Genomic DNA, 243,793 nt, shown 5'->3' with positions numbered 1-243,793 from the left:
GAACTAAAATAGCGCAGAGAAGTGTTTTATTGATAACTTTGCTGATGTATCCTACATATGATGGACACCCGGCAATAGAATGACATGATAGTCATGGTGAAACGTGCAGCACGCCCTCTGTATCAGGGAAACCTCTGGTGTACAGCTCATGTATGAAGCTCACCCACCGGGCAAGCCACAGTAGCGCAGTATAGTATGTGTGTGCTACATACTATACACAGTGCTCAGGCTCTCCCACTCCCAGACAGACCGGGTCACCCTCCCACCTGCGAATCTGCGATACATGACACGTCGCCGGGACTATGTCACGTGACAAGTGCTCGGCGCAGTGGCTGCCGGGAGTTGTAGTCCTAGGTCTTCCTTGCTGCCGGCATAGTGAGTGTTTAGCGGCGTAGCCGCGTGCTGCATTCTGGGAAACGTAGTCCTTAGCTGGGCATCTGCTGGAGAGGCCACATCACACAGCGATTCCTTTCTCTACCGGTCCAGTGACAGTCCCAGGTGTCAGAGACATGGAGTGACCGGTGATAGGTAATGGCTGAGACTTAGCGACGTAAGCCCCAGTGCACAGAGCATCTGCCAGCTCTGGTGTATTTATTATACCTAATACAGAGGTATGGGGCCTGACAGCTGAAGGGGGGAGACACAGTGCTTCTGGCATCACTTCTCTTACTTCATGTATATCCCCTACCAGCTTCCTTATACCTCTCACCTATGGGCTTGTCAGCTCACTCACTGACCATGTACTCCTTGTGTGCCAAGAGACCATGTGTGCTCTATGTTACTGCTGCAGGGGTTGGCTTGGGGAAATTATTGCCTGATGTTTTAAATATCTGGATTTACAGGAATATTCATTATTTCCAGTCATCTGCCATTTGGCTGCTCGTCCATGCCATTCATTTGTTTCACATTCACTATTGTATTAATTCAAATTGAAATTGCTGTTTGGCACTGTAATTGTGTTATGGTTATTGACCCCTAGGGCTTCAGTTTCTGTACCCTGACGTCATCAGTCAGTGTTCTCCCCAGGCTTTTTTCTGCGGGCGCATCGTCCGGCAGAAACAGCCCACCGCCCGACACTTACCCCCGCCGCATTCCCGGTCACCCTCCTGATGTGGAACGCTGGCCTCTGAAGCGACCGGAGGCTAAAGAAGCTTCCGGTCGCTTCAGAGGCCAGCGTTCCCAGTGACGTTACCCGCGATGTGAAGAGCTTACTCTGCGCGCCTGCTAGATCCAGTCAGAGCGAGGGAGTGGGAGTGCCGCCGTCGATCATGTTCAGGTAAGTTCTGGGATGGGAAAAGTCTGGGGGCACTGCATATGGGGCCAGTCTGGGGGCATTGCATATATGGGGGCATTGCATATATGGGGCCAGTCTGGGGGCCCTGCATAAAGGGCCAGTCTGGGGATACTGTTTAAATCATTATAGCAGGGTTTACAACATATTATTATAGTGAAGGCCCCTCCCGGCTGGAAAATGTTTCTGGGGAGAACACTGATCAGTTACTGTCCAACGTCATTCCCTACTATCCAAGTGGGCATAGAGGAGGAATATAATCTTGTGGTGAGCCCGCTAGGAGACAAGTTTCTATTTTTCTCCTTCATCCACTAGGGGACACTGGAGTCTAAGTACAGTGGGGTATAGATGTGGGTTAACCGGGAGCTGGTACTTTAAGAATTTAGAAAGGTAGCTAGCTCCTCCCCCTCTATACCTCCCTACAGGTCAGTCTAAAATTTGTGCCCAGGGAGCTGGTTCAATCCTTCAGGGCTCTCGAATATGAAGATTCTCAATCAGCATTATGAGGACACAGACAGGCAGCTCCCTGCCTGTCTGCTACGATGGAGCTGCTGAGAGACCCCACCACAGCTGCTTGTGGTGTGCGCTGAGGTCTTTAGCTGCAGAGACCACTGTCTCTGGGGGGTACCTAGATGCGCTGCGTGCGGCCCCCGCCAGCCTTCCCGCCACCGGCAGCGTTTGGCAGCCATAAGGTTAGTGCATCCTGGCACCATGAGTAGCAGGGTTGCCAGGAGTACTTACAGGCGGGAAGTTTACAAAGCAGCCCGCTCAGCGCTGTAGACGGGCGTCATAGCTGGCGGGGCAGAGCTTAAAACTCTTACCTTCTAGAAACCACATCGTTCCCAAGGAAGGCTGGCAGCCATTTTAAAATACATGCTGCTGCTTGTCACGCTGAGAGCAGCGGAGAGACTGTCCTGACTGCCAGATTGTGAAAATTGCAGTCAGGCAATTGAGGAATAAAACTGTGTTTACACAGCGATTAACACATTATATTGTGTTAGACAGTGATCAGCGCTGTATCAGTGCTGCTTGGGCTGGGTGAAAGCAATACTCCCTATATAGCCTTATATTACTGTTTCCTCTCCTTGCATACAGTCTCTGTGTTTTCTCACTGTCTCTTCACTCTGTGGGTGTGTGTGTCAGTACAGGACTTCTAAAGAGTCTAAAGCTGCTCTAAAAACTTTTTCCTGCAAAAATTTGCAGAGAAATTTACATAGGGGTAGTCATCTACTTCCCTGCTGTGTGAAAAATATGCTTCAGAGTCTCAGATTGCTGCTTCACCAACAATGTGCTCCATGGCGCAATCGGTACAGCGCATGGTACTTAAACAGTATCTGTTGAGCAATGCTAAAAGAATTTACTTCAGTCATGTCACATCTGTCTGCAGAGATGGAAGCTTCTTGCAGAGAGAGAGAGAGAGAGAGAGGTTTCCAGATCTCAGACGTCGGCCATCTCTCAACAGATTGGGCACGTTCTTTAGCCAGAGCTGTAGAAGGGCTCACTAATGTTATGTCAGCCCAGACCCCTTCCATGGCCTCGTCCTCTCTAGTCCTCGCTAAAAGACTGATTCCGAATCCCCTTAGGTGGGATGAGTCGGAAGAGGACGAGAGGCCGGTACAAAAGGAAGGTCAGGTTCAAACCTGAGGAGGAGGAACCTTTATCTCAGGGTGTAAAGGCATTGATTGCTGCAATCCGCCAGGTGTTACATGTTAATTCTACTACACCGTCTATCTTTAATAAAAGACAAAGACAGGCTGTCACCTTTCCAGTGACGGAGGTATTGGATGAAATCCTTACCTCTGCGTGGAAACAACCAGATAAGATGTTCAAAGTGTCTCAAAAACCTTTAAACTATAGTGCCTGCTTCGGCAGCACATATAATAACACAAATATGTGAAGCGTTCCATATTTTTTCTTTTTTTTAATCCCTTTTCTTCATGTAGTAGGGAATTATGTGAGACTCCGCCTTCAGTGGAAACTTCGATGTCCCATCTGTCTAAGACGACGGTGCTTCCGGTTCCAGGAGCTATTTACTTAGAGGAATCTTCCAACAGGGAGTTATAAAATAAATTAAAGTCGATTTACAGTGTCCCTCCTGCACTAATGAGCTGCTGGGTCATCAAGCCTGTTGAAGCCTAGGCTACACAACTTTCTGAGGGCTTTAGGTCTGGGGTCCCGGTGGAGGATCTGATTCCTTTAGCAGAACAGTTTTGCACACATATGTAATCTTTCTTCCAGATCCTCGGCTTTGGCTATCTCAGCCCGTAGAGCATTTTGGCTACGACAATGGCAGGCTGATGCGAAGTCAACTAAGAGCTGTGGAGGCTCTTCCATTTCACAGGAGAAGTTCTTGTTCGGATCTGAACTAGATAAGTGGCTATCTCAGGTCACAGATAAGTCCACTTATCTCCCATCTGCGGCTCCCCATCCTAGGAAACCTTTTGGAGGACCATCCTTTCGGTCCTTACGTGTTCCAGGGAAATTCAGAGGTCATTCCAGAGGAGCGCCTACTTTCTCCCGTGGTTCCAGAGGTAGAGCCACTGCTTCCTTGTCTCAACAGGATAAGGTTTTAGCTGCATGCCGCGCTCCCCTCTCACCTGGTGGATCCCAGGGTGGGAGCTCGCCTTCAGGAATTCAAAGAAGTTTGGATTCAATCTTGTCAGTACATGGATCCGGGACATTGTTATTAAGGGGTGGAAGATAGATTTCCAACTCCAACCTCCGCCTCGATTTTCACAACTGGTTTACCAAGGTATTGAGACAAACTGGTTGTGATGCAGGAAGCTATAGGCAAGCTTCTGTTCTCTCGAGTGGTGGTACATGTTCCAATACACCAACGGGTGCAAGGTTTTTATTCCAGCTTGTTTGTAGTTCCCAAACCGAACCTGAAGAATCTCAATCCAGATCTGCGGGACTGCGGGTTCAAGATGGAGTCCCTTCAATCTGTTATTGCAAGGGTCTCGAGAAGGACGAGTTTCTCGTGTCTTTACAGATAAGTGATGTCTACCTCCACTTTCCCATTGGGCCTCCTTATCAGGCATTCCTTCGGTTTGAAATTTTCATTTTCAGAAATTACCTTACGGTCTTTCCTTAGCACCTAGAGTTGTCACGAAGGTCAGGGCCATTATGAGGGCCCTACTTCTGACTCGGGGTATTACAATGTCCCTTATGTGGAAGATCTTCTCCTCAAAGCTCCTTCAGTAACTAAATTGTTACTAGACATATGGATTACTCACAGTCTTCTTTTACAACACGGTTGGATCCTAAAATTCCCAGAGAAATCATCTGCAGCCTACTCAGCGCTTGCCATTTCTGGGAATGATTTTGGACACGCTGAAGCAGAAGGTGTTCCTTCCACAAAAAAAGGTCACCTCTATTCAACACATTTTGCGGCTGATACTGCGACATCGTCGAGTGTCAGTGCACCTGTGTATTCGGCAGCTGTGGACGATGGTTGCGACCTTCGAGTCCATCCAGTATGAGAGGTTCCAATTGGACCTCCTCTGTCAGTGGTCGGGGTCTCATTTTTTTCTTTCATCTTGTTCTTCATCAGTGAGTACAATTGTCACCCAGGACTCGAACATCTGTCCTTTGGTGGTTGAATTCCTGTCACCTGTTAGTAATGCCACGGCTGTGGCGTACATAAACAGCAGGGCAGCACCAAGGTCGGGCTGCCATGAGGGATGTAAGCCGCATTCTTCCCTGGACATCAATTTTCATTCCAGGAGTATAAAACTGGGAGACCGACTACCTCAGCAGACAGGACATTCATCCGCTCAACCCTCCAAGTGTTTCAGCAACTGCTTCAGTGGTGGGGTCTTCCTCGGGTAGACCTCATGACGTCAAGGTTAATCCATCAACTTCCGCTTTACTGCTCGCGAATGAGAGGCCCACAGGCATTGGCGGTGGATACTTTAACAACTCCATGGCAGTGTTCAGTTTGTTTACCTGTTTTTCCTCCGATCCTACTTCTTCCTCGTCTTCTTCAGAGGATCAAAAGAGAAAAGGCCAGGGTGCTATTGGTGGCCCCAGATTGGCTCAGACGGGTGTGGTACTCCAACCTACGTCTTCTACTGATAGACGACCCGTGGCCTCTTCCTCTGCAAGAGGACCGCTTATCCATCAGGACTTAAGACAGTTTTGTTTAACGGCGGGACTGTTGAAAGGGCTATCTTAAAACGAAAAGGAATTCCTTTGCTTGTGATTCCTACTATGCTTCGGACTAGAAAGAAGTCACTTCAAAACACTATTACTGTATTTGGAAGGCTTATGTCTTTTGGTGTTAATGTCGGGGTTCGCCTCCTTCAGAATTCATGGTGTCAAGGCTTCTTCTTTTTCTGCATGCCGGTTTTTCTGCGGGCCTTCGTCTGGGATCTCTGAAGGTTCAGGTGTCTGCTCTGTCCTTTTTCTTTCAGAAGAAACTAGCATTATTGCCGGACGTTCAGACCTTCTTACAAGGAGTCATCAGGTTACAGCCTCCATTTGTTCCTCCAACGGCCCCATGGGACTTGGATTTGGTTCTTTCATTTCTCCAGTCTTCCCTTTTTGAGCCTTTACAGACTGTGGAGTTTAAATTTTTATCTTGGAAGGTGGTTCTCCTTTTTGGCGTGTGTCGGGGCTCTTTCCTGTCGTCGTCCTTACCTTATTTTTCATGAGGATATGGCTCAACTCTGTACGGAGATGTCTTTTTTGCCTAAGGTGGAGTCTGCATTCCACATAAACCAACTGAGTGTGGTTCCAGTGTTGAATGATGATTCTGCAGCATCCGGATCCGTAGATATCGTCAGGGCTCTTAGGATCTATGTGGACAGGACAGCATCTCCCAGGAAGTCGGATTCGCTTATTGTTCGATATGATATTGCTCGTCCTGGCTGGCTGGCTTCAAAGCAAACTATTTCATGCTGGATTCGTCTGACCATTAGACAGGCCTATTTGGCCGCCTCTAAACAGCCTCTTGCTTCTGTTACAGCGCATTCTACACACTCGGTGGGTCCTTCATGGGCGGCTGCCCACAGGATTTCTCTAACTCACCTTTGTCGGGCGGCCACTTGGTCAGGCCGGCATACTTTTGTAAAGTTTTACAGTTTTTACACTATTGCAGTCTCTGCTTCACAGTATGACTGACTGTGCTGTTTTGCAGGGTACTCAGTGCTCTCCCGCTCGGGATGAGTGCTCTGGGACGTCCCTACTGTACTTAGACTCCAGTGTCCCCTAGTGGATGAAGGAGAAAACAGGATTTTGGTACTTAGCGATAAATCCCTTTCTCCGATTCCACAGGGGACACTGGACGCCCACCCTGCGCTGTTTCTACTTGCATGGTTTATTGTTTTTCCAGGCTTCTGACAGTTGTTTCTTCAGAGTCTGCCTGGTTTTGTATGTTCTTGTTTGTTCATGTATGGTTTAGCTTCCCTTCTCCTCTGCACTTCTCTATTTCCAGCTCTCCTCGGGCACAGTGTTTTAAGACTGACCTGTAGGGGGGTATAGAGGGGGAGGAGTTAGCTACCTTTCTAAATTCTTAAAGTGCCAGCTCCTGGTTAACCCACATCTATACCCCATTGTACTTAGACTCCAGTGTCCCCTGTAGAATTGGAGAAAGGGATTTATCGGTAAGTACCAAAATCCTGTTTTTAGTGAACTGTGTGGGCAGGAAACCGCACTTCTGCTCTCACTGCACGTCACTTCCAGATACAAATACGGAAGAGTATAAATCACCTTCACTAACCGTACCTGGAAGTGACGTGAGTGAGGGCGGAAGTGGAGTTTTCTGCCCACACTTTCCATGAAAATAAGAAAGTTGGCCCCTTGCGTGATCGCTTCGCTCGCCACACTGCGGGCTCGGTAGCTCGCTTCGCTCGGCAAATGATTATATTCCCCCTCTATGCCAACTTGGATGGTAGGGAATGACATTGGACACTGGCAGATGACGTCAACGTACAGAAATGGAAGGGGATCTATCTCTTCCTGTTCAAATACAGAAGGGGAAATTTACCTTTCCATATAAATAATGGAAGCTTAGGCCTTTTACTCAGTGTCAACCGATTAAATAACAGCAAATTTACTCAGTCGCAGAGAATACAGATAGATATGATGTTTAGAGAACAAAATCCCTGACCACGTATGGTGAAGCCAAGGATGTGTTAGACCTGACATGTGAGAGACGACACTTTGCCTGTGTTTCAGACTGAGGGCAATGTAACCTATGCTGCAATGCATACATTTCCAATGATAATGTAACACATGCTTCCGCTAAGGATATAGACAAAGCAAGAGACTGCAATAATTCTTCTGTGACTGCAGTATCATAAGGGATCTGGCAGGAAGTAGCTCATAAATACACATTAAGAGTGTACATTATTATAAGGTTGTAACCATGGTTCTGTCCCTCTAAGTTTTCTGGAAACCAATCTAAAGGTGCATACACACGTAAAGATTTTCTGGCCAACCATCCAACTAGTTGATTGGTTGGAATGAAAATCTGGTAAGGTATGAAAGCAAATGACAATCAGCAATTTGCTCCCAAATGCCGGAAAATGAACAAGAACTGTTGTTTGAACAATTTGTTTAGATCAAACATTTAACAAACTTGTCTGACGTGCATTTTCATCTATTTTCTGGCATTTAGGAGCAAATTGCTGATCATCAGTTACTCCCATACGTTACTAGATTTTCATTCCAACCAATCAACTAGTTGGATGGTTGGACAGAAAATCTTTACCTGTGTACCCAGCCTAAGGGGCATATTTACTGAAGTGCAGGCTTTTAGAAGTGTAGATGTTGCCCATAGCAACCAATCAGATTCTATTTAACATTACCTAGCACCCACAGCTATGCGAGCGGCCAGGAGGCATTCTAAAAAAAAAAAAAAAAACTGCCCTGATTCAGAGCAAGCGCTCTGTTAGAGCGTCCGGCTCTGAATCAGGGCCAGTGTTCTTACTTTGCAACATATGAAAATATTCACATTATATCTCACTACAGCAGTCATTGTTAGCATTCATTACATTATTATCTGTACACGTGGGAGTGTTAGGGGTGTAAGGATACACAGTACACTATCTGGTGTGAAACCATCTGCATGTTTATACATTTCAAGGTTCTACAACTCAAAGCTCAGCAGAAATCTGTCTCTGTAATAATATATATTTAAAGCTATGAATACTTAAAGGCACACACCATCTTGTGACAAGATGGAGTCTTATATGTATAGCTTAATAACAGATTTATAATTTTCCCATATTTTATTCATAACTTTACTCTATACTATCTACCTAAGAGGAACGCGATCTTGCTATTCTAAGTATAGGTACATTTACATATAAATTCCATCTACAGGAACCCATACATAGGATTACGCATTGATCCATTCCCCATAAAGCAAGTCCATGGTCCTCAGTCTCTTATTCAGTCCATCTTGTTATGAATATTCAAGGAAAAGATGATAGTCTTGCATCGTCCACATGTTTGCTTGTCATCCTCAATGAGGCTGGTTCCACAAATAGTATAGCTTGGAATGTTGTCTTAGGCATGGATGTTATCATAGACTTGAGTTATCATCAAGGCCTTTAGTGTAGTCTCCTTGGAGAAACAACAGTCAAGTGTAAGTAACTCCTTAATCATAAAAATAACAAGTTTTATAGCAATATAAATGATTACAAACTAGGGATGTGCAGGCTCGGATAGGTTCGAGTTTGCATGTTGAGTTTGGATTTTTCCCTCCAAAAAAACGGAACTCAGAAAGAGGTAAAACGTCATCTTGCATGGACGAACAACATCATTCCTGGACTTTAGGAATGATGATGTTCGTCCATGCAAGATGACGTTTTGCCTCTTTCTGAGTTCCGTTTTTTTGGAGGGAAAAATCCGAACTCAACGTGCAAACTCGAACCTATCCGAGCCTGCACATCCCTATTACAAACAAAGCTAAACCTTTATCAATATTTGAAAGAATTCCTGATATTCATCTGCTGAATTAATTAAACCATTTAGCAGGGTTTAATTAGGAAAACCATTCATTATCATCAAGATCATACTCTGAATTACTATGTGTTTTGATAAACTGGTCTTTCAGTTCCTTGATTTTCTTCACGCGTCCATGTATCCGGTCAGAAAAGTTATCAGCTATATGCATTACAGCAGGTTAGTCTCACTATAAGACACATATCTTATTAAGCAGCCGTAAGGTAGTACTTGAAATTGCAGTTATTTTAAGCACATCAAATATTTCATCTCTAACATTATCAAACGGCTTCTATATGGTGAACATTCTATACATTGAGTCTAGATATTGTTACTGCTTCATCTCTTCATATAAAACTATATATGCAGTTACTCAGCTTAATACTTGTAATAAAAACTCAAAGTTTTAAAACTAAAATTAAAACTCATAACAAAGTAAAGCAAAATATACATTTCCACAAGCCTTTGTCTGGCCTGGGGCCTAGGAACATGTATCTAATCATAATATCAAATGACTCCAACTCCCCTCGGATGAAGACTTTGCAATCGGAGGCATATATTCAGGTGTCAGTCCCATGAATTTTCACTGAAATAAATGTACTCAACAGGATTTGGAATAAACTTTCAAATCTGGGCTCAATAGCCTTCCTGGTATATTTCCAAATTATCATCCAATCTCCTGGTTGTAAACAGTGGGTTCCTGTATCACGATTAAGGACTGGTATAGAAGAAAACACCGGACTATGTATTTTAGTTTTTTGTGTCTGTAAAATTGATACATAGCACACCGTGGGCTATATTCAATTAGGCGATAATTTATCGCCGATGACGTCATTTTCGCCTGTTTGAATTATTCCCGTATTCAATTTCAAAGACTTTTAACCAGTGCGAAACGTCTTTGTAAAAAAAATGGGGATAACTTTTCACATGGCGAAAAAAAGTGCAGAATTGGGGTTTAGGGGTGCAGGCTTGAAAAAATTAGCTTGCACCCCTGGGAGTATCATTTAAAAAAAACTGTTAGAAAAAATAATGGGACACCCCAAAAAAATTAACTTTAAATTTGGGGGTAAAAAAAAAAAACGGGAACAAAATGCCAAACTAACGAATTTAATTCTGGTGGGGTCCCCAAGTATGTGGCAGGGGTTTTCTTCATTGCGCAGAGTAGCGGCAGGTGCATATTTGCAGAATTTTTAAAATTTACTTTAGGGACTTAAAATTATGCTTACCCCCATTTTCATGTACCCCAAATTTGATAGGAATAACTAATTAAAAAAAAAAAAAAATCTAAGTGCTATTCTTCATCACTTCATAGCCGCAAAAAAACACCCGCCGCTATTTTACCCTAATTACCTACAGCAGGGAAAAACGGGGGTACCCACAGTGGATCCCCCATGTCAGGATATCATTAGGGGGTTCCCAGGATAAATTCACGAAAATTCCCCTATTTTTCCCGATACTTACCGTTCCGCAGACTCCTGTTTTAGCCGGCTCTAAATTGAATACGGGGATAAAGCGGGCACGCGCCCGATACTTTATCCCCAGAAAAGCTCCGATGTGGAGCGAAAAGTCCAGCACGGACTTTTCGCTCCCTAATTGAATATGGCCCATATCTGCAGTTGACCTTAATCATGATTTTCTTAATTCTCTTAATTACCTTGACCATTGTCTTTGCATCTGCCCTCCAACACGCCTATCCTCCCTGCTAGTGACTGATGACGCTCATACAAGAGGACATCACATTCGGAACATTTGGGCAGTGGTTTAAAATCAATTTGTATCCTCTGTAAGGAACACTGAGTCTGGGGAGTACTTTTCAAAGGGGTTGGAACAGTCTTACCCGGATTGTTCAATGCACATATTGGACACCTTGTTACAAAGGCCTGTGCTGTCTGTGCAAAACCCAGAGCTATCCAATTACGGTTTGTGATAGCCACCATTATATCTTTCCCCATGTGCACCTCATCATGTTTTATCTGGGCCATAACTGGGTGAAATTGTTTTGGTAGACATAAATGTTGACCTCCCCCCCCCCCCCACTAACCATTTATCTTTAGCTCCTAGCTTTGCTTTTCTCATCCTCTGGAACTTTTGCCTGGAGCTTTGTGAGGGTACTTAAGTCAATCTTGGGGGCGGAATCTGCCACATTAGTGGGTTGCCCTTGGGAGCTGTGACTTATGGCAGCAGCACATGCGGCCTGGTCTACCATTCTATTGTCTTCAGCTTCGGGTGTAGTCTCTCAAGTGTACCCTCAATTTTATCACTACAAGCCTTTGGGATAACTGGAATGCAGTAGACAGTGCTCTGACGTAGCCAACATATCTTGTGTATAGAACTCCATCTTTAAAAGAAACATTTGAAAAGTTAAATAAGGACAATGATTACTGCTTCATTAATTCAACACAATCATGATAAGGAAAAGAAAAAGTTTATATATTTTCAGTGTCCTCCTTGACACTGTCACTATTTACTACTGTTATTATCACTATTCTCTCCCATCTTTTGAAACCTGCGTAAGCAGGATTCAACCATTATTATAAAGTTGAAAGGGTATACCAACACTATGTCAGCACTTTACAGGGTCTAGGTGACAAGAGTTTCCATGTGATTGTTTAAGGACCCCCTGAGCATCTGAGTTAGACTCATAAGAAAACAGTATAAACAGCATAGTATAATCAGGTAAAACCAATGCTGATGCATTAATAATATCTTGTTTTTCAACATGATAAACTTCAATTTATTCATATGTTAATGCAAGGGGACCCTGTTGTATCAATCCCTTGTTTGCATTATACAAATGTTACAATTTATTTACATAAAGTATTCATTCCCTACAATATGTAAATAAGCCCAAAAAGGCTTTAAGCTGTTTGGACATCTGCTTTCTGAATCATCACACTAAACTAAAAACTTACAAAGAAAGACAGTGTGATATACGATGTCCTAAAAATAATTTTTGTCTGTATGGATTGCAATTTATCTTTAAATACTTTAGTATTTTGTTATACTTGTGCAGAATATTCAGTAATAATATTGTTTCATGCAAACAATTGTACTCTGAATTAACACTAAATCGTCCACCTATCGTATAACGATTATGATTGCACTGGCAAACAGCCAATCTTTTAACATTAGAACTTGCAGCACACCCTTGTGACAGTTTAGACTAAACATACTGCTTCTTTTGTTAGGGACTAAAAGGCAGTAAAACACTATGAGGTGGGTGGTATGCCATTCAACAAGGTGTGCAGATTAGGTATCGTTAGTGTATTAAACCTGTAACCTTCTACCTATATGGTTACTTGATCTGATCTTAAAGGGTATTGTTTAACTGGCCACACATGTTAGCTTTAAGTTTAATTTAAATGGGCAGTAGCCTTATATCTATTTTACCCTATGCCCATAACATCTCAGGGACTTTAGCAAACATCTCATTTCACTATAGACTTTCAGTGTTAACAACATTAATGAGCTAAAGTCACTTCCCCATCTTTGTATGTTATTGTAGCATTTAATGCTGACCATAAATCTGCCTCTAAAAAATTAAGTGGGCTGTAATCTGAGACTAAAACTGTGTCTCTAATGTTACACCATTATGTACAGTAATCTGCAATGGATTTGTCTTTTGTAAATACTGCATTTGACCATCCAGGCCAGTGGCCGGGACTACAGAGGAGGTCAAATGTTCTGGTGAGATTAATTTGAACTGAATAACATCTTTAGCAGTCCCAGATAAATACAATATATTGTGGGACTCTATGACTGGTTATATTGAAAGGTCTGTGATTCTGGAGGCTATCCTCCTATGCATGTATGCCTTTGTGTTCTACTCTGGGTTCACTAAGATGAGGACAATCCTTAAGTTATTAATGTTACCTTCACAGTAATTATTACATTTCAACACGTGTTGTAAACACTTCAATGCTACAAGGTAACATATATGTAAATAACAATAGCTTAATAAATCCTTGTACAGGATAAAGGAAAAGGTGGGCAGCATTACTTACACTGTCCCCGTAATACCATAACCATACAACACTCATACATATTTATGTAGTATCAATAAAACAAAGGGCAATAGCAAAAAATAAAAACACTTGCAACAAAACAAAGGCTCATACCAAAAACTAAAAACAATTTTGATTTGCTCACTGGCCTGTGGAATGTCACTCCTCTCTTTACAGAGAAAAATATTAGTAAGACAAAACTCAGCATACACGGAGATTTTTCACTGAGCCTTTTGTGAACAATTATGTCATACTTTCAAATCTTTGAATATCTTAATAACATCATATTTAAATGTCATTGAACATCTTAATTTATGATTCTTCTACGTTAACTACTTCTTAAGCTCACTAATTCTCATTTATGGATTTTAACATTTTGTTCACTTTTTGGCAAATTATCAGACATTCATCACAATCACTTCTCTGGTCAAACACATTTTCTTTTTTTGTAGTGTGTTTACATCGCTTATTTTCAGTCTGAAAGTCCTTTGCATTGCAAGCTCACTATATTCTGCACAAACTGCTGTGTGTAAATCACCTGAAATTTCAACTTCTTCTGAACACTCATTCCCCCCTCCCTCCAGAATTTCTTAAAGGGAGACTATTGAAATTCTCAGACACACAATAGCAAAGCTTCAGCATTTGATTCAAAATCAATTTCTTTTAAAACTCAGCCATTACATTGTATGGATGTCCTCAAACACGTTGAGATATTTTAACAAATTTCTGAAATCTACCTTTTGCAATTTTTACATGCACTTATCTTTACATTCAAAATTATAAATAATTTAGCACTCTCCACAATTTAATCGAGGATGTTCACATTTCTATGTATTTTTCTTATTCTAATTTCTGGTATCTTTTCTGGGATCAGTATATGATACCTTCAGTTTACAAACTCTACAATTTACAGCACCACAATTCCAAATCACCACATGCTTTACAGTCTATATTGGGACATAGTTACTTAATTTTAGCAATATTCTTTACTGAACACTTTAGACCTACTGTCCTTACAAATGTTTCTTCAAAATAATCCTTAAAGTACATACAGTTAATTTCTTATTTCCTTTCTTGTGATACTTCCTTTAACAAGTTGTGTTTTACCACTTTTATCCAATTCAACAGTTTGCCTTCACGTTTGTTACTCTTTATGCAGGGGCCATATGACTTGCGTATCTATTGTAATTTAAACAGATCAAGTGTGCCATTTCCATTCCGTCTGTCACCCAAGGACCTAACACTGTACGTATAATATCCATGGGGTTTGAGTTTGACAGCTGCACAAATTTTTGCTGTCCGCATTACCAATATCTGTGGGTTCTCCAAAACCCTATACGGTGGGCTTACTAAACCCTGTTTTATTCGGTGGGCTTACTAAACCCTGTTTTATTCGGTGGGCTTACTAAACCCTGTTTTATTCGGTGGGCTTACTAAACCCTGTTTTATTCGGTGGGCTTACTAAACCCTGTTTTGCGGGTTTCACCAAACTCTGCTCTGTGTGGGTTTACTAAAACCTGCTCTGTGGGTTTTACTAAAACCCTGTTCCCTTCTGTTACTAAAGTGGGTCTCCTTAGTAGTCCTGGGCACACTATGTCCGTATCTTTGGGATATAGATTGATTGACAAAGTTGTTATATACAAATCCCAAACTTCTCCTACTATAGTGTGAAGATAATCTCCATCAATATGACAACCTACCAACAAACAAAATGTACTTCTATGTCTAATAACTCTAAGTATAAAGATCACAAGATGTATCAAGGGACAATACTTATGCTAATCAGGGAAACAAATTATCAGACTGTTAAACACAATAACACATTTGCTCATATTCAAATCTATAAGGATTATAATCTGCATACTTTTTAAAGATTCATTAGACATGTCATTTCATAAAATAAAACCCAAAACAAAAAAAAACAAGATTCTGAGACACAAATTTCCGTACCTGGATCCAGAGCCGGCCCTAGCCAATTTGGTGCTTTAGGCAAGATTTTGGCTGGTGCCCCTTAGCTAGCAGGGATATGTTATGTGTATATGTACATATATACTCACACACAGTGATCACACTGAGCAAGAAAATTTGTGGGTCTCAAGGACCTCTCACTTGGTTTCTGGGTCCCATTACATATTATGAGGGATAAGGGCAGGTAGTAGATGGGACAGTGCTGGGGTCAGGTGGCAACTTGGGCAGTGCTTGGGGTAGGTAGTATTTGGGGTAAAGATGGCTTAGGGCAAGCAGCAGTTGAGGTAGAGTTGGAGGTTGAGGCAGGGAAAAGTTGAGGTCGAGTTGGGGGCAGAGGGGGTAAGGGCAAGCAGTGCTAGGGGGTTATGGGCAGACAGAACTGGGGGTAGGGAGCGGGTAAGGATAGATAGCAGAGGAAGGACATGTAATGCGCAGTCGGTGTAAGGACAGGAGCTGGAGGCGTGTCCCGGGATGACACAGTACAGGGCTGGTGATGAGGGAAGCCCCTCGCAGAGGGATGTAAAGCACAAAATGAGTCCATATTGTATGTCAAACTTGTTTGGAGTGCTAGTCTTCTTTTTTTTTTCTTTTTTTAGTTCATTTGGGATCAACATCATACAGTATATAATTTAGTCATATTCCCTGTAAGCAATAAAAAAGTGTGTACATACTAAGGAACAGCCGTCCATGGGGACTGAGTGGCGATCATTGTAAAGACAGGCAGCCACGAGTCACACAGGCTGAGCTGAGATCCCCTCACAGATCTGGCTCAATGGAGAGAATTAGAGCAGGAACAATTGCCACTCATTCGTTCACCAGCGCTAGCCCGCAGCAATATCCAAGCGATGGCCACCGAGGGGTAGGAGACGGGAGGAGGGCGGTTTGGAGGGCTCGAGCAGAGATTGGACAAGGAGACTCTGCCTGCTGGTGATTGGTTGGGGAGACCTCACTTTGTGTCCTGTAGGTCCCGCGGCATCTTCCTAGTCTCCTCCGACCTGGCTATCAGTGACATCAGAGACACCTGACCAGCCGGGCTGACCTCTGTGCTGCCGGATCGGAGCTGAGCTCCGATCGCAGCAGCAGCGCATGGGGGAGGAGGCAGAGCCGTGGAATGCCCCTAGCCATTCCAGATGCACTAGGCATTTGCTTAGAATGCCTATGCCTAGGGCCGGCTCTGCCTGAATCTCTAGGCAGACACGGGAGTTTCCCAAAAAAGGGCAGTCTAGCTTGAGCAAAACTACTCATCCCGGGTTTAAAGCTAGAATCCACTGTCCCAGTCATCCTGACGTGTCCGCCCACGGATCAGCGCAGGAATTCTCGGTATGGGAACCTCCAAGTGATAGATTGTAATCAATCTTCTGTAATTAATCACCAGCCCAAGCTCATTATTGTATGTCATATCCTTGCAATACTGAGATCTCAGGAGACGGTATCACCACAAACATCAGTCTTGGTTTCAAGATTCCCTCTGGCTATATTTGCGTGTCGTAAAAATAATATAAAGCACAGTGTTCTTACTTTGCAACATATGAAAATATTCACATTATATCTCACTACAGCAGTCATTGTTAGTATACATTACATTATTATCTGTACACGGAGTGTTAGGGGGGTAAGGATACACAGTACACTATATGGTGTGAAACCATCTGCATGTTTATACATTTCAAGGTTCTACAACTCAAAGCTCAACAGAAATCAGTCTCTGTAAGATTATACATTTAAAGCTATGAATACTTAAAGGCACACACCATCTTGTGACAAGATGGAGTCTTATGTGGATAGCTTAATAACAGATTTATAAACCTTATAGAAGATATTAGTTAGAATCTGATTGGTTGCTGTGGGCAACATCTCCACTTCTAAAAATCCGCACTTTAGTAAATATACCCACCAAAAGTAGTTCCCTTTGCCTTTATGTATGAACTATATGATTGTTAGAGTAATTACAAGGCAATACAATAAAATTTAAGTTTAATGTCCTAGATGATTCATAAGCTTTAGATAGTATATATTTCAGTGCTTGTATTAGGCACGAAAAGAAGTCAAATGCTTTAGTTGTGGTAGGTACCGGATCCTGTGTTAAGTACTTTGCTGTCTGACAATCATTGGCAGTAACAAATGGCATATCCTGTTTACTTATTCGTTCATTACCTACTTTGGTTGTCAACAGGCTGTGTTCCCAAACACTGTCCTCAAGGCTCCCCAACAGTTTAGGTTTTAGAGATCTCCTTGGTTGAGCACAGGTAGTTAAATCAAATTGAGTTACTACTAAGTCACCTGTGCTCAACCATAGATATCTCTAAAGCTGGATACACCCTGGAGCGATGTCGGGCTTATATGCCATTTCGTAAGGACATATCGCCTACATCACTCAGTGTGTACACTTGTTTGCGCTCCTCCGGTTGCCAGGTTTAATGTGCTGCACATCAACCCTAGCAATATTGCTAGCGGCCAGTGCATTGTTAATGAATGACATAACTGTGATCGTTACATTTTCATTAAAGTCGTCCAGTGTTGGACGCACAATCACGGTTTACGGGCATTCTGAATGAATGCCTGTCGCTCCAGTGTGTGCCTAGCTTTAAACCTGAACTGTTGGGGAGCCTTGTTTGGGAACCTATGTTTTAAGTGGTTCTTACTTTGCCTACACTTAGTCCTTGGCAAGCATATATATGTGTGGAACTTCTCAATGTCAAGTGTACATTGTTGGAGCTCTACACTGTGAAACTTTGTTTATAGAAGTACATATATAATGTAATGTCTTATGTATTCAGCTGCTTAATTGTGTCATCGGCAGCAATGGATGCACCTTGGCGAGTTGGAGGTAGAGGACGTGCAAGAGGTCGTGGTAATTCTGTCAATGGTGGACCATCTCCTGCTCCAGGACCTGCACCAGGACTCGACAGAAGTTCTGCCTTCTCAAGAGGCGATGGAAATGGTGGTCCTTGGCTCGGTGCTGGAAGAGGAAATGTATCCTATGCATCTGCCAGCAAGTCTGTTAATCCAGTGAACCGGAAAAGTGAGCCTAATGGTAAGTAGTATCACTTATCGTTACGCACTCCAGGTTGCCATTTTATGGGCTGACCCAATATTTATGAAATATTTTAGTTGACCAAAAACCAATAGAATCACTGAGGGTTGAGGTTATTTGATAGGGCTACATTCTCATGAGTATTGGCTCAAGCTGGAAAATGGCTTCCTCCACCTCACAGAAGTGACCTCTGCATTTTAAACCAATGACATGAATGGAATATTACGTTTCTCCATCTGTCTGGTCTGTAGGGCATTCATGCATCTGCACTGAAAGTATAAATGACATCAACTCTAACATTGTTTTCATGTACCACCAGCTGTAATTTAAAGCCTGCTTTGTACATAGTGCAGTATACTTATGGTCATTGACTGACTAATTTATGATACTGCTGTTCCATGTGCTGTAATCTATATTTATTTTCTTTTAAGTGGAGACCTCTACAAAGAAGTTTGAAGAAATCCAGAAAGCAAACCAGGCAGTGATAAGGAAATTTGTGGATGATAATGACAGCTCCTCGGAAGATGACGATGACGGGGATGAAGGCAAACAGAGAGAAATATTAGCTTTAACCTTTACCACTTACACTGATCAAACAGGTAATTCATTTTCTAAATGGAAAAATGTAGCTTTTATTTTGTCCTAATGATATACTTGCACGGTGTATTTATAACCGTATTAATTCAGGTTTATAGCCGGTAACTGTTGATTTAGTACTTTATAATATATTTTAACATAAGGTTAAAAAAGGGGCAGAGTGGATGGGCTAAGTGGTTCTTATCGGCCGTCAAATTCTATTTATGTTACTGCTTAAATTGTTTGGTTTGTTTTTTCCCCACTAAAAATAAAGCTTAAATGTATAGTTGAAAGTTATCCGGTCACTAGTGGAGGCCATTTTGTAAGCTGAACCAGTATGCAGCCTATTAAATTGCTAGAAACTGGTGACATCTCCGGGTCACTATCTGGCTAATATTCATGACACTTTGTTTCATTGTGGAATAATTACTTTAGTTGTAAACCACAATTTATCTCTACGTATGTGTGTGACAAATATTGTTGTGTTTTTTTTTTTTTTTTTTTTTTAATTATTATTATTACATAGAATTGTTTTTAAAATTTTTCTGATTCCACATCGATAACCCATTACCGTCTAAGCTCTGTTGGGCATGTGTTTATGCAATGTAGGTAAAGTTATCCCATGCAGCGGGGTGGTGGAGTAGGCATATTACAGTACCTATGTAGTTGCTGGTGTTTTATACCATTCTAAATCAGTCTGTGGGGTTTTTCTGTTGATTTAAATATTTTGTTATTCTTATGTGTATTACAGATGGTGATGGCAGTGAATTGACACGCACCAAACAGTATGTGAATGAGGCTTTTCAGTCTGGGGCAGTGACTTGCTTGATATGCATTGCTTCAGTGAAGAGAAACCAAGCTGTAAGTATCATACCATGATTGGTTCTCCTATAACAGATGGCACAAAATATATACGTTAGGCAAATGGAAATGTATCATTGGCTGCAATATTTCATGCAACAGTTTAGGCAGATCCCCTTGGTCACATTGCAGGATAGATACTTACTCATGATGCATCTCTGCTCATTTTAATGGACAATTAAATTGTCAGGTTTTTTTTTAATTTGAACAGACTGAGAAATTGACAAAATAAATCTGTGAATGTAGCCCATACAAATGCTTGTCGTCCATGCCTGTCAGTCATCTGTGACACCTTATGCTGCCCATCCACTAGGCGATTATACCTAGCGATGGAGCGATAACGACGGTCGTTATCGTTCCATCATTTGGTAATCTCCCGCAAATCGGGCAGTAAAAGGTTAAAAACGACCAGAGATGCGCGCGCCCGCTGGTCGTTTTTAACATCAATCATCACCCGAACATGATGGTCAACCTGACGACCACCTTCAGGTTGCCATGTTCGGGGATGATTGATCTGCGTCTGAACGTTCAGTGTATGCACTTTATCCCGCGGGAGACGACGACGGCGTCGTAATCGTGCCGTCGTCCCCTGCATCGTTAAGTGGATGGGCAGCATTAGTGTTCACAGGTTACAATCGTCTCTTATAGACAGCTAAGGGAGGCAGGGGTCCCGACCGTTTCTCCGTCACCTTGCGACCACCATCACCACAGATTTTTCCGTTATTCCCCATTGAGGATCATGGAATTCTTATTGTATGCAGTTTGTGTTTAAGCTCACCACACAGTTTTTATGTAATTAAGTCTGAGAATTGTGACGTTCATTCCAACACCTTCATCTGTGGTCCTGTAAGAAGCTCAGTGTTGATTAGCAGTTGTGTTTTTTTTAATGGTGAAATATCAAATTTATTTTAACTTCAATTTCCTCACTGACTCTGCACATTAGCTTGTGCAATGTGTTGATCTTTATTTGGCTGAATCTAGCAAACAGAGAACAGGGGTGTCTGCACTAAGGGCCTTATTCAGCTACGGACCGAATTGCAAAGCTGCTTGCAAGCAGCTTTGCAATTCCGTCTGCAGATATAGTAATTTCGTCTGCAGATATAGTAATGCGCAGGAGGCATCACGCCTCCTGCTGCATTACTTATCCGAGCTGCGTTGTCCAATGCAGCATCGGATACTCTGCGGAACATCTGCCGGCTAAGGTGAACCACGGGGTCACGCAGCTGGTCGCCGCAGATGAGCAGAAGAAGTCAGGAAATCTCTGTCAGCCGACGGAGATCCTGGCTTCTTTCCTCCCGCCCCGCAATGGGGACAACACGGCTCCGTTTCGGGAAACTGAGGCCATTGCCGCCCCCTCCCTGCCCGCAAACAGCAGCAGACTGTCAGTCACTGGTAGTCTGCTGCCGCCAGTCTATTTGTGGGAAGAAGAAAGACTCGTGTGTGGTGCACACTTATTACAGAGAAGAAAGAAATCCATAAAACATAACTTTTATCAAGTCAAGCTAAAATGCGTGTGCCTTACATATACGATATTAGCCATAGATAGGGCCTGGAGGATTACCCAAATTGTGGTGTGTGTGTTTGTGTGTGTATATGTATGTATGTATATGTATGTATTCCACATGATGACGGTGTGGAGGCGGTATGTAAGGCTCTTGTACTGATTAAGGAACATGTCGTGATGCCCCCAGTAGAATTTTTATTGGTACTACTTAGATGTGTTCTTGAATATAATTACTTCCAATATAAAGATGGTTTCTTTATGCAGTCATCAGGGACAGCAATGGGGTTGAATGTGGCCTCGATGTATGCAAATATTTATATGCAGTTTTTTGAGCAGACATACATCCTCCCCAAGTATGGTAATAAGATCTTATATTTTAAGCGGTTTATTGATGACCTGTTTATAATTTGGTCTGGAGACTATGAGGGTGTTGTCACTATGATGAGAGAACTTAACAACTTACCTACCCCCATTAAGTTTACGTTCACGGCACACAATGACCATGTCGATTTTTGGGATCTGACTGTGTTCAGGTTGGGCACCATAATTGCCACAACATTGTTTCGGAAACCGACGGATCGTAATACATTATTGTTGGCATCAAGTTTTCACCCGGAACATTTAAAATCTAGTCTTCCCATTTCGCAGTTATTGAGGGTGTTGCTGAACAACAGTGAAGCGGAAGTGGCTGAAGTCCAGCTGCATGAAATGGAACTACGGTTCTTACAACGAGGGTACTCACATAAAATTGTCAAATCCTGTTTGGCTAAAGCAAAGAAAAAATTTCGACAGCTGTCAGACAAACATACCAATTGTGAGAAATTGAAGAATCGTATCATCTTCTCTAGTTTGTACGACACACACACCACCAGTGCACAGAAGGCAATTCACAAACATTGGCCAATTATAAGAACTGACACCACGTTGCCATTTAAGGATAAGACTCCCCTGTTATTACGAAAGGGTGCAAGTCTCAAACAATTATTGATGAGGCCTACCTTATGGAATGAGCCTTCCAACACGAAGGATATGCACACAGGCTGTTTTCGTTGCATTAGTTTCATCACGTGTCGCAGTATGATTACTGGAAATTCATTTAAGCATCCACATACTGGCAGGACGATAAAAATTAAACACAGACTCACATGCACCAGTGAGTTTATTTATATGCTTATGTGTCCTTGTTCCTCGGTCTATATTGGTCTTACAACAAGATCCTTCCGTGAACGGATGGCTAACCATAGAAGCTCAGTGCGACAAGCATTAACTATGGGAACCACCAACAAACCGGTGGCAAAACATTTTTTGGCACAAGGACATGCACTGGCCAGTTTACGGTGTATGGTCATTGATTGGCAGCCTCCGCTAACAAGAGGCGGTGACAGGGAATTGGTACTTAAACGGCGTGAAGCGAAATGGATATATGAACTGGACACAGTAGCACCTCGTGGCCTGAATGAACAAATCTTATTTAATGTGTTTCTATAATCTTTTTTAGGGATTGCTGATATATAACACATTTTTACATTTTTGTCTGTATATGACTATGTATGTGTTCTTATATTTTGCTTATCTATAGGGAGCGCCATATCGATTGTGAGTCCTTATTACATGAACAAATAGAGGGGTATTACTATGGCCAATTTTATAATGATGACAGAGAATTGATGTTCCACACTGCGCATCGCGTTATGTTGCCTAGCAACTTATTGTTGTGGTTTAGCTTGCATTGATGTACGTGTATAGGTGCTGTTTAGTACAGCCCTATTCCATGTAACTTTGTTGTATGATGTCACAATAGTCTGCTGCCATATTATTGGTTCTCCAACATGAGGCTTGGAGTTGGTTTGTGCTAGGGGGCGTGGCCACGCAGGCGTGCGTGTCAGCGCAGCGTGTGCAGTCTCGCAGTGATCGATTGGCCTTCCACCTGGTAAGCATTATGTGTGTTATATATGTTGTCTTTTGTGGTGATTGTTGTTACACTTTCCTTATGGCTTGAATAACATTGTGTTATGGATGCACCTTGACAAAGGTCTCATATGAGGACCGAAACGTCGGACTTTACAGCTATATGACACTGGTGGTATGTGAATAAACTGGACTTTATTTTGCTAAGTTATGGTGAGTGCCCTCGCTACTTCATTTCTCTACATATGTATGGACCCTGGATGCTCCATGTGGTTACATTGAGGTGCACCCCTTTGGGTTGACATTGGCTGCAGTGAGTACAGGCTGTACTGGACTATATATATAATATTCACAAGATTAAAAATAATAATAGAGGTCTGTATGGTAATAACAACATAGCAGTTTTCCAGCATTAATAAGCTAACAAATCCTGTTCTTTAGCATTTTTGTCCTGGAATTAGGACCTAGGCAAACATATATTTGTAGGTAAGTGTGTAAAATTATTTTCTAATTGAGGTAAATATAAATATGGGAGCTCTAAATGGAAGACTTCAATATATAATTTATCACATATTCAGACAGCTACACATTCATGGATATATGTAATTCCCTTATTTTATTCCACAATTCTTCTCTGAAAAGGTCATTGTCATTCCTGTACAATGTGATGTCCTATATTTCTCATTAGCACCTTAGTCTACTACCTAGTACGGTAGTAATCATACAGGTGCACCCAATGTGTTATCTGGAGGAAAGCGTTTATCACCCCTTTACATCAATTGTTACTCCTAAAACTATAGATACGTGTACCCTAATAAGATTGCAGAAATAGTATCAGGAGAGGGGGATTATACCCTTTTTTTTTTCAACATAAATTGCTCATATAAATTCAAATGCAGTATGTTATCACAGGGAAAGATTGTATCACAGTGGTTGTTCTTGTAAGCATAAATACATGTACCAAAATGTGATTGCATGCAGAGTATCATCAGGAGAAATAATAATCACAGTGCATTGTAAATGATCTGCATGTTATGTTGCACATATGCCATAATAGTAATTTTACAATAATACTTCCTTGTTTATATGAGCATAATCATCATCCGGGAATTACGACGCTGATGTATGGCCTACATTATTCCCTATGGTTTCAGTTGCTGTCTTCTATAACCTGGTTTGTTAGCCTGCAACATTTCACTTGATTGCACTTAATTTCAGTGTCAGCGATTGTTTTTTTTTATTCCTGTTTCATGTCTCTGACAACAGTCATATATATGCTGAAAGACTGGAATGTGCTGTTGCTGCTATCAATGTTTTCTTAATAAATATTAAGAACTGGGTTACATATTTGCACACTATTCATGTTATCTGACCCACCGCCTGCTCAGAAAATAAAACAAAACAAAATAAATGTAAATTAAAGAGCGGGGCTGTAGGGCACCAAACAAAAACTGGTCAGCTGGGGGCGGGCCATAGGGGAGAGGGAGCCTGGGCTGAAACGTTTAACTGTTTGGTGCCTGGCTCCAGCTCACCACCTATATCCATGGTTCAGCCTGTGTCCCCCATGGATTTGAAGAAAAGGTTTTTACAGGTTAGGACAAAAATCCCCATTTTTTTTTCTCTGCTTCATGTCTCGGACTACAGTCATATGCTGGAAGACTAATATGTGAATAATGTAAGGACTGCCAATTACTGCTGCTTTAAATGTAATCTATAAAAAATATTAAGTTCATTATTTGCACACACTATACATTTTCTAGCCCTTCTGTACTGGAGCAGGGTGTCCATGTGAGAGCAATAGCTACTTTCTAATGATCAATGTCTCCCTTGTAGGTCTGGAGCTGCTGCACCTGTTACTGCATATTTCACATGCCTTGCATCCAGAAGTGGGCCAAGGACAGCGTATTCCTCCTGTCTTCTCCGCTCACAGATGATGACTTTGAAAAGAAAGATTATCCTTGGCCCTGGTATGTGATAACACAAAAGTTATGCCCACACTGTACTTTTTCCTCGCTGGACTATGGAGACATCTGTGCTTGTTCTGTATTTGCTGTATTGCATTTGCTCTTAATGTTTTTAGATTTAAAATAACTTGAATATTTAAATGATAGTGGTCATATCGTCTGTGTTAATAAAGTAACGATTTTTACACCACACAACATGGTATTGCATTGTCTTGTCTGACTTGTGCTAACTTACCTGGATTGTCCCAAGCACACATAGGGCTGTATCATCCTCTGCCTTTGCATGTGGCAATAGGGCACGCCACGGGCAACATATAAACTCTTATCCTCACTTATTGTATTTAGATGCATTAATCACAGTAATTGATTGTTCTCTGCTGGTGAATATCTGTAGGTAAGAACATGACAACGCCTAATCATTATGTTTAGAACATCAGGCTGTGCAATGTTTACAGATGTGTCCTCATACATCTAGCGTCCTTGCGTGTTAAACAGCCCTTCTAGTTGCGTCATGCCGTGGCGTGACTCTGTAGTGCAGAGCGTCTTTTCCTGCGACTTTTTAAATTCAAATGCGTCTTATTCGCACAATGAGTAAGTCGTACAAGCGGCTTCTGCTGATTAAAATGATATTCAGCATGCCTGTGTTCTGTGTGCGGGTGCATCTGCATTGTCAGTATGCCTGTGTTCTGTGTGCGGGTGCATCTGCAGTGTCAGTATGCCTGTGTTCTGTGTGCGGGTGCATCTGCAGTGTCAGTATGCCTGTGTTCTGTGTGCGGGTGCATCTGCAGTGTCAGTATGCCTGTGTTCTGTGTGCGGGTGCATCTGCAGTGTCAGTATGCCTGTGTTCTGTGTGCGGGTGCATCTGCATTGTCAGTATGCCTGTGTTCTGTGTGCGGGTGCATCTGCAGTGTCAGCATGCCTGTGTTCTGTGTGCGGGTGCATCTGCATGAGGAACGTTACATTACAGTGTCGGCATGTAGATACACCGGCAGTTGCACACAGAATCTAGGCATGCCGCATATCATTTTAATCAGCAGAAGCAGCTTGTGCGTCCTATTCGCATCAAGGTAAAATGTTGCACAATAAAAACTCGACACTACCAAGTCACACGGAGCTCCCGCGTTGTGTAGCATGACTTGTAGCGCACAGAGGATAGATGTATGTGGACACATCTGTAGTTAAGATTTATTCACATATTTTCTCTGAAGCATACTGACTGCAGTGCAGCTAAGCCACACTGGTCAGAAACTACAGTGGACGTTGCAGTCATTAATCCCTTTGCCTGTAGTCCTCTACTGTTCACACTGTGATTCCTACAGCCTTGCTGGTGCGGCGGATTATAATGCACAGTAGTGTGCTCTGACTTAGCGATTAGTACTCTTGATACTTGCTGCAGTGCTTAGTGCTCTGTGTATGTCAGCGTGGCCAACTTCCCTAATTGAACAGCGCACATAGGGCTAGCTGGAGTCAGGTGAGCAAACAGTCTCACAACTAAGATTTCTCTTTCTTCCATGGGAGACTCTGGAACCAAGGGGTATAGGTGGAGCAGGAGGAGCCTAGGCACCAATGGAGCTGGGCACGTGTTTTTTTTTTGTTTGTTTTTTTCAGTTGCTCTTAAACTACTGCTTACTCCAGAAGCTCAATTTCCCTGCTCCCACTGTTTCCCTGCAGAACAGCTGCGATTCCCCTCTGATGGGAGAGGCCACCGCAGGAGATGGCAGTGGGAACCCGGTTTTCTCCACCTACCCACTGGACCACCAGGGACAGATGTAACAGGACACAGTTGAAAGCGGCAAGTCCCTGGGGGTCTGCCATGGAGTGAAGGAGTTATTTCCTGTTTCTCTTAACCACCCCACCCGTTTGGTGTGCTCCCATCACAGGGCAGCTCCCTATAGGTCCCTGCACTCTCCATGTCAGGCAGCCATTTTAAGTAACTATACAGCACAGCAACTGGCTCAGTAGGGTAGTGCAGGGGGTGGGGTATAGGGGACGAGGAGCCTGTGCTGCTGCTTCAAACATTAACTACTTGGTGCCCAGGCTCCTCCAGCTCCACCTATACCCCATGGACTCAGAAAAAAAGGATTTTACAGTTAAGAACAAAAACCCAAAAGTTATGGTTTCCAAAGCCTGTATACTTAGGAGACCGTATATGATTTCCGTTATTCTCTCATCTTAGTTATAGACAGTCTGAACTATCCTATTTCCCAGATGTGACGTCAGAACTCCGTGTAATGTGTGGCTTCTGTCTTTCAGCCCAAAGTGTCGATATGAATATAAGCGATCAGAGACTCCTGCTAGGTATTACTGTTATTGTGGAAAAGTGGAAGATCCATCTCTGGACCCGTGGCTTGTACCTCATTCTTGTGGACAAGTTTGTGAAAGAGAATTTAAGCCCTCTTGCGGTCACAAATGTTTGCTTTTGTGCCATCCAGGTAATGTATGTAACGTGACTATATGCCAATGTCACTCACTGCAAAGCGTGCTTCACTACATGTGCCGATATTGCAGCATAAAACAGCTTCTTGTCTGTAATAACTTATTTATTAGTGGGGATCCTAGGTCATAGTCCCATTGCATCCACTCAGTTTATGTTTCCAGAGGAATATTAACAAAATGCAGCTTCTGTACCTGTTCCCTGAATAACCTGCATTTGTTGCATATGGAAGTAGCATTATCTTAGACGAAAATGAAGGGGTTTTTGCAAATGCTGTGCTATAAATCTGTGCGTGCACAAATATAGTATTCAGTAGGACGTGTCTTCTCCAGAAATAATGTTTTATAAGTTGATCCTCTCACCACTAAATGATCCTCTCTCTCGCTTTCTGCTTAGGCCCATGCCCACCATGCCCAAAGATGGTGACCACCACTTGTTTTTGTAAGAAGGCAAAGTCTGTTCCCCGCCGATGCAGCACCAAAGACTGGTCATGCCAGCAGCCGTGCGGGAGAATACTTTTGTGTGGACAACACAAGTGTACAAACCCGTGTCATAAAGGTAGATTTAATGCATTAGATAAGACATTGCCATCATGTTTATAAATGAATGGGGTTTTTTTTGCAAGCCGTGTTGTATGTTCCATATGTATCCAGCTGTTATGAGCCTCTGGATTATGTGCATATGTACTATTTTATGTAGTTTTTATGGACCCTGTATGTTTTTTGTGAATTTGCACCATTAAATACTGAAAAATTCCTTTTTGGGCTGACTAATATTGGATACATATTGAGGGAACCTTTCAACAAAAGAAACCTTGATGTGCTTCATCTGTACTTATTGGATGTGGGTACATGTGGTTACCTATTGGAAAAGATACCTTTTATATACTTCACCCCACTCTGATTTAAGTGAGTAGGCTACGTCCACCCCCCCCCCCCCCCCCCCCTATTGCTATACATTGAAAGATAGACGCTGTGTTTTGGGAGAATCCTAAAAGATACCTTTAGAATCCTAAAAGATACCTTTACAGGATTTCCACCTCACTAACTATATGTGAGTGTGGTACGTCATTATATTATAAAGATTCACCCCTTGCAAGATCTTCTATATGTGAAAGATATACATGAACTTTCTTTTGAAACATTTCTACACATTTTTTTTTTTTTTTATCCCTTCTCTTGTTTTTCATATAAACGTGTGGTTTGAAGAAGATATGCTTTGAGAAAGTGACAAGCCATAAGGATTTGTTTTAGTGTAATATAAATATGTCTTATATATAAACGCTCTGAAAATATTACTTTAATATTTTCAAGTTGTTTATACTACTTTCTTGCATGTGGGCAAGACAAGGTAAAGTTTTTGGAGCTGCTATTACTTAGTTTTTGCGCCCCACGTGTTCCAAACAATTTTCTTTTATTAGTCAGTACTGACGTCTATGCTGTCGCTCCTCCACCCCGCCGGACCAGGACGCCGGTACTGATCCGGGGATGCTGGTGGATGTCTGGGGTTACAGTTAGCAGTGACCCCGGATTACCCAGACTGTGGCCGGATTCAAGGGGGCAGGTAAGCGGCGGGGTCCCGCGGAGGGTACCCTCCGATTACACAGTCCTAAATACCCAGGCAGGGGGCTCCCTGGGGACTGGCTGCACCTGGAGCCAGGTATTAACCTGCGCTTACACTAGACCACCAGGGACAGCGGGCTGCGGCTGAGCGGCAAAGCTCCGGCATCCCAGGGGTTATTGCATGCAAGGGGAGCGCGCCTTCCCTGTCTCACAGCCAGCGCCTCCCCCGCTGCACAGTGCCTCTCCATAGCGGTCTGGCGGGCTGTGTCAGCACTCCTCCCCTGGGCCTGCCTACTCTCTGCTCCTCGGCCATTTTCAAGAGAAGTGTGCAGACGCTGCTGGACGCTGATTACAGGTGTCATCGCGGTCCGGGTCCCCCCCCCGCATACCTCTCCTGCGATTAAGGTCAGAGTTTGCAGCACTGTTTCCTACCAGGCTCTGTGTCTGTGTAGTTGATCATAGTGCTGGTAGTGCAGGGATTTATTTCTGCATTGTATGTGACTTACTGCTAGCTCTGCTGCCTGTACTTTCACTTCTAACTGTCAGCCATTTTACTATTCCAGTTCTTCCTCTGCTAAAGCCCTTGTGGTGCGGTGGGTGTTCATTGCCTCACTGTAAGAGCATTTATCTGTGAGGGGAGTCACATACACTCCGTTACACTCATCATGTCTGAGAGTGAACGTGAATTTCCTCTTCAGCTAAAGTGTACCACATGCAATGTACCATTAGCGGAGGGTGATGGAAACACTGGGAGTTTATGTAGGGCATGTTATCTTATATCATGCCCGATTTCTGTCACTGCGCCTGTGCAGGAAACGCCCTGGGCTTGTTTTGCTAAGGCACTTACAACCCTTGTGGGCCAGCTAGGGACGCCCCCTGCGTTCTCCCAGATGGGGTTATCACAGTAGTCGGTTGTGTCGTCACCCATGCAGAGGTTCCCCAGGCAGTTGATGTTACCCCAGTGTCTCCTGCTTTCGCCTCCCCCCCCCCAGGTCTCTCAGGAGCCTGCGTGGGTGAATTCATTGTCCAATACGGTGCAACACCTGTCGGACGTTTTATAGGGGGAGTTAACTTTGCGGCTTCCTAAGCGGCCTGTAGTGTCTCAGACGGCTCAGTATGATAAGGATGTCATGTCGTCTGATGACGGTGAGATTTTTGACTTTTCAGACCAGGAGCCACTCCGTACTAAGGAGACGGAGTTTAGGTCTAAAGTCTATATACCTGGTCTTATATGGGCAGTCCGTGCGGCCTTGGTTATTGAGGATAACGATCCTAAATCCAAATATGACTTCTTTAAGGCTATTAAGGGAGATGACACTGTATTTCCTGTCTGGTCAGTTAGTGGATCATTTAGAGGAGGCATGGAAAAATCCGAGTAAGCCGTACCAGCCTCAAAAATGTTTGGCTTTTGCATACCCTTTTGCGGAAAATTATTTCTCCAAGTGGGGAAACTCCTCCGCAAGTAGATTCTCATGTAACACGCCTAGTGAGGATTGCTACATTGCCCATGCTCTTAATGTCCTCCTTAAAGGATGCTACGGATCGCAAGGTTGAAATAAGCCTAAAATCCATTTATTCTCTTGCTGGGGGGCGTCCAGACCGGCTATGGCCATGTGCTGGGTGGCCAGAGCCATGGAGCGTTGGGCTGATCGCTTATAGGCGTCTCTGGACACTGACTTTTCACCTGAGCAGGTGGAGTTAGTGGGTAATCTCAGAGACTCAGCCACGTACATTAATGTGGCAGCCTTGGATATCGGACTCCTCACTTCAAGAATCTCCTTGGAAGTGGCGGCTTGCCGTACAATATGGTTGCGCTCTTGGAAAGCGCACGCAGATTCCAAAAAGTGTTTGGAATGCTTGCCTTTTAATGGACAGGTCCTGTTTGGCACTCATCTGGACAAAATTGTGGCCACTCTGGCAGCAGCTAAGTCTGCGTGTCTGCCATCGGCTACAGTCCCATCAGGGTCTGGTACTTCGTCCTTTCGGCCCTATAGGGCCCAGGGTAAGTCCAAAGTGCAGGCCTTTCCGAGACAGCCCGGGGCCAAGAAGTCTGCCAAGCCAAAGAAACAGGCTTGGAGTACAAGACGCCCTGCTCCCAAGTCGGACGATAAGCCTTCTGCCTGATGGGACGGGCCTCCCTTTGCGTGATCCCACAGAGGAAGGCCGCCTGCTTCGGTTCGCCCAATGCTGGTACCTGACTACCAAGGACACTTGGGTACACGAGATGGTCTCTCGGTGGTATGCCCTCTCCTTCCAGCGCAGGCCCCCAGCAGGTTTTTCACCACAGGCCTTCCGTCAGATCAGAACAAAACCCTGGAACTACAGAAAGTGTTGCACTCTATGCTCCAGGCTGGAGTTATAAGCCTGTTCCATTCTCCCAGAGGGGCATGGGTTTCTATTCAAATCAACAAGTCCTTGAGGGTTCCTCGGTCCAGGTTATACTGGCGATGGAGCCTGGGGATTTCATGGTGTCGTTGGACATTCAGGACGCCTACCTGCATGTCCCCATTATCTTAACACACCAGCAATTCCTCAGGTTTGCAGTGTTCGACCAACATTTTCAATTCCAGGCACTGCCCTTTGGTCTGGCAACAGCGACTCGAGTCTTTACCAAAGTCATGGCGGTAATGGCAGCCCACCTGAGAACTGTCACATGGGAACTGTCAGTAGCCGGAGCCAATCACCAGCCGCTCTAAAGTCAGCACGGCCGCTGATTGGCTGACGGGACGTGCAAACCCCGTGCAGTCCCGTCAGCTGGCATTCGGGAGGGATCTGTATGTGTCGCTCTATACCATTTTGTTGTTGATCTATAATGTTCACCTACTATATTCCTATTTTCTTATCCGGGTATGACATTGTGTGTAATGTTAAAATGCAGATTCTCCTTGAGCCTTTAAGGCTTTTCATTTCATTGTTCACATATTTTTTTACATCCAGAAAATGGATATATCCTCCGTTTAATCAGTCTGTGTGTTTTAGACTTGATTTCATTATAACTGGGTTCATAGCTTATTACAATTAATTTAGTAGTTATGTGAGATTATCTATACTGTATAATAAGCAAGAAAGCGTGTCTGTCTGCGTGTTTTTGTCCTTACTGCACGGCCAGAGTTTTGAACCTAGCTCCACCAAATTTTGCATGGTGGTATAGTTTAACCAGGATTAGGTTTTTGCCTAGGTTTGAACCTCGTCAGGGCCACACATTCTCACACAATCCCTAAAAATGGGGACACTTACATTACACAGGTTTCGGGGCTGACTCCAGTCGAAATTGGCAGTCTGCCAAAAACCTGTGTGAGAGCTACAAATGTATCCTTTTAATCTCACAGGCTGAGCAAACTTTATGACTCATGCAAGTTCATATTAAATCCAGAGTTAAGTGGGTACACATTAGACAATATTTCGTCCGATCCAACAGATTGGTCCGATATATTCTCAAAATCACCTAATTTATACCCTCTGTTGGGCCATGCGTGCTCCCGTTTGGTTGTCAGTTGCATCGTCAGGTCGGCCTTATATGCAGCTCAATCTAACAATATGACTGACAACCCCATGCAGCGGGATGCGGGTGGTTCTCACGTATTGGGCAGTCGGGCATCGGATTATTTAATGCGTACCGGCCGCCCGATATGTCGGCCTGTCGACCATGCAATTGTCCATCGCATCGCTGGGTACACTTATCTTCTAATGTGTACCCAGCTTTAGTCCTTTTTAAAGTGACCATATATATTAGTCAGCCCTCTGTGTGTGCATGCAAGGGTGTAACTAGAACTTTGGGGGCCACATAGCAAGATCTTAAATGGGCCCTCCCCAGAGATGAAAAAAAACACATACATTTGCCCCCACACAGAGCCCATTCAGGTTATGCCACACAGTTGTACCCATTATACACATGCCATGCAGTAGTAGTGCCCATCATACATTATACCACAGAGTAATGTCCTTTACAGATTATGCCACAAAGTAGTAGTGCCCCATATAACACATTATTCCACACAATAGTAGTACCCTGTACATATTTTGCCACACAGTAATGCCCCTTATAACATTATGCCACACATTAAAGCCCCTTACACATTATGCCTCCCCCTGTTTGCCATCAGCAGCCTGCAGGTGTGGATTTGGGGTTGGGCTGCCAGCTAATTATAGCTGGCGCTTCAGCATGCAGCGTCTGACATGGATAGACAGCGCTGGCGCAGTTTGAATCTGGAGCGAGACCATTGGAGCTCGCGGACCAGAAGCCAATTGGGAGCCACCACTGCTAATTGGTTGCCAATCTGCGAGCTCTGACTGTTTCACAACAAGCGGCGCTGTCTTTCCATGGCTGCCTGCCAGTGCGCCAGCTGTATTCAGCCCCCTTGGTGGCCCTGACTGGACAGGCCCACCTTGTGTGCGTCACTGGCTGCAGGAGGAGCGGCGGGCCACAGCGGCAGCTCGGCACCATAGCAGCCGCACCCCTTGCACCCTTGGTAGTTACGCCACTGTTTGCATTCATGTTGGCAAGCAGTGGGGTCCTTTTTAGGATCAATGGAATGGGATTATAGTCGAGGACAATGTTAACAAATAAGGGCTGTAGGTGTACTTCAGGGTCCAGTCTTCAAATTGGGCAACAAAATGTCTTTTCGTGGGGATGGCATGTTACATTTGCTACAGGGGAGTAATGAAACTAGTGTGAAGTTGCAATCTGATGTAGCGTTTACGTCTAACAATCTCTTCTTTAAGGAGACTGTCAGCCATGCCCAAGAGTCAGCAAACAAAAATGCCTTTGTGGAAGACAAGTTGCAGAACAGCTGTGTGCGAGTCCAACCTGGCAGTGCCAACTTGTGAGTCCCCCTCTTTACATGTGATCCATGAACACTCCATAGAAGTATTTTTGGTATATTGTACAAAGGAAATTTTTTATTTTTTGATGTAAGCATGTTCTAATAATGTTACTCACAGTTCTTCTGCACTCATACCTTAGCACAGAGGTTCCCAAACTCTGCCATTAAAGTCCAGGTTTAAAGAATATCCATTCTTGTGTCCAGATGGTTAAATCAAATTAACTGAGGTACTAATTAAGTCACCTGTGCTCAAACATCGATATCCTTATAACCTGTACTGCAATGGTGGAGTTTGGGAAACTCTATCTTGGCAAAATCACATCATAAAATGATTCCAGTACATGTTATTGTTTTCAAAAGAAAATGCTGCAAAGTAAGAATGCTTTCAAAAATAAAAGTGTTAATAGATTATTTTTATCAATTAACAAAATGAAAGTGAATGAACAGAAGAGAAATCTAAATCAAAGCAATTTTTGATGTGACCATCCTTTGCCTTCAAACAGCATAAATTCTTTTAGGTACAATTGCACAAAGTCCGGGATTTTTTACGATTTATAGTCAAAAATGTGACTAACCAATCATACCAAATAGGTGATAATGATCATTGATTGGGATGGAACCAACGTGGGGTGGCCCAGTTGTATTGTGGTTGGATCTTGGATAGGTTTTAGGGGGCTTAGGGTCCCGGTCAGACTTCCTGTTGGTGTACGCTGGGCAGATCTTTGACCCGGGGAGCCTGTTCTGGGCTGGATTGATTTGGATGAAAACTTCACAGAGGGGTGGGGCAATGGGTCTAGGATGCCTAAGATTTAAACCCGGGCCACGCCGGATACTTCAGTTAAAATAAAATAAAATATATATAGATATATATATATATATATTCTAATGCATCTCTCTTTTTATTTCAGGTCTGTGGAAAACCTTTACCTTGTGGGAACCACACCTGTGAGCTGGTTTGCCATGCAGGAGCATGTGGGCAGTGTCCTCGTTCAGGCAATCGCTTGTGTCCATGTGGAAAATCAAGTACGGTTCTGAGAATGTATTTAATGCTTTTATTGATTTCAGAATTCATTTTGCATACTCCTTTGTCTTCAATAATAATCTCTTATACTGAAAGGATTGGCAGACTATGTAAGATTGAAGGAAAATACTTGAATTATCCGCTCCATGTCACAGTGTTCATGTCTTTGCAAGGGATAATTGGTAATTATTTATTGGTGTCCATATATATTGTACAATCTACAGATATATCTGCAGATGATGGTCATTCGTACACACTGAACGACCATCATCTGCATGCTGCAGCAGGTCGGGCCACACTGGGGGCGGGTAGGGGGCATGGCCTAATCGCGGAAGGCGTGGCCACGCCCCCTTCGGGAAAACAAAAACCCATTTACGACGCTGGGTAGGGGGGTGCTGTGTACCCCTCAGCCCGACGCACAGCCAAAGGTGGGTGCAATCAGCGTGATCGCTCCCCCCCTTTGTCATAGGAGACTGCTCGGGCTGCTGCTATAGCAACCTCGGACAGTCTCTTAGTGCGGCCCAGCACACAGCAGCGTGCAGGACCCAGGTAAGTAGTACCTGTTTGCGGCTCTCCCCCTCCTCTCGGCCCCCCTGTGTACGGGCGATTGGTTGATCACCTGTACACACTTGCCGATGGACAGATATGTCTGCAGACATATCTGTTCATTGGTTGTGCAGCACAGCCAATGCGATATGTCTGTGTACGACGTTGTTCACAGACATATCGTCTGTACACACTGGCTGACGGGGGCACTATATATTGGCCGATCAATTGATTGGCCAATATATTGGCCAGTGGGTCCCCAGCATAAGCCTCTGCTGTCTCTCAGCTGCCATGACTTCTGTCTATGTAGGCAGTATGGTGCTGTATATTATAAAGTAACCTAATTTTCATGACAATGGACATAGGACAAACACAGTAAAGGGAAAGTGATACAACATGTACAGCAGTAATTTGACCAGAAAATAATCACTTTGACCCCTGGAGGGGGACATGTGTTATGAACTCCACTGCTGTATGGGATTTTGTGCTATAGAGGAATTATATTTTCTACTTCAGGGTCCATAGGGTATCCACAGGATACCTTGGGGTATAGGTGTGACGTCAGTCATCGGGCACCATAGAGTTAAGCTTTCAGCCTCCCAGGATGCACTAGGGTCCCCCTCCTATACCCCGCCCCCGAGCCAAGGCACCTCAGTTTAGTTTGGTGCCCGGCCGGAGTCGGGTGCACCTGTTGGAGTGGGGGCTAAGAAGAGCCCCTGAAGCTTTTCTGCATGCAGCTGTGGCTGCACATCTGGATGTACAGCATGGACAGTCAGTCATGACGTCCATGCTGTCTTCCCTACACCCCAGCCGGTACCAGAACGCCGGTACCGATCCGGGGATGCTGGTGAGCATCTGGGCTCACAGCTAGCGGTGACCCCAGATGTTCCGGACCATGGCCGGAATCAAGGGGGACAGCAAGGTAAGCAGCGGGGTCCCGCGGTGGGTCCCCGCTGTTACATGGTCCAGAGTCCCCAGGCAGGGGGCTCCCTGGGGACTGGCTGCAGCGTGGAGCCAGGTATGTAACCTGCGCTTCCACTACCCCCCTGGGACAACGGACCACAGCAGAGCGGTAGCGCTGCGGCGTCCCGGGGGTTAAATGCATGCCAGGGGAGCGCGCCTTCCCTGTCTCACAGCCGGCGCCTCCCCCGCTGCACACAGCCCTCTCTGCACACTGCCGACTGGCCCTGTGGCAGCGCTCCTCCCCCAGGCCAGCCTCCTCTCTACTCCTCGGCGGCCATCTTCCTGAATGCATGGTGAACGCTGCTGGAAGCCTGGACGGAGGCATTGTGGTCCGGGTCCCCCCGCATACCTCTCCTCCGCTTGTGGTCAGGTCTGTGTATGCAGCGCTGTGTCCTACCAGACTCTGTGTCTGCGTAGTTGAGTGATCAGCGCTGGTTAGTGCAGGAATTGATTTTCTTTGCATTGTATGTGACTGTGCTAGCGCTGCTGCCTGTATCTTCTATTCTGACTGTCCGCTTTATTACTGTCCCTGTTCTTTCTGCTAAGCCCTTGCGGTGCGGTGCTGCAGGGTGGTCTCTCGCCTCTTTTTAAAATACAATTGGTGAGAGGGGTCACATACTTGGTACCATCATGTCTGAAAGTGATTTTCCCCTCCGGCTACAGTGTACTACGTGTAAGGTACCTTTAGCGGAGGGGGAGGGTAGCGGAGGGCCGCTGCCGGCAGCGTTTGTCAATGGCACGGCCTATTACGGTTACAGCACCGGTACAGGAGCCGCCCTGGGCTTGTTTCTCTCAGGCGCTTACAACCTTAGTGGGCCAGTTAGCTCCGCAGCCCGCGTTTACGCAGATGGGTTTGTCCCAGCAGTCAGTGGTGTCGTCACCCATGCAGGGTTTCCCAAGACAATTGGTGGTACCCCGCAGTCTCCCTATTTCCCCTCTCCCGGTTTCTCAGGAGCCGGCGTGGGTTAACTCCCTGACGAGCTCTGTACAGCACTTGTCGGATGTGTTGCAGGGAGAGGCTGAGATGCGGCCACATAAACGGCCGGTGGCGTCTCTGTCGGCTCCTTATGAGGATGACGAAGGGATGTCTGATGATGGGGAGATTCTGGATCCTTACGATCAGGAACCTCTCCATACTAAGGACGCTGACGCTAGGTCCAAGGTGTATATTCCTGGACTTATTTGGGCAGTCCGCACAGCCTTGGTGATTGAGGACGAAGTTCCCCCAGCTGCTAAATCCAAGTATGCCTTTTTTAAGGATGTGAAGGGTGACGCCACAGTCTTTCTACTTTCGGGTCAGTTAGTGGACCATTTAGAGGAGGCGTGGAAACAGCCTGGCAAGCGATACCAGCCGCAGAGGCGCCTGGCGGTGGCTTATCCGTTCACGGATAATTATTTTGCTAAATGGGAATCCCCTCCACAGGTGGATTCTCATGTGACACGTCTTGTCCGTAGTGCCACATTGCCGATGCCATCCATGTCCTCCCTTAAGGATGCTACGGACCGCAAGGTGGAGATCTGCCTGAAGTCCGCTTATTCCCTTGCGGGGGGGGCAGCGTGGCCGGCCATGGCCATTTGCTGGGTTGCCAGAGCGAAGGAACGCTGGGCGGATTCATTGGAGGCGTCCTTTGATTCCGACTGTCCGGCCGAACAGACGGAGTTGATTGGTAATCTCCGTGATTCGGCCACTTATATCAACGAGGCGGCCTTAGACATTAGTACTCGAATTTCTTCAGCAGCGGTGGCTGCTCGTCGGACCTTGTGGTTGCGATCCTGGAAGGCGGACGCTGATTCCAAAAAGGGTTTGGAGGCGTTGCCCTTTAACGGAGAAGTTTTCTTCGGTCCAGATCAGGACAAGATTGTGGCCACGCTGGCGGCAGCCAAATCGGCATGTCTACCGTCGGCCGCTGTCCCTTCTGGTTCGGGACCATCGTCCTTTCGGTCTTATAGGGCCCAGGGCAGGCCCAAACCACAGTCTGTTCCCCGACAGGCTGGTCCCAAGAAATCGGCCTAGCCCCGGAAACAGGCATGGAGTACCAGACGTCCTGCCCCTAAGCCTGATGACAAGCCTGCGGCCTGACGGTCCGGGCCTCCCTTTGGGGGATCCCAAAGTGGGAGGCCGCCTGCTGCAGTTCGCCCGGTGTTGGTCGGTCACCACGACAGACACTTGGGTTCTCGAGGTGGTCTCCCACGGGTACGCCCTCTCTTTCCGGCACAGACCCCCGGCTCGATTCTTCACCACTGGTCTACCATCAGACCGGAACAAGGCCACGGAGCTGCGGAAGGTCTTGCACACTATGCTCCAGGCTGGAGTTATAGTGCCTGTTCCATTCTCCCAGAGGGGCCAGGGTTTCTATTCTAATCTCTTTTTGGTGCAGAAACCCAATGGGTCGTATCGTCCGATTCTCAACCTCAAAGCTCTCAACAAGTCTTTGCGGGTGCCGAAGTTTCGGATGGAGACCCTACGGTCCATCATTCTGGCGCTGGAACCTGGGGACTACATGGTGTCATTGGACATACAGGACGCTTACCATCATGTCCCTATTCTTTTGCGCCATCAACAGTTTCTCAGGTTTGCAATCCGCAGCGACTACTTTCAGTTTCGGGCGTTACCTTTTGGCCTGGCGACAGCACCGCGGGTGTTTACCAAGGTGATGGCGGTCATGGCGGCTTCTCTGCGGCTGCAGGGAGTCCGCATGTTGCCGTACTTGGACGACCTTTTATTAGTGGCAGGTTCTCCGGAGCTACTTCTACGCCACTTGGACCTGACAATTGCGCTACTGCAACGGCACGGCTGGTTAATAAACTGGCAGAAGTCCACTCTAATCCCGTCTCGGCGGATTCTGCACCTCGGAGCCTTATTGGACTCGGGACAGCAAAGGATCTTTGTGACGGGGGAAAAGATCTCTGCTTTACGGTCGAGGGTGCGCAGTTGTCTGCACAGCCGCTGGGTGTCTCTACACTCGGCGATGAGGTTACTGGGCTCCATGGTGTCGGTGTTCGACATGGTGGAATATGCCCAGTTTCACTCCAGACCTCTGCAGCACCTGATCCTGTCCAAGTGGAATGGGCTGCCTCAGTCTCTAAAGTCCCAGACGATAGTGCTCACCCCGGAGGTTTGCCTGTCCCTTGCCTGGTGGTTGCAGACGACCCATCTCAGCAAGGGACGTCCGTTCTGGGTACCAAATTGGGTCCTGTTGACAATGGACGCCAGTCTTCCAGGCTGGGGAGCAGTTTCGGGTCCACACTTGTTCCAGGGCAGGTGGACGCCGACAGAAGCGGAGCTTCCAATAAATATCTTGGAACTCTGTGCGGTCTTCAATGCTCTCCAGCAGGCACATCGGTTTCTCCAGGGTCGCCCGGTGCAGGTCCAGTCGGACAACGCTACCACCGTGGCCTAAATAAACAGGCAAGGAGGAACCCGAAGTTGGGCGGCTCTCGTAGAGGTGTCTCGGATCCTGGTATGGGCGGAGCGCAATCTTCCGGCCATATCAGCAGTCTTCATCCCGGGAGTGCTAAATTGGGAGGCGGACTTTCTATGTCGCCAGGAATGGTCCCTGCACCCGGATGTTTTTCAACTGCTGGTGGACAGGTGGGGTCTTCCAGAGATCGACCTCATGGCGTCCCGGCACAACAACAAGTTGCCGGTTGTACGGGTCTTGCACAAGAGACGAAGAGGCGTCTCTGGTGGATGCTCTGCCCGTCCGGTGGACGTTCCGGTTCGCATACCTGTTTCCTCCAGGTTCCCTTCTTCCACGGGTAATCCGGAAATTCAAACAGGAAGGAGGGACGCTCCTGTTGATAGCTCCCGCGTGGCCCAGACGGCACTTGTTCTCAGACCTTCAGGGTCTGTCCGTGGACAGTCCTCTGCGGTTGCTGCTACGGCCGGACCTTCTGTCGCAGAGTCCTTGTCTTCACCCGGACCTGACTCGGCTGTCTTTGACGGCGTGGCTGTTGAGACAGCCATGTTGAGGTCCAGGGGGTTTTCCAGCTCTGTTGTGCGTACCATGTTACGAGCTCGGAAACCGTCTTCCGCGAGAATATACCATCGCGTGTGGCATACGTTCTTCCAGTGGTGTCGACCGAGAGGTTATGCACCGCGGGAGTTTCGTCTGTCTAGGATACTCTCCTTCCTACAAGCGGGACTAGATCATGGGCTTCGCCTTGCTTCTTTGAAGGTACAGGTTTCGGCCCTGTCTGTCTGGTTTCACCGTAGGATTGCTACAATCCCGAATGTGCGCACCTTTATGCAAGGTGTTCTCCGCATTCAGCCGCCTGTGTTCCACCTGTGGCGCCTTGGGATTTGGCTGTGGTCCTGAGGGCTCTCCAGGGGCCGCCGTTTGAACCACTGGGCTAAGTGGATCTTAAATGGCTAACAGCTAAGACTGTTTTCCTTCTGGCCATAGCTTCGGCCAGTCGTGTTTCTGATTTAGGAGCTCTTTCTTGTAGACCCCCTTTCTTGGTTTTTCATGGGAACAGGGCAGTGCTCCGCACTCGGCCTGAATTTCTTCCCAAAGTTGTTTCCCAGTTTCATGTTAACAAGGAAATAGTTGTTCCGGCCTTAAACTCACCTGGCCTTTCAGTGAGTGAGGCCACTTTGGATGTTGTGCGGGCCTTAAGGACTTATGTTGACCGCACTTCTTCGTTTATGAAGTCGGACGCCTTGTTTGTTCTCTATGGCTTCCGTAAAAAGGGTTGGCCTGCTTCAAAGCAAACTTTGGCAGCCTGGATCCGTATGGCTATTTCTGAAGCTTATCTTCATGAAGGTCTGCCGGTTCCTCCTTCTCTGAAGGCTCATTCCACTAGGTCTGTGGGTCCTTCGTGGGCAGCTCGACGTGGTGCCTCTGCAGTCCAGATCTGCAAGGCTGCTACGTGGTCCTCTGTCCATACCTTCGTGAGGTATTACAGGTTTGACACCTTCGCCTCTCAGGATTCTTCCTTTGGGCGGCGGATTCTCCTTTCAGCACAGGAGCGTCCCCACCCTTAAAGGATACTGTTTTGGGGCATCCCCAAGGTATCCTGTGGATACCCTATGGACCCTGAAGTAGAAAATATGAGATATGGTAAGAACTTACCTTTGTTATCTCTATTTCTACGAAGTCCATAGGGTTCCACAGGACTCCCGCCCTGTCGCACCTGTGCTGCAGATGGGCTTTGCTCTGGTCACCGGGTTTTCCGTCTCCCTCTGGTGAGAGTGTGATTCTTGTGTGTATCCAGATCTTCTTTCTCTCTCTTCCTTCTCCTCCTTCGGCCTATGGCTTGATAACTAACTGAGGTGCCTTGGCTCGGGGGCGGGGTATAGGAGGGGGACCCTAGTGCATCCTGGGAGGCTGAAAGCTTAACTCTATGGTGCCCGATGACTGACGTCACACCTATACCCCAAAGTATCCTGTGGAACCCTATGGACTTCGTAGAAATAGAGATAACAAAGGTAAGTTCTTACCATATCTCATATTATTTAGTGGGTGAAAAATGCAATAATATGTTTCAGTTGTTTCCCCTGAGCTCTGTAATTATTTATGTGACCTATGGAGCAGACACACTTTAACATTGTTGGTTAAAGAACTTTATTAGGAGAATGTAATGCGGCCCAAGCTTGCAGACCTCCAGATTTTTCCCCTGTAGGTGGCAATTGTGTTTTAAAGTCAAAACCGACAGAATAAAACAGAAGCCATGTGAGCTGCCTGTCCGGCCCGGACATGTGTAACTCAGAGCGGGTGTAATCATACAGATCAGAGCATGATGGCAATGTTACACGCCTGTCCTGGCAATACATGAAATACATTTCTGTCTTTGTATAATAATGAAGATTGATGTATTCAGAAGTGTTATTGTAACATGCATATTACACGTTCTTCTCTTGTCTTCAGAGTACAGCCTGCCCTGCACAGAAGATGTCCCTACCTGTGGTGATAGCTGTGACAAGGCTCTGGAGTGTGGTATACACGCATGCTCCCAGCGGTGCCACAGAGGTCCTTGTGAAACATGCAGACAGGTCAGTGAACATTACAGTATATACACAGAGTATCGTTACTAGTGCGCTAAAGACCCTGCTGCCAATTTCGAATATAAGGTTCACCCAGTACTGAAAATCAGTATTAAAACAAAAAATGTATAGAATATCTGGTGCTTAGATGGTTTAAAATCAGGAAAAAAAAAAAAAATTTCTGTATTCTTATATAATAAAGCGTTCTTTATATGGAGTCTATTGTCATCAACAGCTTTTAATATTTCATAGACAAGCTGCTTTAATATAAATTAGATACTTGCACTGTCTTTCCTTTTAGCACAGTCTTTTTCTCTTCCTTCCAAATGTGCTTGTGAGGATTTTTTTCCAAGGATATGAAAGTATTTTCCTCCTGTCGTGTAACCATAATGATCTTCTGTTTCCGGGATACATCCACGTTGTTCTTGAATTTCAGATAGATGAGTGGACCCCACAGACATTCTCAGGATGCTAGTTGGACCATCTCTATGGAATGATCTGCTATCAAAGGGGCCATCAGCATGGCAGGCTGTACTGGTGTGGCTGTTGGAGCCATGATTCTCAAGAATTAGGGATTCTCTGTTGCAGTGTCCATGTCTCGTGTACGGGTTCTTGTGGGTTAATGTGCAGGAAGCTAGTTGGACGCATGTAGGTGAAGTGTGACACTGTTATGATGGATTGAGGTTCAGACTGGGGACTGGGTGAGAATTCCAGACTGGAACTGGTACGTAGAACTGGAGCTAATTGCAACTGGATGCCAGATTGGTTCGATTACTCTGTTACCGGACTGGGACCGGCTTTGCACTGGATGCTGGGCCCAGACCGGCTATACACTCAGGGTACTGTGCTGGGAACAGTTATGCGCAGAATGCTGGGACTGGGAACGGTTATGCCTAGAACGCCGGATCTGGGACCGGTTATGCACAGAATGCCGGACTAGACCGGCTAATTCGCTCAGGACTGGGCTGGGACCGGTTATGCACAGAATCCCGGGCTGGACCAGCTAGTTCGCTCAGGACCCCGCTGGGGCCGGTTATGCTCAGAATGCTGGGCTGCATTGGCTAGTTCACTCAGGACTGTGCTGGGACCAATTAAACTCAGATTGCCTGGCAGCACCGGCTAGTTTACTCAGTTCTGGGCTGGGACCGGTTATGTTGGTGCCACTGTATACTGGTAAGTACCACTGGTTCACAGGCAGCGTAGATGGAGTAACGGATTCCGGTCAGGGCACATGCTGCACTGCTGACTGGCAGAACCTGTGGGAGTGAGGACTGAGCTGAGCAGGCAGGAGCAGTGTACAGCAGCGTGAGGACTTGGGCCGGGGAAGTTGCGATCTGTTTGTAATGGGGTGATGGGGGCTGACTGAAGGTGGTGATGGGGGCTGAGAAAGGTGATGGGGGCTAGATGGTGATGGGGGTTGAGGGCTGAGGAAGGTGATGGGGGCTGGTGGCTGGCTGAGGAAAGTGATGGGGCTATGGGCTGAGGTAGGTGATGTGGGCTGAGGAAGGTTATGGGGTCTCAGGAAAGGGATGGGGCTGTGGTAGGTGATGTGGGCTTAGGAAGGTGTTGGGGCTGTGGTAGGTGATGTGGGCTTAAGAAGGTGTTGGGGCTGTGGGCTGAGGTAGGTGATGGGGCTGAGGAAGGTGATGTGGGCTGAGGACTGAGGAGGTGATGGGGCTGAGGACTGAGGAAGGTGATGGGGGCTGGTGGCTGGCTGAGGAAAGTGATGGGGCCATGGGCTGTGGTAGGTGATGTGGGCTTAGGAAGGTGTTGGGGCTGTGGTAGGTGATGTGGGCTTAAGAAGGTGTTGGGGCTGTGGGCTGAGGAAGGTGATGAGGAGCTGAGGATGGGGATGAGGAGCTGAGGATGGGGATGAGGAGCTGAGGATGGGGATGAGGAGCTGAGGATGGGGATGAGGAGCTGAGGATGGGGATGAGGGAGTGGGACCAAGTTCCAACCCACTGGCCTGGTCTAGACTCTTTGGAGGGAGACCCTCGCTGGTCTGGAATTTCTGAAGCGACTGCAGGCTTGTCTCCTGCAATTAGCTCTGCAGCTATACGTGACAGCCCAGCAGGTGAGGTCACTCAGTCTTCTGTAGGGGGCTGGGGGGAAATGTTTGTTTTTATTTATTTTCTGGCTGTGGAGGCAACGAATCAGTGTGTTATTTTATTTCCTGTGGGAGCAATTATTGAATCATTGGAGGGTGGCGCCAGTCCCTGAGTTTGCCAGGGGCGCTCGGACACCTAGATACACCCCTTTCGATACGTGTACATCTGTGTGTATCTAAGTCTGTATTCTAAGAGCCACAGTGCAGCAGCTTTTTTCAGACCAAGTTCCGTTCCACTTCATATGCGACTTTGTACATTTTTTAAACTAATTAATGTGCGGTTAAAGTCACAGCCCGGTGTCTCTGGTACAGATAAGTGGTATTTTACTGTATCAGCCATGCCAACAAGACGCAAATTTAAATATAAAGTTGCTATGCAATGCGGCTCACTCCCACTGCACGGTGTATTGAGGCTAGGTGTATGAGGATCTGTAGTTAAATAATTTCTGCATTATGGAAAATCCTGGAGCGCGTGCAACAGGCTGATCAAACATCTGCTGTTTAGTTGATAATGGTAAGGTATCAATATAAGATTCCCATAATGTAAAAAACCAACCTGTCTGTCCCTCCTTTTTAATATTGTGGGTATGATGTCATATGTGTACATCTGGTTTATTACTACTAGCCGCCTCATCGTCAGTGTGCACTTGCACCTACCCTATACTGGGAGCAAAACGTAGCGCCCCCCCAAGCAGGCATATTTAATCCTATGTCCAAGTTTGTGTAGCCCTCACTGTACTTTGCCGATGTGAGAATGAATAAGAACCATTACATACCAGTTATGCCTCTTCAGACGTAGATGTGATAGAAATGTTATGTGCGCTTAGTTCTGGTCCTTGCGCAGTGCGAGAACATGCAAGATATGCTCTGCAGACAGATTTGCGCTCAGTTTGCTATCAGCACCAGGCAGGGGCAGAAGTATGGGAGGCAATGCAGGTGCCTCCGGGGGTCTGCGATGAACTTACGCCACTGGCACCAGGGGTGTTTACATTGTTCCCATTTAAGTTGTCCAGGCAACTCTTCTATTCTGTCGTTCTCTTCCAAGGTCGTCGTGTCTCTTCACGTGTCTTGCTACATTGATCAAATACAAAAGTGATTTTGATGTAATCTTCCTGGAACACATAAACCATTTGTTTGAAGAGTTTGACAATTGCTTCAGGTCATTTGCTAATTGATTGAAAGGTGCTTTTGAGCCGCATATTGAGAACATGTTCCTCAGGGTGAGGGGTTGTAAACTTGACTGACGCCAGATATTTGTGTTTTTTGATTTTTAGGAGGTAGAAAAGCAGTGTCGCTGTGGCAAACACACCAAACAAATGCCTTGTCATAAGCCTTACTTATGTGACACCAAATGCCCAAAAACTCGGGATTGCCAGAGGCATCAGTGCAAGAGAAAGGTAAGACTAATACTCTGTGTTATGGTGTTTGAGGTATTTGGGACCCTGGTGGTGAAATACTGGAACCCTGTTCTAACTACCCTGTAATTCATGTGATTCATTACGCACTGAGGGACATTAATGAATGCAGCACAATGCAGAGTCACATAGTGAGAGGCGTCTCTTCCTGCTATGTAGCGTCATGTGACTGTCCTTGTACCACTGCTTCTATTACATATGACAGACAATGATACGTATGGTAATGTGGCATCAGTGGTAAGGGCTATTACTTCTCATGATGGGTGTGCAGGCCGTACATTGGCAGATTGACTAGTTCCAGGCAGGATTCCCGATAGATGCAATGATATTTGGTCAACTAGTCGACATTCAGAAAGTCATCAGTCAGAATGTCGACATGGATGTTAGATCGACAACCAATATGCCAAAATATACTTAGGTCGACATGGTTAAAATGTAGACACGTTCAGAATGTCAACATTTGACATGTTGGCACTGAAACATCGACATATTGTTTGTAGACTTACCGTCCATGTTGCGATAACTGTCAACATTATAAATGTCATACCACACCCAATGCAATAATGAGCCTGTTTTTATACATGAAAACAAGGAAAGAGTTTTCATTTACGTGGAACAATGTGCAGTATTGTAATACATGGCAAGGGCTGCAGGCTGTGCATATTTGGAAACTATATTATTTATTAAGTTCTCACATATTCCACAGCACTGTAACCACTTGACTCGCTAATATTTTTTCCAAAAACTGCTCAGAAATTGTTGGGAGTTTTAATGATTGAGTTCGGTCGATTTGTAACTTATCCAACACAATTTAAAAGCACCCACCGGGTACACACTGGGAGTCTGAGGGCTGCTTCATTTACCTTTCCACGGTGGCTGCTCCTCCCTACAGTTGCCGAGTGATGTCGAGGGACCGGGTGGTCCCTGTGTGATTTAATGGCAGCTGGAAGATTATTATTATTATTATGTCTACACCTGCTAAATGTCAACATTGATAAAATATGAACATTGTCATGATATTGACATTTCCATTACAGTTATGTTTAGAATTAATGATAGACTTATGGTGCGTACACATGGTCAGATATAACCGGACGATATGAATGATAACTATCATATCGTTATTGTTCATATCATCCTGTTTTTAGGCCCTTCCAACCCCCAAATGATGGTCGTTGCGTGGGCACGGATGGTTGATATCTATATCGACCATTGCCGGTGCATGCAGGCCCACCTGGTTGATATCGACCAGGTTAGCCTGGTCACTATAGGGACCCACGATCGTTGATCACGTGTCGTTCTAGTCGTTTGGGGGTTGGTGCATGCGCTGGATGTCTGATCGTTGTCTGATCGCTCTGTGTGTACGAAGCTTTAGAATTAGAGTGAGAGCAGTGTCGACACATCAACAATGTAAATAAATAATAAATGTCGACTCCATGAAAATGTCAACATTGTGGAATTTAGACAAGATATACCACACCCTTTATTTTATTGATCTGGTACTTTTAGTCTTATTGAGTATTGTATTTATTCTGTACATCTTTCTCACCCCATCTAACCGCTGTTAGATTGTTAGGAACGTGGTCAGGAATATGCACCAATCACAATGGTGTTTTTTTTATATTAAATTATATTTTGAATGATATATTGTTTAATTAGTTCAGGATTGTGTATTAATTATGTTTCCCATTTAAACTTGTGAAACACTCCAGGCCACTCCTCATGACAAAGTCAAATGATGAAACGCGTTAGTTTGTGGTTTGGAAGGACATTTAAGCCTTGCCGAATGCTGATCATGTCCTTTAAACCCAGATATTGAATGGTTTCATTATACAGCAATTGCTGTGATATTTGTAGTCTCTCATACATTCTGGTACATGCACAGATTACAGTTGTTTAATTAAATATTGAGAACTATCCTCACCATAGAAGCGTCATTATTGAGATTAGTTGCTGAAAATTGGACTCTTAAAGAAGAAACTCATTGAATAATTTGTGGACACATAATTAGTGAATAGTGCGTTGTGCTGTTGTAGATAAGCGCTGCGGAATATGGGACGGGGACGGGATGCCGGCATCCTGGCCAGGTTACAATCCCTACAGCTCTAAGTATGTAACCCTTACCTCCCTGGTGCCTAAATCTAACCTCCCCCTAGTTCCTAAACCTAACCTCCCCCTCTCCGCACCCTAAACTGAACTCTCCCCCTTTAGTGCCTAACCTGGCTACTTACCTTCGGGATCCCGGCGCCAGTATTCTGATAAGTGTTGGGATTCTGGCATCGGCAATCCCTGCTGTCATGATTCTGAACATATCCCGCGGAATATGTGTGTGCTCTATAAATAACTGCTAATAAATAAATGCAGCCCTGATGTCATGAGTTACTTATTATACTTAATTGCGAGTCAAACTAGCAAATTTTGCAGTTATAAAGGGAACATTGGTTACGTCTAATGCAAAACCAGGGGCAAATCCAGGGGGGGCACGATAAGTGTGACTGCACTGTCAAAGGACACTGCTGCTGCTGATCAGCGGCAGCAGCCTCCTTGGTCCCACTGCAGCCCAGCACACAGCAGAGTCTGTTTGCCTGAGGAGTGACACTGACTTGTAAGAGAGAGGGAGGGCAAGCCCGGGTAATTAGTACCTCCCCTCTTCGCGTCTCTGCTCATATTTCACCAGCCTCATACCCCTTCCCTTTGTGTTTCCAGCCTCACGACCCCCCCGTCGTGTCTCTCCATCTACAAGCCCCCCTCGTGTCTCTCCATCTTCCAGCCCCCCTCGTGTCTCTTCAGCCTCATGCCCCCCCTCGTGTCTCTTCAGCCTCATGCCCCCCCTCGTCTCTTCAGCCTCATGCCCCCCCTCGTCTATTCAGCCTCATGCACCCCCCCTTGTGTCTCTTCAGCCTCATGCGCCCCTCCTCGTGTCTCTTCAGCCTCATGCCCACCCTCGTGTCTCTTCAGCCTCATGCCAACCCTCGTGTCTCTTCAGCCTAATGCCCACCCTCGTGTCTCTTCAGCCTCATGCCCACCCTCGTGTCTCTTCAGCCTCATGCCCACCCTCGTGTCTCTTCAGCCTCATGACCCCTCCCCTCGTGGCTTTCCAGCCTCATGACCCCTCCCCTTGTGTCTCTCCAGCTACTTGACCATTCCCCTTGTGTCCCTCTAGCCTCTTGCCCCTCTATGGGTCTTCAGTCTCATGCTACCCCTGTGTCCATTTCCAGTCTCATGTCACCCTTGTGTGTCCTTCATCTCTGTACCCCTCCATCTCTATCTCTGCCACCCCCCCACCACACACCAAAACCCCGTCTCTCTCATCATTGTCCTCCTCCATCTTCCTCTGACCTCTGCCCATTGGATGGGGGTAGGGTAGTCGTGGGTGGGGTCACGGGAAATGATGTGGTTTGGGAGCCATGGCTAATGGGGACCAGCTCCGAGCTGTTTCATCTGTCCCCGTTTCTCTCTTTGATTTCTCCCCCCTCCCTTTCTCTTTCCTCTCTGTGGGTGGTGGTGAATGGTTGAGAGTAGCCATTGTGGAGACTGCGAGGGGGTGATCCCAGAGAGTTTGTGAATGAGGGTCGCTGGCTGCAGGCGCATGTGGCTCATTGAGAGCTATTAGGGGAGGGAGGGGGCCGAGGCCTCCTTGCAGCTTTCTACTGAGGTTTTGCTAGGCACACACAGCCTTTATGCTTACATAATACTATCAGTGGATTTTGGAACACTAACCTAATTTCAGTGAAGTATTTCATGCAACATATATGAATCTTACTGTAGGTATCAGAGCTTTACTTTTGGAAAACATAGGTACAAACAGGTAACTTCTCACAGTTTATTAAACGTTGATGCAGCCTATATGAATGCCACCTTATGAACATAGCATTTTACATTGATTTTATCCAGTACTGACCAGAGTCATCATCTGTAGTAATGAGGGATCAAAGTGGCAGCTGCCTGTCTGTCATGTATGCCAGCGCGCCCCTGCCTACAAGTGACCTAGGTGGCAAATACATAAACAATACTTTTTATTAATGATTGTTCATTACATGCTTTGCCTACAAATCATTGATGGATTTGAGTTCTATGGGGTGAGAGGTAAAATTTGTGGTGGCGAGGTGCCAGAGAAACGATTGGATAAATGGCACGTGTATGCCAACACCACTAAATGAATAACCTTCTTATTTTTATGATAAGAGCCGTGACAAGCCTCTTACAATCTATCCAAAACCTGCTGGTATGTTTAATTCTGCGTCAGACGTTGACCTGTGATGAGGAAGATTAATTCTCCCACACAGTCACCAAGTAATTGCCTTCATTTGTAGCTGTGCTGTAATAATCATTATGCCTGGGATTGATGGCTATGAAACCCTACACTTTTATTTCACCAGACTAATGGAAGCCGAGTTCTAATAACCCAGCACAGCTTCCCATCGCCTTCACTTTCTCATCTACTATTACACATTGAAAAATACTCGTACTGTAAAGCCGGCATTCATTTACCACTCGCTGTGAGAATCACTGTTACTGATGGCAATAGCACATCATTTTCAAATAAATCTCTTCTAATAAACCAATAACACATGCGCTGTCATAGCGACTTTCAAGATGTTTCCATGTACATATGGCTACTGTGCTCTCTGCTTGTCTTTGTTACGTTGATTTCACACCATCTGGCTAAGTAGTTACCTCTTAGGTCTGCTCAATGTGACCTTTTTTTTTTTCCTGACTTTTTGGATTCCTACAATGTCAAGCATCATAACTTACAAAGTATTGTTGCACCTTTGCTCTGCGGTTAAATATGTTTTCAAATAATTAGACTTTTTTTTTTTTTTCATATGTTTTCAACCTATGATGCAGAACTGTACAACTTTTATATGGACATCCCAGTCCCTTCTCCAGTGGAGCTTACAATCTATCCCTCCCCTAGGCACAGAAACCTGCATTCAGAAGCCAGTTAACTACGGAAGAAGATTGCTTCAGCTTTATTAATTCTGAAGAAATGTGAATACTGGGCCTGATTCAGACCCGCTTGCGAGCGCACACCGCTCGCAAGCGGGTCGATGGTGGGGTAATGTGCGCTCCGGGGCTCACTACAAAAGGGGCGGCTGTCCCTGTTATGGCAGGAGTAATGCTAGTATCTTGGAATGTCTTTTTATGTATGCATATAATAACTAACTTATACCCCTTTTACACCAAAATCCCGCGTCCGACCCTGGAATTTGAACACTGGTCAATCCCGGGTCGAACTCGGCTTCAGACCCCGTTTACACTGCAACTTGACCCGGGTTATTCCCGGGTTTGCCCCGTTCACACTGAACCCGGGTAATCCCTGCTTTTCTCTATAGAAGTCATTAAAAATGGTCTGTTTTAAGGTCTGACAAAGATGGTCACAAAAGGCAACAAAAGAGAGGGGTGGGGACTGCTTACAGCATTGCTACAGGTTGCTGTTCTGGCTGTGGCAGGCTGTGTATCAGCCTGCGTATGTGGCTGCTGGTCAGGCTGCAGTTCTGGCTGTGTATCAGCCTGCGTTTGTGGCTGCTGGTCAGGCTGTGTATCAGCCTGCGTTTGTGGCTGCTGGTCAGGCTGTGGTGCAGGCTGTGGTGCAGGCTGTGTATCAGCCTGCTTTTGTGGCTGCTGGTCAGGCTGCAGTTCTGGCTGTGTATCAGCCTGCGTTTGTGGCTGCTGGTCAGGCTGTGGTGCAGGCTGCAGTTCTGGCTATGGCAGGCTGTGTGCCTGCCTGCTTTTGTGGCTGCTGGTCAGGCTGCTGTGGTGGTTGAGGTTAGGCAGGCAAGCTATGGCTTCATGTGCATCTCTCTGCAGGGCACTGACAAATTACATCATCTGCCAGTGCCCCAGAAGCTCCAATCAGCCTCTTTCAGAGCTAGCCGGGTCAAATAAGCAGGGTAGCACCCGTTCACACTGCCGCATGACACGGGAACAACCCGTGTTCAACCCTGCTCTCAACCCGAGTAAGATTCCCGGGTAAATCAACCTGGGAAATTTTTCTGGGAGCCGTTCACACAGAGCTTCGACCCGGGTTATTCGGTTGGTGTAAAATGGGTATTAGCAACAAATCAGGGCAAAATATTAGGTTTTAGGCTATCTTAAAACATGTAAACAAATTGAATAGAGCACATTGTGCATCACAAAGTCATCTCGTTGTCGTCTTCCAATGCTAGGGTTGTGTTGTTTCCTGCTAGAAGTAAAACAATTTTGTTGATTTGCTCTGATTTTCGTCCACAAATTTTACTACAGCCATGAATGTGTAAAGTCGTAAGTGGCTATTGTACATTAACATACTTGATATACGATATGGATATATGATGGAATTATCATAATTCTATAAATTGTTATCTCTGATACATTACAAAATACTCTGTATTGCCAAATAAGTAAAAATTTTACTTTTTAAAAAAAAATGTTTACTTTTAATTAGGGATGTGCAGGCTCGGATAGGTTCGAGTTTGCACGTGGAGTTCGGATTTTTCCCTCCAAAAAAACGGAACTCAGAACGAGGCAAAACGTCATCTTACATGGACGAACATCATCATTCCTGGACAAAAGACCAGGAATGATGATGTTCGTCCATGTAAGATGACGTTTTGCCTCGTTCTGAGTTCCGTTTTTTTGGAGGGAAAAATCCGAACTCCACGTGCAAACTCGAACCTATCCGAGCCTGCACATCCCTACTTTTAATCAAATTAAAACAGCAATCCCACACACAGGGGTTTTTATGTATTTAAATAGCAAGTTTTAGTGCATTTTTAAGCATATGTCATTATCTGTGTTTCTAGAAATCTCTATCTCCTTTCAGAACAGAGCCTACAAAATATAACTGACAGACACAGTAAGGCTGGGTACACACTATAACACACTTGCCAATTGTCCGTTCAATATGTCTGGACAGGCATTTAAATTTGCCCACCAGTTGTGATGTCAGTGTCAGGGGTCCCTACAGCCAGTGTACGGGCGGTCCGCGGGTCACCGTACACACAGCCAGATATCGGCATCGTCTGTGCTGCAGAACCGACCTGATATTTCTGGTAAATTGGTAAATACCATCATTATTCTTATAGCCTTCCACAGTGCTTTACGTATAGTTCATTAGATTCCACACCTACCTATTCCCTTGGTCCTTCCCTGATTCCAGACTATACAGGCACTTGTCGACTTGCAGTAAAAGCTTGAACACGAGGGTTATTTGAGCATTGTTTCAGAACTATATTGTAGAGCTCTTTCATCAGGATACATAGGCCATTATTCAATAAGACGCGAAAAGTCAGAAAAGTTTTGCCTGCCCGACTTTCCGCCTATTTCAGAGGCGTAAACTTTACGCACGCGTCCCTGCTTTTCTCCATATTCAATTCCTAAACAGGCGAAAACGAAAGGCGGCAAATGCGGAACAGGCGGAAAGCACTGTCAGAAGTGGGGAATTCAGTCTCTACCCCCAAAAAAAGATGCCCTAACATAGGGAATGAATGTAGATGTGTACTAATAGCCCTAATAAGTGTTTGGGGTACTTACTGTAAGTAGTTTAATGTGCGTCTTATTAGCGTCTTTGCAAAAGTGGTGAAGAATGGCATAAAGCAGTATATTTCGGTGAAAATAAGTAGTCTAGTCAAATTTGGGGTACTTGAAAACGGGTGCTAGCATATTTTTGTGTTTCTAAAATGAACTTTTAATAAAATGTGAAAAACCGCCCTCACACATGCATCTGCAATCCCAAAAACACTTGGCCTCTCCTTACAGCACCCCAAGAAGTCTATTTCGCTAGTTTTTATAGTTGTTCCCCCACTTTTTTCTTTTTCGCCCCCAAAACGAAAGTACTTTTTTGGGGTGTTCTGAGGTAATTTTTTTTTTTTTGCTGATTTGTCCTTTGGGGGGCTGTCCCAAGGGTTCTGAGTCGTTTCCCCACTTTTGCACCCCAAAATAATGATTTTGCACTTTTATTCACCTGCTATTCATAGGAGATACTTTTCCGCCTATTACAATGCATTGAGTTTCCGCTTAGGCAAATCAGTCTGGAATTGAATAGGACGATACTTTGAAAACAGGTGGAAAGTCCAAATCCGTGGAAAATTTTCTCCAAACGGCACTTTTCGCCTCTAATTGAATCTGGCCCATAGTATGAAACGTCTCTAATTTTATAACAACACCACAAGTGATAAGACGTCGGCAGTTCTACACAGACCCAGCTGCTCTGACGTCAGAGTCCAATTATGTGCAACCTATCACCATGCTACGCAACATATATACATAGTAAGTCAAATACTGAATACAAAGTATACATATCAAAATTAGTTACACAGTATAATACTCTGCTACATAATTAAAAATAGTAACTACTATACAGATTAATCTTTTTCATTGATATGTTTAATAATTATCAGAAAACATAAGCAGTTCACAGAAATCATTGTAAACCTAATTGTTTAACTCTTTAGGAGAAAGGGTTTCTAATTAAAAAATCCAGTTAGCTTCTAATTGTAGGAGTTGTCTCGATCTCTCTCCCCCTCTAATTGATTGAGTACTAGAAGTTAACTGAATTTTTAAATTAGAAACCCTTTCTCCTAAAGGGTTAAACAATACTTTTGATGTAACTTTTGAATTACTAGCAGCTGCTTTCATACACTGTGCTCCCCCTTCATCAAACCTTTATCACACTGTGCTCCCCCTTCATCAAACCTTTATCACACTGTGCTCCCCCTTCATCTAACCTTTATCACACTGTGCTCCCCCTTCATCAAACCTTTATCACACTGTGCTCCCCCTTCATCTAACCTTTATCACACTGTGCTCCCCCTTCATCAAACCTTTATCACACTGTGCTCCCCCTTCATCAAACCTTTATCACACTGTGCTCCCCCTTCATCAAACCTTTATCACACTGTGCTCCCCCTTCATCTAACCTTTATCACACTGTGCTCCCCCTTCATCTAACCTTTATCACACTGTGCTCCCCCTTCATCAAACCTTTATCACACTGTGCTCCCCCTTCATCTAACCTTTATCACACTGTGCTCCCCCTTCATCAAACCTTTATCACACTGTGCTCCCCCTTCATCAAACCTTTATCACACTGTGCTCCCCCTTCATCAAACCTTTATCACACTGTGCTCCCCCTTCATCAAACCTTTATCACACTGTGCTCCCCCTTCATCAAACCTTTATCACACTGTGCTCCCCCTTCATCAAACCTTTATCACACTGTGCTCCCCCTTCATCAAACCTTTATCACACTGTGCTCCCCCTTCATCAAACCTTTATCACACTGTGCTCCCCCTTCATCAAACCTTTATCACACTGTGCTCCCCCTTCATCAAACCTTTATCACACTGTGCTCCCCCTTCATCAAACCTTTATCACACTGTGCTCCCATGTTTTTTGCTTACCTCTTGTAATTACAATTGTCCAACACTAGGTGGCAGCGTGAGGAAGAGATTATATGGCGATCCAATACCTCAGGCAGTAGCATGGTCCAGAGATTTCCTCAACATATTCTTTTACAGTAACAAATGTTTACATGCGTTTTATGTAGCGTCAACAAGGGCCCAGGTAGTCACATTAAAAAAAAGTGTTTAAGTATACAGCCCAGGGAGTATGGAAACTGTAATGAGTCTGTAAGAGAGCTTAGTCACTTAGACATTGAGGGGTATACTGTATTTACTACAGTGAGAGTTTTTAGAAATGGAGATGTTGCCCATAGCAACCAATCAGATTCGTCTTAACATTTAACTAGCACCTTCTAGAAGATAAAAGCTAGAATCTGGTTGCTATGGGCAACATATCCACTTCTAAAAACTCTCACTTTAGTAAATATAGCCCTGATAGCCTATCAGTGACTGAGCTCTCCATTTTGTGTAGTCTAGCAAGGGGATGTGTTTCTTGACTGTGATTTAGCCATCTATCAGTGATAACCACATTACCTTGCTAGACCACACAACATGGAGTTATTTTATAAAGAAAGAATCCTCCGCTCACCTAGTGAGTCATTTCTTAGTCAGCACCGGAGGACACTAAAGATGACAACTGCCTGTTGATAAAGAAGCAGGAGTCAAGTGGATGTCTCCTGCGGTCAGCGCGCAGTGTTATGCTGGCCATACACTAGCACCATTTCGGGCTGATTGCCAGATTTTTGACACGTCATACGATGATTCGTGTCTAAATCATGTAGCATTTAGGTGGGATCTGATCCAATACGTGCTCCCGCCACTCTTAAGAAGTATCGTATGATCAGATGTGCTGCCCATATTATCTATCGTAATCGTATGCAGATCGTGTATGTGTTAAAAAGCACCAATTCGTGCCGTTGTGACTGCCGGGGAGTTCAAGAAAATTTACGAGGACTCGCACCTTACTACATCGTACTAGTGTATGGCCAGCATTAGAGTTGGCGTCCGCCTGTTGATAGAGAAGCAGACCACCACCTCAAGTGGATGTCTTCTGCGGTCAGGAGCTTGGAATCCTGCGTCCTCTCCTATAGGCTGCCATCCCACGCCCACCACTGTCAGTGTTGGGACGTGATCACGTCACCACCGACACTGCAGCGAGGCAGGAGGGAGAGCTAGACACTGGCTGTTTCTGCCTGGGACAAAATTGGAAACTGACCGGGACTTCAGGATAGAAGCAGCAAGCCAGGACAAGCCAGGTCATAATGGGACCTATGGTAAGTCTACTTATACTACATCCAGAGAGGAGCTTTGTGTTGTATCCTACAGCAACAGAAATAAATCCCAGGCTCATTATAACTATTTAGGCATGGATAAAAAGCCCACTTGTAGCTAAAACAGATGTCCTGTACAGATGTGTTCTCATTAACCAATGTTCAAATCACAGCACATTTGACATCCCATGAAAATTGTGGTGTACCCTGCCATGTGTTCTGTCACCCAGTATTTTACCAAACTTGTGTCTCTTTTGCACTGTGAATGCAACAGAACCATGGGCACTCTGAATACCACTACTGTCTTTACATCCGTGTGTGAGATGGACGCTAATCTGAGAATAAGGCTCTGCCATGATTGCCACAAATGTACAAATCCTAAGCACCCAGTACACTGCAATTGTATTTGCGTTTAAGTTGCGTCATATGGAGCAACAATAATGGGTAAATAAGGACACATCTTTATATGCTAATACAGTAGTTGAGTGAATTTACAGAATACCTTTAAATAGATAGTAAACTTATAGGTTATAGCAGGTTTGGGTACAACATCCATAATGTCGACATGGTGATAATGTCGGCAATCAGTTTTTAGCGTGACCCTAATGCGAATGTCAACATTTTCTATACAGATGTGTCCTCATACATCCAGCCTCAGTTCACCACACTGCGACTTGCCTGGTGCCTGTATATGAACCACAATAGAACTTCATTGTCGCGCACAGATATACAAGTGTCGCACATGAAATTAGTCAGCTCGGTCTGCTGGTGCATCCTAATGACTTCACATTGCAACTTAGATGCATTTTTGGCAAAAAAAGATGCCCGGCGCTAGCGTGTCTCTCGGGACCTGGTGCACTGAGAGGGGCTTTTTAACGCTGCAAAATATGTATAAGGACACATCTGCGTGTTGACATGTTATATGTGGTCATTTTCTCAAAGTCAACATTTTGCAGATGTCTGCATGTTAGGTATCAACATTATGAATGGTGACATAGCGAATGTGGACATCCTGACTGGAAACCGTTATACAGGTTGAGTCTCCCATATCCAAATATTCCGAAATACGGAATATTTTTGGCATGACTCAGATTATGAAACCTTTGATTTTTGATGGTTCAATGTACACAAACTTTGTCTAAAGCACAAATTATTAAAAATATTGTATAAAATTACCTTCAGGCTGTGTGTATAAGGTGTATATGATACATAAATGAATTTCATGTATGTACACAAACTTTCTTTGAGCCACAAAATTATTGAAAATATTGTATAAAATTACCTGCAGGCTATGTGTATAAGGTGTACATAACACATAAATGCATTCTGTGTGTATATTTGGGTCCTATTCCAAAGATATTTCATATGATATGCAATTATTCCAAAATACGGAATATTCCGTTATTAAAAATACCCCTGGTCCCAAGCATTTTGGATATGGGAGACTCAACCTGTAGCATGTATGCTATTTGTACCATTATTTTTTATTTACAATGTTATTGTAGTATCCAAGCTATCGGCTCTGATTACAGAATGCATAAAACATTTTAAGATGGGAAAATCATTTCATGTTTATAGAGTTTCATTATGTTTTGCTGGAGCAGAATTAACATTTTTTAAACATGAGTATTCAAATCTTCTCATAAAACCTATAATTCCATTTTCAAAAGATACTTTACTAGGATAGCATTATGGAATGTCTAGTTTTTATCCATGTAAAAGGACATGCAGATATCTAAGAGGTGCTAATAGCAAGATAAGTTAATATCAATTTATTAATTAATTATAAATTGCACTCGCAAAGGTGCTAATCCTTTTTTGTTGCCCCAAATTAACTGTTAGATGCATATATCACATAGCCTGTATCTTTCAGATACATACGTGTATATTCCAGACATTGGACTTTCAGTTATACGCACAGATTCTGCTGTACAGTCATACAGTATGAATAGGTAATCATATACAGTTAGACACATAACTCTTAGGGTCAATGGTATTTAAACATTTAGAGATTACAAGCAGGTGTATCTTTGTTTCAGATGTTTATATATATTTTAACATCACAATCTTCAATAACAATCTGACACATGATATAAAACATATATAGTACGATACATTATCATGTTTACTTTACTCTACAATTAGCAGATTTGTAAGATCTGATCAGTGTGATTAGTGTCATTTCTAACTGGAATCCACAAATTAGCTATAATTATTGTTATTCATTCAGCATTGGGTACTTTACATGTTTTGGCCGTTGCCATTGTGGCTTAATAAATAACTGAACATCTAAAGTACATGGACAACAACCTCCCTTTCCTTAACTTTTCTGGTTCCTTGGTTTAAGCAGAATGACTTTGATTTACTTGACCCAAACTTCCTCAGTTATGGCCACCTCAGTCCATGATTGTTTTTACTAGTCTATTACACAAAAGCCTGTGGGGTTGGTGAGTCAGTAGCATAGCGGGGTTGGTGAGTCAGTAGCATAGCGGGGTTGGTGAGTCAGTAGCAGTGTGGGGTTGGTGAGCCAGTAGCAGTGTGGGGTTGGTGAGTCAGTTTCATAGCAGGGTTGGTGAGTCAGCAGTGTGGGGTTGGTGAGTCAGTAGCATAGCGGTGTTGGTGAGTCAGTAGCATAGCAGGGTTGGTGAGTCAGTAGCATAGCAGGGTTGGTGAGTCAGTAGCATAGCGGGGTTGGTGAGTCAGTAGCATAGCTGGGTTGGTGAGTCAGTAGCAGTGTGGGGTTGGTGAGCCAGTAGCAGTGTGGGGTTGGTGAGTCAGTTTCATAGCAGGGTTGTTGAGTCAGTAGCAGTGTGGGGTTGTTGAGTCAGTAGCATAGCGGGGTTGGTGAGTCAGTAGCATACCTGGGTTGGTGAGTCAGTAGCATAGCGGGGTTGGTGAGTCAGTAGCATAGCTGGGTTGGTGAGTCAGTAGCAGTGTGGGGTTGGTGATCCAGTAGCAGTGTGGGGTTGGTGAGTCAGTTTCATAGCAGGGTTGGTGAGTCAGTAGTAGTGTGGGGTTGGTGAGTCAGTAGCATAGCGGGGTTGGTGAGTCAGTAGCATAGCGGGGTTGGTCAGTAGCATAGCGGGGTTGGTGAGTCAGTAGCAGTGTGGGGTTGGGGAGCCAGTAGCAGTGTGGGGTTGGGGAGCCAGTAGCAGTGTGGGGTTGGGGAGCCAGTAGCAGTGTGGGGTTGGTGAGTCAGTAGCAGTGTGGGGTTGGTGAGTCAGTAGCAGTGTGGGGTTGGTGAGTCAGTAGCAGTGTGGGGTTGGTGAGTCAGCAGCATAGCGGGGTTGGTGAGTCAGTAGCATAGCGGGGTTGGTGAGTCAGTAGCATAGCTGGGTTGGTGAGTCAGTAGCAGTGTGGGGTTGGTGAGCCAGTAGCAGTGTGGGGTTGGTGAGCCAGTAGCAGTGTGGGGTTGGTGAGTCAGTAGCAGTGTGGGGTTGGTGAGTCAGTAGCAGTGTGGGGTTGGTAAGTCAGTAGCATAGCGGGGTTGGTGAGTCAGTAGCATAGCGGGGTTGGTGAGTCAGTAGAAGATTTGTGTGTGTTATTTTAAATTGTAATTCAGTTCTGTGTTGTTTTTGTGCCTAGTGCTGTACGGGAAACTGCCCAACCTGTGACCAGCAATGTGGACGGACCCAGGGATGTCGGAATCACAAGTGCCCCTCGGTCTGCCACAGAGGTAAGATAAAGTACAACAAATGGGGTCTTCTAAATGTCGTAACTTTTGCCATAATGTAGCTCCACGTTTGTCACTCTTGCTTTATTGTGTAGCCTAGTCATAGAAATAGGAAAGGTACTCAAGGCACACACAACACTAATATAAAGCACAATTATGGATACATGGGCCTCCTTTATACTTGCTGGAGAGACTTATGTAGCAGCCTGTAACCCAGACAGGTGTAATAGAATAACAGGGGATGCTTTTTTATTATTGTATATTAATTGAAAGTGTCCAGAGAGAGCTGTGGCAGGTGATAGAAGTCAAAGGAAGAGCAGGAAGAGTATATACATAGTTGATGTGGGAATTAGAGAGGGACATAAGATAGTGCACCTGAAAAAGGGCCATGGCCTCATGGGGAAGTGCCAGGGAAGAGATAGGGGAGGCCAGGAGATGCTGGGGATAAAATAAGAGGAAGCTGCAAGTGAGAATGATGATAAACAGGAAAATTGACAGGCCCAAACAGCGCCCCCTGCGGTGCCCTGTGCCGTGGCACTGGTCGCACTACCCTAGTTACAGCCTGTGCTACGTTACAGTGACCGTCGCACACAAAATATAGGCATGCCGCATATCATTTTAAGCAGCAGAAGCTGCCTGTGCATTCTATTCACACCACTGTGCGAAAAAGATGCGTTTGAAGGTAAAAAGTTGCCAAGAAAACGCTCAGCACTACCAAGTCACGCCACAGCATGGTGCAACTAGAAGGCCTGTTTAACAAGGAGGCTAGGTGTATGTGGGCACATTTGTAGATGCTTTGTAGGTCAATTAAAATTCAAGCTTACTTTTTCTTAGGCTGTTTATTCATTTGTTACTGTTGGAGATAATGTTTAAGGATGTAACAATGGCTGTTTAATAGGCCTATGTATTAAGTCAGCTGTGCTGGTTAGGCTGGTGACAGAGCAGGCTTTCAGAAGGTACAGTACAAAGATTCCCTTGTTAAGGTGCTGTAGGCGAATTGCCTAAGACACATCCACCTATATGCTGTAATCTGGTGCCAGGAAAGCATCTCGCCAGCAGGCCGCAGTTCTGTCCCTCATCTCCCTGAGTTCAGGGTGGTAGTAATTGCAAAACAAACTGAATGGCAATATGTGATGGCAGTATACAGTGTATACAAAGTAATCTGTATAAAAGGTGGCTCAGCAACAATAACTAGAACAGCTATGTGCTGTTACTTTTATGTTCCTACAGTGATTCATTATATTAATAAATATACACTTGACACATTTTTAGGTGTTTTTTTTTCTTTGTATTATTACTACCTAGTGGGGACACCATATATATTACTTTTTATACCTATTTTTTAACTTTGTTAAACTAGGTCTTTGTTTTATGGAATTGTAGGATGCTGTGCAGGATGCTTTCTTACCAATACTGTTTTTTAACACCTCCGTCACTTGGGGACAGTACTCCCTTACCTGCACTCTGGCGCTGAACTACATCTGGGTGGGAACTGGAAGCTCAGTTTTACAAGACTAATGTCGTGATGTTAATAGCTCAGCAGATGCTCACAATGATAGGCAAGGCTGTCTATGTCTGCAGTTAAGTCCGGACAGTCTCGCTACCCAACACCTCCAGTTAAGAGGATAAGGAAAAAATATCTCCCGGCCAACAGATGGCCCCATGAAGCCACATCCTGATGAGCCTTTTGGCCAATCAGAGACTTTGAAATGGTAGATGCGAGGATGCTGAATAATACCCCCTCTGTGTTGCTATATGTGCCCATCTCTAATGCAAAAACCATACAAGTCTATTTACAAGCCAAAATCTCTTTGGATCTCTCAGTACACGCATCCATTCTTTCTGTGCAAGGGAATACACTTTATTTTCTTTACTCTTTTATTCTATGTAATTGATCTTGATGGGTAATCTGGAATATGACACCAACAATTGACAACCTAATTTTATCTTACTGTATACACATTTTGCCTGGGTGTCTCATGTACATAAACATAAGTGAACATATTGCTAAACATAGCAAGACACTTTAAATTAGCTGGATAGAATTGCTTAAAGGTTCGCGCTAATGAGTAGTGCCTCTGGCTGCTGCACACCTGGGAAGGTATCCCAACCTTCTTCAATAGTATGAAAATATATAGTAAGGTGTCTGCGCTCTGAGGTACTGTTCTAACATTGCAGGGTTATAACTCTAAACTCTGGATATGTTTGGTGTAATGTGCAAGTGTGTGTCAAATTGAGGTCAGTGTCTGTTTCAAAAACAGTCTTGGTGTAAACTACCAATGATCAACTGTAGGGTGGTTGTTCTTATAATATCAGTCCCGGCAATGGCCGCTGGTTAGCAAAACTCTAGGCAGTTATGTTCATCGGTATCAATTGTCCCTGGTATATGGTACCGCAGTATAGATGTATCTTCCCCTCTCCAACTGGTATCTGCCTCGGGAAGCTGCCACTCCACCTCAAGAATTGATATAAACAGACCAGGGTGTCAGGTGCTGATGGACACCAGGTTATGCTGTCATCCTGATGGTTCATCAGGTGCACCTCCTTGGCGTGGTCGTTGTGTGTGGGTGGTGGGGGATACTAAGGTCCACTGTAAAATGCAAAGTTGCAATGGTCACAATGTTTCTGGAGGCACCCCAGGATCCTCCAATATGGCACTACAAGGATCAGCATACCCTCCAGCTACTGATCCCATACATGCCTCTCAGAACAGTGACTCACAGAATAGAGTTTGCTCAATCAATTCATTAGTCCTTCACAGGTTCATAAGGGAGGGGTTAATCTTATTCAGACCCTCCAACAAGACCCCATATCTGCACAATAGTGTCCATCAGCACCTGACACCCTGGTCTGTTTATGTGAATTCTTGAGGTGGAGTGGCAGCTTCCCGAGGCAGATACCAGTTGGAGAGGGGAAGATACATCTATACTGCGGTACCATATACCAGGGACAATTGATACAGATGAACATAACTGCCTAGAGTTTTGCTAACCAGCGACCATTGCTGGGACTGATATTATAAGAACAACCACCCTACAGTTGATCATAGGTGGTTTACACCAAGACTGTTTTTGAAACAGAAACTGACCTCAAGTTGACACACACTTGCACATTACAGCAAACATATCCAGAGTTTAGAGTTATAACCCTGCAATGTTAGAACAGTACCTCAGAGCGCAGAGACCTTACTATATAATTTCATACTTTAAAATAGCTGTATAAAAGATGTATTTAGAACAGACAATGCTGCCATTCTAATTATTACCCCGTCATTTCAGTGTTCTCCATCAAAGATAAAGTGCCCATTTACCATTTACGTGGCCTTTCCTGAAGCAGTGCTTATGATTAACGAGCCTCCGTTTTGACCCTGTTTTGAAAAACCCTCGTCCCATTTATGTTCTGCTTGTTAACACATTTCATTTTCTGGAACAGTTAGTGCCACACTGAGCAGCAGCAACCGAAACATGAAAAATCAAGAATTTATGCAACAGCCAACATTTTATGGTTCTAATCTTAAAAGCAACATTGATTTTCTCATTTCTTTGAAGTCTAAAACAACCCTGACCTTATTTATGGCTCTGTGACTGGTGGAATGCCTGGCACTTTGTATCTCGATCATTTGAAAGGTTATGATGAACGCAGAGATTCTGTATGAGCCTTTGTGTGCCATTCGCTTTCATTTGAATTTCAAATGTGATACAACTAATAATGGGATCTCTTGTAAAGGTCACAAGGATGAACACCGTGATCACCAGCAAAATAACAGTCTTTGTGGCATTTGATAACTCAGTAACTGACATTCTGCTAATCTGATTGAAACATATGAAAAAGAATACGGATGTAAAATGACAGATTTTGCATGATGCTTTATAAATGTAAAGTGTCATGGGCAAGGTTATCTGGGGCAGCCGCGGCTTCATATATAAAAGATCACACCATGCTATCAGTATACCTTGGTGGCTGATTGTTAATGTAGAAAGTGAAGGTATGAATAACTGACAGAGCTGGGAGGCTCCAATAACAGCCTCCTCCCTGACACCATGGAAAAGTTTGGATGATGAGTACACAGTACCAATGTGTACGTACATCCCCAGCCACAGGGAACTTTTGGCTCTATCACCAAAAATAAAGTTTGGATGGGCTAATGGTTGCAATGGTGCATCCTTTGGTAGCAGTACAATTCTGAATGTTCGACTCCGTGTCCTGTTCCTGGTTGGACATTTGGGGCTGTTTGCTGTCAGATCACTGACCTTCTGCTGATTGGGTGGAGGGAAGCGAAGTGGGGAAAGAAGGATCATGGTAGAGTATTTGTGCAGTCTTTTTTTCCCTCTCACATCTTTGTACCTTAATAAAAAACTGAATTTGTGCATTTTATAGGGGTCTCTCGCTCTCTTTGTCTCTCTTTCTCGCTCTCTCTCTTTCTCGCTCTCTCTCTTTCTTGCTCTCTCTTTCTCGCTCTCTGTCGCTCGCGCTCTCTGTCGCTCGCTCTCTTTCTCTGTCGCTCGCTCTCTTTCTCTGTCGCTCGCTCTCTTTCTCTGTCGCTCGCTCTCTTTCTCTGTCGCTCGCTCTCTTTCTCTGTCGCTCGCTCTCTTTCTCTGTCGCTCGCTCTCTTTCTCTGTCGCTCGCTCTTTCTCTGTCGCTCGCTCTCTTTCTCTGTCGCTCGCTCTCTTTCTCTGTCGCTCGCTCTCTTTCTCTGTCGCTCGCTCTCTTTCTCTGTCGCTCGCTCTCTTTCTCTGTCGCTCGCTCTCTTTCTCTGTCGCTCGCTCTCTTTCTCTGTCGCTCGCTCTCTTTCTCTGTCGCTCGCTCTCTTTCTCTGTCGCTCGCTCTCTTTCTCTGTCGCTCGCTCTCTTTCTCTGTCGCTCGCTCTCTTTCTCTGTCGCTCGCTCTCTTTCTCTGTCTCTTTCATATTGTATATGTATAGACTTTATTAACTGCAATTCTATGTCATGCAGGAAGCTGTTACCCGTGTCCTGAGACGGTTGATGTGAAGTGTAATTGTGGTAAAACTGTACTGACTGTTCCCTGCGGCAGAGAACGTAGCACCAAGCCGCCTCGGTGCAAGGAGGTGTGCAGGTATGTAGAAGGCAGTGACTGGCCTTTGTATAGCAAGCACTGCTGTAATGAGGGGACTGTATGTTGTACACTATTTATATGGCACTAATTATTTCCCAACAAACATAATATTTCACATTATTTCCCAACAAACATAATTAAATAAGCTGGAGCTATTTTTGCAGCAGCCCTTATTTCGTTGCACTATACAGTGTTTGAGAACACAAAATGCAGGACCTGTTTCATGATGGTAGCAAGTATTGAAAGAAAAATGGTTCTTGTTCTTTTCATTTTATAGTTTTGCTGAATTTAAGTTTCTGTCTCCCAACAATAATTTCCCTCCATGCAAAATTAATTTGTACGTTTCCTTCATTTAGTCACCCATCTACTTGTCACCATGAGGTCAGAGAACGACACCGATGCCACTTTGGTCCGTGCCCACCATGTCGCCAGATTTGTCAGAGATCTCTGAAGAAGTGTGGTCACCACTGTCCCATCGCCTGCCACGATGAGGCTCTGGTTAGACAGAAAGGCCTGGTAAGACGATAAGCACTAGAGAGGCATGTACACCCTTTGCAGCCATTTACAACCGTAAAGCATAGAGTGTGTGAGCCCGATCCTGATCAGCTAGGATTTGTTAGGCCGGATACACATCAGAATGACCCTGAAAAGACACAATGGTCGTTCCAATTTCCCTTCATCCCATAACACATGATATAGAGCATACACACTATGCAATCCTCCAAACTACAGCACATTATATCAAGTTGGAGCATTGTATACCATTAATCTTTTCTGCTGTACACACTATGCAATCATAGGGGGGTTTCCAATTAGTTGCGATAACCCATCTTTCGGAGAAAAGTTTTCACTTGTGAAAACTTTTCTCCAAAAATGGTTGTCGGGCTATCCAATTATGTCAAATTACTTTTCACCATCTCTGAGTAGGTGAAAAGTTGTGCACAATAGCCATTTTTGGCTGATGTCGGCACTTGGTACAGAACCCCTGGGACATTCCTCTTAATGACTAATTAGGCAAAGTTTTTTTTTTAATTAGCTTATTTGAGCAAATAATGACATGTCATTTTTGGTTTGAAAAAGTAAAGTTCTGGAAAATGGGTTAAAAATAGCAGGACAGATGTTTTGGGGGCTGTATGGATGGGGCAGGTGTTTTGGGGGCTGTATGGATGGGGCAGGTGTTTTGGGGGCTGTATGGATGGGGCAGGTGTTTTAAATATTGCAGTCAGTGACAGGTGTATTTTTACAATTTTTTAAAAGTGCCCTAAAATATACTTACCCCCATTTTATGTGCCCCTAATGTAACTAGAGAATTACTTTTGCCCCCCCCCCCCCCAAAAATACCTTTTTAATCATTTTTTCACTGTTATATCAAATGCGTATAGCATATAGCAACCATTTGACACAATTTAAGAACCCCAACCCCTTTGATTGTGGCCACTAACAGACTTCTATACTATTACCCAATAATAGTTTACCTTTTTTGGGGGGGCACAGGCTGTTTTCCCCCTTTTCATCTGTACTTTTCACCTGTCATCCCTACAAGAGTTGTCGTAAGAATGTGTTATCACCGGTTTTGCAACAGGATCGGGAGCGCGCATAACTGCGATAATCAGCAAATTTGTGTGATGGGTCCAAAAAGTTTTCTCAATAGAAAAGTTATCGCTATTGCGGATAATTGGATACTCCCCATAGTGTAGATCACCGGCGCTTCAGGTGATGTCTTCAGTGGAAACAGGAATGATGTTCTTCCGGATAAGCGCACAGACTGCGCACTGTACCACATCTTTCATGACCTCTTCCCATCTGACGTGCAGGACATCAGATGACATGATGCGATGAACGACGCATGTGAATGTGCAATTGAGCATACACACTATGCAATATGAACGACATGTCATTCCAATTTGCCTCAAATCGACATATTGTCCAATATGTCTCCTAATGTGTACCCAGCCTTAGATGTCTAGTGGGCATACTTATTTTCTTTCTTTATTTCCCCTTTGTGTATGCCCATGTTATACAGTGTGTACTATAGTTTGCTTATAAGCATGCTAAGCCTTCAGTAAAGTGCCACTGTTTGGCTTTATCCTACAATCTCTATCTCATGACCATTCTGTCTGATAAGTCCAGCACAATGCAATGACTTTGGAGTGGTTATGAGCTGCTGTTATTGTCACTGTATTTATATTATGTCACCTTCACTATGTTAGTGGCCTTTATTGTTTTCCCTTCAGATATTTTTCATAATCATGGGTATGTAATACTTAGTTTATATTATTTGTCATTTACCCTTTACTTATTTTTGAACTACTTATGAACGCTTCATATATTATTTCTTCTTCAGGGTCCATAGGGATCCGCAGGGATACCATGGAGGGTGTGTGGTTGGAGTGATTTGGGCACTAAACAGTCAAAGCTTTAGCTCCCAGGATGCACCGGACCTCCCCCACATATACCCCGCCCCAGTTTTACATTTGGTGCCAGTAGGACCGGTCACACCTTTAGACAGGGAGACTGCTTTGGCAGCCCCAAGCTTTATTTTGATGAGTTGGTTTATTTTCTTTTTTTACATCAGAGCAAGCAGCGGTAGACGTCCTGATGGGCGCCTGCTCTACTGCTCCATCTACCCCCACAGGTGTGAGCAGTTCGGTGATTACGGCGGGCGCCAGCGGAGCTCGTCTAGCTGCTGCGCTGGATCCCAGGGCTGCAGCCGGGCAAACGGGGAAGACAGGTAAGGCGATTCCCTGCTCGCGGGGAATCGCGTGTTTATGCAGTCCTTACCTCCAGTTGTGGAGACCAGCCGGAGGACGCTGTAGTGGGGTGTCTGGTTCGTCCGCAGCCCCGCTAGACCACGGGGCAGTTAAGACCTTTATTGAGGCCGGCGGCTGACACCGGCAGCCCCTCCCCCAGCCCGGAGCGTGATTCCTCACAAGAGGTTTCCCACCTCTGAGCTGCTCCTCCTCCTCACCCTCTTCCCTATATGAGACGCTCAGCAGCCATTACTCAAAGCTTTTCTGAAGCTACATGTCTCAGGAGATTGGGGTCCAGTCTCCCTGTATACCTCTCCCCGGGGCCAGGTTATACAGCGCACAATCCTACCAGCCTTTTGAGGCTGTATTCAGTGCCCAAACGTCTGCCGCCTAACAGCAAATGTTACAGGCGGACAGACTGGTAGCCTCCAAAGCACATAGGTGGACTGTATCATCCTCTCAGTCCAACCAGCTTTCGTATTCTGATGCATAATCTGAGGAGGCAGATAATTCCCAAGGTTCTTTCCTCAGGTCCTGTCGGGTGAGGAGGAGAGTCATTCAACAGTGGATGTCCCTTCTGTAGTGAGGGCAGTTAAATCGATCCTGAATATAGAGGATGATGAACCGGCCCCTAAGCCTAAATCCCCGATGTTTAAACATCGCAAGGTGGTTAAGGCTGAATTCCCTCAATCCCATCAGCTCACTGAGCTCAAGGGGGGTGCCTGGGGTACTCCTGGCAAACTGTTCCAGGTCCCAAAAAGACTACCGTATGTTTACCCTCTTCCTACTGGTGAGTGTATTAAGTGGGAAGTCCCTCCTACTGTTGATTCCCATGTGGCACGCTTAGTCAGAAGCTCTATGCTGCCTTTACCGTCTACATCCTCCCTTAAGGATGTCACGGATAGAAAACTGGAAACTTGTCTCAAATCAGTCTACTCGTTTTCTGACGCTATTACTTGGCCGGCTGTGGCCGCGGCCTGGGTAGCTAAGGCTATCGAAGGATGGACAGAGGTATTGGAAGACAGCCTGACATCAGACGCTACCAAGGAACAACTGGCCTACATCTCCCATATTCAGGAAGCGGACTCTTATTTGGGAGAAGCTGCATTGGATACTGGACTCCTTGCCTCTAAGGCATCTGCAACCTCGGTAGTCACCCGCCTGGTCCTCTTGGCTACGATCCTGGAAAGCGGACACGAATCCTTACCCTTCTCGGGAGACAGGCTGTTCGGCGCAGAGTTGGATAAAATCATAGTTACCTCAAAATCTGCCTTTCTGCCATCAGTAGCTGCCCCTAAGCCTAGGTCAGCCTCTGTTCGGTTCTTTTGCCCCCCAGGGTAAGGCAAAAGGACAGTCCTTTACCAGGCAGCCTAGTTCTCACAAGACCACCAAGCCGCAATCCAAGTCGTCTTGGTCTGCCAGACATCCAGCTTCCAAGTCCGATGACAAACCCTCCTCCTGGGATCCCCAGGGTGGGAGGCCGACTTCTTCGATTTGCCGACTCTTGGCAACAAACAGCAGACGTTTGGGTCCAAGAAGTGGTCTCTCTGTATACCCTCAACTTCCTGAGGCGTCCTACCCAGGTCCCCCATCAGAACCCATAAAGGCCCTGGTCCTCCAGGAAGCTATTCACTCCCTGCTACGTTCAAGCGTGATAATACCGGTTCCTTCAACTCGGTGAGGAACTGGTTTTTATTCCACTCTTTTTTTTTTTTCTTTTGGTTCAGAAGCCGAACAGTTCTTATCGGCCAATTCTGAATCTCAAATTTATCAGAGTACCCAAGTTCCGCATAGAGATTCTACCAATCTCTATCAATCGTCCTGGCAATGGAACCTGGGTATTGTATGGTTTCTCTGGAAAGTTAGGATGTTCACCTGCATGTGGCTATTACTCCAACCAACCAACGGTTCTACGGTTTGCTGTCCTGCAGCAACATTACCAGTTTCGGGCGCTGCCCTTCGGTCTGTCAACAGCCCCTCGGGTCTTCACCAAAATAATGGCAGTTATGGCGGCACTTTTCATTGTTGTTGCCGTCCACTTGGGGAATCCCCCATACCATCTGGAATATAGAGGCTACTGATGTCCACTTCTAGCGTCAGCATCTGTGGCCCAAGCGGACTCCCGCATGTGGATATATGGGCGGCGTACAACCACAGCCACTGCACCACTCTTTACAGCACGGGAGATATTCAGGACTGCTTATTCCCGAACAGTATACTGAGTGCTGACTACTAACATTAGTGGAGAGTGGTGACTATACAAGCTTTCATGTTTCCATCTGCATTTTATTTGTGGCTTAAAACCAGGAGCGATATCTTATGAATATATGGACTAAGTCCTTTTAACAGCACAGTGTCATTCATAGATTAGACTTGGAGATCTCCATGGAATTATTGTGATCATTATTGTTTTAATTGGTTTTATGTATTTTTATTTGCAGTATTTGTTGGTATGTGTTACATGTTCAAATTTAAATGTTTGCAATATGGCTAGTCATATTCTAGTCTGAATAAATATAAATTGCATTTAGAATATATCAATCAAAATATATATATATATATATATATATATATATATATATAGATCCAAAAAAAGGCGTCACTCGGAGACTTGAAATGCAGGTGAAAATTCAGTTTTAATGGTCGACGTTTCGGAGGACAAGCCCCCTTTCTCAAGACACTGACATACAAACATACAATAAAAACAAAGACAAATAAATACCTTACAGACATCATAGACACACCTCCCCGTGAACGAGGACGCCGCGCGCACTTCCGGCTAAACGGACGGACACACACGTGGACAAGTCACGTGTATCTGCATACTTCACCAGAAGGCGCCCAGGCATCCCCAACAACAGCCTATGCCGCTATTGCGCTGCAACCATGGCAACCAGTAACCACAAGGATACCAGGGCACGCAGACAGCAACACCAGCCTATTAGGAAACATAGAAATATAAAAACATAGCGCGAACAACATGAACACCATATAAATAATACTGTGCACTATTATGACAAATTATATTAACAAAAGAAAGAAAAATACTATTACAGCCATTCGGACAACTAAGCAATGGTATAATCCCTGCTAACATAACAGCCAATTTTTGTTACATTAGTTAAAGCTGTTAGTAAAATGTACATGATAAATGATGTAAAATTGCAGCAAATTCTCACCCCTTTTAAACAAGATATATCTTATATCCTATAACAAATATCGCCCCAGGATGGTCACAGGCAAGATCCATAGTAACTTACTATATAATTAAAGAAAACTACTCAGTACCAATGATTCATTTAGTCCCCTAGGGACAACCGTGTCAAGCAAAAAAATCCATTTGGATTCAAGTTGCAACAGACGCTTAGATCTGTTGCCTCCTCGTAATGACAACGGGACGTGGTCAATAATACGGTATCGAATCGTGGCCACCCCATGCTTAGCCTGGGCAAAATGACGAGCCACAGGTTGCTCACTAGAGCCAATTGAAATAGCCGCCCTAATGGCGGATCGATGTTGAGCCATGCGCTCCTTAAACTGCCTCTCTGTCTTGCCCACGTAATGTAACCCACATGGGCAAGACAGGAGGTACACGACAAATCTGGAACTGCAAGTTAACATATGGTAAATCTTAAATCTCTTGCCTGAATATGGGTGCAAAAAACTATTGCCCGCAACCATATACCTACAGGTTAGGCATCCCGTGCATTTATAGCAACCATGTTTTCGTTGCAAAAAATGTACCGGGGTATCTCCAGAGAAACCAGTAATGTCAGTTTTTACTAGAAAATCCTTCAAATTACGGCCCCTGCTATAACACGGGCGAATTCTAGCATTGGTCAAAAAAGGCAACTCAGGATCCGATTGGACCAGAGGCCACAATTGTTTGACTTTTTTATTACTGAACCTACTGCTCGTGCTGTATCTATTGACCCATGTGATCACATTCTGATCAGATTTTTTAGAGCTAGAGTGCAACAATTCATTGCGACTGATTTTTAAAGCCTTGTTTTTGGCCTGAAGTAACTCATTGAGTTGGTACCCTCTGTCAATGAATTTTTTTACCATAACATCGAGTTGTCGGTGTAGCTCACCACTCTCACTGGTGATCCTACATACTCGGAGCATCTGTGAGTATGGCAAACTGTTTAAGGTTGAAATAGGATGGAAACTATTATGTCGCAGAATAGTATTGCGATCTGTGGGTTTGACGTATAATGATGTCTGTAATTGACCAGAAACAGATTCAATCCTGACATCAAGGAAAGTAATCTCATGGAGATTGATATTATACGTCAATTTTGCAGCCACATCAGACGAATTGTGTGTCTGGATCAAATCATTAAACATTTGTTCCGTCCCAGTCCAGAAAATGAGTATATCGTCAATGTAACGAAGGTAGAGAAACACATGCTGAGTAACACTGGGATCAGTGAAGAACAGCTGCTGTTCAACCTGATGCATGTAGGCATTGGCGTACGATGGGGCCACACAGGACCCCATCGCACACCCAGCCAACTGGACAAAGAAACACCCATCATACAAAAAATAATTATGTAAAAGAGTAAACTCTAATAGACTCAAAAACAACGGCACACTTGGGCCCTCATATAGTGCATTATTGGTAATCAGTTGTTTAACCGCCGCAAGTCCCTCACCATGTGGAATACATGTGTAAAGGCTTGCGACGTCTATACTGCACAAGAAACAATTATCTGGTACCCGTTCAATCGATGATAATTTAAGCAACAAAGCTGAAGTATCTCTCAAATAAGCCTCTAGATTCTGAATACATGGTTGCAAAAATACATCCAAAAAAATGGAAATGGGTTGGCACAGAGACCCACGGGCAGAGATGATAGGTCTGCCCGGGGGACTCTGTGCATTTTTATGTACTTTAGGGATCGTGTAGAACACCGGGACGATCGGGTGTTCAACAATTAATGAATTAAATATAGTTTCAGAAATCAATCTCATAGACAGAGCATCAGACAGAATGAAATCCAACTCTTTTTTAAACAATACAGTGGGATCAGACGAAAGAGCACCATATGTCAACTTATCAGAAAGCAAACGGCTACATTCATCTTTATACATCTGTAAGTCCATTACCACAATAGACCCTCCCTTGTCCGCTCCACGGATGATGATATCCCTCCTTTTACTGAGAGAGATCAAGGAATTATATTCATCCTTTGTTAAATTAGAATACACAAATGGAGCTGAATCTGAAGTACTCTGTTCCAAAAGTCTCGTAAAAGTTTTTATGGACGCATTGAAGGATTGAGGTTCAAACTGTGAACGAGGAGCAATCTTACGTAATTGTGATGGAACAACTGGCTCCGAATTCACACTGGAACTAGTATTTCTTTTACCAAAATATTCCTTCAATTTCAAAGTAGTTGTCCGAATGGCTGTAATAGTATTTTTCTTTCTTTTGTTAATATAATTTGTCATAATAGTGCACAGTATTATTTATATGGTGTTCATGTTGTTCGCACTATGTTTTTACATTTCTATGTTTCCTAATAGGCTGGTGTTGCTGTCTGCGTGCCCTGGTATCCTTGTGGTTACTGGTTGCCATGGTTGCAGCGCAATAGCGGCATAGGCTGTTGTTGGGGATGCCTGGGCGCCTTCTGGTGACGTATGCAGATACACGTGACTTGTCCACGTGTGTGTCCGTCCGTTTAGCCGGAAGTGCGCGCTGCGTCCTCGTTCACGGGGAGGTGTGTCTATGATGTCTGTAAGGTATTTATTTGTCTTTGTTTTTATTGTATGTTGTATGTCAGTGTCTTGAGAAAGGGGGCTTGTCCTCCGAAACGTCGACCATTAAAACTGAATTTTCACCTGCATTTCAAGTCTCCGAGTGACGCCTTTTTTTGGATCTGTATCTGGGACACTTTGTTGGCACCCTATAGGAAGGCACCGGAGCAATTCAAATGGTATGCATCATTGATTGAGTGCCGGTCTGTGGATCTTTATATATATATATATATATATATATATATATATATATATATATATATATATATATAGATATATAGATATATATAGATATATAGAGAGAGAGAGAGAGAGAGAGAGCGCGAGAGCGCTGAAACACAGTATAATTTATCGCTTCCTGATTGAAGCGATAAATTATACCTGCTCACGGTGCCCTCCTTGCAAGGGTCAGAGCCCCTGAGATATATGAACACATAGAGGCGGCACTCAGAGACTTTGAAATGGAATGGGCAAAAGCAATACTTTAATCCATCAAATGATGGATTAAAGTATTGCTTTTGCACATTTCATTTGAAAGTCTGAGTGCCGCCTCTATGTGTTCATATATATATATATATATAAATAATTAGTGAACATCAGACCCCCTGATTATTTATTTTTATTATATAATTATAGATTAATGGTGTCTTATCAGCGCAAATAGACTTTTTTTCTTAGTTATGGCGGCCCACTTCAGGCGTCAGGGAGTCGGAATCTTGCCGTACCTAGACCTTTTAATCTTGGCACATTCACCGGCTTTGTTACAATGCCACCTCCAGCTGACCGTGGACTGCTTGCAAACACACGGCTGGCTCGTCAACTGGAAAAAGTTCTTCCTCTCTCAGACACAGCGGATGGTACATCTTGGGGCACTCCTGGATTTTCGAATATTGGATCTTTCTGCCAGCTGACAAAATTTCGGCCCTGCACCTGCGTGTGTGCACAATCGAAGGTATCCATTCACTCAGCAATGCAGGTCCATGGTATCCACCTTCGATATGGTGGAATACGCCCAGTTCCACTCCAGGCCCCTTCAACAACTAATTCTATCCCGGTGGAATGGGCAGTATCATCTGATGCGGTCCCAGATGATCCTCCTTTCTCCGGATATTTGGCTTTCTCTCTGTGGCTGCAGACGTCCCATCTGAACAAGAGTCGCCCCTTCTGGATTCCAAATTGGAAACTTCTCACTACAGAGGCCAGCCTTCGCGGATGAGGCACTGTGACAGGTCATCATACCTTTCAGGGACAGTGGACAACCCAGGAAAGTCGCCTGCCCATTAACATTTTGTAGTTTTGAGCGGTGTAAAGAGCACTCACTCTGACGCGCCACCCTCTCCAGGGCAGGCCAGTCCAAATCCAGTCTGACAACTCAACCACAGTTGCCTGACTCAAACATCATGGAGGCCCACCAAGTCGGGCAGCCATGTGGGAAGTGGCAGACATCTTGGTTTGGACCGAATGTCATCTCCCGGCAATCTCGGCAGTGTTCATCCCCGGAGTCCTCAACTGGGAAGCGGGCTTCCTAAGCCATCAGGACATACACGCCGGAGAGTGGGTTCTCCATCCGGTTGTCTTTCAACTCCTAGTGGACAAATGGGGCCTACCAGAAGTAGACCTCATGGCCTCACGTCACAACCACAAGGTCCCCAGGTACAGGTCCAGGACTAGAGACCCCTCAGCCGCCTTTAACCTCGCATACCTCTTTCCTCCGATCTCCCTCCTCCTGAGGGTTCTCCAAAAGTTCAAAAAAGAAGGCAGCACGGTGATACTAATATCCCCAGCCTGGCCCAGGCGCCATTGGTTAACCGACCTGCAGAGTCTCTCCATAGACACTCCTTTTCCACTTCCTCTACGGCAGGATCTGTTAGCGCAGGGCCCTTGCCTGCACCCGAACTACCTCGTCTGTCTTTGATAGCGTGGCTCTTGAATCATCTCTCTTAAGAGCCATGGGTTTCTCTCGCTCTGTGGTTCAGGCGATTCTCAGAGCTCGTAAGCCTTTCTCAGCCTGCATCTATTACAGAGTTTGGCAGTCTTACTTTCAATGGTGCTCCCACAGAGGCTACAGTTTTTAGGGTCTCCTGGGTGCTTGCCTTTCTGCAGGCTGGGTTAGACCTCTGCCTCCACCTGGCCTCCCTTAGTGTTCAGGTTTCTGCACTATCAGTCTGGTTCCAGCGAAGGATTGCTCCCGTGTCTGATGTTAGAACATTTTTTCAGGGTGTTCTCCACCTTCAACCTCCCTTTGTCCCTCTGATGGCCCCGTGGGATTTGTCCTTGGTTCTCCGGGCTCCGTTTGAACCTCTGGACTCAGTAGACCTCAAGTGGCTGACGGGGAAGACACTCTTTCTCCTCGCTATCTTCTCTGCTCGCAGGATATCTGATTTGGCAGCGCTCTCCTGTCAACTCCCCCTTCTTGATCATTTATCTGGGCAGAGCTGTCCTCCATACCCGGGCTGGTTACCTTCCTAAAGTGGTATCCCAGTTTTATTTGAATGAAGAGGTTGTGGTTCCGGCCTCCCAGTCCTCGGACCTCTCTGCAGGTGAAGCCTCTCTAGATGTAGTTCGTGTTCTTCGGATCCAAATGGATCGTAACAACTCCTTTAGGAAATCAGTTTCTCTTTGTGTTCTCAAGCGAGGCTGGCCAGCTAACAAACAGACTCTGGCTCGCATGACAATCTCTCAGACCTACATGCAAACTGGTCTTCCTGTTCCAAATAGGATTACAGCACATTCTACTCTGTTTGTGGGACCCTCGTGGGTGGTTCGACGTGGCGCTTCTGCTGAACAATTATGCAGGGCGGCCACCTGGTCTTTCCTCCACACCTTTGTCAGGCTCTACACATTTGATACCTTTGCCTCTCAGGATGCTTCGTTTGGGCTTCGGATTCTCCTTTCTGCTCAGGAGCGTCCCCACTCTTAAGGAAACTATTTTAGGACTTCCCCATGGTATCCCTGTTGGGTCCCTATGGATCCTGAAGAAGAAAATAAGAGTTATGGTAGACTTACCATTGTCAACTCTGTCTTCGAAGTCCAAAGGGTCCACAGGGCGCCCACCCTGATGCACCTGGCCTCAGTGGGTATTTTCCTCTTGGTCACTGATAACCTCATCTTTTGTGAGAGTTTCTTGTGTATATTGTTCTTCCTTCTCCTCTCTCCTGCTCCTGCCTTTGGCTTGTTTGCAAAACTGTCTGCCTGTGGCTGTGGGCGGGGTATATGTAGAGGAGGACCAGTGCATCCCGGGAGCTAAAGCTTTGACTGTTGGTGCCCGGATCATTCCAACCACACCCCCCCATGGTATCCATGTGGACCCTATGGACTTCGAAGAAATAGAGTTAACAAAGGTAAGTCTACCATAACTCTTAATTTTGAGGTCGTCTTGTTTATTTTAATGATGAGTTTGTGTTCATATATATATACATTTTTATATTCACTGTTCACCTTCCTTGTAGGTGTTTGTAATTTTTCAACTCTGATTATGTATTTTTCTGTGATTACACCATAATCTGCTTTCTTGTGGCTTATTCATTTGTTTCCTCCTTGATTTTGACATTGTTTGTTCTGAATCATATAATGATAAAATGTACTAAGAATATTATTTTTTATTGCTTATTTACTTGTACAACCCCTGAATATACTCATGGTTACTGTGTTTTGTTGTGTGTGAGCTTGTCTTTTGATGTTTTTTAATTTTTTTTTTTGCTTAATACGTCAGCTCCGGTCTTAAAATATTACAGAGATCAGGCAATGAGGCAGGCTGTCACAAATCTCTAATGCCAAACACATGCTGTTCCTTTTGCTCGGATCAGTGTAATTTGGCAAAACATTTAGGTGGTAAAATGAAATAAGGTCATGGCTCATGCTGAGCAGCTTGACAGTACCTGTTAGTTAGGAATCCCAGTGCCAAAATCCCTTTTTATTTATTTTTTTATCTGGGGATTTCGGGATTACCAGCGCCCAATTTCATGATCCTGTTATTTTGAGTAAAAGAAAAAAAAAAGAAAAATGTTTTAAATAATACATTTTTATTTGTTGATAACAAAATAGTAATGCAGTTTATTTTTGGATAGGATTTTCCTCTCTGCTACCCATCTCCTGCGCCCCTCCTTTCTGCTATTGAGTCCCCTGTCCTCCCTGCTATCCCCCCCTTTCCTTTCTGCTATCAAATCCCCCGCGCCCGTCCTCTATATCGAGTCCCCTGTCCCCGTCCTCTCTACTATCCCCTCCCTTCCTCTCTGCTATCTACCCCCTGCGCCTTTCCTCTCTGCTATCAAATCCCCCGCGCCCCTCCTCTCTGCTATAGAGTCCACTGTCCCCATCCTCTTTGCTATCTATTTACTGCCCCCGTCCTTGCTGCTAACCTAACACCCTGCTATTCTCCCCCTCCGTACACCCTGCTACTCTCCGCCCCCAACACCCACACCCTGACTGCTATCCATCCTCCCAGTCATCCCTGCTATTATTCTCCCCCACCTCCATGTTCTCCCCTTCCACTTACCTTAGTCGCATAGTGGTAGCGAAGTCCTCCTCCTGGCCCTTCTATCAGCGATCGCATTGTTAGTTCCGTTCCCAGGCCCAGCTGCAGTAGGAGAGATGGATTACATGATGTGGCGTGGTCAGAATCTGGTAATACCCAGGATTTAGGACGGGATGTATCAAACATTGCATTCTGGATGTGATATATCCCGTACTAATTGCACGCACACTAACGTTAATAACGCTGGTATGCATTTACAATTGCATTTAGAATGGCAAAGGACAGCTCTTTGCAGAAAAAGGACAGCTCTGAAAAGACAGCTCTGAAAAGAGACATCGCAAAGGACAGCTCTGAAAAGAGCTGTCCCTTGCGATGAGAAGAGTTCCGTGTTTATGACCCGGAGGTCCTTCTGCGCATGTGCAGCCTTTTTAGCAACATGGCTTGCTGTGAATTGAAGTATTCCTTATCAACATTAACAGGCTGGGTTTTTTCTCAAAAATGTTTTTTTTTTTTTTTTATTCAATGAAAAATATAGGCAGCTGTATTTTTTTTTTATAATATTTTTTTCTATTTGTTTTCTATTTTCTTTATTTGACACTATACAGCCATTATTATTATTATTATTTCATGTTTTTTTCCATATCATTAATGGTTTTTATGTGTAGAGTGTACAGCATGGTACTAATAAGGAGAATACAAACGGTATCCTATGTATGCATGTTACCTGACATTTACAGACTGGTAGAAGAAGTAGAGAGAGTCCTGGTTGTTAGAGCTGCAACAGTTTTTTTTGTTTTTAGGTTTTCTTAAATAATAAATGTATTAGATTTAATTAAATAATTTAGGTCTTGAGTGAACGATAGTATAATGTCCAGTACACAACCACATTCAATGGTAAATTTAATTCCAGAATCTATTGAGTCTGGGGGAAACCACTGTTTTTGAAACTTTTTTTTATATTGTTACCTTTTAAAACAAGTAGATGTGAATAAAATCATTTAGAACATGAATTTTTATTATTTCAGCCCCAGCCAGCCGGCCCGTGGGAAAAGCCTAGTGAGCCTGCTTTTATCCAGACCGCGTTGCCCTGCCCTCCGTGTAAAGTCCCCATACCAACGTAAGTACTACTGGCACTTGTACACTACTTCCTGATGGGCGTACAAGATCAGCGTATATGTAGCTGTATAAGTGTAATTAAACCTGGATTTTATTGTTGGTTTGTACATACCATACAATGCAGGTGAAGTTATTGGTTAGGTAGATGAGGGGATCTTCATAAGTCAGACAAGTTTTGCTGACCACAGAATGATACTCCTGTATTGTAAAGATAACTAATTCCCGTTATTTGAACAACATTCCAAAAGTACTTCATTTGAAAATTATATGTATATTAGTATTCTACTTAATGTATCCAACAACTTACATTTAAACTGGCACAAAAGATTATCATGCATGTCACTTCATTGGAAATTAAGCAGTTTAACATGCTGTCACCGAGACAGCGCTATTGTTTTCCAAGAAAAGGCTGCTACTCTCATTAATTCTGCCATTGTTGCAGACAAGTGTCTGACTTTTTTGCATGTTCTTTCAATTATGCTACACATTGGGGACTGTTTTTAGGAGACGGGGTTCATGTTACATTAATATCCTTCGCATGTTTTTATTGCTTCCTGTTAAGGAGGATGTTTTATGATGATGAGATGTCTGGCTGTCTCTCTGTGACAAGCAGAACATGACTCTGATCTGTGGTTTAATGGTAACAGACGCATTCTGTTCCCTTCTGCTTTTATTGATCACTGGCTTTGACACAAAGTATAACTTTTACATGGATACGCCAAGTAATAAAATAAATATTTACAGCTGGGATTTAAAAAAATAAAATAAATCAGAGTTATTTACTAACAATTCTCAAATATGCTAAGCTGAACTAAAATCAGTAAGACCTTTTGCTTTTACTCCTAGACATAAAAAATATAATATTATGATACTTCCTGAATCCATTGGTAGCCTTGTTAATTAAATAGGACAGCTTCCTACTGATAGAATATTTGATCCTGTATTTTTACACCCCCCACCCCTTTTTTTTTTTTTTTTTTTTTTATTTAAAGTCAGTTTTTTCCTTTCTCAACTTTACTATTAAATTGGTAATATTTATCCTTTTACTCTGGAATTGTTAATGCTCTAGTTATACTGTTTTATACCTGCCCACATAACACTTTAACCTGCTTTTGTTATCTCTTTTTGATTGTTCAGTTTTACAAACACTCTCTCTAGCTACAGACCTATCTCTCTCCTCCCTTTTGCCTCCAAACTCCATGAGCATATTGTTTACAACCGCCTTTCTTTCCTCCCACTCCCTCCTCGACCCATGTCAGTCTGGCTTCGGTTGTGTCCACTCCACTGAAACTGCCCTTACGAAAGTCAGCAGTGATCTCCTTGCTGCCAAATCCAAATGCAACTACTCTCCGCTTCTTCTCCTTGACCTCTCTGCTACTTTTAACACTGTGGACCACCCACTCCTCCTGCAAATCCTTCAATTCCTTGGTCTAAGTGATACTGTCCTCTTTTGGCTGTCCTCCTACCTCTCTGATCGCTCCTTCTATGTCTTCTCTGTTGACGACACAACAATCTCCTCTAGCCCCAAAGTGCGCTGTCTTGGAGTGATCCTGGACTCCTCCCTCTCCTTCAAACCACGCATTCAGCGCCTCTTGCAGTCCTGCCATTTCCATCTCAAAAATATTTCCAGGATCAGACTTTTTCTCACCCAAGATGCTACTAAAACCCTCATCCACTCACTGGTCATCTCCCCGATTGGACTACTGTTACCACCTCCTATCTGGCCTCCCCAAATCCCATCTCTCTCCTCTCCAGTCTGTCCTCAATGCTGCTGCTCGGCTCCTCTTTCTATCCAAACGGTCTACATCTCCCTCCCCTCTCTTACTAGCCCTTCACTGGCTCTCATTCCCCTTCAGAACCCTTTTCAAGGTTCTTACACTCACTTACAAAGCCCTAACCCAATCCTCTCCCATTTACATTTCTGACCCCCTCTCCCTTCACACTCCCGCCAGCTTCACTCAACAAATGCACGTCGTCTCTCCTGTCATCTGATTACTTCCTCCCACTCCCATCTCCAAAATTTTGCACGTGCTGCTCCCTACCTCCAGAACTCTGTCCCTCTCGCTATCAGACTCTCCACCTCTCTACTAATCTTCAAATGGACTCTCAAGCCCACTACTTCATCAAGGCCTTCCAGCCCTCGACCTAACCCGCTGCTACATGCTCCGTCCTCCCTGCCTACCCCGTCTGTGTCACGTATGTTTGTCTGCCCCTCCCCTTTAGAATGTAAGCTTTCATAAGCAGGGCCCTCTCCCCTCATGTGCTTCCTCTTACTCTACATTCATCTACTCCTTACTCCCCACTAGGGCACACTAACACTTGGTTGCTGACTGCCTGCTGCTTATTTTTTTGAGTATTATGATCACTAATGCAGCAATGTATATAAACCTTGTCCTGCATTGTATTGTACTGTAAGTCACTGGTTTCTTGTTCACTTATTTTTTAATGTACTTGTAAGGCACTGCAGGAACACTTGTGGTGCCATATAAATGATGATGATAATAATTATTACCTTGTTGAACAATCAAAATAAAAAAATGTAACTTAAAATATATAATTTTTAATTGGTACTTAGGTTTATTTTTCTTTTTAGTTATAGACATTTAAGCAAAGTTAGGAAATAATGCTACTGTAAGTTTACTGTTGGAGAATATTTTTGTGAGACGCACTGTTTGAGCACCTGTCACTCAGCACATCGATCTTGCTGGTCACATCTAACCAGATTGCACTTTATCCATTGTAAGCCACTAAAGAGTACCCGATTAGTGTGTTGCGATTCAGCATGTCCTGCGCAGATCATGGGTGTTAAACCACACCAAATATCCAATCCAGCTTGTTCTGTCTGTGATTTTATAGTTTTTACAATACAAAGTTATACTGATGACAGTTTCAGTCTTTGCTCAATTTAAGAGCTGCTGCTGTCCAGCCAGTAGCTGAGCTGATCCTTATTCACTACCAGCAGCTGTCCACCTCCTTTCCCATTACAATCTGATATATTGTATAGACTTAAGGGATCACTGAATGTAAAATATTACAGTACTAGTATCGTTCCCAAAACAGCTATTAATAGTCCCAAATATTCATGAAAAAGTTTCTGGAGAAAGATAATTGAAATGAAGTTTAAAGAAGAGCTGTTACATGTGTGTCTGTGAATGCTATTAGTACTGTAACTCTCATTATATAAGGCAGCTTCTAGTTGAAGTTTTGCAGTTCTCTAAAAACAAAAAAAAACAAATACCAAGAAGGCTTGTACATCAGCAATATTTGGTTCTATTGTGGGATCTAATTGATCATGTTGTATCAGTCATTGTCTGGGTCACAATACAGGAAGGTGAAGTAGGTTGTAAGCTCAAATGACTTTTAAATGCGTATTATTAATATACAAAGGACTATATATGGATGAATTTGATGAGGGAAGGGTCCGCTGTACTGAGATTTAGATTAGCCCATCTGCCACTAGACTTAATTAAATGAGCAGTTTAATGTATTTTTTCTAGTTCAACTGTATTTCCATGTTACCACAAGTATGTGCTGCTCTGTACGGTAAATCTATTTACATGCATGCCAGATTCCTGTCATTATGAAGTGTCTCCCGTCATGTAATTGCACAATCCATGCTTTAAAACCATTCTAATGAGATATATATATGATAATGTAGAGGGCGTGTTAATGTCTACATAATGAATATCAATAAAAAATAATCACACATGTATATTTCCTAATGTACATTTATTTTATACCCACAACATTACCTAGCTGTGAGATAGCGATACTATGCGCCAGCAGTGGGTAACGTGTGGCCCTCTTACACAATTCCTGCCATGTTAGATGCATTAAGTGATCATCTCCTACATCTGAGGGATGACACCCCCCCCCCCCCAGTCATCCCTTAAAAGTAGGAAGATTTATCAAATTAACAATTGCTGGCTACTGCATCTTATTTTGCTCACAACCAAGACACAGCAGTGACTGAGCAGCTGCCCCAATTGCATCTTACAGCGGCCAACCGCAAGTCTCTGGACTTATGTGAGTACCCTTCAGCACTGACCAGTGCGGGGAATGTAAGTTTGCAGTGAGCTAAGGACAGTACGGACGGGGAGAATAGCTGGAAGTGGAGCTGCAGTCAGGTCATTTCTTCTGTCCTACACGACCAGGAGCACAGCAGCAAGTCACTCTACATCTTCCCAAGCTCCCATTTATACGTTCTGGGCCAACGCAAGTACACACCTACCAGTGACTTTTGTAGGTTTGCTGGAATATTTTTTCTAGTGATACATTTGTATCAAGTCAGCTGCTCTAATTAACCATATTATATTGGATATTCATCCGTGAGAGTTGATTTTGCACAGTTATTGCTGAAAAATATCATGTCCATATTTATGTCCTTTTGATTGAAGGCTTTTTTAACTTTATATTCTACATGTTATGTAATTATTAATGGATATTACATTTATTTGTACAAAAACCATGAGTTGTATTTAGCTTTTTAGTATTGGCGCTCCAATTAAATTAGATGTTGTGTTTGTAGCTGTTTTCAGCTAAAAAAGAGAATTGGCAATTTCTCTTAGGAGCAGCCTCAACCATAAGTGGCGCACTACATTATTTATTACTCTACTTTGATCTTAGGGCTCGATTCTGAGCCGCTCGCTAGATGCGTTTGCACGCAGCAAAAGTATGCAAATCCGTGATCGCACGGCAAGGCATTACCATGCCCACTATGTCTTGATGTGCGATCGTGGTGTGTATGCAGATGCCCACCAGCCTGTCTTAAGTCGCCCAGTTATGCACGTCATCTCCAGGATGTGAATGCAACCATCGGTAACATCGAGTACCATCGGAAGCGAACGCAGCACTTGTGGTAGACCATACCGTGCCGCAAGCACTGCGAGTGCTTGTGTGTAAAACAACCATGTGACGTGTACGATGATACTGCGTCTTAATTATGCACGCCTCTGAAACGGCGTTAAGACGCTCAGGCACACCTGCGTTCACACCACCACTCCCCCGTTTCCGACGACCATACCCTGTCACCACCCATAAACCGCTATCCTGTCACTAATTCTAGCGAGCTGTCTGTGCTCAGCGAGCGAACGCTTCCCGATCACATGGACTAGTACGCGTATATGCATGCACAGATTGCAAACATCGGCAGGCTACATGCGAACGCAGACTGGCGAGTGGGTCTGAATCAGGCCCTTAGTGTTCGTTCACCCCAAAGGAAATGTGCTAGGATCAGGGATCACTTATCAGAATTATATACTTGCCCTTCATTGCTGGAGATCATGCTTATTATTATTAATGAATCCATTTTTATATAAAGGCCTAGTTATACATGCCTAATTTATTTTTATTATTTTATCCCCAGGGAATGTCTTGGCAAACATGAGGTAAGCATTACACTTTTCACATAAAACTTAAATTGCTATATAAGGCAATACGGATGCTAATTCATTACGGTCCACCAATGCAGAATCTCCCTAGCAAGCTTAAAGTGGACCTTTCATCAAAAGCATTTGACCTGTTTACCACTTAACTGCATAATATCATTAAGTCGGCAATGTTACATAGTCAAAATATTGAAATGTGTGTATATTGTATATCTATTTGCCACCCCCCCTTGTTCTTCTAAGGTTGGCGCCATCTTGAATATAAAATATCTGGGTGGTAATAAACATAAATATTATGAACAGTTGAACTCTATAAACACGGATCCTAGATATGTTCCATCACAAGTCTGATTTAATGTTTATAGCAATGTAGCTCATCAATCCAATTATATAAATCAGGCCAGTGCCTCAGTGATATTGCAGCATCTTAGCAAATTGCTATATTGAACACTGGGCCTGATTCAGACCCGCTCGCAAGCACTATGCGCTCGCAAGCAGGTCGATGTTAGGCCACTGCGCACGCCGGAGCCGGCTCCGACGTGCGCATGCGCGGGACCCGGCTAGCGACGGGCGCTCCGTCGCTCGCACCAAAAGGGGGCGCTTGTCGATTTTGATCGACAGCTCGCACCGTTTTGGAGGCGTGGCGTGGGGGTGGCTTCACAAACGGAGGCATTCCCATATGAATGCCTGCCGTTTGTGGGCGCCCCACTGACACAACCAGTGATGTCAGTGGGAGAGCTTCGGGCTCTATTAGAGCCAGAAGCTCTCGGTCTCGTGGCCGCAAGCCCCAACCACAAGGGTCTTGTCGCAAGCCCGATGGTCACGATGGTACTGACCATCGCGACCATCATCCTGGCCGCTTGCAATAGCTGTGCGAGTGGCCAGGAGGCCGCTCCAAAAGAAAAAAAAAAGCGCCCTGATTCAGAGTCCGGCACTAAATCAGGGCCACTAGTCCAAGCAACAAAATGGCTGCCTCCATCGTGTCTAGTTGGCAGGTCCACTTACAGCTGAAGAGAATGTAGACAGCTACAGTTAATAGCTTTCTAGAGGAACAAAGCTGTAGTTGATTAAATGAGGCTGCATTCTATGAGAAAGGCTTGTGGTAAATACGATTTTCTGATACAGAATAAGATGAGGCTGTATAGAAAGAGAGAATATTATCATTAGCAATAAACACACAGTGAGCCACATTTAATTAGCTGCGGTAATTAACCACGGGCTATTTTGACGGTTGAGGCTATTCAGTTACAGCCCACAATAAGCCCGCAGGCTGACCTAAATGCAGATTTCCGCGGTGAGTGCCCTTATCACATATGCAGCGAACACGTTAACCCGTATCTCCGGGTACTTCTCTGCGCAAGGAAAAGGGGTTGTAATTGAATAGCTCTGAGCGTAAAGGTCAGATACTACCACCCTTTTCCTCACGCTTTAAATTACTGCGGCTAACTGAAACCGGCGTTGTGACGTTTGGTGTAAATTGTTGTGGATTATTACATAATATTAATTTATAGTGGTATAGTATTAATTGTGCTATGGTATTACTCTTAATACTAATGATGATTTTGAAACCTCTTTATTTAATTAATGCGATTACGTCTGCGTCTCTGTATAGTCAAAAAGTAAAAATTAATTATCTATAGTTCTTTAAAAATCAGTTTGTGTAACAGTACTTGTGAAAGTAAGTGCTTTTGTTTTATTACATCTTTAGTTTTCTCTCTCATCCATAAGGGGGTACACAGACTTTACACTGGGCATAGGTGGATGAGCTGGAGTTTGGGCATCAAACAGTTAAGTTTCTTTTCCCAGCAGCCTAGGCTTCCTCTCCCCTATACCCCGCCCCCAGCCTCAGGGACTAGTTTTTCGTTTGGTGTCTGCATGGTGCGGGCACTGTTTTACGGGGCTGCATTTAAGCAGCCTCAACATAGTTTATTTTATTGAGCAGGCAGTGAGTCAGCATCCTATAGGACACCATTACGGCCACTCTGACGATCCCTGGCAGCTGCAGCACTGGTGACTGAGGGCCTAATTCAGACCCGCTCGCGAGCGTAGGACGCTCGCAAGCGGGTCGATGGTGCCCGCATGCGCACGACGGAGGGAGCTCCGTCGTGCGCATGCGCGAGACCCGCATAGCGACAGCCAAGCTGTCGCTTCGGGTCTCGCTCCAAAGGGGGCGTGCTGTCGATGGTGACTGACAGCACGCCTCCCTTTGGTGGGTGTGCCGGCGGCGTGGCTGCCAGATGTAGGCGTTCCCATGGGAACCCCTTCCGTCTGAGTCCGGCCCCACTGACATCAGTAGTGATGTCAGTGGGAGTGATTTTGGCTCTGATAGAGCCAAAATCACTCCAGGGCTTGCGGCAGCGAGACCCTACCGCAGGGTCTCGTCGCAAGCCCGATTACCATCGCGACCATCATCATGGACGCTCGCTATAGCTGTGGGTGGTAACCCGCAGCTATGTGAGCGTCCATGAGGCCGCTCCATAAAGAGGTAGGAGGGCCCTGATTCAGAGCGAGCGCTCTGGTCAGAGCGTCTGGCTCTGAATCAGGCCCTGAGTCAGTGACCGTGGCCGGGCTCCACAGCGCACACCAGAGCTGCAGCCGCAGCCGTACACATTGGGGAGCAGAGTGAAAGAAGGGGGTTGGTCAGGTGCGCTTTCTGGATGTGCAGGGTAGGGGGGTGTGGGTGTGATGCGGTGTTTGTGTGGAAATAAAGAAATTACACAGTGGTGTGGGGCCAAAACGTTTATTGCAGAGGCACAATGCTGCGCTGGATTGGTCCCTGGGGGGGAGGGGTGGTAATGGCTGGCTGGCTCGGTGGGAAGGTTGGTGGACCCTTTTAGGGGGCTCCTAACCGTGCGGTTCAGGACCGGCACGTCTTGCCTGCTAGACCTTTGGTCTACAGTCTTGGTAGCCGTGGAATAGGTGGTGTGGTGACTTGGGCGTGTGAAACGCTGTCCCGCTCAGAGTGGCATGCATGCAACTTGCCTACCGGTAGGTTGCCTGTGGTAGCGGCGTTGCAGGTGGGGTGTGAGCAAAATGTCTTTTCCTTGTAGAGGTGGGCGGTGCCGGAGCCGTGTGGGTGATGCTGGTCTGCAACACGGAGGGGCGTGGGGTTTCCCCTTGGGCGGGGTTGAGTGGCATTCTGTGCATGGCCGCTGGTGGTGTCCTGTGGACGGCGGTGGCTGTGTTGAGGTGTGCCGCCTTGTGCTGGGCGGGAGGACCAGAGTGGAGGTTGTTGGCAGGCGGTGGTGCCGGGGGAGAGGAGCACTTCCGCGGTCCAGGACAAGGATGCCGTTTGCTGATGGTGCTAGCGGCTACCTGGACTGGCGGGACTCCTCTGCAGCTGGTGCAGGGGCGACGGACAGGGGCGTACCGAGCTGCGGCTGTTCAGGCGAGTGTGCGGGTGCTCGAGGATAGTTCTACTCGCATAGGCAAGGTGGCTAGACAGTCAGTCGTTGCAGGGTTTGGCGCAGGTGTCAGCATCTCTCCAGATGCTAGACAAGGACCTGCCGTCCAAGCGCATGCCTACCAGAAGGGACAGCTCTATACCCTTCTCTGATTTCTAATTCTCCGCCAATCACGAGGATAATGTTTCCATTACCTCGGATGGTGAGACCTCCTCAATCCTGTAGGACTCCCTACCACAAGTGGGCAAGTGGATGTTGAGTCCCTATTAAAGGCAGTTAAGTCTGCACTCTTGATCAAGGACTCGAAGCAAAGTCAGATGCCTGGTATTTAAACATCATTCAGAAAGTGGCTGCTGAGTTCCCTCCTTCTGCTCAATTTGAAGACCTCTTTGTAGAGACATGGGCTCACTCTAACAAGCGCTTCCAAGTCTCTAAGCGCATTGCTGCTTTTTATCTGCTGCCAGCTGCGTATAAGGCAAAATGGGAGTTTCCTCCTCCAGTAGATGCTCCCATTGACCGACTGGTCAAATCCACCACCCTTCCTATCCCTAATATGTCCTCCCTTAAGGATGGGATGGATAGGAAGCTGGATATTTTTCTTAAGGTGATTTACTCCAGCACGGGTGCTATTACACGTCCATCCCTTGCGTCAATTGGAAGATGGGCAAATGCTGTGGAGGAGGGTCTCTGTATGGGGACCCACAAAACTGAATTGTTTTCTCTGGTAGACCATGTCGGGGAAGCAAGCTCCTATCTTTGGGAGGGGGCCATTGACATGGATATCCTAACCTCTAAGGTGTTGGCTAAGTACCTTGTGCGCCAGCGCAGACTCTAAGAAGTCCTTTGATGATCTTCCCTTTTTGGTAAATTTCTAATACCTTAAATACCTTAATGGACAAGATTGTGGCTATGGTAGCTTTCCTTCCTTCTAAGGCCACAAACTACAAATTTTTGCTCCTATTGTCTGTAGAGCAAGGCCAAGGATCAGTCCTGGGATCTCTGGTCTCCACCTTGAGATATGGTGGCGTATGCCCAGTTTCACTCTCATCCTTTACAAATGGAGATTCTGGCCCAGTGCAACAAATTCCACTTACATCTCAAGTCTCAGACAATAATTCTCTCTGTCACCCCCTCTTGTGGTGGCTCCACCAGGACAAGGTGCAGGCCCTTTTGGATCCAGGACTTGGTCTTGCTCACCACCAGGGTGGGGGGCGGTAACTTGTCATCAGACATTTCTGGGTTGGCAGACGACTCAGGAGAGCCAGCAACCCCTCAATATACTGGAGCTCAGAGCATTTTCAGAGCTCTTTGCCTAGCACAGCCCCTCCTCCAGCATCGGCCTGTCAAGGTGCAGTTAGACAACAGGACAGCCGTTGCCTACGTAAATCAGGGCGACACTCGCAATGGTGGCGCCATGAAGAAGGTGAGTCGTATTCTTCAGTGGGTAGAACGGCATCTTCCGTCTCTGTCAGAGGTCTACATCCCTTTCCAAAATTGGGAGGCGGACTTTCAGCTGCCAGGATGTTCATTTGGGTGAGTGGGCTCTACACCCAGACGTCTCTCAGCTCCCGGTTCTGAGCTGGGGCCTGCCACACCTCTACATGATAGCATCTCGTCACAACCACAAACTGCCGAGATACTGCTCATATACCAGGGATTCGGGAGCTCTTCTGACAGGTGCTGTTCAATGGACTTTCACACTCATGTATATCTTGCCTCCAATCTCAATGATTCTTCAGATCCTCCGCCAATTAAAGTTGAAGGGCGCCACCATGATCTTTGTGGTTCCGGATTGGCAGCAAAGAGCTTGGTGCGCAGATCTTTTGGGTCTCTCCATAGACTCTCTGTTGCGTCTACCTCTCTAGCCAAATTTACTGTCTTAGGGCCATAGTTTCCATCTGGATCTGGCCCGTCTTGCTTTGAAGGGAGAACTCTTGATACATCCGTCCTGAAAGCTAAGGGGTTCTTACAGCCGGTCATTTGTACTGTGCTTAATGCTCTGAAGCCGGGATTTATCACAGTTTGGAGAACTTGACTGGTGTTCGCCTCGAGGCTTCAACTCATGATCTTTCCGGCTATTGCGAGTCCTGTATTTCTTACAGGCCGGTCTGGATTTGGGCCCCCATCCTGCTTCATTAAAGGTACAGGTTTCAGCCCTTTCTGTCCTCTTCCAGAGACAGATTGCGCTGTTGCCTATTGTACGGCCTTTCCTACAGGGTGTACTCCATATACAACCCCAGTTTGTTCTCCTGGTGGCTCCGTGGAACTTATCTTTGGTTCTTCAGGCTCTACAGTCATCTCCCTTTGTGCCCATGGACACAGTAGACATTCGTTGGCTTACATGGAAGACTGTCTTACTCCTCACCATTGCATTGGCTCGTGGGGTTTCTGACTTGAGCACATTGTCTTGTCTCTCCCCTTTTTCTTATTTTTCACTCGGACCGGTCTATTCTTCGGACACGGTTGGACTACCTCCCTATTTTAGTTTCCAGGTTTCGCATCAACCAGGAGATTGTGGTCCCTTCATTCCAAGTACCGGACTCTTCTCAGGAGCTGGCCTCCTTGGATGTAGTGAGGGCCCTCCAGATTTATGTAGACAGGACAATAGATTTCCGTATGACTGAATTCATCTTTGTCCTGTATGACTTTCACAAATGAGGCTGGCCAGATGCCTCTGTTTGACTATCTGCCAGGCTTATGTTGTGGCCATGGTGCAAGTGGGCACTTCTTGGACAGCTAGACATGGCACCTATGCAGAGCAGCTTTATAAAGCACCCACATGTTCAGCCCATACGTTCCTCAGGTTCTATTCCTTTGACATCTTCGCCTCCGCTAATGCGGCTTTTGGGTGAAGGGTTCTCAGCGCAGCTTCGGAGCATCCCCTCTCTTAGAGGGACAGCTTTGGTACGTCCTGTGATCCCTATGGATGAGAGAGAAAAGGAGAATTATGTTCTTACCTGTTAAATCCCTTTCTTGTAATTCATAGGGAAACAGGGCGCCCACCCTGACACAACTGACTTGCGGTGGTATTGCACTGTTACTGGTTCCCCTTTTCACCTACACTGTGTGTTTGAACGGAGTGTGTGCCGGTCTTCCTTCTCTTTCCTCTTGCTCCTCGACTGGGACTTGTTAACTTAACTGGTCCCTGAGGCTGGAGGCTAATGGCAGGGTATAGGATTGAGGGATCCTGGGCTGCTTTGGAGAAAAACTGTTTGGTGCCCAAACTCAAGCTCATCCACCTATACCCAGTGTAAAGCTTGTGTTCCCTATGGATTCCAAGAAAAGGATTTAACAGGTAAGAACATAAATCTCCTTATTATTAATTAGTCAGTTGTGTCATATGATAATATTTATCAGTCCGTATATATGTGACACAATTTTTTTTTTGGCATTTTACACATTGTTCTGGTTAAACCTATATTTATTGTGCATTCAAGATTTTGTAACCAGTTTTCACCGGCACGTACATTAATCAGATAAGTGATTGTTAATAGTATATTTAGTTATTCATAGTAATGGATCAAATGACCATTTGGAATACATCTCAGTATGCTTACGCAGTACAAGAAATATTCCTTTGTTTGAAATGGATGTTTGAATTCCAGGAATAGTTGTAAAGACAGTTAGAACCCTCTGTTCTATCATGTATGACCGTTAAAAAGCAGTACAGTATGCTTTTCATGTTTTATATAAAAGGTTCATCCAAGAGGGAGGATGAATAACAAAATAACATTCTAAAATTATCTCTACAGTGGCACAAAAGACTTTCTCTATAACTGCTTAACAGCAATGCCAAACTCAAAATACCAACCAGGCCGAATATTCAAGGTCTAAGAGTGTGTGGGCCCCCCCCAAAAAAAGTCTTATATGCAATTTTGAAAGGTTTATTATTAATAAAAACTAATGCAGTGCCCCTTATGCAATGCCCCTCTGTATTAGAGACCCTTATGCAATGCCACTATAGTTGTGCCCATTATGCAATGCCCCTGTATAAGAGCTCCTTATGCAATGCCACTGTAGTTGTGCCCATTATGTAATGCCCCTGTATTAGAGACCCTTATGCAATGCCACTATAGTTGTGCCCATTATGCAATGCCCCTGTATAAGAGCTCCTTATGCAATGCCACTGTAGTTGTGCCCATTATGTAATGCCCCTGTATAAGAACTCCTTATGCAATGCCACTGTAGTTGTGCCCATTATGCAATGTCCCCTGTATAATAGTTCCTTATGCAATGCCACTATAGTTGTGCCCATTATGCAAGGCTCCCTGTATTAGAGCCCCTTATGCAATGCCCCTGTATTAGAGCCCCTTATGCAGTGCCTCCAGTAGTGCCCATTATGCAGTGCCCCAGTAATACCCCTAGTAGTGCCCCTTATGTGTGCCCACAGTAGTGCCCTTTATGCAGTGTCCCCCGTAATGCCCCTAGTAGTGCCCATTATGCAGTGCCCCCAGTAGTGCCCATTATGCTGTGCCCCCAGTAATGCCCCTTATGCTGTGCCTCCTCCCAGTGTAGAACAGGCCCCACTGCAGTACTTACCTCTCTCTTACTTAACTCTCTTCACGCTGGCCGCTGGGCACCGCTCCCACTTAGATGCTGCCGCTGACTGGAACTAACTAGATCCAGCAGGCTCCTCTCAATGCGGGTGAGGTCATGCGAACTTCATCACTGGGAATGCTGGCCTCTGAAGCGATCAGAGGCTTCTTTAGTCTCTGATAGATTCAGAGACCAGCGTTCCCAGTTTTAAATACAGTAAACCCTACCCGAACGGGGCTGAGTTCCGATTGCGGCAGGGGTTTGTGCCGCATGATATTTGTATTTGGGCCCACACAGTCGGGCCGCATAAAATGTTTATTTGGGCCACATGCGGGTTACGGGCTGCATGTTTGACATGCCTGGCTTTCTTACTTAGAAGATGTAGTGCTTACTTGTACAGTATTAAGCAATGCTTACAGATTTGACCTTACACATCTAGCCTCCTTGTGCATTAAACAGTCTTTCTAGTGGCGCCGTGCTGTGGCCTGACTTTATAGCGCCGAGAGTCTTTTCATGCAACTATTTACCTTAGAATGCATCCTCATATTCGTACAGTGATGCAATTAGGTAACACAAGCAGCTTCTGCTGATTTAAATGATAAGCAGCATGCCTATGTTCTGAGTGCGACAGCGGGTGTATCTGCATGCGAAATGCTGCGTTACAGTGTCAGCGGCTGTAACGTAGCATTTCACATGCAGATACACCCGCAGTTGCACACACAACATAGGCATGCTGCTTGTGCTACCTGTTTGCATTGCTGTGCAAATAATATGCATTTGAAGGTAAAAAGTCACACGGAGCTGCCGCGTTGTGTAGCGCGACTTGTTACGTACGGAGGATAGATGTTTGTGGACACATCTGTATCTCTGGTGAGGGGACCATGGTTTCCTAGAACTGTATACAAGAGAAGGCCATACCTACCATCTAGTGCAGTGGTTTCCACACTTTCTCAGTTTGAGGCACCCTTAGGGTCTCCATAATTCTCTCAAGGCTCCCTTAAGCCAAAATAATTACTGAACAGTCCCGTTTTTTAAGAAGTTGGGTCAGAATAACGTAATAAATATTTAAAGAAGAAGAAAACTGTGCTATTGTTACCCATTGCCCCCTTCATCTCTCCTATTGCCCCCTCCGTCTCTCTCCTATTGCCCCCTCAGTCTCTTTACTATTGCCCCCTCCATGTTTCTCCCTTTGTCCTCCTTCATGTCTCTCCCTTTGCCCCTATATGTCTCTCTTTGTCCTCCTCCAGGTCTCTCCCTTTGCCCCCCTTACTTACCTTTTTAGTTGTGATCGTCAGCTGCGTTCTGCAGCATCATTCCTCAGATCAGACACTTCCTGTCTGATCTCCCACAATGCACTGCGTTGTAGGACCCCATTCAGCTACAGGCATCCGCAGGATTTGCTGCCTGTCGCTTCACAGTGACAGCTCTCCCCCCACTAATCACAACCCCCCCTGCCGCTACGCTCTACTCCACACCACCAACCCCTCTACTCTTCATGCAAAAAATATATATTTTACACACAAAAAAAACCCCCACACTGGCCGTCCACTTTTGGCCACAGGCCGTTGTGGCACCCAAGGGAGCCGCGGCGCACAGTTTGGGAACCACTTATCTAGTGCATACAAGGAAGACGGGCTCACCTTGTAGAGTAGGCCATGCTCAACTTGTAGTATATGCGAGGAGGCCTTGCTTACCTTGTAGGTTATGCAAGAAGGATATGCTTACTTTGTAGTGTATGAGAGAAGCCTGCAATTAACTTGTATTGTACGTAAGGTGGCTGTGCTTCCCGCATTGTTTGTGCAAGGAAGCCGAGCTCACCATGTATTGTATGCGAGAAGGCAGTTCTTACCTCATAGTGTTTGCGAGGAGGTCATGTTTACTTTAGCCTTTATTCTAGCACCCTGCACCTATCACAACCCTTGCAGTTCCTCTTTCCTGCCTGGGGTGTCAATCTCTGCTCTGGTGCTTTTAGCACACACAGATGATGTAACAAATTGGTGAGATACAAACCAGAGTGTGCAAGAGGCACCAGAGCATAGAGCAATATCACAGGCAGGAAAGAGGAACTGCATGGGTTGTTATAGATGCAGGGTGCCAGAAAGAACACTATTACTTCATAGTGTACGCAATGAGGCCATTCTTACCTTCGTAGTGTATGTGAGGAGGCCATGCATAACTCATAGTGTATGCGTGTAGGCCATGTTTACCTCATAGTGTATGTAAGAGGCTGTGCTTACCTTGTATATGCAAGAGGCTGCGCTCACCTTTCAGTGTGTGCAAGGAGGAAGAGCTTACCTTGTAGTTCAGCTTGAAGTGTATGCCAAAGTCCGTTGCTTACATTTTAATGTATGCGAGGAGTAAGTGCTTACCTTGTAGTCAGCATCTGTGATGGGGGGTACAAAGGGAACACTTGTACTAGGCCCGAGATTCTGAGGGGCCCCATCCCCTCAGGAATCTCAAGAACCCAATTCATGTGTCCCCCTTGCCCCTGTCGCTGCTGTAAGCACTGCAGGGCACAGGCAAAGAGAGGCTGGCCGGCAGCCCAGGGCAGCGCACGTGACGTGATGTAGCACCGCTGAATTATAGAGGAACCGGGGTCGAGATGCCAGGAAAGAGGAACAGCAGGCAGCAGGTAAGTAGTGGCTGAGTTGGGCTATAGAGACACAAGGGCTGGGGGATGAAGCTGAGAGACACAAGGGCTGGGGGATGAAGCTGAGAGTCACAGGGGATGGGGATTGTAGCTGAGACTCACAGGGGCTGGGGATTGTAGCTGAGAGTCACAGGGGATGGGGATTGTAGCTGAGAGTCACAGGGGATGGGGATTGTAGCTGAGAGTCACAGGGGCTGGGGATTGTAGCTGAGAGTCACAGGGGCTGGGGATTGTAGCTGAGAGTCACAGGGGCTGGGGAATGTAGCTGAGAGTCACAGGGGCTGGGCTATGAAGCTGAGAGACACGGGGGCTGGGGAATGTAGCAGATACCCCTTTTACACTGACGTGAACACGCATTAACCCTGGATTTTTGTCTGTGTAAACTGATCAACCCAGGTCCAGTGACCCAGGGATCCGACCCGGCTGGTTTGCAGGGTTGAGCACGGGTCATTCTCGTGTCACCCTGCAGTGTAAACGGCGTGATCCACATCATGGTGAACCGGGTCGCGCTGCATGCTGCCCGATTGGCCGGCTTCAGTGGCGCTTGGAGATGAAATAATCTCCATGCGTCCATTGCCGGGTTGACCAGAACGGAGCAGCGCACCCCACCTGCCCTCCGTGCCTCCTTACCGTTTCGGAGTAAAGTAACGGGGTCGCGGAGGGGAGGGAAGGTAAGAAGCGCTGCTCACCTGCGCCGGAGAGCCGGGTTAGTGCTGACCCGGTTCCGGTGTGAACGGTGCGGGTCGGCGCTGCAGTGTAAAAGGGGGTCTGTCCCGAGTCTGATCCTGGTTGGAAATGTGTTCCAAATCCCGGGTCAGACCCGGAACTTTGGTGTAAAAGGGGTATGGGAGACACAGGGGCTGGGGAATGTAGCTGAGAGTCGAGGGCTGAGAAATGAAGCTGAGAGACATGTGGACAGGGCTATGAAGCTGAGAGACACAGGAGCTGGGGAATAAAGTTGAGAGACATAGGGGCTGGGAAATGAAGCTGGGATACACAGGGGCTGGAGAATAAAGTTGAGAGTGACTGAGGGCCTCATTCAGAGGAGGTCGTTCGATACAAGCGGTCGCTCTGAATCAGGGCGGCCGCTTGCATCCTGAACGGCCGCCTCCTTGTCGATCGTTAAGCTGTGGGTTAACACCCACAGCTCTAATGACCGACATGGGTGATGGACGCGATGTTCAAGACCATCGCGACCATCGGGGCTTACGACCAGACTCTAGGGTAGGGTCTGGGCACTCATAAGCCCCAGGGAGCTTCCTGCTCTGTTTGAGCAGGAAGTTCTCCATTGACATCAGCAATCAGCAAGCATTCCGACTGGAACGCCTCCATTTGGCCGGGCACGCCCCCGGCCCGCCCAGCAAACGAGGCGAGCTGTCACTCAACATCGACAGCTCGCCCCGTCTGCTACGAGACCCCTAATGACGGAGCGCCCGTCATTAGCCGGGTCTCGCGTATGCGCACGACGGAGCCGGCTCCGTCGTGCGCATGCGCTGTGGGGCAACATCGAGTCGGTTGTGAGTGCTCAGCGCTCACGACCGACTCTGAATGAGCTCCTGAGGCTGGGGATTGAAGCTGAGAGACAATGAAGCTGAGTGATGGGTGTGGGGAATAATGATGAGACACAGGGGAGATGAGTGTATGGATGGACATGGAGCGATGAGTGGATGGTGCTGGAGAGACGAGGGTAGAGGCTGGTGCAACGCAGGCAAGCATAAAGGTGCCCATCTACTAGACTAGACGATTAAATTGAGCGATTGAACAATATCGTTCAATTGTTCATAAATCGTTTGCAAATTGTTTAGAAAAATGTCTAAAATGACCTGCGATGCGTGCTCCCGCTAGTTGTTTAGACATCTATCATTATTATGCAGTGCCCCTGTAGCTGTGCCCCTTATGCAGGCCCCCCTGTAGCAGTGCCCCTTATGCAGGCCCCCCTGTAGCAGTGCCCCTTATGCAGGCCCCCCTGTAGCAGTGCCCCTTATGCAGGCCCCCCTGTAGCAGTGCCCCTTATGCAGGCCCCCCTGTAGCAGTGCCCCTTATGCAATGCCTCCTGTAGCAGTGCCCATTATGCAATGCCTCCTGTAGCAGTGCCCATTATGCAATACCTCCTGTAGTTGAGCCCACCACCCGTGTACGTCAGTCAGGTGATTCATGCTGCTCCTCTTTGGCTGAGCGCTTCTTCTCTTCAGAGGCAGCCAGGCACACAGAGAGGTGGTCCAATGCGGCGGAGCTTGCCTAACAGACATTAAAGGTCCAGCAGGACCTCTAGCATCTGTCTCCTCCTAGGCGTCGGATTTTTGGAGGGACGCTTTCAGTAGATTTCATGCGGACGGAAAGTCCGCATAGAATCTGCAGCCCCCAAGCCGCTGCGCCCCACAAGCCTCCGCACCCCAAGCCACCGTGGGGTCTGCGGGGGCTGTAGTTACACCACTTCTTGTAGTGTATCTGAGTAGACTGTGCTTACCTTGTAATGTATCTGAGTAGACTGTGCTTATATTGTAGTGTATCTGAGGAGACTGTGCTTACCTTGTAGTGTATCTGAGGAGACTGTGCTTACCTTGTAGTGTATCTGAGGAGACTGTGCTTACCCTGTGCTTACCTTGTAGTGTATCTGATGAGACTGTGCTTACCCTGTGCTTACCTTGTAGTGTATCTGAGGAGACTGTGCTTACCTTGTAGTGTATCTGAGGAGACTGTGCTTACCCTGTGCTTACCTTGTAGTGTATCTGAGGAGACTGTGCTTACCCTGTGCTTACCTTGTAGTGTATCTGAGGAGACTGTGCTTACCCTGTGCTTACCTTGTAGTGTATCTGAGGAGACTGTGCTTACCTTGTAGTGTAGTACCTGAGGAGACTGTGCTTATATTGTAGTGCATGTGAGGAAACCCTGCTTACATTGTAGTGTATCTGAGGTTACGTGCTTACCTTGTAGTGTAGTATGTGAGGAGGCCGTGCTTGCTGGTAACACATGAGTGAATAACCATATGCTTACGGATTTTTTTAAATGTACTTTTTTATTATGTATTGTAAACTATTCACAAGCTGATGCATAACTGAGAAGGATGTTTTTGTTTCTCTGTAGGTGAGTCCTTTGCCATGTCATGCTGCTGGCCCTTTTTCATGTAAAAGACCATGTGGCCGATTGCTTGCTTGTGGCAACCATACTTGCTTCAGAGAATGCCATAAGGTCACAGAGGAAAATGGTAACAGAGGGAAGGTAAGACTTTTTTTTTTCTTATTCAGTTTGCTGCTCTCCACTCCTACCATAGAGTACAATCCTGTAGTAGTTGGGGATTATCCTGAATTGGGTTTTGCTGGGATCTTTTGTAATCTAACATGCTAGTACTCTTCTGGGAGGGTGAGGGCTGGGTATGTTAGGTCGACATGAGAATATTGGCATTATTAGCATATCATGTCTACATGGATGTCATGTCAACCTAACGTCCCTGGTTGCCCAGTGGTTACTTACCTGCTCCCGACGGCTGCAGCATCTCCAGCATGGAGGTTATGGGAGCAGTCAGTCAGAAATTCAGCTAAGCGGGCATTCCCCAAACCATGACAATGGGCAGTTGGGAACATCTTACTTGATCAAACGTGTATGTAGGTGGGAGAGGAAGGGGATGATGGAGTACCCAAACGCTTTTGCACTGTAAACCTGTACCCTTATGTCTGGCTACCTCACCATGTACAGAATGTATGCATTTTGCCCTATTTCCTTTGAGCTTACTTAAGCATGGGGAGTGTTGTCTAATTAAAAGCATCCTTCCCCTTTCTCTTCCATAAGAAAAGTTTTTTTTGTTTTTTTTCTACAGATATGTCCTCATAAGTCCAGCCTCAATACGCCACGTGGTGCGAGATACCTGGCGTGAGTGAGCCACTAAGTCTCGTGCAACTTTGCTTGCACCAGGCGTTTTTTTTGGCAAAAATGTGTTTTAGATGCAATGTACTAGGACGCACCAATAGAGTATGCTGACTAAAGTGATATGTGTGCGACTGAGTCTGTATAGGTAGCAAAATGGAGCTTGACATGGAAAAAAGCAGCAACCCTGCACCGTAGCACTTCATCTATAGGGTCAGAGACTCAGTCACACACAGATGTCTCATATCAAATTAGTCAGCACAGTTGTCTCTAGTTGCAGCGCATTCTTGGTAAAAAAAAAAAAAAAGCGCCGGGTACAGGGGAGTTTCTAGAGAGGAGGGGGCCCATGTGCAGTCTCTGACACGGGGCCCCCTCTCTCCATCCGGCAGCCGGTTGCACACTGAGCTGTGTGCGGCCAGCGTCGCACTTATAGACTCTGGCCACTAGAGTATGCACAGGTCACCAGGAAAATGGCCGCGGCTGCCATTTTCCAGTCGTTTTTACAGGCGCAGACACCGGAGCGGACGTGGGACTCCGGAGAGGTAAGTTTTATGGGTGCAGGGTGTGCGGAGCTGGCCCCCCATGTTCCCTGCACACCCTGCACCCATTATAGATACTCCCCTGGCCGGGCACTAGCAGTGTAGCATGGGACCTGGCACACCTGCAGCAATGATGTGTGAGGACACATCTGTAGTGTACAGCTTGGCTTTGTGCTGTAAGTGAGGAAGATGGTGAGTCTCTGATTTGGGTAGTTGCATGCTTGGGAAGTAATCTCAGTTATACAGTCAATGGATAATGACAACATAGAAGAGATCTTCAGTATAAATGCAATTATTTTTATTGCTATGCGTTTTGCAAATAAGTTGTTGTTGTGTTTCTGCCTCCTAGTGTGGCCCAGAGTGTGTTGTATGTGAAGAAGAATGTTCGAAACCTAGACCACCTGGTTGTCCTCATCGTTGTAGTCTGCAATGCCACCCAGGGGATTGCCCTCCATGTGTCCAGATGATCAGGACCAAGTGCCACTGCAAGATCAGCAGCCTCTACATTGAGTGCATGTAGGTAGAGCCCTCCCTGCTCTTTCCTCCTCTCATGTTTATTGCCGCGTTTCTTCAGAGCTCTATATGAGTGCAGTAAAAACAGTCTTATTAATTGTCTATGGGCCTGTCAACAGAAATGTACTTTTTCTCATTAGATGTCTTTTTAAACCCAAAAATATTTTCTCACCCATAAGAAGAAAAATAAGACCCTTTTCTTCCTGTGTCAATAATTCCGTTTTATTTAATGTTTTTTTTTTCTTCTGTGTTTTACTAATTAGTCTAAGTCCTAACTATGTCTATTATTTTTTTTTATAATAGTTTATAAACTGTGATGTCTGGTTTCTTTGATGTTTTGGAACTTTGCTTAAAACGCCAACATTACACAATCAGACAGACTGACAGTCTGCACGCAATATTGGTATAACTAATGTCCTTTTGGTCCAACGGCATAATTGCTATAACAATGTCCACTGGCCAGCCGCCACTCGGAACGAAAACCACGGAACGTCTTATCACATGGCTTGTTATGGGAGGTCAGATTCAGATCGCCTTTTGGGAGTTGGCGCATTCATTTCTAGGCTCTCAGGATCTATGACCGTCTATCTTGGGAACATTGCAGCAGTGTGAGGCAGTTTGTATGATGGTGTTTTGTTTCTCTGCTACGTGTGAGTGCTGAAATGTCCACGGCTGTAATAACTGCTGGATATCAGTTTACCTTAAACAACTGGTTAAAGTGTATTTTCTTTATTTCAGAAAAATGTGTTTGGCCGACGAGAGTGAAAAGAATATGTGGACTTCGTGCAAAAATCAATGTCCAAAAGAGGTAGGAATGGGCGTCAGCTTCTGGAGAGCTTTCCATGTGCTATTGTTCTGTTACTTTGAAAAGGCATTTACACTTCAATCAGAATTGATTGAATATGAAAAGACAGGTGTTAGATATTTGACATTCTATTAAATTATTTGGTTACCTCTCAAGCTATTGTCATCTGCACCTTTATGCATCAACTGATTTCCTTTAGTGATCTTCAATAGACTTGCGTTCATAATGCCTGGTCAGAGCCTAAAGAAGACATCCACATTTATTTTTTCCATTTTAGAAATGAATTCCCTCTCATCCTGCAGAATGTCCCAGGTCCATGCAGTAACCCATAAGTTTATCTCTGGCTGACTGTCATTTCCCCAGCACTGACGCGTCCAGTGCAAGTGTGTTACTGTATATAAATACAATTAGCAACTTGGATACAGTCAATCTGGGTACACACTGGAGCAAATTCAGAACGACAACTCGGGCATATTGCCCAGTGTGTATGCCCGATTTGTGCGCTCCCGCAGTCCTTTGTGATATCAACTGGTCGGCCGTGCCGCATGTCCAACCGGACGTCACCGCATGCAACGTTGTGTATATTAATAACGGACGGATCGCCTTCATTACATTGCTGTAATGTGTACCAGCAATCATGCGATATCCAGTGTGTCCCTGCACATCGGCACGATTGCCAGTCACTCAAGTGTGTACCCGACATTAGTCACCAAATTACCGAATGCTGTGGGAGCAATTATCTAATGGAGGTAAAGTGCTAAGAGCTAACAAAGGTAGATGGACAATATTGTTTTATGTGGCCACAAAACAATTCTGCTCTAACAATATGCTATTGGTATGATTTCACTTCAAACGTACCGGTCGCTACTGATTAACTTTTAAACAGACAGGTTTAAAAATGTGCCTGGCACCTGCAGGCTTCCTGTGTTACGACATCCGTGGTCTTCCTAAATCCTTGGGCCCCTCATCTGCTGCACATGTTGTCATATTGGTCACAGACTTTGTCATTCTGCGTCCTGACCCAAATATTTAGAAGTCTTCTGTGTTGGTGATATTGGTTAGTCAGTCAACCGCTGATAACTAGGAGTGATCAGCAAAAAAGTGACCCCCATAAACCTTCGCCCATATTTTAGTACCAGGGTGACAACAGAATCTTTTGTAACGGAAATTTCAAATAACTTTTGCTTCCCTAGAATTTGAGAGTATAGTCTTTCATTGTTGGTATTTTTTGATATGTTCCTTCCTTTAAAAATTCTCATGTGGTACAGCAGCCTTAGGGCCGAATTCTATTATCCTCCATATTAAAGTGACTTTACACATTGGTGCAGCCTGAGTTAAAAACCTCAGCCTCTTACTTCCAGCCCTAATGCCTTGGAAATTATGTAAATGACCTCATTGATTTATGTAACCTTTCAGATCCTTCTTGCAGCTTAAACTCCGCTAATTTTCCCTCGCACCCCATAGAGGTGTGCTTGTTACTGCCAGTACAGGTTGTTCTTTCTCTTATTAATATCAATATCTGGCCACAGCATGGCTAAATGCCTGTAGATATGGTGATGGCTATATTTAAACAAGAGTATATGGCTGTAAATGGAATATATATTTTCTTTAAGTCAAGTAATATTTTATTGAGAGTTTATAAGATTTAACCAAGAAATTAAGATCAGAAAAAAGGAAGGGAAACTGACCCCACTGGACACACAAGGCTTGGGAATATTTATATATGAAACATGTATAGCAATACAAAGGACAGAGGTGGGGAATCAGCACGGAAACTAGACATGTGGAACCAGTGCGAGTGAGAACATTATAGACTGGCAGGGGGGGTCCCTGTGTATACTAAAGCTAGGATTACACCAACGGTCCCAAGTCTTATGATATTTTGGGAGGGCTAGTCTGTGGGTGTACAGGTACCTTTCATGGTTAGAGACATTATTTATTAACTAGGGCTCTACATTTGAAGAGGTTTGGGTAATCTGAGATGAACCACATCCTGGCCATTATGACTGTGCCAAGGGTAGTAAGGCAAAATTTATATTTATAGAGAACTTTGTTGTATTGATCCTCCAGACCAAGACCAAACAAGGAAGTCTTAGGATCTGTCCTGTGGGCATAGAAGCGGTGACCTTAATATATACCCATACATGGGTCCAGAAAGCAAATACACCAGGACAATCCCAGAGGATGTGCCAAAGCCCAGAGTGCAAGGTCCCACAGATCATATTGACACAGCTGTTAATGAACACTGACTGGTGTCAACTGAACTCAGGATATGTCCCAAATCCTCATCAGTAAGGGGACCTAGGTCAACCTCCCATGTGAATTTCAAGGGAATGAGAGCATCCGGTAAATGGCATCAAGGTTGGAATATACACAAGAGACTTGGATTTTAGGGCCTAGAACAGGGGTGGGCAATAAGCGGCCCTCCAGCTGTTGTTGAACTGCAAATCCCAGCATGCATTGCAACATTTTTAGCATGTCCAAATAGCAAAACACTGGCAGGGCATGCTGGGATGTGTAGTTTAACAACATCTGGGGGGCCTCTTATTGCCCACCCCTAGCCTAGAAGGAGGAGAAATGGGAAAGGGACATGTGTCCACTCCCAAATTGAGCATGCACAGCATGACAGAGCTGAAGACCGTTCTGTGTAGGAGGCCATATTCTCCTTCTATTGTGCAAACGATTTAAAAACACCATATGCGTAAATTTGCCCCACGGAGCAGACACCATATAATAACCAAATGTTGTCAGTACTTAGCATGCCGGGCTCGGGATAGGCAATGTTTCACTAGAGAGTAGAAGTGGGATCAGTAGCCCCTTTCCCCTTCCTATTATTCATTAGCATTATTCATCGGACCCAAGCAAGGCCCTGCTGCTCTAAAAGCCATTCAGTCCTTACTGAATTCAGCAGTAATAATTCTGGTCCCCTCCTCACAACGAGGCAAGGGCCAAAATTAAATAGCCTTTCTCCTTCATCCACTAGGGGACACTGGAGTTCAAGACAGTGGGGGTATAGACGGTGGTAGAGCAGAGCCTGGCACTTTAAATAATTCTGAAGTGTGACTGGCTCCTCCCCCTCTATGCCCCATCAGCCCCAGTTTTTAGAATGTGCCCGAGAGAGCCGGTCACATAGGGCTGAGCTCCAGCCCACTCTTAGTATTTTTTCTTTTATTTTCCTTTATTTTAATTTCTAGCTTTCACAAAGCATTGAGGACAGGCTGACAGAGTACTGCGTCTGTCAGCCTGCTACATGGAGGCATCAGGTGACCCGCCACCACTAAAAAAAAGAGTGCGTGTCGGAGTCCCAGGCACCCTGGCAGTAGCTCAGGGAGGACACGCCACAGCTTAATATAGAGGCTGTGTCCGTGCTTCCGAATGCCTAGCCGCAGCCCTGATGCCAGCAGTGGTAAGTATAGCTCTGTTCCCCTTATGGGAAACGGAGTTTAATCTGCGGCCCCTCCGCCCCCTCCCAGGCTCATGTGGCATATACTGTAGTATATCCCCTCCTGGAATCCTGTAACGCCGCTAGCGTTATTACAAGGGGCGGAGCTACCGCGCATAGAGCGCGGATACCAGTACAGGGAGACTGTTCAGACAGTCTGTAATGTTGCTGCCTAGCAGCATGCCTGATCCCTGCACGATGAGCGCTGTCTTACTTTATAGAGCCTGACAGCGCTCTGTTTGCTGCTCTCACGAGAGCCGAATCTTCCCTCTGCTCTATCCCCACGAGGAGGGAGCCTGCCGCGCCCCGCTACTCCCATAAGGGAGTCTACATAGCACCAATTGGCGGGGCTTAGGGAGCTACTCAGCGCGGCTGTTCCCTGCCGCGCTGGTGCTTGTAGGAGCGCTGGCTTCTGCACACAGCCGCCAGGGAGCGAGGCTGTTATTCACAGCGCTCTCGGCTGCGGGTTGCGGCGCCGGTGCTTGTATGAAGATTGCACCGGCGCTGTCTATTTCATTCCCGCTCCACCACTCGCTTTATGCCTGCTATACATTGTTTGCGCCCCGCCCGCTTATTATAGTAGGGGCAGAGTCTACTTCATGCTGGCTTGCACAGATGCCGCCATACTCCAGGAGTATTATTAGCATATGCACCTGCCTTAAAAGGAGCCGGGGCTTATTGCCAGCATCACCTGCATCCTCACTCTGGAGTTGTGTGGGGGGTGCAACCCTTAACAGGGTTGTGGGTTTTATTCCCAGTACGCCCTAGCTGTTTGGAGTTTGTATGTTCTCCCTGTGCTTGCATATGGCCTCTACCGTTTTTTTCTTTCCTTAAGCCTACAGCACCTGGTCTTATTAGGTTTAACGGCACAACTGTGGAGTTTGTACTTTAACCTGCAGTCCTTATAGAGATCTGGCTCTGCCTCATCTCGGTTATATTGCAAGTAGTTCCCCTACGGAACTGGGCAGTGTACTGGTTTAATATTATATAATAAAAAAAAAAAAAAAAAAAGGACCCGCCGCCACTATTATAGAGTGAGTGTCCGGGTCCCAGGCACCCTGAAGCACGGGGAGGAACATGCCACAGCCTAATATAGAGGTTGTGTCCATGCCACTTTGCCCACCACATATCTATCAGCGCCTACGGCCACACGCCCGATCTCGTCTGATCTTGGACGCTAAGCAGCGCCAGGCCTGGTTAGTACTTGGATGGGAGACCGCCTGGGTATTCCAGGTGCGACAGGCTTATTACATTGAACATCTGGGGCAAATATGCTTGATGTGTAACAGAATAATGCAGTGTGTTTCTTGCATCTATAGCTGCCAGAGATCACTCTGCCTAAATAGTTGGGGCCACTGTTCTGGCTGCTGCCAGAAATGACGGTTATTGCATATCTTTAACCCAAGGTTAGCACAAGGGTGCGTCCCATCCCCAGGCTTATGCCTCACATTGGCTCGCCTTAAGAATGAGCCGTACTCTTCTCATGCACATATGTGGCTGCACATATGTTAAATCTCAACAGCCTTCGGTGCTTACCTTAGAAGGTATGCATCTGTGCATCTATAGGGATTTATATCTTATTTATTCCCTTATACTGTGGTTTCTCTTCAGATCGAATAAATCTTTCGCCTTTTACTTAAGATTTCCGTGGAGAGGAACAATCATGAGTTTCATGTAATTTTTTGATGCCCGGCAGCTGCTGGGCTGCACACACAAGAAGTAACGTATGGCCGTTGTAGTGGTTGGCATTGCTGTCTCACATCACTGAGGTTATCTTTTGATTTCCATCATCTGGAGCCAGAAGGGCACACCTGATAAAGCGAGTACACCGGTAACGGAAGAGTCCCAGGATCGCAATCAGTCTGGGATAGTACGTTGCTAACATTTCCTGCCCCAACACCGTAGCAGAATGACGTCCACGCGCGGCACATGAGTAGTCTCCCTGTGTGGAGGTAAGCCACATGTATGTATATACTTGTATTTTGTACTAACCCTGCGTTTAGACCTGGGGCTCAGTTCCTTCTAACTATTGCCCGTGTTATATTTTTCAAATTATATCGCCACCTACTAATCTTGTATGTAGGTACGCGTAGGCATGTAGGGATTTATGTATGTGTTAAGTATATATATATGTGTGTGTGTATATACAGATGTATGTGTGTGTGTATATGTATATATTATTATATATATATATATATATTGCTTCTTATCCTTACCATTAAAGCAGGGGTAGGATATGTTCTTATCAGTTTTATGTCTGATACCTAGTATATTTAAAGAGGATGCTGCGATGGGAGGCTGGACTCTCCTGATCTGGTAGTTTGTTCTATAACTCCGCTTTACACCATCTCTCCCTAGGGATTGGGTGGTGTGTGTATATTATGTATATAATTATGGATATGTGTAGGTATTCCTATACTTCCACATTCATTAAGATACATCTTATTCCACGTCTGGAAAGCTGCCAGGGTTTACCAGAAGCTGTCGCTTATATCCATACATATTATATGGTGGCTCTATAGATTAGAGACATGTTCTGCAGCTTACATAGGATAGTCAGAGACTCCTACGGCATTGCTTTTAGTATGGACTCTATACATGTCCAGGGGCCTTCCTGTATGTCCACACATGTATATAAGGATATGTACTTACACCCGCCTCGGGTTATAGTCCTGTTTCCATCAGTCTATATCTACAGTGTCCACTTCAGGGGACCTATTAATTACAACTACACTCTAGGGCGCACTTAGTAACAAACTTGTAAGACACTAGGAATGCAATGTGTGTATATATAGATATAGCATGCTGATCTCCTGGTGCGGGATATGTGTATGTGTGTATATGTGTATATATATATGTAATGTAGCGTGCGGATCTCCTGGTGCAGGAGTTTGACAAGTGACTTACTATGTCGGTACTAACTCTTCCTTTCAGAGAGTTTGCCTTTTCATGCAGCTATGTTTATATGTGTGAATGTGTATATATACTGATATATTCCCTTTCCTTGTATGAATTTTCCTAATAATTGGAGAAATCTGTTTTTGCCCCTGACTGGCGTTATCACTACGGATATATCTCTTCTTTACTTGGGATAATTAACGCATTCTATGTCTATGTACAGGTACCTTTCTCGGTATCGATTCTGGTACCTTATATTATTGTCTTGTCGCATATCTCACTACAATAGGTATCTGTAGGTCACTTGGGTACATTTCCTATCAGTACATAGAGAATCCAGGATCTATTCCATCCTCATGGCTTATTTAGTTAATTTACATGAGGCCTAGGGCCACCCGTCGATATAGGCAGGGTCTGGCCTGGGTTGTATCAGATTGTGGGCGTAATACACACTTCACCATTATAAGTGTTAATGTAAGGGTACACTAGCAGACCGTTTTTGGGGTATGTGTAATCTCTATATGGATACATATCCCTAATGGAACAGGCTCAGGTATAGCGTCCTGTTGTACGACCTTCTTGTCTCCATTAACAATTTGCTAGTTTCTACAGTATTTTCTTCTGCAGCATCTCCAGACTGAAGTCCGTGCTGTAGAGCATTGATCTTTGCCACTGAGGCTACTCTCTGTACCTGACGTGGTGGTTTGCTGTGAGATGAATAATGTCAGTGACATCCTACATAGCGTCCAGAGGGCTTTTGGTCGCTCACAGGTAAGCGGGCTTACCCCACTAATGCCTCGGCAGATGCTTTCTTTTTCATGCATCCTGACATAGCTGTTGTTCTCTCTTATGCACCCTAGTTGCTGTCCTAGCAGCCTTCCGCTCTTTTAAATCAGTTGGCTGTACACTTTAGAGCTTTCCTGGTGTGTGGGTGCATAATTGCAACATTGAGATTTGTGACCCTATTCTACTGGAATCTGTTGGGGTTATGGACTGAAGTACATCTATGGGCTAATGCACATCTTTACTATAAAGTGTGACAGTCTCTATGTTCCATACAGGGGGCCTGGTTTGTTTCCTGTTCAGTATCTGTTGATAATTCAGCACACTGACAGGTACCTGAATGGTACCTTCATAGTTGTCCTAGTGCTTTAGCCTTGCGGATGGGATACTTCCCTATATTGGTAGCTCTCCCTGGGTGGAGGTGGCATCCGTGCTCTTTTTCTGCTAAGGGTATCCTGGGTGTTTTCATACTATGTTCAGGCCAGTTGTTGGTACTGATTACACTCTACCATCATGAAGGAAGTTGTCTGCTGTTTGACAGGATGGGTGGTACTGCCGTCTGACCCACTGGAAGGAATTGTAGTCTCAATCCTCTCGTATCCGCCTCTGCCTCATGCCAGTGGGATCTCCACTCGTTGACAACTTCTATGGTTTAAACCTTCCACTGGTTACCAACCCTTTAGTAGTTGGACCTCGAGAATGGTTCAGGGCGACTGTTAGGTCGTGATTCTTGCCTCCTTGTTTGCTTTGTTAGGAGTCTGTGGACAGGTCCAGCTCTGTCTCTGTATATTGGTCTCATTATACTTTTATCTATATGATGTCCCGCAGTGCTGGGATTCTGCTGTCTGAGACTGTTGCAGCTTCCTGTAGTTGTCGCTAATACGGTTTTCTCGAGTTTTGTTCTCATGTTACTGCCATTCTATGGATTCTAGTTGGGGTTTTCTGCTCCCAACGGTCTTGCTTGGTCTGTTTTTGGCTGAGCTTACGGTGTTCTGATGCTATTCATTTGCGGGTACTCTCTCTAGCCGTATTCCATTGAATTTACGCTGTAAGTTGTGGAATGTCTGTGACTGTTCAGCAAGGAGCTCTGATTGTCTCCTGGCTCTACGACATGCCTCCAGTCTTGGGCTGTCCCTGTTTCGGTTGGCCGGGAGGTCGGCAAGTACTCCGCGCTTCCCACCCGGGAGGTTGGCTTTGGGACGTCCCCACTGTCTTGAACTCCAGTGTCCCCTAGTGGATGAAGGAGAAAACAGGATTTTGGTACTTACCGATAAATCCCTTTCTCCGATTCCACAGGGGACACTGGACGCCCGCCCAGCGCTGCGTTCCTGCCGTTTTGTTGGGTCCTTATCTAGTTGTGTGACTGCATGTGTTCCCTGCAGAGGGTTCCTCTGTTCTTCTTCAGTCGGTATTGTTCCGTTCTGTGGTCTTCTCCTTCTCCTCATTTTCCTATTGTCTACCGTCTCCTCTCGGGCTCAGTTCTTAAACTGGGGCTGATGGGGCATAGAGGGGGAGGAGCCAGTCACACTTCAGAATTATTTAAAGTGCCAGGCTCTGCTCTACCACCGTCTATACCCCCACTGTCTTGAACTCCAGTGTCCCCTGTGGAATCGGAGAAAGGGATTTATCGGTAAGTACCAAAATCCTGTTTTTTCCCGCACCGTAAAATATGTAAATTGCTGAATCAATGGTTTTTTTACCCCGTGCACGAGCCTGATTTGGTAGTATTTACGCGGATTTTACCTCGCACCTCCATGAGCTGCGAGGTAAAGTCCGACTGCGGGGACTCGTGCACGAAGAATCCCCGCTAATTCAATAGTCCGGCATGCCAATTAGCCGCCGAGTTTATGCCCCATAATGACAGAGCCTAAGTAACCCAAGTTTTACTGCTGAGTTGGGACAGGCTTGCACAGCTAATTTTGCAGACGTGTAAACTGACCTTCCTGCTTTACTGGAGCTATTTTCAGCGAATCAATAAAAAAATTAGTTTTGTGCCATCGGATTAGCTTAAGATCTAGTACAAATACATTAGAAAGGATTCATAACACTGGCAGACAATTATACAGCCATTAGCTCTGCTTCTTGTGCAGATGAAGTATCAGGCTCTGTAAGTTTAGATAACATTGTACAGCTGAAGGACAATATAAGCAGTGTCACAATGTTTCAGACAAGCAAGACAGAAAGTCCTAATGATAATCTGACAGGACAGATATTCTAAACTTAAACTACAATATCCATTGCTTTCAAACTATTCTGAATTCTAAAGAAAATAATGACCTTTATTTTAGCGATAAGGCATTTGTCAGAACGTGATGGCTCAGGCTAGAATAAGAGCTTTTTTCAGTCTAGCAGCCCCTGAAAATTAGAAGGTTCTACTTTTACAAAATATGTGTTAAACTTTTTGTATGTACGTTTTTCTTTAAAGGAAGATTAACATAGTTGGAGTCCTGAACAGCTAAAAGACATTAACGGTTATAAGATAGGACATTGAATTATCGTGTTGGTTGGGAACATTCTCTGTGTGTTCTGGTTAATATAACATTTACATGTAATTGACTTCAGTCAGTGACCTCATCATACTATACTGTACAACTTAGAGTAGACAGAGAGGTCTGCCACGTGCTACTTTGTACTTAGTCTATACCTCCATGACCCAAGTTATTTGAGCTCCAGTCTTCTTCTGCTCGTTGGAGGTCCCTCACCCTCTAGGGCAGTGTTGGCTAACCTTGACACTCCAGCTGTTATGGAACTACATAACCCAGCATGCACTGCTACAGTTTTGCTATTAGGGCATGCTAAAACTGGCAGGGCATGCTGGGATATATAGTTCCACAACAGCTGGAGTGTCAAAGTTAGCCAACACTGCTCTAGGGGTAATGTATCCTCCCTACATTCGGAAATAGTTAGATTTTTTTTCTTTAACATGAATGTAAATTGAAACATATTACATGATGTTACTTTGGATTATATATTGCTGTTATGTTGTCTTCACATGGAAAAAAACAGAATTCTTATGGATGTTAGATTTTTTTACTGGTTAGCTTAAAATGAATAAAGAGCATACTCTCTGCAATCAAGAAGCTTAAGGCTCCCATACAACTACCATCAATTGGGGCAATTTGGTGCTTTGCAGATGATTGTCCCAAAAAGTCAGCAATGTATGGGGTTCATTGCTGATTCCAATCAAAAAGTTATCTGAACCGCTAAATCGATTGTCCAACTTGTTGAACTTCAGGGCTAGTGAATGGAGACGATCAGCCGATTTGCAGACCGTTACTAGTAAAATGATAGGCCTTTCAAGATTGGCAGATCTGTGAGTTGCTTAAAATGATCTGCAAATCACTGATAAATATCTGTAATGTATGGGTGCAGATTGGTGGATTGGGGAATCTTTAAATTGGGTGAAAGAAGAATCACAGAATCTGTGATTGTTTTTTTTTTTTTTTGATTACTGATGTATGGGCCCTTTACAGTGTCCCAAACGTTGTGACTCTTCATTTTAATTAAAAGACAAAACATTATTTGCCATATTTGCATTTTTTCTCTTTCATGAAGTGACTCCACTTATATTAATATTAAAGGCCTAAATAGGCAACTTGTTCATTCTATCTTCCTACTTTGTATTGAGTTATAATAAAAAAAGGCTGATTCATTTGCATCCAGTAGAAGTCTTTATAACAGACATTAATCAGATACCCTGGCAATATTAATTGGAAGGTAGTTAATTAGTCGACAGTGCAATGCCGACACAGTAGTAATGTTATTTCAAGTATTTTAATCCTATCAGCAGTATAACTTTAAACATTGATGCTATAACATTATGTTATACTGCCTACATGGATAAAATGCTTGAATGAACAATACTACTGTGTCGGCATTCTCTCATTGACATTCTGACTGTCGATGTTCTCATTGTCGACTAATTATACCTAACCCTGTTAATTAATTACTCTGATTATTGAAGTTTAAGGACATGCCAGTAAACTAAGACTCTATGGACTGATTCATGTACACAATGCCGATGTTTACGGGTTTGATCAATTATTGGTAATCTGCGCATGTGTATGAGTTGTAGTGCGCATGCGTCAAGTTTCATTACCGATGTTGCACTCGGCGACTACCTATTCTCAAACTGTCAGGGACCGTCTGAGGGCGGGAATGAGGGAGGTGGTGTCACGCAGTCGTGTCTCTACCAATTTCGGGGGGTGTCTCTGCCTGCGACTACAATATTATATGCAGAAATAATAAGTGTCATTTCCTGCGGCCGTTCTGTGTGACCATAGGGTTACTCAGTAGTCTGATAATTGATTGATCTGCAACTGATGCTGCATCTTAGTACACAGGCGCTTGGATTTGCAAAGCCGTCGGTGGGCGTCTTAATACAAATCCTGGCAGCTGTGACATTTGCTCCAGCATGCCAGGTCCGCTTATTGCCCAATAATGATCTAAGTCGTCCCTTCTCCTCCAGATACTATAAATGACAATAGTAATGGTGTTGGTCATTATATTCTCTCCTCTCTCACTAATGCTGCCCATCCACTAGGCGATTAAACCGAGCAATTGCGACGGTCGTTATTGCTCCATCGCTTGGTAATCGCCCGCAAATCGGGCAGTAAAAGGTTAAAAGCGACCAGCGATGCGCGCGCCCGCTGGTCGTTTTTAACATCAATCATCGCCCGAACATGACGGTCAACCTGACGACCGCCGTCAGGTTGCCATGTTCGGGGATGATTGATCTGCATACACTGAACGTCTGAACGTTCAGTGTATGCAGTTCACCCCGCGGGAGACGACGGCATAGTAATCGCGCCGTCGTCCCCCGCATCGTTAAGTGGATGGGCAGCATAAATGTTTTTTGTGGTAGGTTCCTTCGGGCTCTTCCTGCCAGGAACAAGCATACAGAGAAGAAACAAAAGACCTTAGCTCTATAACGATGTTAGTCACCTGTGTATGTTGGATTTTTGCTGTTGCCACAAAATGGAATGTAAAATCTTTACATATGAAAACTATATTTTCTGTAAGATGCTGTAACACTGAGCTCACACAATACTTTGAATTATTCCCCCAAATGTAAAATATATTCTAACGGCATTATTTTTTTGTTGTTGGCTGAATACATACCTGCCGACTTTCTGGCTGCTCCTTCCGGGAGGGAGCAGCCAGATCGGCAGGAGTGGGGCGTGGCCGGGACAAGGGGGAGTGGCCGGATGGGTGACAGGCACTTGTGGGTGGGCGGGGCATGCGATTGCGTCAGTTTGGCCCTGCCCCCACTACACAATGCCGATAATATAGACATTATGAAGCAGAGGGCGGGACCAAAATGACACGAATCGCTTCACCGCCCCCCTCCTGCTGTGGGGGTTGCAGGGGTTATTGCGGGGGTGATAGGAGGGGTTGGCGGCAGCCGGGAGGATTGCCTGCCTTCCCGGGAGGTCGGGAGTGGCACCCGATTTCCGGGAGGCTCCCGACCAAATCGGGAGGGTAGGCAAGTACTTCATGATTTGAAAAGTCAAATTGTGACCCTAATAAAGCAATATACTTGTAAATACAACTATATTGCTCTCTGTGATACAGGATCTACCTTTTAACATTTCAAAGTGATTTCAAGCAGCTTTAGAGCAAGTCTAAAATAGATTATTTGCTTTTAGATTGTGGTGTTCAAGGGTTCTTCCATATATACCATCCTGCAAGTGCCTCCTATATATCCCTAAGTTGTGTGTGTCACTGGGCACCGTCAAAGCAAACAGCAGATGAGCCACACTAGCTATATAGTGACCTTGTCCAGTGTGGACGACTGATTTGATGGTCTGCAACAGTTGAAATGCAAATAATCCCAGCTGTAAGTAGACCCTGAGAGCAGCAATCAGTGGTGACTACATGTTGCACATTTGCATGCTAATCACTGAGTACATACAGTTTTGGACCGCAAACAATTTGGGCGGTATTCAATTGTTTTCGCGGTCCAGATCTCCCGTCTAAAGTGACGTGAGATTGCGGGCTGCTATTCAATTGTTCCCGCTTTTCACACTGATCGAGCCCAAAGTGGTCTGGTTTAGCCGCGTAAATCGGCTACCCCCGACCAAAGTGCTGGGCGCGATCGCGAAAAGTGCTGTTTAGGCGCCCACACAGATCACTTTTCGCCCATTTCAGTTCGCACCCTGTGGGGCTGCGAGCTGATATGGAGCGCTGGCAGCTGATCGCGCCCGATAGGAGCAACAATTGAATAGCTCTGTCGGGCGCGAAGGGGGGAGGAAATAATTTAATTCTGCCCTTTGAGCTTGAAGCATAAAGATCTCCGCGACCAGAAGACACAGAATCCTCATTTTTATTACAAGTCAATTTTTCACAAAAGACATTTAAAATATAATTTTAGTTTTAGTGATTCCCTTCTCAATAAAAATTGAATAACCGCCTTACTCCCCTTATACTGCAATGTGTTTAAATATCCTACATAGAGCCTATTTATCTCCCCATAGGAGTTTCTTGATAGGATCCTCACCAAACTCAAATTGTTATAAGTGTGGAGCTCAGACAGCAGATATGTATCATTGCCTTTGGGCATGCCCTGTAATTCGTGGTTTTTGGCTTCAAGTGCATACCTACTCCATTGCTAATTTGGTTAATTTATGTCCCTTTTACGCCGGAATGGGCCTTGTTTGGTATAATTCCCCCCAATATTCGTATTACTCAAGGTAGCAGACGCCTCTTATTGGCAGTAAGTGCAGCAGCATGTAAGGCTGTTCTACAAACCTGGATAAACTCCTCTCCCGCCCTCACTTTCTCTTTTTAAAGCCAAGTTACATTACTTGTTTAGAATAAATTGGGTTGAAGTCATTTTAGATAACGACCTTAAAACTGAGAACTTCTTCCTTATGTGGGAAAGTTATATAGACATACTTTCCACCTCTATGCGTTCCCAAATCCATAATAGTTTACAGAACTCGTCCTGGTATCTGTTACAACTTGGAGCTAATGACCCTCCGATAAGATAGCAGTATTAATTTTTTGCTTTTCAATAACTTTTTATATGTACCTTTGGGGGTGTGGGGGGGTGGCGAACTATCTAGTTTACTTATATTTCCATTTCTATTATGTCATTACAATGATTTGTTGTACTATTCTAATTTTTTTATGTATGGCAATTATTCCATATATAAATTGAATTTATTGATTCTTCTCTTTGCTGTTCGGACCATAGTATACACCATTTGCACTATTGTATAACTATTGTGTTCATTGCATTTGTATCATTGTTCATTGTGATGTCTGTAAATGTGACACTTGACGCTTCAATAAAAAAATTTGTTGAAAAAAAAAATAACTTGAATAACCACTTGGGCCTCCTAAAGCAAGGACCATCTGATTGTTTTATTGGAGACCAGTACGGTGGCGCTGGAGTTTATTGGGAAGCTCAGTGACATGACACGTCAGTGCTAGAAGTAACATTTCCCACACCATACCTAAAGAGGAGAACACATTTTTATTAATAAAAAATGTAATATGTACATGGCTGGCCCTGGTAAGATCATTACTGAATGTAACTGACACATTGAATGTGTGTTAAAGCGAGCGGTTTTCTTTGCGTAAGCATCCGGCAAGGAAGTGAACTTTAAACGCCTGAGAAAATATTCCAACCAGAATCCCCTATGAGGGAATGTATTGTCATTAGGAAATAAGTGTAATTTGAAGAAGGACCAGTCACTTCCAATTAGCTCCACATCCAGTGACTTTGGTGTAATGGCACGTTGCTGGTGATTCGGTGTGGTTCTGCTTCTGGAGGGGAAGTCACTGGCGCTCCTTGCCAGAGGTGAGCTCTTTGTTTTGGGTGCAAAGGAGTGTTGGTTTTACCCTTTGTGGTCTGATAGGAGAGTTCTTTCCTGACCTGAGTTTCACGGCCCCTCACTCTGTAGCAGGTCTCTCTATATAGTTGCAGATGCAGACTGGAAGGTCTGCAAACATTTATTCCACTGTGCAGTGTCTTTGCTTCGCCTCTTCATACGGTGTAATTTGATGGTAGCGGCCAGATTTCCTGTGGAAGGAAACAAACTGAACCATAGATATGAGACTATTAATATAATCATTTTGTAGATGACATTTCCATCTGGTTTTGGCACTGTTTAAAAGCATGGTTTTACTATCAATTGAGAAGTAAGAGTCAGACAATATATACAAAATAATCCATTTAAATGTTACTGAAGATGTGTTTATTGAGCTATAGCAGCTGTCACATAATATAGTATGATTGCAAGCTCTTCTGTATGTATTTGTGTGCTCACGTGTTGTATTGTTACAGTAGCACAATGATTGATGCTCTCTCTGTAGTGTGATGTGTTATGGGCAGACGTGTCTGAAGTAACATGGATGGACCCGCCTGCTCTTACACACATATACTATATACATCTGCCTCTGGATGTACTCTCTAGTTATCATTTCACAGTACTGCTCTAGCAGATGGAAACCCAGTATAAATGTTGGTGCATTTTTTGAACATGCTATGATTTTCTTTTTAATATTGTATGTAAAACCCAGTATAAGTCATGAAATGTAACCAGAAATCTTACCTAAAGAAATATATGTATTAAAAAAAAAAAAACCCTGTTTGTACAGTAGTATCTTCCAAAAGTGACATGAAGATATCAAGCTAGTTTGTTCCATTTCCAAATTGTTTATATTGCTTTGATCTGCGGAGTTTAACGGCCTATAAGAATGGATTAATTATAGACTATTTTATATCTCCTCATTTGTAATGTATTATGGACCTTAACACGACATGGCCAATAATCAGTGGACACCCAATCTAACTAATGTGTTGGGCCATTTCAGTTCATTGCTAAAAGCTGCATATAATCAAACATACACTCATGTAGCCTTCATAGTCACACGTTAGCAGGTTCATTGGCTTTCAACACGGCACTGTCATAAGATGCGTTCCCTTTCAGCTACTCCATCAAATTCCTGCCTAGCTAGGGGCTGCCCTGGTCTACTGTAAGTGATGTTATTGGGAAGTGGAAATCTGTAGGATCAACAGCAACTCTGCCCAGAGGTTTCCCCATCTGGCAGTCTGATGGACATATCCGGATTTGGAAAGAGCCAGGGGAATGCTTCCTGCCCAATGCACACTGGTAACTGTTAAGCTTTGTTCAGGAGGAATAATGGCCTGGGATAGTTTTGTTTTGGCCAGGACCCCTTAGTTCTGGTGAGTGTAAATCTTAATGCTGCCTAATACATTGATATGTTTAGACAATTGAGTGCTCTCAAATTTTTGGCAACAGTTTGGGGAAGTTCATTTCCGGTTTCACAATGACAATCCATCCATGCAGAAATCCATTTACATTAAAAAAAAAATTAGTAAACTTGATTTAACCATCTGGACGCAGGCATGGATATCCTTAAAACCTGGACTGTAATAGCGAAGTTTGGGAATCTCTGGTTTACAGAGTTTAGTCTGGAAAAAGTTGAGTGGACAGTACAGAGCCCTGAACTGAACAAATCAAACCTCTTTGGGATGAATTGGAATGCTGACTGCAATCCAGGACTTATTGCCTAGTATCAGAGGCCAGCCTCATTAATGCTCTTGTGGCAGAATGCATGCAATTCCCCATAGCCAAGTTCCAAAATCTACCAGAAAGCCTTCCTGGAAGAATATAGGCTGGTATAGCAGCAATAGGGCACCATCTCCATGGCGCCAGCTTTCAACAAGAACATACTGTATTGGTGTGATGTTCCACATAGTTTTGGCCATGTCATGTTTCATACTAAATGACAGCGAGTTGATAGTTTTATATGCATGGCTTCAAGTTCTGCAGATCCCTGACGGAACCGAAACGACTTTCTGGTAATCATAGTACAGATTGCTGTCAGCTGCTGCTCCGCACTGTTTGTTTTATGTGCAGTAGTAATGCTATGAATTTGCAGGAAGAAAAGAAATAATTGCTATATAACTTACATTTTTCTTCTAGCTGCCTTGTGGACACCGATGCAAAGAGATTTGCCATCAGGGAAATTGCTGTCTTCATTGTGTACAGAAAGTTAAACTTCGATGTCCATGCCGTAGAATTAAAAAGGTGAGTTTTATGCTTTTATATTGAGCCCACGAAATAGTTTAGTTAAAAAAAAGACTGTGATTCAAATATACAATAGAAAAGAAAGCTCCTAAACTGTACCATTGCTGGTCAAACATCAAGTATGGCTGGATAGTTGATTCCCTCTATCCTAGTAACTAAATTGTACATATTGTACACATGCAGTTGTTTGACCAGCTGTTTTATCAAAAAAGTAATGTGGGGCAACTGTGACAGGAGGCGCTTTTGTTATTGGGCTTTGTTGTCCTGCACAGGCCTGGGGGGATGTAGTCTGGAAGCCGGCATTTAGACTACTTAATCCCAGCGAGGGTTGAATGACAGGCGTCTACATCTAGACGCCTGTCATTTTACCGGCGCCCGATATCCCGGTCGAAGTGATGCTGGGCGCCGCAGCGGACATCAGTGGGGGGAGGGGCTTAGGTTTAGGGCTCCCGGGGGGGACTTAGGGTTAGGCTAGGGGGAGGGAGGATTAGGGTTAGGCACCCCCCAAGGGGACTTAGGTTTAGGCAGTGGGGAAGGGGGGTTAGGTTTAGGCACTTAGAAGGGAGGGTTAGGGTTAGGCACCCTAAAGGTGGGTTAGGGGGTAGAATTAGATTAGTTTATACTTACCTTTAGGACGATCGGGATTTCCTCCTTTGTCGGGCAGCCGCTGTTGGGATATGGCGGTAATACATATCACACCCGGCCTGGGCATTCCTGACATTGGCGGTCACTGTAGTAAAGCCAGGAATGCAGCAAATGAATGACTGGCCATTCACTCATGTCCCTTAGAGAGTGTTTCCTGTGGTACAAATCATGGAGAAATGTGCTCCCAACTCATTCAGGCCTAATGGCACCCATCTGCCCACCACTATGGAAATGTTTTCTTTTGCTGTACATCAGGACTCTAAGGGGTCTATGTACTAATATTCGCGGACCAGTATTATGTACCTAACTCGCCGTGGAGATTTTAACTTTTAATACAAATTTCCCGGCTATGTACTATGGGGAACTCGCAGGGACAGCAGTTGTGGTAACCGCAAGTTATATCCTCAGCGCACCGTTATATCCCCAGCGCACCGTTACTGTATATCCCCAGCACACCGTTATATCACCAGCATACAGTTACTGTATATCCCCAGCACAGTTATATCCCCAGCACATCGTTATATCCCCAGCACAGTTACATCCCCAGCATACAGTTACTGTATATCCCCAGCACACCGTTATATCCCCAGCACAGTTATATCCCCAGCATACAGTTACTGTATATCCCCAGCACACAGTGTCAGCTTCCGGAACAGGCTGGGGGCTGCGGGGGATATATCGAAAGATCTCTCTCCTGCCCCTGGAGCCCCCATAGGCAAACAGTAGTTTACTCCGTCTGAAGATGGTGTACACTACCGGTGCTAAACTCCGAAAAGCTTTACTTTTTGGAGTTTAGTACATAGGGGTCAGATCGTAGTCCCCATTGATAATAATGGGGACTACAATCTGAAGTGCTAATTAGCACTACGCTGGAGATTTCTGTGAAATCTGCATTGTGCTTATCAGTACATAGAAACAATAGATAAACCTATGCAGAAACTGCTGTTCGTGCATGCTTTTATGTCAAAAACGGCTTGATACATAGGCCCCTAAATCTTTAGACAAAATCTGGTTATTGGACCGAATATGCTACACACAGGCATCTTAGTTGCTGTTAGTCAGAAATGATCTAGGTACCATACTCCACTATACCGTACTAATGGACAGTCCTTTGTACGTACACATTGCTGCTACTGGTTACTCACCACTGCCCACACGCTGTCATATTTGCGCATTATAGATGAAATGTAATTATCCTGTGTAGATAATACAGCTCTGGTGTCTCTTGTTATGTGTCTTTTGCATTTACCTTATGTCAGAGGTTTCCCGTTTGCTATTTCTTTCATTTTTTTATTTTTTTCATTCGTTTTATGGAACAAAAAAAACATGTCATTCAGCACATGTAAAAAACGTTAAACCTTTAAACTGTTTCCCAGAACATACTGTATAGCTCCTGTATCCTGAGCATGTAATCTGAGGTGTTCTCCAAGTGCCTCTGTGGCTTGGTACTTTGCATCAAGTGATAAGGAAGTGTATGGGACAACCATGGGACATTGCAGATCTGTCAGATGACAGGTTTATCCAAACCAAGGTTACAATAAGACATTCAGGTTTACAGAAGCTGATAGGAGGATCCCACATTGGCTGCCATTAATAAAGTTCCTTTGTGTGTGTTGCATATACAGCAGGTAGCACAGCTATACTGTGTAGTGCCACATTGTATGATCAGGGCAGCGGTTCTCACACTGTTAGACCGGCTCACTGATGAGACTTGCGTTTCTTTTAAGTAAGGTCTACTCGCATAGTTATACACTAGCTCAAAGGGAAACTTAATGGAGAACATAAAAGTGCTGATTGGAAATATATGTGACAAATCCATGGAGCAGAAGTAAAGTAATATGTAAGTGGATATATTTATATTCATGTTGTAAGAGGTATTTAAACTAGACCCATGTAACTAACTGCAGATCGGTGTAACTGCCATGGGGACATATTATTATTATTATCCTTTATTTATATGGCGCCACAAAGGTTCCGCAGCGCCTTACACAGTACATAAGTGAGCACACAAGGAAAACAGTTAATAGTAATACAAATCAATACAGGACAAGGACATGGTTTATAAACATAGCTACATAACACAAGCAGCAGGACATGAGCAACCAGGTGTTAGGTGTCATTGTGGGGAGTTAGGAGTAAATGATTCTATAAGTAGGGGGAGGAGAAGCACATGAGGGACGAGGGCCCTGCTCGTGAGAGCTTACATTCTAAAGGAGGGGGGGGCAGACAGACAGGGGCGACACAGATTGAGTAGATAGTGAGGAAGGAGCATGGAGCAGTGGGTTAGGATATATGCTGCAGAATGTGTGCGTATTAGATGACCTGATGTTATGTCAAAATTAAGTCCTTCATTCATCTATCTCTATGACAGAAAATAGATTTTAATTATGTGTTATTTACATGAGAGATGTACAAAATAAAGTAGTAGCACTTTAATTATTGTGTGTTACATTTTAGCATCTAAATACATCCTGATAAAAATGCAGCTATTATGGGACTTTCCCCCCCATCCTAATACAGTAGTGAATACTTTAGTCCCAGCTGCTGGGTGCTATGCCATGCTCCTGTGAGTGGGTGCATCTCGCATAATAGAGCCACCCACAAATGGGTGCAGCCATGCCCATCATGATGTGGTCCCACAGGATGTTGCAGTACCCAGGCCCAGAATTTCTCTTGGCAGCCCTGGAGGTGACAGGCAGAACCACGTGGGCCTAGTGGTGGGGTAACAAGGCCATTAGGGAGGGAGGTGGCTGAGAGTGAAGGAACAGGAAAGGTGGGGGAAAGAAGCAGAGGGTTGGAAGGGAGACTGATGAGAGAAAAAAGGGGAAACAGCAAGTGGAGGAGACAAGAGAGGGAGGATGGGGGTGGATAAAGTAGAGGATTATGTGGGCACTGAATATGGGGGGTGTTTGAAGTAAGGGTGTTCATGCTGTGGACGAGGTAATAAGTGAGATGAAAACTGGCGTGGAGGCTGTGTGATATAGAGACAGTGTGGATAAAAGTAGTTAAATGTTAAAAAATAGAGATAAAAGAACAGTGTTGCTAATGTATGAGTGCAGCTCCAAAAGTGAGAGGTATGTGGGTATTGGGTGCAGGATTTAGTTATTAAACAAATGATTAAAGTGGACAGATGTGACGCAATGGGAAAAGGCAATACAAACAAGAATTTATGTAGTATGAGGGCAAAATTACAATGTACCGAGCTAATCCAGTCCAAAGTGTTATGATCAACAAAGATCAATCAACCATAGCAGCACACAGATAGGGGAGTACTTGCAATGTCCAAGCAGTGAGTGCAGTAAGGAGTTTCCTGGATATTCTTAAAGCAGAAGATGGTGATTTTGCTTATTCAGCTAAATATGTTGATTGTTGTCATTCAGAAAGTGGTCTGGTTTTGAGTTTGGCAGCAGGTGTGTAGATTCCAGTTGGTGGTCAGTACTGTGTGGGCATGAGGCTGTGGTGGGGCTGATAATATTTGATGACAATCATTTGGAGTCCTTTCAGTAGTCTGGGCATATTTATATCACATGGGCTCCTGCTATTTGATTTAAAAGAATAGAAGCCATGTGCTAGCCACATCAACATACCATGTACGCCCAATGCAGAGTGCCTTAGAGAAGCCAGTGTGAGAGCAGACAGAGTGAGTGTGATGCTGATGGCAGGGAAGAATAAATCATGTTCAGTAACAGTATGTCTAACCAGCAGGAGTAATGTGTCAAAGGACGGGGGTGTAATTCATATGAAAATCATTAGCTAATACAAGTTCTGTTATAAACAGTACTAAGGGCCTGATTCACTACGGATCGCTGTTGTGATTTCAGCTGCTATTACGCACGCAGGTCCGTTTCGAAAATATGCTAAAGACTGCAATCGCAAAGCTACTATAGAGATGCCCAAAGCCAGCATAGAGACGCCCACTACCGCTTTCGCACATCCGTAATACGTTGCAATCCTGCGTATACATCGGGAACATCGAGGAACATTGGCCTCTCACGCACAATTACAACCGGTCTGACCTTACTCAGAAATTGCTAACCTTGTTGCACGCAGTGAGCACTCAAGCTGCGTATGCCGGCATAGTGGCTAATTTATGCACGCCCATGCAACTGCGCGCAAACGGACTGGCACGTTTGCAATTCTTCGACCACCCCCTCCGTCACCCCCCCCCCCCTCCCAACACTGACAACCCGTCCCTCTGTCTGCGATGGGTTTGTATCTGCGTGAGAGATCGCAGTGTGATTGCAATGCTAACTCGCGCACTGCGATACATGCACAGTGCGCACCATCTACCGATTTGTGTAGTGGTTGCAATTGTGATCAGTGATGTATCAGGCCCTAAGACTACTAAGAGCTAATATCAGCATCTGTATGTGTCTGTATGTCTAAAGCTGCATACACACGGAACAACTTTTGTTAACGATTTCGTTACATCGTTCACATCGTTGACTTTTTTGCACTGAACGACCAACGATGCGCGTGGCCGTATGGACGATAACGATACTCAGGTCGACCGTACAGACTGGCCAACTTGCTCAATATCTATGAATTCTTCATCATTTAAATACTGTCAGAAATCGTTCATCGTTTATAAAATTGTTCATGAACAATGATGAAATTGTTCAAGTAAATCGTTCAATTTTAAAATAGGAAAAATCATCCAACAATATCGATGATCGAGCAAGTCGTCCCATGTGTACGCAGCATAACAGTGATTTTTAGAACGCATGTTTCCTGAGGACGAGACTTCCCTTTTTCATAGTATTGATAAATGATAGTTATATGATGTTACCCTATGTTTCTTTCCTCAATATACACCTGGTAAAGCTCTAAACCTGTATGTACTCTGCTTTAGGTAACCTTTACATTTATGTAAAATCTCTAGAAACATGATCTATTTCACAATTGTTCCTTATGTGTAAATCTATACAGATGTGTCCTTCTTAGTCTTTGCTGCAGTTGCGCCAAACAGCCCCTCTCTGCGCGCTTGGTCCTGTAAGACTCTGCTAGAGTCGGGCATTTTTTTTTTTATAACTAGGAGGCACCAGGAGACTGTGCTGAATAATTTGATAAGTGATACTTGTATATCTGTGTGTGACTTAGGGTTCTATTCACTAAGCAGTGTTAGGAGACAGAGTGAAAAGTGATAAGGTGCCAGCCAATCAGCTCCCAACTGTCATTTTTCAAACACAGCGTCCCTTTCACTAGATCAGAGTATGTTGGTGTATTTTATAATCCCACGTAGCTCAAATATGGGCTTTATTTGCTTGTGCAGTGCAAGCCCTTGGATAATGTCAGCTCTCCCAAATGTCTTCATCAAGAAGTTTCTACTTCAGGGTCCATAGGGGGTCCACAGGGTTGACCTTGGGGGTATAGCTGGATCTGGATCCACGGGCACCACGCAGTTAAAGCTTTGCTGCTCCCAGGATGCACTTGGGTCCTTCCTCCTCTATATCCTGCCCCTGAGCCACAGCACCTCAGTTTTAGTTGGTGCCCGGCCGGAGTCGGGTCACCCTGCGCAGTGGGGCTGCATAAGCAGCCCCTAAGCTTTATTTTTTTTTATTTTTTTTTAAAAGAAGATTTTATTATTTTATTTTTACTGTCTTCAGAGCGGCAGCATCAGACTGTCCATCTGGACGTCCACGCTGCCGCTCCAACAGCCCCGCTGGTGCTGCGACGCCGGTACTGATCCGGGGATCGCAGCGGGACCCCGGAGTCAGTGCTAGCGTGGCTCCGGGAGCTCCCACTGACTGCTGCCGGACTCAAGGGGCCAGGTAAGCCGCATGCAGCGCTTCGCGCAGGGAAAGCTAATGCAGTCTTCATGCCGCCGGTCTCTTGGGACAGACCGGCGGCGCTAGTATCGACGGCGGGCTCCCCCACTATGTGGCATACCCCGCGTGTCTGCTGACCTCCAGGGTGTAAGACCGGTGGGGAACCGGCTTCCCTGGGGGTTTTCATACTAGCAGGGGAGGCAGCCTTCCCTGCTTCAGTGCTCCTCCCCTCAGCCCAGCGCGCCTTCTCTCAAGCGTGCTGGCGTCGCTGGGCTGTTATCTCCTGGCCACTCCTCCTCAGTGCTCTCCGGCGGCCATCTTCAGGCAGCATCGCAGAGCTCCCAGGCAGGCTTCCAGTGGACCAGTCCCCCTGCGTACCTCTCCCCTGATCAGGACAGTGTTCGCAGCGCTATAGCCCTCCCAGACACTGAATCTGGGAGGTTGATTGTAGCGGAAGGTGCAGTGAGTAATATCTCTGCATGGTATGTGACTTTTGCTAGTGCTGCTGTCTGTGCTTTTTTTCTACTTACTGTCAGCTTTTTACCTATCCCTTTCCTTCTCCTACGGCCCGCAGGTGCGTGGGGGAGGGGTGTTCTTTCTGTGTAACCTCACTTATATAAATCTACGTATTTGTGAGGTCCGTCACATACTGCGGTGTGCTCCTCAGTACCAGTTTGTGGGCTGTTCGGGTTGCGTACTTGGGAGTGCGTGGGTGTTATACGCCTTACCTCGTTTCGGTGAGACACTTTTATTGCAAAAAAGTTTGTCTCATGTCTGATGAGGAGAATGAGCGCCCCGTGGCTCCTGTGTTGGTTTCCTGCCGACGCTGTTCGGCAGGAGTTGACGGGGCGGATTTGTCTCAGGACGGTATGTGTGGGCGGTGCCAGTTGGTACCTGGACCTTCTAAACCCCCGGTGGCACAGGATCCTCCGTGGGCGATGTTTACGCAAGTGCTGGCGTCGATCGCGGACCATCTTGCGGTCCCGACTGCGGCCCCCTCTAGGGCGTTGCCCCAGCCTACCATCCCCCGTTCCCCGGGTGTGACGCGTCTGGTGCAGTCTCCTCCCGGGTCCCAGACTGTGGGTCCTTATGTGGGTTTGCCGGTATACGTTCAAACCCCCACGGTGCCACAGCAGTCGATGGTACCTTTTCAGGGCTATCCTCAGGCAGTACCCCCGCCTTGGGTGGACGTCCTCTCCAGCTCTGTTCAGAGCCTGACGGCTTCGTCATCGGCTTTTCAAACTATGTTGCACAGTGATTTGCCCCCTCGGGCGTCCAAGCGTTCCGTTCCGGCTTCACTGGCGGCTCAGTTCACGGACACGGACGTGTCTTCGGATGATGGGGAGATCCATGAAGACTCTGAATCGGATGCCGGGTCCAGGAGGTGGAGGCTAAGTCTTCCATTAATGTGCCGGCATTGGTTAGGGCGGTGCGGGCCATCCTTCACATTGAGGAGGATGTGCCGGTCCCCAGGTCAAAGTACCCAAATTTTAAAAAGGCCAAAGTAGCTTCGACGGTTTTTCCCCTGTCCGATCAGTTGACGGATCATATGGCAGGGGCCTGGCAGTTGCCCAGCAAGAGGTTCCAACCGCAGAAGCGGTTGGCTTCGAACTATCCGTTTCCGGAGGCTCATTGCAGGAAGTGGGAAACTCCTCCCGCAGTGGATTCCCACGTTAACCGCTTAATTAAAAGCGCTACGTTGCCTTTGCCGTCAATCTCCTCCCTGAAAGATCCCACAGACAGGAAGGTGGAGACTTGTTTGAAGTCTATCTACTCTCTCTCGGGGGCGATGGCCCGTCCGTCCATGGCCATCTCTTGGGTGGCTAAGGCCATCGAGAGCTGGGCCAATGCTTTGGAGGATACCTTTCCGGAAGATGCTCCGGAGATCCAGAGAGCGTTGATAGGTCAAATGAGGGATGCGGCTTCCTACATTGGGGAAGCATCAAACAAAAAATGGCAGCTGCTCAATCAATCTGGTAGTACTTTTTTCAGGTGCATGAAAGGGAGGGGTCATACCAAGTAGAAAAGAGAGGGGGTTTAACCCCCTATTGTTCCTCAGCACACTGAATTATACTAGCAACAATATATGAACACTATATGGTAATAGAATTTCAGAGATATTAGTTGCATGCATTTGCAAATACATGGGATGCTGATAGGCCTCGTCAAGGCTTCTCTGTCACTAGCAGTCCCTACACTAAACGGTTCACGTCCGGGGTGCAGAGCACCCCAAAACTACGTCCAGCCCAGGACCCCCCCAGGGCATCACACGAAAAATGGAAAAAGAGTGGCAGTGCAGTGTAAAGTATAGTAGTGTGCAAGTAATTACTAAGTGTTAAGGGGTTAAAATATATGTGAAAAATTACATGAATCATAAACAAACATAAAAAGGTGATGTGAAAAGTAACTATGTGTATTAAGTGGTGATGCCCTCAGGAGGCCCAGCCAGAGCAGCCTCGGCGGCCCTACGCCCAAACGCTCACCCCAAATGTAATGTATGCCAATTAAAGCCTCATAATAAAGGCACATATATATTTTTGGCAAATGTAAGGCCTCATGATAAAGGCACATACATAAATGCATCCGAATTGAGAGCCAACTTACCTGGGAGTCACCCCTGGGAACTCCAACTAGCACTACTAGAACCAGCATGCCCTGCTAATGCTGGCTCATTCATGCATCTCATAACCACAAACAAAAAATGGCAGCTGCTCAATCAATCTGGTAGTACTTTTTTCAGGTGCATGAAAGGGAGGGGTCATACCAAGTAGAAAAGAGAGGGGGTTTAACCCCCTATTGTTCCTCAGCACACTGAATTATACTAGCAACAATATATGAACACTATATGGTAATAGAATTTCAGAGATATTAGTTGCATGCATTTGCAAATACATGGGATGCTGATAGGCCTCGTCAAGGCTTCTCTGTCACTAGCAGTCCCTACACTAAACGGTTCACGTCCGGGGCGCAGAGCACCCCAAAACTACGTCTAGCCCAGGACCCCCCCAGGGCATCACACGAAAAATGGAAAAAGAGTGGCAGTGCAGTGTAAAGTATAGTAGTGTGCAAGTAATTACTAAGTGTTAAGGGGTTAAAATATATGTGAAAAATTACATGAATCATAAAAAACATAAAAAGGTGATGTGAAAAGTAACTATGTGTATTAAGTGGTGATGCCCTCAGGAGGCCCAGCCAGAGCAGCCTCGGCGGCCCTACGCCCAAACGCTCACCCCAAATGTAATGTATGCCAATTAAAGCCTCATAATAAAGGCACATATATATTTTTGGCAAATGTAAGGCCTCATGATAAAGGCACATACATAAATGCATCCGAATTGATAGCCAACTTACCTGGGAGTCACCCCTGGGAACTCCAACTAGCACTACTAGAACCAGCATGCCCTGCTAATGCTGGCTCATTCATGCATCTCATAACCACAAACAAAAAATGGCAGCTGCTCAATCAATCTGGTAGTACTTTTTTCAGGTGCATGAAAGGGAGGGGTCATACCAAGTAGAAAAGAGAGGGGGTTTAACCCCCTATTGTTCCTCAGCACACTGAATTATACTAGCAACAATATATGAACACTATATGGTAATATATAGGTAACATCACCTTTTTATGTTTGTTTATGATTCATGTAATTTTTCACATATATTTTAACCCCTTAACACTTAGTAATTACTTGCACACTACTATACTTTACACTGCACTGCCACTCTTTTTCCATTTTTCGTGTGATGCCCTGGGGGGGTCCTGGGCTGGACGTAGTTTTGGGGTGCTCTGCGCCCCGGACGTGAACCGTTTAGTGTAGGGACTGCTAGTGACAGAGAAGCCTTGACGAGGCCTATCAGCATCCCATGTATTTGCAAATGCATGCAACTAATATCTCTGAAATTCTATTACCATATAGTGTTCATATATTGTTGCTAGTATAATTCAGTGTGCTGAGGAACAATAGGGGGTTAAACCCCCTCTCTTTTCTAATTGGGGAAGCATCGTTAGATGCAAGCCTGCTGACCTCTCGGGTGTCGGCTGCAGCTGTGTCGGCTCGTTGGTCCTTGTGGCTGAGGTCTTGGAGAGCTGACGCTGACTCCAAAAAGGGGCTGGAGACCTTACCTTTTAATGGGGAGTTGCTTTTTGGTCCAGACTTGGACAAAATTGTGGACACTCTGGCTAAATCTAAATCCGCTTCTGCACCTACCAAGGTTCGGAGCTCTGCTTTTCGGTCCTTTCGGGTTCAGGGCAAGGCCAAAGGTCAGTCCTTCCCGAGGCAGTCGACGACCAAGGCCGCTTCTAAGCCCGAGAAACAGGCCTGGAGTGCCAGGCGCCCTTCTTCCAAGCAGGAAGATAAACCTTCTGCCTGATGGGACGGGCCTCCCTCTGGGGAACCCCAGAGTGGGAGACTGACTTCTTCTATTTGCCCAGTGCTGGCACAATACCACCACGGATGCCTGGGTTCGAGAAGTGGTCTCCCAGGGGTACGCCCTGTCTTTTCAGCACAGACCGCCCCACCAGTTTTTCTGCACGAGTCCTTCTCAGGATACGACCAAGTCCTTACAGATTCAGGAAGCTATAGAGTCCTTGCTGACAGCAGGGGTCATTGTTCCCGTTCCTCAATTACAACGAGGGACGGGGTACTATTCTTCTCTGTTTCTGGTGCGGAAACCCAATGGTTCTCATCGCCCTATCCTCAACTTGAAGTCTCTGAACAAATTCCTCAGGGTTCCCAAGTTCAGGATGGAAACGTTACGTTCCATCATTCTGGCGATGGAACCAGGGGATTACATGGTGTCCCTGGATATCCAGGACGCCTACCTCCATGTTCCGATAGCACCTTCGCACCAGTGGTATCTGAGGTTCGCTATCCTTCAACACCATTATCAGTTCCGGGCGCTACCCTTTGGTTTCTCCACGGCACCGAGGGTGTTCACGAAGATTACGGAGGTCATGGCCGCACATCTTTGGAACCAGAATGTACGGCTGCTGCCGTATCTGGACGACCTCCTGTTGCTGGCGAGCTCCGCGGAGGTACTGCTTCAACATCTCCACCTGACGATCGCTTGCCTGCAAGCGCACGGGTGGCTGATAAATTGGAAAAAGTCCTCCCTGATTCCATCATTCGGATGGTTCATTTGGGAACCCTGCTGGATTCCCGTCAGCAAAGGATCTTCCTGACCCCGGAGAAGGTCTCCTCCCTGCAGCTGAGGATACACAGTTGCCTCAGCAGTTGCCGCCTGTCGGTCCATTCGGCTATGAGAGTTCTGGGCTCAATGGTGTCAACATTCGACATGGTGGAATTTGCCCAGTTCCATTCCCGGCCCCTGCAGGGGCTGATTCTATCGGAATGGAACGGGTTACCTCACCGGATCCGCTCTCAGTTGCTGGTGTTGTCCCCGGAGGTTCGGCAGTCTTTGGCTTGGTGGCTTCAAACAGCTCATCTGGTCGAGGGGCGCCCCTTTTGGATCCCGGACTGGGTCCGCTCACGACGGATGCCAGTCTTCGGGGTTGGGGGGCAGTGACCGGCTCGTTGTCACTTCAGGGTCGTTGGTCTGCGGAAGAAGGTCTTCTTCCCATCAACATTCTGGAACTGCGGGCAGTATACCGGGCCCTGCAGTCGTCCGGTCCCGCTCTTCACGGAAGGGCGGTTCAGGTGCAGTCCGACAACGCCACCACGGTGGCGTTTATCAACCACCAAGGAGGAACTCGCAGTCGGGCAGCGATGTCGGAGGTGTCTCGCATCCTTGCTTGGGCGGAGTGTCACATTCCAGCGATCTCGGCAGTCTTCATTCCCGGAGTCCTCAATTGGGAGACGGACTTCCTCAGCCGTCACGACGTGCATCCCTGAGAATGGTCGCTTCACCCAGAGGTGTTTCAGCTACTCGTGGACAGGTGGGGGCTGCCGGAGCTGGACTTGATGGCCTCCCGTCACAATCACAAGTTGCCCGTTTACGGGTCAAGGACAAGAGACGCAGGCGCCAGTCTGGTAGACGCGCTGTCAGTGAAATGGACGTTTCACCTGGCATATCTGTTTCCTCCGATATCCTTACTTCCTCGGGTTCTGCGGAAATTCAAGCAGGACGGCGGCACGCTCGTGCTGGTGGCTCCAGCATGGCCCAGACGTCCTTGGTACTCCGATCTGAGGTGTCTCTCCATCGACGCTCCGTACTTTCTTCCTCAGCGTCGGGACCTATTGTCTCAAGGGCCCTGCCTTTACCCGGATCTGGGTCGGCTGTCTTTGACGGCGTGGCTCTTGAGACAGCCGTCTTGAGGTCTCGGGGCTTCTCCATTTCTGTTATTGGTACCATGCTCAGGGCACGCAAGCCTGCTTCAGCACGGATTTATCACAGGGTGTGGCACACTTACTTTCAGTGGTGTGAGTCCAGACATTATGATCCTCAGGTGTTCCGAGTTTCTAGGATCTTGGAATTTCTTCAATCAGGATTGGACCTCGGCTTACGCCTTGCATCTCTGAAGGTTCATGTGTCCGCCTTGTCCGTGTGGTTTCAACGGCGGATTGCAATACTGCCGGATGTTCACACCTTTTTCCAAGGTGTTCTCAGGATCCAGCCTCCCTTTGTGCCTCCTGTGGCTCCTTGGGACTTGGCGGTGGTTCTGCGGGTCCTGCAGGGTCCTCCGTTTGAGCCTCTTGAGTCGGTGGAGCTCAAGTGGCTGACGTTCAAGACCGTTTTTCTCCTGGCAATTGCTTCTGCCAGGAGGGTGTCAGAGTTGGGGGCACTTTCCTGTCGCCCCCCTTTTCTGGTTTTTCACCAGGACAGAGCGGTGCTCCGCACTCGTCCTGAGTTTTTGCCCAAAGTGGTTTCCAAGTTCCACATTAATCAGGAGCTTGTCGTGCCAGCTTTTCAGTCACCTGATCTTTCCGCTGGTGAGGCTTCCTTAGATGTAGTCTGGGCACTTAGAATCTACGTGGACCGGACTGCTTCGGTTAGGAAGTCGGATTCTTTGTCCTCTTCGGTTTTCACAAGAGGGGTTGGCCTGCCAACAAGCAGACGTTAGCCCGTTGGCTTCGTTCAGTTATTTGTGAGGCTTATGCACAGGAGGGTTTACCTGTGCCAGCCTCTGTTAAGGCTCATTCCACTCGTTCTGTGGGTCCCTCGTGGGCTGCTAGACATGGCGCCTCCGCTGTTCAGCTGTGTAAGACGGCCACTTGGTCTTCCATTCAAACGTCTTTGAGGTTCTATGCGTTTGACACCTTCGCCTCTCAGGATGCATCCTTCGGGAGCCGGGTACTCCTTTCAGCACAGGAGCATCCCCGCCTTTAGTTGAACTGCTTTGGGACATCCCCAAGTTCCACCCTGTGGACCCCCTATGGACCCTGAAGTAGAAAACAAGAGATATGGTAAGAACTTACCTTTGTTATCTCTGTTTCTACGAAGTCCATAGGGTCCACAGGGCGCCCGCCCTGACGCACCTGGCTTCATATGGGCTGTGTGGCTGGTCACCGGTTTTCCGTCTCCTATTTCTGTGAGTATGGTTTCTTGTGTGTTCCAGTCTTCCTTCTCTCTGTTTAGTCTCCTCCTCCGGCCTTGGCTGCTTACCAATTAAGGTGCTGTGGCTCGGGGGCGGGGTATAGAGGAGGACGGACCCAAGTGCATCCTGGGAGCAGCAAAGCTTTAACTGCGTGGATCCAGATCCAGCTATACCCCCAAGGTCAACTCTGTGGACCCTATGGACTTCGTAGAAACAGAGATAACAAAGGTAAGTTCTTACCATATCTCTTGTTTTCTCCAACAATACCAGGATAAGATATAGAATTGCCAAATACAGCATGGAGTTATCAGGAACTCTGAGTTACCCATGCAGTGGTTACATCTTGCATGCTCCATGCTTTCATTTATGATCATGTATGTGCCATCTTTACAGCATTTTGATAAAGTAACTTTCCTGAACTCTTGATCTAAGCATGTTCTCCTCTTCCAATGACAGGAGCTACCATGTAACTCTGCACGTGAGGGCCGTGTGTCTGTAGAGTGTGACTCGCTGTGCCTGGAGATGAGGAAGAAAGCCATAGAGGTACATTCCTGATGGCAATATTTCATGCTGTATGTCTGAGGAGCTTTCCTGGAAATGTCCATATATCACTTAACATTTTCCAACACATTGTCCTTCTTTTAGCTGAATTTCACACTTCTTCATTTTCTGCTAGATGTCATTTTAAACAATAAATAGACCTTAGTTATGCTGTAGCTGGATTCAACGCTGCTTAATTTTTTTATAGCCCTTCTGTAAACCGTATGAATATTTCTTCAGATTTCTCCACATGTAATTTTGTAGAGAAGGTAGTGGTGGCCAATGCAACCAATAAAACTTTGGCTTTCATTTTCTAAACTTGATTGCAAAAATTTCCAAATCTGATTGGTTGCTATGAAATAAGCCCCCCTCCCCTTTTTTTCTTATTTACATAGTAACATGCATCTTAGCTTTCATAGAATCCTTCTGTTCAACAGTTCTGGCTTTCCTTTATACTTGTATTTATCTATATCAGCAAGAACTATCATATTGCTTTCTCTGCAGCCATACTGTAGCTTCCAATAGAACAAATTCCCTAATGGCCAAGTTATGCAGTTTAATTAGCTGGCAATGAGAAATGTAAACCTTGAACGGCACCATTGTCAAGGAACAGGCTTAGGATTGCTGTGTTTATATAAGAATCGCTCTGTACAACATAGTTTTTGAATTGTGCTTAATCCCACCTTTGCAAAGGTAAGTTGGGTTATGCGCAATAAATGGATTTTCAACTAATTTGTAATGCATTAAGCCCATAATTGATTATTTTGCACAGAACCTGATATCTGATACAATGGCTGATGCTCCTCCAGAGATTTCAGCCATTTCCAAGGCCTGGAGACAGAGGGGAGATGATCATTTTTTTTTTTAACTATGCACCAGAGCTGAGCTTAAGGTGTATGAAGGCTGCATAGGCCTGGTGCTACATAAGACAACACTAATTATGAGGATTAGAGAGTAAATAGCCTGTTTGCGATTGACAGGTGTTACAGTAGAATTAGCGGTCAGTTACACGCCTGTTTGGGGGCTGTCTTAGTTCCTCGCTTAGTTTCCCACGCTCCAACATTACAGTCCAGGTTTTAAGGATGTCCATGCACAGGTGACTTAATTAGTACCTCAGTCAATTTGATTTAACCATCTGGACTCAAGCATGAATATCCTTAAAGCCTGGACTGTAATGGCAGAGTTTGGGAATTTCTGTGTTGGTGGAAGCAGTGAGCACTTTCTCTTTGTCCTTCTATTATTTGTTGTGTTTGTGTGTGTTATTATAGCCTTTTCGGTGTTCATTAACGTTTGCTTTCCAGTTGAGGAGCAGCCAGGCGGGAAAGCTTTGCTTTTCATTGAACAGGGCACATACGGTAGTTGTGGGACACCCCTTTTTCGTAGGGCGAGTTGTCTCTGCCCTAAAATGGGGACCTGGGCTTCTTCCCAGAGGTTGGGCCCAGTAGTACTAGACCAATGAAGTGGGGGCTCCGAAAGGGAGGGGGAAACTTTTAGAGGAGTCCCCCAACCCTCCCCCCCACATAACACCTGCCCACTACTGCTGGCTGTCATATAACAGTGGGAGAGAGCAGAGGCTGCTGGTGCTCAGCAGAAGCAGCCTCCTTTCCAGCCAACCTGCAAGCACTGCGGGCTGGGCTGGGGGGGTCCTGGAAGGGTCCCGGAAGGCAGTAGCAGTCACTGCTTTCTCCCTGCTTGATTAACATACCCCTCCATGAATCCCCTTGGTGTCACCTTCGTAACTCGGGTTGTATCGGTGGATTTTAGGTAGCCTCAATTTGGTAGTCTCATGGTGAGCTAGAGCTGTGTAAGCAATGCTTTCTTCACCACCCACTTTTTTCCAATTAAATAAAAGCTGTGACCATTTCAGTCCACTTCTGTTGTCAGTGTCAAGTTTAAGATATTAATCTGATTATTTATGAGCTTAACTCATCAGAGGATAGAGGTCTTACAGCTGGGTGGCAGGTAAAAGCTAAAGTCTAAACTATAGCCATGCTTATGGCGCTAAAACATTTTAAGATTAGAAGGAAGGAAGATAGTTAAAACAAAGATAGTATAGGGAAGAAAAGTATAAAGAATGAGAGAATTCCCGCTCTGATTAAATGGCTAAAAAATATATGTATTCTATAGCAAAGTATTCATAAAATTGTTTCACAAATAGCAGAGCTCTGGAGCTGAATCTCAGCCTCTATAGTAGCCTAGAGAGGAAGGTGACCTTTATCTTGGCTCTGGAGCTGGCATGGAGCCCTAGCTAGGCTAACAGAGTCAGAACCAGTGCTGGCAAACTATATCACTGCCAGCACTGGTATCTACCTCTACATTCATTGGTTTATGCAGCACATTCCCTGCTTCTACTTGTACTAAATACATGGAGTTTTTCTTCTCATCTCCTTCTGTGTAGGTTATCTAGGTTTAATATCATCTAAACAAGTGTTTTTGTACTTTATTTTGGGGCGGGTAAGGCTAGAGCATCTTACAGCAAAGCTTTATTATATCTTTGTATTTAGATAGTGGAGTGCCATATGCCTGTTAGTGCTGTTGTGCAGTGTTTGTACCTAGCAGCAAAGCACAGGTGACATGAAAGCTATGTGATTATTCCTCTCTTCTGAATCTGTTCAAATTTGCAGCTGAAGGCAGAAGAAGCAAAGGCAGCGAATGAAGAAGAGAAACGCAGACAGCAGGTATCTACCATCCATCAGAATATGTCATTCCCCTGGTATTGCACACAGGTAACATAATACCGTGATGTGTTGTCCAATAAGTGTTCCCTCTAGCCTGTTTCAGTGGGGCGCCGCGCCCTGCCCGCTGTTCACCCTGGAGTGAACACTAGTTCCTGATCACTTGCTTGGACCAGCAGTCAGCTGACCTTCACAACAACTTTGGCCATCACCAAGTCTGCAGCGGTCACACTATATTATATTAAAGCACCACTGAGTGTGAAATATAGTTTGCATTGCATAAAATCATTATATTCACAAAGACGTTTACATCTACAGCAGAGCACAAGGGGGTGTTCTCTGGTATTAGTCGTTTGTGAGTGAGAGATTCCCTTGTGTCCTTATACTCAATGGGTGGCTTCTACGAGTTTACTGGGAAAGCTGCCCTAATAGCATTGGTCACTCAGGCAGCAGAAGCCAGATATCATTGGACCAATTAGAAGACTCCGCTGAGGAACCAAGTGCGGATCTGTGTGATATAAATGGCTAATAATAATAATATAGTACAATTTCTCATTTTATAGCGGGTTTCCATTAATTGTCTGGAAGACTGCACATGTACACCTTATTCGCTTAATTACTAAATACATCCTGGAATAAGCCATTCAGAAGGAATGCATTAGGTTTACCACTGCTTTGCCTCCTAGCACTGGGTTACTTAGCACTGATACTCTGCTTAAGAATAGAGCAGTGCATTAAAGTCACCCAAACTGTGTTGGTTTGTTTTTGTTTTTTAATTTTCCCTTCATATTTGTTTAATGGAAATTTTTGGAGAAATGTAAAAAAATAATCAGATTATTGTTATTTACCTATTTTTTTTTTATAACGGTTATATTGAGTCAGCTTGCAGATCTCACCATTGAGTATACTTCTTTTTGTTTCTCAGTGTCATAACCCCAGTACATCCTGCTGAGCTTTAGCCCAATTACCTTTCAGGTTATTGCCTAAGGGCCTGATATTGTCTTGTGGAACGCACATCCATAATCCTTAGAGCAAGTGATAGAATTCTCTGCATCACTATTTATTTATTTATTTATTAACAGTTTCTTATATAGCGCAGCATATTCCGTTGCATTTACAATTGGAAACATTGATAGAACAAAACAGGGTAATAACAGACAGACATAGAGGTAAGAGGGCCCTGCTTGCAAGCTTACAATCTATAGGGAAATAGGCATTGATACACAAGGATTGGTGCTATATATTGCAATTTGGTCCGGCCAGAATGCAGAGTTTCTTGGTGGGCTGCATGATCCAGTCACACAGGAATGTCGGCAAAATGTCAGGAGTATGTGAAAGAAAGACAATATGTGAGGTTATGTGTGGACTGTGAGAGGGGATGTAATAAGACATGGAAGCTATGAAGGTTATGTCACTAGATGTGGCCATGCGAGTGGCTTTAGTGCTGCACTACTGCCGAATTGTTTTCACATCTGCAGGGCAAGCAGACGGCAGTGCCAGAGAAGGTACAAAAATACAGGGTGGCAATGTGTGAAACCAGCTAGATTGTGGCGGCCAGTAAGTGTAACATAAACTGCCTCTCGCTGTGAGCGTGCTGCCTGGGGAAGTGCTGAAGCACAGCTGGTGGGCAGAGCTAATATCTGCACTGAGAACTGATTGTAGTGCAGGACTGACACAGATGAAAGCTGCAGTGAGAGAAAAACATTGCTGAGTGCAGATACTCGCACATAGAAGTGTTGCTTAATTGCAGGAGCGGACACAGATGATTAATCCAGAGCAGACATTGTGAGCCAAATCAGGGGTGAAACACACAAATCTGTGAAGCTAGTAAGCAGGACTAGAGTAGTATATGGCTTGCTCTATAACTGTGACAGGAAAATGCTTAGAAACCATGTGTTGGCCCTGTGGGAGAACTCCAGAATCTTTCAGCCCCTTCCTGACACCTATCCGTTTATTCATGTGGTAAAACTCTCCTGATACAATCCAGAAATATGGCCAAGAGCTGGCAGGAGGCTGAGGTGCCCACAGTACAGAGGTACAAACCCCTATCCTCAAATCTCACCAAATAGCTGTGTTTATCGTGCCACAGATTTTGGTACTTAGCTGCGTGGAAACACTAATCCCAAATACATAGTGTACTATAAGCAAACGAAGACGCAAAATTGTGGAAAACGTACACAATCCAGGTTACATAGGCAAAAGACAGGTCAGATATGAGTGACCCTCACTATGCATTATTATGTGTAATCTGCCTATACCAATTCCTTTGCAACAAAATGGGGTCTATGTACTAATAATCGCGGCACTGCCATTATTATGTATCCATATAGCTGGGAATAGTTTCACTTTTAATGAAAACATCCGCGCTATGGGTTCTGATTCACTACTATACGCAACTGTGTATGCACACAGTTCAACTGCGATAGTATGCTAATTCATTGCGATCACTACAGCACTACACAAGGACACCTACTTTACTTATCACACATCCGTAATGTTTAGCAAGACTGCAAAACCATCGGTACAATGGAGTATCATCGCAGCCTCACGCACAGCTGCACAAGGTCAGACCTTACTCAGAAATTGCTAACAACCACGCACGCTATCAGGCCTCAGGCTGCGTAGGGCATCGCATTTCAGAATTTATGCACGCCCCTGCACGGCGTTGAAATGCACTGGCACACGGCACTTCCTGTCAGTCACTCTGCGATGGGTCTGCATAGTCACTGCGATCGTATTCCCGATCGCAACAGCTAGTTCGCGCATTGCGATGCATGCACAGAACGCAGCAATCGGCCGATTGCGCGCGTAATCGCAGTTGGGTTCGGTAATGAATCAGGCCCTATGTACCAAGGGGAGCTCGTAGGGACAGCGGTTGCGGTAACGGCTGTCGCTGTGAGTGATATCCCCGACATTTAGTAGAAGTCTTTCATAGAAGTGAAAGACTTCTCCTGGGGGAGCTGACACTGCGCATGCGCACAGCGTCAGCTTCTGGAACTGGCTGCGGGGGAGAGAGAAAGATCTCTCTCCTGCCCCTGTTGCCCCCTTAGGCTTACAGTAGTTGACACCATCTGAAGATGGTGTAAACTAACGGGGCTGAACTCCAAAAAGCATTGCTTTTTGGAGTTTAGTGCATAGGGGTCAGACTATAGTCCCCATTGATGATAATGGGGGCTGCGATCTGTAGTGCTAATTAGCACTTTGCTGTAGATTTCTGTGAAATCATACATTGTGCTATTCGTACATTAGTTACATAATTTTATGTACACATCAGCTTAATACATAGGCCCCTTAGTGCACTATTTGCAAAAGCTGATCGTACAGTATGTCATCCATGTAAATTTCTAATGTAGAGTTCCACTGCCAAAGACATAGGCTACATTCCATTTTGAAGTTATTCATGCATTAGAATTTAGAAATATAGCCATGTGCTTCTTATAAGTCCCAGCTTGCACACCCGGCCTCGGGACAACAGAACAGTAAATTCATGCTTTGTATGATCTCATCCAGCTGTAATGGTCGTGTTCAAACCACAGAATAGTTCGGTGTGCCATATATTTCTGTTTGCACAAATGACTGCATAATAAAGAGCACACCTTCATTCCAGGTTCTGGAGCTGGTCCTCCACCATGTCCAAGGATGAGTTAAAATAACAGGTCCTTTAGCTGTAGCTATGCCGTCCTTCACTGATCAGGGAATTTCCCCTTAATGCACCTTCTCCGTCCCTCTTAATTTAACATTTTAATAATCTCTTCCTTAAAGTCAAAATCTAATTTCTCATGTTGGCACATAAGTGTGCATGTATGCACCTGCAAGGAAAGCCCCGGTATCACTGTGCCTTCCATAAGGAACATTACATTTTGTACACCGCAGACATCACCTCTTTGCCGGCAATTCACCAAAAATACCGGAACATAACAGACCATATTCAGTGCTTCCCTCACATCTGCACGTTTATAAATTACACTCATTGTCTTAAGTTCTTTCATTTATCTAAGATACTGTATTTGTAAACAACTTTCTTTCATGAGTTCTTCTCTGTCAAAGAAACATTATAGGTTACACTGTCTGCATTATATTAGCCTGTGGTAAAAGCAACAGATGGGGCCAACTTTATTAAAACATTTATCCAGCTATGGAGAGAGATCGCTATCTCATCTTTTCCAGTTAAGTTAATGGTTTGTATCTGTGACATTTACACTTGTAACTATTCCGAGAGCTCCCATTTTACATCGGCCACAGGAAGCCCTTTGCCAAATGCTCCCTTATAGACTATTGATGGGCAGAGGACAAAGACTTCATGCGTAATGTCATTGCAGTGATGCTTTCCTCTCTCTCTCTTATAGGCTGAATTGGAAGCATTTGAAAATCGACTAAAAGGAAAAAGACGAAAGAACAGGAAGAAGGATGAAGTGGAGGTTCAGCAATCTGTATGGCAGAAATACAAAAAATACATATTAATGCCAGTGTGTGGCGTTGCCCTTGCCATATTTACACTGTATCTCACACAAGTTAATATATGATTAAATAATACAAAGCGCGTTTCATTTCCACACGGGGTGGGAGAGTTTAACTTCATCAGCTCACATCTCGTAGTGAGAATGTAATTACTAATTAACCTGCTCATTGTACAGGGAGTACTATATTAACTTTCTACTGTGTACACTTACAGAAGGGAAGATCTATTGAAATCGCACCTTTTGTGTATCTCATTCAGTATGCAGACACTATGCTGTTTGTTTCTCTTCTCCTGTTATATATTATATAATCACTTACCAACCCTCCTTCCCAGCACCCGACCCCTGGTATAAAACAAATTCTGTATTATTCAAAGAACAAAATCACGGATCCAGCACTGTAGGAAAAAATAGACTATTCTGTCCCATTCATAAGCTAATAGATATTTATCTGCACCGGGGAGAGCTTATATGGCATCTTATTGTGGGCATCGCTGCGTCCACTAAGATAAAATGCCTCAGTCATTCTATGATGATATTGCAGAGTAGGAAGGAAATGCAGAAATAAAAGGTGCTTTGGTAGAAATGCATATATTTATCAAATAGAGTGTTTTTTCCAGCATCATGTATTCTTATGCATTCGAGATATATATATATGTATATGTATATTATAATAAGATATATTATAGTTCCCATTCTACAAAAGTAAAAAATAAAATGTTTTTGAAGCAGAAATACATACAGGTTGATTTGATAAGAATGGTTTTGGGTGTGATTTTCGGGGCCGGCTACATGGGTGAAATGTCCCTAGCAGGTCATTTAGTTCATTAACTTTATGGGTTGAACAGATTATTCCGCAGACTGCATTGTCCATAAATTGTGGCCTGTTAGAGACGGCTTCCTAGCTGCCCCAGTTCTGTTTTGTTTATTGGTTCATTATGTTGGAAACTATATCATTTGTGTATGTCTATTGTGCCACAGAAGTGACAGAAAACCGATACAGTCGTAGTGACTTTAATAAGATTGCAATGAACATTTGGAGCATATGTCCTCATTAAAAAAAAAAAAAAATGAACATTTTACATTTCTCTATGTATAGAAAAGTGTCCACCTAGATGAGCATATCCTTTCATCTTACTAAATATTACAGTAGATTTTTATTTTATAGTTTTAATAGATTAATACTTTTAGTTGCCTTTTTATGGGGAAGTAATGTAATAAAAAGGTGATAAATACATATGACTGATGTAGTGTGTTTCTGTTTGTTGTTATCTGAAATGCTGGAATTTTGAATTTGTTCCTCAGCTGTCTGTAACAAAATAAAACATTCTTGTGATAAAATAAACCATGAAATGTATACTTTGTTGCAGCATCATCTACTGTACTTTCAATATCTGAGACTTGTGCAACTGTTAAGGTGCGTATCCACTAGACTATTAAATTAGCGATTGAACAATTACGATATCGTTATCGTTCAAATGCTCATTAATCGTTTATAAATCAGGTATTAAATGTAAAAAATGACCAGCGATGCGCGCTCCCGCTGGTCATTTTCGACTTTGATCATCGCCTGAACATGCAGGCCAACCTGCTGATAACGAGAGGTTGTGCGTGTTCGTGGATGAGGGGAGGATGCCTGCACTGAACGACATATCGATCAGTGTGGGCACATTATCCACTGCACAGGATGAAGAACGATTACAATGTTGTAATTGTACAGTCGTTCCACACTCGTGTAGTGGATACGCATCCTTTAGTTTAAGCTACACCTGTTTGTTCTTTTTGGTTTAAAATCCATTATAATTGCTGTATGCAATCCTCTGTCAGAGGTTCCCAAACTCCATCATTACAGTCCAGGTTTTAAGGATATCAATGCTTGAGCAAAAGTGTCTTATTTAGTACCTCAGTCAATTTGATTTAACCATCTGGGCTCAAACATGTATATCCTTAAAACCTGGACTGTAGTTTGAGAGTTTGGAAACCTGTACTGTAAATGTTCATGCTAAAAAAGAAGTCCTATATTTTATAAAGTGCTGAAAATAGGAATATGTATGCAAAATTATACAATAATGAAAAATTGATATACAAGGCCTATTGAAATCAAATAAGCGTGGAACTAATGACAGATGAAGGCCAAGAGGCGTTGACAGAAAAAGTAAACGTGCTCTCAACGCGTTCATCACCCTCCTGGGCCGTTAGTTGCTCATACTTTGTGAATATCACACAGATTCTCCTGAATAAGCAGATGATTTTGTAAAGATCAGTTTAGTGGTAGTACCAAAGTAGCACAACTTGCGAGTTTCTTTGTGGAATAACCCATTCCACTGCATCAGATGAAGTTGTAGGATAGTTCACATCACATCTGATGAAGTTATAGGTTATCTCGCAACGAAACGTGTCAGTAACACTACTTTGGGATTACCATTGGACCGATATTTATAAAATCCACAGCTTATGTATGAGAGAATTTTGTTTAATATAAAACATAAACTTAAAAGTATTGAGTACTGTGGGCAAAACAGGAGCAGTCTTCACAGAGATCAGTGTATCACATACAGATGTTCCTACATCAGCGTCTATGAAAATACGTTTTCAAGCTTTGTCGTTGCCAAGTAGGACAAGAACTGGACATCGGAGTGCTGGAAAACTGCATTTACAGTCAGCACAAATGCATCATGAATAACAGACCAGCTAATTCCATGCAGCTATCACGACACATATGAATGAAATATATGATAAACATCTATATAATGTCTTGTGACTACAAATATAGAAGTTTGGGAGGGGGGGTGCGGACCAAACCCTAACACAGCAGGTAAGCAGCAGCCCATTGTGCACCCTCCCATCCGTTATCTCACTATTGTTAGGGCTTTGGGTAGGAGAGGGGGAGGCTGTATTTCTTGCATCTAGTGCAGGGTGGGCCAGGGTCAAGGTGAATGGGGTGGTGGCATCATTTTTCTGGCGGGAGCGGCTTCAAAAGAGTGGAGGGGGTGGCTGGCATCCTTCCGGTGGGGGTGGCTTCGAGCAGTGAGCTACACTGTGATGCAGCCGATTAGTTGCTCTACGCTGATGTTTCTATATGAAATGTCAATGCAGCGCGAATTTCAACCGCGCCTCCGTGCCAGACGGCAGGGAAATTTTGCTGGTCGGACCACCCGAGAAATATAGCATGGGAAAACACTGGTCTCTTCTTAATTCTTTTTTTTTCTTCTGTATCTTAAACAATGTCCTAATACATAAAATGGAAGCCTGAAAAGATAATATTTTGTAGCAAGTTAACTATAAAATCCCACTAAGTGAGAAAAAGTCCATATAATGCTGATCTGACCTATACAGTACATTTCAGATCACCTCCACCAGCACCTCGTGTATGGGCACGGCTCTCTGTGAGACTATGACACTGCCTTTGGGTTATGCACTCACTAGAAGTGCCCAGAGCATAACTCAGGATCTCTTGTGCTCTGTGCAGTTAATGCTTCGACTGTGATTTGCCTTTTGTACAAGCGTGTACTGTTTTGTTTTTTTTTACTTTAAAATTGGTATCAACAAATTGCCTTATTAACCTTTTTACTTATTTGGACTTGTGGAACAGGAGCATATATTTAATTAATGTGTGTTGTGAGAACTGTACGTACATTTATGAAGGCTTGATGTGTGATGGTGCTACTTACATCACACAAATGTTCTCTTTACCCGATTTCAGTCTAGGCAAGAAATGTGACTCTTGTCTGCGTAATCTGAAGCTGCTTACATAGAAGCGCAGAGAAGTTCCACACTGTTTGCATGTCCATACAGCTGAGCTAGCCTTCCTGACTAGTGCTGGTGAGGTTACGAGCAGAGACATATGAGAAAGGAAAGATTACAGTCAAGTATGCATTTTGACTCAGGAGCTTACAGTAGTTGAGCTATTCTAGCATACTACGCTCACTACTGGGCTTGTGCTCTCCCTGGAACGGGGATACAAGTATTTTATTACTATTTTTTTAATATATTCCTATTGCACTACACAAAAAAATGGTAATCTGCTCTTGGTGATTTGGGCATAATGGAGGTTCAAGCAGAGTGTAGGATGTCATGTGTTTTTTTTTAAAGTTATTTGTTAACTTTTATATTAATGAAAGCGCGCTCTTGTGTTTTCATTATCTGTACACTGAGGAAAAGTAGTTTGTAAGGTAAGGCTTCACATTACAGTAAGAAAACTATATAAACCCTCCGAACAGGGTGTTGAATCGTAAATAAACCTTTAGTACATTCCTGCCTATAAACCTCTAAGATTCGCCTGCCTAGAACCTCTAAGACAAAACCTGCCTATACCTTCTAAACCCACAAGATGTCGCTAATTAGCGTTGTGTTTAATTATACCATTAATAAAACTCTGAATAGCGGTCCAACACGCTAAAGATTATTATTCAGGTAAAAGTACAGATGTTAACACGCTATGATCTAACAATGAGCGCAAAATAAATTGTACAAATATTAGGTCATAAGGTACAGTCAATACATACGCGTGCGCTCTGGGACCAGATACCGGCATCAATAATGAGACCTTTGTCGAACAGCATAACAGGAACACCGCAGACTGGCATCTTGTTTCAGAGCACTCACATATATACCCGTACTGGGATAAGCAATACAATAGAATACGTTGGCAGGTTCTCATTGGTTCCTCTTCTTGCTTCCATTACGGTACAATTCATAGGTCAGTACAAAGACTCAACCCAGCCTCTAACAGCCTGATTGTGTTCACCTTCCCGCTGCATAATAAATCTAATCTAACTATGGCATACAACATTTCAAGAAGTTATTCTCTCTAACATTCATATTTCATAGCCGCCTGTTCTGATCTTCTCACCGGTGCCACCGGAACGCTGTGGGAACAGAGTACATCAGTATGGCACCAAACACGGTCCAATTGCCATTTACTATGCCATAGTTACAGAAAACATTGATTTCTTTATATGCTGACATTGCGATTAAACCAAGTAATAATCATTCCTTTCGTGCTGCGGGACCATTGCTTTTAAATGTGTATGCGGGGAGAAATGACACTAAATTGTGTTGTGCATTTGAGGGTCTGTGGGGCACTTAGCGACCAGCACTAAGTTGGAAAGACTTCTGTGTATGTGTGTGAGCATGCCAGTATGGGTTTGGAAAAGGTCACTAAAAAGCTGGCTGTGCATCTAAATAGCTATTTTGCGTTGTCCTATGTTTAACATGAAGTGCAGGGAAAAACACTAATTTGCTACTTTTTGCTACATCGCGTATGTGTTATGAATGCAGGGGAAAACACCACTACTTTGCTACTGCTCAAATATGTCTGTGGTGATTTTACTGTGTTGCAAAGTTATTTTATGTCTGCTAAACACCGTCGGTAGGTGTTAGGGGAAGATTGTTAAAAAGCTGTTCGTGCTACTTTTTAGCAACTTTGGGTTGTGAGTAGCAAAATTGCTACTTTTATCAATTTTGCACTGTGGATTGTGTACTATGTATTTTTGACAAAATGGCGCTTCTGTAAGCTTTCTTTTCTAAAATGGAGTCTTGCTGCCATTCACAAGATGGCGTCGTGCAGGTTTTCCTGATTGGCAAACAGATTCTGTCTTACCCAATTATTCGGTTTCGACAGTCCACCCTTTGATAGCCAATAAAGCGCTATCACAACCTATTCTGAATCTGTTTAACCATGCATGTGAATATACCGTTCAATGTTATTATGGTATGACACAGTGTGGTCATTTGAACCATTCAGATAATGCGTCTCCGGGAGGGACATAAAACTGCCCTTATACTCACACCGCGGATCCTTAAGGGATCATGGGAAAGATGTGGGGATGCACCTATCCTATAAGGGGAGCCTTGAAAGGGATTGGGACTGCATTACCTAAGATGACTTAAAACAACATAAATGTTATATCCATGCACAACCACTCAAACTCAGGCTACATTGTTATACACTACATCATAACTCAGGATTGTAATACAGTTCTTCCTTAGTATTGTTATTCATATTTTCACAACAATTTACTGTACTGAAATTGGACCGGCACTCCCCTGGTTTGGTATAGCACTCCTCCTTTCGATTTCACTCCATTTCACCAGCATCAGCTCCCGCCTCTTCCATCTATCCTCCATCACAAGAACCAGGAATCTCCAGATAAACCAATCATGATGGAAATTCTGAAAGAAGAGTACACACATGAACACAGCAGAACGGTTCTTTTGCTGTGACACTGATCTACAATTTTCTTTTAGCTCAGGTTTCTCACTGTCACCTTTTAGTTTTCCCGCAACTGGTTCGCAATTGCCAGATCCTCATTATCTGCTTCAACTCTGCCCTGCTTCTCCACCGGTTGATTAACCTTTCTGCAGTGAGTGGCATGGACCCAGGTATCTCTCTCGGCCACCTTCAAGGATGTGGCACTCGTCAACAGCACCTGGTACGGCCCCTCCCATCGATCTATTAGGCAACCTGAGCATAAAAAATTTCGGATCATAACATATTCTCCAGGTTTGACATCATGACAGTTTATCTCTGGCATATCGGGTGACAACAATTTCAATTTCTGCTGTTGTTGCTGCAACTGTTTGCTCATTGTTATAAGATACTTAACAGTGACCTCGCTGTTACTCTTCAGGTCTTCCTGTGGGCTTATAATTAAATGAGGTTGTCTACCAAACAGTATTTCAAATGGGGACAGATTAAGTGGAGGCTTAGGAGTGGTCCTTATGCTATGTAGGACCAAAGGTAGTGCTTTTGGCCATGCTAGTCCAGTCTCAGCCATGATCTTACTTAATTTGTTTTTAATAGTGCTGTTCACTCTCTCCACCTTGGCACTGGCTTGGGGTCGATATGGGGTGTGGAGTTTGCTATCAATACCCATCAATTTACACATTATCTGGAAGATGTCCCCGGTGAAATGGGTACCCCTATCACTTTCAATCATTCTAGGAATACCATACCTGCATACAAATTCCTGTACAATCTTTTTAGCAGTGAATACAGCAGTATTAGTGGCCGCTGGGTATGCCTCTACCCAATTAGAAAATATATCGGTACAAACTAACACATACTTGAGATTCCCGCAGGGTAGTAATTGGATGAAATCAATTTGTATTACCTGGAAAGGACCGTCAGTCGGGGGAATGTGGGATGGTTCGGTAGGGATCGTTTTCCCTATGTTCTTCCTCAAACAGGTCAGACAGGACATTGCTCTCTTTTCTGCTTGTGAAGAAAAACCCGGTGCGTACCAATATGCCTTCACTAACTTACACATACCTTGTTTACCCAAGTGAGTCAGTCTGTGCGCTGCCTCTGCCAGGCTTGGGTAATACACCTTAGGTGCCACCGGCTTACCTTGTCTGTCCCTCCAGAGGGCTCTTGCCCACATCCCTTAGACTTCCAGGTTGCTTTTTCTTGGGTAGAACACAAATTTTGCATCTCAATTAATTTCTGCATGTCAACTGTTTGGAAAACCATTACTTGTTCTATGGGTACATTTGTTTTTAAACCTGCTGCCCACTTGGCAGCTTCATCCGCCCTGTTGTTGCCCAATGATACCGGATCTTCCTCACATGTGTGGGATTTACACTTTATTACTGCTACCATTTTGGGCAACTGAATTGCTTTTAATAATCCTTTTATGTGTCTGGAATGTGTGACTGGTGTGCCTGCTGCTGTCATAAAATTTCTCAGACGCCATAGAGCTCCGAAATCGTGAACCACCCTGAACGCATACCTAGAGTCAGTGTAAATGTTGGCAGATTTGCCTGCTGCCAATTCACACGCTGTTCTCAGTGCTACTAACTCCGCCACTTGGGCTGAGTGAGGAGGACCAAGAGGTTCAGCTTCTATGATGTCTGTGTCATCTACAACAGCATAACCTGTACATAACTCCACCTGTGTCCGTTTGTCTATGGCAACTCCCATCCGTGTAAAATGTCACATCTGCATTCTCTAAAGGTATGTCACGTATGTCAGGTCTAGCGGTAAAGGTCTGGTTAAGATAATCCATACAATCATGCGTATCAATACCTTTGCAAAACTCACTTTCTACCAGACTCATCCTCCACCCTTTCTGCATTCTTATGCACATACGGTAAGTACGTTGCTGGATTTAACGTATTACACCGCTTTATAGTGATGTTTGAGGGTGCTATTAGAGCTAGTTCCCATTTGGTGAATCTAGCTGAGGATACGTGTCTGGTTTGGGCAGAGTTCAACAGGGCAGACACAGCATGTGGGGTACAGACAATCATATCATGGCCCAATACCACATCCTCACTTTTGCTGACCAATAGAGCCGTTGCTGCTACACTTCTCAAACAGGTTGGGAGTGATCTCGCCACAGTGTCCAATTGTGCACTGTAATATGCTACGGGCCTACTGGTATCCCCATGTTTTTGTGTAAGGACACCTGCAGCACAACCATCAGCTTCCGTACAATACAAATCAAAAGGTTTTTCATAATCGTATTCCCAATGCAGGAGCTCTTGTCAGACTATCCTTAAGATTAAGGAAAGCCTGTTCTGATTCCTCTGTGTGTATGACACAATCGGGCTTTGAGGAAGAGACTAATTCCTGTAAAGGTAAGGCCAAAATAGAAAACCCTGGTATCCACATTCTACAGTATCCACACATTCCCAAGAATGTACGAATTTGCTGTTGATTCTGCGGCAGTGTCATGTTTTGTATGGCCTGGATTCTATCTGTTGTAAGGTGTCGTAACCCCTGGGTTAGTCAGTGTCCCAAATATTTTACTCTGGATTGGCACGGCTGTAGTTTGTCCTTAGCCACCTTGTGTCCTGTTTGTGAGAGATGAAGTAACAAAAGTTTAGTATCATTCAAACATGACATAAACGAGTCAGAACATAGCAATAAATTGTCCACATATTGAATTAGAACAGATCCATTGGCAGGTTGAAAAGATTGTAAACAGTCGTGCAATGCCTGGGAGAAGATACTGGGGCTGTCTATGAAACCTTGGGGTAATCGTGTCCATGTGTATTGTAAATCTCTGTATGTAAATGCAAATAGATACTGACAGTCAGGATGGAGAGGCACAGAGAAGAAAGCTGAACAGAGGCCAATGACAGTGAAATGGGTTGCATTTGGTGGGATTTGCATCAAAATGACAGCTGGATTCGGCACTACGGGGAATTGGCTCTTTACTACCTTTTTGACACCTCTACCAGCCAATAACCCCTCCCACCACTTTTCTTCACTGGAAAGATGGGACTATTGGCTACACTAGCTGTACGAACTAAAATTTCCTGTTGCAATAATCGCTCAATTATTGGAAACACCCCTAATTCTACCTCCTGTTTTAGTGGGTACTGGGGAATTTTTGGAGCTTACCTTCCACCTTTTAAATTTACCATTACAGGGCTTACGTTTGCCATTAATCCAGTGTCCTGTCCATCTTTAGTCCAAAGGGAATCTGGGATTAGGGACAACATTTCATCTACCTGTGATGGAGTTTCATTTAAACCTGTAGAGTGATACATTATCCTTTGGGGAGTGTCTAACATATCCCGCACCTCGTATTCCATTCTCTCTGGGATATCTAAAAATACACCATCAGGGGTGCAATATATAACACATCCCATCTTACATAACAAGTCTCTACCCAGTAGGTTAGTAGGAGCCGCAGCAGCCAGGAGAAAAGAATGCCTGGTATGCAACGGCCCAATAGTAACCTCTGTGGACTTTGTTAAAGGATAACGTTCCACTTGTTAAACCCATTGTTGGTACTGTCTCGTTGGTCACCTGCAAATTAACGGGAGATTTTATCACCGACCTGGTCGCCCCTGTGTCTACAAGAAAAGGATATTCAGTACCAGCTACATCAACCATCATGACCGGTTCTTCCCTAGTACTTCCCGTTAACCTGACCATCTGTAGACTACAGGTATGACCTGACCCCTAGCGTTGGCTACCATTCTCCAATAAAGCATTTACGGCTACAATTGGAGCTGGTGCCTGCTGAACATTTGCTGGCCTCTGTGCATATCCCTTATGGGGATATCTGGGTGGGATCCCTACTCCTTTTACTGTACAGTTTCTACTTAAGTGTCCTGTTTGTTTACAGTTAAAACAGGTTCGTGTTTCGGGTGGAGACGTGTTGTGAGATTTGCGCAGAGGGTAAAGCTGGTGGATATGGGTAAGGATAGGGAGGGTAAGGGTATTGTGGGGGATAAGAAGTTGGTGGATAGCCTGGGACCTGTGGTTGCATCGGATTAGTGGGATAGAGTTGCGTTTGTTGAGTGGGGTTAGTGAGAGTGAGTGTGTGTGCAAGTGCAAGTGTGTCTGTTGGCTGTGATGTTACCATCAGTCCCTCCAGAGCTTGTATACTGACAGCCATTAGTTTCTCACTTTGGGCTTCTCTCTTTTTGGAGATGTTCTTATCATGTTCAATGGCGGTTTCTATGAGGGTATTTATTGTAAGTCCCCACCAGCCAGGCTGTGAGGTCTGAACCCGAGTTTTTAAAGTCTCTTTCAGACCGTCCACAAGTACCGTAACTATCATCCCCCTGTGGTGAGTGCTATCTTTAATATCCTCTATCCCAGTGTACTGGGTGATAGCCTGCAGAGCCCGATCACAGTAATCTTCTGCAGTCTCACTCTCTTTTTGTTTAATGGTAAAAATTTTGTTCCAGTTAACTACTACTGGAAAATATATACCCAATTGAGTTACAATGCAGGAAATGTTACCTTGGTTTACTTGATCTGTTAAGGGGATGTCACCATCCAATACACAATCCGTGATAAATTTTGTCACGTCGGTATTGCGTGGCAGACCCTTAACACCACACGCCAATCTTTTAGTGGGTTCAAGTGAACTACCCAAATTTCTCAAAAATCTTTGACATTTGGCTAATTCCTTTTTGGGATCGGGGAAATCATTTATGATGGAATTTAGTTCTGCTCTTGTCCAAGGACAATACATTACTACTTCCCTCGTGGGCACTATACCGTTTGCGTCTGCATTTCCATTTGGAACAGTTATTGTCCGAATGGGATGCAGACCGGTAGCGCTGCTACCTTTGACCTGGTTACCTGGGTGGGGGTTTAATCTGCTGCTGTTACATATGGTATTAACAACTTCCTCTACGGGTGCAGAGTGTGTTAACACTTCCCTTGCTGTTACCGATGGAGATGGCAGCACCACCCGTGATTGTGGTGATGCAACATCTATCATTTGCACAGCATGGGAAATGGCAGACATTACAATAGGCTCATCATCCATATCATAAACATTTTCTTTATAATTGCTTAAGAGAGGGTACAAGTTGCTTGTTACATTTTTATGTTTTTTTTTACATTGACTGCACCTACACGCCCATCCGCATAGGGTGGTGGTGGTGCGCGTGAACCATCTGTACTACCTTCTGCGACGCTACCTTGCAGTGCGTGCGCGCTATCAAGCGATGCGTCTGTGGAGCTATTTAGCGTCACCGGCGCATTGCCCGAGACTGCCCGCGATGCCTGTTTGCGTCGCGGGTACCTCCTTCAGCCACATTTCCCCCTCGTGCTGCCACAGTTTTAAACATTCAAAATATTTAACCTTTTTCTCTCGGGAGCGCATCAAACTGATGTGATCCCGGACATTGTCTAACACATTTTTATCAAAACTACCAATTCTGGGAAACGGTCTAACACTCTTCCTCGTCATATTAAACCATAAATCACAATACCTTATTGCATAAGTACCGTACTTGGTATGCATGATACGACGGGCCGATCCGATCGGGGCCTTCATTAGCAGCACATCATTGCCTAACATCTCTACTGTTTGCGTGGCTCCCATTCTGAGACAACTCCTACGCTTTTCAATAAAGATTTAAGCCGGTGAAAGACAATCAACACACTTTAACTTACCTGTGGACGATTTAAGTCGGCGACACCCACACACCTGGATAAGATTTAGTAAGGCAACTTCCACACCTGGATAAGATTTGAAAAAGGCAACTTCCACACCCAGATAAGATTTAGTAAGGCAACTTCCACACCTATGAGAGTTTGTATGTTGGCTACTCTCACACACCTCTCTACAACAAAGACAACATGTACACCTGCTACTGTGTATAGAACGGTAAAGCTGCTTTCCGAGCGGCTAGACTAACCCTTCCACCTAGCCTTTAAGGATCATACGATACCCTTAACTTTGTTCAACAAATATTCACTGTTACACACTTTTTTCCTGCGCAGAAAAATACACGTTAACCCAGATATTGGTAATAGAAAAAAAATGAAAACCTCAATGGCTTTGTTCAAACACGTGGCAGCACAACCGGAAGTATGTGTATGCAATTGTACGACTAGTCGCATACACAGTTATGCGACCAGGCCCACGTGTTATTACCTTAGCGCTATTATGCTACTCCCTCTAAACTTTTATCAACGAGAGAAAACGACTTTTCTCTCCTTGTCCCTGGATTCTGATCAGCGCTTCCTCTACACAATAACGGCAGTACGCTCTCAGCAACACTGTGGTAATGAAAGACTAATGCGTCTCTCAAAAGACGCCTCCACCCTTTTGCTGAGAGAGAACTGACTGAGTGTTACCGTGTATCAGATAACGTGATAAACCTACGAGCCCCCAACTGTTGAATCATAAATAAACCTTTAGGACATTCCTGCCTATAAACCTCTAAGATTCACCTGCCTAGAACCTCTAAGACAAAATCTGCCTATACCTTCTAAACCCACAAGATGTCGCTAATTAGCGTTGTGTTTAATTATACCATTAATAAAACTCTAAGACATTTGAATAGCGGTCCAACGTGCTAAAGATTATTATTCAGGTAAAAGTACAGATGTTACCACGCTATGATCTAACAATGAGCGCAAACTAAATTGTACAAATATTAGGTCATAAGGTACAGTCAATACATACGCGTGCGCTCTGGGACCAGATACTGGCATCAATAATGAGACCTTCATCGAACAGCATAACAGGAACACCGCAGACTGGCATCTTGTTTCAGAGCACTCACATATATACCCGTACTGGGATAAGCAATACAATAGAATACGTTGGCAGGTTCTCATTGGTTCCTCTTCTTGCTTCTTCCTTTACGGTACAATTCATAGGTCAGTACAAAGACTCAACTCAGCCTCTAACAGCCTGATTGTGTTCACCTTCCCGCTGCTTAATAAATCTAATCTAACTATGGCATACAACATTTCAAGAAGTTATTCTCTCTAACATTCATATTTCAAAGCCGCATGTTCTGATCTTCTCACCGGTGCCACCGGAACGCTGTGGGAACAGAGTAGATCAGTACAGCACCAAACATGGTCCAATTGTCATTTACTAAGCCATAGTTACAGAAAAAAATCATTTCTTTATATGCTGACATTGCGATTAAACCAAGTAATAATCATTCCTTTCGCGCTGCGGGACCATTGCTTTTAAATGTGTATGCGGGGAGAAATGACACTAAATTGTGTTGTGCGTTTGAGGGTCTGTGGGGCACTTAGCGACCAGCACTAAGTTGGAAAGACTTCTGTGTATGTGTGTGAGCATGCCAGTATGGGTTTGGAAAAGGTCATTAAAAAGCTGGCTGTGCGTCTAAATAGCTATTTTGCGTTGTCCTATGTTTAACATGAAGTGCAGGGAAAACACCACTAATTTGCTACTTTTTGCTACATCGCGTATGTGTTAATGTGAATGCAGGGGAAAACACCACTACTTTGCTACTGCTCAAATATAAGTCTGTGGTGATTTTAATGTGTTGCAAAGTTATTTTATGTCTGCTAAACACCGTCGGTAGGTGTTAGGGGAAGATTGTTAAAAAGCTGTTTTTGCTACTTTTTAGCAACTTTGCGTTGTGAGTAGCAAAATTGCTACTTTTATAAATGTTGCACTGTGGATTGTGTACTATGTATTTTTGACAAAATGGCGCTTGTGTAAGCTTTCTTTTCTAAAATTAAGTCTTCCTGCCATTCACAAGATGGCGTCGTGCAGGTTTTCCTGATTGGCAAACAGATTCTGTCTTACCCAATTATTCGGTTTCGACAAGGGATGTAGTTGACATCCCGGGTAGTTGGAATGCCGGCATCTGGATTCTCACCACCGGGATCCTAAGCGCTGGCATCCCGTGCCCAGGGCCATAACTAGGGTAGTGCGACCAGTGCCTTGGCACAGGGCACCGCAGGGCAGGGGGTGCTGTTTGGGCCTGTTAAATTTCCTGTTTATTATCATTCTCACTTGTAGCTTCCTCCTCTTTTATCCCCAGCATCTCCTGGCCTCCCCTATCTCTTACCTAGCCCTTGAGGCCATGGCCCTTTTTCAGGTGCACTATCTTATGTCCCTATTTAAAAGATGAGGGGGGGGACGCCAATGCTCTCTCTGGCACAGGGTATCAAAAAGTCTAGTTACGGCTCTGCCCGTACCTAACCCCCATTGTACATATGCAGGATCTATCGAGATTTCAAGAATATATTTGTACAGTTTGCGTCTAAGGGGTCTATGTACTAAAGCTTGATGAGAGATAAAATTGTGAGAGAAAAAGTATTAACCAATCAGCTCCTAATTGTCATTTTTCAAAAACAGTTTGTTAAATGTAAGTTAGAAGCTGATTGGTTAGTGCTTTATCTCTCACAATTTTCTCTCTCTCCAGTCTTTGATAAATACCCCCCCTTAAACTGATTAAACTCCTTTAGGATTAACTCCGCCGACAATGTGGAAAAGTATGTCTGTCCTGTACAGTCATCTACAGAATGCACATAACCTAGTACCTGTTTAGTCATGTGTCACCATATCCCCGCTCTTCAGTTGTATCCCATAGCTAGAAGATGCAATAGTTGGGTGGTTAACCTGCAGATGAACATTCTCCTCAGGTCTGCTCCCTCATCGCCAGTTGCTTTTTCAGTTTAGCTACAACAAAAACAGGATTTTTGGCAAAGCTCTGCAGCTAGTATAGAAGAGTGGAATATCTCTAATGTCCGTATCCAGCTGTCCAGGAACGGATCAACCCTACAAATTCTCAGTGTTTCTAAGTATGAAACTTTACTTTTACAAGAAACCTCAACTCATCCAATAGTAGCTAGATGTCCAACCAAAATCATGCGAAGAAACTTGTACAGTTTGCAATCAAATGACGAGGGGGAACTGTGGTGTGAGTGGGGCAGCAGCTCAGTTGCTGGGAGGAATCCTGACCTTAGTGTAATTACAGGTCAATTCAGTTATCTCTTTTAACATTAAAAATAAATGGAATTATTTATTGTGTCGTAATTATTAGTATGGAAAAAAAAAAAAACTTCTTACAATTGACTTTGCTCCACTGTCAATGTTATTAATTGTGCCAATAAAAGACAAACTAATAGTTTGCTACAACATCCCTATATTCTATTTTTTGCCTGATCTTTACTTCAAACATAACATGGTGGAAGGGTGTCAGTGCTTTTAGTCTGTTGTGTCTTTTGATTTTAACACAGTCTGTCATGAGCTGTGAGCCACCACCAGTCACTTCCACATCTAAGGCACCTCTTTTTATTTATTTATTACCAGTTATTTATATAGCACACACATATTCCGCAGCGCTTAACAGAGCATATTTGGCCAGTCACATCAGTCCTGCCTCAGGGAGCTTACAATCTATATTCCCTATCACATATACACACATACAAACTAGGGTTAATTTTTGCTGGGACTCAATTAACATACCACTATAAAAATACAGTACTTGCAGTTCCCTGCACTCCACTAGGGTAGTGATCAAATTTCAAGAAATATGTAGATAAGGGAGTTCCCCCGAATAAATTCCTATGGTGTTCCTCTCGCAGTCTTTCATACACTTAGATATTCTAAGTAGTGGATATATCACTTTTGGTCCATTGTTCCTCAAAAAAAGGTATGAGAAGTAAGTATATAGTGAAGTACAGTTCATTGTAACATTAAAAAATCCATAAAACACATAATAGCAAGCAGCGTACCAGATATGGTGGGGGCATAGGACAGCACACACCCCAAAATAGCACTCAAGGAGGTCTAAACAGTCACCTCCTGGGATAGGTTTATGTAATCCTCCTAGTTTTTATTCCTTGGTAACTGTGCTCCAACCCCGTCACCTGGCTCTCTAACTGCTGCTCCTTAACTCACCAACGTGTTTCTGCTCATATAGAGCCTTTCTCAAGGTGTGAGTACTCTTATCCCCTACTTCCTTAAATACCCTTTAACACATTCCCATTGGTAACTCTTTAATTCCTTTAATTAGGCTGTACAGGAACACTGTACATATAAGCGCTTCCCACTATATCTAATCTTTATAAATAAGTTTATAACCCAGACAATCTTACCCTTAAAACAAAATGAAACAGATGTAAATTCATAGATTGCTGGTTTGCGTTCCATTTGCTGGAACGCAAGCCACTTCCGTTGCGTCTTCCTATCTGTCTCTCCGGACGTGACGTAGCATGACGTCATCTCTATGCGTTCTCCATTTGGAGCCTACGCGTGCGTTCCATTCAATGGAATGCATGCTACTTCTGGGAAGCGGCATAACATATATATTCCTTTTTAGACGGGGCTGTTTTATTTAGCCACCATCGCGGTTTGCGTTTCAGCTAATGCATCACTTCCTTTACAAGTTCTCTAATATAATAGCATTACAGCATATAAGGTGCACACCGCTGACATACATACTGTATCATGAGGGAATCATAATGTATACGATATACTATCACTTAAAACAAGAATACATAAATAGGAAATCCACAATGACATAGCCCAAATATTAAAAATATTATAAAATAATCAACTTGAAATGTCATAAGAGGAAAAAAATAAAAAATGGTAATAATGGTGAAGGACAATATAAAATCAATAAAATTCATATAATATATTATAAAAACCATTTCAATTCAAATTCAAGATTTAACCAATTAGGTGCTAAAGACCCCATATCATAAATCCACCTCATTTCTGTCTGGGCTAAATTTTGGTCTATTTTATTTTTAAACTAATGTTTATGGACTGATTGAATGCCCATAACATATTGAATGGATTTGCAACATTTAGTATGACACTCTAAAAAATGTTTCGATAATGAGTGATTTGTTACACCATTTTTTATGTTGCGCAAATGTTCAGCCCACCTATCTTTTAGTGGTCTTGATGTGCGGCCTATATACTGTAGGCCGCACTCGCACTCTATTAGATAAATACAGTTTTTTGTGTGACATGTTATGAAGTCTTTTATACAATACACTTTATTTGTAATAGTAGATTTAAATTCTAGTATTTTACTTGATTGTGTACTGTGACTTTTACACATTAGACACATACCGCATCTATGGAAACCTACTGTCTTTATCCTTCCTGATCTTTTTGGAGGAATCGCACTGTTTACTAATTTATTTTTCAAATTATTGGCCTTTCTATATATAAAATGTGGTTTGGTTGGGATAATAGTTTTTAGCAGAGGGTCCCTAGTTAACAAATGCCAATGTTTTCTCACCACACTTTCCATTTCTTTACATTGTTTATTATATGTGGTGATAAATGGTAATTTGATTTCTTTTTTATTTTCTACTTTTTTAGGTTCTAATAAAAGTGTTCTATCCACCTCCATTAAATCCGAAATGTAGGTATTTAAACACTTTTCCTCATATCCTTTGGATAAGAATTTATTTTTGAGATTTCCAGCTTGTTCTTCAAATACTGTAATATCCGTGCAATTCCGACGAATTCTCCTCATTTGTCCTTTGGGTACATTTCTTATCCATATTGGGTGATGGTTACTTTTGGTGGATAAGTACGAGTTACTATCAGTCGGTTTAAAATAAGATTTTGTTTTAAGAATTCCATTTTCAATATAAAGGGTTAAATCCAAAAAATTTATATTCTCCTTACTACTTTGATAAGTTAAATAAATATTAAAATCATTCTCATTCAACTTCAGCGCTTAACAGAGCATATTTGGCCAGTCACATCAGTCTCTGCCTCAGGGAGCTTACAATCTATATTCCCTATCACATATACACACATACAAACTAGGGTTAATTTTTGCTGGGACTCAATTAACCTACCAGTATATTTTTGGAGTGTGGGAGGAAACCGGAGTACTCGGAGGAAACCCACGCAAGCACAGGGAGAATATACAAACTCTGTACAGTTAGGGACGGATATCGAACCCACGACCTCAGTGCTGTGAGGCCCTCTAGCATATTGATTGATTGGGAGGCTGGTTTATACACTGCTGCAGTTACATTAGTCCTGTGCTGATTACACTGACTGAATACTCCTGTGTAGGAATGTTCCCATTGGATCCTGTGAGTTTAAAAGGCAAGGAGGGAGGAGCCTCTGCCTCAGTGGTGATTACCTGTGCTCCTGGATTGGATTCTGATCCATACTTTATACTCCTTTATTTGTTATGACCGTGGATTTAACTCTTTGCTGTGATTTTGTGCTGTCTGCCCTGTCTTTTATAAAAGTTTATGGATTTCTTATCCCACGATGGTGGATTGGTCGGCCTTGATTAACTCCGTGTTTTGTCTTGGAACAGTTTGTTACTCTCATTACTGTTTTATACTTGGTAATATATTGTTATTTACTCTACTGCTACTGAACCCCCTGCCAGAGGACCTTTGGGTTCCATTCTATAATATGTTTATGTATTATATGGATATATTCCCTGTATAAATGTGTTGTATATGCACTGCTGCAGAACCTCTTGCCAGTGGTTCTTTTAAGAACAAGTAATTACTGTGGTTCTACACGTTACAGAAAGAAAAAAAAAAATCTGGCGCTGCGCCTCTTAAGTAGTATTATAAGAAATTTTCTGCTGCACGGAAAACCAAAACGGGGAATATATCAACCCGCACACAACTGAAACAGAAAAAATAAGAACGTGTTCCAAGCCACTGTTAGATTAATACATTAATTTGCAGAGAAAAACATAAAATTGCTAGTGGATGTATTGATTTCCACGTGTCAACAAGTTCTGGGGAGCGAGTGACATTTTATATTGTCTATTAGAGAAATCAATACATCCACCAGCAATTTTATGTTTTTCTCTGCAAATGACCATAAGGAAATGCCCTCGTGCTAACATGTTGCAATTTGGAACAATGAAAATTTGATTTCATATATCAAATACATTTGTCTGTACTGGTGGATACAGACTATTAACTGTGTCATTGCACTAGAGATACAAGCACTTAGAATCAAAATAACACACTAGAAGCTTCTCCTAATTAGAGCAATAGCCATTTGCCTTCTTTTCCGGTTACAGAGATCCTTTAGGGGGGTTATATTCATAGATTTTACTGTATTGGATTTATTGTATTTTATGTATGTGTATGTAACATTTTTATACCTGATTAAATGTATTAATCTGACAGCGCCTTGGATCACTTTCTTATTTTTTTTCTATACATTACAGGACTGTGTTTGCAGTGCTGGAAAACAACCTTTCTGGTTCTAATATTGTGTCTATTTTAATGTATTACACATATTCATCCAGAGGGACATTTAGTAAGCCTTGGAGAGAGAGAAAGTACCAACCAATCAGCTTCTAACTATTTTACAGGCTGTGTTTAAAAAATGACAATTAGGAGCTGATTGGTTGGTACTTTATCTCTCTCCAAGCTTTGATACATCTCCCTACCATCCATGTTTTATATTCTATTGCCTAGTACATTGAAGTATATCTTATTAGACCTGATTATTGTCCCATTTATCATAATACAAATGTGATAAACCCTTACTGCCAAAGCTGAAGACCTGGTAGCATCCAAGTACCAGCAAGCAAAGTGGTTGCTATAGGTGAAAGTCTGGGATTTGGTTCAATGGGGTTTATCGTAAGCATATGGTGCTATTCATAACACAATGCAAATGAGTGTCAGTACTGTATGCTCTGGGATAATCGGCAATCCGTTTTTTCTTTAATTAGACATTTTTATTGCAGTCAGTTGATATATAGACAGACCAGCCTAAATAGCATGGGTTTGAAATATGTAAAATATTACTTAAATATAATTTTAATGAAGATTAGCAACTAAGGCAATATGATAGCTAGGAATTATAATGACTACCTTATACTGTATATTCACTTTGCTTAAGCGTTGCCCAAGTTCCCAACAAACTGACTTAAGTCTAATGGCGGAAAAATGCAATACTGAAATAGTTTGCCTCTTGAGAATTGTGTATACATGTTTATAATACATTTTACACTTTTGTATTAAAACCTGTTCTTTTTCCATGACTGGATTAAATTTCTGAGTCAAATGAATGCTTCTGATGCAGTACAATGCTTGCACAGCCAATAAGACTGTAGCTATCATTTATCAAACACATTTTAGAAAATGATAGTGTCTTATTGATTGGTTTGAGCATCAGATCCACTTTTTAAATCTTACTAATTGTACCCCAAAAATGTCACTTGTGTGTAGATTTTCTCTTGCGTGTGAATCCTCTGAAATATTGCTAGCCTTTGTGTGGAAAGTAGGACAGTAACAGCCAAGTGTGATTTCTTGGAGAAGTAAACCTTGCAGGAGCGTGATCTAGGGGAGAGCTGCTTTCACAGAAAAGAGCATGATTGCATGAGACATTATTGGACTGATACTATGAGCATTTCCTAATTAGATACATACAATTACATAGGTGCTACAGATCGGTCTTTTTATGAAACAGTGATGACCCCTATCTACGACATTTTAGCTGGGGAAACTATTTACCACGGCTTCCCTAACGAGCACAGATTTCTCTGCTGGTACTTCTCTTGCTGCTGTCTCCATTGACTTCTATGGAGACTGCTTGCTGACTTAAGGAGCATCAAAAAAGCATAGCGCTTTGTCACTAGCTAACAGTATTAGCTAGTGTTCTATGAGAATCGCATCATTTTGGCCCCGTCCCTTATTTAAATATGCGCCGTTAGTGGAAAATGGCTGCATGGGGGCGGGGCTTAATGCTGCTGCCCGTCCGGCCCTGCCTCCAACACCTCCCACCTGCTTCTCCTCCCCAGGCTTCTCCCAGGGAGGAAAATTCCATTGTCGGCAAGTATGATGTAAGGTTATTGTAAATAGACCCCAATGTCTTTAAGATTTATGAAGTATCCTCACGAGCACAATATCCTTAGTACATTACTTCACACTTTCTGTACCGAGTGGGGCTCAAATTTCTGCTGTTGTCTATATCTATTTAATTTTCTTAAAAAGTTAGATTAAATGTCAATTAAGTTGTTAAAGCAGAGAATATACATAAATATATATATAAAAACACATCCATGGCACTCAGGAATAAAACAGGCTTGCAAGGTGAATTACCAACGTTTCAATGCTGTATTTGGTTGTGCATTTGTCAGGATGCACCCTGATGACAGTGCACGACCAAACAGAATAGAAATGTTGGTAATTCATCTTGCAAGCCTGTTTTATTCCTGAGTGCCGCCAGCATGGATGTGTTATGTCTCTGCACCTCATGTACAGCAGATTGGAGGGCACCGGCTTTAGGTACTGTATTTATTGCATCGGTTGCACATATTGAGGAGTGCCGCTTCGAAGATATATAGCTATTATATATTTTTGTTTTCAGTGAGATACAGCAGAATGAGGATGTACTGAGGAACAGATATTACTGAGAAGTATAAAATACATGTGCAAATTAAAACATCTAGCTATCCAGTATCTGTCGTGTGGTATGCTGTGTGCATGGCCTAATACACTGATTCCAGTTTTCACCCTTTATAACTATTCCACTTAAACCTCAGCATTTCTATAGCTGTCTTGCAGCAGCTGCTGTCTTGCCCTGGTTACTGGCAGCGTTGACATCTGAATGCATTTAATTAGCAAAAGCATCTGGGCCCCTGAGACAGAGGTAATCTCTGGGAAAGTAATTTATTTTCTTTCTGTACTTGACAATTTACTTCATTATGGCAAAATACATTCTTTGGGTTCTTTGTCCAGCTATGGTTGGCCCTTGTCTTGTTGGCAATAAAACACTAACATCTGAAATAGATGTTCTTGAAATAATGTAAGTACATATACACTATGCACGTCCGGATGTCTGTGCATGGCCCTTCAGTCCGTGCAGGAATAGCGATTATTATTGATTTATAAAGTGCCAACATCTCTAGCACTGCTATATAAACTAAGGTAGCGCACACACAGACCAATTATCAGTGCCATAGCAGGGTGGCAGTGCGCCCTGTGCCAGCTCTGCGTCCTCAACACACAACGTCATGAAGAGAGAGCGGGGCTACTTCACCAGGAAGTACAACACTGCCCAGAGCCGTCTCAGGTCGCTGACGGGGGCCGTAGGGCAGCCACTGCACCGCTCGCACACCCCTAGTTACAGCGCTTCCAATTCAAACAATATCGTTTTAACATTCTTACAGCCCTGGCAATACATTAATAGTGACAACCCTACTGAAAAGAGCTTACAGTCTATGAGAGAATATGAGAATATGGGGGAATATGTAAGGTGATGGCGTGCATTGCAAATCAAATTGTGGGAAAAGCTATCACAGAGCAGGAAAGTGAAGAAAGGTATTATGTGGAGAAGGTACATGCGCTTTGAGGACATTCTAAAGAATGTTTAAAGGCTTGAAGACTTTGTGGGAGTCTCGGGCCATGAGGTAGAGAGTTGCAGAGGATTAGTGCAGGACAAGAGACAACATGGAGGCATGGGTGAGAACCAGGGTGGTCCAAAAAATAAAACATTAAAATTTTCTTTCTCCACAAAGTTATTTTTATTCCTTAGTATAGAGGTTCCCAAACGTGGCCCTCAAGGCTCCCCAGCAGTTCAAGTTTTAGATATATCCATGGTTGAGCACAGGTGGTTCAATCAAATTGACTGAGGTACTAATTAAGTTACCTATGCTCAACCATGGATATCTCTAAAACCTGAACTGTTGGGGAGCCCTGAGGACTGCGTTTGGGAACCTCTGCCTTAGTACATCAATGGGTAGTACACCAAAACATTTTCCAAACAAACAATATTCTGGGGTCGCCCTACATTGAACTTTTCTAAACTTAGATCTGCGTCCTCAGATAGTTGAATACGTCGTGGAAAATCGGGTAGCTGTTAGCTGTGGACGTTTCTGATTTTTTTTACATTTTTTCTTTGGTTTTCTTAGAAAATTTCAAAAAAATGCTAAAGCTACCAAGTGTTCAGAAAGAAACCAGAGGTGTTTGGTAAAAGCAATTTAAGATTTCTTATCAATTGCTACATCAGGGTAGAATTTTAGGAGACTTAAGAGATCGATGTCATTATACGGTGGAGCTTCATCCCAATACTTTACATAAACCAGACTTAAAAACACAGCCAATATTCACCATGTTGTTTGCCTCTCTAGGTGTTTACTGGAATTGATTTAGAAAGAGACATACTTTCAGAGCATAAATATCTTTACCCATCCATTGAGCGTGGTGAGTAAGACCAGGAACTCAAAATGTTTCCCTGCTATTTCCACCACCAAGAAAGAGATAAATGCAAAAGCTCTCGATAATCATCTCTTGGTTGCTGTATTTCCAGTGCATTTGGTAAATATTCTAACATTTCCTGTTGTAATCTGTTTAATACAGGATCTTGGAAGAGAGCAATATCCACTGAACTATAAACGTTTTCATCAATACTTCCTGAGAGTGGTTGAAAATTCCGACTTCTGGGCCTCCAGTAAAGCCGAATATACATGAGATGACATTTGAAAGCCTAATCTCCATTTGTGTCACTTCCAAAAAATAAACTCATAAGCGACCACTAAACTACAACATACAAAGCTAAAATTTGGTACACAAGTTACTACATTCTAATGGACAAAAGTAGTCTATGTGGAAGCATGAGTCAAGCATATGTTTTTGACAATGTTAAAGTGAACCACCTTAGTGAGAATCGAATAACACAGAGGTTCCCAAACTCTGCCCTCAAGGCACCCTAGCAATCCAGGTTTTAAGGATATTTATGCTTGAGCACAGGTAACTTAATTAGTGCCTCAGTCTATTTGATTTAACCACCTGTGCTCAACCATGGATGTTTCTAAAACCTGAACTGTTGGCGAGCCGTGAGGACCGCATTTGGGAACTATTGGAATAACAGATTAAAAGGGTACAAGATGTTCAAATTGGGAGAGGACCTGGAAATTAGTGAGTAGATGTAATGATGTGCGCAATTTCTCATATAGCATCGGTATATTTGGGATGTAGTTAGCATGTTGACTATTAGGGTTAGGCTAAAATAGGAGTATCTAGATTCTGAAATTTGAAACATTTCATATATTTGGCCCCTAGCTCTTAGGATTCCCAGTAATAACATATAATATCCTTAGTAGATTTATAGTGCAAAATATCATATTTACTTGATTAGAGTCTGAATGTGAAATACCCAGGGCGCAGAATTGGGTAGTTCTTTGTAAGTAGCTACTTAGACAGCGCTTGCTTTTGACATGGTGTTGCATTATGGTGTATACAGTATGCACAGAAGCGATAATACACAAATTATAATACTATTTTTGTATTAATAACTTGTATTGAGCTTCATACACATACTTCATACACATTAATTAGTTGTAGTTGTACAGTTTAGAAAAGTTTCTAACATGAATTTATGACTTGTTAGAAGCACAAGAAAGAAACACAGGTCTTCATTACACACATTTGCAAATATATGATAATCCTGCATGAGAACCTTTGACTTTGTAGACTATGGAGGATGGCTATCATAAGTAATAAAATCTAATTTCTTGTAGTAATTTACGTGGCAATTCCCAGCTCTACTAATCTACTAAAACCAAATCCGTAAGTAAATCTCCTGGGTTGTTGTTGTTTTTATTCTTTAAATCCCCCTCTCAAAAAATCACCATTTACTTCACAATTTCTGCCTTGTGAAGGGTAGAGCAATGGAATCTATTAGGAGAGATTTTCTAAATAACCATGGAAAAGTCTCCAAAAATATTCCTACAAGTCTCCAGGCAGTCAGGATTGCCTGACACCCAGTGAGATTAATTATTTCCCATCAGGGGTGTTTTAAGAGAGGAGGGGGCCCGTGTGCAGCCTCCGTTTGGGCCCCCTACTCTCTGTCAGCGCACTGAGCACAGTAGATTCTGGCTTCATGCCAGAATCTATTGCACGAGTCACCGGGAAAATATCCACCGCCATTTTCTCAGTGAATTTTTGCTGCCCTGCATCGCCGGCACTGTACACACTGGAATCTGCGGAAAGGTAAGTATAATTAACTATGGGTGCAGGGTTTGCGGTGTGGGCCCCCTGGAGCCAGGGGCCTGTGTGCACAGCACACCTTGCACCCATTATAAAGACGCACTTGTTTCCCATGAATTTCAATGGCCAACACAATTGGTCACAAAAAGCCCAAAGAAATATATTAGCAATCAAAAACAGTGGGAAAATATTTTAAGGAAAGAAATTTTGAAAATATTAAATATTATTGTGGAACTACAAGCTCCAGCAAGCCCTGTAAACTATTTAGATTCTTGGACATTCAGACATTTGTAAAACTGCAAGTCCCAGTAATTGCTGCCAGGGCTTGCTGGGGCCTCTACAACGCAACAGCATGTTTTGTCAGCCAGGACACTGGAATAGTCTTACAATAGTATCTAATTGCTTTCGTCCACTAGTTTCATTGTTATCAATGTGATTGGAGCTCAGAACATACTCAGCCCATCGGAAGTTGCCAGCATGTAACCTTTGCTTGTGATGGGTATTCTGTGGCGTTCCCAGTTCTGCATTTCAAATTTAGGGAAAAAACAGTGATTTTGATAAGCAGAGGAAAATCATCTGCATTGAAAATTAGTCCATTTTTATAGATCAGACAGTATGGTGATCAATTAACTTAATTATGGCAATTTAGGGAGATTTTGACTTCTGTGCAAAATCGACCTTTTATAGATCTTCTAATATCTAATGGCTCTTTCTCCGAGGAATGATTTACAAAACCCTTGGCATACGTACCAGTGTTGTTTTCTGCTACAAAGTTGCTTCGGCATCCATGCAGCCAGGAAAGATTAGAGCGTAACTGCTTTAGTGTCTCTTAAAATTCATCTCCTTAAGTATCTAGGATTAGATTGTTTTGTTTGGAAGTACTCCACCCACAATGGAGAGAGGCTAGACTGAAACATTAATACGTAGGGGATTTACAATGGAAAATCATCTGGTAGATACAAAACATTACTGACTATTTGATGAGTGTCTGTCCCTATGAGATTTTTCTAAGGACAACTACAAAGAAATATATAACAATAAAAACTACATACAGATGTTACTTGATCTTATTCTGCCTGTTCTGACGACACATCTATGTAAATGTGAGATTAGGCATTTAGAACACTTAGGGGTCTATTTACTAAGTTGTGTTAGGAGATAAACTGAACTGTGATAAGGTACCAGCCAATCGGCTCCTAACTGCCATTTTTCAAACACAGCCTGTGACATGGCAGCTAGGAGCTGATTGGCTGGTACCTTATCACCGTTCACTTTATCTCCTAACACAGCTTAGTAAATAGACCCTTTAAGCTGGGTACACACTATAAGATATATTGTACAATATATCGTTCCAATGCGGATTGGAACAATATATAGTACCGTGCAGTGAATACACCCAATTGTACACTCACGATGGTCATTCATTGCATTGTCCCATCCAGGCCCGACGACAGGGGGGGACTAAGGGGACACCTGTACCAGGTCCAGAGGGGCTCCGAGGCCCAGACAGGCACAAACCGGAGCTGCGTGCAGCAGATGCTGTTCCAGCCGGTGGGCCACATAGCAGCCGCCCAGCCCCAGCTCCACATCCCCTGTAGCCTGGCCCAGGCAGCGCTGGGCTCTTCCCGGTGGCTCAGCTGCGGCCCGGCCCTGATCTTTAAGCGACCCAGCGGCGTGATGTCATAGGTCACATCGCTGCACGTCAGGCAAGCTGCGGTGAAGGGCTGCAGAAGGGAAAGATGATGGAATAGATCCTGAATATGGCAGAAGATGAAGAGGGTGTAGGAATCGGATAGGGCTGGAGGAAGAAGGTGACACGGGTTGGGGGCAGAGGAAGGTGACGGAGACTGGAGGAAGAAGGTGACACGGGCTGGGGGCAGAGGAAGGTGATGGGTTGGAGGAAGAAGGTGACACGGGTTGGGGGCAGAGGAAGGTGACGGAGGCTGGAGGAAGAAGGTGACAGGCTGGGGCAGGGGAAGGTGAAGGGGCTGGGTCAGAAGGTGACATGGCTGGAGCAGAGGAAGGTGATGGGGCTGGGGATAGAGGAAGATGCAGGGGAAGAGGAAGGTGATGGGGGCTGGGGACAGAGGAAGGGGCTGGGGATAGAGGAAGATGAAGAGGAAGGTGATGGGGCTGGGGACAGAGGAAGGTGACATGGGCTGGGGACAGAGGCAGGTGATGGGGCTGGGGGCAGAGAAAGGTGATGGGGGCTTCTTGGCTGAGGATGGTGATGAGTACTGTGGATAGGTGGCTGCAGACACCATCCCTCCTACCCCTGAGGCATCCACATCACTGTCATCAAGAAGACCTTGCAAGAGATGACAGACAAGAACTACAGCCTGCGTCATCAGTGACAGAGAGACAGTGTGGTAAGTCATAGTGTATTTGTACTTTATGTAAAGGCTGGCATATCTTTCAGTTAACATTCTCATGCTTCGCATATCACACATGCAGGGGAGGGATGTGCAGGATCGGGGGTCGTGGTGAGAAGGTGGGGCCCCCAGAGACATCAGTGTACCGGGCCCCGAGATTTCTGTTGCCGGCCCTGGTCCCATCTACTGTTCTGCAAGAGTCAACACTGTTAATTTCCAGCTGAAAATACCACTATATTACAAATACAGAGGGAAGATTGACTAAAGCTTCTAAATATGAAAATCTGACCTATTAATTTGTTATGGCAGTGGTTCCCAAACATTATTGAACCACGGCGCCCTAGAGTATCAGCATTATTTTCATGGCACCCCTAAGCCAAAAGTTTGTTATTGAGAAATTCAGAAATGTAGTAAAGTGAAGTCAATTGTTCTTACCTGTCATCCTCGGGGTCAGGTATGTGGTGGTGGACATATTTATATTACATTACCCAAAAATAATTTGATTTGGTGCTGGACCACCAACCTGAGGCACCCCTGCAAGTGTCCCGAGGCACCAAAGGGTTGGGGGGTTGAAAGGCTAGACTACTGCTCTGCATAGCACTGCATATACTCACTAGAGAGAGGGACTGGCGGAAGACCAGCAGCTTAGGAAGTGCTGGGATTGCCTCCCGAGTGATAAAAAAACGCAATGTAACACATGGAAACACCCCCTGCACAACAAAGACACACCCCCTTTTTGGCTCTGCGCCTCCCAAATGTTGGGAGTTATATTAATCACTGTGGTGCTCCCTCACAACTGACTATCCTATTGGCTCAGCTATGCCCTTTTCCTGTACATTGTAAACATCCATGAGCAGGGCCCTCCTGACTACTCTTTGTTTTTATGTCTACATTTATTTTGTCTACCTTGTATTTCCCTATTTTCTATATGTATCATTATGTATGTTTCTGTACTGAATGCCCTGTTTTCCCCATTAGCCAGTACTGCAGATCACTATGTCACCTTACAAATCAAGAATAATATTTATATAATGTCTAGGAGAAATCAGAGAGGCTAAACTAGATTAAATCAATCCTCTTCTGTTAATAATAATAATAATGTTCCCCCAAGGTTTATATTACTTGTTTTAGTGGAGAAAACAGGAGCACTCACTCATTCAGACTCAACTCGGTGACTGTTACTTACATTACTATTAAAAAATACTATACTGGCCCTTTCATATGAGGATTATATCATTGTATCTGTGGAACTTCAGTGTTTTACAAAACTTGATATACAAGCAGTCTGTAACCTAAACTGGATAATGGGCAGTGAGAAGGGGAAAGGAGTCTTCAATACATGGCATAGACAAGCCGTAATGTCTTTTGTCCCCTTATCAAACGTTAGTGACTTTGGGCCTGATTCAGACCCACTCGCGAGCGGCTGTCCTCTCGCAAGTGGGTCGATGTTCTGGACTGAGCATGCGCACGACGGAGGGAGCTCCGTCGTGCGCATGCGCCAGACGCGACGAGCGAAGGAAAGTCCTTCGCTCGTTGTGTCCGATCAAAGGGGGCGTGCTGTCAATGTTGATTGACAGCACGCCCCCTTTGGTAGGCGTGCCTCCCTGACGGGGGCTTTCCCACGGGAACGCCTCCCGTCAAAAGCCGGCCCACTGACATCACTAGTGATGTCAGTGGGAGTGATTTTGGCTCTGATAGAGCCAAAATCACTCCGGAGCTTGCGGTTGAAAACCTCAACCGCAGGCTCCGGCTCGCAATTTCGATGGTCGCGATGGTCTCGACCATCGCGGCCATCAAAATGCACGCTCGTATAGCCTGTGGGTGGTGACCCACAGCTATACGAGCGTCCAGAAGGACGCTCCATTTTCATGGAGGCCGGCCCTCATTCAGAGCGTGCGCTCTGCTCAGAGCGTACGGCTCTGAATGAGGGCCTTTATCAGTTCACCATTATCTATTTAATCAACACTTCAATATTCAGTACTGATTTCTCTATAACAAATGACATGTCTATAGACTACTATAACACTTGTGGGACAACAGCCACCATCCTAAGTTAAAGACATTTTTTTTTAGCAATCCCTGGTTACGTTTTTTGGGTGTAGTATAAAAGGTCGTCAGCGTATAGGTAGACAGTCAGTTGGTGGACACCAGATGGTCGACAGGCAATAGATCAACAGGGTCAATTGGTCGAAAGTTAAAAGGGCAACATGGGTTAAGGTCGACTCATGTTGTTTTTTTAATTTAACCCTAATCCTAATGCTCCCCCTGGTACTTAACCATAACCCTCCCCCTGGTACCTAACCATAACCGTCCTATTCAGCAGCCTAACCATAACCCTCTGCAAAGTGTCTAACTCTCATCCTAGCTCCAAAAATCATGAAAAACCTTGTGTCAACCTTTTTTTGTGTTCACCATTTGACCCTGTTGTCCTAAATCCATGTCAACTTTTTAACTGTTGACCTTTTAATCCTGTCGACCTATTGCCTGTCAACCATCTGGTGTTGACCATTTGACTGTCTATCTAGATACTGTAGATCTTCCATCCAGATACCAACTTTTTTGTGCAACTCTTTTCTCGAAATGGACTTAGGGTCTGATTCACTACTGATCGCAACTGCGATTGCAATAGCGATTACGCACGCAGTTTTCAACTGCGATAGTATGCGAATCCATTGCGATCGCTATGCCATCGCAGCACAACATAAGGACGCCCACTTGACCTTACACACATCTGTAATGTTTAGCAAGATTGCGAAACCAGCGGTACAATCAAGTACCATCGAAGCCGCACGCTCACTTGCAAAGCTCTGACCATACTCAGGAATTGCTAATCTCATCGCAGATTACCTTTCGCACGCTATGAGGCTGCGTAGGGCATCGCAGTGGATAATTTATGCACGCCCATTCAACGACATTCAAACTCACTGGCACGCCTGCGTTTCTCCAACCACTCCCCCGTCACCACCACAAACGGCACTTCCTGTCAATCACTCTGCAATGGGTCTGTGTGGTCACTGCGATCACAGTTCTGATCGCAGTGGCAGGTACATGTATGCACATTGCGCGATGCATACGCATGTGATAAGGGGTGTTTTTTCTTCTTTCTTTTTGTACACACAGGCCATTGCCAGCTCGTTTAATCTCAATATATCTGAAGCAAATTATTCTATTTTTCATATAATAACTATCAGGTTATAAGTAACATAAATATATAAACTTCGCAAAGTGTTAACCAGAATTATATACCTTTTAAATCATTTGGATAATTTCCTTTCATAAAGATAACGATGCACACAAAGTGTTATAAGTAAAATGCTTTTATATTCATCAAATCAATCTTCATAAAATCAATGCTTGTTAAAATACAATATGGACGATACAAAGATGAGAGAAAGAGAGAGAGAGAGAGAGAGAGAGAGAGAGAATATGGCTGCTGTGTGAGATTATGTGTGGGGGGTTGTTGCTAAGGCTCATATCCTATTGTTCAAACCGCATGATCTCTGAACACAAACTCCATTTTGAAAACTCACACTGAAATTTCCCATAATGCCATAGTTAATTTAATATGCAAGCTGAATATCATATGCCAACACATCAGGCAAACACTGCACCATTTAATATTCCAACATGTACAACATAAGCTGATTCCAATATACAACAATACCATCCTACAACAGACCTCATCCAGTACCCACTAGACCGTGGGGAGGGGGAACATGCTCTTCCTTTGTTCACACCACATGGAGGTAGCCATCTTTAACAAACTGCAGATTACCTTTCTCACGGTAATTATTACTTATACCAATCTATTTGAACTATAAAATCCCCAAACTATGATAGTACATAACTTCACAATGCTATCACAATATGGCTAGCAATCCGCAACTCCCATGGAACCACAATCACTAGCTGAATTCAACCTGACAATATTTCAGCCAGATTCCATTATATAGTATAAACTACTAAACAACAATAGTGTAAATTACTTATAAACTTAGTACAATGTAATTGACCACTACCGAGTTACAGGTTCCTTCATCACCAGCTGATATCAAACAATTATATATCTACAGATTGCAATATTTTACCCAATTTCCATTTTAATCTTAACTACACAATGATACAGTCAGACCACAAGAATACAACACACATTAAACCTATCTTTCTCAGACTATGCTATTGTTAAAGCACATGGTGGATCGTATGAACGAACTACAGTCTCCATTAAACACATGTGAATAGACAAAGACTATACCATATCATCCACTGTATGCTAACACAGACTTATGAATTCCCTTACCAAACTACAAACTTTTACATATTGTCTACTACAGATTGAGACAAACTTGTTATAGATATCATATAGGCTATCTAATGTACAGTTTACTTAGCCATTATGAGTAGATATCTCCAGGTGTATTTAGTTCCATCTTGGCAGTCTTCTGGGGAGAAGTCTGCTGTCCTTTGTATCTCTCTGCAAGTCCTTGCAAGAATGTGTGTTTCTCCAAATGTGTGTGCCTGCATCTGTGTGAGTCCTGTGTCTCTGTGAGAATCCTATTACCTGATAGGTGTGTTCAAAAAGGGGGTGTTTCAATCCTGTCCCAACAGTGAGTCAGCTGTGTGTTTTGATTTTCCCAGCGTCCCACCTGCAAGGTGTCGTACCCAAAACAAAGGCATCCCAAACCTTATTGTATTATCTAGAGCCTTAGGCAGGAAACTGTGGTTCTTAGCTAGGGTAAACAAATGCTAATTAGATTGTATTGTGAGGTCTCTTCCCATCTATGGGTATGTTAAACCATCTGGCCAGACTAGTTCTGGGATCTGACTCTCTCTGGAATATATGAATGACACATATATATTGATTCTAATTGTATAAGGAATTATTATTATTGATTTTAATATACACACTGTAACAGCATGCATAGAACATAATTGTCCGATTGTGTGCTTAATCGCAGTTGCGATCTGTAGCGAATCAGGCCCTGAGATCCTGATTCAGAGCTGTACACTAATCCCATTGCAACTGCGACTTTTACCAAAGCTTCTGTGCGAAAATGTTCTAATGTAGCAGCCGCTGGGATATGTATTGAGATGCTCACTGGCGGCTTTGCAAATCCAAGCACATGCATAAAAAGTTGCAGCATCTGAGTACAAAGAGTGCTCGATTATCGGCCCTTCTGAGTTAGCCTATGGCTACTCAGAACGGATGACGGAACTAAGATGCCGGGACCAGTGAAACTGCATACAAAGACACAGTGGGCGGAATTCAAGTGATTTCGCGGCCCGCATCTCCCGTCTAAAGTGACAGGAGATCGCGGGCCGCTATGCAATTGTGCCAGCTTTTCACGCTGATCGCGCCCGTAGAGGTCAGGTTTAGCCGCGTAAAGCAGCTAAACCCGACCAAATGTTTGGGCACCCAAACATGTCACTTTTCGCACATTTCAGCTCTCATCCCCCAGGGGCTGCGAGCTGAAATGTAGCGCTTGGTAGCTGATCGCGCCAGACAGGAGCAAGAATAGAATAGCTCCGTCAGGCGCGATAGGGGCTGGATAGAATTGAATTCCGTCCAGTGACTGGATCCGAAACTCCTATAAAATGGTTACAGCACGCCCGTGTTTTTCTCATCACCCCTTTGTTACAAATGGTCCATAACTGTCAATCACTCAGCATCTAAATCCTCTCTGAGAGCGACATTCCAGAGGAACCGTGATGACTGCCATGCATCTCAGACCGTGCCCTGTAATGAAAACATTGTCCAACTTCGTAAATACCGGCATAGCCCTGTATTTGCTGTCCTGAATTGGCCCCAACCCTCATTTGGCACAGTCACTCAGACCGTATTCTGGTAGTAATAATTATTATTGACAACTAATAATAATAAATTACTGTTATGTGATCGCTCCCAACTGCTCTCACTACAGTAGAAAGATGCCCTCACATCTGGGTTCTGATTTCGTCGCCTTGCAACAGGTTTTTATTCAGCTCTAGTATAACAACACCTGGATCTAGTTGATTCATTTAGAGGTGATGCCTTATTGGCTGGAGCTTAAACAATACTGTCACAAACTATTAAAACTGGCAAGTCAGCCTTGTGCATTCTTCTCCAAGGAATTTCTTCTACCAGAAAATAATTATTCCATTGAAGATTGTGAACTCATGTTTTTCTATTACTACATTTACTGACTGCAGCCAACTACAGACAGCACAAACCCTTTTCATCTATCTCCCTGGTTTATAAAAAATTTGTTTTTGTCATTTCATAGAACTGAACCCAAATCCTTGCCTGAACTCACCCATATAATTGACCCTTCTCAGCTCACAACAGGCAAATCTATTGCATCAGACAAACTTAGATTTACAGTATGCTTATACAGACTCACAAGTTTGCTGGAGAACTGGGCTAAAAGTTAATTCCATTGTTTCCCGTTTTAAACTACCACCATTTTTGCAGATATCCAACAATGTCATTGTTTCCCTACCATAATTATTTAATACATTTGCCTTACACTGTCTCTACAGAGAAATACTACTACACCTACCCAACATCACCCATAACAGAATTCTATTACATTGGAATACATATGGTCATACTACCTTTAATACATTTACAATTCTAGAACATATATTATAAGAATAATAAATTACATTTGTACCCAACAACCAAATCAAAGTGATCAGTATAGAAACATAAAAAATAATCAGAATCAGAGTCAAACATTTCCAAAGACTAAAGCTGGCCACACATCTAAAGATTATCTGTCCAACAAGCCAACTAGTTGATTTGTTGGAATGAAAGTCTGGTAAGGAATGAAAGTAAATGACAATCAGCAATTTGCTCCCAAACGCCGTAAAATGGATGAAACATGTTGTTTGAACAAATAGTTTAGATCAAACATTTAACAAACTTGTCTGAATGACCATTTTCATCTGTTTTCTTGCATTTAGGAGCAAATTGCTGATCATCAGTTTCTCCCATCCGTTACCAGATTTTCATTCCAACCAATCAACAAGTTGGCTGGTTGGATGTAAGTTGGTCTAGTGTGTGGCCAGCTTAAGCTTATAACCTTCTGTTATCCCAGAAAATGAGACACTCACTGTACAGTGTTCCTTATTATAGTAATAGTGTATAGTAAATATATTTTCACAAAATCCTCTATCACTTATATGAAAAGCACTCAGGAGAAATAGGTCCCGATTCACACTCGGTAGCTGGACCGATTCGGTTGCAGCTGTCTGATGTTTTCATTTAGAATGTAAGCTCTTGCGAGCAGGGCCCTCTACCCTCGTTCTTCTCCCTACTTTAGTTTCATCTACTTCTTACTCCCCACTAGGGCACCTAACACTTGGTTGCTTATGCTCTGTTGCTTATCTGGATGTTATGGTCGCTAATGTAGCAATAAACAGTCAGGTGCATAAATATTGGGACATTGACAGAATTTTCATATTTTGGCCTCTATTCACCACCACAATGGCTTTGAAATGAAACAAACAAGATGTGCTTTAACTGCAGACTTTCAGATTTAATTTGAGGGTAATTACATCCAAATCAGGTGAACGGTGTAGGAATTACAATGGTTTCTATATGTGCCTCCCACTTTTTAAGGGGCCAAAAGTAATGGGACAAACTAAACAATCCTAAATCTAACTTTCACTTTTTAATACTTTGTTGCAAATCCTTTGCAGGCAATTACAGCCTGAAGTCTGGAACGCATAGACATCACCAGACGCTAGGTTTCATCCCTGGTGATGCTCTGCCAGGCCTCTACTGCAAATGTCTTCAGTTCCTGCTTGTTCTTGGGGCATTTTCCCTTCAGTTTTGTCTTCATCAAGTGAAATGCATGCTCAATCTGAATCAGGTCAGGGGATTGACTTGACCATTGCATAACATTACACTTTTTAGCCTTAAAAAACTCTTTGGTTGCTTTTGCAGTATGCTTCGGGTCATTGTCCATCTGCACTGTGAAGCGCCATCCAATGAGTTCTGAAGCATTTGACTGAATATGAGCATATAATATTGCCCAAAACACTTCAGAATTCATTCTGCTGCTTTTGTCAGCAGTCACATCATCAATAAATACAAGGGAACCAGTTCCATTGGCAGCCATACATGCCCACGCCATGATACTACCACCACCATGCTTCACTGATGAGGTGGTATGTTTTGGATCATGAGCAGATCCTTTCCTTCTCCATACTCTTCTCTTCCCATCACTCTGGTACAAGTTGATCTTTGTCTCATCTGTCCATAGGATGTTGTTCCAGAACTGTAATGGCTTTTTTAGATGTTGTTTGGCAAACTCTAATCTGGTCTTCCTGTTTTTGAGGCTCGCCAATGGTTTACATCTTGTGGTGAACCCTCTATATTCACTCTTGTGAAGTCTTCTCTTGATTGTTGACTTTGACACATATACACCTACCTCCTGGAGAGTATTCTTGATTTGGCCAACTGTTTATGAAGGGGTTTTTCTGGACGTCTGCATTAACATGACTTCTCACATCCACTGCTACCGAAGACCCAGCGCCGACACCACTTGTGTCCACCGCTATATCAGTCCCATAATGCTTTGGTAACATTTTGTATTGTCAACTTCCGACTGCGACAACATGCCTTCCAACTGTCCCAATAGCTGAGACCGTTCTGATTTGGGGCTTTTGCCCATATCAGCATCATAGCGACTGGGCTGCAATGTTGGGTATTGTATCCAGTAAATAGCTGCACTTCATAACAGAGCAGCAGTGAATGGCAGCTGTGCATACCTGGTGTGGAGCAAGCAGCATTCAAACGTCAGAGGGAAAACACATGGGGGCAGTTTAACATGTCACAAGCGCTGGTCACGGCAGACTAACTGTAATGGCTTTTTTAGATGTTGTTTGGCAAACTCTAATCTGGTCTTCCTGTTTTTGAGGCTCGCCAATGGTTTACATCTTGTGGTGAACCCTCTATATTCACTCTAGTGAAGTCTTCTCTTGATTGTTGACTTTGACACATATACACCTACCTCCTGGAGAGTATTCTTGATTTGGCTAACTGTTGTGAAGGGGTTTTTCTTCACCAGGGAAATAATTATTCTGTCATCCACAGTTGTTTTCCGTGGTCTTCCGGGTCTTTTGGTGTTGCTGAGCTCTCCGGTGCGTTCTTTCTTTTTAAGAATGTTCCAAACAGTTGATTTGGCCACACCTAATGTTTTTGCTATCTCTCTGATGGGTTTGTTTTGATTTTTCAGCCTAATGATGGCTTGCTTCACTGATAGTGACAGCTCTTTGGATCTCATATTGAGAGTCGACAGCAACTGATTCCAAATGCAAATGTCACACCTAGAATCAACTCCAGACCTTTTACCTGCTTAATTGATAATGAAATAACGAGGTAATAGCCCACACCTGTCCATGAAATTGCTTTTGAGTTGATAGTCCCATTACTTTTGGCTCCTAAAAAAGTGGAAGGTACTTATAGAAACCGTTGTAATTCCTACACCGTTCACCCGATTTGGATGTCATTACCCTCAAATTGAATCTGAAAGTCTGCAGTTAAAACACATCTTGTTTGTTTCATTTCAAAGCCATTGTGGTGGTGAATAGAGGCCAAAATATGAAAATTCTGTCAATGTCCCAATATTTATGCACCTGACTGTATATTATCCATGTCCTGGTCCTATATTGTATTGTTCTGTAAGTTGCTTGTCTACAATTTGTTTATGTACTTTGTAAGGCACTGCAGAACACTTGTGGCGTCATATAAATAAATTATAATAATTACTGCGCAGGAGCAGCAGTGCGCATGTGCCGCGGCTCTGGATGCAGTGTGTGTGAATCTGCAGCCTGATTGACAAGGTGCATGCATTTGGGGGTGGAAATGGGGCACATTTCAGAAAACAGAGGCATATCGCCTCAGTTTCTAGGGTGTTTGTAAGCCAGTGACTGCGTCCTCAAATTCACTGGTTTCAGCAGCTTAATTGCAGTGGTCCACTGTTTGCCGCCATGGTAGCGATGGTGATCCGGTGTTTGGATCTGAGAAGCCGGCAGTGGACGTCTGCATTAACATGACTTCTCACATCCACTGCTACCGAAGACCCAGCGCCGACACCACTTGTGTCCACCGCTATATCAGTCCCATAATGCTTTGGTAACATTTTGTATTGTCAACTTCCGACTGCGACAACATGCCTTCCAACTGTCCCAATAGCTGAGACCGTTCTGATTTGGGGATTTTGCCCATATCAGCATCATAGCGACTGGGCTGGAATGTTGGGTACTGTATCCAGTAAATAGCTGCACTTCATAACAGAGCAGCAGTGAATGGCAGCTGTGCATACCTGGTGTGGAGCAAGCAGCATTCAAACGTCGGAGGGAAAACACATGGGGGCAGTTTAACATGTCACAAGCGCTGGTCACGGCAGAGTAACGTGTCACCATGTCCCTTTGTTTTGGAGCAAGCACATTTTTCTTGACCCCCCAATTTGAAATGATGCAAGGTAGATTACACTATAACTTATGCTACTTTGGTTCTTATTAGGAACGGTTGCTGAGCGTGTAATTTCCCTCTCCCCTAAAACTTAAAAGGGAAATGTGAACAAAGTGAAGAGGAAATTCCCTGCCACAAAATTGTAAACACACAATTTTATGAAAAGCCTTCAGGACATTGCAGTAAATGGTGCATACCTCCTTTTGTAAATATTATTAATCTTTGATTTTCTCTGGTCAAGGTCTATGAGATTCTGATTTACGCTTTTCATTCCAAGTTCATGGATGAATAGAAAATACATTATTGCCAACAGCGGGGCTTCTGAACAGAGCTGGCTGGATGCAGTCAGTCCACCACCAACAGTCAACCATGGGGTCTTTCTTTAAAGTTAACAACCACTCTTCTGTACTTGTATGCATAGCATTGAATCTTTCATCCATTCACTGCCACAGGCCCGCAGCAACCTTCAGGAAAACAGCTAGACCCTGTACTGTCTCACGCGGTTTTTATTGTGGTTGGTAAAAATATTTTATGTAGCGCTATCCAGTGACCACATTGTGCTTCCAGTTTTGGGTGGAAACTATATCATGTATTAAATGATTTTCCATATACTTAAATCACACACCTCTGGCCCTCATTTGGGAAGCACGAGACAGCAGGAATTCCGCTTGTGTAGCGCTGTCTCGGTTTATGCAGGTCCTAATAGATTATGGCTGAAACGCTGACATTTACATAGCAAGATTGTGGCCTTTGAAGAGAAGCAGATGGTCGGAGTTGCTGGAATAAAGGCGGCTGTGGTTTGCAAGGTGCTGTATGAAGTGTGTGTGCTATGTACTGAGCCTAGTGTTGCAAAGCAGTGCAAAAGTTATATGTCTTCTTCTACAATAAGATTATTCAATTAAGATAAGCGGGGGGAGAGGGCACATTTTTAGGGACCGTGCAGGAGACCTGAGTAGATGGACGGGCACCTCTGCTAAATCCATCTAGTTTTGTTATAGGGCCTGTTTTTTTTCTGTGTTTTCTCTCTGGGAAGTGAAGACTGTTTCTCGGACCACTTTGTCCAGTGTAAAACAAAGCAGAAAATACAAAACATTGACACATCCAATAATGAGCTGATGTCCCCTCATTCTCATGATTAATTTAATCCATATATGATGATACACCAAGCAGTATTAAAGGAGAAAAGCAGAGACGGATTTAGGGGCCTATATATCAATCAATTCTGTCTATACAGAAAAAGCTAATTCAGGGCATAATTAAGTATCCCTTAAATATACCAAATATATAAAGCAGGAGGTAGTGTGTATCTCCTGCTTTCTGGCCACCAACCCTCACATCAACCGTCCCCATACTGTAGCTTTCTATTAAGACGGTATGTACCAAGAACTGCATTGTGTAGCTTTGCGTATTTTGCATGGATGAGCCCTGTCAGAGAGGGATCATGGGCAGGAGATATTCGTGATGATATTTTCGCATTTGCGGTTGCCCTGGGTCGGGGTACAATCTTACTATGCAATAAGGATTCATAATTTGGGAGGCTGGCCTCATTTTTTCATAAATATTCCTCCTAAAGGGGTAGGAGGTTAAAATTTTAGTGTGACATTTCTACTTTCACACAGTGAGCCTCTCTGATGTTTCCAGCTTGGTAAATTGTCTCAGACCAAAGTCCTCAGTAAGGGTATTGGGGACTATATTGGTCTGCAGTGTTAAGCTGGGTACACACCTAAAAGATATATCTGCAGATCGGCTGATCTGCAGATGATGGTAGTTCATACACACTGAACAACCATCATCTGCCATCTGGCCGTGGGCCGCATCACTCCCCCCTCCCAGGCGGCCTCTGCAACAAGTGTACAGGCCATCAGCTGACCGCCCGTTCACACAGCACGATGAACAGGTATATATGCCATCAGCTGTGCTGCACAGCTGACACGATATGTCTGTGAACTACGTCATTCACAGACATATGGTCTGTACAAACTGGTCGACACACACATACACACACGATATATCGTCTGTTCAATTGAACAGCCGATATATCGGCCAACTTTAGTTGGCCTAACCTCTGATATATCCTGCGTTTGATAAATCTTAAACAGCAAACTTAAATTATGTGGAAACCGCTGATTTTTTTGTTGAGAAATTAATTTAACAATTAGGCCCCAAAGTTCATAATGTACCACTATGCGAAATACATACTATATCTCACTTTTGTTAGTCAATCCTTGCTATTTGATAAATATAAAAAAAAAACCTGTTACTCTGTGGAGGTCCTCTAGGAAGCATAAAATGGCCAAGGTTCAGTGCACCCAATTAACTCTGGTCCAGCTGTCCTCCTCGATTTGTGCAACTTCTGTCTAGATTTCACCCAGAGAACATACAGTAGGTACAACAGGAAAGTGACAACTGTGGAGAAGGCATCTGCACAGTACGAGAGGAAGCAGAGCTGGTTCAAGGTTGGGGGCAGGGTGCACGATGCCCTGGGCCCTCTAACGCCTGGACAAGAGGGGGTGAGCCAGACAACAAGTGGGAGTGGGCCGGATGACAAGTGGCAGCAGTGTTGATATAAGGGGAAGGACCCCTGTCTTAAGTGCCCCGAGCCCACTGAAGGCTTATTCCAACCCTGAGAGGAAGAGCTCAATGAAACGTAAAGAGGTAGGGGCACTGGGGTATATCATTCTGTAGAGCACTGTGACATTAGATTTTGGCCCTCATTCAGAGCCACTCGTTAGCGGCAGTACGCTCGTTCCGAGCGATGATCGCACATCTGCGCATGCGTACAGTTTTTAGTACGCATGCGCGAACCAGTCAGTGTGGCCGAAAATCGTTTGTACGCTATATAGCGAGTGCCTGCTGTTTTGAGTGACAGAATGAGGCGTATGTGGGTGGTAACAGGGGAAGGTGCTTGAAAACGGGGGAGTGGAATTCGAACGCAGGCATGCTTAAAGGTCAAAACGGGCGTTTTAAGGGTGTGCATAATTAATCCAGCAGCGTCATTGACCATGTCACTTGGTTTTTTTAAACTCAGAACTGCTCGCAAAATAGCGGTTGAAAAAACCAACCACAAGAATAGCGAGCAGTTCATACGCTGTACGATGTACTCGATTAATCAAATAAATAGCGGACATGACGTATGGTGCGAGCGGCCAGGGGGCATTTTTATCAAATAAACGAGCGTATGTTTTGCTCGCTCGTTCAGACTTAGAGGTGTGAACAGACTGCAATTTGCGAACGAATCATTTGAATAGCCACCCCTTGTTTTTGAACGAACGACCGCAAATAGCGAACGGCTCTGAATGAGGGCCTTTATTTTGAGCAAGATTATTGAAACAAGATAAAGAGGTGAAGAGAGCCCAATTTAGTGGCACTGCTTCCTGTATGACGGGCACATTCCCATTGGACCTGAATTGTGTACCTGCTCAGGGCTGGCAGTTCTCAAGTTTTGCTCTAAACTTTTACTGGAATCCAGTTTGCATCTCCTTGTACTTTGTGGGAAAGTGCATTTCTGGCATATTCCAAACACTACAATAAAAAGCTTCACACACACAGTAACATACCATGAAAACCGTTCCGAAATGTCTCCTCACTTCCATTATTCATTCAATCTATAAACAATAGAGATGCTCTAAATTGTTTCAAGGTAGTTCTTAGACTGGTCGTACGGGTCAAATATTCTCAGAAAATGCTCCAACTTCAGTAAGAATTTGAGCTAAAGATGGATGGAACATTTCCCAGCTGAGTAAGCCTCATGTATTTGAAAGTTGTAGTTTTTAAAAAGTTGGATTAACTTTTAAATTGTCTAAAAGAGTTCTACACTGTGCAATAAATAAGGCTAAGCCGAGAAAAAAGTGTAATGAAAGGAGAATCTAAACTGATGGCAAGTCGGACCTTGATGTGACACTTACACTTTTGCAAAGGGCACTTCTGGAGATAATTCTGCCTCTGTGTACATCTGGGGGGAAATTCAATTAGTCGTAGTAATTTACTGCAGGCTAATTGATCGCCGTTGGCTATTCAGTTACCCCCACTTAACAGGGATTTATTTTCGTGTCTCATCTGGTGATAACAGCCAGTTAACGCGCAAACTTTTCACGGTTTCAGTGTGTTAACACCCGATAACCAGTGTTAACGCCTGTCAACATATTCATTTAGCGAGCATTAAAACAGGTCTCGGGGGGGAGGGGGGGAGTCTAATTGAATGGCTCGGGTGATAAAGACCGAAGCTAGCTCCCTTTTTTACCCCCGATAATTTATCGGGCCTAATTGAATCTTCCCCCTAGGACTCCTACTTTGCAGAAGAGTTTCAACTAGTGGAGAGTAGGCGTGCGCCTAGATGAGTGTAGGGATGCGCCTAGGTGAGAGCAGGGGAGCACCTAGAGAGTAGGTGTGCACCGCGCTTGCATTTTATGATGTACAGAGAGGGCCTGATTTAAAGGTGAACAAAGTGCTTATTTACTACTGCACATACGCAAAAAAATTCTGAAAACTCCTATGGCGCATGCGTTCCACTGAGTGTAAGCTGTTTTGTACGGGAGCGCTGTCAATAGGAACTGAGATTCAAAACCATGTAGTGTTCCTTCTAGGGTGGGCAGGGCGGCTGTCACTGAAGGGCACTGCACTGCTCACGGCCAAAAAAGGGTGTGGTTACTAGAAAAGGGTGTGTCCTTGAGACGTGCCCCCTTTTCAACACTGTAGGGAACGTGTTTAGCACTCACGGAGATGCAGGACTGCCCCCAAGCTCTCCCAGCAGTGTGAATAGATGCTGGTGATTCTATTCACTCGGTGGTGGTTGGTTCACCGGAACTTCTCCCCCCTATGGGACACTGCGGCCCGTGGGTGGGGACAACAGTTTCAGAGAGGTGCCAGCAAAAGGACAGGGTGCATTTCAGAGACTTCAGATCGGGCAGGGCATAGTGCCCACTGAAATAGCCTAGTGGGAGTATTACCATGAGCGTTCCTGGGTGGTGACTGGGGGATGTAGTTACCATTCTGGTGGTCGGGATGCCGGTGCTCACAATATTGGGGACGGAATCCCAACAGCAGTTGGAATCTCAGTGCCAGAATCCCGTGGTAAGTACTAGGGTTAGGGGGAGGGTTAGATTAAGGGTTAGGCACTAGGGGGATGGTTAGGGTTAGGAAATGGGGGAGAGTTAGGCTGTGAGGGGGAGGGTTAGGACGCAGGGGGGTGGATTAGGGTTAGGTCCTGGGAAAGGTGGGTTGGGGTAAGGGGTTAGGAGTCTTACCTAATTTGGACGGGATTCTGACTCTTCGCAATGCCGCTGTCGGTATTCTGACTGCTGCCATTCCGACCACTGGGATCCAGTATCCAATGGGAGGTGACCTGAAGTGTATGCACTCCTCATGGGAGTGTTATGGGTGTGTTTCGGGTGTGTCAGAGCAAGCATCTGCATCCCAAACGCAAAGCTGCTGCTACAAAGGACATGTTCAGATGAAATTCAGAACAAGCCAGTGTGTGCGTAGTCAATGGTGTACCGATGGTGGAGTTGCACCATCCACGGGCATTGAAAGTGGGCATCTCCAGGTTTGCACAGTCCGGGACATGCTAGTACACAAGGGGAAGGCTGAAACCAGCATTTGCATATTATCAGAGCTGTGACCCGGCAAAAAGTCACAATCACGGTTGCAATAGCGTTCACCTCTGAATCAGGCCCAGAGCACGCTTCATAAATGGGAACTTATACCTGCAATCTACCGTATCTATAGTTTCTCTGTAGTTTGAAATGTAACCACAAGAGGGCACTAGTAATGAGGAGTAACTGCATAAAATTGCCTGATTCAGATTTGTAAGAAGGAGCAAGTAACTGTGCATCTTGGTAAGACCATGCTGCACTGCAGGTGGGACAGATGTAAAATGTGCAGAGAGAGTTAAGCTGGCCACACACTAGAACAACTTACATCCAACCAGCCAACTTGTTGATTGGTTGGAATGAAAATCTGGTAAGGAATGGGAGTAAATGATGATCAGAAATTTACTCCTAAATGCCAGAAAACAGATGAAAATGGTCGTCAGACAAGTTTGTTAAATGTTTGATTTAAACAATTTGTTTATACAACAGTTTTGGTCCATTTTTCAGCGTCTGGGAGCAAGTTGCTGATTGTATTCCTTACCAGATTTTCATTCCAACCAATCTACTAGTTGGCTGGTTGGACAGATAATCTTTAGATGTGTGGCCAGCTTTAGATTTGGGAGGGGTGTGTCCGAACTGAAATCTAAATTGCAGTGTAAAAATAAAACTGCCCAGCATCTGTGGGCTACATGCAAAAGTAGTCAGTATTTACCCTGCATGCAACAAAATATATGCATTTGCACCCCTTGCATTGCAGCATGGTTTGTCTAGGTGCACAGTAACTTGCTCTATCTTACTCTATTCCCAACTCTGAATCGGCTCTAAGTTAGAATCCAATACTAATGTTGTAAATGGGGCTGTTGGCCATATGAATGCTCAGAGAATCCATTATATTTATGAATACATAATGCTAATAAAATGGATGTCTTCCTTGACAAAATGAAACATTAACTTATCAGATGAGATATCATCATCAAATTCAAGGAGTGAAAATGAAATGGGCTAAGACGTTACTGTGCAGGTTTAGTCTGTCTCCTAAAGTCAGTAGCGGATGTGTTAGATAACTAAGGCCCTGATTCAAAAATGTATGGACAAGCACAGCCGCTGTGTCTTTGTACCCACTGCCGGCTTCTATGATCCACTGCTGCTTCGTAAGATGCAGCATTGGATCAACTGAGGGGAGTTTGGACATCTGAGTGACCCTCAGGTTACTCGGGCTGGCTGAAAAAAGTCACACTGATGTGGTCAGTGCTCAGCGTCCAAGGATGCAACCACTGGTGATGGCACGCCCAGAAAACGGGACAGACATGCCTCTAATTTCTGTAACGCTCCCCGTTTCCGCCCCTGAGCACCAGCAGCGTGTCTGTCATGCGGCGTCTTTTGAGGTACTGCAACCGTCGTCACAGGACTAGATCTGCACATGCGCAGAACTAAAAACATCTGAGATTTACATAAATATCACATTTAGGTAAATCTCTGATTTAGGCCCTCAGTACCATGACACATAGGCCGAGATGTACTAAAGGAAAAATGCGGTAAAACCCTGTTTTCAGGGTTTTTACCGCATTTTCATATGTACTAATCTCCGCCCGCCCTTTATTCGGTGTGGAGGGTAATGCCAGAAAAATCTGGCGTTACCCTATAGAAGCCTATGGGCTTCTTACCGCACCCCGCACCCAATGCTTCGACGCTGCCTTGCCGTCGCCCAGCGCTGGCCCCCACTCACCTGCTCTCCATGGTTGCTGTCCCGTGCTCCTGCTGGGTTCTCTGCCTCCACCTCCTCCTAATCTTCTTCCAGGTGCAGTGAGGAGGAGGAGGGGAGGAGGAGGAGGAGCCCGGGGCTTCCTGCACAGGTGACCAGCAGGAAGCTCCCGAGGCTCGGAGGGGGCGGGATCCCACAGAGACCCCGTCACCCAGTGTTGGCTGCTTCGCAAAGGGCAGCTCTTATCGCAAGACAAAGTTAGTACATATGCGATTAGTATGGTTGTGGTGGCTGGCGGAATGGTCACCGCAAACCTTAGTACATCCTGGCCACAGAGAGCATTTAGGTGTCTATTTCCCTCTGGTCTCAAAACCATTGACCAAGTATGATAATAATTTTTTGTAAACAGGGGCGTAACTAGGGTATTTGGAGCCCCTTCCGCAGTACCCCCAGTAGTGTTCAACCCTATGCAGTGCCCCTTATAAAGTGCCCCAGTAGTACCCCCACTAGTGCCTCTTATACAGTGCCCCCAGTAGTGGTCAACCCTATTCAATGCCCCCAGTAGTTCCCCTTATGCGGTGCCCCTTATACAGTGTCCCCGGCCGTGGTGCCCCTTATACAGTGCCCCACACCTATAGTGCCACTTATATGGTGCCCCCAGCCAGTAGTGCCCCCGGCCAGTAGTGCCCCTTACATATATTACACACAGACATACACACACAAAACAAAACACTTACTTGAATCCCCACTTCTGCGCCCGCCGCCGCTGCCAGCTCTTTGAAAATGTTCTTTACACAGCGTAAACGATGTTCTTATCCAAGACACATGCAAAGTGTGCACCTTCCAAAAACAACACAGTACACATCTAAAGTATTTCCAGAACTACAGGTATAATAACATTGTATAAAAGGTGGATCTATGCTAAATAAATAGGAAAAGCCAGCTCCACACCAAATACATGGAAAAAGCTGTACCCCCAAAAAAGCCGGATCCACTTGAGAACATTTAAGGGCATTATTATCAGATTTTAGACCTGATAATTATAATTCCTTATTGCCACTAAGAAATTAAAGTTTATCCAACTATATTAAAAATCACATCCAGGCTTCGATAGGATTTGTACAAGTAAAATAAAAGCGATGTGTAAAAGTAAGGTGATCCCTTTACTTTCTGCTTCAGGTGCCAGCTGTGCTACTGTTCATGCATGGTTTCAGACTATACATGTGCCAGTGGCCATTGCCGGTGACTTACGGAACCCTCTCCCTGTAAGCTTTTGTGATATGAAGCCTATAGGTTACAACAGTGAAAGCCACCTGAAGACAGTGTTAGCTGTTGTGACCAAGCTTTGGAATGTGCATTATTCAAGAGCTTGATCAATTCGGCTTTTAAGCAGCTCAGATATGAAACCTATAAGGGATATTCCTCAAATATTATTTGATAAACATGCCCCTTAGTGCAGAGCTGGCATTTCTGGGTCTGTGTGGGTGAATTTACTGTGGATCTGTTTTTTTTTCTGTATATACATAGAATGGATCTGGCTTTTACTCTGTTCCCATTTTTTATGTTCAATCCAGGGGGTGGGGGTTTCAGTGCAATCGCCCCCTGGAACACTTTTTCGTGCCCACTACCACTGTGTCGGTGTTGGAAATGATGTATGCAGATATTTATACTGCAAAATTATAAAGGCATACACCAGCGAATGACTCAAACTATGAACAGCCCAGTTACTTAACCAGTGGTGTTGGCTTATTGAAAGATAGCAGGTACAGCGGTTCTCACTGTTATACACATTTGTAGATGGAGCGTAGTAGGTTTCTGTATGCTGCTAATGAATAAAGGTGCAGGGATGCTGGAGAAGCTCTATGCAGGTATACACTGTCTTCCACTGTGACATTATCATACAGTATGGACGAAGATTGCTGCAGGAGCACCTCAGATGGATGTCAGGTGCATAAATATTGGGACATTGACAGAATTTTCATATTTTGGCCTCTGTTCACCACCACAATGGCTTTGAAATGAAACAAACAAGATGTGCTTTAACTGCAGACTTTCAGATTTAATTTGAGGGTAATTACATCCAAATCAGGTGAACGGTGTAGGAATTACAACGGTTTCTATATGTGCCTCCCACTTTTTAAGGGGCCAAAAGTAATGGGACAAACTAAACAATCCTAAATCTAACTTTCACTTTTTAATACTTTGTTGTAAATCCTTTGCAGACAATTACAGCCTGAAGTCTGGAATGCATAGACATCACCAGACACTGGGTTTCATCCCTGGTGATGGTCTGCCAGGCCTCTACTGCAAATGTCTTCAGTTTCTGCTTGTTCTTGGGGCATTTTCCATTCAGTTTTGTCTTCATCAAGTGAAATGCATGCTCATTCGGATTCAGATCAGGGGATTGACTTGGCCATTGCATAACATTCCACTTTTTAGCCTTAATAAACTCTTTGGTTGCTTTTGCACTATGCTTCGGGTCATTGTCCATCTGCACTGTGAAGCGCCGTCCAATGAGTTCTGAAGCATTTGACTGAATATGAGCATATAATATTGCCCAAAACACTTCAGAATTCATTCTGCTGCTTTTGTCAGCAGTCACATCATCAATAAATACAAGGGAACCAGTTCCATTGGCAGCCATACATGCCCACGCCATGACACTACCACCACCATGCTTCACTGATGAGGTGGTATGTTTTGGATCATGAGTAGTTCCTTTCCTTCTCCATACTTTCTCTTCCCATCACTCTGGTTCAAGTTGATCTTTGTCTCATCTGTCCATAGGATGTTGTTCCAGAACTGTAATGGCTTTTTTAGATGTTGTTTGGCAAACTCTAATCTGGTCTTCCTGTTTTTGAGGCTCACCAATGGTTTACATCTTGTGGTGAACCCTCTATATTCACTCTTGTGAAGTCTTCTCTTGATTGTTGACTTTGACACATATACACCTACCTCCTAGAGAGTGTTCTTGATTTGGCCAACTGTTGTGAAGGGGTTTTTCTTCACCAGGGAAATAATTCTTCTGTCATCCGCCACAGTTGTTTTCCATGGTCTTCCGGGTCTTTTGGTGTTGCTGAGCTCTCCGATGCGTTCTTTCTTTTTAAGAATGTTCCAAACAGTTGATTTGGCCACACCTAATGCTTTTGCTATCTCGCTGATGGGTTTGTTTTGATTTTTCAGCCTAATGATGGCTTGCTTCACTGATAGTGACACCTCTTTGGATCTTATATTGAGAGTCGACAGCAACTGATTCCAAATGCAAATGTTACAACTAGAATCAACTCCAGACCTTTTACCTGCTTAATTGATAATGAACTAACGAGGGAATAGCCCACACCTGTCCATGAAATAGCTTTTGAGTTGATAGTCCCATTACTTTTGGCCCCTTAAAAAGTGGGAGGCACATATAGAAACCGTTGTAATTCCTACACCATTCACCTGATTTGGATGTAATTACCCTCAAATTAAGTCTGAAAGTCTGTAGTTAAAGCACATCTTGTTTGTTTCATTTCAAAGCCATTGTGGTGGTGAATAGAGGCCAAAATATGAAAATTATGTCAATGTCCCATTATTTATGCACCTGACTGTATATGCACAGACACACACACACACGTCTGTCCTCAATGCGGCTGCTCGACTCATCTTCCTCTCCAAATGCTCTACATCCTACAAGCCCTCCACTGGCTCCCCTTCCCTTTTTGAGCCCAAATCAAGGTTCTCACACTTGCTTACAAAGCCCTCACCCATTCCTCTCCCATTTACATCTCTGACCTCATCTCCCTCCACTCTCCTGTCCGCCCCCTTCGCTCAACCAATGCATGCCACTTCTCATGCCAACTGATTGCTTCCTCCCACTCCCGCCTCCAAGATTTTGACCATGCTGCTCCCGACCTTTGGAACTCTCTCCCTCTCCCTATCAGACTCTCCACCTCTCTACAATCCTTCAAATGGGCTCTCAAGACCCACTACTTCATCAAAGCGTTCCAGCTCCCATCCTAACTTGCTACAACATGCTCCTTCCTCCCTGTTTACCCCATCTGTGTCACACCTGTTTGTCTGCCCCTCCCCTTTAGAATGTAAGCTCTTATGAGCAGGGCCTCTACCCTCTTGTGCTTCTCCTTACTTTACATTCACCTACTTCTTACCCCCCACCAGGGCACCTAACACTTGGTTACTTACGCTCTGTTGCATATCTAGGTGTTATGGTCACTTATGTATCAATGTATATTATCCATGTCCTTGTCCTATTTTGTACTGTAAGTCAGTTGTCAAATTATTTGTTTATGTACTTTGTAAGGCGCTGCGGAACACTTGTGGCCCCATATAAATAAAGGATAATAATAATAATATACACACATATACATTTATGGCAGTTTGGCGGAGTGGGAATGACAGCTACACCCTCTGTGAAGACCCTGTGCTTGCCTCTGCCCTAATCATTAACGGGGCTACTTCTCGGAAGTCATCCAAATATTGTCTGTTCAGTCCCACTGATTACCTTTATTTATGCTTGTTTCGCTAGTTGTAACCGCCCTGCATCCACTCCCTGTACTTACTACTCCCTCACCTCCTCCTGACAGATGCTCCAGCACATTCCCAGGCATTTATACATAACCATCTGTCAGCAACAATTGGATCTTTCATGCTGGCTAGGAATAACCAGTTTCAGCTTCTCCATGCTCATTGCCACAACTATATTTAAATGAAATTGAAACTGATACAGACAATATATCACAATACAGTACATGTGTATAATAAGCCCTAAATCCATTATTCATTTTCACAATTTACATGTAAAAGATCTTTTTTTTAATTGTTGATTCCTGTCATTGCATGTACGTTATCGTTATATTACTACTCAGTGGTGCCAAGAAAGGGGAGGGGAGGGGGAGTACTGTCACGCCCGAAAAAGATAAGCGAGTGTGGTCTTGTGGGAAAAAGCATACACATACCTAAAGCATGTTCACATATGTATATGCAACTACATATCTACAAATGTATAAATAAGTACTCTGTCTAATATATATGTATATATATATATATCCAGATGTTAGCCCCGGAACGCCAGCTCATCGTACATCCATAGCTTGCTCTGGTGCCCTCCTCTGGGGTATGCGCCAGTAAAACTCAGAGGTTTCCAATCAATAAACCACATGACCACATAATAAATACCCACACATTGGATTTGTTGTTTGGAAGCCGCTTCGTGCTTTACTGGAGTGTGTATATATATATATATATATATATATATATATATATATGTGTAAAAATCAACTTTACTCCTTTATTTCACTGTTGTAAGCCAGATGTAGTCCTCCCGCCGATCTCTATGCCAACGCTGAAATCCCAAGACGGTAGAGAAGATAGGTGTCAAAATACAGGCGCCTATCTTAATCCTGACGCCGGAATCCAGGGGGACGCGTGCCCAAACGAGGTAAGTCTGGGGCGCCCATCCTGTGAGCCACGGGGGGGGAGGTTTCGGTTTCGGGCAGTTAGCGGGGTTAGCAATAGGTTTTGGGGGAGGTGGTTAGGTTTAGGCACCCCTAGGGAGGAGGGTTAGGGTCAGGCACCACTGGAGGGAGGGTTAGGTTTAGGCACGAAGGAGGGTGACTTAGGTTCAGGAACCAATGGGGAGGGTTAGGGTTAGGATGCCAAGGTAGGAAGGGTTAGGGTTAGGCTACAAGAAGGGAGGGTTAGGCGGGGGGGATGGTAAGTATACTTAGCCGACCCCTGTCGGGATACCAACCATTGGGATGCCGCTGTCGGTATTGTGACAGGAGGCATCCTGATAGCCAGCATTACATACGGATTCCTTGATACACACGTATAAACATGGGTAAATATATTTTCTCTAAAATTCAAAACAGAGAGAAGGGAGACAGGGAAAAGAGAGCAAGATAACATGAGGAGAAAGAGAATGGGGTGGGATAAGAGAGACAGCAAGAACATGGGGGTGGAAGAGAGAGAGCAAGAGGACAGGGGGTGAGGAAAGAGGCGGAGAGATAAAATGGGGGTGGTGTAACAGAGAATATGGGGTGACGGGGTGTAAGAGAGATATCAGTGAGCTATAAAGCATTTAAAATATACTACATTAAATATATTTCACAATGTAGAGGGGGGGGATGGGTAGCTGAGTTAAAGCGTTACAGGCACAATTATGGCACCTAATACAACCATATTGACATTATGGGCACATTTATGGGCTTGGTGCTGCACAAAGAGGACAGCATGCATGTTTCCATGCAGCAGAGGCACATACCTTCCCATCTATGTCAAAGGGCTGCTCCAGCTCCTCCTCATCACCACAGGATTTGCCTTCTTCCTCCCCCTATTCCCTGGCATCGGGGGAGGGCTGGAGAGGCTGTTCACCTAAGTAGGGGGCAATGAAGCAGCGTTCTTCCATCACGGCCTCCTGGCCCAGCTGCAGCCTCAGCCATGCTCTCTCTCCCATCTCCCCCGCTGACAGCCAGCAGTGACAAAACACAGAGCCCTCTTCAGCCAATTATGACAAGGCGTATTCCAGGCTGTTGCTGTGTGCTCAGGGCTGCCAGAGGCTCCCAGTCATAGCAGTCTCCCAGGAGGTGGAGCAGTGAGTACAAAGCCTCCTCTGTATAGCGGAACACCTGTTCGCAAGTCAGAGGAGTCTGTCAGTGTCCGGTGAAGGTGCCTGGGGGGCCAAGTGAGTAACCGTTACTGTCCGTGACTGCCGCGGTACCCTCCTCAGTCTGGCTCTCTACGTGGCCGTGTACCCGGCGTATAGGTTGGGCCGGCCCTGGCTGGCGCTATATATATAGGCTTGCCATATCATCTCTTTAGTTCAGGACACATGTGAACAGGTTCTGTGGCTGATTAAAACCAGATGAAATGGAAACTTCAAGTCGGCCAGCCACAGACAGTGGGCCAAATGTAATAGGCTGTGTGTTTAAAAAACTCTCAGACTTTTAACCTCAGTCAATGTAATAAAGTCACAGAACAGGCAAACTTGCATGTTTTTCAGACTCAAAAAACTCTCAAGATTTAGGGGCATATGTATCAAAGCTTGATGTGAGAGATATATATGACCAACCAATCAACTTCTAACTTACATTTTGCAGGGGGATGCAGTCAGGAAGCCGACGGTCGCAATGCCAACCGCCGGCTTCCCGACTGTCAAATCCCGGCAAGAAACTAATGACAGGCATCGAAATCCCGACGCCTGTCATTAGACCTACGCCAGGAGCCCAACACCCGGCTTACCGATCGAAGGTAAGCTGGCGCCGGGCGCAAACAGCCACGGGGGGGAGGGTTAGGTTAGGGGCTCCCAGGGGGACTTAGGGTTAAGCACCCCCCAGGTGGGTTAGAGTTAGGCTAGGGGAAGGGGGGGTTAGGCACCCCCGGGGGGAGATTAGGGTTAGGCACCCCACCGGGAGACTTAGGTTTAGGCTGCGGGGAAGGGGGGGTTAGGTTTAGGCACTTGGGGGGGAGGTTAGAGTTAGGCACCCCTAAAAGAGGGTTAGGGGGTAGAATAAGGATAGTTGTACTTACCTTTTTTAGCTTCGGGATCTTCACCCCTGCCGGGCTTCCGCTGTCAGGATTTGAACCGCCAAATCATACTGATTTCTTTGCAGGCTGTGTTTAAAAAATGATAGTTTGGAGCTGATTGGTTGGTGATATATATTTCACAATTTTATCTCACCTCAAGCTTTGATACATATGCCCCTAAAACTCTCATCCAGGTGTTTCCTGTTTTGAAAATACAACTCGATCAATGTATTAGTGTGAGAGGTTACTGCTAATCTCTCACATTTTCTAAACTCTCACACTATTACATTTGGCCCCGTATGTCTCCCGAATTAAAGGGATGATATGGCAAGCCTCTCTATGTATATATGCACTGAAGTGGCAAAAGTCATAGGATAGATGCCTAGTATCGTGTAGGGCCCCCTCTAGCCCGGCGAAGTGCAGCAACTCGGTGTGGCATCGATTCCACAAGTGGACTGAAGCAGGCTTAAAGTGGTCCTAGAGAAGTGGTGGAACTCACCGCACCCCCTCAGTGCTTTTTCAATGAAGGGACAGCGTGTGCCGAAACAAGGGGCGTGGTCTAAGAAAGGGCGTGGTCACACAATTGTATTCCCACTTCAAATTACACCACACAGTAGCACAATCTTGATTCACATTACACCACATAGTAGTGTCCTTATTCATGTATGACACACAGCAGTGCCTCTTTACACAATGCCCACAGTAGTAGTGCCCCAAATACAATGCTCACAGCAGTAATGCCCCTAACACATAATGCTCACTGTAGTGGTTCCCTTTATGCAATGCCCACTGTTATGGTGCCTTTATGCAGTGCACTCAGTACTGATGCCCCTTTTGCAGTGCCTCCAGTAGTAGTAGTGCCCCTTATGCAATGCCCACTGTAGTGGAGCCCCTTATGAAATGCCCACTGTAATGGTGACCATTATGCAGTGCCCTCAGTAGTGCTGCCCCTTATGCAGTGCTCCCAGTAGTGGTAGGGCCCCTTATGCAGAGCCCACAGTGGTAGTGTCCCTTATGCAGAGCCCATAGTAGTGGTGCTTCTTATGCAGTGCCCTCAATAGTGGTCCCCCTTTTGCAGTGCCCCAGTAGTGATAGTGCCCCTTATGCGGTGCCCACAGTGGCAGTGATGATACACAATAATTATGCCGTATAGCTCACCAGCTCTAGATGTAGGTTAAGCTGCAGCTGCAGTAGGATTTATCCATCAGAACATCCGTGCACAAGCCTGGAGCTGGCAGTCTAGATCACTGACTGAAGGTATAAAAAAAAGTTCTGCTTATAGTGTATATGCAGCAAACAGCGCAGAGGAGATCCGTGTTTGTACCCTGCGCCAGCAGCTTAATCCACTGGCAAGGGTACTTGAGGTGAGCTGGTAACTCCTGGGTCAGGAATCAGAGGATATGTTCAGAGCTACCATCAGAAATTGTGAGGCAGTGTGTAAGGTGTCTGACTGCCATGTGAGAGGTGATAGGTTCGAGTCCTGGGTATGACAGTATTTGAAATGAGTGTGTTAAGTAAAAAATGTGACTTAAGGTGGCCAGATGGATGGGGAGTTAGCCAGGGAGGAGATAGGGGCAGCCATGAAAAAAAGAAAAGGAAGCTAGTGTTAATAATTATAAACAGAAAATTGACAGGCCTGAACAGCGTCCGGTGCCCCATGCCGTTGCACATGTCGCATCACCCTAGTTACGGCCCTATTTATAACATATAGTAAAAGCTTCTCTGTATGTCCTGAATATTCAGATGGCAGATGGCCCTGGAACAAGCATAGGATGAAGAAATTTTTTCTTCGGGGATGCAGTCTGGAAGCCAACGGTCAAAATGCCGGCTGCCGGCTTCCCGTCTGTCTAATCCCGGCAGGGGTCTAATGACAGGCGGCGAAATCCCAACGCCTGTCATTTTACCTATGCTGGGAGCGCAATGCCCGGCATACTGATCGAAGGTAAGCTGGGTGCCGAACGTGGAGGGGGAGGGGGGTCTCTTAGGGTTAGGCACCCCCCTCGGGAGGGTTAGGTTTAGGCTAGGGGAAGGGGGGGTTAGGTTTAGGCACTTACAGGGGGGGTTAGGGTTAGGCACCCCTAAGGGAGGGTTAGGGTTAGGGGGGGAGTTAGGTTAGTAAATAGTTAATATACTCACCTGTTGGGATCTTCACTGCCGGTCTTCTGCCGTCGGGATTAGAACGGTATACCGATCCCTGTCTTGGCTCCAACCCAACATGTTTCATTAGGTGCATAAAAATTATTATTGAAAAAGAATAATAAAACAGTGATTTAGGCAAGGTGACCTTTGTATATATGTTTGCCTTGTGTAACATCTGATCATTGGAATATTGGCATAATATACATCATAAACAAGCTGTCTGGCAGAATATTGTTGTTACAGAGTTTTATAATTTTTGACTTACAATTGTGGTTGTCACAACACAATACATTTACTTTATTTAACTACTTTCTTGTGACAAGACCGGCAAAGATAGAGAATGTTTTAATTAAAAGAGCAGGGACAAGCGTAAGGGGCGAGTCTTAAGGCACCAAGAATTGTGTTATGCAAAATCTTAAGGTTTTTTTTTTTGTATAATTTCAATATAATTGTCTCTTACCCACTTTTCTATTTGTCTATGTCCACAGATTTAAATAAAATTATGTTTTTAAAAGGCATACTGTAATTATTATTTTAATAGTAATAACTAATAGTTGAATGTGATACATGGTGGTCGGTTTGAGAACAGTCAGAAGCATGGCCATGGAGTAGGAGACAGTTTTGTAAATGTACCGATGAAGACTAGCTTGCTACAAATGCTACAAAGCATTTCCTGAGATTTACATGTGCAGTAGGAGTTGCCTTGATAAAGGGACAGGTGGTCCCTAAAACGCATTGGCAGGAGAGGAGGCGCCAGACGGCTGTACCCAGGACAGAGGGACGTGGCAGGAAGGTAGAGGAGGACTCCGGATTAATCTTCAAACCGCACTTACCTCGCACACTTACCTTCTGGATCTGGTAAAGCAACCACCTGACAATATACTATTATATTTGTTGATCTAAAGATATTCTGCTGCTATTATGAACGTTTATGTTTCATACTTTTATTCATTATAAGACTATTTGCTGCTATTTGAATATCTCAAGATTGTGGATTATAACTCAACAACAACAACATTATTTTAGCTTAATTAAATGTATGCATATTACAATTTTATGTGCTTATGGTGTCATACCATCACAATAAGGAGATACCTTTTAATTAAGGGTAGCGCTTAAGATTAGATATATGTACTTTTTATATCTATTTGTATTTAGGTGTGGGTACACCTTTTTTCTGATCTTGAGCTGCTCTCCCTTACTACGTCTGCAGCGCTTCTAGGTCACCCTCATACATACATTTTGCAGTAGAAGTGTTGGCACGTGCCAGTAGCATGCGCCCCTGCCAATGGCCTTTGCACAGTGGGAATAAAAGGGTGAACGGTAAATTGTAGGGAAGAGCGGATTCGGTTCCCTGAGAACCGAACCCACCTGAACCGAGTCAGATCCGAGTCGGCTCGGGTTTACCCGCCTGATTCGGATCTGAAACGAGGCAAAACGTCATCATCCCGCTGTCGGATTCCCGCGGGTTTTGGATTCTATAAATGTCCTGCAATCGCCGCCATTTTTCCTTCCGGCTGTGGAGAGTGAAGAGGGAGGGAGCTGGGAGCTGTGCTGTGCTGATATGCATACTGCATAGGGGCTGGCTACAATTGTGTTGCTTAATGGCTGGCTGGCTGTTGTCCATATAGGGGCTGGCTGGCTGTTGTTGTGAGTCTTGTGACCGAGGTTGTCCTGTCCATCCATAGAGGCTGTCTGTCTGTTGTCCATATATAGGGGCTGGCTGTTGTCCTGTCCATAGGGGCAGGCTATAGTCCATAGGGGCTGGCTGTTCTGCTGTGTTGTCCAGGGGGTGCTCTGTCCATAAGTGGTGCTCTTCACCCCCAGTGGGAAAAAAACCCAAAAACAATTATTTCTGTGTGTGTTAGCCACACTTGTCAGCAACGTAGGTGCGCAGGGGTGCTGTGCTGTTGTCTGTCAAGGGGCTGCTGCCTCTTTCAGGGGTGCTCTTTACCCCCAGTGTGAAAAAAAAACAAACAAACTATTTTTTCTGTGTGTGGTTGTGTGCATTCCCCAACTTAGCTGCGCTATAATTGCTTGGTGACACTGCTGTAAGACCGCAGTGAGTATGGAGGACAGTCACATGACCGGAGAGAAGGATCCACATACCAGTCTTGTAGCTGCTGGCAGCTGTCATGATGACGATGCAAGGGCGTCAACGTCATCTATGAAGGCCGATGTATCAGGGCTTAAGTCAGGCCAAAGAGTAAGGCTAAAAAAAAAAAATCTACTTTTACCCTATTAAAGCAAAAAAAATCTAAAGCTGTCAGCTTTAGAGAAACAAAAATTGGCAATTCACTACACGAAGTGGCAAGGAAAGGATAAGGCCTTGGCCTTTATTTATGACTGGTGATGATTTAAGCCCTTTTGCTTGTAGAAGATGTACAAAAAAAATTCAAATGGTCTCCGAAAAGTCACAGATCCCCGAGGAGAGTCCCAGTGTGTCCGCGGTTGCCATGTGTGAGCCTGACCTTTCTAATACTGTACTTGAAGAGGAACGTACTTCCACCATTTGTGTGCCCTCTGCACATGTGGGGATGAGCAGCACAAGTCAACATGCTGATGTAGAAATCGAGGATGCTTCTGTGGAATTGAACAAGGAGGATGAGGAGGATATTTATGTAATTGGCAATAACAACAACAAGGATGATGAGGATTTTGATGCAGAGGATGTTTGTGCAAAAACTGTAAATCACAATCAGGCAACAGTTGTTGCCCATGGTGGGAAAAATCCCATTGTTGGCATGCCTGGGCAAAGGACCAAAAAATCCACATCTCATGTGTGGACTCATTTCCACCCAAATACTGACAACCATTGCCAAGCCATTTGTAACCGTTGCCATGTAACAGTGAATAGAGTTAAGGACCTTAACCATCTTGGAACCTTTTCCCTGTTACGTCACTTACAGAGCATTTATCAAATTGGAAAGGGTATTGAAATTGAAACTTTGAGGACAAAAAAACAAACAACAATTAGTCCAGTGTCACCAAGCTGCTCCTTTCTATCTGGATCCAGGCACCTGCAATATCCACCACCAACACCTGCATCATCATCAACATCCTCATTCGTGATCGGAAGTAGTTCTGCATCCAATATCATAAGGGCTGACTCCTCTCCTATCTGTTGTTCCTCAGAAGGCTCCTTGAGTGTTACGCCTGCTGCTGCTGTTGCTATGAGTGGATCTTCATCCCAGAAGGGGACAAGGAAGAAGGCTACTTTTAGTAGTTCAAGAAGTTCAACCAAACAATTGACTGTCAATTGACCCATACCATATTGCAGTGTTTGCGAGAAGCATACCATTTTGCCTCCTTTTGTAAGAAATTTAGACATTTAAACAGAACCACTCGAGGACGGGCTTTTTCATGTGATTTATAAACACCTATTTCTATGTGCAAGCGGGTCAAAGGTGGCCCATTACGCATGCGCTCGACGGAGCTGGCTCCGTCATACGCATGCGCGAGACCCGGATAGCGACGGGCAAACCGTCGCTCCGGGTCTCGTACCAAAGGAGCGTGCTGTCGATGTTGAGTGACAGCATGCCCCCTTTGGTGGGCCTGCCGGGGGCGTGGCTGCCCAGATGGAGGTGTTCCCATGGGAACGCCTACCACAAGTGAGTCAGTGGGAGTGCTTTCGGCTCTGTTTGAGCCGAAAGCACTCTAGGGCTTGCGGCAACGAGACCCTACCACAAGGGTCTCATCGCAAGCCCAATGGTCCCGATGGTCTTGACCATCGCCATCATCTTCCTGGCCGCTCGCTATAGCTGTGGGTGGTCACCCACAGCTGTACGAGCGGCCAGGAGGCCGCTCTAAAAATCAAGAAGGACGGCCCTGATTCAGAGCGAGCGCTCTGTCAGAGTGTCCGGCTCTGAATCAGGGCCTCTGTGTGGGGGAAAATGTATGTATTTTTGGGTGCTTTTAGGAGCTTGCTATGTGGCCCCCAAAGTTCTAGTTATGCCCTTGCATGCAAATACAGAGGGCTGACTAATATATATGGTCGCTTTAAAAAGGACTTACTCTTGATTTAATATGGACTTGCATGAGTCGTAAAGTTTGACACTTGCTAAGACTGAGGTTAAAGGGATAAATTTATAGCTTTCACACTTGAGCCAGTCCATTTTTAGGGATTGTGTGACAGTGTGTGGCCCTGACGAAGTTCAAACCTAGACGGAAACCTGGTCAAACTACACTACCCTGCCAAATTTGGTGGAGCTAGGTCCAAAACTGTGGCCATGCATAAAGGACAGACAAGCTTTCTTGCTTATTATATAGATATGCAATACTGAGCAAAAGTGTTAGGCAGGTGTGGAAAAAATTCTGCAAAGTAAGAATGCTTTAAAAAATAGAAATGTTAATAGTTTTTATCAATTAACAAAATTCAAAGTGAATGAACAGAACAGAAGAGAAATCTAAATCAAATCAATATTTGCTGTGACTACCCTTTGCCTTCAAAAAAGCATTCATTCTTCTAGGTACACTTGCACAAAGTCAGGGATTTTGTAGGATTATAGTCAGGTGTATGATTAACCAATCATACCAGACAGATGATGATAATCATCATCATTTTCATATGTAGGTTAAAACAGTTATTAACTGAAACAGAAACAGCTGTGTTGGAGGCTTAAAACTGGGTGAGGAACAGCTAAACTCTGCTACAAAGGTGAAGATGTGCTGTTCAAGCACTTTTGAAGAAGCACAAAGAAACAGGCAATGTTGAGGACTGTAGACGCAGTGGTTGGCTGAGAAAACTTAGTGCATCAGATGAAAGAGACATCAGGCTTACTTCCCTTAGAAATCAGAAGATGTCCAGCAATACCATCAGCTCAGAAATGGCAGAAAGCAATGGGACCCAGGTGCACCCATCTACTGTTCATAGAAGTCTGGCCAGAAGTGGTCTTCATGAAAGAATTGCATCCAAAAAGCCATACTGTACCTTCATCGTGGAATCAAGGCCAATCAACTAAACTATGCATTAAAACATAGGAACTGGGGTGCAGAAAAATGGCAGCAGGTGCTCTGGCCTGATGAGTCAAAATTTGAAATATTTGGCTGTAACAGGAGGCAGTTTGTTTGCAGAAGTCCTGAAAAGCAGTACAATAATGAGTGCCTGCAGGCAACAGTGAAGCATGGTGGAGGTACCTTGCAAGTTTGGGTCTGCATTTCAGAAAATGGAGTTGGAGATTTGTCAGGAAATGGTGTCCTCCTCAATGCTGATAAATACAGGCAGGTACTTATTCATCATGCAATACCATCAGGAAAGCGACTGATTGGCTCCAAATTTATTCTGCAGCAGGACGACGACCCCAAACATACAGCCACTGTCATTATGAACTATCTTCAGTGTAAAGAAGAACAAGGAGTCCTGGAAGTAATGATATGGCCCCCACAGAGCCCTGATCTCAACATCATCGAGTCTGTCTGGGATTACATGAAGAGACAGAAGGATTTGAGCAAGCCTACATCCACAGAAGTTCTGTGGTTAGTTCTCGGAGATGTTTGGAACAATCTCCCTGCCGAGTTCCTTCAAAAACTGTGTGCAAGTGTACCTAGAAGAATTTATACTCTTTTGAAGGCAAAGGGTGGTCACACCAAATATTGATTTGATTTAGCATTCTTTATTGTATATTCATTTTGCATTTTATTAATTGATAAAAATAAGAGGGGACTGGAGAAAAAACTCACCGCCGGCATAGCAGTCTACTGGCCTGGTCCTGGCGCCTGCAAAATCAATGTGACAGGCGTCGGTACAGGTGCATGCACACTAACGGTGGGGAGCCACACATGCACATATTCAGCAATAGGGACTGCGCTGTGGCCCAATTTACAGAGATCCAAAAATCTAATCCTTTACAGATAACCCCATCTTCAGAAAGTGTGAGTTGTCTGTTCCTATGGGAGCACTGGCACCGGATCCTCCCCAGCAGACTGGGCATGTGCGGCCTAATGGTAAATAAAGTGAATAGGTATGAAAAATAATTTCTTAGCACCGCAACATTTTGTGAGAAATTATAAATAGGCCCTTAAATATTATGGGGCCTATTCATCATCACTTAATTTTGACAGAAGCAGGTGAAAAAGCACATTTTCATCTGCAATTGTTAAAATAAAGCATTCGGGCCATTCATTAAGAAGGTGAAGCAGGAGATATCACAGATATCCCCTACTTACCTTCTGTTTGCAGAATGACCCGCTGTCCCCATACACTAGTATGGGGACAGAATTCATCAAGCTCTGAAAATATTAGATTTTCGGAACTTGACTGCGGGGGCATTCGATATCTTCAGATGGCGAATACCCCCGCTTGTTCTTCACCGTCCGCTCTTCCCTATGGGAAGGTCCGGCTTGCGAGAAGGGATCCTTTCGGATCCCTCCGCCCCTGTCCTGCTCCTTCCGCCGGACGTTGGGGCTCTTGTGAGCATGCGCACCACTGTCAGTGAAAAGATTCACTGCTCCGAAAAGGAGCGGTGAAGCTGCTCGCGGGGGCAGCTGATTTCACATCAGCTGCCACCGCGCCAGAGCATTGATGAATTGCTTCGGTGGTCGCGGCAAATTATTGTGTTAATTATCGGGGTCCGTTCGGACCCCAATAATTAACATTATGAATAAGCATCTATAACACACACAAACCTAGTACAGAACATCCAGCTTTGAGTCTGGAGGAATATTACTCTTCTGCATGACCTTGGAGATAATCGAAGCTTGAAAGAAATTACTAAAATTAATATTTAATTATGTTTTAAAAGGAGGCCTAAAATTGTGCTCTGTACAATGACTAATTTGTTAGGAAGCACCAGCAACTGAACAGAACCCTATTGCTTCCTGTGGCAGATGCAGAGAATACATCCATTCATGCCCCTGTTTAGAGTGAGTTAATGACCAAGTTAGGATGTGTTAGGATTCTGTTACAGAACGCGGGTGAGAGGTGCAATTTCTTGCAATCTTACACAACTGGTAAAACAAATTGTATGCTGTTATAAAATAACTGTTTTTCTTCCCCTGCTAATTATTTCCTGTTTTCCTGTTTCCCCCCTCTGTGCTAGGATGGTATATCATTTATACCACTGCCTCGCATAGGAAATAATGTCTTAGTGGCAAGCTAATTCTCTCAGGTACTTTTAGGGAGGTTGCACAAAAATGTTTGCAGGGCTTTTAACAGTAAGTCTTACTAGTATGGACCTAACAGCAAGACATAAACTTTCCCTTAATTCACTGCTGCCTTATACAAATTACATAAATACAATAACTCCTAAGTAGAGTCAAACTGAGACCGAATGATAGAGGGGGAGCAATTTGGGAGCCACTGATCCCATCCAGATAATACTTTCATTGCCACCACACGCTGATTATGGGCCTGATTCAGCCCCGGTCGCTATATGCTTGCTCTCGCAAGCGCCTCGATGGTCTGCGTACATGCATGTGCCTGCGCGAACTACACATTGCGATCGCATACCACCCGCTCGCCCAGCAAAGACAGCCCAGCAGAGTGAGTGACACGAGAGGCCATTTGTGGGTGGTAACATGGGCAGTCCATTAAAAACAGGGGAGTGGAGGTGCGAACGCAGGCGTGCCTGGGTGTTTCAACGCCGTTTTTAAGGCGTGCATAATTAACAGGCAGCGTCATAGTTCACGTCACTTGGCTGTTTTTACACTGAAGTCCTCGCAGTGACTGCGGTAGCGTAAGGCAACCGCAAGTGCTGCGTTAGCTTCCGATGGTGCTCGATGTACCAATGTTTTAAGACACTTCCAGGAGATGACGTGCGCTAGTGGGCGGCTCTGTATACTATGATGGGCGGCTGCATACGCAGAGCAATCGCCCGCACAGCCAAAGTGGGTGTGCTTTTGTCTTGGCGAGCGATTGCATCCCATGACGTCAATTTAAAAAATGTGCATACGCAGGATGCGAGCGGCCGCAATATGCGAGTGGGTCTGAATCAAGCCCTATATCAGGCATCTATTATAGAAAAACCAATGCTGTCTGGAATTCTCTGATTTGCTGGGTAATCATATATTTGCACCAGGCATCTATTATAGAAAAACCAATGCTGTCTGGAATTCTCTGATTTGCTGGGTATACTGTCTTTAATTAATATCTGTAAACTCCAGAGTAACTTTATATTTAAGTATTTAGTCAGATCTTATCTCCTAGCTTCATGGGATGCTGTTTTGGCTCTGCTTGTTTGTATTAGAATTTTATGACTTGTATCTGGGGTGGGTGAGGGTATTGAGGGTGGGTGTAATCAGTGACTACACATGTTATGCTTAACTATATAATCAGTAGGTCACAAGGCTTTAGGCTTGTACAAGGCTGCTAGGTTTTATTTCAAAGTGGGTTTTTTTCTAAGTGGGACTACATGTACAGCATAACTTAAAGAGTTAGTCAGGAGTTAAGCAAGAGGACGACATTTTAAAAGAACTCTCTAAAACTTGGGGAAAAAACAAAGGATCTTCTGAGCTTCTGGAAACCCTGCTACTCAGCCACCAGCTTCCATTATAACCTGGACACTCTTTTTGCCAACACCCTGCAAGCAACTACCTGCTTACTTAAAATTTAATACTTGTATGTTTGTTTCTTCTCTACAATGTTTAAATCATTCCAATACCACTGTCAATTTATCTTTATACCACTGTAGTATCTGCCAATGTTTCACACCTATACCTTTTATTTTTTTTTTTATATATTCATACTTTATACTAATTCTCAAGTCTTACAACTTGAATACCTCGACTCCTTTTTTGGTTATAATATACTATTGTAGTTGTGCCTTTACATCTTCCAGCACTGTTCTTCCTTTTATCTGATTTTGACCTTTGACCTGTACTGCTCCCTCATCTCACACTCATTACTACTACTGACTTTCCCCCCCAACTGCCTCATCTACACTATGTCTCTTTTCTTCTACTCCTCCCTCACTCAGCTGCTACATTATTTTCTCCTCTGCCACCAGTTTTCACCTCATTTCTCCATCCATAGTCCCCTCTACGTTCTCCCCCTCCTTCCCCTCCCCTGTCTCTCTTCATCACATATAAGTCTCTCCACTGCATCTCCCACAACTCCAGTATTATTAACTTCTCCTCCACCATGGTCCTGCTGCACCACTAAACTCTGCACCCTCTCTTTTCTCCAAGTTACCTATCCTTCCCCCTCCCCACACTAAACCTCCACCCTACCCACCACCTGCTGTCACCCTTCCTCATTCAGAAGCCAGCCACATAACCCCACACTCCTTATCCTCCTTCTCTAGATCAATATCACCTCCACACTACATCAACCCTAATAATCTCATTCTCTTCTCGCCTCTTAACTTTGTCCCTCTTTCCTGTTCCCTCTGGAAAGCCAGTTTTGTCTATAATAAACTGGTCTCCGTTCATGAGCACTTCATCTGCAATGCCTTGATTCTCCTTGCCATCACCAAACCCTGGCTATACCCCTCTGACACCACTGCTCCTGCAAAATTCCTCCATCACGTGGCTTCCTGGCTCTTAATCTTCAAATGGGCCCTCAAGACCCATTTCTTCCTCAATGCTCTCCAGCGCTCATCCTAACCCACTACTCTATGCTCCTTCCTCACTATCTAGACCATGTGTGTGTCCCCCGTTTGTCTGACCGTCCCCTCATAATGTAAGCTCTCACGAGCAGGGCCCTCTTTCCTCACGTGCTTCTTCTTGCCTTACTTTTACTTTCATTTACAATGGCACCTAAAACTGATTACTGACACCCTGCTGCTTATTTAGGTGTTAGGCAGCATTGTTTATAAATCATGTGCTTGTCTGCATTGTCTGTACTGTTAATAATTGTTGTCTTGTGTGCTCATTTGTTTCTGTACTTTGTAAGGCGCTGCGGAACCCTTGTGGCGCCATATAAATAAAGGATAATAATAATAATAATAATAATAATAATAATAATATCAGCAGGAGCTCCATATTGATTGTACCAGCATTTTCCTTTATTGGTTACATCAGCAGGGCCCTCATATTGATTATACCAGCAGAACTTCCAAAGTGATGGTTCCAGCATTCCAGTAACATGTCCTATATATATTACTCTGTGACCTTCACATGTTTTTAGAACTGTATAAATCTCCATTTGCAAAACAGCTATTTACCTCAAACTCTGCTATAATGAAATAAAATCCCATCATCGACCTCCCATATGATATTACAAATGTGGATATTATTATCTAATACCTTGGTAACAGAGATTAATGTCAGATACAACCTAAGCATATTTTCAAGGTGAGCTCTTCCTATTAAAATGTACAAAATACATTTTCTAAGGTTGTTTGGTGGCTATATTGAGACTCTAAAAACACGGTGAAGTGCACATATCATTTCATCTGTCTGGAAGTGCCACAAAACAATTTCCCTGTAGCACCCAAGCCTATACAAATCCGTACAAGCCGGCTTAAATGATAGAAAACATTATTTAGCCCTTTATACGTCTCTTTTTTGTGTTTTTTTGTTTGTATTTTTTTTTTCATCTTGCATCTCATTCAGCCACGATGATCTACTTTGACTTTCAATCCTGCTGCATATCAAATAATTTTGAATTCCTGCATCTTATTTTAGTCAATATTATTATTATTAAAGGATAGCTGGAAAATGTTGACATAATTATAATTTTTGGCACAGTCAATATTTATATGGTATATGCCTTGAGAAGGTGACTGTATACTGGCTAATGCACAATAATTGGTAATATACATGTGTGTGTGTCAATAGTAGGCAATATACATATAGTGTGTGTGACAATAATAGGTAACATAGATATACGTGTGTGTGTGTGCAAAAATAGATAGTATACATATACATGTGTAAAATAATAGTATACATTTACATGTGTGTGCAATAATGTATAGTATACATATATGTGTGCAATAATGGATAGTATACATATATGTGTGCAATAATGGATAGTACACATATACATGTGTGTGCAATAGATAGTATACATATACTGTACACGCATGTGCAATAATAGATAGTATACATATACTTGTGTGTGCAATAACAGACAGTATACATATACATGTGCGTACAATAATAGATAGTATACATGTCTATGTGCAATAATAGATAGTATACATATACATGTGTGTGCAATACTAGATAGTATACAAATACATATGTGTGCAATAATAGATAGTATACATATACATGTGTGTGCAATAGATAGTATACATATACTGTACACGCATGTGCAATAATAGATAGTATACATATACTCGTGTGTGCAATAATAGATAGTATACATATACATGTGCGTGCAATAATAGATAGTATACATGTCTATGTGCAATAATAGATAGTATACATATACATGTGTGTGCAATACTAGATAGTATACATATACATGTGTGTGCAATAATAGATAGTATACATATACATCTGTGTGCAATATATAGTATACATATAAATGTGTGTGCGATAATACATAGTTTACATAAACTGTACACGCATGTGCAATAATTGATAGTATACATGTGTGTGTGCAATAATAGATAGTATACATATACATGTGTGTGCAATAATAGATAATATACGTGTGTATGTGCGTGCAATAATAGATAGTATACATATACTGTACATGTGTGTGCAATAGTAGATAATATGCATATACATGTGTGTGCAATAATAGATAATATACGTGTGTATGTGTGCGCAATAATAGATAGTATACAATACATATACTGTACGTGTGTGCAATAGTAGATAATATGCATATACAATACATGTGTGTGTGTCATACCACTTGACAATTGCACACTATAGATACACACACACACACATACATATATTATATAGATAAATCGATATACCTATATAGAGAGAAAAGTCTATCTATCTATCTATCTATCTATCTATCTATCTATCTATCTATCTATCTATCTATCTATCTATCTATCTATCTACAGTATCTATCCCAATGTATTTCCCATTCCTTCTGCTAATGTAAACAGAGGAGGTGTGTCTGCAAGTGTTTGTGTTTGTGTGTGTATGTGCAGGACTGTGACCACAGCAGCTGGGGCAGCTCCCCGGACTTGTTGCTCCATCAGAGGCGTGCCGTGGGGTGTGTGCCTGGCAGGATGCTCAGTCCCCTCATCCCCAGCAACAGCAGCAGCAGCACGTGGAGGGGCAGCAGTGGTGCGGGGCAGCTGGCCGGAGATGTGTGCGCACTGAGCAATGCTGTCCATGCCAGCGGAGGAGGAGAACTACCGGCCAGTCACCTGCACCAACGGGGTAAGGGCAGCACCTTACAGTGTGCACCACAGTGCCAGCGTCTGCCTCCGATAGGCACCACATCAGCACATAGCATTTCCACTCTGCAGGTCACTCATAGATTATTCCTTATAGAATGCATGAGTCTGCTATGTCTGTGTGACTGTATCTCTCTAAAGTTTATAATAAACATGCCATGCCTATAGGCTTATTATTTGCATGCATATACTGTATACACATACACAGGGATGACTCTAGGTACATAGTAATAAATTCTGCATACAGTAATAATATATGTACCACTACAAACACCATCTATCAATCTGTCGGTCTGTCCCCTTATACAGTGCACAATAGATTAGTAACATGATTTGGAAGTTATTGCAACTCTACTTGTGATTCACATTCCCAACAGGTACCTCAGAAATAAATGTGAATATGGATCTGGATCCATAGTACTGTGAATGCATTGTACTAAATATGACCTGCTGTGTGATATACAGGCATTGTACTGAATATGACCTGCTGTGTGATATACAGGCATTGTACTGAATATGACCTGCTGTGTGATATACAGGCATTGTACTGAATATGATCTGCTGTGTGATATACAGGCATTGTACTGAATATGACCTGCTGTGTGATATACAGGCATTGTACTGAATATGACCTGCTGTGTGATATACAGGCATTGTTCTGAATATGACCTGCTGTGTGATATACACGCATTGTACTGAATATGACCTGCTGTGTGATATACACGCATTGTACTGAATATGACCTGCTGTGTGATATACACGCATTGTACTGAATATGACCTGTTGTGTGATATACACGCATTGTACTGAATATGACCTGCTGTGTGATATACAGGCACTGTACTGAATATGACCTGCTGTGTGATATACAGGCATTGTACTGAATATGACCTGCTGTGTGATATACATGCACTGTACTGAATATGACCTGCTGTGTGATATACAGGCATTGTACTGAATATGACCTGCTGTGTGATATACATGCACTGTACTGAATATGACCTGCTGTGTGATATACACGCATTGTACTGAATATGACCTGCTGTGTGATATACACGCATTGTACTGAATATGACCTGCTGTGTGATATACACACATTGTACTGAATATGACCTGCTGTGTGATATACAGGCATTGTACTGCATATGACCTGCTGTGTGATATACACACATTGTAAGGTGACAACAACAAAACATAACATGATGTACTGTAGAATGAACTGATTCCTGTTATATTGGGTCTGTGCTGTTTCTGTGTGATGTGTCTGTGGAGCCGGCAGCTACATTCAGATATTCTGTTGCACTTCTCTCAGGGTAGAGGCTTGTTGGCTATGATACAAGTAGATCTATAGGGGGAATAAGGCAGCCATCCATTGTACACTAACAGTGTATGTATGTATGTATGTATGTATGTGTGTGGGGGATAGAGCATACAGCCCCTTTGCCTGGGACCAGCTGTACTCCTGTATATGAAATAAAGGTTAGTGTGTAAGAGGATAGTGGCATCAGTGCATATGATTGCTGAATAATCAGAACTATGTCTGAAAATAGTTTCCACAAATCACATGACCCTCTTACACAGTTCATTGAGAAAATCCTAATAACTGATACTATGTAACACAACCAGATCATCTTTTATGTAATAGTATACTGTATGTGTACTGTGCTTATACTGTATGTATGTACATGTATATATTTGCATTATGTCTGTAAAGTGCTACTGAATATGTGTGCGCTACATAAATAACTGCTAATAAATAAATAATGCAAGTAAACCTTTGAGTTTATGCAGTTACCGCTCTTGCGGAGTGCTGTTCTTTTTGCATCAAGTACAGTATTAATGTATGAATGTGATAAAATGTTTTTATTTCATGGGACACCGTTCCCTAAAAAGTAAGTCAAATAATATATATTGAAGATTACCTAAAGTTTTGATTGATAATATTTCAAATTCATGAATGACTTTCTGGTTATTATTTTTTATTATTATTAAAAGCTTTACTCTCTCAACCATCACCTCCTAACAGACGATAGTAATAACGTCCCATGCATAAGCCCATTTATTATAAGTTATGAAAATTATAAGAATAATCTAAATACCAAGCAAGGGAGCCAGATGCATTTATCACAGATATGAATTTTTGGTTTCAAGTAAATTATCTAATTTAAAGAAACATATTGGCTGCATTGATAATAAAACTGACATATTTGGTTTTTAAAACAAAATAATTGAGGTCAAAATTGTAATTAGTTTTGAAACCATCATACTGCTGAATTTACTGTAGTGAGTGGGCTCAGTATGAAACAACTATTCTGTTCTTTAGGTGTAACAAATATATTAGGCTACAGTTGCCTGGGAATGTTTACATCTTATTTTTACCAATATGTTTTTTTTTCATTGAAATAAACTGGAAACTGATAATTTTACATCTATGTATAAAAGCAGCATAATGTGTCATTGGTAGAATAGTTTATTAGAGAGAGTTTCTGTACAATTTCTACATAAAATAAGCTATTTTTTCTGTTGATTGATTTATATTGTATGATTTTATTTTATATTCAGTTATCTGAGTAGATTAGTGTTTGCAGTTAAATTAAATAGATATATATATTATAAATAGGCTATGTTTCTATTTAAACTGTAATATATAACAATGTAATCTGATAAAAAAAACCTCAGGTAACTTATGTAGCCTATGTGTTTCTACTGTAGTTGTATTTTTATATGTATTATGCTATTGTTTATTTGTGTTTTGTTATTTTGTTGTTTTGAACAGCTCCAGTTTTGTGAAAACTTTGGGATTTGTTTTGAAAGGACATGAAATATCAGTTGCTTTCATGGTCCTTGTAGAGTTATCTTGGATTACTTCCCAGCATTTATCTTGACAAAGATAACAATTTGTTGTTATTATTAAAGATTTAAAATAAAACTAAAATGAAATAAAACTCTCAAAATACTATTTAAAATAATATATATTTTTTTGTAGATGTATGATCTCTATGTAAATGAAAGTGCATGCCTGTAATGTGGTAACTTCATTAAATGGCTATAAGGAGAACTACATACATTTTTTTTAAAGCATTTAAATAGCAGCGTGTATTCATTCTGATATAGCCTTGCTGGCGAATGGGTTAAACAGCTGAAATTGTGTAAACAAACAAGTTACCACAGAGTTGCAGAGAGAATACTTGGGACTGACCGATATGTAATCCTTTTTTTTTTCATGACCCCTAAAAATAACTCCCTCTCCAAGATGAGATTTCATATCCCCCCCAAATGACCGTCTACTGTGACCCTATAATGCGGAGTGGAAAGTCTGAATGTAAAAATATCTGTGTATAAATAGACAAGCAAGTCAGTAGCTGAGATATGTGTATAGTGCCGCTGCTGGTCAAGTCTCATCTCTTCTACTGAAACCCCCATGTACAATGATTGAAAGGACATTACTCTATATTTTGTTTTGTTAGAGGTTTATTTAAAAAATCACTGGTCCCCATAGCAACATTTTGTCAGGCTCCATTATGGTTAAAATCACAGCTGCCCGCCATGATTTGTTCAATCCCATAATAATACGAACGCAACATGGCGAAGTACTGTACCTACTCGTACTAATTACATCTTTCCCACATTTCACAGTTGGAAATATGTATTTACCTGAAGAACAATTAGAGACACTGCTTGTTTTTTTCTACGGGCCCCTGTCCTTTAGATCCCGTAATCGTCTCTTGAGCCACCATTGCTAAATGTATTCCTCATCATGACTTCAGTGTATGTTTTTGTCCGTTGTTGTTCAGTTACCCAACTGCTGGGTTTTTCACGTTATATTGCAGTCTGGAACTGAGTCATTCCTAGGTATTCCTGGAAAAGTACTCATAAAATTGGGCTTCTTGTGACATGCTACATGTGCTGTTGGTTGAGTGGATGACCCAGTAAAATAATATCCTTCTGTGGTTGATTTAAAGGGTACTAAAGAGTTAATGTTAACAAAAGCCCTATTTACGTTTCATTGCTGCCCTGAGAGGAATAATGTTCATTTCACATATAACCTTTTCTCTTGGGTTGTGGTTGGCTTGAAGAATTTATGTGGCCCTTGACCCAAGCAGCAGGATCTGTACACACTGCTGGGGTGTGGAGTGGTGCTGTAATTTTAGAAAAATGTCCATGAATAGGGGTATTGTATTCCTAGTTAAATAACTGTCGGCTTTGTCTTTAACCTCCTTGTCTTTTTATCATTGGGGTAGTCATTGTCTGAGCCTGAATCCATAGTCATCTAACCATACATGAACAATGGGGAGCAAATGAAAACCTCTGGAATTCGTGGCTTTCTGGACAGTTTTAATTGTCATTTATTCAGTGAGAATAGCATAAATATCATAATCCATTATTCATTCTGAACTGTATAGTATAAGCGTATGACTTCATGTGAGTCAGGCTTGCTTCAGTCCATCTGACTTCAGCCTTTGAGGCTAGAGTCAAGTCTATTGTAAGTATCAGTTTTGGGATCTGGTGTAAGCTATGTTATACAGTCTTAATTTGAAAAACCAATTCTTTGATCCTAGTTCAGTTACCTCACTGAGGCTACTGATCAGGCTTTTGATCAGTGCTGATGTACTCTAGGTAATTTATTTAGCAGTTGTTTAGTTTAGTTTTTTTAGTTATTAGTAGTTACCAATAAAGTTGTGATTAACAGTTATTTAATAGAAAATTCATCATTATCTTATTTATCGTATAGGTCACAGCTGAATATGTCACCACAGAGCAGCATATGGGCTTCCACAATGTTATGAAACTCTGTAATCTTTGTTTTTATTTCAATATAATACTATATAGCATTTTTGGAGATATATGTACATATATTTCTATTCTGCTTAGTCTGGTTTTGCCATGAAAAGTACCAAGGGATCACTCGGCGAGCTCCTGACTTAAGTGGTCTGGCATTGGTAATAGGATTATGTAATGGGAATGTCCTTGTAGCTGAATACCGTTCCTCAATCTTTTGCACATTACTCTGTGTTTTCATCGTGCTTATGCCAGACGGAAGTTGTATAACATTTTTAGGTTTACTTTTTTAATATAATCAACTAAAATATTAACCAGAAAGTGTTCCCTGCAGCTGCATTTAGCCAAATAGTTACACATTGATCTACACTTGAAATAAAGTCAGATTCTTGAACTGCCAGCATTGAATATTTTCTACACAGCTCAGTACAGCTAAAATTGTATTTAATTTGCTAATTATTTTAAATAATGTGATTATAGAAACTTACCAATATTGATATATACTGTAGTAAATAGTTTTGTTGTCTGATATAATGAGGAGGCACAGGCTGGTATAATGGGATGTGCTAGCTGCTGAAATGCTGGGTCATAGGCTGGTGTAGTGCTCAAACACAGACTGGCATAAATGCGCTATTGAGTGGAATATACACTGGTATAGGATGCAGGTTCAGCTAGTATAATTTGGTGGTTTAAATTGTCATTGACAAAAGCTGGTATTATGTGGTGTTGGGCAAATGCTTATGTGATGTTTTTGGCACAGGCTAGTATGTGATGGGCACAGGTAGGTTTTATTTAGCACATGCTGGTATTATGGATACAAGCTGATATCATGTAGGTGGGTAGTTACAAAGAGATGCTGTGGAGAGACCTGTGGGACTAGGGGAGAGTAGAAATGTCGAAGGAGATAAGACATGGTGGAGACAAAGGGAGCATACATGAAGCAAGGAAATAGGAGTAACACAGGAGGGAACACAGGGACGGCAGGGATAAGGCTGAAGAAACATAGGGACACAAAGAGGGCAGAAGTGAGGACTGGGGAAAGGAAACACATGGAGAGACCAGTAGACAGACATAAGGTAAGAGTGAAGATTGCTGTCACAGTCTGACAGCTAGACCAACGTCGTAGTGCCTTGGGAGGCTGGTACAAAGGCCATCACTATACCACCATGTCCCTGGTGCTCATTGCCAGCAGGAATCAGGCACCATAGCAGGTACTGCACCCTTACTGACGCTCGAGAATGCTCTAAAATGATGGACAACTAAAGGGCGACATAATTAGCTGGTTGTAGGGGCTGTACTATATCCTGGGCTGTTGGCTAGCTGTATTATGTGATACACTGTACATTGGGGCTATGTTATATACCTGACTATTGAAAGGCTGTATATATATTCTGAATAAATGAGGATTTAATATGTTCTCATCCTTTTAAATGTGACAGTGGCAGCTAGAGCAGGCACAGAAATAAGAGGTCACAGAGCAGATGTCATTTTGACTTCCGAGCCCCTTACTTATTGTGTGTACCATTGTACATAGTACACATATCCTTACAATAAAGAGAGATTGGGCATATATATATATATATATATATATATATATATATATTTTATATATATAATAAATACATATTTTTATTTTAGTGTAACCTGTAGGTTACAATATTCTACAAGTGCCTATAAATGTAAAGTCATTTAGTTTGTTATAAATAAGTAGATTTTGCCTTTTCTATAATCCTCCTTTATAATGTTCTGTAACAATATATTGCTTGTTTATTTTACAGTCTACATATGTATTTGTGTGTGACATTGGCATGATGCTCGTGTGTACATAAATGTAGTGTTTGGGGAAAATTAGATGGAATCTCCTTAAAGAACGTTGCATGATAGTCGCAGTATGCCCTTTAGTTTAGTTATGTGCTACTTTGCTTTCATTGAGATTAGCTGGATCTGGCAGGCATGTAATCTTTGTTTATTCCATTAGTTCTAAATATAACACAGTTCACTTGTTGGGTACTTGTCCCCATGCTCACATCGCAGATTAAGAAAGTGGCAATAGATAAAACACATCCAAAACGCATCTTTTGTACATAAGTGGTGGATCTGAGACGCTGGTGGTGAGCGACTCTGTACACAAGACAGCAACTGAGCCAGTAGCATATTTTTACAAGTCCATAGCATCCGAAATCGCAGTTGCATTCACCTCTGAATCAGCCACTTTGTACCTGGACAAACCACGATGTATTCCAAGGGGTGCAAATACGTTATTCTGCATGCAAGGTAAATCATACTTGCCTACCCTCCCGATTCGGCCGGGAGCCTCACGAAAATCGTGTACCGCTCCCAGCCCCTCCGACCCCCCCCCTCAGAGGGGGGGGGCGTTGACCCGATTCACGCTGAATTGCATCATTTTGGCCTCGCCTGTAGTATCGGCATTGTGTAGCGGGGTGGGGCCAAAATGACACAATCGCGTGGCCTGACCCTGCTCCACCCACAAATGACAGTAAGCTGTCCAGCCCCACCCCCTTACACCAGCCACGCCCTCCTGCCATGCCGATCTGGCTGCTCCCTCCCAGAAAGGGACAGCTTTATTTTTACACTGCAATTTAGACAGATTTGACACTTCTCTCCCAAATCTAAATCTCTCTGCTCTTTTGAAATCTGCCCCACCTGCAATGTAACATGGTTTTATCAAGTAACTCCTTTTTCTTGCTTATTCTGAATTGATCCCTTTGTGTTTATTCTACGTAGATTAATTGTTATTCTCACACAAGGCATTGTGTAGCTTCTGTGCCACTAGTATCACCTTCAGCCCCACTTACCCATCTGTCCCATCTCATAGCCATATTGTTATCTTTGTCAACCATTTGCTTTTTTTTTTTTTAAAAGGTACCAGTTCTCACCTAAAAAGTCCTGTGGCCAGGTTAGTGCTTCCATGATCTATAATTAACTAGCTGAAATGGACTAGTCTGGTGATACAATTCTAGGAAGCAATTCTTATTATTGATATCATATGTAAATAATCAGCAGTTTCACTTGTGCAAATGAATTAATTAAACTCCTAGTGATAATACGTTTATACAGATCAGGCAATAACGGGTCTCTAGTTCCAGGTGGCACTACTGCATAAATTTTGGCTGCAGGGTGCCATCCTATGCACCCTGTAAGCCAGATGAGGCTAGCAGAAAAAACTCTGAGGGCCAGACAAAATGATTCCGGGGGCCTTATATGGACTCAGGGCTGAGGTTCCCCATCCCTGCCAGGGGCGTATCTATAATGGGTGCAGGGCAGTGGCGGGCTGGGCCGGGGGGCAGGGTGCCATGTGCCCCCCGGGCCGCAGTGTCATGCGGGTCGCGGGCCGGTGCAGTCTGTGTCACTGTGACACAGACTGCACCACGTGTGTAGCGCTGACCGGACGGAGTTCGGTCAGCGTTACACAAGTGACAAACACACAGCCGCCAGCTCCGGCAGCTGTTTGTTTAATCAGCAGCCAATGAGAGTCTGTCAGACTCTCATTAGCTGCTGCTGCGCCCACTGCAGGAGCCGCTCCATCTTCCGGCTCCCGCAGTGGGCAATGGGAGAGGCGTCATGACGTCATATGACGTCTCTCCCATAATGCAGAGCGGCCCGGCCCGGGAAGGACAGGCGGAGGAGCAGATGGCGACGGCGGGAATGGGGATTCAGGTAAGTGTTTTTTTTTGTTTTTGTTTTTTATATTACGTGTGTCTACTGGGGGGGGTCTGGCACTACTGGGGCACTACAAAGGGGGGGACTACTACTACTGGGGGCACTACAAGAGGGATGAGGGACTACTACTGGGGGCACTACAAGTAGGGCACTACTACTACTGGGGGCACTACAAGTGGGGACTACTACTACTGGGGGCACTACAAGGGGGAGGGGACTACTACTACTGGGGTAGTACTGGGGACTACTAATACTGGGGACACTACAAAGGGACTACTACTACTACTGGGGGCACTACAAGTGGGGACTACTACTACTGGGGGCACTACAAGGTGGAGGGGACTACTACTACTGGGGACTACTAATACTGGGGGCACTACAAGGGGACTACTACTACTGGGGGTACTACAAGGGGGGTGGGGGACTACTACTACTGGGGACTACTACTATTGGGGACACTACAAGGGGGGGACTACTACTGGGGGCACTACAAGGGGGGGACTACTACTACTGGGGGGCACTACAAAGGGGGGAGACTACTACTGGGGGGCACTACAAAGGGGGGGACTACTACTACTAGGGGCACTACAGAGGGGGGGGGCTACTACTACTGGGGGCACTACAAAGGGGGGGGACTACTACTACTGGGGGCACTACAAAGGGGGGACTACTACTGGGGTCACTACAAGGGGGGGACTACTACTGGGGGCACTACAAGGGGGGAACTACTACTACTGGGGGCACTACAAAGGGGAGCTACTACTACTGGGGGCACTACAAGGGGAGGGGACTACTACTAGGGGCACTGCATAGGGGGGAGGGGACTACTACTAGGGGCACTGCATAGGGGGGAGGACACTACTACTAGGGGTACTACATAGGGGGAGGGGACTACTACTGGGGGCACTGCATCGAGGGACCACTGCTGGGGGCTCTATATAAAGGGCAATACTGGGGTTACTGCATAGGGGGGAGACTACAACTGGGGCCACTATTTAAGGGGTATTGCATAAAGGTTACCACTATTGGGGGCACTGCATGGGGGGTGGACTGCTACTGGGGGCACTATATAAGGGGCACTGTATAAGGGGCTTACTACTGGGGTCACAAGGGGCACTGCACAGGGGGGACCACTACTGGGGGCACTATATAAGGGGCTTACTACTGGGGGCACAAGGGGCACTGCATAGGGGGGATCACTACTGGGGGCACTATATAAGGGGCTTACTACTGGGGGCACAAGGGGCACTGCATAGGGGGGATCACTACTGGGGGCACTACTGGAGGCCTGCATAAGGGTGTTCTCTCCTGTGGCACACGGGGGCACTGCATATGGGCACTACGACAGGGGGCTGTCCCTAATCTTTATTTTCACTTTACATTAATCCCATATGGACCCGTCTCCTCCCTGGAACACTTGAGGGGGGGGGCGCCGTAGCACGCACATTCTTCGGGCACCCTGGCTACACGCTACTCCTCTGCCAGGGCCGCCTGCATGCATTTGCCCCCCAGGCTAAAAGTTGCCAGCCAGCCCCTGGTGCAGGGTGTGCGGGGAGCTTTCATTGTTGTGGGTGTTTCTGTGCTTACGATGTGCGTTGCGACTGAGCGCTCGTTTTGCATATTTTCAATCACTTTGGGTGCAACCGATCGCTCCCGAGCGACTGCCTCTGAATGAGGTCCAATACCCCATAATGACAACGTGTAACATTTTTTTTTTTAGATTTTTGCAAATTTAATTTAAAAAAAACTAAGAAATCACATGTACAAGTATCACAGCCTTTGCTCAATACTTTGTTGATGCACCTTTGGAAGCAATTACATCCTCAAGTCTTCTTGAATATGATGCCACAAGCTTGGCACACCTATCTTTGGCTAGTTTCGCCAATTCCTATTTGCAGCACCTCTCAAGCTCCATCAGGTTGGATGGGAAGCGTCGGTGCACAGCCATTTTCAGATCTCTCCAGAGATGTTCAATCGGATTTAAGTCTGGGCTCTGGCTGGGCCACTCAAGGGCATTCACAGAGTTGTCCTGAAGCCACTCCTTTGATATCTTGGCTGTGTGCTCAGGGTCATTGTCCTGCTGAAAGATGAACCGTTGCCCCAGTCTGAGGTCAAGAGCGCTCTGGAGCAGGTTTTCATCCAGGATGTCTCTGTACATTGCTGCATTCATCTTTCTCTCTATCCTGACTAGTCTCCCAGTTCCTGCCGCTGAAAACCATCCCCACAGCATGATGCTGCCACCACCATGCTTCACTGTAGGGATGGTATCGGCCTGGTGATGAGCGGTGCCTGTTATCCTCCAAACATAACACCTGGCATTCATGCCAAAGATTTCAATCTTAATCTCATCAGACCAGAGAATTTGTTTCTCATGGTCTGAGAGTCCTTCAGGTGCATTTTGGCAAACTCCAGGTGGGCTGCCATGTGCTTTTTACTAAGGTTGGCTTCTGTCTGGCCACTCTACCATACAGGCCTGATTGGTGGATTGCTTCAGAGATGGTTGTCCTTCTGGAGGGTTCTCCTCTCTCCACAGAGGAATGCTGTAGCTCTGACAGTGACCATCGGGTTCTTGGTCACCTCCCTGACTAGGGCCCTTCTCCCCCGATTGCTCAGTTTAGACAGCCGGCCAACTCTAGGAAAAGCCCTGGTGGTTCCAAACTTCTTCCATTTACGGATGATGGAGGCCACTGTGCTCATTGGGACCTTCAATGCAGCAGATATTTTTCTACAGACAATTCCTTGGACTTCATGCTTGGTTGTGCTCTGACATGCACTGTCAAGTGTGGGACCTTATATAGACAGGTGTATGCCTTTCAAAATCATGTCCAATCAACTGAATTTACCACAGGTGGACTCCAATTAGGCTGTAGGAACATCTCAAGGATGATCAGTGGCTCCTACAATGGATGTGCTTAGGAAACGTGGAGGCTTAATGATACTATACCTTGGATCATGGGTATAAACAGGAGTGTAGACACACTAGTGACAATGTAGGAACCACAGGCTAGTGATATGCATGGATACTGAACTGGAACTGGATTGAACAGACCTGGTCCAATGGGTGACCCCTCGCCTAGTGAGCTGTGATGGCCAGCAAGACCAGGGATACAGTCCAGAGACAAAGGTGAACTCCGGGACTCAGAATAATATAGCACTGGTAGATGGAAATCAGAACTCAGGCCAAGAATCGGAGTCTAATGTAGCCCGAGTACAGCTTGAGAAAGCTGTAACTTTGGTACTGCTCTGACGCAAGACCTGGAACCCAGTGAGTAAGTCTGAAACTGAGAGTCAGGATTACTAATACAGCTTACTGAACACCTCAGTGTACAGACCGTATACTGTACACTGAACCCTAGCCCTGGAACCAGCACTATTCTCTGAACCAGCCCAAGACACCAGCACGCAGCACAGGGAAACCAATACAGGGTCAGCACAATAGTATAACCAAGTAATCTGAATAACACAGAGCATAGAGTAATATAATATAGGTAACCTGCAGGCATTGTCCCAGCGGCACTGATGTATAGCGGAGTATATGGGGATGGTCTAGTGGCAGATAAAATGAAAACTGCGGCTGCATATGCCGGCTAAGTACTGAGGAGAAGCAGGTCTGTATGCAGCGTGGAACCTGCGGTGCTGACAGATAGTATAGAGGTAACAGCAGTAAATAGATAACTCTGTATGCAGAGTGGAAGCTGCGGTGCTGACAGATAGTATACAGGTAACAGCAGTAAATAGATAAGTCTGTGTGCAGAGTGGAAGCTGCGGTGCTGACAGATAGTGTACAGGTAACAGCAGTAAATAGATAAGTCTGTGTGCAGAGTGGAAGCTGCGGTGCTGACAGATAGTATACAGGTAACAGCAGTAAATAGATAAGTCTGTGTGCAGAGTGGAAGCTGCGGTGCTGACAGATAGTATACAGGTAACAGCAGTAAATAGATAAGTCTCTATGCAGCGTGGAAACTGCAACACTGGCAGAAATGGCTGCGGATGGTATCCAGCAAGTCGTCCTTGAATTAGCAAAGGAAGTCATAGGAGACACAATATCAGAATACAAGGAATGAATGCTGGAGCCTAGAAGTATCCTGGGAAGGAAACCATTGTTCAAGCCATGTGCTGACTCCAGGTGCAAATTTAAATAGCAGACAGTCCTTCCCGACTGGAGCAGAGGATCAGGTGAGCACTGCTGAGCTGCTCAGGTGCATAAGGTAATTGCAATGGAATGTTTCTGCATAGGCTGGGAGATAGCAATGAAGGAGTGTCAGAAATGCTAAGACCTAGATTGGTTTGCATTGTGTGGCCCTTGGGAGCAATCAGCCTTTTCAATGTTTTTGTTTTTCTTTTACCTCTCCTGTATGGATTACGTTGGACAAATACAGGATTTTAATGTATTTTTTTGATGGTATTTAAATCAGATTTTTATATATGGTGCAATAATATTTATATTAATATAGGGGCGTTATTTCCATGGGCAATCAAGTGTATTTAGCCTGGATCAGAAGCAATCATATATTATAGATTTAAGAATGAGGGCAATCTGTTGTTTTGCTGTTATAAAAGGTATTGCTTGGTACTCAGTATAAGGTAACAGTACTCTCCTAAAGTTACAAGGTGATACAATATGGATAGTAGCTCCCATTTTCTGTACGAGCCTTCAGATGCTTATTTTATCCATTTCTGAAATTATTTCACTGATCACTTCCTGTTTCCGGAACTATTTCTAAGAATTAAACAATATAATGACATCTAATACTGCTTTTATACTGACATTCCGGGTCTGACCCGGAGGTTGGAACAGTGTTCCAATCCGGATCAGACCCGTAATTTCCGTTGAAGCCGGCCAATCGGCAGGCATGCGGTACAATCCAGGTCACCGTGACCCGGATCATGCCGTTTACACTGCAGGGTTTCACGGGTTATTCCCGTGTTAAACCCTGCAAGTTACCTGGGTTGGATTGCCGGGTCACTCCATCCGGGAATCCAACCCTGTACTCTTTTACACCAAGGAGCTGCAATAACCCGGGTATTAGCTCTGGTCTAAAAGGGGTATAAGATGTCTCTGTATCATCAGCATTCATGCATTCACTTAGAGCAGCTCTTGTGCACTGATGAATGACAGACGTCATTGCTGATTCTCCTCTCCAAGGTGCATACAGGTAATACAGTACTTGCCTACTTTTGAAAACGAGTTTAAGGGATAATATTGTTGGTAGAATTTACTACGTGGAGGCGTGTCATACTCCAGCACCACCTATGGGCGTATCTATGCTTAAATGCTTGTTGTGAGATATACTGTATCTATATAACATTAGTAACAACATATTTTGGGAAATTTTGCAAGTACTGATACTAACATTGCTGCCTGCAGTACTCGATTTATTGTTTGCAATTATTCACTGTGAAATTTAGTTTCTTCTCACGCAGCACAATATACATGATAAATGTGACGCCTATGCAATAAGTTCCAAATGCAATTTGACTTTGTGTGAATTAAACCCTAAGCAAATATTTCTTGCCGATTCAACTAAGAATATTTGCAATGTATGTTTTGGGGGGCATATTTATCACGATCCTCATCTAAGGTGCGTTTGGGATAGGATAATATAGCTCAAATTAGCAATGCGATATTTGAATACATCGCAAGGATGTATTAAATATCGCATGCAGGGACAGAGACTTGAGATACTCTGTCGCTGTGAATTCTCTCGCCGCACTTCTCAGGGTATTTCTTGCAAAAAAATACCCTGACAATGTTACCACACATGCACCGCCGGCTTCCCCCCCTCCCACCGCGATTTGGCAGACACACATGGCTGATTACAGAAGCCTGCACTGGGCCTGCTTTCCCTGTCAGTAGGCAGGGAAGGCTGAGCTGGAGTAGGTGAAACAGGGGGAAGCCTGTATAACGCCATCTCCAGATAGCTTTATTATCTCGGGGCTCGTTCCCGGTATTACATTTCTTTTATGAAATCTGAAACAGAAATCGTATTTTCTTTTACAAGTATAGGAAATGCAATCTGCTTACTAAAAAAATGCAAATTTAAGGGCTTGGAGTTGCTTTTTACGCATTATATAATTATTGGCTGTTCTGTTTTGCATACCTTTATACCTCCAAATCATTACAGACTCCAGATACTGTAATTAAACATCACTTACTCCAATCCGAGGAATGGATTGTTCTCTGTAATACTGCACCATACTTATCGGTTACATGAGCTACTTTGAGGAATTGTGTTTGGGATCCTGATATTTAAACAGGCTGCTTATAGTCCATCACAAATTGCTGTATTAACCAGCTACATAAAATATACTTACCTTTAGATCGCATTGATCAAGGTAGCTATTATTTTGATGTTCTATTTTACATACAGTATATGTTTTTCAACTACTTTTGAAGCTTTATTTCACCTAAATACCATTGGTTTGTCACATATAATAAGAAATTCCAGACTTACTTTACTGATCAACTTTTGTTAAAAAATGGATTTTAAAACTTTTTGCTGTATTGTCCTTTTTGTGTTTTAGGTCACAGTGATGCACTCACATTGGGAGTAATATCTCCCCCTGAATTTTAACTAAAGATTACTAATAACATTTCTTACCCTCAGTCAGAGGGCCAAATTCAATTCAATGCGAATCAAATAGCACCTGGTAGGAGCTCGGGCACTTATGTCGGAGAATGCCGGTTCTCACGACTAAACACCATGTTTAAGGTGCGAGAACGGGCATTCTCTAAACTAACAGCGCGCTGAATTGAATAGCTCTGGGCGCTCCTTCCTGTCGCTATTCAATTCGCGTTGAATTGAATTTCGCCCACAGCTCACACTAGAAGCCAGCAGCAGAGGCTGTAACTCTCTGCAGCATATATACACGTAAGAAGTTACAGTGATCATCCTGCTGGGGCACCACCAAGGAGCTCACGAGCAAAGGACAACCGAGGCTTCTAAGTATTAACAGCAGTCACAGTGGGCCGAATTCAATTAAACACAAATTGAATAGTGCCGGGAAGCATCTCCCGGAGCTATTCAATTCAGCGCGCTGTTAAGCCCGACTGAAGGATTTTTCTCGCACCCCTCCTGGGGTGTGAGCAGAAACCAGCAAAACTGCTGGCGCAATGCCCTTTTCTGCCCTTAGCATGGTGGAAACAGCATCGCGCCGGGCACTTATGTCAGAGAATGTTGATTCGCGTGACTAAACACCATGTTTAAGGTGCGAGAACAGGCATTCTCCGACATAACAGCGCGCTGAATTGACTGGTCATCTGCATCTCCTCTCTGGGCTTCTCCTGGAGAGGAGACAGCAAAAGTCGGCAACTATGGTGTAGCATTTACAAAACCGCAACAAGCACCAACCCGTTCGTGAATTTGGAATTTGATTGAGTTACTATTCGTCACTGTGAGGTGGCGAATAGCAGGTGACACTTACCTGCTTCCAGCTGGTGAGGTCCCCCGGCGTCTTCCTCCGGCGCTCTGGTCCGTCCTCTGGCTCCTGGGGCTGTGCAGACACGTGTTCTCCCAGCAGAACACAATAAAGTTTAGTAAAAAAAGAAATGTTTTTTTTTTTCTAAACTGTACTGTGGGCTGCTGGGAGAACACGTGACAGCACAGCCACCGGAGCCGGAGTCGCTGCAGCGGGCAGGTAAGTGCGGGGACGGGAGGAGGTGAGCGGGGGGGGGCACAAAATTACCGCTGCTGTAGGCAGTGCTGCGCATGCGCTGGTTTTACGAATGTAACAGCACATGCGCGGAACGGATTCCAGCTGTGGTAAGTTAGTGTAGATAGAGATAACTATCTATTTCCCGAAAAGCTGTCATCGCAAAAATGACAGCTTTTCGAAATAGATAGTTATGGAGAGGAGGAATGATGAATTCCTCCGTTAATTAGGTTTAGAACTCCATGCGAGTTCTAAACCTAATTACCTCCAGAGAGTTTTAAGGTATGATGAATAGGCCCCCAAGTCTTTTATTATAGTTAAATTACTCCAAATAATTGAACACCACTTGTCTGCATTTTGTTATGGTTTATTCAGATTATAAGAACAGTAGGTTCCCTACAATGCTATATGCTATCCTGTCATTTTAAAATGTACCATTATTTTATCCTGCTTATTATACTCGGTACATTAATCGTCCAATGTATTGAAATTTACATAATAACATTTCTCTGCATCTCGTTTCATTAAAATGATTACTTCTTCTAATCTGGTGTAGAATATTGTTTCCCCTCTTTACTATTATATGCAGACGTGACTGTGTGGACATGTGAGCTTAATCTGATGATACTTATTTTTGTAGCGTTGTTATGCTCTTATGAGATTTGTGTTATTATTTGTATGAGATGTAAATCATTTACATGATTTTTATAAAAATGGAAACATATTTTCCCCATGTGTCATTTATCTTGTCAAAAGCTTTTAACTTTAAGGCCCTCATTCAGAGCCACTCGCTAGCGGCAGTACGCTCGTTCCGAGCGATGTTCGCACATCTGCGCATGCGTACGGTTTTTAGTACGCATGCGCGAACCAGTCAGTGCGGCCGAAAATCGTTGGTACGCAATATAGCGAGGGCCTGCTATTTTGAGTGACAGAATGAGGCGTATGTGGGTGGTAACAGGGGAAGGTACTTGAAAACGGGGAGTGGAGATCCGAACGCAGGCGTGCTTAAAGGTCAAAACGGGCGTTTTAAGGGAGTGCATAATTAATACAGCAGCGTCATTGACCACGTCACTTGGTTTTTTTCAACTCAGAACTGCTCGCAAAATAGCGGTTGAAAACACCAACCACAAGAATAGCGAGCAGTTCATACGCTGTACGATGTACTCGATTAATCTAATAAATAGCGGACATGACGTATGGTGCGTGCGGCCAGGGGGCGTTTTTATCAAATAAACGAGCGTATGTTTTGCTCGCTCGTTCAGACTTAGAGGTGGGAACAGACTGCAATTTGCGAACGGATCATTTGAATAGCCACCCCTTGTTTTTGAACGAACGACCACAAATAGCGAACGGCTCTGAATCAGGCCCTAAATGTATTATGTAATACATCTTTTTTTTGGTAACCTTGCAGGAAATGTTAAAAATATGTAAAAAACAAAATCCATATATATCATCCCAAGATGTTAAATCCATATGATGTTTGCAAATAATCTAAAGCAATCCAGAAAAAAATAAGATAAAATAATGTATAGAGGATTATATAATTATGGCAAACTTTTTATCTTCTGGGGGGCATCAAGGCGTAACGGAGGGGACCATACTGATCATGCTTGTGCACCTTAGCTCCACCCACACCCCTCCTCTGGCAGTATCCCTGCCCAGCAGCCAACAATGTTAAACTACAACTAGTTGTCTCCCCGGGAGGTAGTTGAAATGCCGGCTGTCGGGATACCGGTGCTCTGAATGTCGGTGCCGGAATACTCGAATATCAGAATCCCAGCACCGGCATCTCGATGGTATGTAGTAGGACTAGGCAGATGGAAGGGTTAGGCACTATGGGGGATTAGAGTTAGGCACTAGGGGGGAGGTTAGGTTTAGGGTGCATGGAGGGAGGGTTAGGTTTAGGGGTAGAGGTTGGGTTAGGGTATTTTAACCTGTCTGGATGCTGACATCGGGGTTCTGACTGCCGGAATCCGAAGTGCCAGCATCCCATACCCAACCTGTCTCCCCAATGAGTATAGTTTTAAACATAATTCAGGTTTTTATTTATTACACTTAGGGATGGGCATTGAAGATCAGTCTTTTAAAATGATAAATCTTCATGCCCTATTCATCACAATTTATTTATTTTTATTGATCCTAGAGGCATGATGTATCAATAGTATCAATCCAGAAATCAAAATGCTGGCAGCAATGATATCTTACCTGTTCCCTGGCGTCTTCATTGTTACTGCCAGCGTCGTAGCTAGACGGCAGTGCGCCCTGTACAGCACTGTCGTCCCTCTCCACCCCCTCCCCCCCCCTGAGCTCTTACCCTAACTTCTGAGGGGAGGAGGGAGGGCGGGATCTTGCGCCGACTTTCAGTGACCACTGTCCGGCGTGCACCACTGCCGGAGGTCTCTATCTGCAGACCTCCGGCACAGAGAAGTATGTGGCCGGTGCCGCTGGATGATGGCGCCCGGTGCTCATGACCCCTCAGCCCCCCCCTAGATACGGCCATGGTTACTGCACATGCACGACCTTTTCCAAAAGGCCCCCATATATCTGCGACGGATCGTTGCGATGTAGCGATGGGATCGGAAATACCGTCCGGCGGCCATCGATGTTCCGCGATACGTCGCAGGATCTGTGAAATTCTACATGTTAAATTTCACCGATCTGGCAATCACAATAATTTTTTGATCGTGATCGGAATATCTGTGAAATCTAACATTTTGGATTTCACCGACCCTGCGATGCCGGGTTGCATGATCGCTACATCGCGAGGATCCATTGCAGATGTATGGGGGCCTTAACTCCCCAACTGCGCAGGTGTGTGAATAATATCGATCAGGGAGAAGATCGTTATAATTTTTTCTTATTATTCTTTGTATTGAATACAAAGATGATAATCGCATTCCGATACAATCGATACGGGACTGACAGTATTTCATGATAAATAAAAGTAAATTTACTAGTTACCTCCATAAGTTTTACATGCCTTAGATAATGAGTATTTAAATAGTTTTAAATGATATCCTGTCCATAGTCACATCACATTGGGGGAGAGGTGCTCTCTCTTTCTGTATGACATACGGAAACGTAGCAGTCCAGCATGAAGTTACTGTTACTATTATGTGAGGGTGTCTTGATGTGTTCTGCATCCAGCATATTTTCAGTATGCAATTTAACCTACCTTAGGGAATTACACTTTTATTGTGAGCGGGTTATTTTACAGGTTTTATTTTAAAGTTTTTTTATTGTAGATTCCTGTGTTAATAAATTGTACCGAGGAGAATGCACTAGATGTGCTTTTTTATCCTGTTTTTTTGTATGCTCTATTCTGGATACTTACAGATGTGTCCACATACATATATCCTCCATGCGCTAAGTCGTGCCATACATAACGTGAGAGCTCCGTGTGCCTTGGTAGCGCCAAGCGTCTTTTTGTGCGACTTTCTACCTTCAAATGTGTCTTATTCACACAGCCGCTGACACTGTAACGTAGAGTTACGCATGCAGATACACCCGCAGTCGCACACAGAATATAGGCATGCTGCATATCATTTTAATCAGCAGGAGCTGCTTGTGCTATCGATTTACATCATTGTGTGAATAAGACGCATTTAAAGTAGGGATGTGCAGGCTCGGATAGGTTCGAGTTTGCACGTTGAGTTCGGATTTTTCCCTCCAAAAAAACGGAACTCAGAAAGAGGCTAAACGTCATCTTACATGGACGAACATCATCATTCCTGGACTTTTGTCCAGGATTGATGATGTTCGTCCATGTAAGATGACGTTTAGCCTCTTTCTGAGTTCCGTTTTTTTGGAGGGAAAAATCCGAACTCAACGTGCAAACTCGAACCTATCCGAGCCTGCACATCCCTAATTTAAAGGTACCGAGTTACGCCACGACTTGGCGTGATTAGAAGGGCTGTTTAACGCGCAAATAGGCTAGATGTATGTGGACACGTGTATGGGAGTGTGGCTGAACCATTGGAGCTATTTGGAACAATCTAAAGCTACCTTTCCAATGCCCACTAACATTCTGAAATGATTCGAGTACAAAATTAAAATGATCACAGAACAAAATTCTTAGACAATATTACACAATATAGTTTTATTCTTTTCTATATGATATATTGATTCCATGAAACGATACCCCACTCCTCTAGTGATTATATCAGCGTTACACAATTGGGGTGGATCATGTAAGCCAAATTGGTTCTCTTGCATGTAATTTCACCAATGATTAAGTAAGGTGATTGTGACCCTTTCTAATCCATACCAAAAGTTTTTCTGTCACGTCTGAAACTGGAGAAGAGGACGTGGTGGGCCTAAGTTGGGGAAAGAAACGGAGACGAGGGGCCTGGATGTACGTTCTCCTCATCCACAGGTCTTGAGTGTTGGCGAGACCTGGGCAAAGGTGCGGAGTCTAACCCACAGGATGGTGTTCGCCAGTGACCCCCCCAATTGGGATATGGGCTTAGCTGCACCCCGTGAGCAGGTCGTGGTTCTTTGACCAGGTACCCAAGCCCTGCAGGGATAGAGACACTACACCCGTGGCCCAGTGAGGATATGCCTGTTAGGCACAACACAGTCCCTTAAAATACTGTATAGAAAACACCTTGACATGAAGATCAAAACGTCAATAAGGATTTCAAAGTGGGAAGCGACTCACGGTTACTTGAGACGTCACCAGAGATAGAAGGCACACGGGTAGAGGTGTTAAATGTTGTAGCACGGATGTCCACGGGAGACGTGAAGCACACAGGTGGGGATGGTAACACTGCTGCACGGGTATTCACCAGAGACGTATAGGCACACAGGTAAAGGTGGGTACACTGCTGCACAGGTATTCACCAGAGACGTAAAGGCACACAGGTAAAGGTAGTAACACTGCTGCACGGGTATTCACAAGAGATGTTTAGGCACACAGTTAAAGGTGGTAACACTGCTGCTGTACGGATGAATAGGAACCTGGACCGGGAACTCACTAAGGCACGCTAGGAGACAACCGTTGTTCAGGCAATATCCCATAACCTGTGGGACAGTTTTATACCCAGGGGAACCCTTAGACAGGTGCACAGCATCAGCTGGAAACGAGCCTATCAGGAGGAAGGATCCAGTCACATGGGCCGACTGTCATGGCGGCGCCCATGTCCGGATTTGTGATGCCGGACACCAGCCCTCCAGGAAGCCACAGCAAGCGGGGAGAATCCTCAGCTTCTCCCCCGCCGTCGCGCAGGCCGACCGACCACCCAGGAGGAAAGGGGAAGCCGGCGGTGCGGTAAGCGGGCGCCGATCCCCGGCTGAGCCCTGACAGGTTCCTGTGGATTGCATTTCCGAATTGTATTTTTGGTTTGTTTGTTTATTTATATGCTTTGCATGGAGTTACTGCACTAACATTCAATCTTACAGAAATGTTATTGATGAGGTGTGTTTATTAGGTAGTGCTGGTGTCTAGGGTGGTCATTGGAGGAATTTGTAGAGGGGCATTGTGGACCTGGCATTCAGGACAGATTGATAGATGCATGAGGGGAATGCCAGATAGGAGGAGGTTGCAGTAGTTAGGAGATAATGCATATAAGTACTTGATGAGCTCTGCTTTGGACATGTTCCTATAACAGAGACACAATAGATCACAAAAGATAACAGAGTAAGCATAGAGCTAGTACTGGACGTCTAATGAACAAATTAGGTCACAGAAGTACTGTAAGAAATGTAGAGACTTATCTCCTCGCCAGACAGTCAGGGTCCTTCTGTGCAGGCGTGACCAGAGTGTAGCTTCTACAAAGCTGTAAAAACTGGGGGGAAAAAATAATAAAAAAAATAAAATAAATGAATTTTAAAAATGCTTTATATAATTTAATTAAGCTCCCCCCTCCCCCTATATCACCACACTGAAATGATTGTGATGGTACGTGTATTGCCGCAATAATTGTTAATTAGGCTTCTCCATGCTTTCTGGAGGAAGCCAGGAAAGCTTTTTTCGGGGCTTGGTAAATAGAGAGAAGCCTGGATTGAGAGGTTTCCCAAACTCTGCCATTACAGCCCATGTTTTAAGGATATCCATGCTTGAGTCCAGATGGTTAAATTAAATTGACTGAGGTACTAATTAAGTCACCTGTGTTCAAGCATAGAAATCCTTCAAACCTGGACTGTAATGGTGGAGTCCTGGGAACCTCTGCCCTATGGTAAGTAGACTCCTTAGACCTGGGAGCACAGTTGTTTTTATGCACCAAGATGCAATCTGTATTCTGTGTCCAGCATGATTTTCACTTTTATTGTCACCTAAGTGGCTGCCAGCACATTTAGGTGGATCGGCGATCTGGCTAATAGATGGTCTGGAGTCCGTATTATCCATTAGCCTGACCCGCCTGAATTTAAATGTATTTTATGTCTGCGGTTGCCCCGGAGCACCCCCTAGGTTCGCTCTGCCAGGCCCGCCCATGACACTGCTGCACTGGCTGCCTCAGCCTGCCTGTCACAGGCGCGGCGAGTGCAGCTGTAAAGGCATTTAGAAAGCAAGCAGTGGGGATGGCACCTCTCCAGCCTGGCACCCCTCTGCAGCGCTACACTACGGACTGCATTGGATGGAAAGATAGCTTAATGAGCAGATCTTAGGACCTGATTCAGACCCGGTCGCAAGGCTGCGTTTGCACCCAGCCATTAGCAGCCTGAGTATGCAAATTCCGTGATGGCTAGCAAGACATTAGCACACCCACTATGTCTTGCCATGTGATTGTGGTATGTTTTTAGAAGCCCACCAGCCTGACACAAGACGCCCACTTTCCATTAATAACATAAGTCATCTCCAGGAAATGTATTAAACAATCGGTAACATCGGACCCATACGCAGCACTTGTGGCTGACCATACCCTACCGCAAGCACTGCGAGTGCCGCTGTGTGTAATTCAGCCATGTGACATGTCTGCTGATGCTGCGTCTTAATTATGCACACCCCTGAAACGGCGTTCAGAGGCATGCCAGCGTTCGCTCCACCACACCTCCGTTAGTATTGACCACCCCGGCACCACCCACAAACGGCACGTCCTGTCACTCATGCTTGTAGAGCTCTGCCTCCATCTGTGTACAGGGTGCGAACGCTTCCCGATCGCATGGACTAGTCCGCACACGTGCACTGTGTCTTGTACGCATGCGCAGATTGCAAACATCGGCAGGCTACATTGCGAACACAGCCTAGCGAACGGGTCTGAGTCAGGCCCTTAGTACGTAAGCTACTGCAGCCAGATGCCAATTCGTATGGGACTGTGCCCTACTTAGAATTACCCTCTGTATCTTTATGGCGGAAATAATAGAAACCAAACCAAAAAAGATCCCTTACTTGTCCACTATATACTGGTTAGTGAGCAGTTGAGAATTCTGGAATCAGCTCTGATCTCATTAAAATGTGTCTGTTTTTCATTAATGTTTATGTCTATTTCTAGTCTAATCTTACCTCATCCTGTTTAATAATTAATGTTGCCATTTTATATTTGCCCATTTCTATTGAAATGAAAAAGCTTCCCATTGATCTATTAGTTCTAACATTTCAGTTGTCTCAGAAAATTATTCACGGTTTGTAATTAATAGCATATTCATTTATTTACGCAAAATTGATTTGTCCCAGATTACTCCTGTGGGATTGTCTCATTACTGTAGTTTAGGCTCACATTTTAAAATACACACCACTAAAGTACAATTGATTTGTCTAAGCATGAACGTCCAGAAACACCTAAGTAGAGATCCGCAGAGATTTTCTGGTACTTTATTGTAAAACCCACCAATAAGGATCTGATCATTTTTTTTCTGTGTAAACTATGCTTTCTCTTTGTGGGATCTATTCATTATCACTAATGTCCCTGCACCGAAGCAATGCTGATTGCTCCAGTAATAAAGTATCCACTGCCGCAACTTGCAGTTAGTTAGATGCTTAAACATCAGGGACCATCTAGCCCTCAGTGAAGAAAAGTTCCCTGTATTTAAGGCATACATAACTACTCTCCCAGAAGTCACGGGAGGCTCACGATTTTTCGGGTAACCCCCTGCACCCCTGGTAGAGTAGGAACTTCTCCCGCATTCCTGCCCACTTCCTAGTGAAGTAGGCAGAATGGGGGAGAATTTCCAGGGCAATCGCGGATTCCCATGCAGGGGCGGGGCTTAATAATACGATTCTGCAAGAATCACGTCATTTGGTCCCGACTCTATTTAAATTTGCACCAATCGCAGCAATTTACAGTGAGGGGGCAGGGATTAATGATGCGGACTGTCAGGCCCCGCCCCCCATCTGCTTCTCCCATGGAGGTAAAAACAAAAGTCGGCAAGTATGTGTTAAGGGCAGTGTAGCTTCTGTTGCCATAAGGAATCTATATATTAAAGGGAAAAGATCCCTAAATCCTGCAAAAATAGGAATTTACACAGAATTTGGGGATTCTACCTATTTGCCATTCTTTGCAGCCTCCAATGGCAATTGCCAACAGTGTATCATCATAAGGCAGTGCTGGCCCTAGACATAGGCAAACTAAGCAAATGCCTAGGGCATTTGGAATGCCCTAGGGCATCCAAGTACACCTAGGGCTGGTGGAGGTTTGGGGCAGGTATGGGGCACCTGCTGCTCGTGCCAGGTTGGGCAATCAGCAAACAGTGAGCGAGTGGGACAGCCGGCAATGGTTGCAGGGGCGGGCACCTGGACAGTGGCTCTGTTAGTGGTTAGCGGCTATGATCGGAGCCCTCAGCTCAGGCAGCTGCAGCAGGCAGCTCACAGCCAGCAACAGCGGGCTGCCACTGTGGGAGTAAGCAGGTCCAGGGAGGCTGGAGCAGAGTCTGCACAGTGGGGGCAGTGGGCACTGGACATCAACACAAATGGTCACTTGTTGCTGGAGGAGGGCTGCTGCGCATACCCAGCCGCAGTAGCTCTTCCTCCCATGGGCCACTTAGGTTACTGATATACACACTGTATTAAATGTTACCAGTACGGAGGATGATAGAGGAAGTTCATATACAGAATCTATACCATTAGTATCGTCAACACAATCAGTCAGAATCCGCTCCATTGTTTACTGTATATTTGTACTTGCCCCATATTTCACTGTGTGTCTGAATAATTAATAGAGCCGCAACATCTTAGTGGCGACTTTAGAGACAGTTATTTTATGCCAAGGCTGTATAACCAGACTATTTCACTTGCGGGGCTCACAGTGCCACCTCCAATTAATTTACACCATACATTTGTGGAATTAGTAATCTAATCTGGACAATATATACATATAAGTATCAGCACAGTGCATGATAGAGGGAGACCTGGTTCATATATACGGATATTATCAATAAAGACCATTGTATTACAATCAACGAGTGGTCTTTTGGGAATTATCATTCTAATAATACTTTCTTGGCCCATATATTTATGAGACCATTTGACACATAGCAACTATAAAGATCTCAACCTGAGTTTGGTTGATACTAATATCGGGCAGCAATAAGCCCTAATAATAAACATAATTATTTAGAATATAGATTGCTATGATCTAATCAAATACATGTCATATTTTCTGCATGACAGGATCAATATGAGAATGGTACAATTAAAGTAACAATTGAAATTGTAACACTGTCGAATACCAGAATACTTAACACTGTTGCTGATTTCTAGTGGTGACTGATTGTAACATTTGTATTCACGTTGCAATACCAGATGATGGTTTTTCATGATATAGCTCTCCGATAGCTGTTTCCATTGAATCTATATTATTTTTATTTAGGCATCCTACATTAAGGAATATACTACACTAAGGGTAATTATTCTGTCCCCAGAGTTGTTGCCCAATAGATTAAATTGATATTAAATGATGCCATAACTCGGATACTTACCCTATTATATTAGATTTAGGCTTTTCCTCTCTTTTCCAATTTGAAAATACTTACGACCAATAACAGGTTTTGATTAATGAATGAACACACACACACTTAGGTACAGCAATTTAATTAATTAATTTTTATTTCACATTTCTATACTTTATTCACTCTCCAATTTTTTTATATTTCACCTGTTTGTTTTATTTCAAGCAATTATTTTTAGAATATTATCATTAAAGGTTATATTTTATTGTATAGGACATTTCAGAATTATCATCTCATTATTACGGTCAAGTATTTCTTCTTTTTTGTTCTCTGATAAAGTAAAAACCAACCAGCTCCTAACTGTAATTTTTCAAACACAGCCTATGACATCTCAGTTAGGAGCTGATTGGTTGGTACTTTATTTCCATCCTAGGCTTAGTATATAGACCCCATGCTTGGTGGTGGTATTATCTTATAGGAGGCACCAACAAAAATCTTGCCTAGGACATCAAATTTCTTAGCGCCGGCTCTGTCGTAAGGGCTCTTCTGTGAAGCTACTTACTGCAAAATTATCAAGGACAGCAGCAGCATTTTTAGCTCTGTCTATCCTCCAATGCTTTCACCATCCTGGCATAGTAGACACGGTGTAGAGAAAAAATATATATTAAAAAATTAAAGCTTTTCTTACAATTTAAATTATCTCCCCCACCCTGGGTAAAAAAGAACAGGTCCACTTGTTTACTATGATTGGTAATTTTTTAAATTGGTATACCATATTTTTTCTACATATTGTTTATGTTTAGTTTAAGACATATAGGGAAACCTAGCAAAAATAGAAATGACATATCATTTTCAACTTATGTGTAGAATCATATTTTCTGCTTTTTTGGAATTTTTGACTAATACCTAAACAGGAACCACAGTGTAATTATGAGTGGTTATTTATGTGGACACTCCTGGCTCTGATTTCAGTCATTGGACATTGCAATAGAGGAGGCTGTCACCAGTGTGCAGTGGAGACCGGGAGACGCAGAAGAGCGGGGTGAGTTGCCACAGATCTGATATTGATGTTAGAATCTGACCAGCGCAAAAAGTGCAAAGTTTGGATCAACACAGGGGTGAGAACAGCAAAGGGGTTAAGAATTAATTTTGTGTAACAATGGCACTTGATATTTCCTTTCAACTTGCAAGGACATATTTCACTGTGTCTATTTGGCCAGTAAAAAAAAGCTGATTTAGTCATTATATTTGTAAATCTGTCAGTCTATACATGATTTATAATCCCATCACTAGGCCCAACCTTATTTAAAAGTATGATCAGAGATTCGTGAGATTACCTGCGCATGCCAATCTGGAACAACAACTTTTTTGTTTGTTAATTTTAGTTTATTTTCTTCTTAATGAATGATTCTATTCCTGTGAACATTGGGTATAATTCAGCACAGGACAGTATTGCAAAGCTGTACACAACAGCTTCACAATTCCATCCTTGCCTTGTCATGCCTCTTGCATGCATTAATGATCCGAGCTGCATCCTTGAACGCAGCATCAGATCATTTGCATGATCTTCGGCGCCTGAGTGACCATGGGATCACGCAAGCCTACTGTCGCAGATGAGGAAAAGAGGCCAGGAAATTTCCGTCAGCCGACAGAGATCCTGGGCTCTCCCCCCCCCACCACCCTCAACAGCGGCGACACAGTCTACTGCAGTTTCTGGGTGGGGAGGGGGCAGGGACGGAGGCCGTAACGACCCCCTCCCCGCCCAGATATGGCAGCAGATGTGTCAATCACTGACAGTCTGCTACCAGGCTACGTGCAATAATGCAGACCCGTTTTGCACATGCGCAGTATGGGTCCGGCGCCTGCGCAGATTCCCCACATCGGTAATCTGCGTTCAGCAGTATACTTGTGTGCACTGCTGACTCAGGCCCATTGTTTGGATAGAAATCTGGGATAGTGCTGCTTTTAAAATATTTGTATTATATATATTTGTAATATACAGACTTCATAAATTTGATATCTGTGAACAGCTCTTGGTGCTATAATCGTACATTTTTTTATTGTGCAAAATGATTTCCAAAGCAAATTGTCACATTAAAAGAATAATAGACTACAAGCCGACAAGATTGTGAGTGATGGGGATTTTCAGTCTATGAATTAGCATGTTCAATAGTACATCAAAACCTATCCATATGACAGAGGTTCCCAAACTCCGCCTTTACAGTCCATGTTTTAATTATATCCATGCTTGAGAACAGGTGACTTAATTAGTACCTCAGTCAGTTTCATTTAACCATTTGGAGTCAAGCATGGATATCCTTAAAACCTGGACTGTAATGTCAATAGGCCATCATTTATTTTTTCAGTTTTATATGTCTCCATTTAGATTCAGATAGTCCTTTATGGAGAGCCCTTTACATAGCCTTTTATTGGTAACCCTATAAAATAACTCTTCATGGATGACCCTTCCCAGTGGTGTAACTAGGGTAGGGCTGCCGGGGCTCGTGCCCTGGGCGCCGTGGGACCAGCAGCGTGGAGCGGGGCCGCCGGCCACAGTACAGGCCTGCCCTAGTCACTCAGTGTCGTGCAGAACGCAGTGAGTGCGGTCCACACTACACAGTTACACACACATCGCCACCGGCGCTGTGGCGATGTGTGTTTCAGCAGCCAGTGAGAGTCAGACAGACTCTCATTGGCTGCTGCACCCACTGCCAGAGCCGGGCTGGAGCTCACTCATGAGCTCTGCCTCCTGGCTCCTTCAGTGGGTGATGGGAGAGACGTCATGACGTCTCTCCCACAGTACCCAGCGGGACCAAGCGGAAGGACGGAGGAGCAGACAGCGGCGGGCGTGGCAGGAGCGGGGATTCAGGTAAGTCAGTGTCAGTGTTTTCTGTCTGTCTGTTTCTGTCACTGCATAGGGGGGACCACTACTGGCCGGGGGAACTGCATGGGGGGACCACTACTGGCCGGGGGCACTGTATAAAAGGGACCACTACTGGCCGGGGGCACTGTATATGGAGCACTGCATAGGGGGGAACACTACTGGCCAGGGGCACTGCATAGGGGGGGACCATTACTGGCCGTGGGCACTGCATAGGGGGGCCACTACTCGCCGGGCGTACTGTATAAGGGGCACTGTATAGGGGGGACCATTACTGGCATGGGGCACTGCATAGGGGGGACCACTACTGGCCGGGCACACTGTATAAGGGGCACTGCATAGGGGAGACCATTACTGGCATGGGGCACTGCATAGGGGGAACCACTACTGGCTGTGGGCACTGTATAAGGGGCACTGCACAGGCATAGGGGGGACCACTACTGGCCGGGGGCATAGTATAAGGGTGCAATACTGGGGGTACTACCTCATGACGCACTACTACTGAGGACATTGCATAAGGGGCACTACTACTCGGGGCATTAAAGTGCATATGTAATGGAAAGGAATGTTCCCAGAGTGACGAGAAAGGGCTGTGTGTCATGTTGACACGCCCTATTTTTCAGAGGCCATGCCCCTTGTGGCATGTGGCCACGCATTTTTTTTTCAGGGAACTGGGGGGAGGCTCCATTTTTAATTTTGCCCTGGGCTCCAAATACCAGTTATGCCACTGACCCTTCCTCATTTATTTCCAGTGCTAAATAGATATTATAAATAGCAGTGGCAAACGCAGGATTTCTAGAGGGGGGTTTCCAAATGCTTGATTTTAGAGTGAGTGTGGCCAGTCCATGAAGAGGGTAGAATTAGCACTTATGCATCTTTAATGTGCGTCATACAAAGTGTATTGTGTGTCATAATCCCAGCATATACAGGACCAGAGATCACAGTGAGCCATTAGATTCGGCAGTAGGGCCATCCTGCCTGAGCTGAATGTTTTTATTTTAGATGTGAGCACCATTCCAGAGTATTAGAGCAAGTCCTGGAGTCTGGGGGAGCAGCAGAGTAACTTAGCACTGCCCTGGACATATATGTACATATTGGGCTTTATAGCAGCACATCCCTAACAGTGAAAGTTTTCCAGATATCCTATTTGGTGCACAGGTTATTTATTATTGGCTGATGCATGGTAGAAGATCTACAGGTGGTGCTGATTATTTAATTTGTGATACTGAGAAGAACATGCAGCACTAGTAAAATTCTATTATAGTACTATTTCTATTGTGGTCATGGTGTGGGCTGGGGAGGGGGGTTTCCAGGCAGACGGAACCCCCCCCCTGCATTTGCCTATGAATAGTATTATACTTATGCAACTTAAAGTACTTAGAACATGGAGGTGAAAGGAAAGTATTTACAGAAATAGTTTGTATCTTTCACTTACTTAATGAAAATGTTTCGGACAACCCTGGCCATAGTCGTACTGACACAATGAGAAGTATCATGGGCCTCATGACCACAAACCACATCCATCTAGCTTTGGTGATAAAACTTGTTAGTAAATGAGGCCCTAAGTGTAATTAGGCAAGGTATGAGGTAGAACAGAAAAGAGTCATCATACAGTTCAGTGTCAGAAAGATGGCATGGGTAATGTGTAACTCAGATTAAGGAATCTATTTACTAAGCAGTGTTAGGAGACAAAGTGAAAAGTGATAAGGTGCCAGCCAATCAGCTCCCAACTGTCATCTCACAGGCTGTGTTTGAAAAATGACAATTGGCAGCTGATTGGCTGGCACCTTATAACTTTTCACTCTGTCTCCTAACACTGCTTAGTAAATAGACCCCTCAATATCTAAGATTTAGTTAGCAAAAACTGTTATTGTTGTTGTTTTTTTTTTTTTTTTAAAAGAGACTTGGTCATGCCTACTAACATTGGGCCATGCCCCCCAAAATTCCAGAGGCCCGGAAAGGCTCACTACAGCCCTGGACACAGGGTCCAGAACTATGTTTAATATGAGTGCTGGCTACACTGCAGTCCCTATGGGATGGTGTCCTCGTGCGCCCACTGTGCTTGAATGTCCCTGTAGATGGCCCTGGGTAGAGTGTAGGGAAGAGGTGAGGGGATGCATGCAGGGGTGCCGGGAGGGAAGGGGGACCGGGCACTAATTACCTGGGCCCGTGCTTGTTGGAGGGACCCAGCGGGGGCCCGGTTCAGTCTCCTCCCCCCCATTCCCTCTTACCCGTCGACAGCAGCAGTCTCCTCTGCCTGCACCTGATGTGCGGGGGAGGGTAGATCACAATAGATATGCCCCTGGCTGAGGGGTGCACAGTACCCACCAGTGTGGCTCACCACAATTACTATTTTTGATACTTCTTTTGTAGGTAGTGTGGCCACACCTGCACAATTAGGCCACGCCTTCTACCATATCCAGGCCCGGCACCGCTCTATGCGACTCTGGATGTGTGGATGAACAAGCAACTAACAAAAAACAGAATTATTCAGTATATGGATTGCAGAGATTCTGACTTTCTTGCTCTGGTGAAGCTACAGTTCCAGAGTGCCCTGCCAGCTAGAGCCATGTGTTGGCTAATTTTGGCATGTACATATCAACATCCCTGTGATACACACACAAAGTGGTGTTTTGTAATCACTATCTATATTACTGGAGGAATATTCTGGTTATACATCAGATGGGAAAGCACATTTCTCACCTGCAGCTGCGATTTGTATTCCATGGTATTGGTGTTATACATGTCAAAATATAAAAGAACACAAACATTTCTCACTAATTACACCATTTTCTTTGTAATGTATGAAGGAGCATATTGAAGTCTGAAAACTGTCTTGTAGAGGTCCTGTATTAAGCTGTATAGAGAGAGGGAGGGAGGAGATATAAGCACATGGGGGTGTGGCTACACTAATTGGGGCACTCTATGTTGGAGCTTGTCACATTCATCAGGTGTGTGCCCATTGCTTACAAAGCACTATACCATTCCCATCTCCCTTTCCCTTCCTTTTAAAAAGAAAACCTTAATTGCTAAAGGCAGACTGTGGAGCCGCATTGTTTACTGGATTGTATTCTGGGTCATAAGAGCTGTGCTGCACATGGGAGGCTATTATTTTTAAAGTGTATTTATTGAACAGCCAGCAAAAGCACCAAAACAACATAATATGGAAACATGAAAAACAAGTGAAAGCCGAATAACAACAGGAATCATGTCTCATACACTAGAAGGAGAGATGTCATGAGGTATATATAACATAGGCAACATAATATTAACAGATCAGGTGGAACTGAGGGCCTGATTCAGCTTGGATCTCAACTGCTAATACGCATACAATGGGCTGATTGTTGCGTTCCGTGCATGCGTATGCAACGCAATGTGCGTGTGCGAACCAGTCACTGCGATCGGGACTGCGATCGCAGTGACTATGCAGACCCATCGCAGAGTGATTGACAGGAAGTGCTGTTTGTGGGAGGTGACGGGGTGGTCGGCAAAATGCAGGCATGCTAGTGTGTTTGAACGCCATTGCATGTACGTGCATAAATTATCCACTGCTATGCCTTACGTAGTTTGAGTGCTCATAGCGTGCGACGAGGTTAGCAATTTCTGAGTAAGGTCAGAGCTTGTGCAAGTGTGCGTGAGGCTGCGATGGTACTCGATGTTATCGATGGTTATGCTGTCTTGCTAAACATTATGGATGTGTGTAAAGTAGGCGTCCTTATGTTGTGCTGCGGCGGCACAACGATCGCAATGGTTTTGCATACTATTGCAGTGGAACTGCGTGCGTAATCGCTATTGCAATCGCAGTTGTGATCCGCAATGAATCAGGCCCTGAGACAGGATATCACCAGCTGTTCTACATTTTTTATGTTTTACGTGAACAGAAAAAGAAAAAGGTGGGCAACGCCTTGTCCAATAGAAGCCTATAGGCTTCTCTTTGCATTGTGCCCTGGGGGGGATTCACTCGGAAGTTCTCTCTACACAAAGCATAGCTCTTTTTGGAAGAGCTGCCCTTTGTGATTTTGATCACAATTCTAGGTACATAGCGGGATTATTAATGCTTCTATGTACCCAATAAATGGAGGGATGTATCGGATCCAAAGTGCGATGCGTAGTACATCCCACCCACAGTTAGAAAAAACAAGGGAAGGAAAGGTAAAGAAGAAGAGGGGTGAGGGCAACAAGAGACGAAAATACCAGATAAATGAACAAAGTGGTAGAGGGACGTAGTAATGGTGGAGACCATCTAAACCAAAAGGCAATGATAGCATGCAGAGAGGAAAAATAGTGAAAAAGCTAGTCCATCTGCACTGGAAGGTCATTCAACAAAATACAGGTCTCGTACCACTGAGTGGTATGAAAGCATGATCTAATTTGAGATTTAAGATCTGTAGACATGGAGTCAATATAACATTCCCACAAAGTGATGTTTTTTAAACCGGTATCTCCTTGTGTAGGGTGGCTGCAGCCCAGTTCATCTTAAAAATGAAGAAAAGATTGTCCCTGAATAGAAGGTGGCAACAGTGATAAAGTACACTTACTAGCCACAGCGGAGACAATAGTGAGGAGTTTCCTGCTGCCATGGGTTAGGCTAAGGTCGGGGTGATAGATCCACCAGACCGGCCACTCTGGAGTTATAGGGAGAAAATTAGTCAAATCTGATGTAGTGTATTGCTTGACCCAAGTCCAACTGTTTTATTGACCGGCAATCCCAGAAGCAATGGTATAGCGTGGTTAAGCAAAACGTCACTTTTTGGACACTTTGGGAAATCAGTTGTCATTTAAATAAAACAGATAGTCAAGTATAACAATATCAGCTTAATTTCAAAAGTATGTCAAAAAAGTATGGATGAATTCAGGATATAACATTGTTAATTTTGTTCATGTATATTCACATTAAAAATCAGAAAGAGGGAATGTAAATGTTCCTTAATATTAACAATATGTTAGAATAATATTATGTATTTCTGATAAAGAATTTGATATTCAGTCTAAATACAGATACATTATGGGAACTTTGTAACAAATTCAAGGTGTACCACAGAAGCAAATGAAGCAAATGAGGCTTGTGGAAATCTTACATCGGAGACAATGTTTCATAGTGATTCGGGACATCTGTGATGAAGGTTTCAGATTGTCACATGGGAAAAGTTATGGATTCTCCATCCATACCTTGATCTTGCCACCTTTTATACTGTAATCTTGTGCTTTGCCACTTGAGCCACACCGGATGTTGTTAATCTTGACTCCAGCTCAGGAATAATGACAATACAGAGTAAATATTGTTTACCATTTGCCCACTTCCTGACCGCATTAAATCCCATGCGAGTTGTAGAGACATAAGGCAGGAAGCCAGTATCCCTCTGGCCTGATTATTGACATCCCATAATCTAGCTGCTCCTACTCAGCTACTATTGGATTACATGCACTTTGACCTGAAGCCGATTGGAACGATATATCGTACACATTATATTGTTTGTACATCTGATCGATCGTCCCCAGCCATCTCTCATTGAATCGTCCCATCTGATGATGCAGTGTAGTTACATGCAGCATGTAAGAATACATTGCGCCTTTGTACAACTGTTCTTGCAGTGTGTACTGCGCGCACGATGCACCGTTACACCGCTCGCTGCATTGCCGGGTCGCAGTGTCCTAAGGTGTGTACCCAGCTTTAGATTCCTGCATTAAGTCTCTGGCTCATTTCTAACTACGGCTTTGTTTTACCCTCTTGAAACAAAGTCTGAACACAGCTTGATCACATGTGTAAGGAACCCATGGATTTGGACTTGGATTTAGCTTTATTAACCTCTTTTACCATCAGCAATTGGGATCCTATGCCTGAAATACACCACTGCAGCATACCTGCTGTGATTACCGATATCTGCCGCGGTCCCTCCATTTCCGTCCGGAAAAATAGCCCCCATAGCTTTCTATGGGAGCTGCTTAGCAGTCACATTTACCAAGCTCCAGAGCTTGGCCCCAGCAGCTGAAGATGGTATAACCCTTAGTAGACTATGGGCTACCCTTCGTAGTCTTTTTGGGAAAGGGATCTGAAAGATTCCTCCCCAGTGCTGCCTGCTTGAACTTGTGCCGACAGACATTGATGTATGTGCAGTAGCTCAATGGAGGTCCAAATCAGGAAGTAAAGTGATGGCATGTGCTGAACACCGAGATGTGCTCCTATCAGAGCCCCCAGATTGCCAGTCATACTTAAAATACTTAGGGGTCTATGTACTAAGCAGTGATAAGTTACAGAGTGAAAAGTGATAAGTCTGTGATAAGTGCCAGCCAATCAGCTCCCAACTGTCATTTTTCAAACACAGCCTGTGAGATGACAGTTGGAAGCTGATTGGCTGGCACCTTATCACAGACTTATCACTTTTCACTCTGTCACTTATCACTGCTTAGTACATAGATCCCTCTGGCTAATAAAGATTCCTTATTGTCACGAATTGCGGCGATAAGGAATACTGGGCTATACTGCAATAATAAATACGCCCCAAAGTGTGTAGGCTAATCATAACAGTGGTGGTGTGTCCGATGGTAGCATCCATAGACACATCAAGCAGGATTGTTGCATCCAAAGACGCACAAATTTGGCATCTCATTTGCTGTTTAATCACATGTACGCTGGTACACCGGGGGAAGGGCTGGTACTAGCATTAGCATAAAGTCACAAAATAGATCAGAATCTCTAAGAAATAGTTATAATACCTTATTGAATTCAGACTCTACTACAAATAATTCAGGTTGTCCTGGGGGCAAATGGGTCCTGGTGATCATGTGACCTTCATGACATGTGACCTCAGGTGCAAAATACCGGTAATAACAATAACTGCTTTTTTAACAACAGACATGCTCAGTCTCAGTGTACAATGTCATCATAACACTGGAGAACTATTTATCTAAGGAAACAAATTCAGAGTGAATAGCTGTTATTTCCAGAGAGGGGGTTAAGAAATCATTGGAATCATGACTCTTACAATATGGTTAGTTAATGAATGTTTACTCTTGTTTCTATTTGTAACATTTCCAACACATGAATGGCTTCAATGTAAATAGAATAGCATTGCTATTATTAGTTCACTTGTTTCTATTTATAGCATTTCAGTCACCTCCTCAGATAGTGTCACCGAGCAGAACCGCAGCGGTGATGGAAGACAGGGGGTTTCCCAGCAGCTCCTGGAGTGCTGGACAAGCCCCCTAACATTATGAGGATGGGGGCACATCAGGGGTGTGGCCTCAAGGACATGAGGCCACGTCCCCTGTCATTTGTGCATATGCCTTCGGTGCTCGCTAGAGATAGATGAGTGCCGCACCAGGTGTCTCCACACCCGGTGATGCATCTGCCTCCCCACATACACGTTGTTGTCAAGAACAGCATATTATGTCATGCTATAAAGTGTCATGCTACAGAGTGTCTCCAAGTCTCCCAGAAGGTCCATGAGTCTGCCACCAGTCTGTATAGCGCTGCTAGTCACATGGGCTACTCCTGCGACAGAGTCCCTATGCAAAGCAATCCAACTAGAACACCAAAATCTTGAAATTGGGATCCTGTGCACGCCTGAAAAGCGGACATGGCAAAATGCCACTATTTGCTGGTTCGTGAGGAGGGGGCGGGGCTAAAGGGTCTGATATGGACCCGCAAATTCTACATATAATTTCCTGATGCTGCTCACTTCACTTTGCATATGGGCAGGATGCGGAAGTGCCCAAAAAATTGTGAGGTTCATGCAGCTTTCAGGAGAGTAGTCAAGTACAGATGTGTCCACATCATACTTGTCACCTTTACAGATTCTGCAAACACCTTCGGGGGCGGGGCCGGACTGTAGACATCTTTAGACCTTGCCCAATCACAGGAAAAAAACGTGATTCATGGGTCCGTGAGGAGGGGGTGGAGC

At 44.2% G+C, this 243,793-nt stretch overlaps 2 protein-coding genes and 1 non-coding gene across 4 annotated transcripts in view; all 3 read left to right on the top strand.

Moving 5' to 3' along the window:
• The first annotated feature begins 355 nt into the window (after positions 1–355).
• On the top strand, positions 356–141,227 carry NFXL1 (nuclear transcription factor, X-box binding like 1). The gene is made up of 23 exons (XM_088475275.1): positions 356–528; positions 18,017–18,250; positions 18,682–18,849; positions 19,578–19,687; positions 24,933–25,066; positions 27,317–27,495; positions 27,894–28,055; positions 33,782–33,882; positions 34,791–34,905; positions 42,283–42,407; positions 45,780–45,902; positions 60,160–60,250; positions 65,200–65,320; positions 65,677–65,836; positions 79,333–79,424; positions 84,789–84,810; positions 98,485–98,619; positions 100,150–100,316; positions 101,052–101,121; positions 118,201–118,305; positions 132,667–132,753; positions 135,375–135,428; positions 139,772–141,227. Exons 2-23 carry the CDS (start codon positions 18,019–18,021, stop codon positions 139,946–139,948), a joined length of 2,730 nt encoding a protein of 909 aa, XP_088331401.1. The 5' UTR covers positions 356–528; positions 18,017–18,018; the 3' UTR covers positions 139,949–141,227.
• LOC148521348 (U5 spliceosomal RNA) lies at positions 106,152–106,266 on the top strand. The gene has a single exon (XR_015878841.1). It is a non-coding gene; the product is annotated as a U5 spliceosomal RNA (small nuclear RNA).
• Positions 141,228–206,928: 65,701 nt separating the features above from the next.
• The window catches only part of CORIN (corin, serine peptidase), a 387,855-nt gene continuing 350,990 nt past the window's right edge, over positions 206,929–243,793 (top strand). Inside the window, exon 1 of one of the 2 annotated variants that reach the window (XM_088475236.1) lies at positions 206,929–207,059. In XM_088475236.1, the coding sequence (XP_088331362.1) occupies positions 207,003–207,059 (57 nt within the window). In that variant the 5' untranslated portion in view covers positions 206,929–207,002. Of the gene's footprint in view, positions 207,060–238,937; positions 239,135–243,793 lie in introns of those variants that run through there. The other variant, XM_088475237.1, reaches the window with a different exon arrangement.

The sequence above is a fragment of the Taudactylus pleione genome, unplaced genomic scaffold (assembly GCF_031769625.1).
Source record: "Taudactylus pleione unplaced genomic scaffold, aTauple2 ptg000169l, whole genome shotgun sequence".
NCBI lineage: Eukaryota > Metazoa > Chordata > Amphibia > Anura > Myobatrachidae > Taudactylus > Taudactylus pleione.
This window is presented reverse-complemented; position numbering and strand designations above follow the sequence as displayed.

Bases quoted from the DNA above. Each gene is read 5' to 3' on its own strand.
- NFXL1 (XM_088475275.1), top strand. From the start codon at position 18,019: ATGGATGCACCTTGGCGAGTTGGAGGTAGAGGACGTGCAAGAGGTCGT. The intron at 27,496-27,893 runs GTAATGTATGTA...CTTTCTGCTTAG, and splicing joins TTTGCTTTTGTGCCATCCAG to GCCCATGCCCACCATGCCCA. The intron at 118,306-132,666 runs GTGAGTTTTATG...TTCCAATGACAG, and splicing joins CATGCCGTAGAATTAAAAAG to GAGCTACCATGTAACTCTGC.